This window comes from Malaclemys terrapin, chromosome 3 (genome assembly GCF_027887155.1).
Source record: "Malaclemys terrapin pileata isolate rMalTer1 chromosome 3, rMalTer1.hap1, whole genome shotgun sequence".
In the NCBI taxonomy this organism is placed as follows: domain Eukaryota; kingdom Metazoa; phylum Chordata; order Testudines; family Emydidae; genus Malaclemys; species Malaclemys terrapin.
In genome coordinates, this window is record NC_071507.1 from 124,469,830 (window position 1) to 124,758,187 (window position 288,358).

The 288,358-nt window shown below is 43.2% G+C and overlaps 4 protein-coding genes and 2 long non-coding RNA genes across 18 annotated transcripts in view; 3 read left to right on the forward strand and 3 right to left on the reverse strand.

Moving 5' to 3' along the window:
• Positions 1–249: 249 nt before the first annotated feature.
• RPF2 (ribosome production factor 2 homolog) lies at positions 250–23,235 on the reverse strand. Its single transcript, XM_054022418.1, has 10 exons — positions 23,137–23,235; positions 20,797–20,929; positions 16,632–16,669; positions 15,741–15,780; positions 11,583–11,664; positions 11,413–11,489; positions 10,114–10,213; positions 5,168–5,270; positions 4,491–4,635; positions 250–899 (listed from the first exon to the last, which is right to left on the reverse strand). Exons 1-10 carry the CDS (start codon positions 23,157–23,159, stop codon positions 717–719), a joined length of 924 nt encoding a protein of 307 aa, XP_053878393.1. The 5' UTR covers positions 23,160–23,235; the 3' UTR covers positions 250–716.
• Positions 23,236–23,305: 70 nt separating this feature from the next.
• LOC128834019 (uncharacterized) lies at positions 23,306–32,120 on the forward strand. Its single transcript, XR_008444374.1, has 3 exons — positions 23,306–23,392; positions 27,214–27,350; positions 31,876–32,120. It is a non-coding gene; the product is annotated as an uncharacterized LOC128834019 (long non-coding RNA).
• Positions 32,121–32,210: 90 nt separating this feature from the next.
• GTF3C6 (general transcription factor IIIC subunit 6) lies at positions 32,211–49,740 on the reverse strand. Of its 5 annotated transcripts, none has more exons than XM_054022423.1 (6): positions 49,616–49,740; positions 43,459–43,539; positions 36,650–36,713; positions 35,744–35,788; positions 35,507–35,620; positions 32,211–32,898 (listed from the first exon to the last, which is right to left on the reverse strand). In XM_054022423.1, the coding sequence occupies exons 2-6, from the start codon at positions 43,525–43,527 to the stop codon at positions 32,594–32,596; spliced, it is 597 nt and encodes a 198-aa protein (XP_053878398.1). In that variant the 5' UTR covers positions 43,528–43,539; positions 49,616–49,740; the 3' UTR covers positions 32,211–32,593. The 5 variants fall into 5 exon arrangements, with proteins under 5 accessions (XP_053878398.1, XP_053878396.1, XP_053878395.1 ...); XM_054022421.1 differs by lacking the exon at positions 49,616–49,740 and adding an exon at positions 48,892–49,286 and having other exon boundaries at positions 43,459–43,533; XM_054022420.1 differs by lacking the exon at positions 49,616–49,740 and adding an exon at positions 48,892–49,286 and having other exon boundaries at positions 43,459–43,536.
• Positions 36,727–115,888, forward strand: LOC128834018 (uncharacterized). The gene is made up of 4 exons (XR_008444373.1): positions 36,727–38,369; positions 38,728–39,075; positions 104,924–105,051; positions 105,925–115,888. It is a non-coding gene; the product is annotated as an uncharacterized LOC128834018 (long non-coding RNA).
• On the reverse strand, positions 77,107–123,371 carry AMD1 (adenosylmethionine decarboxylase 1). Of its 2 annotated transcripts, XM_054022417.1 has the most exons (10): positions 122,930–123,016; positions 121,957–122,073; positions 94,786–94,872; positions 90,059–90,185; positions 86,574–86,676; positions 84,134–84,176; positions 83,892–84,036; positions 82,584–82,676; positions 82,329–82,484; positions 77,107–79,590 (listed from the first exon to the last, which is right to left on the reverse strand). In XM_054022417.1, the coding sequence occupies exons 2-10, from the start codon at positions 121,986–121,988 to the stop codon at positions 79,450–79,452; spliced, it is 927 nt and encodes a 308-aa protein (XP_053878392.1). In that variant the 5' UTR covers positions 121,989–122,073; positions 122,930–123,016; the 3' UTR covers positions 77,107–79,449. The 2 variants fall into 2 exon arrangements, with proteins under 2 accessions (XP_053878392.1, XP_053878391.1); XM_054022416.1 differs by lacking the exon at positions 121,957–122,073 and having other exon boundaries at positions 122,930–123,371.
• Positions 123,372–162,738: 39,367 nt separating this feature from the next.
• Positions 162,739–288,358, forward strand: part of CDK19 (cyclin dependent kinase 19) — a 217,017-nt gene continuing 91,397 nt past the window's right edge. The window contains exons 1-5 of one of the 8 annotated variants that reach the window (XM_054022183.1): positions 162,739–162,812; positions 207,238–207,299; positions 222,589–222,664; positions 274,741–274,851; positions 285,742–285,882. In XM_054022183.1, the coding sequence (XP_053878158.1) occupies positions 222,641–222,664; positions 274,741–274,851; positions 285,742–285,882 (276 nt within the window). In that variant the 5' untranslated portion in view covers positions 162,739–162,812; positions 207,238–207,299; positions 222,589–222,640. The other 7 variants (XM_054022182.1, XM_054022184.1, XM_054022185.1 and 4 more) reach the window with 7 other exon arrangements.

Genomic DNA, 288,358 nt, shown 5'->3' on the forward strand with positions numbered 1-288,358 from the left:
TTGTCCCTTGCACTCCATATGGAAATCAAGCATAAGGTTCTGTGCTTAAGAGACTCAAAGGTCTCATGTGTACCTACGGTGAGTATCAGATGCTCAGATACCTTAGTGATGAATATAGTATAAGCAGCTTGACAGATCATTCCTAATTCTACAGAGTGTAAGTAATGCTAAAAGCAATAGTTACAAAGAGGACATAGTTCATTAGCACATACTAATATTGATATAGTTTCTCTTTTTTGAAATGCATAGTTAATAAAATAGTCCAAAGTTTATTAAGTTAGTGGTGAGTATTCACAAAATTATGCAACAGTCAAAATACCTTTAACATTAGCTGAAAACAAATCAAGGCCAGCATTTACACGCTAACAGCTTAGTTCCTAGAAAGTTTATATGACAAGACTAGTCTAACAAGAGTCCCCAGGATAAAAACCCTAGAAGGCCATTTGGTAAACTATTAGATAATTGGCTTTCTTCAATGATTAGTTCTACTGATTTCTCCAAATAAGCATATTGAGCTTCAGACAACTGAGGAAATAATGTCACTGTACAGCCCAACACCACTGAAGTTCACTTTTGTAGGACTATGCATTAAAAATAATTACAGGATTACAGCATTTAAAAAAAAAAGGCAGCTGACTGATCCACATCTGCCACATTTATTTTGTGACAAATACAGCAAAAGCTGAAGTTATCAAGAGTCCAAAATTTTTATCCTCTCAGACTGATTTTAATTTCTTTGGACTAATCCCTTCATCTTCTTCAGTCATCTTTGCTGCAGGTCTCTTCTTTAACCCTTTCATCTTCCTCGTCTGTAATTTACTGAGATCCTGTTTCTGCATGTGGATCCGACCATATGACGTACCAAAGACATCGTGAGAGATATTCTTCTTCTTCTTCGGCTGCAAGATAAGAACAATGTTAACATTTCTGGGCATAGAATACTATTCAGTCACTCAGTGACTGTAGGCAAGCACATCTGCCATCACAAGTCACCATATTCACCAGTAATTAAATTTCCATTACAATTTAAGATAACTACACCTAAAAAGGGTATTGTACAGATAAAATCCAGAGCATACAGATTTATTTTCCTGTCCTTATATGCCACCAGACCAGTTTCTTATCCTGCCCTACCCGTGTGTCCCTCTATAGATCATGCAATGACATCAGTTAGCTTAGCAAAAAGACCTGAACATTGTAAAGATAGTGTGCAATAACAGAAGGTTACTTATTGTCACGGGAGGTTCTTTGAGAGATGTGGTCCCTATCTGGATTCCAAGTGTGGAGTGCACATGTGCGCCATGCGCTGGAGACGGAATTGTTGATAATAGCGTCCATTGACCTGCATACAGGAGATCCCAAAGGGGAGGACACAGAACTGATCATGGGCGTTGCCACAATAAAACAAAGATAAGCAGGGTGAATGTCTACATAAAAATATGCATCTTTCATATCGAGAGCCACAAACCAAACTCCATGGGGGAGGGAAGGGATTGTAAGGGGGAGAGTGACCATCCAGAAGCGAAAGGTGCGGATTAATATGTTTAAGGTACGGAGGTCCAGAATGGGGCATATTCCCCCCGCCGTCTTTTCAGAATAAGGAAATAGGGGGAATAGAAGCCGTGGTGGTGTGGCACAGGCTCTATGGCACCCTTGTGACAAGGGCAGTGGTTTTGTTGGGGAGAAGATGGAGTTGGGAAGGGTTCGCGGGGGGGGGGGGGGCGCTCCTGGGTGGGTAGCATGCGGGGAAGGAAAGGAATTTGATCAGGTATCCTTGACAGATGATGTCTAGCACCCAGCAGTCAGAGATGATGGAACTCCGAGTGTGGATAGCGTGCCAGACAACCCCCGAATATGATGGGAGGTGTTTCCGGAAGGGTTATGGGAGGTTTGCAGGTCTTGATATAAAAGAGTCAAAACGATTGTTTGGGTCAGTGAGAAGTGGAAGCGGCAGAGGGAGAGTGCCAGGACTGTTGAGAGCAAGGTTGATGCTGAAGCGGTTCAAAGGGTCGCTGGGGGTACGGGTGATAAGTGGTGCGAGGACGAGGACGGAAAGGTGGACGCTACTTTCGGTGGGTGGGGGCTGTGGCATAGATGCCCAGGGAGCAAAGGGTGGCCTGGGAGTCCTTAAGGGAGTGAAGGGACTCGTCTGTCTTGTCGCTAAACAGTTTATTGTTGTCAAAGTGGATGTCTTTCACCATCATTTGGACCTCCTTCGGAAGACCACTGGACTATAGCCATGACAGAGAACGATTCCGGACATTAAGGAGCGAGAGGCAGTGTCTGCAGCATCTACTGCGGCCTAGAGCATGACTTTGTCCACCAGCTTCCCCTCATTCTACCCTGTGTGGGAAATCCTGTTGTCGGTCAGGAAGAAGAGTCCTGGAAGTCTGCCAGTTGGGAATAGGATAGAAAATTGTATTTGGCCAGAATGGCCTGATAACTGGCAATACAGAATTGTAGCCCTGCTAATGAATAAACTTTTCTACTCAGCGAGTCTAGTTTTTTGGCATTGCGATCTGTTGTTGGCATTGTTGATTTAAAATGCTGCTGGTGGGCACGTGAGGTGCAGCATTGATCACCAGGAAATTTGGTGGTGGGTGGGTAAACAGGAAATCTGTGTCCTTAGAGGGGACGGAATAGCGGTTTTCCCACTCGCTTTGGTATGGGGCACAAGAAGCTGGCGTATGCCACACCATCTGGGCTGGTTGTAAAGAATCCCGGAGATTGAAGCATATCCAGGAATTGGTCATGGGGGTCCTGAACATCCTCTAGTGGAAGGCTGAGGGCCGCGGCCATGCGACGGAACAGCGACTGATATTGTGTGTGGTAATCCGGTGGGGAGAAGGAAGCTGGGATCAGGGCATCATCCGGCAATGATGAAGCGTCCATAGGAATGGGCAATTCCAGCGGTGTGATCGGGGCCACCGGTGCCGATGGACCCAGAGGGTCCAGGGGTTCCTCCTGGACAGTGGCCGTATGCGTGGGAAAGATGCGGTGTGGGTGGTGTGCATTGCAATGATGGAAAGAGTCCCATGAAGCCCAAAATGGCCAAGGAGTTGCCATGCATGGGCGGGGCCCACAGGTACCGGGAATCAAGGGTCAGTGGCATGACTGTAGTCTGGAGGATAGGTGTGGTGCCGAGGGTCCGGACTATAAGAGCAAGAAGGTGAGAGAGCTGTGTCCAGTTCTGAAGACCAGTCGGACTCAGACTGGTCTGGGAAAGAGGGAGTTGATGGTGCAGGTGGTACCGGCAGTAGCGGTGATATCGGATGATGGTCGACCAGGAGAAGGGACTTGGCCATCGTCGTTGGAGCGGGACGGAGGCCACATTAGGGAGCCTGGAACGTGGTGGGGTACCAGCGAAGGGTAATGTAAGCTCTGCCATTGGTGTAAGAGAAGATAAGTGCATGGGACTGGGAGTACTGAGCTTGACAGACCTGGGGGGGGGAGGGGTCGACGGTGCCAGAAGTGACAGAGGGTCCTGGTGTTGGAATAGACGATGCCGGTGCAGGGTGGCGGTGTTTAGAGCGATGTCCTGTGTGCATTTTCTTGAAAGGCGGTGTTGAAGTTGAAGTTGGACCTTCACGTGTTGTGCACAACTTCTCCCACAACCAATCCCAGCTTGGGGAGGAAACACTGCATTTTGAGATGGTCCCCCATCGGGGAGCGACCCTTGTGCCCGTACTACTTGTGCACGCGGTGAGGTTTTGTCAGTGTTGGCTGTACTGGTGAGGCGGGTCACCATCCGTGACTGGCATCCCTCCGGTGGTTCCGCCGGAGCCAGGTCTTGCTGCCCACATGGGCACATGGCTTCTGCCATTAGAAAATTTTGGAACAGAAGCTTTTGTGCCACCTGGATCCACCATGAAAAGGAGCTCCAGATAGAGCAGCGAGAGACTATGTAGGCTTTGCCCAGACAGTTCAGGCAGCGGGTGTGCTCGTCGCTTACTGAAAAGAGTGAGGGCATGAGGCACAGTTTATAATCCTGGTTTGACAGGGCATAATCCCCAGGCTAGGGAGAGAAGCCCCTGAATGGGAAAGATCCAATGAGTAACGTAACTAGCTATGGACGAAAAACAGACAACTACCTAATTAAGTAAATAAAGAAACTATATACAGTGAAAAAAAGGTTGAACGCCGTACTCTTTGGTGGCTAAGAGCACGGAGGGACTGGGTTCCAACTCTGGCCATGTGATGGTAAAAGGGAACTGGAGTGGTGTCAACCCACGCAGCCTCTTAATGCCTCGGATGCACCACGTGATTGATGCACAACACGCGCGGGTCAACGGACACTACTAGCCACAGTTCCAGCTAAGGCACATGGCGTGCATGCGCACCCCATGCTTGGAATCCACATAGGGACCAGCACTCGAAGAACACCTTCATCCCTTGGACTTTTGCATGGTTTACTTGAAAACTGGTTCTGTATTAAAGACTATGTATGAAGAAGAGCAAAGATTTTTGTAAAAAATACAAGGATTATGTACCTTGAGGGCTTTAGGTTGTTTAAGAGATAATTTATAGAGGTCTTCTGAAGCCAAATGTGTTCTCCTCATCACCAGATCTAATGAAGGTCCCATCTCTTCCAGTTCAATCCTCGGTATTTTACATCCCGACTTCTTCAGCAACACTCTGCAGAAGAGAGAGAGTGGGGAAAAAAATGTTGTCCACCTTTGCTGCATTTCGTACTTGTGTTTCTACTTATTTTCTGGACCACGGGACAGAACGTGGCCTTTAGAAAACATGTGCCACTGTTGAATTTTATTTTTGGTTCAGAAAACTTATAACCAAGGTGCCAGTGTCTGAACTTGAATGTGTGTGCAACTCCCACTGATTTCAATACAGTTATGTCTCTGTAACCCACACACTTCCTGGGTGTGGTATTCTGTCCCCTCTAGTGGCACCGAGACCACTTAGAGATTAATGAGTCTGCACTACAGCCTTAGGTAGGGGCCATGTGGCTTTTAGCTCATGCAGTAGAGGCTCATGCTAAGCTTCAGAGGTCACAGGTTTGATCCCGCTCACCAACGACCAGGATCTGTTGGTGTTACATGTGCACAGAACCATGGGCTGAATCTGGCCCTGGAAGAGCACAAAATGGCTACAGACAGAAATGAAATCTAAGCTCCTGTTAGACGGGGGGCGGGAGGAGAACAACACTTACTTGTAGCTTCGCATATAAATTTTGCCATCCATAGCTGTGAAATGCAGAACATACTCTAACCCTGCCAGGCGAATAGTGGGCACAGTAGGACCTCGAAAGAAATCTGAAAGAATAGTTCAGGAAGTAAAGAAACCTGACACTTTTACTTTTTTTTTAAATAAAGAAGTTTTTCAAAAAGGAGGTTTAAAATAGATTGGAATCAAAAGTCCTGCTTATTTGATAATAGATCTGTGTTATAGTGAATGAATCTCAGATTAACTAGAAACAGATTTGGCCTTTCTAGAGGCAACCCCAGTAATGCTAAACAGGGTCCCTTTCTGACTCACATGCAGGATTATTCACTACTTCAAGCCCCAATCCAAGACTGCACTTGCTTAATTTTGCATGTGAGTACGCTCAATGGGACTACTCATGTATGTATATGCTTAACTTTACATACATGAGTAGTCCCACTGAGCCTACTCACATGTGCAAAGTTAAGCAAGTGCAGAAGTCTTGGTAAGAGAACATAAGACATCTGCTTTCCAGAAATAATTTGGTAACTATACAAGCTCCAGATCTTATTTTAAACATCAACCCCACCCCACCCCAAAAAAGACTGACCAAACAAACATTATCATTGCTTCAATAGCAACAGTAACTTTAGTTTTGTGAAAGAATACAAAAAGCAATAGTTATTTCAGTTTATCCACTCTTCTAAACTTTCAGCTATGAACTCGGAAAAAGAAAATGCATCTCACATATATTTAGCTAAGTATACATTAGTACGGAAATAATATTTAGCTAGGTTAAGAGTTTGTTGGACAAAGTGATGGATTAAAAGTCTCTGGTACCAAAGCTAGCAGTTAGAGGAGGTATAAATAAGTGACCAAGATCAATACAAGATAAACATATACTAAGTAAGAAGGAGATAGTGTTTAGTGTTATCTTGATTGCTTTTACTCCCCATTGTTTATACCACCATCTTGGAAACTTGAGACCCTCATTGCTTTATAAAGCAGTTTTGTCTAAGGTCAAACAGAAGACCTTTGCTCTTTTTTAAAGGAGCTAATACTTGCTATTGCACTGCAATGAATATTTTTACTATTGTAGATATACACATTTAGCAGACAAACGCAACATGGTCAGTTACATTAGAAAGAAGCTTACAGTTTGCTCCCTGTAAAACTGTGAGCACAAATTCAGATACCAGTTAACTATCAGTTAGTTGTCTAACATAATTCTCATATCAGGGCCATTAAAATAGTGCATGAGCAAAGAGCACACAACCATGCAAATCTGTCAACCCTTTGCAGAGGGTGGAGGAAGGATGTGACCTTGTCCTAGGGAACAAGGTACGTTAATAAAAAACAAAAGACTAATTAATACCCAGAAGCAGAATTGTTGAATGGGGGGAGGGGGACGGCTTGCTTCCCTTTAAGTTTCATTTTCAGATTCTTCAGCCAGTGTTTTCCTCAGTGACCTTTTTCTGGGAAAATCAGTGATGAAGCTATGTTGAAAACGAAGTCTGGTGGACACTACCTGGAGTTTAGCCAGAAAAATACTCTGGGTCACTTAATATTTTCTCCCTCCTCCTTTGTTGGGTTACTGGATTTGTATCTAGAGAAAAAGTCTACAATATTTTCTTCTATTTTAGAGTCTATTTTCCCAGGCTGTAGCTAAGACTCTGTCTCTTCTGGCATGTGAAATTGTATCTACATTGCTTTTATTGGCAGATTATCCTTTAGTATGTTTTTGTGGTATAGCTTTCCACTCACAGGATGATCTTTGTAAGCAAATACAGGTGGTCAGGAATTTAAGTTTCTATGACATCCACCATCTATAGACAGTGTGTTTCCTCTCTGGAACATTAGGGATTTGAAAATGTTGGTTTATTCATAGTTTTTGAGACAGTCCACTGTGGCTGGATTAGAGACCGTGTTTTCCTTATCTTTTTAATTCCTGCCACCAGTTTACCCCTTGTTTTTCTCCATGTGTTTAATGTATTTCAAGGATGTCTGGTTTAGTAACCACAGCAAAAGAGCTTTTGAGAACTTCCATTTTGTCTTCAAGGACTTGATATGTGTGTTCCAAAGTAATTTATAATTTGGCCATTTATTAGGAAGATGCAACAGTTCTTGTCTGAACAGCACAAATACTGCTGGATTTTGCAGCAGCATGATGGGTGCAACAGGACGTGGAACAGTTGTTTTATGCTGCTCTTTGTCCCCTTCGTATCACCTCTACCTTCTCTTTTTCAAGAGAATCTAAATGACCCCTCCATATCACTGTCTTGGACTCCAAATAATTTGTGCAAACAGGGTGATAGGATGAAGGAGAAACTTAAGTGCTATCTCAAAACAAACCGGTCTTCTCCTATTCAGTCTAAGCCTGCATTTTAAGAAGAGTGACCCAACATCTGCCAATTTTTAATACACAAGTGGGTCCAATAAAGGAATGAGTGAGTGGTGAAGTGTTTCACAAATATGTGCACAGGAGGCTATTAGAACCAGGGGTGCAGCAACTACATCTCACAGGGACCAACAGACTCCTAACACTGGCACCAGAAACCAATGGCAGTAAAACCACTACTACAATTTTAAGACAATGTTTGTATGGAAACGGGATGGGGAAGAAAGTGACAAATCTTTGTCCGGTTGGTCTATGTACAGGGAAAAGAGAAGCTGCTATTTACATATCCAAACCATTATGAGATGTCCTCAGTTTTTTAAAAATGGATTTAAAAGCTTAGTTTAATTTGGGTACTATATAATATGCGAGTTCATCCCTCTACCCCCACTGATTGCTATAATGTGGGATTGCTGGCATAGGACTTCCCAAAAATGTACAAAATGTCCTTATGGACCACATGTCTATGAAAACCTGGTTGTTTACCACTAACATCAATAACATCACACAGTCTAGTAACAAGGGGTCATTAGATAACAGCCTCCCGGCTCTTGGCAGTAGTGCTGTAGTAACAAGTTCTTATGAAACTGTCACTGCTATTCTAAAGTTTCTTGGCAACAAAATGGTGGATTAAATACATTATCTTTCTCAGGACCAGAAAGAGTTGCTCCCTATCATATAACAGCAATTTCATAGCAGGTCAAATTGTAAATCTAAACTATTTGATGGTATCAACATCTCATTAAATCCTTAATCCGAGGAACCCCACTATTAATTTGAGGAACCCACCTATTGTTTTGTCTTTAGACATTTCACTGAAGTCAACAGAACATCAGGACATTTAGTGTGTACTTGGCATATGTTCTGCAGCAAAAAAAATGGATGCTTATTTGACTGACGTATGTTTAGGTGTAAACAAAAGCTTAAGGCAAACAAATGGGATGGGATATGTTACTCAGATGGGCAAAAGAATAAATTCAAAGGGCTAGACTAGCGTCTAGCAAATATCTGTTACTGATTGGCAACACCATCCATTTCAGCAGTAAACCTGTATTTCATATAAATCTCAATTGTGTGCATGCATTTCAATCCATTACCCCAACGATGTGAAAATATGCTTAAAGGGATGCACATTAGAACAACAATGTGTGGCGTTACTGGTGTGTAATGATTCTCTTCCAGAAATTTGGGCAAAGTGGCACAGACACAATCTTTTATGGTTTGCATCCTATATAATCTGGACAGTGATGTAATCATTTAATCATCCACAGGCCCCCAGCTCCTAGAACTGACTGAAAAATAGCTTTGCCATAAAATTCATCCTATTTGGTGCTATATCTCTGAAAAATACATAAATGAGCTCTTAAGAATAGCAGCAATGAATTTATTAATGCAGTAGTCACAGAAAGTCGTCTTTTTTAGCATCTCCAATTGTAGTTTAGAAAGATCGTGCAGCTACGAAGCCAAAGGCAGTGGCAATTTTTAAACTAACATAGGCAAAAATGGTTCTTTGGGATTTAACTATAAGTAAAACTTAGAAGTTTGAGTTTCATCTGAATCTCCATGCCTCCATCCACCTTTTCATTCCCTACCAACATTCCCACACACGCCACTTCATAGTCCACATCTTCTCCCCAAAATCCCATTCCAGGTTAAGCACCACCCATTTCTTTTAATGAAGTCTTGCTGCCGGGAGAGAAGTGCAGGAGAAGGGGAGCAGATATCCAGTCATTCTACCTTCTAGTTTCACTCCTAAAACTTACTTCCCAAGAGTACTCAGATTGTGAATAATGCCACGATACCATCTTACTTTTAAGCTCCAAATAGAACAAGTTAAATTATTTTAGACAGAAATAATTGGTCTAGAAAGTACACCCATTTTTGTAGTTGCTCTTAGCACTCTTAATTAAAATTCATAACCTTCTTTATCATCTGCATGTTTTCCGCTTATTCCAATGCCTCCCACCCTGGATGTGCAAAAAAGTTTGTACATTTCTGTTTAATGGAAATCTGTGCCTAGCTTGAAGTTAACATACACATTTAATTGTATATGTTTCTGCCTTATCAACCACTTCTCATTTTCATTGCACATGAATTTTGAACCCCAAAATTCAACCTAGTGAGGTCCTGATCAGAACTGGTTGCAAATTCTCTGATGGAATAGTTTACTATTAGAAAACGCAGTGTTTTGACAAAGTTGTTTCAATATTTCCAAAAAATGTTTTGCGAGGAATTTTTCACAGGAGATTGACTTTTTGTTCAGATTCAGGACTAAATTAACTCTTGAAATGTCAATTTTCCCACTTCAACCACCTCTAGTCTTCATGTTTTTCCCAAGCTGATCTACTTTCTTCCGTCCTTGGAAACAGACTTGGTAATTACAGCTTTAACTTCACTTTTATGGTACGCTGTAAATCCTAATACCACTTCCTTAATGTTATCTTGCATTCTTGAACATGGACAAACATTAACAGGCAAACCAACATTTCTCAACATTTAGCATTGCCACAGATTTATGAAGTCCAACTGCTCACAAGGTCTTATTTCAAAATACTCACCAATGAGAAGACTTTTCAATCTTCTGTATTCTTCATTTAAATCAAATGTGTCACCAGCAAATATCAACATGGGCTTTGTTCCTTCCGGACACTTGCTGTTCTATTGGACAAATATCAAACTAAGTTATAGAGCATCTTATTTATGCAAGTGACCAGGCACATGCCATTCTGAGCTGTTCTGATCTCTGATAAACACAAAAAGGAAGGCATTTTTTAAAAAGAAATCTATACATGTTACTTGTACTTGGAAGTGTTTGGGTTTTGAGTGTTTTTAAAACAGTAAGTGAGTGTTGTTCTCATTTAGGTTGAATAAGGAAAAGCTTCCTCATAATAAAATGTGTTAGACTGTGGAAAAGACCCTACAATGGAAGTTCATTTGTTTGGGACTATTTAGAACTAGACTGCATGAAATACAAACAAGCATCCTGTATTTCTTGCATTGGGAAGGAGATGGAAAAGACTTGCTAGATCATTCAGTCCATTTCCAACTTCTGATACACCTTTATACAGCCAATTGATCACAACTCCCTACTGTGCAATTGTTGTGAAAATTATCAAGCTTAAGGGGAGGAATCACTTTTCAAAGTTAAATTTCTTGCTACCTAAAAGATCTTTTTCATCCGTACTACTTGTTCTGAATCTGCAAACCATGTAGTTGCTAATCTGTGTAGTTTCTTAATTATAATTGTGTAAAAAGGCATATAAAATAGCTAACCTATTTTTGGCAAAACCAAAACTTAAAATGATCACACCAAAGTGGGTTTGCTGTTAGGTTTGGGGATTTTAAGTCTGTAGAATTCAAAATGTTGGCCCTCATACTGAGCCAGATACAGTTCCTGAAAACCAGGGTTTGTGTATAATTGATGGCCTGAGAAGGTCTCGGAAGTATCTCACACTGATAACAGAACTATCCTGAGCTACAGTGAGATGAATTCTGCCTTTGGAAACCTATACATGGTTTCCCCCAATAACTTTGAAGGCCTCCCATGGGCAGAATCCAACCTAGTAGCTTTGTAAATTGAATTATTTTTGTTTGCAGCTAAAAAAATTGTAGACTTGGTTTGGTCCCAACTAAAACTCTGCAAAGGAATTCACTGGTAAACATATAGCAAATTTTAATAACATTTTTACAAAGCACAAAAATAAGATTCTGATATGAATGCACATGTTAATCATGGAAGTCTAAAACAGGTAATAGTGAAATGGTTTTGTTTTCTTTAGTGAAAGTACACTAGATTCACTACAAGTGCTCACCAATAGATGTCACTAGAGCTCCTGCATTGTTTAAGAGTATCTTACCTTAATATCTTTTAGTGACACAAATTTCTCAATGCCTAGCTCAATCATATCCAGGACATGATAATCAAACATACGACCTACAAAAGAAAAAACAAAATTTTGGGTTAAACATTTATTCTCAAGAGCCAGTTCTTTGATCCAATTTTTTTTAAAAAAAGAAAACATTTTACCTATTATTAGATTGTTAGGCCGCTTCTTATTATGTGAACCAAACAGAAACAAAGAACAGTCCGACTTCTTAGAAAAAAACTCCTATAAGATTAAAAAAAGACCACAAACTTCAGTTTGCAAACATGTTAAAGATTTGGTGATGGTTAATGTCACCATTACATCAACTGAACAGCTACAAATTTCAAATTGTAACCCATTCCCTCTTGGGAGGTTAATCCATTGTTTTATATGCATGCCAGATAGTTTAGGTCAAATGCCAGGAAAAACTAGTGATACTCAGACCTCAGTGGTTCAGGAGCCAAATTAACAATCAACATTACCCAAAAGAACCACAGAAGTGTGAATTCATGATTTCATTTACTATAGCACTATTCATATTTAAACAGCATGACGGGAAATATTTATTGCATATTATTCTCACAGCAAATAAGTTGATAACTTAGAGCAAGCCAATACCTTAATTGGTTAATAACATAATAAAAGCATCCTGATTGGTTAATAACTTAGACTGGTTAATAATTAAATCACAGTGTTTTAATATCATGTGCTACAAAGAGCCACAGGAGACACATTAAAGAGTCACTTGCAGCTTGCAAGCCACAGTCTGAGTGTCACTGAGCTAAATATTTCATTTCCTAATTTTGTCCCATTACTCCTTGTTCTTTACATTTTTGCACTGATCACCCTGAACTCCTCGTCTGCCCTCTTTGATGCAACATCCTGTTAAATACTTGTAAACAGTTATATTTCCTCATTTAGGATATGTCTACACTGAAATCTAAAGTGTTATTGTAGCATAGACATTCCTGCACTCCCACGGCTAAAAATAGCAGCGTAGACAGGCTAGCAATGGAAGTGCATACCAAGGATCCCTGGCATGCTTGTGTAGTCCATGATGCTGCATTTACACTGCTATTTTTAGCCATACTAGCGTGGGTATATATATTTGAAATGCCATCATTTTTGGCGCCTAATTTTTGGCGCCTAATTTATGAATGCTTTGGGATGCAGGGTAGCAATAGTGCAATTTTTAGTCTAAATGTTCCCAACAGCACTTCTGGAAAATGCTGTGCACTTTTCACAGGATAAGGGACATTTGTCTGAAAGGAAATTTCAAGAGCATGGAGCACAGGACAGGGGCTAACCCCCCTCCTCCCATTTAACTGACTGTACCATCTTGCAGTTCACTGACACTCATCTTCCTCTGAATTCCCACTACTAATTCCCAAAAGGAAAGTAATATAGTATTGCAATTAACTCAAATGTTGGATATTCATCAAAATACTCTGCCTTGCTTAAAACCAAGAAGAGATGGAGGAAAATCCATGAACTAGAAATTTGGACACCAAAGAGAAATCCTCTAAAGCAGAAGTTCCCAAACTTTTCTTATTGCATAATCCCTTCCAGATCTACCAGCTGCCTGCATATCCCTATTCTTCTCGTCACTGATACTGTGTGTTGTTCTTAACATTACCTGTCTTTAGCCATTTGTCCATATTTTACTGTTATATACAAATATAGTTTTAGTGCGACGTATCTGTGTTCTCATAAGTACATCGAAGTAAATTAACTACCATATTTTATATAACAAATTCCCACTGAGGTTGAAAGCTTCATATGAGTAGCCTATTATGAAAATGCAATAAATAAAATAATAACTAAAATCCACCATTACACAATTTCTCTGTGTACCCCCAGCGTACACATATCACAGTTTGGGAACCCCTGCTCTAAAGGACACATTCCAAAGTAAGCTCGGTTGACTTGCTAGCAATTTGGCAGAGGAAAAGATACATGGCCTGGCACGCTGTCCTAATTATGTGCAGATATTGAGTCCCTGCCAACAGAACACACACATTTGATATCATATGGATGAACTGAACCTTTCACTTTGAGGTGGACATTAAGAAAGGTCCTCCAGTGTTAGTAGATATGGATGCACAATTCTCCATTAAGAGAAAACAATGGCAAAAACAAAGTACAAAACAGGTAAGTCTTAGGCTACATCTACACTACAGGGGGGAGTCGATTTAAGATACGCAAATTCAGCTACGTGAATAGCGTAGCTGAATTCGACGTATCGCAGCCGACTTACCCCGCTGTGAGGACCGCGGCAAAATCGACCTCCACGGCTTCCTGTCGACGGCGCTTACTCCCACCTCCGCTGGTGGAGTAAGAGCGTCGATTAGGGGATCGATTGTCGCGTCCCGATGGGACGCAATAAATCGATCCCCGAGAGGTCGATTTCTACCCGCCGATTCAGGCGGGTAGTGTAGACCTAGCTTTAGTGAGGATGACGGCAAAATAACACTTAATCGTTATACGGGTCTTTTACTCTTCAAAACACTTTACAGACATTACATGAAGCCTACGATTTGTCAATCTATTCCCTGATGCCTTGTACAAGGTAGAGGACCATAATATTTAAATGTCAGCATATTTTTCACTACAGGAATTGAGCCTGTTCGTTGTGGTTAACTCCTCATATTAACAATACTAACAAATGGCATAAACGACAAAATGATGATAAAATTACAGTTCCGTTTACATGGGGTAATGATGCAATTTGTCATTGTAATGGGGTCTACAGGCCCCACGCTGAACCAGGGCAAGGAATAGTATAATACTGGGCTAGGGAGACTCCGCCCCTCAACAGGTGCAAGGCATGTTCCCAGTGGAAGAACAATTAAGGAGACTGGTAGCTGAGGAGAAGGAGAGACGTGAGCTGTACGTGGCACCAGGAAGCAAGGCTGATGCCGAGAGCTGCGCCAGGAATGGCTACAGCTTTGTAAAGGCTGCTCTAGCAACAGGGACTTGAATTCTTCCCTCATTACGCTGTGGGCATTTCTAGGAACTCATAACTGATAATTTTCTCACAATTACCACAAAAATCTGTTTTATTGGACAACTGGCAGTGTAATATCAATGCAAAGAGGACTAGCAGTAAATGAACTGGTTATCCAAAAGTTTATATGGTTTTAGAATGTAGTCAATGAAAAATATGAAGAAATGTAAATTCTCCATATACTTTTCAAGATGTTTAAAAAAAAAAAAAAAAATCAAAGGCCCTAATCTTTGTTTTGTACCTGATGGAGCAAAGGTGTGATTAATTCCGAGTCAACAAGAATCCATCTCAAATGAGGTCTGTTCTTAAACAATGAGTGTATATTATCACTTCCCATCTCTTATGGGCAACCAATCACCTGTGACCAGCAGTCTTTGCTCTAAACAAATACGTTGTTCCATGACTCTCTAAAATAGACAAGCCCCAGGATTTAAGATAATGCTTTGATTAAACTGTAAATGTGGGAGGTGTAATCCAGGGATTAGCCTCTCTATTTTTGTTTTCCTGTTCAGAAACCAACTTGACTTTAAAGCACTGAACTGAGACCAAATCTAGTCCGATGTATATAACAGCCATCACACCCCGAAAAAGTTTGTTTTAATTTTTATTCTTTGTTTTAATTTTTTAAATGGAAAATTCTTGTCTGTGAATTTTGGAATAAAACTTGTAATTCTTGATCTTTGATTTGCACAGCTGAAATCAGGCAGAGCACCTCAGCTTAATACGTGCTACTCTTCCTCTACTCAAATGTAATTAAGAAAAGCAATTTTTACAGGACACCCTAAATTTTTCTTTTAGTCTTTTTCCCCTATAGATTTTATTTGTGAAGAAACTAAGATGAATATTCACATAAACAATACTTTAATGACCATGAGGTTGATGTGAATTTATAAGAGCTGTGTAAAAATATTATCCTTCCCTTCATGACAAACTCCTTTACTTCTAACAATGTTCTATAATCCTAAATCTGTTTTGTCATAATTTCATAGTAACATGCATGCACTTTCAAGAGCACCCCAAAATTTTATTTCCACAATAATAGTATGACGGTTCTGCCTTCAGACAAATGAGTATTAATAGAAAATAACCTGGCAACATAAAACCAACAGCAGTATCTATCAGGATCTAGAATTACACAGATATTCAACTTACTCCAAATTGCACAATAATTCCCTATAATTTAGCTTCTGGGGTATAACTCCAGTGAACCTGGGAGAACTACTTTCCATGGCAGCCCTGCATGACTATGTACAGGATACTGTCAGTCTCTCTTGTTCCATAGCAACCTAATTAAAATGTGGTTTTTACTTACCAATGATGTTTGATCCTCAAAAGGTCTGGTAATATTTTTTCTAAAGAAAAAAAAAAAAAGAGAAGGATTTGGGATTTTTTGTATGAGTTCACACTAGGTAGTATGGTGGCACTTGGGTTATTGTGTTCTTCTGAGAAGATTACTTCATCTTTAGAAGCTGAGTTCCAAAGCAATATTAATTCTGTTAGTCCTTCCTTAGCATTCCCTATGTCAAAGTCCTTCTGTCATTAGATGCACTCTTCTCCACATTTCCTCGCTATTATGATGCGCAAATTGCAAACAACCATAGAGACAGTACTCCAGAAGCGCAATAAGATGCCCTCCACCAAATGAAGGTTTGTCTTCCAGGTATCACATGATACATCTTACAGTTGTCTTTGCCTTTTCATCCATGTCACGTTTAATATTCCTACATTTTCATGAGGTAGTACATCCAAGCACCAGGATTACAACTTTCCGCCAAATCGCTCCCTATTTTGTATAAACATATTCAATTATGAACATATTCCCCATTGACACTACTTGCAACTTTACCTTTTATAGATTTAATGTTACTCTTTCAACTTATCTGTGCCAAGCTGAACTGCTGCCATATCTCATTAGCTATTCACACAGATTTGGATCATCTGTGAAGATGATCAGTAACTTGTCCCTTTTGCGAAGTTTTTACTTCACGTATTTTGATAAATGGGACTGAACTCAGACATTTAAACACCTATGGGCTTTTCCCCAAGTGGTGGTTGTCATTTAGAATCACCCTCAGTTTATTACGTAGCCAGATTTTTTCTTTAAATCCACTTTATTGGCCTACACGGCACCTTTCTAGTTTCTCTCTGAAAATATTAAGCCCAACTTTTTCAAACAATTTTAAAATTGCAAAATGTAACTTACTTTTTGTACAGTACAGCAAAGGGCTTTTTCAGAGCATACTGTAAAACAAAGAGTTTGAAGTGAAGGAGAAAGTTATTTTAACACACTGAAATACTAAGCATTGTTCTTTCTAAAATGCTACATGAAAACAGCATCAAAAGAATAAATGAATTACTTGAGAATTAAACACAGTGGCCATAAGGTGCAATCAATCCCAGAAAGAAATCAACTCTGTAGACATGCTCACAAAAGGGGCAAGAAAGTAGAGATCTAAGACTGGATTACTAATTTTAAAGAGGAGAAGTTTACAGAGCCCAAAAAACACCAGAACAAGACAGCAGAACACCTCCACTTCCCACTCACAATAATCTCAACATTTGTACTGGAGATATTAAATTTCAAAGAAAACTATACCATTTTTTATTTTATTAAAATATTTATACAAATTGAGGGGAAATGTTGCTTTGCAGTTAGAGCACTGGAAGATGAGTTCAAGGTTATATTCCTAATTATGGCCCTGACACACCGATTTAACAGTGCCTAGCACAATGGGGACCTAGTCCATGACTGGGGGTACATCAACACTGCAACGTAAGCCCAGGGTTTGAACTCAGGCACAAACCTAACCCCCTTTTCATCTTCACACAAATCATGCTAACTCAGGACCTGGACCTAGGGTCCCAGGACCCATGGGGGTGGAGGGTCCAAGACTGAGTCATGCCAGGATCCAGGGTTCAAGCCCTATTGCTTTGCAGTGTAGACACAGCCCCACTGCACTAGTGCTCTGGGAGTTCACCAAAGATATTCCACAATACCACAGACTGACTTTCTTTGTCCTCTTGTTGGAATTATGAATAATATTTAGAATTATTAATATGGGAAATCACCAGACACCAATTTAACCATAAATTGCTTTATTAAATCCAAAGTATCCTTATGCAGTATCCAATACAGTAACAAAGTACTCATAAGCATTTGATCAAGATACTTACAACCAAGAGTGCTTAGACCCATTCTGGTTGGCTCCAACACGGTCAGCTGGGTATTAGCAATGAACCCTTTAAAAGTTTATTTTTTATACCTTTAATGAACAAGTGATGTCATTGCAAATTACTGACTTCAGCTACAAACATTTCACTCTTATTTCCAGTCTTAATCCAGATAAGATTTACAACCACCTCTCTTTGCAAGGCCTTCCCTCCCCTCCTTCTTGCTGTCAAACAGTCTTCCCATTGCACCTGGGTTCACATAGGCTTTAACATTGGCGTGTGGGTTGGGGAAGGGCCGTGTTGGCTCATTTTAAGACAGATTCTCTTGGTTTTATTTAAAACCATCTGCAGTCATCCCTAGAAGTCAGAGGATTTGAGAAACTTCCCCTTATCTTGTCTGGTTCAAAGAATAACTAACATCCTCCCTACTTTATTCCTTCTGGCCTTATCACTTATTTTTGAGGCCTTCCTTCTACTTGCTAGTCAGGGCCTCTCTTTAAAATACATGTATATTTCCTTAACCAAATTTAAGCTAACTTTAATTCTTTAATTTTATACTTATCCTACACTTCTGAACAGTCAAGTTTTCCCACACTGCACCACGAAAAAAGGGGTAGAGCAGCCACATTTTGGGAGGGCGGTAGTAAGTCTGGGATATGGGTGATTATACTTAGGCCCACATAATGTAGTGTAGATGGTAGAGCCCCAGGCTGGGAGCCAGGGTTCAACAATTCCTAACCTGGGGTTATAAATGAGTATAGATGCTCAAGCCCTGGGTTAACAAACTCAGGAATTGCTAACTCCAATTCTGCTAACGTTGAGATCACCTTGCAGTGCAGCCATAGGGATTCCTAGGTGTAACTGCAACACAAATATACCTATGCAACATTGGGCAAAGCATATCACCTCTCCATACGTCAGTTTTCCATCTGTTAAATGGAGATTAAACCTAAGTGTAACACCTCTAAGTGAAAACAATAGTTTCTTTAAACAGCTTTGAGATCTTGAATGAAATGCATTACAGAAAGGCAGAGCATTACTAATCTCCCATATTAATAATACACATTAGGCAAAGTTAAAGACATACAAAATATTTTAAACCCAATTAGTCCTAAGGTCAAAGTTTAGCATTTCCCTACAACAGCAGACGTCAAACTCATTCCTATCACAGCATTATTTTTTTTTTTTTGCGCTATTTTAGATGTCTGATGGCATTAACTGTTGCAGGTAAAATATCTGAACACCAAGTCAGGTTTTGGCAAATCAATCAATTTATTTGAAAAGATTTTATTTTGAAGTGTATTTGTATTTGATCCTTGTTAATTATTTAGGACTTTTTACAGACATTTCTAATAAGTTGTTTTTTTTTGGTTAGCTCTTAAAGAAGCCTGGACCTAAAGACAGTCAGATCATTACAGAATGTCTCAGTGAATAATGGGATGCATAAATAGAGGACTTTTGAAGAGCAGAGGGATTATTTTACATCTATATTTGGGACTGGTGTGACTGCTGCTTGAATACTGCGTCCAGTTCTGATGCCCACAATTCAAGAAGAGGGTTCTAAGAAGAGCCACAAGAATGATTAAAGGATTAGAAAACATGCCTTACAGTGATTGAGCTCCTTGAGTCTATTTAGTTTAACAAAGAGGAGGATAAGGTGATTGGTTGTTCAATCTAGTAGAGAGAGATAACACAATCCAATGACTGGAAGTTGAAACTAAAAAAATTAAGAAAAGATATAAGACAAATTTTTGACAGTAAGGGTAATTAACCATGGAATAATTTACCAGGGATAGTGGTGGATTTTCCACCACTTACAATTTTTAAAAGATCTGTTCTAGGAATTGTTTTGGGGAAGTTCTATGGCCTGTGCTATGTAGATGATCACAATGCTTCCTTTTGGCCTTGGAATCTATAAATCTATGACTTAGTCCTTATGATTTGGCATCTTTCATGTTAGCAATAAATCCCATTTCCCCTCAGAGATATTGCAGTTCTGGTCCGACATCTACACTACAAACCATTGATGGCGGTGTGTAGGATATGTTCAGTGAAATGCAAGCTGCATCCATACTCCAGTACATAGCTACATCTGTAAGTGAAAGGCTCCGGCAGAGAGTAAGCAGCAAGGAAAAGCTCCAGCAACTCCCCACTGCAGGAGAATCTCTCTGTGGCTAGGCATGACTCCAGCAACAGGAAAGCAGCAGGACACTACAGTGAGTGCTCCAGTGAGTAGGGTGCATACCTGGGTATACCCACAGGGTTCAAGGCATGTCTTTATTCTACTTGCCTAAGGAGTGCCTCACCATCTGCACTGCTATTTATACCTATGCTAGGTGGGCATGTAGTATATGTACTCTACACACTGCTGAAAGGAGTGTGAAGTGTAGACGTAATTCCAGACTTGCAGTGTTGACAAATCTCTCAATTTCCTTGAGAGAAACATGATTCTGACCTCTGCTGGAGCCAGTCTCACAATGATTTGAGAAACTCCTGCTGTCATACAAATTTCAACCCTGCTTGAGAGGGTGGGGAGGAAGGGCACAACCCCTCTGATTGTCTGCTTTCCCTGCAAGTGGCAGGGAAATAGGGAAGGCAGCCAATCACGAGGAGAGCTCTGCCTGCCAGCCTCCAACCCCTCAGGAGCTCAGAGGAGTTTTTGGATAGGGGAGAGGGAACAGCTCTCACAGAAGGGGAGGAGGAAATAGGAAGAGCCCAGCAGCTCAGGGAAGCTGTGCCCTCTGTTCCCTTTCACATCCTGAGAAAAGTGGGTTGCCTCCTCCCCATCTCTGTGACACCAGCCTGGGAAGTGGGAGGGAGGTAAATAACCCTTGGGAGAGGGGAGTACATAGAAGGTGCATAATTAATAGGTGGGGGGACAAACTTCATTAGAATTCTGGGGTTTGGGGAGAAGCTGAAAGCTCTGTACTATGAGGCAGCATTTTAAACATAAGTCTTTGTAATTTCATCTCAGTCCTCTGGCAGTGGGCAAAGTCACCTGACTCTCTAAATTTGGTAGAGTTGGCAATATTGACTGTCACACACACTGGTTGGGGGCAGGAGGAATACAAAACAACTAAGGCTGGTAATATTGGATTCGTAGACCCAATTTATTTTAAAAATGTGTGAAATTACTCCTGATACACGGCCTATGTTAAAATTTATTTCAGTACATATATTCCCAACAATATACTTACAATATCTTTAAGTGTTTCAGTCACTGTTAAGTTTGCATTTCCACCTTTTATGAGGATGGCATTTTTTGTATTTTCAGTGAGCTTGGGTTCTCTCTTCTCAAGAAACCTTTTGGCCCTCTTTGTTTTAGGCTTTCTACAATAAATTAATTACAAAATTAACTTGCACAAAACATATTAGACTATGCTTGAAACAATCACTGCTGGTTGATGTTCAATCAACAAAACAAAAATATGAACAAGTACCATAGAAAATAACCACAAAGGAGTTAATGAAAATGCTTTACTTGATTTGTAAACATTCCCCCCCACCAAAAAAACCCTACTGAAATTGAAGGTAAAATCTTGACCTTAAGTTTTAATTTCCTGAATTCTGCTGACTTGAAATTTAAGGTGTGGCAATATTTCCACATCTTTACTGAAGTCCTGATGGTTTCCCTTCACACCAAAACCCTGCATCATGGCCTCACATACTATGGCTCATGAGGACTAGAAGATCCTCTTAAGAGCCCATCAATGGCAGCCTAAAGGCGAATTAAAAAGCCCAAGTTACGCTTGGCACTCCTCTGCTATTTCATGATGTATCATCATGTACAAATACAGAGTTAGAAGAAAAATTGCCAATGAACAATTGCTACCATGACCAACCTGAATTCGGGTCCTTAGAACACCATTAACGGGGGGGAGGGGGCAAACTTTTGGCCTGAGGGCCACATCTGGGGGGGAAATTGTATGCAGGGCCCTGAATGTAGGGCTTGGGCAAGAGGTTGGGCTTCAGAGGGAGTGCGGGGTATGGGAGGGGATGTGGTGTGCAGGAAGGGGCTCAGGGCAAGGGGTTGGGGTGCAGGAGAGGTGCAGGCTCCAACCCGGCACTGCTTACCTCGAACGGCTCCAGGGTGGCAGCGATGCACAGCGGAGCTAAGGCAGGCTCCCTGCCTGCCTTGGCCCTGCACTGCTCCCAGTTTCTAGCCAATGGGAGGTGTGGGGGGTGATGCCTGCAGGTGAGGGCAGCGCACTGAGCCCTTTGGCCCCCTCCCCAGGGACCACAGGGATGTGGTGCCGTCCGCTTCCGGGAACGGCGCGTGGCCAGGGCAGGCAGGAAGCCCGCCTTAGCCCTGCAACGCCACGGGGCTGGCAATCCTGTGGGCTGGATTGAAAGTCCTGACTGGTCAGATCCGGCCCGCAGGCCATAGTTTGCCCTCCCCTACAATTAACCTCTATTAAGATAGATGTTCCATTTCAGTTTCACCAGTGACCACTGCACCACATTTATAGATTATCTGTGAACAAAATTTTGCCTGCACCTAGACAAGAATGATCTTCTAAGCCTGAAGAGTTTGCTTCTGAAATGCTAAACAGGACCAGAAAGTAGGAGCCTACCTCTAGATCAGTGATACTCAGATCTCTGGTTCAGGAGCCAAATTAGTGACCAATATTACCCAAGAGAGCCACAACAGTGTGTATTCATTGTTTCATTTACTATTTTTATATTATATATATTATTCTCACAGCAAAATGACTGACCAAGTATTCTACAATTGGTTAATGACATAGTAAAAACATCCTAATTCGTGAATAACTTAGATTGGTTAATAATTAAATCACAAAAACAACAAGGAGTCTGGTGGCACCTTAAAGACTAACAGATTTATTTGGGCATAAGCTTTCGTGAGTAAAAAGCTCACTTCTTCGGATGTATGCATCCGAAGAAGTGAGGTTTTTACTCACGAAAGCTTATGCCCAAATAAATCTGTTAGTCTTTAAGGTGCCACCAGACTCCTTGTTGTTTTTGTAGATACAGACTAACACGGCTACCCCCTGATACTAAATCACAAAGTGTTTCAATATCACCCTGGTTGCAGTAGGGCGGGTCAGGGAGGTTATTTTGGAGGACGAACTGAAGCAAGAGAATCCCCCCAACAGCAAATCCCACAGCCACAGGGCCCTGCCCCAATACAGCACCCTACAGAGCACTCCTCCCTCCTTCGCGTTTACACCTCTGGAGGCCCCGCGAAGGAGCCTCTCGTCCCCTCGCGGCTGGCTGGCCGCGGGCAGAGCCGGGGAGATAGGTGTTAATATTCCGTAAAGGAGCAGAATCGGTGCCACCCCTGGGGCAGCTGGACGGGGGAGGACGGGGCCCTGGGGGACGCTGTTCTTCTCCCCCCTGCGCTAGCTCGGGAGTCCAGCTCCTGGCCAGGGGCCCGCCTGGGGGCACAGCCCACTCCGCGGACAGCAACCCCCGCCCCCCGCACGGAGCTGCGCGGCCGCCGCACGGGAGCCAAAGGCGGGGCCGTGTGAGCAGCCGGCGCTATCGGGCCCTCCAGCCCCGGAGCCGCCACTTACACCACCCGGTCCAGCGCCTCCATCTCGCCGGCAAGAGAGACTGACGCACCCCCCCACGCACACGTGCGTGCAGGACCCACAACGGACCAGTCCAGGGACGTCCCTTCACTGCGTCATGACATCACATCCGCCGTCAGAAATCCAAGCTTCGACGCAGAGGGACTGGGACTCGGGAGCCGCAGAGTGCGTGCGACTTTTCTGTTACTGAGCATGCGCAGTAGAAATTGCGGCGGTCACCGCCCTCAGAGCGAAACAGGTAAAAGGAACTACCGTGGGGAAATGGCTACGGAGAGAGAGTAGGGGCAAAATTCTCAAAAATAAGAGGCTGGGTGGGGGGTTGTGTTTCTGGCTGGCTGGCGTCTTTCCACTGCACCCCCTAGCCAGGGCAGTGGCAGTGCAGGCCAAGGTGGGGGAGGTAATATATTGTATTAGACCAGCTTCTGGGGGTGAAAGAAACAAGTTCCTGAGCTACCCCGGAGCTCTTCTTCCGGTTAGAGTAGCTCGAACTTGTCTCGCTCACCAACAGAAGTTGGTCCAATAAAAATATTGCCAAACCCCCTTGTCTCTCTAATATCCTGGGACCAACAGGGCTACACTAACTAGGGTAACCAGATGTCCCGATTTTATAGGGACACAGTGGCATAGCCAGGAGGAGGGAACAGGGGGAGCAATAAAAAAAAAAAAGGCACCACCCGCTGCGGCGCTTTTACTCACCCGGTGGCGCTCTGGGTCGGGTCTTTGGCAGCAGGCCCTTCACTCGCTCAGTGTTTCTTCAGCAGCACTGAAGGTCCTACCACCAAAGACCCAGAGGGTCTGGGAGGCAGGAGCTGTGGGGGGCACTTTTGGGGGCCCTGCAGGCCCAGAGTGGCCCAGGGGATTAGTGGGAGACGGGGAGCAGCCCGCTCTGCTTCCCTTGCCCCAGCCCCTGCTGTGTCGCTCAGATGACCCTGATATCTGCTGGGAGAGCAGTACAGCGGTGCACGGACAATCCAGGAAGTTTTTGGAAAGTGTAGGGGACAATTTCCCAGTGCAAGTGCTGGAGGAACCAACTAGGGGCAGAGCTTTTCTTGACCTGCTGCTCACAAAGAGGGAAGAAGTAGTAGGGGAAGCAAAAGTGGACGGGAACCTGGGAGGCAGTGACCATGAGATGGTCGAGTTCAGGATCCTGACAAAAGGAAGAAAGGAGAGCAGCAGAATACGGACCCTGGACTTCAGAAAAGCAGACTTTGACAGCATCGATGAAGTGGGCTGTAGCTCATGAAAGCTTATGCTCAAATAAATTTGTTAGTCTCTAAAGCTCCATTAGTGTTCATTAACAGTTCTTTCATGTTTCTTTGGAAAAATTCAGGTGCACTGGTAATCCTAAAAGGTAATCTGAGAAAGCAAAACTGCCAAAAGGTGTGAAAATATAGTCAGTTTAGAACTCTCTTTGGCTAAAGGAGTTATCCAGAATCCACTCTAGACATCCAGCTTGGTGAATACTGTAGCTCTTTTCACTTGCTTTAGGAAGGAAGTCATCCAGTTTGGGTAAATATATTTTTTTCCTCACAACTGCTTCATTAAGTCTTTTAAGAGCCACACAGATTTGTATTGTTCCACTTTTCTCTACAACCAGTACTGTTGGGACACGCTGGCCTGCTGGCAATATCGAGAAAATCTCTGAGCCAATCTGTTCCATTCTCTTAAACTCAATTTCCACTTTATGAAGCAACGCGGGATAGGAATCCTGCAACGTGTAGGTACACTGCATGGTTCAGCATGGTCTCCGAAGGTTATTTGTACTGGATCTCAATTGAGTTCTTCCACTTTTCTCACTAGGCCCATCATGGCTGCCATGCTGCAGCTAAGAAGTTGTTGGTCTTTGATCACATGCACTCTGAATGCAAAGCTTTTGTCTTTGTAAATTGTTTCTGTTGTGAACTGGCCCATTCAATTCAGAATATCTCCAGGGCTAGTCAGAGCTGTGGGTGATTTCAGCACTGGGAGGGGTTGAAGGTGACTGTAAATCACTTCTGAGAGGACAGTCCCCTCTGCTCCGGAGTCAATTTTAAAGTCTGTAGTCTTCCAATGAATATTCAGTTTCACTCTCAAGGCAGGATATGTATCATCACACGTGATAGATCCCAGAAACAATGCTCTTGTCTGTAATTATAGTCAGCTCCATGACTACCTTAGTATTTTGTGCATTTATTACATATTTCACCACACATGAGCTATGGAACTTTCCACATCGTGTGCATTTAGTCTAAAATGTTTTGTAGTTAGCTTGGAACTCACTCAGAGCTCAGAACTGTTATGGTAATGACTTTTAGCACTCATACAGTGTCTGTTTACAGTGTGTAAGCTAGTTTCAAGTTGTTCTGCCTGTTGTTTTTCTGTTTGACTAGTTCAGACAGTCACACTGTCTGGAGTGGCTCACAACTGTGAATGCCTCCCTCAGGACAGTCAAAAGCAGGGCAGACACCCCAAACGTTGGTCTGTTCCATAATTAGATTTCACCAAGCCAATAACAAATATGAACTCCTGCATCACTATAACAGTCTTACTATGGAGTCACAGATAGTCCCCTTACACCAGTGGTGGGCAACCTGCGGCCTGTCAGGGTAATCCGCTGGTGGGTGAAGACAGTTTGTTTACATTGACAGTCCACAGACACGGCTGCCTGCAGCTCCCAGTGGCTGCGGTTTGCCGTTCCTGACCAATGGGAGCTGTGGGAAGCGGCCCGTGCCGCTTCCTGCAGCTCCCATTGGCCAGGAATGGCAAACCGTGGCCACTGAGTGGGAGCTGTGGGCGGCCATGCCTGTGGATGGTCATGTAAACCAACTGTCTCGGAGCCTGCCAGTGGATTACCCTGACGGGCCACGTGCGGCCCATGGGCCGCAGGTTGCCCACCACTGCCTTAGACTTTCCTGTCTATCTTGCCACCCAAACTGGACTTATAATGTGATAAATGGTCACATACACAAAAAAATCACAAAATATTCAGGTTGCTTCGAGTCCCACAAGACCAGTCACTTACCCTAGATCAATTGGTACTCTAGGTCTCACACCAAAGAGACTCCTTTAGCCATCCTGTAATAAACTACCTAAAGATTTATTAACAAGGAAAAAGATATAAAAAGTAGTTATTTAAAGGTTAAAGCAAGCAAACATATACGCAGAGTTATCTAAATCCTAAGAGTGACAGAGTTGTACTGAAGAGTCCTGTGGCACCTTATAGACTAACAGATAGACTCATAGACTTTAAGGTCAGAAGGGACCATTATGATCATCTAGTCTGACCTCCCGCATGATGCAGGCCACAAAGCCGTCCCAACCCTTTCCCTTGACTCTGCTGTTGAAGTCCCCAAATCCTGGTTTAGAGACTTCAAGTAGCAGAGAATCCTCCAGCTAGTGACCCCTGCCCCATGCTGCGGAGGAAGGCGAAAAACCTCCAGGGCCTCTGCCAATCTTCCCTGGAGGAGAATTCCTTCCCGACCCCAAATATGGCGATCAGTAGAACCCCGAGCATGTAGGCAAGATTCTCCAGCCAGACCCTCATTGGCCATTGATACTATTTACCAGCGATGGCACACTGTTCGTTTGACTATAATCTTGTTATCCCATTAAACCATTCCCTCCATAAACTTATTTAGCTTAATCTTAAAACCAGACAGGTCCTTAGCCCCCACCGTTTCCCTCGGAAGGCTGTTCCAATATTTCACCCCTCTGACAGTCAGAAACCTTCATCTAATTTCAAGCCTAAACTTCCCCACGGCCAGTTTATATCCATTCGTTCTCATGTCCACATTAGTACTGAGCTGAAATAATTCCTCTCCCTCCCTGGTATTTATTCCTCTAATATATTTAAAGAGAGCAATCATATCCCCCCTCAGCCTTCATTTGGTTAGGCTAAACAATCCAAGCTCCTCGAGTCTAAATACCCACTTAGTCAGACGCAAGCTTATGCTCCAATACATCTGATAGTCTATAAGATGCCACAGGACTCTTTGTTGCTTTTTACAGATCCTGACTAACACGGCTACCCCTCTGATACTTGAGAGTTGTACTGATCTGTCAATTCAAAATGTTTTTCAGGGCAGATCCAGGAGGCAGCCCCTGAGGCTCTCTGGCCCTTCAGAGTTCAAACAGTCAAAAAGATGGAAAATTTTCCCGTGGCTTTATTTTATTTCCTTCATTCAGTTTCCAAGCCCACAGGCTGAGCTTCCTTGCAGGTAACATTTTCCAGGTGCATTAGGGCCATTAATCCATCCTTAGTATTGTGATGTTCCTTAATGGCCCACCTGATTTTGATAGTCCTTCTGGATGGTGCAGGGGGTTGTAGCAAATTCCCTTGCCTGAGTTCACAAGGTCAGAGCAAACATTTTCAAAGTTATAAATTAACATTATCTTACCGCATGGAATTCTGGCAAGTGAGATTAATGCATGCAGCAACTTACAAGCATTTCATAGAGTCTAAACACTAAATAGATTCTTATAGGACTAATACCTATTTTGAGCAAAACTAACATACAGGTGGAACTGGTCTGTTCTCCAGCTATAAGTTTGTCAGTTCTTAACTAATGCTTGCAGCCTGGGCAAGAGCTGGCAACTGGCCTGCCAGCAGCACACAGACAACATTGCTATCTGGATAGGTGTGAATAGATTTAAGTCTGTTTTTAACTGTAGTTGCTATGAGAGGCTTTCATCTGTTACCCAATAACAATCCTGCATCTGATATTTTCATGTTTTGCAGTCCCAAAATTCACAGTTTTAGCGAAAGGATGTAGAGCTCTTATAAAAGAGCTCATATAAAGAGCTCTTATTTTCTCCTGGTTCTTGAATTCACTGGTAAAAACATGCTTTTTCATCAATCACATTTCTTGAGGTATAAAGTGTGCATCAAACAGTCAGAACCATTTCAGAGTCCTCTTTGTGACTGTCTTCAGTAAAGGCAAAAGATTTAAAGATATGTGTTGCCTGCTTCCCCACAGCATAAAATAAAGAAGATACCTAAATATCTCCAGTTGCCTAGTGCAGTTTTGTAGCAATGCAAAATTTTGTAAAATACTGCTTCCAGTCTGTCCATGCTGAAGGTGTATCAAAGTTGAAGTTCCCTGAAGCACTGAAGGGCAGCATGTTTTAAAATTTGCAACCTTTGTTGCTTTGTTCCTTCTGTTTCAGCCTTCTCTGGCATCAGTTAGGCTACCTTGACTTCTGACACCGTATAATGTACTCCTTGTACATGTAGACTGCAGGACTGCTACTAGTAGGCTAGGCTTCTGTACCAGATATGGACTGGCTACAGAGCTTCCTTCACAGACATACACCAGATGTGTTCACTGTAGGATCCTTTAATGTGCAGCCACTGCTGAGAGGTATAGCTATTGTACACTCAAGTATGGTATGATACACATCGCCACCTAGTGGCTGAACTGTATGATACAGTTTAACATTCTATTACATTTGCTTACATGGCTTGAGGGTTTTAAAGAATCCCCTGTCAATTTAGAGGAAACAAAAAACCAAAATCCCAAATAGCCTGTCAACAGCTGAGAAGAGGACACTGCTGGGTGTCGCACAGAGCACAGAAAAGTTCTCTTAACAACTCTGTGTGTGTGTGTGTGTGTGTGTGTGTGTGTGTGTGTGTGTGTGTGAGACAGAGAGAGAGAATATGAATGTGCGTGAGCACAAATGCCCTCCCCCTATAGAGCCCTCAAAAAGATTAGTCAATTTGCCAAGATTAATGAAAACATTTAGACCCCAAATCCTTCAAGACAAGGAAGGTGGACCCCTTAGGCTAGATTAGACCCTAAATATTTTGGTCCATCTAACCTGACTATTCATTTGTGATTGTTCTCGCCCTATGTAGATGTGTGATCCATAAAGTTCAGATTTTTATTTAATTAGTTTTTCCTCAAGAAAACCTTTATTATTTAAAAACAATACTATTTTTTTAACAATTATATAACTTCTTAATAGCTTTCAAGGTATGTCAAATGTCACCCAAAAGTAATAGATCTAACAACTTAATATTTGGGTAGACAAGCCTTAGACATTAAGGAGAGAGTACTGCTGCAATAGTGTATTTAATAATAAAAATGAACATTTAAAATTATATGTAAATAAAGTACCCAATCTTGAAGTTTAATAACTGTTATGATAAGGTTAGTATTTTTAAATGTAGAAAAATAAAAATGTTTATGATAAGATATATTAACAAATTAATTCAAATGTATCACATTTGCCAAATTATTTCCACATTTTAAACTGTTTGTACCCTTTTGAAATAAAGGGGGGATGAGGAAAAGTGAAAGGAAGCCAATTCTGATAGGGTCAATCTTGTGCATGAGAAGAAAAGAAAGCATCTTTTGATGAGGAACCAATACATGATACATATTCAGTGTCAGATTTTGCTGCCAGTAACAAAATCTGACAAGGAGGCCACATATAGCACATCAACTACATCTCCATGGCAGGAGGTGCAGCTGTCATTTTGAATCAAGGCCCAAACCTGCTAGCTGCTCCAGTGCAAGGCAGAGGCTCCCATTGCAACAGTTACAGCACATTTACCCCTGAGAACAAGTAACAATTCAGACAGAAGTTAGGCTGGCATAATGCTTTGCAGATAAATTTATGCATTTTTGGGTCTGCAACCAGAGTTAGCCCAGAACAGAGGAGTAACAGCTTCCCCCTAAAGACCTGTGTGCTAGCATTTCAACAGAAGATCTAAGTCCATAAGGTGGAAAGAATTCAGAAAGAGAAATAAAAACTACTGAGACCTAATTGTCACTCCCCCATTGAAGAACAGACAGTGGGGTTGGGGAATAAGGAAATAAGGTCCCATTTGACTGGCTATCCCAGCCTCTGGACTGTACTCAGAAAGTTGGGGATGAATTACTCAATCTACATTTCATAATGACTAGATTATTACATAGTTGTGCTGGTGTTAGGAATAAATACCTATTTTATTGGTAAACGTAATGTATTCTGACATACACCTTTGTCCACATACAATAGGAACTGTAGCATAACATAATCCTATTAAGAAAGTGATTAGAGAATACTACCGGGGAAAAGCAGAGCCTGGAAATATTTGAAAACCTTGACTCCTCTTTCTGCATCACAGACACATTTATACATAATCAAAAACATTTTCTAGTAGACCATAAAAATGTGTTTATATCAAAGCTGAGAACAAAAGGAAGTGGAGGATGCTAAGCTAGGAGGCTACCATTGAAACAGTTTATCTTAAATGTAAGCAAAAAGTTACAATATTTCTACCATGAACCATGTTACTCAGGAACAAGATGAACTGTTTTTTTTTCTTTCATGTTTTCCCTTGTAGCTAAAACTTCATTGCTAACTCTGATTTATATCTGAATTTGTCCTTGAGTATTTCACATGTAGTGATCACTAGACTAAATTATGTTTAAAAAGCTACTAATCTATGCTTTATGATATTGTCCTTCTGGTGTGAGAACCAGAAAGCTTGCTTAACACTAGGAAATATTAGATTCAACTTTCCACCAGTGGTTGCTACAGTGGAAGCTGTAGTGTAGAAAGGGCAAAAGTTCTCTTGCTATCACTGGTAGAGCTGCATTTTCTTGCTGTTGCCAGTGGAGATTTAGACCTGGTCTACATTCAGAGGTTAACTAAAGATGTGATTTTATACTCAGTTAAACCAATGCTATTGTGTGTTTGGATATTCATCGCCATTTAAATCTGGTTTGTTGTTGTTGGTAAGCGTACTGAGGTGCAAGCCAAACAAATAACTTGTTTTAAGTCTAGATTAGAGTTGTGATCCTGTTGTAACTTTAGCTATTTGGCAATCGATTAACACCTTTCTAAATGCTAATTTAGAAACTCCACAATAAATTTATTCCAGGACCCAAACATTTTTGTTAGTTACTCTAGGCTGGGATGGAAGTCGTCAATAGAGCTACTCCAATTACACCAGACGAAGATCTGGCCCTGTATCTCTAATGCTGGGCCAGGCAAGCCTTACTCACTTCTCCATCCTATCCTTTGTTCACCTTCCACCAATTTTTCCACTGTGCAGCAGCCAAAATGACCAATGTCATATTCTACCTAACATTTAGAAATGTAAAAATCTGTTTTGTGCTGTTACTTTAAACACTGAAAACAACGGAAAGGTGAGCACAATGGGCTAGTGGAGAACAGAGGACACCACAAATGCCACATTGCTTCACTCTATTCCACAACAGTTTTCCATAGAGAACACACACTAATTTAGAGAAAAAACACTGTCAATGTGAAAGTCACATTTTTGTTTGAAAATGTTGTACTTATTATAGTTAAAAACATCTAAGATTATTATGACTGTCTGAAACAAGCTGGCAAAACAATGCAAGGTTTACTTTGTACATAACATGCTATGAAATGTCAGTTTCACTATTTACCCCAAACAAACAGTATGCAAGGGAGAAACTGATTATAATGGTTAGTCAAATAGGGGAGCAAAAAAAAAAAAAAAAAAAAAAAATCCTGAAAGTGTTTTTAAAGGAATTATTTCAAAAATATTCAGAACATGGTTTAAAGTTGTTCTTTTTTAATTTTCAACTTGGAAGTTTTGAAACTAACTAGTGTCCCTTTAGCAACACTATATATAAAGTCAAGTCTATATCAATGAATGACAGGTGCAAGCTGGACAAAACAGGGTTAAGTGAGGTTCTCGTAAACTCAATGAGATGTTACAATAAAATTAAGTAAAGAATAAGTTTTGCCTTTTGTTGACAGAACAAGATTAAACCCCTGGATCACTCACAGACTTCAATTGCTGATTGAAACGTTCTGACCAGAAGTGGTCTCCTATTGGGGACCATATGGAGTGAAGAGAGGAAAGAAACAGGCTACCAAAAACAACTCAGATGTGTTTCGTATGGTGCCTACCAATCTTACCAAATAGGTCACTTGTATAGCATTTCCTGAGAGGAATGTCCACATGGGTAAGGGTGACCAGATAGCAAGTATGAAAATCGGGACAGAGGATGGGGGTAATAGGAGCCTATATAAGAAAAAGCCCCAAATATCAGGACATCTGGTCACCCTAGTAATGACATGAAATCCCAAGCTGAAATTATAACTGAAAATGTCAAGGCTTTATTTTGCAACAGATATCTTACAAAGAAAATATTTACTTTTACTGATATTTATGGATGTGCAATGCATCAGAGTTTTTTTATGGTGTCTCCTTCTCATTTAGTCATTTGTTCCTGGTCTTCAACTCAGAGGTAAAGATGCTAGCTTGAAATGCATGTATATTTAACACAGAGACAGATACTATAATCATCACATTCAAGACCTTAAAATGGCTTCCAAATTTGTGGGTGCAGTTTTGCACTCACTATTAATTACTCACATAAAGTGGAGGTCAGGTTGAGGTGACTTTAAAAATTTGGTTCATAGTATTAACTAACTCCATTAATCCTCACTTCTGGACGCTACAGACTTGACATCACCTAGGAGCATCATCTAAGGTAATGTCCTGGGCACTTCCTCTAGGAGAGTTCTCTGCTTCAGAGGCAGGGCTATCAATGAGAGGGATAGAGTCTTCCATTCCCATGCTATTTTGCATCTTCAGTTCGTAATTTAGGTCAGAGTTCCCTTTGTCATTGACCTCTCCCTCCAACTCATCTGCCAATTTGTCCTGGGCCTGAGCTGCCTCCTCAGAATCTTCCTTTTGGTGCAGAAAACTACAAATCGTATTAGGTCTGCTGTATGAGAAATCTTTGTCTTTAATCTGTAACCACTCCACACCACCTGGTCAGAAAAAAAGATAAACTAGTGAAACAGGGAGGAGAGATTTTAACAGCAAGACGATATATTTTCTTAGTTTCACGAGTTTATTGTTTTAGCCTTAAAAAATAACTAGAAATATGCAACAAAGGTAATGTTATGTTTGAGGAAAACCATCATTACGTCTGAGGTGGTGTTTGCCGTAAGCTTCTGCTACAAAAAGACTTGAGGAAAGGGAACTGCCTGTGACCCATTTTCCAAACTGGAGATGGTAAAATCCCTCCCAAATGTCCTTACTTCCTTCTGCTGCATAAGACAGACTTGTTTTCACTATGATCCTCATGTGCTGAAGTGAGGAGAAAAATTCTTAGTTAAGACAAATAGCAGCTTAATTTCACTGTCCTGAAGCAATACAGCATAAAACTCTGCGGGGTAGAAGGTTTGTTTGCTTGCTTATGTCTCCAATATAACATTTTTTCTAAAAACTGAGAGAGGGTCTTCAGAATCCCCATCATATAGATGATTTCTAATCAGCCATTTTCATTTGCTTTGCACTTGAGAGCTACATATCAAAACTATTGTTCTTCTAGCTGAGCAGTGCCCCCAACAAACCCTTAGCTCCACTGCTTCTTCACATCAGCCAGTGTTTCCTATTAGATGACTCAACACCTGTCCACCTCCAGCACACCAACTACTACTGCCGACTCCTAAGTATTTTCAACCTACAAAGGTACCAAGAATCGAGATGTGGTCTCCCATGTGCTGTGTAAAATGTAACTATTGCACCACCAGCTAAGCCCATTACATTTTTAAAATTTGGTAATATATGAATTTTTATGGTACCTATTGCTGTCACAAATGGGACCACTCAATTACAGTACACTCCAAGAGATTACAACCAATAATACATCAAAGCAATGAGGGCTGCTTAATGGGGATGGTATTTCCCCCTTAATGGGGATGCCTTCTGTTGATTTACTGGCATTTGAGTTTTGTGTGTGTCTCTCATGCTGGTTCTGTTTGTTCATCTAACAGCTTTCCATTCTTCCACAGCAGTGATACAAAAAAAAAAAATGGTACAAAGTTGTAAAGGTCAACATTTCCTTGCCTAATCCAAAAGAAGAATGACTGGGATGGGAATAACATCTTTCAAGAATGTAGATCTTTATTTTTGGGCTGAGTCCCACCATACATTCAGGAGTTGAGGCCACTAGTTTTTGTGGTTGTTGAAGGTTCCCTGAAAGTTAGAGCTGTGTCTTGGTTAACTATGTCTAAGTGTGTCTGGGATAACTAAAAACTATTATTTAATAGGATAATCCTTTTCCAATTCCTATTTATCTTAGAATCAGTGCATTTATATGATGACAGAAAATCCCACTTGCATTATAAATACTGGGAGGGGGAAATCCTTTTCATCCAAAGGTTGGTTTTCCAATTATTTATAATACCAGCGAAATAGTGGATCACACAGACATTAGTTTACCATTCTTCAGTATTTATTTTGTACTGTGCCAACACTGTTGCATCTAGGTGCCAAACAGCACCTATGCAAGTTCCAAAACTGTTTCCATACGATTCAAGATGCTGAGAATATATTTTACTGATGCAGAATGAAGACTATCATGTTAATTTAAGTTTAGAATATCAAATAACTTGATGGAACATGGCACCTGAGAACGTCTAAGAATGACTACTAATGAAAAGCGATATAGCAGGTCTGTAGACCAGTTTATTAAAAACAAGTACTGTACTGCAAATACAGATTACTAATGGAACTGGTATTTCTTCCCTCATGTAAGTATGCTCTTCAGAAGTCACACCATCTCAATATACAGTAATCAAAATGTGTCAAGTGGCAAATGTATGAGTATTGAGTGTTTGTCATGTGCAAACATTGAATTGCTTGTGAGGAAGCTTGAGAGTTCAATTAGAACATTTCCTACAGTGGCATTGTTTTAATTAAGCAACTATATTACACTAACTTTTAAAATGAATGATTTCTTAATAAATCAATAGGTAGTATTAGGTGGGGAGAGGAAATGTTACATCTTATGGGTAAAAGTCATCCCATCTGTGATCAGATCGTCACATCTAGATCGCTCACAAGATGACTTTTAATTACCATAAAATGTAATCTTCCAGCTGAATATGTATAAATTTAGCATAAAATGGCTCTTTATTCCTAACCCTGTGAATAAGCAAAATAGCAGGAACAATTGGGATTAAGAAATTGCTAGGAGCAGTATTACTGTAAATATCTTAATACAGAAACAGCATTGACTTCCGGCCTAGAGATAAAAGGCAAAATTTAATCATGTTGTGAAATGGTACAACACCATTGAAGCAAGTGGACCAGAACTTAATTTGCCTACAGAATGCATATCAAAATGGAAAGTAGTATGGCCAAAATCACAGGAAGCTTTACAAATAGCTATAATTTATTTTTAGTTCAGTTAATTTGTTTATATATCATTTGCTGTTTAAGAACAGAAAGCTTGTATCCTTTAATTCCCTGGATGTTTACTGGCACTAAATTGTCAAACTAATTTCTGTCTTCAGCCTCGTATCAAGGATAAGGTTTAGTCCTAGCATGACCTCACATGTTCCCACGTATAAGACCAGGTGCACTAACCTACACTCTCTTCTCCTTCCTTCTTTTCAGTCAGAAGCGTCCGTGTCATGTTCAGCTTCTTCACCGTGTGGCACTTATATTTCAGCTGTAGTTTTTGGTTTCCTTCTGCATCCACTATAAATAAAAATTAATTGATTCATTTTAGTGAACATCCACATCATCTGAAGCATGAAAATTATCTGAACCTTACAGCTTCAGCTCAGATACAAACCAGAACATACAAGATGTATCATTTACCATGCTCTGCATTTTCTTCAAACACCACACAGGTTCCAAGGGTATCTATGGAGAACAAAGGACATTTAGCTGAGAAATAACAGAGGTTATTTGCCAAGGGCCCAGTACTTCAAAAAGCTGAGTGCTCTCCACCTCCACTGAAGTCAATGGAAGTTGAGGATGATCAGTATCTGTCATCAGGGCCGGCTCTAGGATTTTTGCCGCCCAAAGCAAAAACAATTTTGGCCGCCCCCCGCTTATTTAATTACCCCATCCCCGGCCCCGCCTCAATTCCGCCCCTTCCCCAAATCCCCAGCCCTGCCTCTTCCCCCCAGGCTCTCAAGCCTAGGAGGGAGGGAGGGGGAGAAGCAGCGCCGCGCCACGGCCACTTGGATTCTCCCCCTCCCTCCCAGGTTTGAGAGCCTGGGAGGGAGGGGGAGACTCCGAGTGGCCGCGGCGCGGGCGCCGCTTCTCCCCCCTCCCTCCCAGGCGCCCAAGCCTGGGAGGGAGGGGGAGCAGCGGCGCGCGAAACAGCTGTTTCGGGCGCTCGGGATCTCCCCCTCCCTCCCAGGTTTGAGAGCCTGGGAGGAAGGGGGAGACCCTGAGCCGCCGCGGCGCACGAAACAGCTGATTCGCGCGCCGCTGCTCCCCCTCCCTCCCAGGCTCTCAAACCTGGGAGGGAGGGCAAGTAGCAGCACGCAAATCAGCTGTTTCGCGCGCTGTGGCAGCAGCAGCAGAGGTGAGCTAGGGCAGCCAGGGCACATTTTTAGGGGCGGCATTCTGGCACCGGCCATGCCGCCCCTAAAAATGTGCTACCCCAAGCACCAGCTTGTTTTGCTGGTGCCTAGAGCCGGCCCTGTCTCTCATGATTGGGTCCTACATGTCACACTGAAAATGAGAGGTTTCATCCATATGATCGTCTCCTACCTTCATATTCCCCAGCAAAGACATATCTGTCCACTTGCAAAATGGGCCTCTCTGTGTCTATTCCCTACGAACAAGGATAGACAGAAATTACACTGAAGTCATGTTTCAGCTAGTCAAGGCAAGGCATCAAGACTAGAGAAAACAACTGGTAAACTGGTATGCCAAGTACAGTAAAACCAACATTATATACAGATTCCCTGAAATGGTATATGCAGTACAAGACAAAAAAACAATATGAAATGCAAACTAGCGATAGTAAATCAAGTCTATTCTATCACACTGAGATTAGTATGGGGAGAAAAATAAACATACAGAAAGGAAACTTTATTTTCAGTTTATAGACTCAAAAGCTTCCTAAACAGTGAGATTTAGATGAAACAAATATACAGTATATCTCAGACAATTAGGTAAGTAAATGAGAAAGGTGTACAGGAGAAAAAAAGGTTGCATAGTACACAAACACTTAAACAGCACACTGACATCACCAGTCAATGACAGCGATAGGAAGCTATTATTTATATGCAATCAGTAGATCTCTGAAAATAAAGGGACACCATCAACCTATCAAGTAAATTTCTAAAAGTGAGTTAAAAGTGGTTTCCAGCACTATTCCTGCTTCTGTTTCCTTCTACAAGTTTCTGTGGCTTTACAATCACTTTCCCCTATTTTTAAAGTGTATTTTTTCCCCCATTTCTGTAAGAGTGTCTCGCAATCAACAGGGAAGTGACTATACAAAAGAAATATTGAACCTGACTAAACACAAAATGCTGTGAAACAAAGTAAACAAACAAATATTTTGGGGTGACAACTCCTTTCAATCATAGTAACTTTAGATGTTATATTAATTATACTCGGTACATGATTTTAAGACAAACACTATTTTTCAGTTGATGGTGTCCCACTGACTGAATCCTTTTAAAAAGTCTTTGACCTGAAAAAGGCTACAGCATGTAGAGGGAAGAGGCAGTTGCTAGAAGTCCAAAGGAGCATAAACTAACTTGTATTCAATCTCCTATTTCTTAACAGCTTTTAAAAAGTACTTTATGTAATTGCCTCAGGGAAAACAGTATTTTAACTCAGAGTTTTATATTACTAAGTTTACTTGCATGGAAAATAAATTATTCCCTAAGGGACAAAACCTTTATCTAGTTTCAGGGCTGCATGCTGGAGGATTTCTGTGTGGACAAGAGGGTGGAAGAAATCCTTATTCTGACTGCAGTTCAGTACAAAATCTATTCCACTGTCATTAATGCAACTTCAGGTTTACAATAGCTTCTGTGGCTCCTGTGCATTGATTTTGGGAGTGTGTTTTTTGGGTTGGGGAGGCATGGTTTGAAGGGGTAGGGCAGAGCCGGCCAGAAGATCTACTGAGTATATGCCTTCCCAAAACCCATTTGCATGCAGGCATGCTGGAAGTCCCCACTGAACATAGCTTTGCAGCATAGAGGTTGGGACCCTTGCACGAGGTTCCAAAATCCTGCCCTCCCTTCTGCAACAGAACCTCATAAATTGTGCTGGCTCTGAGCCTTCCAACTATACAGGGCATAGGGACAAGATTTATAATCTCACAGGTTATTGGCTCTTCCTGCTTATTCTTCATACAGAATCACAATCCTCAGTTTGTAATATCAGTCCTCTCCACACAACCCAATTATGATACCACAAATTAAGGAAGACATCAGATGGAGAATCAATTGCAAGATCAGAAGAACTCTTAATGGTGAGCCACAATATTTTAAGTACACAAAAATTAATTTTCTAAATCGCTATCAGAACATGAGCAACCTTAAAACTGAAAAAACAGAAGCTCACGTATTCTCACTTCATAAGCCTGAAATGTTTTCAGAAAAAAAAAAACCAGTCTACTCCATGTGACGCTGTATGGAATATGGGAAACACTTTATGATATTGTTGATCCCAATATTATAAAATTGCAAGGAATCTTACCGGATAAGCCATGTGAAAATGTTATGATTTGCCAAGTATGAAAAATCTTGTTTATATTTTTCTATCACCTTTTATTGTTAGTTATAGATGTTTGATATATCTGTATTTCAAAACTTGTGCTGTGTTTCTAGGTGACACCCCCAGACAGATTGACATCAGCACTGCCTAGCCTGTTTGATGGCCTATCATGGTCATCAGCTGTATAAAGAACCCACTGAAAGGAGCCAGGGGCTACACCTTATGAGTCAGCAGGACAAGTAGGGACATGCCATGTGCTGTGAAGCTTGTGTTTGGGACACAGGAAGTACAAGCCAGATGGCAAAAGGAATATAAAGGACAGCTGCATCATCTCCATTTTGTCTTTATTTCTGCTTCTTACCTCTGGAGTAACTTTTCTACAAACAAAGCTCTGAACAAAGGACTGAATGACCCATCCAGGGATATTGCTAAGAACCTGATATATGGACTCTGAAGTCTCTGTATGTATCCAATTGCTTTACCATTTAACAAATCTCTTCTTGTTCTTTCTTTTTTTTCCTTAGAATAAACCTTTAGTTTTAGACTCTAAAGCAGGCCTGCACATAAAGCAGCAAGGGCCATATTACTCCAAAGAAAATAGCTGAGGGCCGAAACCCCCCGGCCATGCTGAAACAGGCCCCCCTTGCCTCCCCCCAGCGCCACCCAGCCCCGCCAAACCCCATCCCCCCCCAGCACCGCCGAACCCCGCCCCCCCCAGCCCCGACCCCTAGCTCAGCCCCTCTGAGCTAAGCACCCCTCGACCCCATCCCCCAGCAGCCCTGACCCCCAGCTCCGAGCACAGCCCCTCTGAGCCAGCCACCCCCCCGACCCCATCTCCCCGCAGCCCTGATCCCTAGCTCTGAGCCCAACCCCTGTGAGCTGAGCAGCCCCCGACCCCATCCCCCAGCAGCCCTGACCCCCAGCTCCGAGTCCAGCCCCTCTGAGCCAGACACCCCCGACTGCCAGCCCCTCTGAGCCTGACACCCCGACCCCAGCCCCCCTAGCCCCAACCCCTAGCTCCGAGCCCAGCCCCTCTGAGCTAAGCACCCCCCGACCCCATCCCCCAGCAGCCCTGACCCCCAGCTCCGAGCCCAGCCCCTCTCAGCCAGACACCCCCCGACCCCATCCCCCAGCAGCCCTGACCCCCAGCTCCGAGCCCAGCCCCTCTCAGCCAGACACCCCCCGACCCCATCCCCCTCCAGCCCTGACCCCCAGCTCCGAGTCCAGCCCCTCTGAGCCAGACACCCCCCTGACTGCCAGCCCCTCTGAGCCTGACACCCTCTGACGCCAGCCCCCCTAGCCCCGACCCCTAGCTCCGAGCCCAGCCCCTCTGAGCTAAGCACCCCCCAACCCCATCCCCCAGCAGCCCTGACCCCCAGCTCCGAGCCCAGCCCCTCTGAGCTGGACATCCCCCTGACCCCAACCCCCGTGAGCTGCGGCTCGAGCCTAGGCCGGGTGCCTCTCCCCTCACTCAGACTTACCGGCTCTGCCTCATGCCCAGCGCTTCCCGCCTCAGCAGCCCCGGAAGCGACGCTGGATGCCAGGCAGGAGGAGCGGGGGGGGCGACCTCAGCCCCGCACTCTGACCGCCCTGACAGTCAGAAGCATGGCTGCCGGGTTCGCCCCCTGCTGGGGGGGGGGGGGGCGGGAAGAGAGAGAGGCAACCTCAGCCCCGCGCGACGCGCTCTGACCGCCCTGACAGTCAGAAGCGCGGCTGCCAGGTTCTCCCCCTGCCGGGAGGGGGGGTGGGGGGAGAGACAACCTCAGCCCCGCGCGACGCGCTCTGACCGCCCTGACAGTCAGAAGCGCGGCTGCCGGGTTCGCCCCCTGCCGGGAAGGGTGGGGAGGGGGGAGGCGACCTCAGCCCCACGCGACACGCTCTGACCGCCTTGACAGTCAGAAGCGCGGCTGCCGGGTTCGCCCCCTGCCCAGGGGTGGGGGCGGTCGGGCCCCCCTGCCCCAGCAGGGGGCGAACCTGGCAGCCGCGCTTCTGACTGTCAGGGCGGTCAGAGCGCGGCGCGCGGGGCTGTGAAGTCGGGCCCCCGGGGCAGGAGGTGAACCCGGAAACCGCCCCCCACCGCTTGCCCGCGGGCCGCACAGTGGGCCCACGCAGGCTGCATGTGGCCCGCGTGCTGTGCAGGCCTGCTCTAAAGGATTGACTGTCAGCATGGTATTTTACGTAAGATCCAAAGTAATATTGACCTGGTGATGTGGCTGACCCTTTGGGGTCAGAAGAACATTTTGTATAGTGAGCAGAGTTTTTAAATAACTTTTCACTGTACTGGACCTCGGTGCCGATTGGGAACCAGAGAACTGGAATGCAATAAAGGGAGCTGTGTGATTTCTTTATTTTTTTAGCTTCTCAATAACCAGTGTGGGGGATCAGAAGCACAGTTTGTGCCTGGTTGGTAAGTTTAACTTCAGTGTTAACCACCAGTTTGGGAGTGTCTGCTCTTCCTTATGCAGCCTGCCCTGGCCTTATTGTGGGAAAGGAGAAAAGTGGCTTGGAGTGAGAAAGTGGTGGTGTTCTGTAAATATAGAAAAGTTTTCTAGTAAGAGTACAATACGATCGCAAGGAATACAATTTAAAGCAAATCACATTGATACCTGTCAAAATATGCAATACTATGATATTACCTTTGGGCAAGGTCACCAGTAACTTGCCCAGTCAGCCATCTGTGTACCATATTTCAAATAAGCTGGGTCAGACCCAAGAACAAAATGTATTCAGGAGAACAGGAATGATACATAATGTATGTATGAACTTGTATTAAGTTTCTCTGATGTCGCTGTAATTGAGATTTAGGAACTAATTTTATTGACTCATTTATTTTGGTCATCAGTGGCATATTCAAAGGCATTTTTCATCTCTTTCTAGCTTTGGGTCTACCAAACGTCCACATTTTACATAACCCCTTATATATGGAAGACACTAATCCTTTACAAGACTCTGGGGCAATCAGTAGTTTCCACAAGCAAGACACCTTGTCTCACATAGGGGAATCAATTAAAATCACTCAATTGCAAAAGAGTGAGGACTAGGTAACCCTCTCTGCCTTTGACAGTAATTTTGTAATACAGTAGACAACCTTAAGAGATAAAAATGTCTGCTGAAAACCTAACACTAAGCTGCTCTTCATATGCTGTATATCAGGGCTCACTGGGCAGTATTTTGGGCTGAGAGAGTAAACAGGATGTCATTAAGGTAAAAATGGGCATTGTTTGCAAGCTGTTAAGAAATTGTCAGGAAGTGTACTTGCCCATATTAAAGTTGCATGGATCAGGGTAAAATTTTCAAAATCACCTAAGGCCTAGATCCACAAAGAGACTTAAGTGCCTAAGCCCCAGATTTAAGTGACACTGCAATCCACAAAGCCCCTGCTTGGCAGCCACCTAAGCCTGTATGTATGCAAACTCACTCAGCACCTAAATTTTTGCTGTCAAAGTTCTCTAGATGCCTAAGTTTCTGTCTCTGGGCATGCACACAATGCCTCACTCTAGCAGTCTGGACACCGATCTCATGCCTAAACCCCAATGGGATCCTCAAACCAGGTGAAGATAGAGGTCCCCTGGCCTATCTTGCCTGCGGGGCCTGATCTGGTAGGGGTGCTCAGAGCACGCCTACTGCATCGGGGCCTGTTCAAAATCAGTCTGAAAAAGATGGTAGTGGGACTCAGATTCCACTCCCCATCTTCCACAGGGGACACCCTCTGTTCAAATCCTTTCAGGAGAGAGTGCTCTAATCAGCAGGCTAAGAGACATTCTGATGTTGGTTTCCCTCAATCTCTCCTGTTGAAGTTGTATTTTGGATAAACAATTACCCATTGAAGAGGGGGACTAGACCCTGGGTATCCCCACTCCCAGGTGAGTAACCACCATGCTAGAGTCATTCTCACTGTCTGTCTCTTGCCCAATGACTATTTAAGTATTTAGCTAAATGGAACAGCTATACCAGGAAAGACAGAAGGAGATCGACATCAGAATATTCCATAGCCCAGCAGTTAGGGCACTCAGAGGTGGGAGGGCATTCAGCGGTTGGAGACCACTGTTCAAATCATTACTCCTCCGCAGGCAAAGGGCATAATGGAACCTGGGTGAGTGCTCTAACCACTGGGCTAAAAGTTATAAGAAGGGTACTGCCACCGGCAACACTTCATCCTCATCCTCTGTTTCTTGCAAGAAATTGCTTAGGTGCCTAAGCTGTCTGACTCTAGGAGCAGAGCTCCTGAGTATGGATCATAAACAGATGCAGGCACCTCCCTGTAGCTTGGACTTAAGCAACTAACTCAATAAGGGCGCAGGACGTAAGAAACACCCCTTTCCTGAGCATCTCACACTAGCTACTTTAGGCAACTCCACACCAAGTGTGCTGGTTTTTGTGGATCCCATTCTTAGGCATCTCTCCCTCCATGCATTTTATAGGGAACCTAAGTACCTAACCCGTACTTTGTGGATTTGTGGATTCCACTAGATGGCTACGCATGCAAAAGTTAGGAGTTCAACCTCTACATCCCTTTCTGGGTCTGGGCATAAGTGACTTACAAGCCTTAGTCACCCCTGATTTAGACTCTTAAGTCACTTGGGTGTTTTTGGAAGTTTTACCCTAAGTTTTGCATAAGGGTATATTCACAGGCCAAAGGGAACTTTTAATATTCATTCACACTGTCCACTGATGCTAATTGCTCTGTGCACAGACCATGGACAGTTTATCGCCCATATAGTCTGCATATTTCTGCACTAAGGGTTTGATCCAAAGCCCATTGAGTTCAATGAGGCCCTAAAATTTCCCCTAGTTCACGAAAATAAAAACTTGCCTCTTTGCTGATATGTTGTAGTCAAACTCACCAAAATCTTGCATTTGTTTTCACATTTTTCTAGGAAGTCTGAATCAATAATTCCAGACAATTCCACCATGACCAGCTGCTCCTGCAAAATAAACATATAAAGCTCATGCATCATATATTTAGAACACTAAATATATTAACTTTAAAATGAACACAAATATGTCTATTACTTTGCTATTAAAACAGACCACCCTCAAAACTAGAACTGTAGAACCAAAATTTGACCTATATTCTTTGTTTGCAAAACAACACAAAGACATTGCTATACCAGAGCAAAATATCATCCAACTAGTACACATTCTGTCCATGTCACCAAAACTGCAACTGAATTTGAAGGTTGTTTGCATTCGACCTCAGATAGTGTTCAGTTTATACCTGGAAGAACAAGGACTGGCAGTCCTTATAATTTTATGCTAGCTAGCGTAACAGCACATATTATACTTATTCAGATTTTTAATTAAATCTTACAATGCTTCAACATTTACCAATTATATACTGTAGCAGTGAATTTTATAGGTTAATTATAAAGTTTTTTTCCCCTCTATTTGTTTACAGTGTGTTGCCTTTCCATTTAATTTGTTCTTGTAATTCCTTATTTTGAGGGGACGGGGAGCATAGGAGGAGAAAATGGTGTTGACAGATCCTTGCCGGTCTTTTTCTGAAGATAAACGATAGATGCCCAATTTTCATGACCAATCTTATAATAGTGATCAGTGAACACACAATTTAATTTTAAAAGTGTAGCAAAGGAAATATTGCAAGTTTGATTTTACAGCTTATGAGTAGCTATTACACTTCTTTTTAAGGTTACGGTAAAATAATGTGACAGTATCAGTATTATTTTCAAAGTTCTTCCTCCTATATAATGAAGTATTTTTTCCAGTTTCAGTTGTCTACATGTAACAATCTGGCTTTGCCATCACTCACAAAAATAAACATCTCAAATAAAAACCAACTTTGTTATAACTGGAAGATTTTTAAAACATGACTCCATTGGAGAGGCAATGCAGTGCAATGGATAAAGTACCAAATGGACTTGGGAGACTTGAGTTCTACTTTGCTCTCCACCACTTAACTTTCTGTGACCTTGGGCAGTCATTTCACTTCTCTGTACCTCAGTTTCTCCCTTCCACACTTGGAGTATCTTGTCTATTTAGAATGTAAGGTTCTGGGGGAAGGGACCATCTTGTATGTTTGTACAGTGCCTACCACAATTGGAACCTGATCTCAGATGTGCACTCTAGGTATTATCCTAATACAAATAACCCAGTTCCAGTATCCTGTGTGAAATGAACTGGTGTCAGTCCACTTCCTATCTGACTGGTGTCCACATTATAAAAGCCACTATCAGAACCTGCATTCTTCTAGAGCGTCAAAGGCTTGCTGCTCTACACTATAAAATGTTACCATTTGTAAACCATCAAAAGTATGCTTATAAAATTTGCAGAGGACACCAAGCTGGGAAGGCTTGTAATCATTTTGGAGAATAGGCTAGGCTAGGATGAGAATTCAAAATTACCTTGACAAATTGCAGAATTAGTCTGAAATCAGTAAAATGAAATTAAATAAAGACAAGTGAAAAGTATTGCTCTTAGGAAGGAAAAATCAAATGCACAACTACAAAATGGGAAATAACCGGCTAGGCGGTAGTACTGCCGAAAATGTTTGGGGGTTACAATTGATCACAAATTGAATGAGAGCCAACTATGTGTTGCAGTTGCAAAAAAGGCTAATATTCTGAGGTGTATTAACAGGAGTTTCACATGTAAGACACAGGAGATAATTGGCCCTCTCTACTTGGCACTAGTGACCTGGCCTCAGCAGGAGTATTGTATCCAGTTCTGGGCACCACACTTCAAGAAAGATGTGGATAAACTGGAGAGAGTCAAGGTGAAAGCAACAACAATGTAAAAAGTTTAGAAAACTTGACCTATGAGGAAAAGTTAAAAAAAACCTGAGCATGTTTACTCTAGAAAAAAGAAGGGCGGGGAATCCTGATAACAGTCTTCTAATATGCAAGAGGACAGCGATGGATTGTTCTCCATGTCCACTTAAGGTAAGGTAAGAAATAATGGGCTTAATCAGCAGCAAATGAGATGTAGGTTAGCTAGTAGGAAAAACTTTCTAATGACAAGACTAGTTAACTTCTAGAATAGGGTTCCAAAGGGCCCACAACCAAAACCTATAATTCAAAAGGTGGAGGGCTTAGCTCAAAAAGTTTGAAAACAGCTTAGGGTGCAGGGAGGGAGTAGGTAGGGGCTGTGTGCAGACGGTGTAGCGCAAGATGCAGGGAGGTGGTAGCTGGGGCTGTGTGCACACAGGCATAGGTGCTGACTCCGTGGGTGCTCTGGGGCTGGAGCACCAACAGGGAAAAATTACTGGGTGCTCCGCACCCACCGTCAGCCAAGCTCCCCCCTCCAAGCCCCCTTCTCCACCCCCCCCCCCATGCGCCGTGTCCCCGTTCCTCTCCCTCCTTCCCTCTGCTTCCCGCCACCTAACAGCTGCGTTTAGGACTTTCTGGGAGGGAGGGGGAGGAGCGGGGATGCAGCGTGCAGGGAGAAAGTGGAGAAGAGGCGGGGCAGGGGTGGGGACTTGGGAGAAGAGGGTGGAATGGGGGCAGGAAGGAGGCAGGGACTTTGGGGAATGGGGGGCGGGGTGAGGGTGGTGCAGGAGTGGGGTCGAGCACCCACCGGGAAGACTCGGCGCCTATGCACACAGGGGGTGGCTGTGGGTGCACGGAGGGGGTGGCTAGGGGCTGGGTGCAGGGAGGGGATAGCTTAGGGTACAGGGAGAGGGGTAGCTCGGGCTGTGTGTAAGCAGGGGGATAGCTCGGTGCAGGGAGAGGTGTGCTAGGGGCTGTGTGCAGGCCGGAGGTAACTCAGGGTGTAGGGAGAGGAGTATTGGGGGCTGTGTGCTGTGAGGACTCCCCTACGATACCTGTTCCCGGCAGGGCCAGCTTTAAGCCGATTCGGCCGATTCCCTGGAATGGGCCCTCGCGCCTAAAAGGGCCCCGCAACATCCAGGGCTGCCGGCAGAGGGGGGAAAAAAAAAAAGCTATGTCCTGCTTCTCTAACCTCCCTCCAGCGCTTGCGCCGCCATGCAGCCGATCAGCGCAAGCCTGGGAGGAAGGGGTGAGGAGGAGGAATGCAGCGTGCTTGGGGAAGGGGCGGGGCCAGGGCAGGGATTTGGGGAGGGATCCAATGGGGCAGGAAGGGGGTGGAGTCGGGAGAGGGGGGCGAGACAATTCGTGTCCCGGCATGGGGCCCCGCACGTGCTAAAGCTGGCCCTGGTTGCCGGAGGGGTCTGCCAGCCATGGAGCCGGGTCTCCCCACCCGGGTGGGCTCTTACCGGCTGCCTCTGCAGGAGCAAAGGGGGCTGGGAGCTGAGAAGCAGCTTCAACCTGGGGCATCAGAAGGAGAGGCGGGAACGCTGCCCCTGACTGCCCCACACTGCCTGGCTCCAGCTTCCCACCTCCGACCAGTCCAGGGGGCAGGGAGAGGAGCTGCCCCCGGGGCTGCCGTGCTCTTGTGATGTAGGTTTTTTGGGGGGTGGGAGGGGAACAATGCCCTCCATGTCCCCAACTCTGCCCATGGGCTCAGGGCTTCTGCCGCACTGGGAGTACCAGGGCTCCAGGATTCAGCCCCACACCTCCCAGCTTCAGCCCTGTGGGGGAAACTGGTGGGGCGCCGGTGAGGCTGCACCCGACCCTGACACAGCACAAGGCCTGGATCTACCCCAGAAACACCCTAGGGCCCTGCTCTTCTGTGCCAGGTACACCAGTTGTGGGGCAGGCAAGATCCAAGTATGGAGAGGCTCAGTATGAGGGGATCCAGGTGTGGGGTGAGAGGGTTGTGTGTGGGAAAATCTGGGTGTAGGTAGCTCAGTGGGGGGTCTAGGTGTGGGGGGATCTGGATGCAGAGAGGCTCGTTGGGGGGGGGGGTTCCAGATGTAGGGGCAATAGGACTCTACAGGGGCTTTGAGGTGAAGGTGGCTGGGGCTCAACGGAGGGGTCTGGATGCTGAGGGAGTGGGGGTCTGAGTGCAGCTAGTTGGGGGGTCAGTGGTGTGGGGGTCTGAATGTGGGGATTCAGGGGGCTCAGGGTGATGCAGGGCATCAGGGTGGAGGGTAGATTGTAGGCAGCTCAGTGGGCAGTGGTCTAGGTGCAGGGGTTCGAAGGCGGAGGGTCTGGGTCCAGCTGGACTCCAGATGCAGGGGTTGAGGTTCAGGGGGGTGGGGTTCGGGTATGGAGGGCTAGGGGAGTTCTGGATATACTGCGCGATACTTGGCAGGGGTGTCTGGATATGGGAGGTCTGGATGCAAGGGGGCTGGGTGGATGGGCGAGCAGCTCCCCATACAGTGACCCCCCCCCCCCCCCCGCCCAAAGCTGAGGAGCGATGGGGGCAGGAAGCAGGGGATGAGGCTGAGCTTCTTACAGCTGGGGGAAGTTTCTGAGGGTGGGTCTGACACAGCCCCAGCCACTCCCTGTAGGAGAAGAGGAAGTCCCATCCTCTCCTGCCTCCAGCCCAGCCAGGACTAGCAGCTGATCCTGGCTCAGGGTAGGAGCCACTGGATGGGGTGTCCCCATCCCCGCAGTGCTTTACCTCTCTGCCAGCTGCTTCAGGTGCCTGAAACAATGTACCTGTGCTACTAGGAAGTAGCGCATGACTGCTCTTGCAGCTGCCCTTTCCCTGTAGTAAAAGTCGTTTTCATTTTTCTGCAGGGAAGCAAAGAAATCTGCGGGGAAAATGAATTCTGCACACATGCAGTAGCATAGAATTCCCCCAGGAATAATAGGTCATAGCAGTGAGTTTGCTGCAGGCCCAACCATGCCCAGCTTTGTACCAGCTAACCCAAGAGGGGACAGGCAGTATGACATCAAAGCAATGTACTATCTCGCTATTCATTTCCACACAGCAGCAGCATGGCTGCGATCACCACAATTGCTCCCAACAGCGTTCGTTCCACTACTCTCTGCGGGCCATGCCAGAGAGAGCAATGACTGAAGGGCGGGGAGCATGACCGCCGCCTTGCCCTGGGGTGGGGGCACAGCCGCAGGGCTGTGCGAGGAAGGAGGCAGCGCTGATGCTCAATTTGGTGCAAATATTACGGGAAAATAGGAGTGCGGGCTCCCGCCCACCGTCTGTCATTGACACCTCACCCTCCGGCCGTGTCCAGCCTCGCTTCCCGCCTGGCCAGACACCCCCGGGCCACACCCTCCAGGGGCCAGCCCCGCCCGGGGCTCCGGTGCCATACAGCGTGCAATGAGTGGAGGGAGCGCGGGGGACCGGAGCCTCGGGCTATCCTACGCGAGCCCCCGGCAGCAGGGGCAGCCAAACGCCGCCGCCGCCACCCCCCACTAATCAGGCCGGGCAGCAGCAAGGAGCCTGAGCACAGACACCCGATACCTGCACCGCTGTGGGAGACTCCTACCCACCTCCTCCTCCTCCTCAGCTCCCGCCGCCGCCATGTCCCGGGCCCCGCCGCGAGCCAGCGCCTCAGCGCGCACCACGTGACCCTGCCGCCGCCATCTTAGATTCGGGAGGGTCCCGCCCCCTACGGCTCAGATCCTGCCGCCCGATCCTCCCAGGCGGGAGCGCGCCCGGAGCAGCGGAGTCCTGCTGCAGCCGCTTGCTAGGGCGGGGAACGGGCTGGGGCGCGCGCGGGCGGCGGTTTGCTGGAAGGTCCCTCCGGCCCCAGGGTCATAGAGTCGCCCGCGGGGAGACTCCAAACGTCTCCTGGCTCCCGCCGGGGCGAACGGGCCCTAGCGCTTGGCAAACGCTAACGGGCACCGCGCAGTCCCGGGCCCGAGAGGCCTGTGGGCGCAGCGGGCCGGCGAGGGTTGGAGGGGCTGGGCCAGGCCGGCAGGAGAGGAGAGTTTTTGGCCCGGGGAGGGGAAGTGGCTGCCAGGCGAGCGGTGGTGGGAGGGAGGGAGGGAGGGAGGGAGGGAGGAAGAGCGGGATCGCGGCCTGTGGCGGAGGTGGGGGTCAGAGGGCGGGGGAGGCAGCAGGCGATGTGGCCCTAGGGCTCTCTCCGCAGTGGGGGTACAGCCGGCCTGTGCCGGAGAACTTACTGGGGGCTGGTCCTAGGCTGTGAGCTGCCTCCCCACGGCCCAGGGGGGCAGCCCAGACCTCAGCACAGTTGGTGCCCAGTGATCTTACGTGATATGTCTGCAGGCCCACTGCTGCCCAGCTTTGTCCCTAGTCACGCAGCCACACAGCCCCTGTCTGCTGAGAACTTCTAGTAGCCTCCTCCCTCTGCCCCTGGCCAGGGGCCATGCAAGCTGGGTTAGTCTGGAAGCTGTTATGGGAACCGAGCTCGCCTGGGGTTTACAGCCAGAGTGCTTCATTTACGTAGGCTGAACTGAAAATGTAGCTGATGGCTGCCAGAGGCAGGTGATTTACCAACCGTGGCCTGTAATCTGTCAATCAATTTCATGGAGCAGTTACCCAGAGCTACTAGTGAATGAGTAGGTAGACTCATGGAGAGGAGCAGCCCCAAATGCAGAAAGGATTCTGGAGCATTTTTGCTTTTAATCCAGGAATACAAAAAAGATTACGAGCCACATGAATTCTAACTCTGTGGGTGATAGGTGGGGAGCAGAGTGCATGGGCTTTTTCCATTCCAAGTGTTGCTTGTTTTTTTAATCTGAATCAATAATTTGATATAATAGCAGGTCACTCCCCTCAGCACAGGTGATAGAACTGCAATATTTCACAAGGTTTTAAGAAATAACAAAAGTGCATTTGAGTGACTTATTTCATATTCTGCCACTAGAAGGAGATACGAACAAAATATTGCTTGATTTAGAGATCTTGATCAAAACATTTGAGAGGTTTTCAATTAGTTTTTAACTTTAAAGGCAGTAAACATAGACCACTTTATTTCAGTGATCTTCTCATGACTCATTCTGAGGTGATAAAACTAGCCTTTTAATTATCCTTAACTACTGGTATTGTGATTATTAAATAATTATACTTAATTATAATGTTTTGGGCCAAATCTTGACGTGTTTAGACAGAACGTATAGTGACTTGAAGTGAAGTTCTGCCTGAGTAAGGACTGCTGGATAAAGCCTTTTATTTTCAAAGTGCTTTACAAACATCTAATACTCACAAACTACAGCACTCCCATGACACAGGGTTAGTACTATTATCCTCTTTTTATGGATGAGGAAACTGAGGAAGAGAAGTGACATACCATAGAGAGCCCTCATGAGAGCAGAGACTAGAACTCTGGGGCTCCTGTTTGTCAGTCCTCAAACCCCATCTCTTGCTTTAGATTTAGACCCCAATCCTGCACAGACTTATTTGCATGCTTAATTTTATGCACTGTGGTAATTTTATTGACTTCAGTTGAGTTACTGATACTATGCAAAGGTAAGCCTGGATTTAAGTCTTTGCAGGATTGGGCCCTATAGATTGGAGCTTTTGGATTAGGGTGACCGGATCACCCAAGTCAAATATGGGGGGGAGGGGCAAAAACAAAACAAAACCACCCTTCCTCCACAAGCGCTGGAGGGAGGCCCGGGAGACGTAGGGGAAGTGCGGGGCCATGGTGAGTGAGAGTCCAGCCTGGCCCCGAGCAGGCAAGACTCAGTCGGGCGGTAGGGAGAGTAGGGGGGTGGCCCGCGGGGCCAAGCGGCGGCTGTTCTCTCCCCCCTGGGCAGCGGGACTCAGGAGCAGCTGCTGCTGCAGCTCCCACTGCTGCGGGGGGAGGAAGCGGCCGATGGCCAAGCTCGGCGGCTGCGGCTCTGGCGCCCGGGTCCGAACCCAAATCCCCCGAGCCTGGGCCTGTTGTGGGGACCCAGCAGTGCGCACGCTGCGCCCAACCCCTGGCCAGTCACGTCTGGGCTGCTGCCCAGCTGGTGCTATCCCGGGCGGCCCCGGAGTGGGGGCAGCAGGCCCCAGCCCCCCCGGCCCGCTCGGGTCCCGCAGGGGAATGAACGGGCCTGGGCTGCCGATGCCTCCACCCCAGGGCCGCCGCGGGATAGCACCAGCTTGGCAGCAGCCCAGACATGACTGGCCAGGGGCTGGGCGCAGCGTGCGCGTTGCTGGGTCCCCACAGCAGGCCCAGGCTCGGGGGGTTTGCGGGCGCCAGAGCCACAGCCGCCGAGCTTGGCCAGCAGCCGCTTCCTCCCCCTGCAGCAGTGGGAGCTGTAGCAGCGGCTGCTCCAGAGTCCCGCTGCCCAGGTGGGGAGAACAGCCGCCGCCTGGCCCTGCGGGCTGCCCCCCTACTCTCCCTACCGCCTGACTGAGTCCTGCCTGCACTGGGGCCAGCCCCGACTCTTACTTACCCCAGCCCCGCGCTCCCCCTGCGTCTCCGGGGCCTCCCTCCAGTGCTTGTGGAGGGAGGAGGAATGGTGAGCCTGGGGAAGAGGCGGGGATTTGGGGAGGGAGCCAATGGGGGGCAGAAGGGGGCGGGGGGGGGCGAGCACTTCCGGGCTCTGGAGCATTTCCTTGTTTGTCCAGTGTCCCAACCGCATATCGGTCGGGACGCGGGACAAACAAGGAAATATCGGGACAGTCCCGATAAAATCGGGACGTCTGGTCACCCTATTTTGGATGCATCAGGAAGTTTGGGAATGTTTACATATGATCTAGGTGAAGGACTTGGACTAATGATCTTAACTGAGATCTAACAATCTCTATAATGTTTCTTCTTTAAGGGTTGTTCCCCTTCACCAATATTACAAGAAATAGGGAGGGACTCACTGAAATTAACCAGAAGCAAATTTATGGGATTCCACTTTACTTTTCACTTTGTCTCATTCTTTATCTCTCATTGTCATGATGTCTTTTATGCCATACCCATGCTTGTAACTCCTTCCCAATCCCACTGCACAAGGCAGCTGTTCTTTCTGCTTACTCTTTATTCGCTTCTGTGAGGTCCACAACACCGATCCATTTCAGTTAAAGGCTCTTTTTATGTTAGTAACGCTTAATAAGATAGAGCCTTTGTCTGGGTCTCTGAGCTTGTTTTGTCTGTCTATTTAGAACAAAAGAATGGCCATAGTAGGTCAGACCAATGGTCCATCTAGTCCAGTATCCTGTCAGATGCTTCACAGGGAGCAAATAGAACAGGGTAGTTGAAAACTGAGAATGCTCAACAGCACTGAGGATCAGACCTCTTGTTTGATCTCAGTTTGACTTGTCTATAATTATTTGTTTAAAACAAACTGATGCAAAAGAACTCAGTGCTTTTAATGATTATCCTAAGAAATTTTATATATAATACATATAGAAACAAAAGCTCATGCACAATGTCTTTTATAATCACTTACTTTGATTTAAAGTATGCTCCAGGGGACTTTAAAGTGAAATCTGTTACCTTGTTGAATTTTGTTTTGTCTTCCTCGTGTACGAACACGGCTTTGCTTCTTAATGCAGTGTTGACAAAAGCATCCAGTTGGACAATCCCAAGAACAGCCAAATTATTTCATCATGAAGAAAGTTAAAAATACTTACAGTAGCCAATCTGCATAATAGAACATCTGTTTGCTTTAGCTCAGTGAGCTTTTGAGGCCTAACTTGGCAGAATTTTGAAATTCCTGGTAGTTTAATTTGTTAGTGTTCTTGCTGACCTAGGAAAAGCAATTCTTACCCAGTGCAAATACAAAGGATCCTATTACGTAATTTTGGAGACAAAAGCTATATGAATGGATTTTCTTTCTTAATACAAGTGCTAAACTTGTGACTTTTTTTTTTTTTTTTTTAAGTCACTGAAAAATTATTTGGGATGAAGCAAAATGTAGACCTTGCTCACCAATCGCTTTTAACTATTTTGCTGATATGTTATCTATTGCTGGTACTTTCCCAGGTTTCATTTTCATAATAATAGCATGCACCACTTGCTCTCACAGGATTGATGGCTCTGACTCCATACTCTCTGTCATCTTGTATTATAGTTTGGTAACAGGGTGCTTGGAGGACCAGGTGGGCTAGTGGTTGGTGCGCCTGCCTGCCAGCCCTTTGTTTTCCTGGTCAAGGTGCCTCAGGGCAGGTCTTCACTACAGGGGGGGGTCGATTTAAGATATGCAAATTCAGCTACCCGAATAGCATAGCTCTGAATTCGACCTATCGGAGCCGACTTACCCCGCTGTGAGGACGGCGGCAAAATCGACCTCCACGGCTCCCCGTCGACGGCGCTTACTCCCACCTCCACTGGTGGAGTAAGAGTGTCGATTCGGGGATCGATTGTCGCGTCCCGACGAGACGCAATAATTCGATCCCCGAGAGATCGATTTCTACCCGCCGATTCAGGTGGGTAGTGTAGACCTAGTCTCAGTCTTTCAGGCAGTGGGAGTAGGGGGACCTAGGCCCTCCCACTCCACTGGGTCCCAGCCCAGGGCCCTCTGAGTTGATCCTGAATGGAGGGAACTCCAAGTAGGGAGTCTGAGTCCACTGCCCTGATCTCCCTTCAGTTTGGTGTGTGGCTACTATAGTCCAATTTGCTGGGGTGGCTTGCTTCCTGTGGTGCCCTCTCATGGATTTTGGGCAGTGTCCTGCTGCAGTCCCAGGGTCCTTCAGGCAGGGCAGCCATGAATTTTTTGAAGCCAAACCCCACAGCGTCTCTGGTCTGCAATCACCCCCTCAGTTGCTGGAGGCTCAGAGGTCTCCTCCACAGTCTCCCTTAGCTGGGAGACAGAATGTGCTCCTTGGAGGCTGCCTTGGCTGCCAGGTTGGTAATCCATCCTTTCAGGTAGGGTGGTAGCTAGCTCCTGCTTCTTCACCATTCAGCCCTGAACTGGGCCCTGCTCTCACCTTTCCTCCTCCGACCCTCCAGGCCTGGGATTGGCTGCAGGTATAATGGGACAGGGCTAGCTGGGCCCAAAGCTCTCCTTCACATCTGCTGTGCTGGCAGGCAGTTTCTTCACTTCGTGCAAGATGGCTCTGGTAAGGCCTACAGATTGACACAATCTCTCCACTGGCATTTGATATCACTTTGGGTAAGGACACTGCCATTATGATTTTTATTATGTTTGATCACAAGTGTAATGGGTCAGTCACCTCTTGTGTGCCTCCTAGCAGCTAGGTGCAGTCCTACAATCCTTTTCTTGTCCCTGGTGCCCCCTGCAGGCTGCCAGTCAACTTTGGTTGGTCTTCCATAGCTTGGGCCTCCAGCCAAGACACACAGTCCAAATGAACCCCTTCTGGGGGTAGCAAAGAGTTAAATAAATTGACAATCCCATCATCCTTGCTAGGTTCTTCAGGATTGTCCCCTTTGTTGGGATTTTTGCCACTGTGGCTTGCAGGGGGACCTAGGCCTGGCCACTACTACAGTTTCTAACTCAGGGACCCTATAAACAGCAGGTACGCCAGTACATTGCTGCTTCTTCCCTTGGCCTTTTTCTACCTGGCCTATTTTAGGTTCACCCTTATCTCAGGGTTAAGGTTTGTAGGTCCTCTTTGTCTCTGCAAACCCAGCTTAAACAAATACAGCCAGAACCAAACTCTGGTTATCTCTCAAGCGCCTTTGGCCAGAGAGACATACCCTTCCTTTCCCCTCTGCTCCTAGATGGGAACTGAGCTGCTAAGAACCTGCAGCTCCTTTTAGCTGAGCCTGCTGGGCTCTGTTTGGCTGCTTCTGTGAGGCCTCTCTAGGCATGCCTGGAGAACCCACCTTCACTGCTCCTGGGGCAGTGTGTAGTGGGACCCCACAGGGCCTTCCATAGGGAACTACAAAGCCCAGGGAAACCCCATTACAACAGGGAAAACATTTTTTTGTAAGAAGTCTGATCACTGTGAACATACCTTTTGTATTATTACTGTCTTTGTAATTCTCAAGTACCATGCATTTTGCCCTTATAAAGTCTTGTCTCTTCTAGTTTGTCTTTTGGATCTGTCTTCTCAGTTTCTTTTACTCTCTCCCATATTCTTCAGCTGCCAAACCATTGTCTTTCTCTTTGTGTTTTTTTGCAAGCTTGAACACTTCACAGTTAAAATGCAATTGGATGTCACAATTAATGGTCAAGTTGTAAAGGTAGTAGATGAATTCAGTTATCAGGGATCATATATATCCAACCAAAGAAGGTGTTCCAAAGAAATCAGAAGAAGACTAGGAATGGGTTGCCCCGCCATGGCATCCCTTATGAATGTTTGGAAAAGCCATGGCATCTTGAAATATACAAAAGTTCAATTGGTGAAAAGCCTAATTTTTTCCATAATGATTTATGGATGTGAATCATGGGAAATTAATGCTGCTTTGACAAGAAGAAAATTGAAGCCTTTGAGATGTGGGCTGGCAAAGATTCTTGTGTATGTTCTGGATGGAAAAGACGACAAATGCTTATGTTAGAAATATGATTGCAGAGAAACAGACCCTGCTTTCAGAAACCAACAGATGTAAACTTACGTATTTTAGTCACATCAAGGATAGAGATGAAAATAACATTGAGAAAGTTATCATGGAAGGAATGGTGGAAGGTCTTCATAATAGGGGTTGACCAGTGAGGAGATGGTTAAATGGAATGCTGCAAATCACTGGGAGATCAGCTGCTGAGTGCTTGAAGTTAGTGATGGATTGAGAAGGCTTTTGAAAATTCTGTTCCGGTGTCACCAGTGACATGAATAAATGAATTTTACTTGTTTAAAAGGTAGTCAAAAATATGACCTATCAACCTTCAGAGAGGGCTTGACTTTTTTCTGCTGTTTTATTCCCATATCTTATTTTAAAAATTGTTCTATTTAGTAATTTTAGAAATCCCTATACTATCAGACCTGCTTACCCATCAGGCACTGCATATGTCTCTCTTTTAAAACTTTCTTGTTGAGTGTCTTGTTTGCTGTTCTCTAGTGTCTGTCTACCTTTTTGACAATAATATAAGTATAAAATTAAAACAAAACATTTAAATCATATTTTTTCTTTCCGGAATAAAATAAACTACACTTCTTCCTGTGCAGAAGCAGAGGAGCATAATAGAATCAATGTAATCAGAGCAGGTTACGAGATGAGACTTGTAATTGCCTGTAGAGACTCCATGTCATTTATCACATCCATGATACCTGGCAGGCCTGAACTTAATTGCATTTTACCCATTAATGCCTCAGTCCACTATTCCTTATATAGCAGTGGCTCTCAAACTTTTTTACTGGTGACCCCTTTCACATAGCAAGCCTCTGAGTGCGACGCCCCCCTTATAAATTAAAAACACTTTTTATATATTTAACACCATTATAAATGCTGGAGGTAAAGCAGGGTTTGGAGTGGAGGTGGACAGCTCGTGACCCCCCCCCATGTAATAACCTCACGACCCCCTGAGGGGTCCCGACCCCCAGTTTGAGAACCCCTGTTATATATGAAAGACACTTAATTCAACTCTTTGGAAGTTTTGCCTATAAGGGGACTGCAGGAGGATCACTAAGCCTTTAAGGATACTGGGAAAATAGTTTTGAGAATCATTTGCACTTGACTGCTGCTAATCAGTTCACAGGATTATTAACAAAACATCTTGTTTCTGTTTCTAAGGACTGAAAACTTGTTCTTTAGTAGTGTTAACCAAAAAAGATGCTGAGGCAGGTTCATTCTCATGGTTAAGTACTTTCAGTAGTTCCTCCTTCTCTGATTCACGTCATTATTTGGTGGATACTGTACCTGTGAAGCAATTGAACCTTTATTTGAGACTCGTTTATGCACAGACGTCTTACTCATGATAACTCTATTGAGGTCTTTTAAAAATTAATTTACCTATGTAGCCCATTAAGGAGATGAGTATATATAAGAATTCAATATAAGAATAGTTCTGTAGGAAATCACCCTGTCAGATTAAGGAGAGATGGTAGCGTAGAAATCACATGTAACTACAGGGCAGGTCCCTGCCAGAGAAAAAACTGTGAATTTTTTTCTATTTATTTTTATTCGCATTAATGAGAAAACAAAGCATGTTTTATTCATCTATTCAGTATTTACCATTGAATCACTTGATGCTCTGCTAGCACCGTCCTGGGTATGTTGACATTAGAACTAGTGTTGCCATTTGCTACAAGTTCTTGTTTCACTTATTAATACAGCTTTTATTTTGTACTTAAAGTGCAATTATTTAGAGGACCACTTTTTCAAATTGTTTTTGTTACAGTGTGCAATGCTTGGTCTCAATTAAGTTAGTCAGAGACACCAATCAGAAGATGAATTTTTGAGAAAGAAACTCTCTGAAGTTTGTTTCACTGATAGCCTGTCCACTCTGCATTTCCCTTCCTCTAGTTAATGGTAATTAAGCACCAAATCCAATACACCCACAGTAATTCTTATCATTCCAAGTTTACTTCTCTGATTTCTAGTCTATACCAAAAGAGTTTCTTGAAATAAATCCTTATGAGAGAGGAGTTTTTTTTTTTTTTGTCAGTTCTTATAAATCCAAATAAATATTCCTTTAAAGAGCTAAGGCTAAATTGTAGATGCCGACCTTCCTTGACTGTCTGCCTTAGCAAGGAGACAGCTGCTTTCCCTCAGCCCACCAATTGAGAAAGGGAGGAACAATCATTAATCTACCCTTCAGGAGCTCAACTTCCAAATTCAATTTAAAGTGACTTCTGAAGCAATCACCAGTGGCCTGGAAATATCTCAGCACTGTGTTTACTATCATTTGGGTTTTGCCCTGGTGTAGAATTCAGAAGGGTGTGATTCTGGACTCATGGGGTTTCCCTTTGAGCATTGAAGGATTTGTGTCATATATTAGATGGATTTTTAGGTAGTGCACTGATTTGATATATTCAGAATAGCAAAACCTAGCGGCTCAGCCTCTTCTGAACTTCATTATTTGCCTTCTTGGGGATCCTTCAGGCATCCTGTTTACTTTAAGAATAATCTTTCACATCCAGCTGCAAGACTGATGACATTGTGCCTTCCAGGAAAGGGTTTAATTCAGGAGTTTCTTTATCTGCTGTAGTCCTCAGAATCCGAATTTCTCTCTAGATTGCTGCTTTGGAAATCAGGTAATCTTGCATCGCTATTCTTTAAATAATCTCCAGTATAACGTGACCAGCTTTGCAACATGCTATTCCACTGACTTCATTCTGATGTCCACATTTTTGATGTTCTTATCTGACTTCTCCAAGTGAATTCCAGCTCAGTGACTATCTTTTTTGTTTGTTTTCCATCGAAGTGAGAATTCTTGTGATGGACATCTGACTTAGAAATAATTAGCACCAATCTGGTATGAATCAAACTTTCATCAGAATCAGAAGTGGAGGGGAAATTACATACGGTGCATATTAAAATAGTGTAGCCTCTGTGTGATGTTTTTGAAGCACTCTGTTGGAAAAAGTCTAATTGGATTTTGATCTAGCCTTTTGGCATCTTGTCTCTGCACAAGGATTAAAAAAACAACCACTCTCTTCTTGGCCAATGTTTTTTCCAGTTGTAGAAACATCACCAGCTCTTTAAAATAAGGTATAAAAAGGATTAACTGTTTAAGTGTGTAGGAATTGTGTTGAAACATGTTCTCAGGTTGTGGTACTTTCTTTTGTAACTAATTTTAACTCTGCTCATTGCAGTCTTTGCCATCTGAGCAGGTCATTTGTTGTAAATCATGACGAATAAATTATGGGGCATTTAGTGATACAAGTTACTGTTCTTCTTCGAGTGAATGCTCGTGTATTCCACAATATGTGTGTGTGCTCGCCATGTGCACTGGTGCCGGAAGTTTTTCCCCTAGCAGTATCCGTAGGGGGGAGTGCCCCTGCGTGGTATAAGGGGAGCTCCCCCCACCCTCAGTTCCCTCTTGCCGCCAGTGAAGGTGTGTCGGAACTGCTCTGCTCCAGCTTTGCTGTGGCTCGTCCCCAGAACTGTTCATTCATTTAGTACCTGTAGTTAGTTAGCGTAGTTAGTTTAATTGGTCAGCGAGCCCGGGCCAGGGCATGTCCCAAACCCCGGGATTTAAGTCATGCGGTTCTTGTTGGTGTTCTATGCCAAGAAGCGACCTGCACACAGACTGTTTGTGCTGCTTGGGAGAAACACATATCAGCAAGATTTGCAAATTGTTTAAGCCTCAGACCAAAAGAGAAAGGGACATTAGTCTCCTAGCCATTCTGATGGAGTTGGCGCTGACCCAACCCTGGCACACTGCTCTGAGACAGTACTGGGCACCGTGGTGTCGGTACACGGCGATCCGCCAGTGCCATCGACTAGTCAGCACCACTCCCCATCCACGGGGCGCGCCAAGAAGGCCAAGAAGTCTCTCTCTGCTCAGCGGCACTGGGGGAAGTCTGGGACAGAGGCTAGGCCCATGTCGGGCAGTCCTCGATCCCCACTGGCACTAGGCCTCCGACTCACGTAGAGCGGAGTAACCCGGCCCCTTCGGAACAGGCCTCTCTGGATGCCGTCCACACCCAAAGCTCTCCAGGCGGCCCGGGACGTCTTGTCCATGCCAGTGCCCGGAGTGCTGCCGATGTCGGCCCCACGCTCCAGAGGTAAGCCACCACTGGGATCTCCACAGTCGCCCCCAGCTCGGTACCGTTCTCGGTTGAGGGAACGTTCCCGATGCTGATCACCGCCCAGCATCCGCTCAGGGCAAGGTCCATGTAGTGGCACTGAGCGTTGTGGCTGGCCCAGTAGTACCAGTGGGCACCATGGCCTCCAGCGCAGCCCCCGGTGGGAGCTCGCTTGGTGGCCGGAGCTTTGGAAGCACCATCGGCCTCCCTCTCCAGACCCCCACCAGAAGAGTCAGTCAGGTGGTGGATCCTCCAGTGCTAGCCGACACCCAAAACACTGCACCGGCTTCTTTGCCCTGCCCTGAGGAGGCAATTGCGGCCCCGCCTCCCTCCATCCTGCAGGAGGACTTCAGGACCCTCCAAGAGCTCTTAAAGAAGGTGGAAGCAAGCCTCTACCTCCAGGCAGAGGAGACGGAGGAGCCCTCAGACTCCTTGTTCAACGTGTTGTCCCTATCGGCACCGGGTAGGGTGGCCTTGCCGCTCCATGAAGGGGTGGCTAAAATTTCAAATGCCCTGTGGCAAACACCAGCCTTGGAGGCCCCATATCAAAAAAGGCAAAGTGCAAGTACTTTGTACCCACTAAAGGGTATGAGTACCTATATACCCACCCGGCGCCCAACTCCCTGGTGGTCGAGTCGGTCAACCACAGAGAACGACAGGGTCAGTCAGCCCCGACCCCAAAAAACAAGGACTCTCGGAGACTGGACTCTTTCGGAAGAAAAACGTCTTCGAGCTTCCAGTTACGAGTGGCAAACTATCAGGCTCTCTTGGGTAGGTACGAATTTAATCTGTGGGGCTCCCTGCCTAAATTTGAGGTCTCCCTCGAGGAGCGCGAGAAGAAGGTGTTCAGGGCGCTGGTGGAGGAAGGGGCAACGGCAGCTCAGGCTTCCCTGCAGGCTGCCTCGGATGCCGTGGACACGGCCGCACATTCAATGGCTTCCACGGTGTCCATGAGACAGGCGTCATTTCTCCTGCTCTCTGGGATCTCCAGCGAGGCCCAATCTTTCATGCAGGATCTCCTGTTTGATGGGAAAGCTCTGTTCGTGGAGGCAACAGATACAAGGCTGCATGGCATAAAGGACTCCCGCATGACCCTCCAGATCCTGGTCTCTATGTCCCAGCTCCGGTACAACCTAAGTTCAAGCCGCAGCAGACTCCGACCCTGGCCGCCCTCCCGAAGTACGAGGCCGCCCATAAGAAGCAATGGGACTATAAGGGACGGGCAGTCTCGGCCTGCCCCCCAGCCTGGACCCTCCAAGGGCAAGCAGGCGGGGAAAATGTGATTTTGACAGGATGCGCGGGGGCAACCCGCCAGTCTTCATCAGGGATCAAACCCCAATAAAGCTTCTCTTCTCCAACCGGTTGTGTGCTTTCCTTCCACAATGGTCTCGGCTCACTTCGGACCGATGGGTCCTCAACACCCTCCAGTTTACCTCCTCCCCGCCCAACCACCTCTGCCCCGGTCCCTCCTGGGGGACCCCTCGCACAAAACTCTGCTCAAGCAGGAGGTGGGGTGGCTCCTAGGACTAGGAGCAATAGAGGCGGTCCCCAAGGAGTTCATGGGCAAGCAGTACTGCTACCATTATTTCCTTATCCCAAAGGCCAAAGGGGATCTCAGGCTCATACTGGACCTACGGAGTCTGAACCAGAATATGGTGAAGCTCAAGTTCTGCATGTTCTCCCTGGCCTCCATCAGGGCCTCCCTGGATCCCGGGGACTGGTACACTGCCCTCGATCTACAGGACACATACTTCCACATCCACGTATTCAAGGGGCACAGGCGCTTCCTCCATTTTGTGCTGGGACAAAATCATTACCAATTTACGGTCTTCCTGTTTGGGCTGTCCAGTGCCCCCAGCGTGTTTACAAAATGCATGTCGGTAGTAGCGGCCTACCTCAGATGGCGGGGGTACAGATATTTCCCTATCTGGACGATTGGCTTGTCAAGGGCACCTCCCAGTCGCAGGTGAGGGATCACATGGCACTCCTGTCCTTGTGCACCGCCTTGGGCCTACTGGTAAACAACACCAAGTCCACGTTAGTCCCGGTTCAACGCATAGAGTTTATCGGGGCACTCCTGGATGCAGCGTCGGCCAGGGCCCCCCTCCCGCCAGACAGGTTTGAGACCCTGAAAGGTCTCATTGACTCAGTCACAAGGTTCCCAGTGACAACAGCCAGGGTTTGCCTGCAGCTCTTGGGTCATATGTCGGCGTGCACCTATGTGGTCTGTCATGCCAGACTCAGGATGAGGCCCCTCCAGCTCTGGTTGGCCTCGAATTTCTCCCAGGCTACGGACAGGATAGACAAGGTCCTCACCAAGCTGGACGCTGTGATTACCTCCCTGTGATGGTGGTCCATCCCAAACAACATGCTCCAAGGGGTCCTGTTCAGGGACAGGGCCCGGTCGCTGGAGCTGGTGTCCGATGTGTCAGACTTGGGTTGGGGAGCCCATGTGGGGAGCTTTCAGACCCAAGACCTGTGGTTGGCTCAGGACATGACCCTACACATAAACGTCAAAGAGCTCAGAGCGGTGTGGCTGGCATGTATAGCCTTCCGCTCGCACCTGGAGGGCAAGGTAGTCAGGGTCCTCACAGACAACATGGTCTGAATGTACTATATCAACAGGCAATGCGGGGCCCGCTCCTCTGCCCTCTGCCTCGAAGCCCTCAGGCTGTGTCACTTCTGTGTAGCCCATGACATCCACCTGAAGGTCTTCCACTTACCGGGTGCCTGCAATGAGAGGGTGGATCGCTTGAGCAAGACTTCTCCTTGCAACATGAATGGTGCCTCCACCTGGAAGTGGCCCACCGGCTCTTACGAAGGTGGGGAACTCCCCAGGTGGACCTATTCGCAACTCAGCAGAACCGGCAATGCCCCCAGTTCTGCTCCGGGGGGCCTGGGGAGGGGTGCTATCTCTGATGCCTTTCTCCTGTCCTGGTCAGGCCGGCTTCTCTACGCCTTCCCCCTGTTCCCTCTAATCAGCAGGGTCCTGGAGAAGATAAAGTAGGACAAGGCCCGAGTCCTCCTGATTGCCCTGGCGTGGCCCAGGCAGTATTGGTATGGGATCCTCACGGCCTGGTGGTAGCTCCGCTGTGGCTGTTGCCGCTCCACCCGGACCTGCTCTCACAGGACCAGGGCCGCTTCCTCCATCCGAACATAGTGGCTCTTCACCTTATGGCGTGGCTGCTCAATGGTTAGGTAGAGAGGAAAGGATGTGCTCAGAGCAAGTTCAGCACATCCTCCTCCAAAATAGACAGCCCTCCACTCGCCGCGCATATTTGGCAAAGTGGTCCTGGTTTTCTAGGTGGGTGGCAGACCAGGGGGTCTCCCCGGTGACCGCCCCGATCCAGCTTATCCTTGATTACCTCCTCCACATGAGGGCCCAGGGCCTGGCGCCCTCGTCCATCAAGGTACACCTGGCGGCCATATCGTCCTTCCATCCACCGGTGCAAGGACACATGGTGTTTTCCCATGCTATGACTGGCCGGTTCCTTAAGGGTCTAGATCGTCTTTTCCCGTATTCTAGACCCCTGGTTCCACAGTGGGACCTAAACCTGACCTCTGGCCCTGACCTCTGAACCACTGAACACTGTCTTTCATAAGGACAAGGTCCAGCTCCGCCCACACCCTGCGTTCCTCCTGAAGGTGGTCTCCGCCTACCACATGGGTCAGGATATTTTTCTACTGGTCCTCTGCCCCAAGCCTCATGCATCCAGTGAGAAACGCCGTCTCCACACGCTTGACGTGCAGCGGGCTCTGGCTTTCTACCTTGAGCGGACTAAGCGGTTCAGAAAGTCCTTGCAACTGTTTGTTGCCTCACCTTGATTTCCACTCAGCAGCTTTCAAATTGGATCACTTCGTGCATCCATTCCTGTTATGAGCTGGCGGGCGTTCCCCCGCCGCCCATTGTGAGGGCACTCAACCCAGTTACAGGCCTCATCAGCTGCCTTCATGGCCCACGTCCCCATCCAGGACATTTGTAGGGCCACCACGTGGTCGTTGGTTCACACGTTCACCTCGCACTATGCGATTGTCTCCCAAACCAGGGATGATGCCAGGTTCGGCAGGGCTGTCCTCCATCCTGGAAACTTGTGAACTCCTACCCCCCTCCAACAAATATAGTTTGTAATCACCTATTGTGGAATACATATGAGCAATTACTTGAAGAAGAAAAAACAGTTACCTTTTCTTTAACTGGTGTTCTTCGAGATGTATTGCTCATGTCTATTCCACATCCCACCCTTCTTCCCCTCTGTCGGAGTTGTCTGGCAAGAAGGAACTGAGGGTGGGGGGAGCGCACAGCTCCCCTTATACTGCGCCAAGCAGGTGCCACTCCAGGGGTTGGGGGGGTGCTCTCCCCTACAGGTACTGCTAGGGGAAAAACTTCCAGCACCAGTGCACGTGGTGAGCATGCACACCTATTGTGGAATAGACATGAGCAACACATCTCAAAGAACACCAGAAAAGGTAACTGTTTTTTCACTGAATGATGTGGCAGTCAAAAGCCACAGGACTCAGCTGGAAATGCTTTGAGTAGGATATTAAAAATGCAATTGATGTGAACTATTTGATTAATCTGGGTTTTTGCACTCTATTGAATGCTGCAAAATTGTAATGCAAACTAGTAACCTCCACCTTTGAAGAGGAAAAGAAATTAGAGGCGATAACTCCCAAGCTTAAACCACCAGATTTGTGTTTGGTTCTGATTTTGCTTTTTGAACCTGCCTGCTGGGATGCATCTGACATTGCAAATTTTGGGCTTGCAAGCCTTTAGTTAAGCCAAAACTATTAATTAATCATGTGCTAGTCTAGATCCGTGATACTCAGACTGTGGTTCTCGGGCCACAAGTGGCTCTTTAATGTGTCTTCTGCAGTTCATTACAGCATGTGATATTAAAATACTATATGATTTAATTAACAAATCAAGATGCTTTTACTTTATTAATCAATTATAGTTGCTAAAATAATACTTGATCAGTCATTTTGCTGTGAGATTAATGTGTGTGTAATGCCAATTTTGCCACAGTATGTTTATATGTTTCCCCTGTCATGTGGTTTAAAAATGAATATATAGTACTATAATAAATGAAACAATGAATTCACACTACAGCGGCTCTTTTGGCTAATGTTTATTGCTAATTTGGCTACTGAACCACTGAGGTCTGAGTATCATTGTTGTAGTCTGTCTAAAAGAAATTAGAATATGTACCTACACAATTTAAAATATGATCTCAGCTCTCCACTTTAGATTAAAGCTGTTGACTTGCATTAGCTCAGATGTTTTGTAATAGTTGGGCCTACAAATTTACCCTAATTAGGAGCTCAACTGTGAAAAGTAAGTGAAAGTTCATGAAATGCAACAATAACATATAACAACAAATGTTGATGGAAAATGGTGCAGAAAGCAAACAAAGAGTGAACTAGTCCAAATAAAAAGACCTACTGATATAATTGAAGGACTGTGTTAAGATCATGCCTGCTAAACAAGAATGGTGTAACACTGAAAAAAATCAATTAACCAAAATTGGTGTGTCAGAAATAATGAGGGGATGGGCTGTTTCACCTATCACTCCCTTTCGGCGTTCTGGGGAAAATAGACAATCAGATGGAGGCTACCACTACACCAGCTGACTCAAAGAAGGGGAGTGAGTGAGTTTTGCAATCATGACTGCTACCTCTATCATCTCCTGGGACCCGGACCTTCTGTATTCCAATCCTGGGAGATGTCCTGATGGGACCAGGCCAGAGAGAGGGAGCCAGATGACATCATCAGCTCCAGCTGAATCCTGAACACCACCTGGGATGTAAGATGTCTCCCCACCACTTCCCACCAAATGTATCTTTTTTTCTTTCCTACCTTATTTCTTATCCCTCTCCCATTTTTCCTCCTGTCTAATAAGAAGAGTCTGGTGTAGCTGGCCAAGACTGCATATTTTGCAACACTGCTGTAAGCCTGTGACCAGCAAAGGGCAGCTAAAAGCAATGCTGTGACCTAAACAGCCTGATGCTGGTACAAGCTTGCCAGATCTTGGAATGGCTAAGGGGTGTGCTGTGCCTGTGTTTTTCCAGCTGTGAGGTTGCAATTGAAAGTCAACTCCAGAGACAGAATCTTCATTCTCTATCTTTTCTGTTCTTTTCTCTTCCCTTTTGTGCGTTTGTCTTGTTTTGTCTTCTAGGGAACAGGACTGGACTTTAACAGCAGCTTCAGCCCATCAATACTAGTCTCTTCCCCTTTCCCCCCCGAAATACAAGTATTTCTATCTTTGATACCATTTAAAAGCCTGTTAAACAAGGGGTTTTTGCCTTCTAAAAACTCCAGTTAAAGGGACCAACAAATGTTGTTAAAATGAAAGTCTTAATATTTTACATTTCAAATACTTTAACTGTTTTTCATTTCTGTATTTTTAATAAAAGGTTTAAAAGGATTTTAATGGTGTGTGCACTATACTAAGCAGGCTGAGGTCTCTGTATACCAAACCTTGTTTTCTTTTTGATGGTGCCTTTGGCCCATATATTCCATCTAAATGACTACAGCAGGCGCTAGTCTAAATCGTGTTCATCAATTCATTTAATTTTACTATATTTTTCTCCTAGTTAATTTTTTTTTAATATTCAGACAGTTTAACAAACCACTAAAATGTTTGAGATATATAGTCTTTGATACCAACATAGCCTGTCCTTCCATTTTGAGTGTTTAGGCCAAATACAGACTACCCCCATTCCACTCTATTAAAAGCTGTTTCTTCAGCACAAACACAGATTGCCCTTGTGCTGTACAAGATCAAGTACTTGCCTGCTTGTATATGTGGGTGAGTTAGAACTCTCTTTGGATAAAGCCTGCTTGATTGCTTCCTGGTATTATTCAGTCCACAACATGTAATCTATTGGCCAGCACTTATGCCAAAGTCTTATAGTCAAACTTGATTAATGAAAAAAGTTGAGAACAGACACAATGAGATGGTGCTTCTCCAGGTTTAAGAATAATCAGGATTAGAGCCAGTTAGATCTTGGTGGATGAATGCCCCTCCAATATGACAAATCTTTTATTACAAAACAACAAAATTAGCCTATCAAAGAGAGATTACTTTTAATCCTGCATTTGTTTCAATAGTTGTTTTTTCACTTGCATGTTGCGTGGTGGTGTGAGTGAGAGGAGCTGGAAAGCAAAACAGAAATCAGTGTCTCTAAATGGTTGCCTATTGAGCAGTTCTGTTGGTCTGCATAACTTAAATATTTTGGGAACCAAGTTGTCACCGGTCATCCCTGTGGCTACCCTGTAGCACCCCCTCCTCACCTAGAGTGTCAGTGAAGGTACTTCCTTCCTCAGTTTCTCTTCTCTCTGCGCCCCTAAGAACTCTACAGTGGCAGGAGTCTGGGTCGGAGGTGGTCAGGTCTAGTGATCAGAGCAGTAGTCAGGCCTTATGGTTGGAGCCTGACTGCTAGAGCCAGGGGTCGATACAGAGACAGAACCAGGAATCAGAGCCGACAGTCAAAACCAAAGTCAGAGTCCAAATGCCAGAGCCAAGGGTCAAGACAGAGTTGGATTCTGGAATCAAAGATGAGGGTCAGAGCCAGATTACCAAGAGAGAAGGCAGGAGCAAGCCTGGGATAGGATGGGTACAAGGCTGGCTAGAGGGCAGAATCTGGGCTGGAGCAGTAGGGCCTGACGAGAGAAAAGCGCAGAGAGTCCGTGGACTTGTGTGTTGATCAGCCATCGAGCTGCTGCTGAGCTTAAGAAGGGGCCTGCTAGCTTCCTCAGCCAATCTGACAAGCAACCTAGCTGGCTTGTACTGAACATATGCAGCTGCAGGGCCTTTCTCCTGGCATCAGGGCCGGTTCCAGACACCAGCTCAGCAAGCAGATGCTTGGGGCGGCCAACGGAGAGGGGTGGCATGTCCGGCTCTTCGGCGGCGGATTCCTCAGTCCCTCTCGGAGGGAAGGACCTGCCGCCGAAGAATGAAGCAAGCGGCGGTAGAGCTGCTGCCGAAGTGCTGCAGATCACGATTGTGGCTTTTTTTTTTTTTTTTTTGCTGCTTGGGTTGGCAAAAACCCTGGAGCCGGCCCTGCCTGACATAGTCCAAAGGGAGGTGCAAGGCAAATTTCCCATACGTTATTAAATTCAAATTAACTTGAAATAAAGTCTTGCCCCTTGGCTCAGGGGTTGGACTGCCCTCCTTAGGACCTGTGGTCTGCTGGGAGCTCTTCTCCCTTAGTTGAGCTTCTCTTTCTGTGAGCACCTCCCTGGAACTGAGACCTGAGGGCCTTTTATCAGGCCTCCGGGCTTGTTATTTAATTAACTTCCTGGATAGGCTCCCTCCTCTTAAATTGGCTTGTTGTCGCTAGTAGCCAGTAATCTCATGACACAAGTATTAGGGAACTGGGATGTTAGGAGAGTAGATCTTTCTCTTATGTAATGGCCCATAGAATGAAAGAGTTTGAGATACAGATATAGATTTTGGCATCTCTGTTCATGGAACTTAATACAGAACAGCTGCAAATACAACTTTTTCCAAATCTTAATGACATAAAAAGTGTACAGTTACAGTGCCCTCCCAAAGTACTTTGAAGAAATTAAACACTAACATTTAAAAAAAAAAAGCAGAAGTGTACTGTCTGGTATGGTGTTGGGCTGTTCACTTATTAATTTTCTACTCCTTCTGCTTGCTTTAATTAGTACTACCAACATCCCACTCCGTCTCCACCAGTTTCTAAATACTGTTGCTTCAGCTATTACAAAGCAATTGCAGCCACTCTGTGTGTTGTCTTGCTCGTTGCGTGTACCAGGTTTTGATTCAAGTGTGCACTCTGCGAAACAGCATTTTTTCTAGACAGTGGGACAGGAGGAGCAATTTTTAAAATTTTATTTCATTATATTTTTTCTTTTAAAATGTTAGAATATAATCTATAATATGGGAATAAAATAAGAATGTATATTTAAATCAGCAGCCTTTTTGAAGTCCCTTTATATCTCAAAGTTCACTGAACTCTTGGCAAAAAATTAAAACTGAAGATTAGCAACTACAGTTTGTTAGACCTTCAACTGAAAAGAACCACACTTTGTACAATATTTTAATACACATGTATGTCTTCCTTTTGGCATAAGGTGGAAAAATGTATGTTGAACATTTGCCTCTTCAGTCTCATCTCTTTAACCCTATTGTCTTCAATAAAACTGAATAGGTAGAACTGAGGACAGAATTTAGCCCTGCAACTGGAATTTACTAATTTGTTGATGATGCACAAGCCAGAATAGAATCCAGCTCACTGTTTTTAGTCCTGTTGGCTATGCAGCTCTAGCAAGTGTAAAACAAGCAGTAAATATTTATTTTTGTCACTAAAGTAAGAGGGTGTGATTCAGTACATACAGGGAGCAAGAAGCAGCTATTTTAATGTTATTTGCAAAATCAAACCACAGTTTTAAGTATTTCCGATGCAAAGATGCACATATTGACCAAGTCTGGAATAAAAGACCAGTTACCCTCTAGAGGTCACTTGTGCACTGAGTTCCGTTTTGTTGTGAAATAAGTATGTAATCACTGAGTATATGTAAACTAGGAAATAAACAGTTTTCACAGAAATGTAAAGTATAGCATTCAACTGTCTACTGTTTAAAAAGAGTATGTACAATAATTTATTAAATATAACTTATTTGTGTTGGTGATCCCCAGTATGCAAATAAGTGGCTGATTTAGATCTTAATACAGTATAATGTACAGTAAAATCATCTCTTTACTCAGCCTAAAATCTTAAAATTCTTTTCTTAACATTAAAAAGCACTTCTGAGTTAATGTTGCTCACGATCATCTTGCTAAAAACCATACTGTCATTTTTCACATTGACAGTATAGAAGCTTTATGTAAGGGTTGCTTTTATACTGCTTTAGCACTGGATTACAGTTCCACTGAAGACTACACACTCATGTGACCTCGCGCATTGATTTCCATGGGACTGGTCATGTGAATATGTGCTCAGCAATTCTTGAGGCCCAGTCCTGCACCCCATGCAATCATTGGCAACATTACCTCTGAGTTCAGTGAGTGCATGATTAAGTTTTATGATTAGGGCCAGTCCACAGGATGGGGAATTCCCTTTGCTGCAAATGCCAGGGATTTGCGGTATTTGGAAGTTCTAACCTCCGAGTCTTCCCAAGATCAAACGTACCTCCCTCTTAAAGGGAGCATTTGAAGGAAACACTGCAACAGAAACTTCAATTCCCTAGGACTTCTGGAGATTTAGCTGGCCATAATTTTTGATCTGATGGTGTCTCAAATGACTTGCATTTTGAACTTGTAATGCACAGACCACTGGCAAATAGTCAGATCTTGCAAACTGGTTCAGTGGATCCCCCACTGCACTGTAGCTGTAGTAAAGGTCTCACTTTTGAGCAAGTCCTTTAAGAAAACAACCAGTGGTGAGTAGCTCTAATACAGTATCTCCACTCAGTGCTGGGTTTACAATGGCACCATGAAGCCGGGCCCATCCTCAGAAGGGGCCCCGGCCTGCTCTGCTTGCACTGTGCCCTGAGATCCTGCCAGCTTGCTGGCTCTCCCCCCACCCCTTGCTCCTCTCGACCTACCTGTTGGCTGGCCAAGGGCTCCTCTCCACCCCTTGGCCCCACCCGTCAGCTTCTCTCTGCCTCCTGGCCTGACCCCAGTGCACCTCCGGCTCTAGGCAATCTCTGCTTCCCACCACCTGGGACTGATGCAGAAGCCTGGCCAATCTCAGCCAGTTGGGGGGGAGGGAGCAGTGTGGGGGGCTTGTCTGGGCACCTTCAGGCAAGTGGATCCTGAGGGAGTTTGGGCGGGGCAGGCCCTGGCCTGGCTGATCATGCAACTCCCGAGGGGCCAGAGCGATTCCCCAGCCTGGGACCAGCCCTGTCTGCACTGGCAGCTCAGCCCGGCAGACAGTCACCTCCCAGCAGGGCCGGTGGGTGGGGCTGGGAGGCAGGGTGCATGGCAGTGTATTGGGGCACTAGGGTGTTGTGTGGGGTGCTGGGAATTTATGGTGGTGTGCATTTGTGGAAGGGTCAGGGGGGGCTTTGGCAATAGGGAATGGGGGTGTGTGCTGGTGTTGGCAGGGGGGCTATGTGGCACCACATGGGCCCACCCGAGGGGAAGGGGCATGCTGGCAGCACAGAGTCGGGTGGGCCATTGTGCGGCTGGCAACTGCCATCTGTAAATACACCTCTACCCCGATATAACACGGTCCTCAGGAGCCAAAAAAATCTTACCATGTTATAGGTGAAACCGTGTTATAATGAACTTGCTTTGGCCTTGAGTATTTCTGTTAATAGTCAGCAAATCATTTTTATTAGAACATGGTGTATGCAATATGCTGTGCCTTCCCAAACAGCCTGGCCCTGCCCCTTATCTGACCCCCACCTACTTCCCACCCCCTGACTGACCCCTCAGAACCTCCACCCATCCAACCCCCCCTGCTCCTTGTCCCGACTACCTCCTCCAGAGACCCGCCCCCACCCCTAACCACCCTGCACAATTTTGTTCCCATAATTAATGTAAGTACAAGTGATAGGTAATTGGATAGCTAAAAACCTTATTGTTCCCACAACTAGGGAAGTTTGGCTAAATCCTCTGGTTTCCATCAGCACTTAGCTGCAGACATACAATGTACTTACAACATTAGAAACCAGGTTACAGTCTAATAATTTAGCTTAATGCATCTTCATGTACAGCAGCGGCAAAAGGGCTCCTCATAAAATAGTCCTGTTAAAGATAGGTGTTGACAGCAGTACTCCCAGAATCAAATATGGAATGGAACAGAACAAGGTGAGAAAAGGTTAACATGTTAGTAACCAACAATCTGAAATTGGAGTACAATTGCCAGAAACGTGTTTTATGAGTGGAACAGTATGTTTCATGAAGTGTATGGTGTATTTTATGGCCAGGATAGCTCTCTGTAATGACTAATTAACTTTTTCCAAATAAGTCATTTCTCTGGGCCACTTCCATTGCAAACAGGCAAACATAGTGAAAGACCGATGTAAGTCTAGGATGGCTAATGAGAATGATTTAAAAAGCACGCTACTGAAAACTGGATAAATGAGACGCCTTTCTTGGGGGGAGGTTATAAAATCATGTCAGAGAGGTATTCAACCATGAGGACTCATGGTCTAGTCCAGGGATGGCCAGAGACCCCATATGAAGCAGATGAAGTTTGTTCAAACCCTCTACTGTATCCCTCGGATGCTTCCTCCTGTGGCCTCAACTAGACCTTTCCCAGTCTCTTTCTTAACACTTATTCTTTGATGGTAGAAGGGTGGAGGAAGTGGTTGCTGAGAGGGCCACACAGCTGTTTTAAATGTCTCCTCTTACGAGTTGGCACATACAGTCAGAAGGAATGAAAGGTAGCTTGCGAGTCCTTCAATGTATGGAGAAGCTCATATCTTACAACTGAACAATTCAGCTCCTTCAAAGGGCAAGTCCTCCACAGTCTTTTGGAATCCTGATCCTTGAAGCCAGGATGCTAGTCACCTAACTGCTGCATAATGGATCTGGCAGCAACATTAGCCACATCTAGTGCAACATGTGGGCTTGTCCTGGTCACTAGCTGGCCCTTGTTGACTAATACCAAAATTTGTCAGTATTGTTGGGCAGGTTGTCTGCAAAGGCAAGCAGCCTTTTATGGGTGTGGAAGTCATACCTGACCAATATGGTGTAGGCTTGCTGGCCAAATAAATCTAATTGCTTTGGTGTTTTTTTCTGAAGTGTGGACTTGACTTTGTTTTGTCTTTTTGTTAGCTGCTCTGACTACTTGGGAATATGGGATAGGGTGACAGTAAAAATGTCACATGCTTGGGAGGCACCTGATATTTCCTATCTACCTTGGGAGATGTAGGTATATGCCACAGGGTTTTGTCTGGGTCTAGGATAGCCTTCTTGACAGGGAGGAGTATTTTTCTCACTGAAGAAGCCTGGAGAATGTTCACTAACCTGTGAGTCTGGGCCTAGAGCCCCCCAATAGAGATTTGAAGGGCCAGCTATTCTATTTAATAAATCTTGGGAACCTTTTTAGGGTTGTTAGTGGCACTACAGCCTCAGAAGGAGACAAGGACAGGATCACTGGGAGGTCACCCTCTAGTTTTTGTTTTTAATTTCTTCTTGTACCTGTGGTTGTTGGAAGGACTGTGGGACCAGCAACACAGATGAAGCAACCCTGGTGGAGATGTTAGTCCCTCAGGCTAAAGGTGGTCTAGGCAGAGCAGGATGGTCCCCAATAGGGTACGAGCCTAGGGGCTAGGATACAGGGAATCATGGATCAGGTTGGTAGGTCACAGTATCTGTCCTGTGAAGAGTGGCTGGACGCTCTGTATGATAATGGAGGGTTACAGCAAAATTTTGCCTGAGTAAAGATACAATTGGTATTTATCTTCCCCCTCTGACTTGGCAGAAGATGCTGAAGAGAATGTGTAACTCAGATCCAGCATACCACAGGAAGGGTATTGCTTTGGAGCGTGTGCTATTTTGGTCATCCAAAAAATATCTACTTTTTAAACGTGCAGCTTCAAGAATGTGTGGCAACAGCCCAAAAGCTGGTATGAAATTTCATTTACTTAAGTTAAAAATTCAGCCAGACTGGTGCCATTTTTCATCTTAAATTACCTGCAACCAAACTTTAACATGGGGGTCAGCAGCCTTTCAGAAGTGGTGTGCCGAGTCTCTCTTTATTCACTCTAATTTAAGGTTTTGCGTGCCAGTAATAATTTTAACATTTTTAGAAGGTCTCTTTCTATAAGTCTATAATATATAACGAAACTATTGTTGTATGTAAAGTAAGTAAGGTTTTTAAAATATTTAAGAAGCATCATTTAAAAATTAAATTAAAATGCAGAGCTCCCCAGACCAGGCAGTTTGAGTGCCACCTTTGGCATGCGTGCCATAGGTCGCCTACCCCTGCTTTACTATAATCTTCTTTGGATACTAGGATCCATAAAATGAGTTTCACAAAGCTCAAGCTTAGTATGATATAATAAAAACCTTTGTCAGGTTTCATTTTGAAACTGATCTTTTAAGCAGTAGAGAATGGGTTTTAGGTTAGCAATACCAAACATTTGCCCAAGGCCTTTTTTAAGCAGCTTCCTAAAGCCTACTCTAACATTTCCTTCAGTAGTTTTCCAGTGGTTAATCAACCTTATTGTTAAATGTGTGCCTATTTCTTCCTTGAATGTCTAACTTACCTCCATCCATTGCTTCTTATACCTTTCTCTGACAGATTAAAGAGCTCTTTAGTACCCAGTATTTTCTCCCTGTGAAAGTACTTACATACTGTAATCAAAGTCACCTCAATCTTTTCATATAACTCAATTATTTTAGTTTAAGTCTCTCAGTGTAAGAGCGTTTTCTCCAAGCCCTTAAATTGTTCCAGGTGCTCTTCTACACCCTCTCCACTTTAACATCCTTTTAAAAATATGAACACCAGAACTTTATGCAGTATTCCAATATCACCAACGCTACAGATGTAAAATCATCTCTACTCCTACATTTTAAGGTGTGGTATTAGCTAACACATGGTAACTAAGTCTATCTATTGTAGACCAGGTATACTACCTTTAATACAATCTAAACTAGCTGAGTTTAAACCCACATTCTCCCTTAGGCAAGTAATATCTAAGATTAAAGCATCTAACACAATAAGGCCCTATTTCTGACTGGAACTGTTGCACAATACAGCTCAGCACTAATTAAGTCTATGACCTGCAGTCCTATATGTTTTAGGGTGTACAAAGGCTTCAGGGACACCACCCCAAGGAAGAGGGATAATGGGGATCTTTTAACTAGAATTGTAGGTAGTGGACCGCACTGGCTGTGAAGTTCAGAAATTGATCAAATACTGAGTGTACAATCCTACTTCTTTGCCAAACTCCTTCTCCTCACCAAAATTTGTATTTACCAGCCTGCAAGGCCTATCGCTATTATCAATCCCTTGCATAGTGCACTCCCCTTTAGGGAAGCATATAGATGACTGCTTATACTTGACAAGGGTGTGTTTCTTCAGCCTCTGTCCTGACTGGATAGGCCAGATTGCACAGGAGGTAGGCACAATGAGGTTCATTACTGGGGCTCATAGACCCTACAATACAGATTAACTGAAAAGCCTACTACACCTCTACCCCAATATAACATGACCCGATATAACACTAATTCGGATACAACACAGAAAAGCAGCGCCCCGTGATGGGCGGGGCTGCATACACTGACGGATCAAAGCAAGTTCCATATAACGCGGTTTCACCTATAACACAGTAAGATTTTTTGGTTCCTGAGGACAGCGTTATATCGGGATAGAGGTGTATATTGTTTAAGACCTCCCACATACCGAAGATAAAGTTAAGGAATCAGCAGGATCAGCTAAGTAACAACTGTATCCAGTCACATACCAAGTATGGTTGAGCACAACTCCACTGAGCCACAGTCCCAATCCTCATATTTCTATTTGATTATTTATATGCAATAATCAAGTTGCTATATAATAGCAGTAGTAGAGTATTACTAGGAAAACTTCAAGGTCAGTGGCTGGACAAACCAAACGGTTCACACTATTGATTCCTAGCATCTGTAAAATATGAAGCTTTTGGTATTAAGATTTAAAATTTTATGGACAAGATGAAACAAGTATGTATCAAATATTTAATAGGGTTAAAAAAATTAGTTTATAGGAGGACAGCTCCATCAATGGCTATTAGCCAAGATGGCCAGGGACACAAGATTGTCTAGTCCCATTTTCTGGGTGTCCCTAAACCTCTGCTGGAAAACGGGACTAGACATCAGGCAATAACACTAGATATATTGCCCTGTTCTGTTCATTCCCTCTGAAGCAGCTGGCAATGGCCACTGTTGAAAGACACGATATGGGGCAAGATAGACCATTGTTTTGACTCAGTATAACCATTCTTACGTTATGTTCTTAAGTCCTCCAGAGGGAAATTTAGTGTTTTAACTGTAAACTTGTCAAATAAAATGGGTACATTTAATCTCAGATTGTAGTAACTACAGAAGTGCCAAAGATCAGAACATATTGCTTAGACGAGGTTATTCCAAGAATTCAGCTATCTTCAATATTTCTGAGTTTTTAACAGTGGAAAACATAGCTCATAAAATGATCACTGATAATTTAGAGTGATATTCAGACCTCAATAGTTCAGGAGTCAAATTAGTAGTCAACATTACCCAAAAGAGCCACAGTGTGAATGATAGGGGAAATATTTAGTTTCTATATATTATTCTCGCAGCAAAGAAGTTAATAACTTAGTGCCAGTTGATAACTTGGTTAACATACACCTCTACCCCGATATAATGCAACCTGATAGAAAACGAATTCAGATATAATGCGGTAAAGCAGTACTTGGGGGGGGGGGGGGAGAGGGAGACTGCGCACTCTGGCGGATCAAAGCAAGTTCAATATAACGCAGTTTCACCTATAACGCAGTAAGATTTTTTGGCTCCTGAGGACAGCGTTATACCGGGGTAGAGGGGCAGTTAATTAAATCAGTGTTTTACTATGTACTGCAAAGAGCCACAGAAGACACATTAAAGAGCCACAGTCTGAGAATCACTGATCTAGACTAGCACATGATTGATTAGTTTTGGTTTACTTATACAATATAAACTCTCATTAACTATTTAATGTTAACTTGTACAAGTTATTTTGAATCTAGAACATTTTAAAGATGTTTTAAAGATCCAAACCATTTCTATATGCAACACGATTAGCGAAGACTTCATAACAGTAAAAATTTAATAGCTACTCCTATTTAATTTTTGTAAGATGATGCTTTTGGGATTCACATTCCCTATAGAGCTCTCCAATGGAGATTAATTGGAAGTTTAAATAAATTGCTCCAGGACTGTTCGTAAGACAAGGCTAGACAATTTTATGTTTAAGTGTAGCAATAAGAGCAGCTGAAAACATGCTGAACACTAGCCACTAATTCCTGCTCCTTAGGACTGTCCAGAAGACGAGACTTGTCTGCATTACCTCAAGAGATAGTACACTACATTTAAACTTTAGTCAGTAGTCTGCAAAGTCAGTCTGAAGCTAAGTATGATGAGCAAACTATTGCAACTATCATAAATGCTGGGGGTTAACCGATAAAACCTGCAAAATTAAGGGGCTTGAATTCCGAGTTATGTTTCATGGCATGAACTTCCTAATGCTATCAAGCATACATGGATTGGATAATAGAGTAGACAGCAGAGGAGAAACTGATATTTGGTTAATGTGGTAAGTATTTATTTGGAAAGAATAAGAGCTGCTTAACATCTCATTTGACTTGTTTTGGTATACTGTCCCTTTAGGCTATAAGTATATATTCTGTTCAATGTATACAATGCATATCCCCAAGTTTTTAAGCGCAGAAGTAAATTCAAGCTAATGAATACATTAATCTGATTCATATTTCAACTAAGCCAAACAAAAAAGCACAAAGTGTGATTTGTAACATACTGAATCATCACTACAGACATTTTATTAAGCAAACTTTTATTGAAGCATTAAGTTTTGTGGTACAGATATATTTAAATTATCAAAGTCTAACACCATAGAGAAATTATAAAACCATACTTCCCCCTCTCCTGATCACCAAAGATAGTTCATTAATAATCCATTCAACAGCTTTCATTTTCTATCTAAGGCTTGTTTATATAAATTTGCATTTTTTTCAACTTTACTCAGAAAGATCTTCGGTCTGTTTGTATTATAGGACCTCAAGCCAACATAATGTCAAATCAGTTGGGACAATGTTCAAGAACAAAAACCACTTAAAATATTGGTCCTCAAAATATAAAGCACCAAAAAAACCACTGGGTGCCATCTACAGAAGAAAATTGTTAACATTGGTAGATAACTTCTTCAATGAAGTTTTCAATCAACAATATGGTTAAAATAAGTCAAAATAATGTTCCAACCACTTGATTTCCAACCAAGCAGATTTCTTAATTTAGAAACACTAAAAAGGTGCTTCATTTATAAATACGGAAGGAACAAAAAACACCACTGCGTCAATCCAGAAAGTCAAAACAATATTGTGAGGACAAGAGGGAAGTCTCAAATTTGTAGTTATTAACTTGGTCTCATCTGCTAAAATCCCACAGTATTTGCAAACATACCTGAAAATATGCCAACTCTTGAAAGCCTGCATCTATTAGTCAATAGATATTAAGTGACTGAATTACATACTTTTACTATGAATAGCATTCTAATTTCACTGTGTCCAGGTGTCCCAGACAGTTCTTATTCTACGCATTCACTTAATGCCATCAAGTCATGGTAAAAGGAACCACCACATTAGTTAGGAGGAAAACAGGTGAAGTCACAACACTGTCGAATACAGCATTAGTCACATGCACAACGCCACAGGACTTTCAGTCACAAGATAAAGGCATTGATTTTGTTTGGAATGACAAAACAAAGACATTTAGACCAGTTTATAGCATATTTTTTCAAAACTGGAAATGAAAGTTAATGTGTAACAGTTTATTGAGAATGACCCAAGTTCATTAGCATAGCTAGCCTGGTAAATTCCACCGTCTTTTTTGCTAGGTCCATCTGCCAACAAATTTGAGTGCACCAGCTTTAGTAAGTTAGTCTTAAAAACATGTAGCTTGAGTAGATTACAAAAGGTGAAAAATTATAAGCAACAACAGTAACAGCTTTTCAAAGTACCAGTTCAACTATGCCAAAGCATCTGTATCCTGACAAATTATTTCCTGGACCTCCTCTGAATGTAGACTACCCTACGAGCCAATATCAACTTGGGCAGTAAATGGGATGAGACCAAACTTGACCTAAGCTAATATTTGAACCCAAGTCTCTAGAAGTGAAAGGCTAGTGCATTATCCCACAGTGCTATAGCATATTGCCCTTTAGTCTTTCTGAACAAAATCCTATGAGTTTAAAGGACTAAAGCTATGAGTAAGAGTAATTTTATTATCTCTCAAATAAAAAACCACACCCCTATCTGTAGTAGTCTTTACTTGTTCTCAATCTTGCCAAATAATTTCTATCAAGTGCAAGAACTTTGATTCAACCATTGAAATGACTTAGAAATCAATTTCATTAGAGAACACAAATTTGTCAAGAAATGGTCTAAAGATTGAAATGACAGCAAAGATGGAAAAAAATCTGGCAGCAATTTAACAAAGAACTGTCCAAGATGAGAAGGCTGAAGCCAATGTCTAATGAGGACGAAAGCCTTGTCTGTGGGGAATTTTTGGTGATACCTGGAGAAAAGCTATACTGTGTGAAATCCTAATTGAGTTGTTTTTACAAGTTTTGTAAAGTCTCATACAGTAACATTTCTCTACATGCACTTCAATTTCACAGCAAGAGTGGCATAGAATACCTAAACACAGAAGAGAGCATTCATGCAAGATATCTAACTCCTTGATATAATAATGCATACAATTCAAAATGATTATACTATGATTACATCTAGGGCTTTCCGCAACTACAAGGTGGTAGTGGAAAGCATGGCCCCCTGAATCATTAACTAGAAAGCAGCCACCACCTTCTATAAGGGATCTCTTTTTGCGTTTTTTCTTCATTTTTCTTAATCAACTATGTTGCTGCTGCTGCTTCTTGGCAAAACTGGTAAAAACAAAATTGTAATCATTGAACTGAGCAATCTGGCGATCAACACGTTTAAACCCTTCAATCTTCTGGGCAGAAGAAAACACTGTGCGACATTTAGAACTCTAGAAACAAAAAAAGTTACATTCTTACATTTTCTGAACTTTTTCTTACTTAAATTAACATTCAGCAGATATAAACTTCTAAACTAGTTTGCAGCATGTTCTTGGGATGCAATTATCAATGTGGTACTTTGAATGAAAGTGCTGTAAGAAGCCACTGCAGTCTCTTAAGAAGAAACAATTGTTTCCTACCCGGCCCCCTAGGTCTTTCATACTGCTTCTGTAGCAGATATGCAGGTTAGATGACCTGATCAGCACTTAAAAGCAGTGCTTCTAGAACTACCAGTTGTGACCAAGAATCAAGCTCTTATTTACCATATATACTCGTTCATAAGCTGAATTTTTTTAGTAAAAAAGGGAAGCACCAGAGAAGGGGGTTGGCTTATGAACGGGTATAGAGAGGGAGAGGAGACAGCCCCTCTCCCCCGCCCCAACAGAGAGCAAGGAGAGGCAGCAGAGCCAGTCTCTCTCCGCTTCTGGCCACGCTGCTCTTCCCCCAGCCTTTGAAGCAGCTGCAGCCGCACTGCCCAGTCTGGCCCACCGGAGCAGGTTGCGGCCAGGCCAGAGACATCCTCCCCTGGCCCTCCCCAGGTAAGGTGGGAAGGGATGGGATGGGGAGAGTGTGGGGGTCCCGGGCTAGGAGTGGGGTCATGTGGGGGGTGGTCACAGGGGTTACTCCCCTGACTCTCCCCCCTCCCCCAAATTTCCCCACCAGTTGCTGTCCCAGCCCTTCAGGGTAAGCAGCTGGCGCGCCGGGACACTTTGTTTACTTAGATTTACCTCTGTGCCTACAGACGCTCGAGGTAAACCAACCATCTCGGCCACCAGCGGCTTATCCTGATGGCCCGGGAGGCAAAGTTTGCTGACCCCTGAATTATAGGGTTGGCTTATGAACAGGTTATACAAAAAATTTCCATTTTCACTTATCCATCTTGGGGGGGTTGGCTTATAAATGAACTGGTTTATGATAGAGTATATACAGTAGGTCAGGGGTAGGCAACCTTTCAGAAGTGGTGAGCCGAGTCTTCATTTATTCACTTTAATTTAAGGTTTCCCGTGCCGGTAATACGTTAACGTTTTTTAGAAGGTCTCTCTCTATAAGTCTGGGGTATGTGTGGAGGTGCAGGGCAGAAGGCTGGGTGTTGGGGGGACTCGAGGTCAGGGCAGAGGGCTGGGGGGTGTGTGGAGGTGCAGGGCAGAAGGCTGGGTGTTGGGGGGACTCAAGGTCAGGGCAGAGGGCTGCAGGGCAGAGGGATGGGTGTGTGTTGGGGTGGGGAGGTTCAGGGCAGAGGGGTGGAGGGTGCAGGGCAGAAGGCCGAGTGTGTGTGTGGGGGTCAGGGCAGAGGGTTGGGGTGCTCGGCTCGTGGGGGTGCTCCCAGCCTCCTGCCCTGAGCGGCTCCTGGCAGGGCGCTGGAAGGGATATGCCCTGTTCCACCCCCTTCCCCCAGGCTCCGTCCTTACCTCTCTGCCTGCTCTACGGAGCAGCAAGCACACTGCACGCGGCTCTGCTCCGCTCCCCCTTGCAAGGGCCACCGCCAGCAGGGAGAGGAAGGGGGAGGAGGGGCCGGAATGCACCAAGCTGTGGGAATAAGCGGAGCAGGAGGGGAGCTTGGCTGCCGCAGGACCAAGCTTCTGCCTCCTGCCCCCGCAAGGGAGAGCGGTGTGTGTGTGTGGGGGGGTGATGGGAATCCCCGCTGCTCTCCCCTGCGGGGGCAGGAGGCAGAAGCTTGGTCCTGCAGCAGCCAAGCTCCCCTCCTGCCCCGCTTATTCCCACAGCTTGGTGCATTCCGGCCCCTCCGCCCCTCCTCTTCCTCTCACTGGGCAGGCAGCGTGCCACTCAAAATCGGCTCGCGTGCCGTAGGTTGCCGACCCCTGCGGTAGGTATATCCACAACGCCTATTCAAAAGTGACCGGAGAAAATTCTAAAGCTTGACTATTCCTGTATTTTAGCAATTTCTTGAGAATAAAGATATTTTAAGAGCCCTGGCTTGAAGTTCAGATTAACTGACTTCTAAGTTGTGTTTGATATACAGTAACTCCTCACTTAAAGTTGTCCCGCATAACATTGTTTCGTTGCTGATCAATTAGGGAACATACTCATTTAAAGTTGTGCAATGCTCCACTCTTACATTGTTTGGCTGCCTGCTTTCTCTACAACTGGCAGCCTCCCTATGACCCGCCCCCACGCCTCCCACCCGCCAGCAGACCCCAAGGATCAGCACCTTCCACCTCCTGCCCGCAGCAATCAGCTGGCTTGCGGCATTTAGAAGGGAGGGGAGGGAGGAACCCAGTTGCAGCATGTGAAGTAAAGGGGGAGAAGGTGGAGGGGGGAGAAGAGGCGGGTCAAGGGTGGGGGCTTGGGGGAATGGGCGGGCTGAGGGTTGAGCTCCCCGCCCCTTGTGCTTGCAGTATAGTGGAAGCTGCCCTGAAACCTAACCCCCCCCATTTACATTAATTCTTATGGGGCAATTGGATTCGCTTAACATAGTTTCACTTAAAGTCGCATTTTTCAGGAACATAACGTTAAGTGAGAAGTTACTGTATGCCAAAATTATGAAGACTGTTTGGACCCCGAAGATTGCTTCTTCTCCTTAGCTCAAGCAGTTACTGTTCAAATTAACATAAATGGAAATTATAGGAAATGGAGAAGGGAAAAATTTTAAAGCAAGGATATTTTATTTAGTTGGCATTTATGTCTAAAATTACCTTATTTGGTTGTCAGTTAATGAAAGGAGACTTACCTGATTAACAAAAAGGGTGGTAACAAATTTTCCTGGCTTGAAAACATCTACAACCTTTCTAATCAGCTCATCATAGGATGTCTGACCAATGTTTGTTTCAAAACTAACGTAAGAAAACTCTGGTTCTGGAGTGATGTGAATAGTCCAATAAGTTCCCTGAAGAAAGCAGAAAAGGTTAGTCAGAATCATTCATAGAAACCTAACAATGATTTAAGTATCAATACTCAATGATAGCAGAAAAAGTATGAAACTTACATCCGATTTCATCCCATTCATTGAATACCCACAAGGATTGAACATTGTAGCATCAATGACAGAACCTGGTATCAGGTCACGAATTCCACTCACCTGAAACATAGAAGTAAAGTTACAGACTTTGCACTTTATACCAATGAACTTCCATACTTTGGTAGCCAGACTTGTATAATACAAAGTCAGTGAACTCCAATTTGAGAGACCAGGCTCAGAAGAGATGTCAGAATTCTTGCTTGGACAGGGAAAGAAGAAATTTAACATCAACTAGAGGCCCATTATACAAAGACTTGCTTTGTATCCAGCCCTACCCCTGTAGGAACACCTGCCACAGAAATCAAGGTGGCCTGGCCTCCTTCCCTCAAATCTTTAATGTATTTTCACACTAATTCTTAGTGCCAGTTGCATGTTTCACTGAAAAGCAATTTAGGGATGAGAGTGTAATTGACAATTTCCGCTATGATTCCAACAGATAAAAATGGAGTTTAATAGTCCCAGCAGTCCCAAAGTGAGTAATGAGGACTGTTTGGATTTGCTTTGAAGTCTGAAGCACATTCTCCCTTATTCATATTCTAAAAGTAGGGTTCTATTTCACTGAAAGTACAGGTCTCCCAGACAGTACTTGCACTGTACAGTCATTCACTTAAAAGCCATCTGTTTGAAGTCCTATGCATATTTCAGTGAGAAGCAGTGACTGACTCTTTTTACCGGAGTAAAAAATGTTGGGAGGGAGGTAAGGATCACAAAAGATGGCATTCATACCTAAATTTTGTTATCAGAAGGGGGAACTTCACCAACTTTCACCATAAAAGAGGATTTTTTAAACTTTCACAGTTTTAGGGGAGAAGTTTTGTCTGAGTTTTAGACTGATAGCTATATGGTTCAACTAAAATTAAGCTACTGACTTGTCCATTCTTTTATTTCTGCCAGTCTCCATCTCTTCAGTTTTATGTTGTGTTTCAGTCTCACTCAGTAGGTTCATGTCCTTTTTCTCCTAAGAAATCCATACTCTCACCTCTTTTCCAGACCACCAGTAAGAGCGTGCCATCAGCAACTTCCAACAGATGGTACAATGCTCTTCCAGTGACCTGAAATAGGGACACTAGAGCGGAAAGGTTCTCTTCTGCAAAAATTAGTTGTCTCCGACATGTTTTGGTTCTGGGAGAGAGTCTGAACTATTTGTCTGCCATGGCATTTTCCCTACTAATCTTTCCCTGCCACAGGATGCGGATTATGAATCAGCAAGTGCTAGGTGAAGCTACAGTTGCTCAATTCTGACCATCCCATATAAAATTTAAACTCCAGACTTACACGAGTGACATCATTTGCAGTAACACCGTCTTTCATGTAGAACTGGTCCATAACTACTGGATCAAGCTCGCTCATCAGAATTTCCAGTGTCTGATCTGGCTGATTGGTTACCCGACTTTCTGGGAAATCCAGAGTGTACAAATACCTGTTTAATATACAATCACTTCTGTATTATACTAGCAGCACTTCAAACTGACCTGTACTTTAGAAAACAGATTTCAAAATCTTAAAAATATACCTACCAGCAATCAGAATTCATACGCCCCATGCAATAAGCTGCTCCATCTATTTGGGACAGAAGGAAAGTCCATTTATAATGCACCCCAGCTGATTCCCTTCTCAGTGAAGGGACTAACCTAATTTCTATTCTTAACAAGGACAATGCAATAGTCATTTATGGGACATTTAAAATGGTCTATTACCCATCTATTTGGCACACTACACCTGTTCTTGTAATCTTGTATATAAGGACACTCAAAATATAGTATCAGAGGCAGTTGTGATACTGTTCATTTTTCTTTTTTCTAACAGATTGTCTGTCACACAAGCCCATCATTTATCTTCGGTTTACCTTTATGAAACATCTTTAATGTTTTATTTATAAGGGCAATGGGAATTAAAAACAGACCTGTGACCCATTATGATACACAGTTACAGGCTAGGTCTTTAAATAGCAGGCTCACAAGCTAGCTGTTCACTATAACAAAACATACCTGAAGTACACTAGCTCAGCAACTCAATACGTTAATATAAGGGTGTATAGTCTGTCATTCAGGATCAATGTTAACTTCTAGTCTCCTTTTACTTTTTAACTGAGAATTTTTAAATTTAAAGTACTTTCAAAGCATTTTGAATTTTGTAAACTGCCTAGCTTAGTATATCAGTGTGGTTCTACTTTGAACAGTGCAAAACTCACTTTTACTCTGATTTGCTCCCTGTGCGCATTCAGAATCTCATCTAACATTATTAAGATTACACTGCTTTTTGTTTCTGAAATCTACAGAGCCACCACCATGAAATGTCAGCTAGATTCTATTCAATCTTTTAGTTCAAAAGGATGGTTTACTACTTCCCACTCAATTATCATTCTGCATACCTCACCTCACTCACGACAGTGGGGTATTACAAGTTACTAACTAGACAATGTGGGCTACAGAAGCTTGACAGTGGTAACAAAAAAACAACCTAGCTCAATTTTCATATCCCAGGCTGAGTTTATGATGCCAGCATGTTCCATATCAAACACGTCATTAACAGACAGCATGGAACCTCACAATGAAAGATTTAGAGCCACTTCAGTGTAAGACTAAACCTGAATGCTTTTTAAAAAGTTACTAGGAACTTGGAACTATACAGTAGTAGCCACCTTGCTTTAGTTATTAGGCCGGGTATCCTCAGTGGCCACCTGTTTTGAGGAGCTCTATGATTTTAACACTGCTGACTTAAGCATATCAAAACCCTACAAATCACAAACATAGGACTGGAAGGGACCTCAAAAGGTCATCTAGTCCAGTCCCCAGCCCTGAGGCAGAACTATGCATTATCTAGACCATTAATGACAGGTGACTGTCTAACCTGTTCTTAACCTCTGACAGATTCCACCACCTCTGTTACCTTGTTCCAGTTAGGAAGTTTTCCCAATGTCTAGCCTAAATCTACCTTGCTGCAATTTAAGTCCCTTACTTCTTATCCTGTCCACAGTGAAGCAGCTATATTCCCGGCCAGTAGAGCAGCACTGTGGGTAGGCTTGCCAAGGTCTTTAATCCTGAGGTACTACCAGTTCAAAGCCTACCAGGCTCCTTTTAAAAATTCATTTTCTTATGATATGCAATCTCTAATATACCCTGGTCAGAAAATTAGCAGGTACAGTCTTTGGTTCAGAGGTGGAGGAGTCAGATAGCCTGTACTGACTGTGAAAAGCTACAACAGTGGTGGCAAACTACGGCCCGCCAGCCATTTTAATCCGGCCCCTGAGTTTCTGCTGCGGAGCAGGGTTGGGGGCCTTGCCCTGCTCTGGCGCGCCAGCTGGGGAGCAGGGTCAGGGCCGCTCCACGCAGCCCCCAAAAGCAGCAGTATGTCCCCCCTCCACCTCCTCATGTAGGGGCAGCCAGGGGGCTCCGGTTTGCATGCTACCTGCACCCCAACCACTACCCCCGCAGCTCTCATTGGCCAGGAACCGCAACCAATGGGAGCTGCAAGGGTGGCACCTGCAGATGGAGCAGTGTGCAGAGCCACCTGGCCATGCCTCCATGTAGGAGCGTGGGGGGGACGACACACAACATACCTCTGCTTCTGGGAGTAGCTTGAGGTAAGCATCACCTGGAGCCTGCACCCCCTGAGCCTCCCCACGTGCCTGAACCCCAGCCCTGAGCCCCCTCCTGCCCTCTAAACGTCTCGATCCCAGCCCAGAGCACCCTCCTGCACCCCAAATCCCTCATCTCCAGCCCCAATTTTATGAGCATTCATGGCCCGCCATACAATTCCTATTCCCAGATGATGCCCTTGGGCCAGAACGTTTGTCCACCCCGAGCTACAATGTTTTCACAACTCTTACAGCCACTTAGCATGTGCAGAATGTCATGACTACAACAGGAAGAATCAGTAATAATTTATTAGACTTAACTAAATACATAACGTATGCTTTTAATACATAAATAGACAATGACAATTCCATTAACTCACTTGGGAAAATTTCATTAAGGAACTCTACTTCTTCCTGGAAATTCCTATGTGGGTACTCCTGGTGGGAAGGCTTCATGAAATTCTTACGCGAGTAAAAGAAGCTCTGAAAAATAAAGTCAACTTGGATATTTAGCATGTCTGGGTACTATTCTAGAGATTTTTACATTCTAGTTGGACAGCAACTAAGAGGTATAATTATATTCAAACGCTCACCATTACTAAGCAAATCAGTAAAAAGAGGTTATTCATCCTATGGAGTAACTGTAGTTACTGGAGATGTCCCCCCCCCCACATGCGTGCTCCACTTTAGGGTGCGCCTATGCCTCTCAAGCCCTTGATCAGAGATTTTTCTGCTCGCAGTGCCCATTTGGCCTGTGCACATGCCCTATGCCTTCTCATGTCAGAGGCTATACAGAGATGTGCTGGCAAACTTCCCCCAGTTCTTTCTCCACTTGAATGTCTCCGCAGGGAACAAGCAAAGGGAAAAGAAGGGCAGGTTGTGGAGCATCCATAGACGCACACATCTTGAAGAACTGCAGTTACTGCACAAGATGAGTGACTACTACTTTGACCAAAAGCCGCATTGCATCTGACAGCATGGACTAAACCAGGGGTAGGCAACCTATGGCACGCACGCTGAAGGCGGCACGTGAGCTGAATTTTAGTGGTGCTCACACTGCGCAGGTCCTGGCCACCATTCCGGGGGGCTCTGCATTTTAATTTAATTTTAAATGAAGCTTCTTAAACATTTTGAAACCTTATTTACTTTACATACAATAGTTTAGTTATATATTTTAGACTTGTAGAAAAAGAGCTTCTTAAAAGGTTAAGATGTATTACTGGCACGCGAAACCTTAAATTAGAGTAAATAAATGAAGACTCTGCACACCACTTCTGAAAGGTTGCCAACCCCTGGACTAAACTGAAGCACAATACTTCAAAAATGTATATACTGAAGCCCATGTAGCGGCCCTACATATCTCAGACACTTGTACATTCTTAAGCAATGCTGTGGTTGTTGCTTGTGACCTGGTAGAATGTGCTATCACCCCTTCAGAAGGATGAATGTCTGCAGTCTAAGAACAAGTGACAATACATCTAGATATCCATCGATAGTCTGAGCAGAAATCATGGATACCTTGGATCTATCTGCAAAAGACATGAACACCTGAGTGACCTTCAAAATTGCTTGGTCCTATCTAAGTGAAAGGCCAGAGAGCCCTTCTAACATCCAGGGTATGAAAACAGGACTCCTGCAAAGAGTTATGTGCTTGAGGAATAACACTGGTATATGAATAAATTGGTTATTTAATAAGGTGGAACTCAGAAATTTAGGTAAGAATTTAGGATGTGGGCATAAAGAAACTGTATCCTTGAAGAATACTGTAAAGGGGGAAATCTCCCCAACTCTGCAGGCTGACAAGATGGCTACTAAAGAGTCTTCACAGACATGCAAGAGATCAGGTTGCCACAAGTTTGAATGGATGTTGCCTAAGGTAATTCAGTACCAGACTGAGGTCTCAGGTCGAGGTGGGGTCTCCAGTCTGGGGGGGGTAGAGATTAAACTTAGATACAGGATGAGCAAATATAGAAAGCCCCTCTACAGCCAGATGAAAAGCTGATATTATGGCCAAATGGACCTTAGTTGAGCTGAGCTAAAACATGGTGAGTCCTGCAGTACAGGGGACAGTAGCAATCTGGAGACTGAGATTTCAGTATCAACAGACTCAGTACCCACGAGGAGCAGGGATTCCAGCTCATCCGTTATGGACAAGTCCCTCGCATATCTGAACTCCTGCAGGTCTGAGTAGGGAAAGGCGTACTGACACATTAGTGGAGGACATAGTAGCCAAAGCTGATGGTACTGCCAATGGTGGGCATACTGATGTAGGTGCTGATGGAGTCTCGTTCCACTGCTTGCTTGGTACCGAGGGTGCAGAATGGGTAGATACCAACTGAAGGATGAGTTTGACGGTATTGGACCAGGATGCTTATGCTTGCCATCCTTGTCCCCAGTACAGAATACTGAAGCCCTGTAAGAGCCATGTCTCCCACTAGAACTCCAGGGCTTTCCAGCTCCTCTAGTACTGGAGGAGGAATCCTTCAATGGTACCAAATTGAGAGCTCAAGGATCTGGAGACCACAGATCTCACAGGGGACCTGAGCCTTTTGGAACAGGGTCCTTCAGATAAGAGTTTGTACTCCTCTCCTCTTTGCGAGCCCTCTCAGAATCCTCCAATGACTTTCACTTCTTAGGAGAAGCCTGCTTCGGAGCTGTCTGAAGACAGATGCATGGAGGGGAGGGATCTCCTGATCTGACTCAAGACACTGGTCAAAGTAACTGGTCTATCATTAATAGTCTGAGCTTAATCTCCCTGTTCTTCTTGATCCTCAACTTGAGGGCTAGACACATTGCACTCCAAGGACATGTGGGATTCCCTCAAGCAAGACACTTGGAATGGCTGTCACTCAAAGGTATAGCCTCTTGGCAAGAGGGGCAGCATTTATATCTGGGAGCCAGGCATGCCTTGCCAGGAAAGCAAACCCACCCCCTCCCACCCCCCCAAGAAGAAAAAAAGTCCTCTATTTCTCTAACACTTATTAATTAACTATAACCGCTAACTAACGAATCTTAACAAAACTATAAGACTACAAAATTGCTGAGGCACACTAGGGCTCCATTTCAGGTCAAGGTGATAAAGGAACCGAGGGCAGTTTGCTTAGTACATCCCTATGCAGCCTCATTGTCCAGCACAAGGAGGCATAAGGCACATGTACATGTCAAACAGACACTGCTAGTAGAAAAATTTTCAATGAAGACCTCAAGTGGCATATGTGCACCTGCAGTGAAGCACCCATAAAGGACACTAGAAGAAGGAGTTAATTTATCAGGTCTCCTATACCAAAGGAGGCAAAAAAAGAGCATTCACTCAATAGATACAGATCTTTGAATAGCTACTTTGTGTTTAACCTTTTAAATTTAAAAAAAATAAAATTAGACTGATGGGCCTCAAGTTTTCACTTCTGCTTTCTTTTATTGTTTGCAAATTCCATGTGATTCCCCATCACACACCCCCACACTTAAAAGGGGGGAGAATCATGTAGAATCTAGAGTTTTCTTCAGAGCTAAATCCACATAAGCAACATCTTCGCTCTCACTGACAACTTTACAATAAGATCCAGTGAATATACAAGGGAAAATGTTTCTTAAAGACTAAAGCAGCAATCTTATTTCAAACTCAGTTACATTTGAGAAGTATTAAGATAATTTGACCGTGTCCTTTTTTAAAAAAGGAACACAGTTAAAAAGTACATACAGGATTTATGAATGCCATCTTTGTACAGAAATGTATGAAAGTTATAGGAGAGAAGATTACATCATTAAAGGAAGCAGAGTTCATGGAAGTTGTGAAAGACTACATGTGAAAAATGAATTCAAAGGTCTTTGCACCAAATCTTTGTTAGTTGTATTTCTGGCAGCTTACCTGAATTGAGTCAAACCCACTGTACTCCCTAGCAAGCTCCAACAGGGGAACCAGTGCTTGCAGTAAGAGGGTGGTACCACATGTCTTCAAAATGAAACGTCTCTTGGAGACAAACATGCTACTCTCACTGAAAAAAGAAAATGTCTTACATTAAAATGAATTGGTGGTTTAAATCTTTGTGCAGCACCCTCAACAAGGGTTACAGTATATGCACATTAAACTTATATACAAAACAAACTTGTGGCAGGATTTGGAGAGCAATGATTAGACCAGGGGTGGGCAATAATTTTCACAACAGGCCACTCCACGAATTTGGTAAGTTGTCACAGGGCGCACATTTCTACTATGCAGGCGGTGCATGGTGCAGGAGGGGGCTCCAGGCTGGGGCAGCAAATTGGGGTGCAGGGCCTGGGAGGGAGTTTGGATGCAGGAGGGGGTTTTGACCCAGGGAAGGGGTGCGGGTATGAGGTGCAGGCTCCGGCCGCAAGATGCTTACCACAGGCAGCTCCCAGCCAGTGGCGCAGCAGGTCTCAGGCAGATTGCCTATCTGCTGTCCTGGAAGTGGCTATGGCCGGCACATCTCTGTGTGCCCCTTGGGGGGAGAGGGTCAGTGGGTCTCCATGCACTGCCCGCCCCCGCAATTCCCATTGGCTGGTTTCTGGCCAATGGGATCTGTGAGGACAGTGCTGGGGGTGGGAGCAGTGCATGGAGCCACCTCCTCTCCTCTCCCCCGCCCCCCACTAAGGGCACCAGAGATGTGCCAGCAGCAGCCAAACGTGGGACTACAGCAGGCAGGCAGCCTGCCTCAGCCCCCCTCTGCGCTGAGAGACTTTTAGTGGCTGGGACTCTGAGATCACAAAGGGGCAGAGGAGGCCGGACAGAAATGTTAGATGGGCCGGATCCGGTCCATGGGCTGTATTTTGCCCACCCCTGGATTATACTAATTCCAACACACTAGAGCCAAGCTTATCAATGCTAAGGTAGGTAACTACAGCGTACAAAGACATCTGCTGCAATAGGCCTTTGCACCCATATATGACAAATCAGAGCAAGATTTCCAGACATGGCTAGTTATTTTTGGGTGCTCAGAATTTCTAGGAAGGGCCTGATTTATCAGAAAAGTCAGAAACACAATCTGAAAATCAGATTTATTCAAGGTGTCAACTTAACATCCAAAAGTCATTAGTCATTTTTCGAAGTCTTGGCCTGAGATGTCAACAATTAAAAAAAGAAGATTCTTTAGTACGAGTGTGTGGAATTAGCCTCCACAACTGTGAATAGTTAATATGACTGTTCTGAATAAGCATGTATCAGATAAAAGCAGCAGCTGGATAATTTACTGTTTCCTTGCTGCAACTGCATTTGAAAAAGCATTTTAACAGAAACAGGCAAGCATTCATGTACAATTCAGTATTATGAGCATTCCAAGACGTATAATATATATTCACAAATCTTGATTAGTAAATACAGCTATCAGAAAACAATGTCAGCATTCATGTAAGGAAGGTACCAGTAAATCTCAGAAAGACTGTTGAATTTGAATAATCAGATCCATAATGCCCATGTTTTCAGCATTTGTTTCAGATTATAACAGTTTGACCACTGTATCTAATATATCAAATTAATTCATCTTTGGCTAAAAGAAAGTAAACTTTCCTTGCCTGAAAATGCTATGTTTCTTTAGGAAAGATTTTTGGTTGGTTTAATTACTATTCACTACGACAATGGGTGAAATGTCTTGCTACCCTAGAAGCCAAGACTACAGTACAAGCAGTATACAAGTTTTTCCAGAAATTCCAAGTATGGAATTTGGACTACAGCTTTAATTAGTTACTGAAATGCTTTCCCGAAACAAGCAATTCCATTTTAAGACTAATTAGCTTTATATTAAGGCACTGAAGAAATGAAGTGGGCCAGAACAAAATCTCATTGCTTTTTATAAAGTCTTAGATTCCAAAGCCAGAAAGGATCATTGTGATTGATCTAATATGCATAGGCCATAGAACTTCCCCAAAATAATTCCTGTTTAAACTGGAGCATGTATCCAGTCTTTACATCCAATCTATTCAAAAATTGCGAGTGGTGGTAAATCCACTGATAAGTTGTTGCAACCGTTAATTACCCTGTTAAAAATTTACACCTTGTTTCCAGTCTGAATTTTGTCCACCTTCTTCCAACTACCGGATCGTCTTATACCTCTCTCCCCTATACTGAAGATCCCATTTTCAAATATTTGTTTCCCTCTCTAAGGCATCTGCAACTGTTGGAAGACAGAATACTGAACTAGACAGACCATTGGTCTGACCCAGTATGGCCATTCTTATGTTTATGTTCCTATATATGACTACCCTATCCTCATTATTTACCACTAACAGGCATTGCTAGGATTTCTTGTTTCCAATATACTTAAACTCCTCACTGTCCCTGGCCCTGCTAACCATGGATTTTTCCCTGAAGACTTTAGCTTTATCAATATTCTACACTTCTATCAATTGTGGCTTATTTCCCAAACTAGATAGGAGGACGTTTGTATCTAGAACAGTGCAGATATTTCTGTGAAGAATGCAGAGATTGCACAGCCACCAAGGAGAACAGACTGTATACGGTCTTCAAGGCATGGTTTGAGCAAACCTTGTATTTTCATTTACACTACAGTGTCCTTTAACCTGCTCTAGAAGCTCAAATTATACTCCTCTGGCAGCTTAAAGGGGCATAAGTGGCTCTTGTATACGTGACAATTTGGGTCCCATACATTTCAGCTGAAAAAGCAAATTAGTGAAAAATTAGATCAAGAAAGGCAGAGCAGCCTGGACAGAACTAACTTACCGCATCTGCCAGTGAAGATATAGTAGCCAGAAGGCTATAGATTAGTGTCTGTCCGTAGTGGCATTCCAGAATTAGGAATATATACACCTAAAGGTCATCAATATACCTTTAAACTGAACCATGGGTTAAAGAAACTGAATATGAAAACTAAATTGAGAACAGGACATTTGTCAGCCACAATGAAAGTTAGTTCAAATGGCATATACTAAATGAGATGCTGCAGCCTTTAATCATGGATACATTTATGGAAATTTCAGTTACTAACCTGGTCTGATCCTTTGATTTAAGATCACACTATCTGACAAATTAACCTTAGTAAGAAACTTGCAGAATCTGTTAGCCATGCTGAACAAATTAGTTTGCCAGTTCCAGAATTTGTTCAGAAATATTTGGAGGCAGTCTCCTCCATTTCATAATCAATTAGTAAGAATTCAGATTGCCTCTCAATTTATTGCATGAGATACATGTGTTATGTAAGATAGCCAACGTGTGTTTAAAGCTACATGTTCATTACAAATCAGTGACTACTGACAGATCTGAACATCAGTGAGCCAGATACTCAAGTACACTATTAGCTGAACTGGGAGATGGAGTGTTTGATACACATTGGCTATGTATGTTTACTACTCCCTTCTTCTGGTGCAATGTCAGACCTGTTCAAATATTTGTTTCCTGTGGGTGGCTCCCTTATGGAGAGTACTATTAATATAGATTCATTTTTCCTTAAAGAGACAAAAATAGGGGTTATGCTGTGTGCACAGTTTAGCTAGTTGTGTATTTTTTGCAGCCATGGATTTGTAACAGATTAAACAGCAATGAAGTACAAGACTGCAGTTGCTGGAGGTTTTCAAATACAATTTATTCAGGAATTTGACAAGCTTTCTATTTTTTGATTAACAAATTTATGAAAAACTTTTGTATTGTGAAGGACTGCCTCCATGGTAAAGTTTGTGGTCCTTGTAGTGAAATGAGAGAGAGTAAAAAAAAAAATCAATTTTTATTTTCCACACATTTCCATTTGACTGAAAAATTTAAACGTTAAAATCTAGAGTCACACACAAAACAAGCAGGCAAGTGTGTTTTTGCCTCTCACTTTTTGGAATGTGGGGAAGCAACTGAAAGAAGAGAAAGTGCAGAAGATTCTTTTTCTTAGTACGCTGCTACCTCGATATAACGCGACCTGACATAACACGAATTCGGATATAACTAAGTAAAGCAGTGCTTGGGGGGACTGCACACTCCGGTGGATCAAAGCAAGTTCAATATAATGCGGTTTCACCTATAACGCGGTAAGATTTTTTGGCTCCTGAAGACAGCGTTCTATCGAAGTAGAGGTGTATAAGTCATTCAAGATTCATGCAGCACAGCTGCAGAAACCAAGGGGGAGGAATTCCAGGAGATTTCAGGGAATCTGAAGATTTGTTTACGGATGTCCTTAGTTCAAGCAGCTATATTTGCTTTCCAGAGCAATTAGTCTGATTTCTATATGTCATGTAGATGCAACAAAGCTAGCTTTGAAATTAAGTTTTCAGTTAGTCCTCCCACATTAAGGGCTCATGAAACGTACAAGGATTATGTTCAGCAGTGTGTGGGAAGTTTCTATTGATCCCAAGGCAATGTCTACTGATCAAGTAAATTCAGTCACAGAACTAGACACAGATATAAAGCTAGTTCCTAATCCTTCGAGATGCAGAACAAGACAAGCAGTAGTGCAAAACCTTTATAAAATGATTCATGATAATTGAGCACAATAGTGAAACATGTTTACAACTGAGACACCGCAAGATGTAGACATCAGATAAAAATCTGGAGACTAGAACTAGGAATGACTACTTCTTGGAAGAATATAATTATGTATATGCTTGTGTAAAACAAAGTACTTTGTTGGAATATTGGCTTACCTGAGTACATAAGCTTCCTGCTTGTCAGTTTTTGTCACACTTATGATCAAACAATGCACATTCTCCAAAAGTTTGTCCCACTCAAACCTATAAAAGAAATCAGTAAGTCAAAGCTAATTCAAATACCAAGAGATTTTTGCCACCGAATTCAATTTAATTCTATAGTTAAGGTATGGTGTCATTTTTAAGATGAAGACTTTATATTAGAAACTATAAGCCACAAGAAATATCACATCTAACACCTTCAAATTTAGTTTTGTTAAATGGTAGTTTACTGCCCCAGTTTGAGTTTACACATCAGCTAGCTGGTTTCCACCACTTTTATTTTTAAGTAACCATGGCTTAATTGACACTGCATATGGATTTAAAGCAATCAACTGCTCTTTCCTCTGGGAAAAGTATACAGCTACACTTGGTTAATTGCTTCCATACTTTGCTAGAGAAGATTCATAAACCAATTCCCTTACATTTTTGCAGCAGGTACTCTTCAGCTCAGCTAACCACTCATTCCTACACCATCCAATGGCACTAGTTCCTTGTAATTTGTAGACAACACCCTCTGGCATTAACTGGTACTCAGGAATCCTTTTCCCACCTGCTAATTGACCATGGCAAGTCACAAACTGACAGCTTACCCATCTAACAAGACAGTTTAGCTACCCAATTGTGGTTTCAAATGTTAACACTTTAGACATTCTTAGAGATGAAAGATGCTGAGTATTAATTTGCTTGTGCACTGTAAATAGTATTGACAATCCTTCCATTCCCATTTTACTAGGAAATAGGAAATTAGACATTAAGTAGTAAACCCAAAATGAGCCTGTAAAAATACCCACAATGTTTTTCTGTTATAAGTAAGCTATTATAGAAACTTCCACCTATAGTCACAGCAACTACTTAGCAAACTTGACTAGTTTGGTTAGAGATGGACAACCTGCATTTGAGCTACCAGAAGTTTCAGTTAGAGTATGTCAGCCAATATTCTTCATACAAAGTTCCAGCTCCCTTGAGTGTGAACAAGTGCTATAAACTTCTGAAGAACCATGGTCTAGACTAGAGATCAAAAACCACTAGGTGGCTACTAAGAAAAACCAGCCATGTAACCTTGGGCAAGTCACTTAATCTGTGCCTCAGTTCCCCATTTTACAGAAGGGGTATATTTCCTTTGTCTCAACTGTATGCTCTTTGGGGAAAGGACAGTTTATATATCTGGACAGAGCCTAGAACAATAGAACTGATAATTTCAAATAAAATTAACATCTAGTTTTAGAGACATGATCTGTGATAACTGGCATACAGGAGTAGTATAGGATGTTATCTGAACCTGTGTGTGAACAAGCCATTTGCTTTTGCATTTTTTTTTTAATAAAAGCTGATTTCCCCCCCCCTTGTCTTAACATAACAAATCTTGAGTTTTTTAGTGCCACTTTAAGCAGCTTCATACATGAATATTAGTAAGTTTTATTTAGGTTAGCCTTCTGTGGGGCAGGATTAAAAAAGTGTAGTCCACATAGGATAAACTACCGGATTATAATGCCCTGGTAATCACAGGATGATGCACTAGGACAGGTTGTCGCTCCACCCCAACACACAAACAAGTTTCAATGAATAAAGTGAAACCTGGTCAATTAAGACCAAAACTTAACTTATAGTAAATATTCTCTAGAATATGGTGCATCAGAGCACTATTTTTAAGCTTCCGCACAAAACAATATACTGGCCACTAGTACACGTTGCTCATCCCTTTAAACAAAACGTCATACTGAAACTTCAGACTCCCAAAGCTTCGCCTACATTTATCTAATGTGCAACTTGCATGGAAGTTAACAATATTTTAAATAATGCAATCCACAAAAAGTGCTAAGATCCATATCTACTGAAACTTGGTAAAGCTAAACATTTGATAGCTTCATCATGAAAAAGCTATGCATCCATATATTTAAGTATCTCTTCTATAAGTGATCAGTGTTAACTACAGCCACCACTAAACACCAACTAATTACTTAATGAATGCCAACGTAAAAATGTAACAGGCAAGCCATCACACACCAGTTACTTCACCTGTTTAACATTTAAAACTTGCATTTAGTGGGAATAAACTGAGTAATCAGAAGGTAGTACACACGGAAATAAAGTGTTGTTTCACAATTATGAAATTAATGCCAAATTCCAGTTTAGCAGTAAAAACCCATTTGTCTATCTATAATGCCAGTACAAAGTTGAACTCAAATGAGAAAGATAAGCAGAAAATGTGCCACTGAAGAAAAATTCATTTGAGAATTAAACCTTTAAAGATTAAAGCAGTAACTTTCAGCTGAACTCAGCACCAAACACTTCCAGCAACCCATTTTATAGTCTACCATCTATATTACTACTTAGTCTTCATAATCAGTGATTTGAAATGAAGGGATCTAAAATGCACAGCAGGTGTTTGTATTTTTTTAAAATGTCTAAGGTGATGAAGTTTCTATTAAAAAACTAGAAGACAGACTTAATTTAGTTCCTCAACTGAATATATTTATCTGCATCTCCTGTCACTGTTACTTATCTAGCTGCCACTCTGTTCCCTTTCTGGTCTAGGTACCTCTTATTACCACTCAAGTGGTCAGGCCTTGTGCCTTTACCTCTCTTGGGGTGGACTTCTGCTGTTCTCTCACTCTTAGATCTGGTTGCAGTATCCTGTGTAACAGTGCTTACCCAGGTTCTGGCACCTTCCCTTAGGGAGTCTCACCAGTTGCGTAGAGTGACAAAACAGCCTTCTTGAAGAGAAAGTTAGTCTGCAATAAGACTAAAGGCATGAGGAAAAAGGGTTTTAAAACAAATGTTCTTCATGCATGTCCATTTTACACTAAAGGCTAACCATCACCTGATGGTACCCTAACTTCTTCTAACACCAATAGGCGCTTACCTCTTAGGCTAGCAGCACTACAGCAGCACCACTGTAAGCTCTGTCATGTAACCATCGCCTAAGTTTGCTTGCTCCATACTCTCCCCACTACCCAACACCAATAGTCTTACTTTGAAGGAACTCTAGCAGATTTAAAAATTCCTATGTGCAGAGGACATTTTCTGTCGTGGCACTGTCTCAATCTCCCTCAAGTGTTCATAGAGAAGTGATTATCTAGGGTCATTTTTCCCTTCCCGCTTATTTTTCCTTACAGACTTCCTATTGCACTTAACCAATATTTTTATGCAGTAAACATCCCAATCAGATCACCATTCAGTATTTGTAAGTTTACAAGGCAGCTTCAATTCCATCAGTCCTGCTTTAGAGCACATTTAAATTAAACAATTTATTAAGAAAATGCTACCCAATCTATAAAATTATGCTGGGCTTCTTGGTTAAACTATATCAAATTAAAATGCACATTTCTGAATATCCTCATAGCTGCCAAGCGCAAATTCTAGGAAGTCCATTACTATCTGACAGGTAGTTTAGCTTACCCCAGCTTCTCTCTCACCTCCCACTTTGCTCTAGACTGCTAAATCTTCACAATTTAAGTTAAGCTTTCACAATCCATAAAATTTCATAAAATGAAATTTTAAAACAATTATTTCTTGGTTAACCAATCTAAAGATACTCCTAAATCTCAGTGCATCTCATAGCAAGTTTTGAGTAGTGTATACAGGATGGATTTGGTTTAAATCAAACCGATTTAAATTGAGTCTTCCTGACTAGTGATTTAATCATGGATTTCTACATAAGAATGCATTCTTGTTGGTTGTTATAACCTTAATACATTTCTTCACAACTCAGATTGATGTAGGTTTCATTTTTAGAAGGTACACACTATACATTTTTAAAGTGACTTACTTTGAAAGCTTTTCAGGTTAGTTTTATAGCTATATCAGAAAATGAATGTTTGGTTATTTCATTTACCAAAGGTAATTGAAGCAGATATTTATGAAGTCACTGGGAGGTGAACTTCTCCAATTCAATGGGTTTAATCATTGAAATTTGGAGGATTTTCTTGCCACGCTGTATTAGGAGAACAATCACCAGACAGACATTTAAATGGTTTTATTTAATTAAAACAACATTATGTACTTTAGATTTTTTTCTTCAACAGCAAACATTTTAACAAAACAAGTATATGAATTTTTGAATTTAGTTAAACATCAAGTTTTTTAAATCAGGTTTGTTTTTGTTAAAATTGTTTTTAACTAAAATAGTTAAGATTTTTTTTAAAAACAAATTAAATCGACTGTCAGCCAGGTCAACATGAGAAACTTAAAATATTGGCTTCTGGAGCTAACTCAGTAATCTTCTCCTTCGTTTTCCTGTTTATAATCTGGAAAAGAAAAACAAGCTTTCCTGCTTTTTCAGGTCCCAAACGATTTCTCAATTTGGAATGAATTAGTCCAAAGAAAGAAAATATTCTTTCTACACCAGCAGAAGCTACTGCTGTTAAAAGTGAGAGTATCACTTCAACAGTCTCTGAATCCAAGTGCTTAAGTGACTTCCACCAGTTCACTGGTGTGACTTTCTTTAAAAGATCAGCAAACATTTCTTGAATGGTTCTTATTCCCAAACTAGGTCTCTTTACTAGGGTTACCATACGTCCAGATTTTCCCAGACATGTCCGGCTTTTGGGGGCTCAAATCCCCGTCCGGGGGGAAATCCCCAAAAGCCGGACATGTCCGGGAAAATCGGGAGGGAGGGCTCGGCGATGCTCGGCCGGGGCCTCTGGGGCTGGGGCCGGCGGTGCTCGGCAGGAGCCGGGGGTGCAGGGCCGGGTGGCCTGAGCCAAGCCGGGCGGGAGACGCCGGGGCCAGAGCCTCTTGGCCTGGGCCGGCCAGCCGCCGAAGGGAGCCGCTCGGCCAGGAGGGCCGGACTGAGCCGCGCCGTACCCCGTCCCAGCCTACCTGCTGCCTCCCTGTTTCAGGCTTCCCGCGAACATTTGATTCGCGGGAAGCAGGGGAGGGGGAGAAGCGTTCAGGGGAGGGGGCAGAGTTGGGGCGGGGCTGAGGGCAGGGTTGGGGCGGGTCCGGGTCCCCATGGAGTGTCCTTTTTAAAAACTAAAAGATGGTAACCCTATCTTTAGGGCCTGCTGCCATTATAGGTTTTCCCTTCTAGCGATAATGGTATGGTAGATCTCAAATCAATGAAGGCTACACTCAGAAAGACCTCAAGATTTCTGAAATATGCTGCTCAAACAGTTTCACTTTTGTTTCTATTGCCAGTCCACCCCCCCTCACATTTATCTCCAGACTATTTCATGTGCATATCTATTCCACCTCCAACAATCTTCTATTCATTGAACTTTTTGAAACTTTGCACTTTTAGAGAAGTAAGGGATTGATTCTGTGTACACAAATTTGCAGAGGGACAATAGGGTTGAGGTCTGTTATTTCTCACCTCTATATATTTTAAAACATTTTTGCTGTTAACAAAACAAAAATGTTCTCTGGAGACAAATCCACAATTTGAGAACTGCAAAACTAAGCATCTCTGATGGTATCTTCTAGACTGAGCACTGAATCCCATTGGGTAGATAGAAAGATTAACCTAAATAATCTATATAGAAGCCCCTGGAACCCCATAAGATTGGGTCCCTAATCCATGAACTACTGGAACTCTTTTACAAAACTTTTCTTAAACATTACATGAATATATTGTCTCATACTATAGAATTAAATTTATAATCCCTATTCCATTATATGAATGAGATCTTTGAGCTATAATGTATCTTAATTAAAACTACCTTTAGATGGATTTTTTCCTCAAAAAGCATTTTACCAAAACAATCAGATTTAAATAAAAATCTGATTGTTTTTTAAAAAAGATATTGATTTTTATCCACCCTCTATAGTAGTTTCTTGAATAAGACATCCTGTACTATTAAGTCAGCTGTATGCCTACAGTATTGGCTGTGCTTATCTTCTTTGCTGTGTTCTCATACATTCAGAAGACAGCACTATTTCCTTCCACCTCTTATGTTTACCAGGTTTTTCAGATTTAAAAAAGTAATACTGTTCCAACATGCTGCATTTGATCACAGTATGATCTATATAAACAAACTAGCCTTGAGAAGACTTGATACAATGAAATTCTAAGAGGAATAAAAAGATACCTGGGTATTTCGTAAAAGATTAGATTCAGGAGTACATTGAAGACAGTCTGTATCTTCCCTCTTTTGTGCAGTTCAATTGAGGAATGAAATTGGCTTTTGTACTCATTTATTTTACCCAAGTGAAGGATTTTTCCCTTGACTCCCAAAGTGGTATCTTTAAAGGCTTTTTTTTTTTAAATCTAGGCAATTATTCATTGGTGTTCAGTTCCTACATTCTGATGCTAACAGTGTTAAGTGTTAAAATCGTACATATATTTTCTGTTGGCTGAGTGAAGTGAAGCCTTACACTCCACTTGATGGCATTTTTCTTAGTACTTTGATAACTTTTGAAAACTGCAACTGATCAATTCTAAAGTTTCAGAAAACATTCAGGGGAATGTTCAAGGCAAAACCCCTACTGATTTAACTGAAAGCCTGACAGCCAGAAAAGCCTGGTTTTCATTAAGATCACTATATAGTCACTAGTACAGGGGTGAGGCAATGATCTCAGTGTTAGGACATCAGAGGGGGTGACAATTGGCCTGCCTGGGTGTACAGCTCAGCTAAGCATGAAACCCTCTAGTAATTTAATGCTTAAATGACTACTGCTCCAAGAAAAGTTTCTTAATATGGGTATACAAGAAAGAAAACCAGGAAGTACTGGATCAAACTTCTAGTTCTCATTTATTTAAAGTTTTGGAAAACAGAAGAACGACTAGTAAATGAGCTGAGAGTCAACACCTGCTTACTTAAAACTGATTTTTAAGGCCATGTCTATACTACCACTTATGTGACCCACAGGGACATGAAAAAAACCTGGGTGACATAAGTTTTGCTGGCGTAAGCGCTTGTGTGCACACTTGTTGGGGGTAGAAGCCAACATAACTACTGCTGCTTGTTGAGATGGTTTTATTATGTCAATGGGAGAGCTCTCCCCTGTTGGCACAGATTGGCTACAGCTGTGCCTCTAAGTTCACTAGTGTAGACATGGATTAAGTGTTGCTGAATACCATGCCTAGGGACACTAGAGAGGTTTCACATTTTTGAGGTTAAATCAATGCAGTGATGCCTGGGTGAATCTGCAGATATATTGAAAATAGCTCAGAGGCGTTAACTGCCCCCATTTATCTCAATCAAGGCCCTTTGAACACCAGGATTCTTTGGCCAGGAAATCTGGCATTTTTGGTGGAAATGGCACACTTATCATGGGAGTCTTTCTGCAGTCAAGTGCTCAGTGTTATTTTTCAATTTTCCTCCTCCTCTCCAGTTCTCAACGGAACCGGATTACATTATATTTTTCCTGCACTGTTCCATGAAGCCAAGCAGCAGAGTAGACCCAACAGTTCCTTTCCCCCCCTCATTTGTGGATCTGCTACTTGAAGCCTGACCTTCCTCTGAGCCCAAATCAGAGCACATCAGAATGCTTGTCAGCTGCCATAATACTTCAGAGTTGTCCCGGAGTCCTTTATGGGCATGTATATGGCCATGATTAAAAGGAAAGAACACCAATCCACCTGGATCCAGCCACTCACCTTTGCAAAATAAAGCCCTCTGAGCATTATACCATGTCACTGCAAACAGCCAAAGCTGTCTCAAGACTCATAATTGGGGAAATCCTGATTGACACTTGAAATGCTGGGTGCATTGTTTTGTTGGGTTCTGTTGTCAAAATAGTTTTCTTCCCCATGATGCAGGCAGTTGGTGATTGAACATCTGCAGCCATTTAATAAAACAGCTGTTCAGAACTGCCAATGCTTTTCAATACAAAATGAATGAGACTCCAGTCCAATAAGAGTGGGAAGTGTCCATATACTATGGCTGCTGGTTTCACTGTCCAGACAGGACGTGGGGGGGGGGGGGGGGGGGAACAACTCTGAAGGAGCCATGAACACAGGCAGTTAAGAGAATTTGAGTGTTGTAGCTGTGCTTGGAGGTAGCAAGACTTGATGAGTGGTGCAGTTTTGTCTGTAGGTTGTCTGACTGTTCTATCTGCAAGCTGCATAACTGGGCTGAGTGCCCCCATTTAATCAACTGAGACAGATCTGTTTTTGGTGCCTTGGTAAGGGCTGGGAGGACTGGTCTACGCTACAGAGTTAGGCCAATACAATGCATCTCTACGCTACCAGATCCCTCCTGCCAACATAACTTGCCTGCTACCTTGACTTGCTTACTCTAACTCCATAAGTGTAGCAATTGACATAATTAAGTCAACATAATGGCAGTGTAGATATGGTCCTTACATTGATTTAACTGGCCTCTAGGAGGTATCCCATAATGCTCTACTGTGATCACTCTGGTCACCGTTCTCAACTCTGCTGCCCAGCAGCCAGGTACACAGGAAAGAGCTCCCCCCCTGTAAACTTCTGAATTTCCATTTGCATGGTGAGCTTGCCTGCCCAGCTGATCATGCTGGTTCCATGCTCCAAACACACTCCTGTCTGGAGTACACAGAAGGTGGTGGATCTCCTGGGTCTGTGGGGAACAAAGACTGTCCAGGCACAGCTCAGATCAAGCCATAGAAATGTGGATATCTATGAGAAGATCTCTCATGGCATGGAGCAGGGCTACCAAAGGGATCTGCAGTAGCGCCGTGTGAAAGCAAAGGAGCTGCAGCAGGCATAGCAGAAGGCAAGAGAGGCGAACAGTCACTCTGGTTCAGCACCGCAGACGTGCTACTTTTACAGAAACTGCATGCTGTTCTCTGTAATGACCCCACCCAAACCTCCAAGAACAGCGTGGATACCTCTGAGGAGTCAAGAGTCCCAGGCCACCACAGGCAACACTGAGGACGACGACAATGGGACAAAGACGAGCAGGAGATCCACTGTATAAGAACAGCCATCTTGTTCTTTAAAGGTCCATTATCCCAGTATCCTGTCTTCTTACAGTGGCCAATGCCAAGTGCCCCAGAGCAAATTAACAAAACAGGTAATCAAGTGATCCATCCCTGGTTGCCCATTCCCAGCTTCTGGCAAACAGAGGCTAGGGTAAGGACACCATCCCTGCCCATCCTGCCTAATAGCCATGGACGGACCTATCCTCCATGAACTTATCTAGTGCTTTTTTGAACCCTGTTATATAGTCTTCACCTTCACAACATCCTCTGGCAAGGAGTTCCACCAAGTTGACTGTGTTGTGTGAAAAAGTACTTCCTTTTGTTTGTTTTAAATATGCTGCCTATTAATTTGGTGACCCCTAGTTCTTGCATTATGAGAAGGCATAAATAACACTTCCTTATTTGCTTTCTCCACACCAGTCATGATTTTATAGACTCTCTTTCCCCCCCCGCCCTCCCAATTCCCTAGTAGTCTCTTTTCCAAGCTGAAAAATCCCAGTCAATTTCTCCTCATATGGAAGCCGTTCCATACCCCAGTCATTTTTGTTGCCCTTTACTGAACCTTCCCAATTCCAAACAGGGCCGGCTTTAGGCCGATTCGGCTGAATTGGGCCCCGCGCTGCAGCTGTCCACCCCGCCCCCCAGCTCACTTCCCCAGCCCCTCCTCCCCTCCCCTGAACGCCCCGCCCCCTCCCCTACTTCCCGCAAATCAGAGATTCGCGGGAAGTCTGAAAAGAAGCAGGGGCGGGCCAGCAGAACAAGGTAAGCTGGGGTGGGGGTGGTGGGGGCGCGAGAAGGGCTCTGGGGAGGCGCGGCCCATTCCCGCAGGCCCCAGCGGCTCTGGCCCGCCCCCCCCCCCCCGGGTCTCCCCCCCCGTCCCGGCTCGATTCCTGGGGGCGGGGCTTGCTGCAAGCCCCGCCCCCAGGAATCAGGCCCCGCTCTTGCTAAAGCCGGCCCTGATTCCAATGCATCTTTTTTGAGATGGGGCAACCACATCTGCATGCAGAATTCCAGATGTGGGCATACCATAAATTTATATAGCAGCAATATGATATTTTCTGATATTTTGTCCCGGAGAGCCGGGAACTGTTTGCAACCCTGGAAAGTTCAGCCAAGTGCAGAGCAGCAGCATGGCTAAGCATGATTCCAGGGAAGGAACCTCTGCTGAGTGAGCATTTACCATAAATATTGTGTGAGTGGGGGGGGTGTCACATGTTCTTATGTTTTTGTTTTTTTATTTAAAAAACAGTTGCAGTAGAGTGGCTACCTGCTTCCCAGTGCCTGGACAAGCTAGGCAGAGGGTGCCCTGCAAAACATTGTGTACAGAGGGATGTCCTGGGAATCCTCCATAAAGATCTCTAGAAAACTATCATGCAGGTACTCTAATCCATTGTAGAAGGTTTCTGGGGAAGGTTGCCGTATTTCTTCCACCATGGTACGACACTTTCGCACACCATTCCGGTATTAATTTGGCAGGCATCATCGCAGCATAAGGACCCAGTCTGTACCTGGACACTTGCAGCAGCTGTTCCCTTGCAGCCTCTGTTACTTTCAGGAGCATATCAGCTAGGGTTATCTATGGGAGACAGTGGTAGTATTCACTTCAATTGCTCGACCCACAAACACTAGTGCCTGTGGGCCCCCTCTTGTTTTTCCATCCCTTCCCCCACGCTTGACACTACATGGCTGTAGTCTGGGTGGCAGGGGTTGACATTGCCCACACAAACTGTAAGCCTAGGGCAGACAGGGTGTGAGGACACAGGTCAAAGGGTGTTCTTGGGCACTCTGGCCCCCCCTGCACGGGGCAGGTAGATGGTCCAGGCCTCCCACTGTGTCCCCGGGCTACTCTGGGAGGCTAACAGTGGCAGGGGAAGAAAAGGAAAATGTTTCAGTGGCCGTAGGCCATCACATGCATAGAGACATACCCCTCACCGCCTCTGCTAGCAGTTTGGGAAGGGGAATGCCAGATCCTGACCTCCAGACAATGTTCATGTTAGAAAGGGAAGGTGGCATGGTCCCCTGGGCACCTACAGTTCTGTGGGTCTTGTTGTCCTCTCCTGGCCCCCCGTCCACTGCAGATGGTCCAGCTCCCTTGCCCTACTCACCGTGGCTAGGACAGCAAACAAGTTCAATGAATACCTTGTAGAAATGAAAATGTTCTGCTTTACACTTGTATAGATTCAGGGAAAGGATTTTTATATGGCAAGTTTGCACTGACAATGGTCCCTTTGTGCTGTGCCTGTTTTACAGATGAAAGTGTAGCCTTTACACTTCCTCCACACCAGCGGAGAGGGTCTCCCAGATAAGACAAAGGCGAAAGAATGCATGACAACATTTAATGAGATAATGAATACCTCTGGGACAGTGGAAACTGAACAGAGGGCATGGAGGATTGCTCTTGCAGAAAACATGGACACAGACATTATGAGGAGGAGAAAAGCCCCTAAGAATGAGCATGGCACAGAGAAGGTGATGATGGGGATTCTGAAGGAACAAAGACATGTTGAGGCATCTGAATGACCTACAGGAGAAACAGCTTGAGGCTTGACTCCCTCTGCAGCCCCTGCAGAACTGCATTCCAACATCGCTGTACTCCCCCCTCCCTCCACACACATTCCATTAGGTGTGGGGGGCAAATGCAATATCCCTTCCGCTCAGCCTCAGGCAAGGATGCACAGAATCTCAGCCACACACACTGATTTTTAAAGAGATTAATGTGTTTTCACATTTTTACAATGGGAGGGGGCCCATTGTATTCCCATCTTTCCAAGGTTTAATTCTTTGTCAATTTTTTTTTGCACGCGCGCACACACACACACACACACTAAAAGTCCATGTCTTGAAAATGAAATATTTATTAATTCAAAGTGTGGGGAGGCAAAGGGGGAAAACTGAGACACGGGGGTATGAGCACAACTTCAAAGGCCCAGAGTGGTGAATGGAAATCAGGAGTCCTGGCTCCTATCCCTTCCACACTAAGCAGCAGCCCACACTCCCCTCACTCATGGCAGCCACTGTTTCATCCCCCAACACAGATGAGTTGCTGGGTCAATGCACATTCCCCAGGCATCAAGTACATCCCCCTTCACCAGCAGTACCTTTGGAAGGGCCAAGGCTGAATGGAATTTCTCCCCAGTGATGGTCTTCCAGCAGTAGGTTGGGAGGCAGCTCTAGTGGTGCTAGTGAGCAGGAGCTGTACGTTATTTTCAGAGCAAAGCAACAGGTATTTTTTCCAAGGTAACATCACTACATACACAGCAAGGTTCAGACTACTGGTAGGCACAACACAGGAAAGCACCACACATTACTGTGGGTCATTTTAACAGGTTGTGCTCACCACTGTGATGCCTCCTGCTGGTTTCTTTGGGAATTAGCTCTGTCCATCAGCAGGGCATCCTCCTCTTGTGGCGTCTCACTTTCCATCACTGCTTCTCCACAGTCTCTGGGGACCTGCCTTGTTCCAGACTACGGCGTCCTCTTCAGGGCATGGCCCTCCGGCTGTGCCCCAACTCAGTTATCTCCCCTTCTGGGTGAACCAGCAGTCCTTCGTTTGGCTTCTTGCTGCAGTGGCAAACTGCAGCCCCTAGTCCAGCCCCTTGCTCGGGGCAAACTGCAGTCCTTTGGCTGGCCACTTCCCTTGGCAGCCAGTGGGGCAAAGGGGGAGCAGGGCCAGGCCCACCCGCTACTCTGGGCCCCAACCCATGGACCCTATAGCAGGCGCTCACTGCCTCTCCTTCCCCTCTGCTGCTACCTGCTTTCCCTGGGCCACTTCCCCATAGCCCCCAGCACCTACTTGGCCCCTGTATCAAGGCCACAGTCTGGAAGCTCTGCTTGCTCCCCCAACCCTGCCCAGCACTGCCCTGTCCCAGGTACTTCTCTCTACAGGCAGCCAGTCCTTCTCCCTCAAGCTCCAGGGACAAACCCAGCTCCTCTCTTCCCTGCAGCCCTTCTTCTAGGACCCAACCTGGCCCTGATTGGCTGCTTCTAAGCCTTCCTCTGGTTGGTTGGGTTTTGCGCAGCTGCTCCAAGAGCTGCTATTAATCCTTTGACAGACAATGAGGGGCACTGCCCCATCACAGTCATTAATAAAATGGGTTTTCAAAGTCTGAGATACACTGCTTCACGTCAGCGATTCTTCAAATGGACAAAGGCACATTCAACCATTCTGCACTTGCTGAGCCTATTGTTTAATCCAGGGGCAGGCAACCTATGGCACGTGTGCCGAAGGTGGCACACAAGCTGATTTTCAGTGGCACTCACACTGCCCGGGTCCTGGCGACTGGTCCAGGGGGCTCATAGAAAGAGGCCTTCTAAAAACGTTAAAATGTATTACTGGCACGTGAAACCTTGAATTAGAGTGAATAAATGAAGACTCAGCACACCATTTCTGAAAGGTTGCCGACCCCTGGTTTAACCGCTCACAGCTGCGGCCCAGATGTCTGGTGTATGGCTTCACGAGTGATGGGAGTAAGGGGTAGGCTGGACCTCCCAGGGTCACTATTGGCATTTCAACATCAATGGTGATTTTGCAGTCTGGAAAACAAGTCCTTGCTTACAGCTTTCTGAGCAGACCTGTGTTCTTAAAGATGCATGCATCAGACACCTTCCTGGACCATCCCATGTTGTCAGTAAAACCTCCCCATGTGATCCACCAGCACTTGCACCACCATAGAAAAGTATCCCTTGCTGTTTATGTACTCTGACAATGGTGGTCTGGTGCCAATATGGATATGCATGCTATCGCTCCACTGCAGTTCAAGAACCCCATTGCAGCAAAACCATCCAGTATCTCCTGCACATCGCCCAGAGTGACCCTTCTTAGGAGAAGACGATTAATGGCCCTGCATACTTGGATCACAGCAACCCACACAGTGGATTTCCCAACTACAAATTGATTCCCCACTGACCAGTAGCAATCTGGCATTGCAAGCTTCCACACAGCAATCGCCACTCGCTTTTCCCACTATCAGAGCACGTCTCATTTTAGTGTTGCTGCACTGCAGGGCTGGGGAGGGCTCAGCACACAGTTCCTTGAAAGTGGCCTTATGTGTATAAAAGTTCTGCAGCCACTGCTCATCATCCCATACTTGCATAACGATGCAATCCCACCAATCAGCTTGCTTCTCAGAGCCAGAATTGGCACACCACTGTGTTCAGCTGCTACGCGACTGCCAACAACCAGGAATTGTTTTGTTCCATGGCTTCCAGCAAGGCTACTTGAAGGACATTGCAATGTTCCGTGCAGCAGCTCCTCTGAAAATACCACTGGATAAGGTGCACAGTTTTTGTGATGCTCACAATAATAGTGCACAGCTGTCTGGATCCATATTTCACTAGAGATGGTATATGCACAATTATGCCAGCCTTTTGGAAAATATTATGGGTTGCAGATAAAATCAGGGGAGGGAGAAAAGTATATCGTGGGATGCCGAAGCCATGTTCCCAGTCACCCCTGTTTGCAAACCCTTCCCAAACCCCCCTGCGGCTATGCATGCAAGCACTGCTAGTGAGGATGCACTCCACTGACAAGGACCGTGGCATGGACATGCACAAACAATTTAATTACTCCGGTGCCTGTATGTCGACTTAAAGTTTGTAGACATGCCCTGAGACTGAAATGTGAGCGTTAATCAGTCCCACTGTCTGAAGTCTGAGTTAACTACTGCCTGATGGTGAGGAGCAGAGCTGAAATGAGCTAAGCAGGGTGACTTGGTATAAAAAGTCAGTTCCCAGGCAAATTCCAGCACCGCGAATAGAGGCAGAAAACAGTTATGGCAGGAGCTTAGAGAAAATGATATTTTTCTTCCTTCCAGGTCCCACTCTGATTTCAAGATGACCAGCAACAGAACAGTTGTGGTGACTTGCCACAGATGTGCCATGTTTTCTTTCCTGTCTGAAGTCAGAAGTCACTTCCTGTGCATGAAATGCAAGTTGGTGGCTGTGGCGGAGGAAGTTTCTTAGATTAAGGGGCAAGCAGAGATGCTGAGGAGTTCCTAGACAGCCAGATACAGGAACCATCAGGTTCAAGAACAAAAGGAGCTGGCCACCAAAGAATCAGAAAAAGAGGAAGTCAGGGAAGACCTGACACTGTGTAAGCATGAGAAGAGGTCAGAGCGGTGCTCTTCACAGCTGGGGACAGATGAAGATGGGCAGGCTGTGGCTACCAGAGAAGAGAGGACCAGGAGGAATTCCACACAGCTAGCAGTTTCCAATCGATATCAGGTCCTCAACATGAAAACTGTGGAAGATCTCAATATCCAGCTGGTCCAAGGGAATGTACGGGACACCATCTAACCCTGAAGATGGTAGCTCAACTCAACCTGTAAGAAAAAAAATCAAGTTTGCCTACGAAGAGTTCTCCACCTGTATAAAGATGACAAACTATTCTTGTTGGGGATTCAATACTTGGAAGAACTGAAAAAACATTCTGCAAGGCACAGGACAACAGGATGGTATGCTGCCTTTCCAGAGCCAAAACATGAGACATCACTCTAACAATGAATAGGATTCTCAAGTTAATGGGCAAGGATCTATTCATGATGGTTCATATCACTAATGACACTGCATTGTGGGATATCACAGATCAGACAAGACTTCAGGGTACTTGGAAGGGTGTTGAAGGAGAAGAATTTCCAAGTGATCACAGTTTCTTCCTGTGCTGTAAGCAAAGGAAGACAAGGCAGAAGTCTTTGGAAGTGAAGTACTAGCTAGGTAAGTGGTGTAGACATTTGATATTGTGGAACACCAACCACCTTCTATGGTAAAAGGAGATTGCATAGTTTAGATGACCTCCATCTCAGTAGAAAGGGAACCAATCTCCTAAGAGCCAGGCTGGCCAGATTAGTCAGGAGTGCACTAAACTAACAACAAAAGGAGAGTAAAAAGAGGCAAGATACAAGCACTCATTTAGCACAAAAATCAATCAAGGAACCAAGGGACATGAAGAAATTCTTAATTTGCCTATATACTGATAGCAAGAGCATGGGTAACAAGAGGAATTGAAACTGCTCATTTAGGAACAAATTCCACCTAGTTGGTATTACTAAACCTGAAAGGGAATGATCTCCATGACTGGATTATTGAAATCAATGGTTGTAACCTATTTAGAAAGGATCAAGTGGGCAAAAACAGGACTGGGAGTAGCACTCAGTCAAAAAATGTTTTGGGAGTCACTGATAACTTGGAAGAAAATGATTTTGAAAGCTTGTGGATCAACATCCTAACAGATAAAGTACAAGATGTGTATTAGTTGGCATCTGCTACAGACCACCAAATCATACCAGGGAACAGGATGATTGGCTCCTTACACAACTACCTATCATGTGTAGGGAAAAAAAGCTGTGAGATCATGGAGGACTTCAAAACATATGCTAGACATACCATGCACCAGTACTACAACACCCACAGAATTTCTAAGTATTATAAATGACAATTTCCTAACTCAAAAAATGTTGCCTCCAACACAGGGGAATTCTAACTAGACCTCACCTGAGGGATAAAGAGGAACTAATCACACAACTAAGCGGTAACTGTAGTTTAGGTACAAGTGATCATAACTTAATCACATTTATAAAGTGCAAACCGAATGAAGTCCAAACCAGTAATATATATGGTTCTTGAAAATGTCAGTTTCACAAAACTGAAAACAACTGAGCCAAATTAGCTGGAACAATTTAATAGGAAAAATGTGAATGATAATTGCGAATTGTTTAAGTACTTTACTAGCTGTCCAAAAAGCCACACTCAAGACTATATTGGTTAAAAACAACCTAGTTTAGAAGGGAAGGGAAGTGACCTATAAAAATAAAAATATAAAATAAATGGAAGAAAGGGGAAGACAGCATAAATATAAATCAGAAAATAGGAATTGTTAGCAAATTGATCAGATAACCAAAGGGACAAGGAAAAGTCTATGGCCACCAGAGTTAAGGATAATAGAGAGTTTAAAAGTAAAACAAAGAATCCTAACAGCATTGGTCCATTACTAGATGGAAATGGCACAATTATCAATACTGAAAAGTCAGAAGTGTTCAGTAAATATTTGTTCTGTATTTGGGAAAAAACAGACGATACAGTCATATGCTAACACTTTCATTCTACTAGCATCTCTGGAGGATGTTAAACAGCAGCTACTAAAGTTAAAAATATTTTAATCAGTAAGTCCAGATAACCTGCATCCAACCGTTTTAAAAAAGCTGGCTGAGGAACTTGCTGGACCATAATGTTTATTTTCAATAACTCTTGGAACACTGGGGAAGTTCCAAAAGATTGCAAAAAAGGTAACGTTGTGCCATTATTTAATAAGGGTAAAGGAAATGACCCAGGTAATTATAGGCCTGTCAGTTTAACACTGATCCCAGGTAAGATAACGGAATGACCGATACTAGACTTGATTAATAATGAATTAAAGGAGGGTAATATAAGTAATGCCAATCAACTTGGGTTTATGGAAGATGGATTCTTTCTAACTTGACTCTTTATGAGAATACAAGTTTGGTTAATAAAGGCCATAGTGTTGATATAATAAACTGAAATTTTTGTAAGCATTTTACTTGGTACTACATGACATTTTGATTAACAACTAGAAGGATAAAATTAACAGGGCACACATTAAAAGCTGGCAAATTGATAGGTCTCAAAATGTAGTTAGAAATGGGGAATCAGCATTTCGAGGGTGTTTCTAGAGGGGGTCCCACTGGGATCGGTTCTTGGTCCTATGCTATGTAACATTTTTATCAGTGACCTGGAAGAAACCAAAATCCTTGAAAGTTTGCAGATGACAAATATTAGGGGAGTGGTAAAATAAGGAAAGAGGACAGGTCACTGATACAGAGCAAGACGGATTGCTTGGCCTCAAGCAAACTATGTTTTAATAATGGCTAAATATATACACATCTAGGAACAAAGAATGTAGGCCATATTTAAAAGATGGGGGACTAGCCTAGGAAGCAGTGACTGTAAAACATTTAGGGGTCATGGAGAAGGATGAGCTGAACATGAGCTCCCAATGAAAGACTGTTGCCAAAAGGGCTAATGCAATCCTTGGATCCATGAACAGGGGAATCTCAAAGAGCAGAGATTATTTTACCTCTATATTTGGTACTAATGTGACCACTGCTGGAATACTGTTATCCAGTTCTGGTGTCCGTAACTCAAGAAGGATGTTGATAAATTGGAGACAGTTCAGAGAAAAGGCATGAAGATGATTAAAGGATCAGAAAACATGGCATAGATTGAGCTCCTTGCAGCTATCACTATATCTTAAAGAGAAGATTAAAGGGTGACTTGGTTACAGTCTAAGTACCTACACAGACCAAAAAAAATATTTGATAATGGGATCTTCAACCTAGCAAAGACAGATAAAATTCAATGACTGGCAGTTGAAGTTAGACAAATTCAGACGGGAAATAAAGCACCTATTTTTAACAGTGAGAATAATTAACCATTGAACAATTTACCAAGGGTCATGGTAGATGCTCCATCTCTGAATGTTTTCCTAAGAGATATACTCTAGAAATTATTTTGGGGAAGGTTCTATGGCCTGGATTGTACAGGAGATCAGACTGGATGATCACAGTGGTCCCCTTCTAGCCTTGAAATCAATGAAACAGTCTCATATTTGGGCTGGATTGGTATTTGCACTGATTGTGCCTGAGCAACACAGCAGCCTTATGACTAGAATCAAGTCTATTGTACCACAAAAGCCATTTGGACTTGTCATTCAATTCACCAGAAAGCTTTGGCAGCCAAGCAATGCCAGCAGAACTGACAAAAGTACTTGATAAGGCTTTGAAGTTTACAACTTTTACTTGGTAAATGCATGCCTCTTCTATTTTATGAAAGAAAATGGGCACTCAGCAGCAGCTCTTCTTCCACAGTGGTACTTGCTGACTTTCACAAGGAAAGTTCTGAATGGTGTTTTTAAATTCAAAGAAACAAGGATTTTTCCTTGCTGAATGTAGCTCAGCCCTTGCAGAACGCTCATCAGTGAAGTACTCCTTTATTCTGAAAGTTCATCTGCAGAGGCAGAATATGGCATGGGTTCTCAACCTGTGATTACAAACAGGTGTCTGAGTTGTAACCACCAAACCATTTCTATATTGCTAATTGGGAAGGAGGAGGAGTACAGGTATGGCAAAGGTTCAGAATGACCACACTAAGGGCTTGTCTGTGCCAGAGACTTTTGCACTCATGTAACTATAGCTACACCAATATAACCCCCCCACTACTATACTGCATCAATATAAAAGTGATTTGCACCAATACAGATCAATTTGGAGGTAAGACACTGCTATAGGTTGCTTTTTATTTACATCATCATTGTAACACATTTATCGTAGGGAACTACAATGTGCAGAACTCTGGTGTAGACAGACCCTATGATGAATCACCTCCAGAAAACATGTTTAAGACAAGGTTTCTCAGAGCTTCATTCAACTTTGTTTGATCAACTCAACTAGGCAACTGATTTTTGCTGATCCTAGGGTAGCAACTTAAAATGGATTTCACTCCATTTCATACTCCGCCACAAGACTTTGTTACAGGATACTCAAATACCAGATCACTTGTATAAAGATATCCCTGCCCCTTCCAAAAGTATCTTGTGCCCATCCAGAAGTATGTCTTACTAGTTCACTAGCAGGTTAAGCATGGTTCACTGGGAGAATTCATATAGCAATGACCAGGGCAGTCAGGCTGTATTGCTTTGCATTAATTGCCTGTCAGATGATTATGCTCAGCAATCAGAAAGCAGGAACATGGAGGCTGGCTAAATGAACAGTGCCAGCAGTCTGATAATAGGGACATTCATAGCCAGACATTTAAAATCCAAGGTGAAATGCTGTAACGCAGACCAGCTATCTATTCAATAGGTAGTTAAACTATTTTCCAGAATAATGCTCCATTTACAATTATATTTTTCAATGTGTAAAAGCTAAAGGGACATCAGCTTAGAAATACCTGTCTATTGTTTTCCTACTTGATTAAAAGTAATGCACAGTTTTTTTAATGCAGCAACAGGCAAAAGATTTTTAATGCGGAAAAAAGGAACACTCCAATTGTCAGGAGGTTTAGGAAGCCCAGAACATGAAGCTACTTTTAACTTATTTTAAACCAACTAGATTTCAAATTGCATGCCCCTCTGAATTGTTTGTTCTATATTTTACCCAATGTTTAGAAGTCAGCTTAATCTTTTAAGTACTTTTTTCCCCTGAACATGAAGTTGTCTTAGTTGATGCACCAACATTGCGGTGTGAAAAAGTGGCTGTTATTTTTCTTTGAGTCAAACAAATGTCTGAGTAACATCTGAAACAGAATGATGGATTTAAAAATAGTAAGAATCCAGACTTTCTTCAGATGTTTTGAAAGAAGAAAAGTTTGCATGGAAGCACATTTTGATCTTAAGTTGCTAAATAATTTGAATAAATGCTATTTCAAGACTGTGCTCCTTTGTGGCCTATAAAGGCATATTGCTACTATAAAAGCTAGTTGTATAGGAACATTATTACAGGTCAATTAAATACAAACAGTACTTAAGATTCTACCTGTACTAAGTAGTGTCTTATTGCTTCAACTATGGGTTACTAATAACCTTAAGATTTACCAGTGGTGTCAGATTTTTATTCTAAACATGCAACTATTAACTGTGAAGGCCCATTCTGGAATTCCCAGTCATGCGAGTCTATTCACGTACAAGTAGTTCCACTGAAGTCGAGGAGACAACTTTAATGAGTTATCACATTCAGACCTTCATTGACGAGGAGAAAAAGGATCCCTGTAGTTGTTCCCCTATTTCATACACAACTTGATGACAGGGTGGACTGATTTAAATCAAAATTTAAATTATGAATTTTAATCATGATTTCAAAAAGCAAGCAAGAAACCTTGATTTAAATAAGTTTTAGTTGCATTTTACATTTGTACTTCAGTTATTTTTTTCTAAAGAAAGGTTGATTCTCACCGTTTGGTAACTTTTAAAACATGTTTATCTGCAACTAAATACAGCCTTTACACTAAACTTGACACCTTGCTAATCAGGAGGATGCACTATATATAATTGTCTAAATACATATGTAGATAACTTAATTTGCATTTATTCAGATTCTTAATTTTTACCTTTTTATTCTGTTAGAAAATGGTGAATGACTTACTAGATATTTTTTATTTGTGATTTGTAAAAAAAATGTATTCGGATGGAAATTCAAATTTGATTAAAAATACCCAAAAACAGCATTTACTTTAAAGAAAACTACCTTAAATGTGCTGGATACATTTAAAAGTTTATCAAAATATGTTTTGCCTTTAAAACTAATGTATTAAATTATTATCTGAACTTACTGTTTCTGGTCACCATGTCCTCCAAGATTTTACAATTAGTACATCTCATCCCCTCAAACTACATTGGAAAATAAAAACAAACCTTCCAGCTTTATCACTCAAATGATTTCTTAACTCTGAATGAACTAGTAATTGAACCAAACTGAATACACTGAAAAGAAAATATTCCCTGAACACCTGCAGAAGAGGCAGCTACTCTGCTGTCAAAAGCTGGTTCAGCATTTAAACTCTGGTTCCAGATGCTTAGCCAACAACTTCCATCAGCAGTTCAGTGGTATAACTTTAAAACATCAGCTACAAACATGTACTGCTTAATCGTTTAAATTAAACACAAAAATAGATCATAGTAAGTTTAGGCCTTAAACAACTGCCAATTTCAAATTAAATTTGAAATGAGTTCATATTTAATTTAAATAAAAAATATTTTTTTTAAATCCACCATGTTTGGTGTAAACAGCACTGTTTTTAGCCATTACAGACTTCAGGTTCAAACTGTTTCATATACTGATTCAGAACTTAATTTCTCCTATTACTGAAGCTATGTAAATTGATATCACATTATGTTTGCCTGGTAGTTCAAAGGGGACCTTAGTCCATACTTTATGTTCCTTACACATTACCAGAATTTAAGTTCAGGCTACATCTGTAGAGAGTACAACAATTTAAATCTAGAAGCAAAGATTCACTCAATTTCTCAAGCTGAAAGAAGTCCATCCAAAACATTAAATGGCAGCTAAGTAATTGCTTGCTTTAAGTTCATATCAGTGCGTGCAATGCAACGCTATACCAATTAAACTTTTATCTAAACAGAACTGTCACTACTAAGACTACATAGTTATGATTTCTTTTGGTATGGTCTGCTTTTTAATTTTTATTTTTATGGTAATTATTCAGCTCTGAAACCAAGTATAATGCATTACAAAAGTTCTTGGTGGTCAGAGAGCTGACCAGTCATATGATGCTAGCTATTCCTTATTTCAGTTGCTAAATTGCTCTAAAATATAGCTGAAAACACAAGCTTTCCTAATACTACTTTTCCATATATGCAGTTATTGTAGTTGCCACAGGTATATGGTGCTATTTTGAATGTGAAGAGAGGAGGACCATCCGAAGGTAAGTATGGTCCACATTGACATTTCCATCTAGTCATACTACCAGCATTAGTGACATGAGAAAAAAGTAAACTTTTCCAAAGCACACTACAAAAAAACTGACTTAATCTTTATCAAAGCTCTATGAGAATTCTAAAGATGCACAAAGTTACATAGGAAGCAAACTGTGTTCACTGTACTTTATACACACGTGAAGATTTTATACACCTCCCAGGAATCTGACAGTTCCAATTTTCATTTCAAACCAAGTGGTGAAGACCACTACAGAATTGTAAAGCAAGCTTAAAAGTGTAGCATCACCAATGGAAAAGATCTTTCTGCAGAGAATAGTGTTTAATGCCCCAGAGTTCTTATCTTCTGATTCCTGCCTATTTTTGTCTTGCAGTGTCCATCAGAACATGAAGGGGCCAGCTTACAGTTAGTTGTAAGCATATTATAAAGAAAGGTTTTTTTAGTTATTTGCATCCAATTAACAACTAAAAATGTTGATATTTAACTATCATTTTAATAGAAGAGCAATGCTAACTTGTGTAATATGGATGTTTGCAGAGAGAGTTTGATGTAAGCATTTCAGAAGTTCGTATTCGCAAATTGCCTTTACCAATTTAGTTAACATGTGAAGATTTACTTTAAGAAACAGCAATAATTGTAATAGTATTACAATTAAATGCTCAGTGATCTAAATATTAAGTATAATTAGGTATATAGATTTCTTCCATGAGGAAATTTTATTTCACTTCTTTAACGTGATCTTGTTTGTCAGAGGAATTGGTATATATTTGGGATGTGCCAACACAAACTTAAGTATAAGGAATTTTCAATTAGAGAAAACAGTATGCTGTACTGTTCAACATAAGATTTTAACTTATTTTCTTCAGGATTTCACAGTAATTAAGACCCATGAATCAAAACAGACGTTCTTAAATCTTTGATTACATTTTAAAAAGTGAGAAGATTGAGTGGCTGTTCAAAAGAGTTAGTAGCTATGATTTCATATGTAAAAGTGAGCTTTAATAGCCTCTGAATAATTCCTGAGCAATGAACCATATTTAGAAATGACTTCCCAAAGTTATATGCATGAATATATCATTCTGCAATTAATGAAATAAACCACTTAAAAATTATTCTGGATCACAGGGTTTCTCTGGATTTCAGGGTGGGTAGGAATGGTGTCCCTAGCCTCTGTTTGCCAGAAGCTGGGAATAAGCAACAGGGGAGGGATCACTTGATGATTACTTGTTCTGTTCATTCCCTCTGGGGCACCCTGTACTGGCCACTATCAGAAGACAGGCTACTGGGGCTAGATGCACCTTATGTTCTTATATTTACTACTCTAGAGTTATGGAGAAAAATGAAGAGTATAGTATGTACTTGAAATAGATTGCAGAGTAGGGTGGATAAAAATCAATGATTTTTTTTAAAAGTAACTTTATTTAAATCAGATTTAAATGCTTTTTGAGAAAAAATTCATCTACAGATTGTTTTAATTAAGATACATTATAGCTCAAAGATATCTCAAATTCAGATAATGGAATAGGGATTATAAATTCTGATTCTACAGTATGAGAAAATATATTCATGTAATGTTTAAGAAAAATTTTGTAAATGAGTTCCAACAGTTAAAGGATTAGGAACCCAATCTTATGGTGTTCCAGGGGCTTCTATATAGATTATTTAGGTTAATCTTGCTATCTACTCAATAGGACTCAGAGCTCATTCTAGAAGATACCATCAGAGATGCCTCGTTTTGCAGTTCTCCAATTGTGGATTTGTCTCCAGAGATAACATGCTTGTTAACAGCAAACATGCTTTTAAATAAATAAATACATACATACATAGGTGAGCAATAACAGACCTCAACCCTATTGTCCCTCTGCAAATGTGTACACAGAGTCAATCCCTTACCACTCTCTAAAAGTGCAAGATTGTTGGGGGTGGAACAGATCTGCACCAGGAGTAGTCTGGAGATAAATTTGAGAAAGGGGGGACAGGCAGTAGAAACAAAAGTGAAACTGAGCAGCATATTTCAGAAACCTTGAGGTCTTTGAGTGTAGCCTTCATTGATTTGAGATCTACCATACCATTCTCACTAAAAGGGAAAAGCAGGCCGTAAAAGAGACCCAGTTTGGGAATAAGAACCATTCAAGAAATATACATTTGCTGATGTTTTAAAGAAAGTCACACCAGTGAACTGGTGGAAGTCACTTAAGCACTTGGATTTAGAGACCGTTGAAGTGATACTCTCACTTTTAACAGCAGCAGCTTCTTCTGCTGGTGTAGAAAGAATATTTTTCTTCCTTTGGACTAATTCATGCCAAACTGAGAAATCATTTGGGACCTGAAAAAGCAGGAAAGCTTGTTTTTCTTTTTCAGGTTATGAACAGGAAAATGAAGGTGAAGACAACTGAGTTAGCTACAGAAGCCAATATTTTAAGTTTCTCATGTTGACCTGGCTGACAGTAGATTTAATTTTTTTTAAAATATTTAATTTAATTATTTTAGTTAAAAACAATTTTAACAAAAACAAACCTGATTTTAAAAAACTTGAATGATTAAATTCAAAAATTCATATGCTTGTTTTGTTAAAATAGGTGTTTGCTGCTAAAAGAATACATAATGTTTTAGTTTAAATAAAACAATTTAAATGTCTGTCCAGTAATGTTCTCCTCCTATTACAGCATGGCAAGAAAATTCTCCAAATATTAATGATTAACCTGTTGAATTGGAGATAGTTCACCTCCCAGTGACTTCATAAATATCTGCTTCAATTACCTTTGGTAAATGAAATAACCAATCATTCATTTTCAGATATAGCTGTAAAGCTAATCAGAAGTTTTTTCAAAGTAAATCACTTTAAAAATGTATAGTGTGTACCTTCTAAAAATGAAACCTACATCTGAGTTGTGAAGAATATGCATTAAGGTTATAACAACCAACAAGAATGCACTCTTATGTAGAAATCCATGATTAAATTGAGTCTTCCTGACTAGTGATTTAAATCAAATTCACCCTGTTGCAGAGTGGCTATTGAACAGACAAGGAAAGAAGTCAGCGTATGCTTCCTCTCCATTTGATTCAATTGAAGAAAATAATCCATATTAATAAGTGTGCCTAGGTTCTTGAAGTGCAAGTTTTAGGCCTTTGTCTCCATACTTCTAGAGCTATAGATTTGGCAAATAAACCCTTCTCTACATACAATTTGCACTGGTTTAGTTTTACTGTTCTATTTTAAAGGTGAGATTTTCCAAGGCACAAAGAGCACTTAGGTGCCCAGCTCCCATTGAAAGTCAGTGCCCTTGCATGCCTCAAATGGAGCATGAGGGAGAGGACACAGAAACCTTGCCATGGAGAAATGGAACTGCAATTCAGGAAACCTTGTATCTTGCCAGAGGAAACCTAAAACTAACTCATTTGTGCATGTATGTTACCAGCTTTAACCTTCTAAATTATTTCTTTTTCCTTAGTTAACTCTTCAGATAGTTGATTATAGGATTGTCTATCAAGTGTTGTCTTTGGTATGAGGTCTAAGGTGCAATTGACCAAGGGTAACTGATCCTTTGGGACTAGGAGTAACCTGAATATTGTGATTTTTGATGTAAGGGACCATCACAAAGGTAAGTTTGCCTGGCTGGCAAAACAGACCAGTAGTCAAGGGGTCTGTGACTCCATGGTTTAGTGAAACCCAAGTATAGAACTCTCAACCAATTTGGTGTTTTTGCCCTGCTTCTTGACAGTCTGCCCTGTGGTTGGCACTCTGACCCATGAGCTACTACTCCAAAGATCTTGATAGTATGTTTTCCAAATCAGAAGCTTTTCTGCACCCAGGATGCTAGCCTGGATACAATCAATCCAATTCTTCCAATACAATTTCTGCTGCCCTCTAAACATGGGATGCCTTTCCTTAGCTGATCTGCAATGCCTCCTGTGATTCAAATTATTAAGACCTACTTCTGCTGCCATAATCTGCAAAAAATTTGCCAACCAATAATTTGCTAGATGGAAAGGGAAGTTAGGGAGATAGCCATAGAACTAAGGTGTACTAGTCATCATCCTGACCACTCTGTATCCCCCTTTTCCCTTTCAGAGAGTAAACACCTCAGAACAGGGATGGTTTACAGTACAATATATTTTGTGCCACTAAAATAACATATAAACAACTTGGGTATATTCAGAGACCTGGTGCACATGTGGCATTACTTCTCTTACACATCTCCATTTGCCTGAAATAAACAATACGTTAACTACCTAGAAGCTTTTCCCCATGCTCATTCTACAGTACTAAAAGCATGTAAACAGAATTTTGAGATTAAAATACATATCTACACAACTTTAATTTCCTTCTGACCTCCAGCATCTGAAGGCAACACTTCAGTGGCAGATCCTTCTGCTAACCACCTTTACAGTCCAAGCACTCAAAGGGAGTACAGATGTGTGACTCTTGGCAGACACCCCTCCCCAGGCAACACAACACTGTACTGGTGAGACAACCTAGAGCAGAAACCCCATGTGTCACGCCCAACACTTTTTAATCAAGACCTGTGCCACAGCAGGTTTGTCTTAGATACTGCACTAACAAAACAGAGCAGCCACAGCTCAGAGACGCTGTCCCTACCACGTAAGGCAGAATAGTTAGAAGCACGTGCACAGGAGAGACCCAGCCCTCTCCCCCCCTGCATGAATGGGGGTGGAAGAAGCGCCAGCACATTCCTGAAATGCCCATTGGGCGACAGCCCCAGACCCAAACCTCATTGGCTTGAATTTGTCAATGGGATAGGAAAGGCATCCCGATTGGGGGGGAAGGGAGAGGAGGAGAAGGCTGAGCCAGGAAACTCACGTGTAATCGTGGTTCCAGCCACACTTCAGCATTGGGAGGGGGCTACTCCCTACCGCCTGCCAGGCTGCCCCACTGCGCCACAACCACAGACAGGGGATCCCCACGGATTAATAGTTCCTGCGGGGGAGGGAGGTTGTTATCTGAACCCGCTCTACGCATTACAGAGTTGGAGCTGTTGCGATACCCACCATGAGGGAACCCCCAGCCCTGCCTCCGCAGCAGAGAAAGACGACACGATCGCTCCCTCCCTACTGCAGGCTCCGTGGGCGGGGGAAGGTAGTGGATACCCACTCTAATGAGGGTCTGGACACAGGTGACAGCCCACCCTTTTCGCCTCAGTCCGGTCGCTTGGCAGCAGGGGATCCCGCCATAAAGGCGGCTCCCTCCTGGGTTTCGCTATCGGGGGAAGGGCCAGGCGCTAGCCGAATCCAGACTCAAGCCGCAGGGTGCGCACAGGGGAGCAGCCTCTGCAGCTGCGGCCCCTCCGCGTGCGCCGGGCAGGACTGCGACACTTGCCCCCACTACACCCCTGCCCTGCGGACACCGCGGCTCCCCTGGCCCGTCACCACATGTTGCCAGTAGGGCCCTATGGGCTCCACGCGGTGGAGGCGGGTGTCATGGCTCCTGCGCTGAGCCCGGTCACTGACTAACACCTTCGCCGGCACCGCGCCGCGGGCGGGCTGTGAGCGAGGCGCTGCCCGGGGCCCCTGGAGGGCAGGGGAAGGTCACACTCCGCGTGAGGCCGGACCTGGCAAGGCCAGGCCGGCGGTGATTGGGAGCCAGGCCGGCACCCCGGGCACGCACAGGCCGCGCCTCAGGCCGGGGGACGGTTACAGCTCCCCGCCCTCCCCAGAGCCTCACCCGGAACAGCGCCAGGCGCGCCCCTCCCCCCAGCCCAACCGCACCCCGAAGCAGCTCGCGGCGCCCACCGGCGGCAGCCCGGCTCCCCTCCGCCCGCCCCCAGCGCGCCAACCTGGGGATGGTGCGGAGATCGCCGGACCCCTTGCTCTGGTGCGGCTCCTGCGGCGAGGGCTGCTCCCGGGCGAACCACACCTCCAGCAGCTTCTCGGTCCCTTCGAAGAAGTGTGCACCGTTCTCCTCCATGGCGCGACAACTCGGCAACCAACAACCACAGAAATTAACCCCAGCCCGGCGGCCGCCCCGGCGGCTGCTGCTGCACGGGCCGCGCCGCCGCCGGGTCCCCGGCCGCGAGTCACCTTCCAGGAGATAACGTTATGTGACCCTTCAACCAAACCAACAGCAGCGAAACCGCCTGGGTGCGCGGCGGCTGCGGCGTGAGCACGGGGGTTACAGTCCGGGCGGGCGGGCGCGGGGCAGGCGAGGCGGTTCGGTTCCTTGTATTCCGTGTGTTCCCCTGTTGCAGAGAAGAGCGTAGAGCGAGCGCTAGCTAATGTCGCCGGCCATACTGTGTAAGCGAGGGGGCGCCGCGCACGCAGCCGCCTTTATACCCGCACAGGTAACAGGGAACTGGCCACAGAGCACGGCCATTGGACAGGCGCCTCTCGGCCCCGCACTCTCCCAGCTCCCATTGGACACCGCACCTGCCTGTCAACTCGTCTCGGCCTGTTCGACTCCACCCTCGACAGCAGCCCGCCCAGAGAGAGCTCTGTGAGTGGGAAAGCAGGCATGTGGGACTGCGAGCGAGAGCGACACGGGGAAAGCAGGAGTGTGTGTGGTGTGAGGGGCATATGGGGTGTAGGGGGAACGAGCGGAGAGCCGTGAGAAGGTGTTTAAGAGTGAGGTATGGGGCTGGGGATGTTAGTGTTCCTGAGGCTGAGAAGGGAGGAGTGTGACACAAGCTACTTGTGTGAAAGAAAGGGGGTGAATAGGGAGAATATTTTTTTCAACATGGTGCAAACCCCAGTGTATTAAACTAAATCAACATTAGCCAGTTGTAAATAGATGTAAGTGTGTCCACAAAGGGATGTGCACCAGTTTAACTAAAACAATTTAACTACATTTAATTTAAAAATTAATTTCAGTTAAAATGGTGCAACTTTTGTGTGCAGACATGGCAGATGTATAAGAAATAGCTTGTGTGTGAGAGAGAAACAACAGTGATAGTGTAAGGGAAATCGTATGTGTGAAAGAAAAAGGGGTGATTGTATGTGTGTGAGGCCTTGTCTACACACAAAAGTAGTGTAGGCTTAACTACATTTTTTTTTAACTGATAAAGTATCAACTTAAGGTAAATTGATATAAGGCACTCTTAAACTGATTTAAGTGTCCATGCAGAGCAATTGCACCAATTTAATGAAAGAAGTTTCTAAAATAATTTAGTTACATTAGTACAATTTTTGCATGTAGACAGGGCATGGGAGAGTGAGCGAGCAAAGTACAGTACAGAGATCATCAGATGATGGTGATACAGAGAGTACAATATTTGCTTGTGATATGTCCATTTTATGCTGCTCTGTATGTGCAAAGGGGTTGTGAAGCCACTGTATCTTGGCAGCTGGGATTTCCTCCTGTGAGAAAGTTCCCAGGAGGGGAACTTATAGTGCTACTGTAGTTCTACGCCAACCACCATTTTTCAGCTTTTTGATATTGGGAGCATGACTAAGGGAAAGGGTGCATAGTCAGAGTGGCTCCACATTCCAGCTATCCCTGCCTGCCAGAACATCACCTTGGGTTAATAGGCAGCTGGATGCTGGGGACCACCAGCCCCAGAATACAGGGAGCACAAGGTAGCATAAAGCTACCTTTGTCCTTGCCCATTTCTGTCCCATGCTGAGCATACCTTGATCAGAATGAAGAATCCTTTCCAAAGAGGGAGTGATGAAAGAATGTCCATGTTTTAGTGTGAGCAAAAGAAAATTGACAAATTCCCCATACTGCTTCAGCCCTTTACACCATTCTGGTAGAAAATTGGGGCAGTGTAGTATATAGAATCAACCCCTGGAGAATATTCCCTTTGTACAAGGATTTCTTGTTTTGTGGATAGCTGATTGAATGGTTATTTTTCAGCTGCTAAGTGAAATTTGTGTGTGTGTGTGTGTGTGTGTGTGAGAGAGAGAGAGAGAACAAAAACGGTAATGTGTTGGGTGGAGGGGTTCCTCTGCTAAACACAGTTCAGTCATACTGTTGCCTGATTTGCTTATTCTCTGTATCACATTTCCAAGGACACTTTAGAAGGATACAGATAGAAAAAACTAGTTGCTGCTGATCTAGTCTGTGCACATAAAGAAGACTGTGCACTTTCAAGACATTTGACCAGTTTCTAGGCAAAAGCGTTAATTGTTTTTATGTATCTGTACTACTCCCAGCCCAGTGCTGCCCTCCCACATTCATCTTGATTTAGCAGCCTTGGTTCTCCCATTTCTACTTGCATACAAGGCAGTAACTACAGCCAGCTCCCTGCTTCAGTGGGTCAAATGTTAGTGGTCAAAATTTCTCTCTGCAAACACAAGTTGTTCATTTACCTTATGGAAATTCTGGTTTGTTTTTATGTCTGTTGTAACTAGCGATGATAGTTCTCTTATTTACTTGCTAATTATCTATTGTTAGTGTCTACATCTAAAAACAGTCAAAATAGTCAAGGCATGGGGGTTTTATATGTTTGTTACATAGGGGCTGTATAGTGGATTTCTTGTACACAACTAGTTGCTATTCTGATGTATTATATTAGATATCAATAAAAAATACAAAGTGCTGTCCTTCCATCTGACCCCCTTTTAGGAGCCCAGTAAAATTCTGAGGGCAAGCTCAGAATTTGAAAAATATTAGTAAAGCGCAATGATTAGGTGAACTTACGTCAGGTAAAATGGTAAGGGCATAGGTGTATTTAATGGATCATATCTCAAACACCCCTCTACCCCGATATAATGCTGTCCTCGGGAGCCAAAAAAAAAAAATCTTACCGCGTTATAGGTGAAACTGCGTTATATCGAACTTGCTTTGATCCGCTGGAGTGCGCAGCCCCGCCCCCCCAGAGCGCTGCTTTACCACGTTATATCTGAATTAGTGTTATATCGGGTCACGTTATATCAGGGTAGAGGTATATTAGCTAGTAATATAAAAATGCAAGTGCATAATCAATATAAATAAAGGGCTAGTTTAGTTTGATTCGTGAACCTTTGAATAACCTTTTTTTCAAAAGGAGTACAAAACAATGTTTTTGGCTTAGTATGTATCCTGTTATTCAATTATTGAAATGTCCTCGATTTGGGGACAAACTCCCAAGGATGAAGTAACAATGAGAGATTAGGATGACCCAGACAAATATAATCACGGTAAACAAAGTCCCCAAAATCCCACAAACCTCTGTCAAATATTAAGATTGATAGTTTTGTTAATATATACAAGTTATATAATTTAGGGTGTAATGTGGAATCTTATATTTGGTCATAAAATATTATGTGACAAATAAGAGGAGAGTGGTGTTGATAAAAGTATGGTGTCATCTTGGGTATATAAGAGTGTATGGAGACTTAAGTCTTTGCCTTTGTTTATGTACACCTTGTTTGTACGTACAGCCAAACCTTTGCCTGATATACCTCAGTTGATCTCTGGTGTGGGGCAGTTTGTACCTATGCTGAAATAAACCTGTTCCTTGGATGTGAACTCAGGAATTAGCAGTGGTGTTGTATGCTACAGTAAGCAGTGGTTGTCTGTTTTGCTAGGTTTCTAAGGTACCTGTGGACCTGTTTCGTTGTCCAGAAAATATCCTTACAATAACTTGAATATTTAGAAAATATCCTTACAATAACTTGCAAAATTCTGTATTTGCTGAATAGCAAAGAAATAGTTCTTACGTAATCACTGGCCAGTTTTGTGAAAATTATGCCTTAATTAAAAAAAAAGTTTGTGACCTTCCCACAATTTACTTAAAATGAATTATTCAATAGCTAAAAAGAAAAATACATAAAATGTTAAATAATCACTCAGTGAAGTTTTTTTAAAGGTAAATTACACCCTCAGGCCAAGAATTTCAATTTTGATGCAAGTAATATGAACTAAAGAGCTAATGTAAAAGCTAATAGGTGCCCAGATGCCACAGTAGTGGGTTGTACAAACATTAATTTATTAATCCTCACAACACTACTGTGACGGGTAAGTTTCATTCCCGTTTCACAAGTGGAGATATTAAGACAAAGGTAGGTGGTCTGAGTTTCACAGGAAGAGCTTTTTAAGTGACTTGTTCAACGCCTCAGAGTGAGTGCATGAGAAGCAAAAACAAGAACTCGTGATCTTGACTCATAACTCTGTACTTCCTACAGCTCATGTTGCCTCTTGAATAAAGAGTGTATATGTAAAAAATGTTAATTAAAACAATATTCATATATAAACCCCCTCAGAAATGGCAATTTTTTATGTTATAATAATAGTATTTATATTTAAAATAAATAGTATATAGTTTTAAATGATGTTCTCTTATTCATACAGCATAGCACAGTAAGTGAACATGGCACACTAATTAAGATATACTTATGAATTATACATTTCTTACAATAGATATCTTGCAACATCTTTGTTATTCTTTATTTTTCAAATTAAATTTTCACATGGATTCTCAGCTCATCTTTGTTTGGCAATGATTGTCAACTAGGTATTCAGGCATATTTGATTAATATACTGTTTAGAATGATAAATGTAGGGTTTTTTTCCTTTTAGCTGCAACCACTGTTCAGGAACACTTAGCTGAATAGTTGTTGCAATGTGTTCTAGTCAATAACTTTTTTCTCTATACTATAAATACAGTGGAAGATTGTGGTACTGTTAAGTTGTTTTCTATTTGTATGTGTAATAAAATTTTTTGTAGTATGTCTCAATTCTCAGTTTTCTGAAAGCCTCTTATGTCAGTTAACACATACGTATGTCAAACTTCAACTGAAAATTATTTTTGTTAAATTTATGTGACTGAGAATAAAGGATTTGTTTTAAAACTCAAATATAGGATCAGTAGTACTTTATGATACCTTTGAGATAGTGATGACTTTTAGTGATAATACTAAATAGGAAAATTACAGTTAGGACCCTAGAAATCCCTAAAATCAACAGATTAAATGGTACAAACAAACCAAAACTAATCCCAAACTCTTTCCTTATGGGCCTGATTTTCTAAACTGTACTTGCAAAAGAGCATCCACTGACTTCAGTGGAATGCCCCATACCTTCTAATGGCAATATAAACATACTGGGTGTCTTTTTCACCTTCCCTTTCCCCCATTTGGCTCACTTTATTTCAATCAAAAGGAATTCAGTACACAAACAAAGGCCTTGACCCTGTAAATATTTACACACATTTAACTTTATGCCCAAAAATAGACATATTTTGAAGTCCTTTATAGTACTCATATGTGTAAAAGTTATTCACATACAAGTGTTTGCAAGAATGGGGTCAAACTGATGACAGAGAGGGAGGTGGGATGACTTCTCTTCAGTATCACAATTTTATTTCCCCTATAAGAGGAGAAAAGTGATTTTCCTCTTTACCAATACCACCAGACCACCTTAAGAATCTAGCTAGAGATCGATCCAGTTGACACGCCATCTGAAAGGAGGCTACATCCCATTTGGATTTGCTGCAATGATGATGAAGAAAAATGCCATCTTTTAACAATGTATAAGTTAGTTACAGATCTTCAAAGGGGGAAAAATTGGGCTTATTCCCCTTTGTTTCTTTAGATGTATAAGAATTTAAAGTGTTTGGCCAAAAACAGAGTTACATTTTTTTTTTTAAACCACTAGAAATTCAGGTTGTCTATTCTGAAAGATGCTGGTGACTGAAGAACTAGAGAAACTGGCATAGTAAGAAACTGAAAGCTGAGTAATTGAGAAGGGATTTTAAACTGTTTAGAACTCTTACCCCCCACCCCCGTATTAATGCCATTTTAATTAAATGCATTATGTGCACTTAGGAGACTTTGTAAAAGTTTCCAGAATATACATCTAATGGAAAGGATGGCAAACTTTCATATCTTGAGATACTCCCTTGCCTCCCCATTCTCTGCAAACCCAGAAAAGACTAGACTTACATGCCTGATATTTCTAAAGGTAAAATACAAGGAATTTGTTTAAAAACTAAACAAAACAGGCCTTCTTTATACACAAAGCTGCAAGAAAAGACAAACCCAAATTTTAAAGATCTTTTGTAGATCACCTTTTGTAGATATCAAGAAACTGGACAGTGCAATAGAAATTAAAGGAATCAACCGCAGGTGGATGGAATGTTAGCACTAGGGAAGTATTTTATTTACAAAGAAGAGAAAAGCCATTCTCTTCCTTTTAAGATCTCACAGACAAGAGCTATGGTCTAAATTAATTGAAAAGGCTTTTCATAGAGACAAAGAATAAACTATAAGCCTTTGCTTCAGCTAAACAGCACAAAGAGAGGAAAACCCACAGCTCAAATCCAGATAGTATTGTTTCCTCTTGTTCTGAATTACACACACCTTTGTAGGAGGTAGGACATCTTGAGTTGTTTTCCATAAAGTTCACTGAAGGAAGCTAGGCTACTAGAATGCTCCATTCCTATCATAGTGTTAGCTTGTGCAGAGACATGGGATTGTTCGTGGTGGGTTTTAACCAACTTGATTTAAGGATAATTTATCACATCAATCACAAAAATATTGTAGAAAGGTTGTTTATATATGGTAAGTGAATACTTCAAATGGGAACCAGAGGTTTACAATATTAAAATTATGATAATATTGCCAAAACTAAGTATTAAAAAAAATCATGAGCCAGGCATCAAATTCATGAGGTTTGCTTGAAAGTAATGAGATTTTCTTAAAAATAATAGTTTTAAGTTTTTATTTGATTTCTGATGTTGAATTTTTGTGGTTCAACATTTTTAAGTTTCTCTCTGCAACAATGAGGGATGGAAACTTATCTGTTTTTCATAAGGTGAGATTTCCACATAGTCACATGAATCCAGGAGCTGGGTGTAAGAAAAAGATTACATATCACAAGATTTACAATACAATCATGAGACTTGGCAACATTATGATAAAAAAATTAGTGTCTCTGCCACAATTTTATATATTATACAATACTTCACCTATAAATTACAAGATATTTCCCATACCGAAAAGCAGTAGAATCTGTGTGGCTAAACTACCGAGAACTCTAAAAATGCATGTATAATTAGCTGGATTACAACTGAAATAACCTATTATACTTTTTCAGTGGCAGTGTGATTTAAGTTTCACTATAGCAGCATTCACTGCTCGCAATGCTATAGCTAAGCTTGTGTCAGCATTTCCAAAATAAAACCTCCTTTTAAATACAGATCATGACTCAGCTCTGAAATTTGCTCTAGAATTAATCTTGACAGAGAGCTTGTTTTTGGACAATACAAAAGTAATAGTTTATCCATTTTGGGGATAGGAGGGCAACACTTTTCCTAGAGTTGGGCAAAATTGGTTTTGATCATAGAGGTATAGGAGGTGCATACAGAAAATCTTTTTTTTTAAACCTGATTTTAAAATCAGCCTTTTTTTGATGTTTCATCTGTTTTCCATTTAAGTGAGTTGCACTTTATGACCTTACCTTTGGTAAATATTTCTGTAGCAATATAATCTTAACCTTCCCTTTATGTTTTCTACATTGTTTTATCTGAGAGATTCAGTCTCCGTTTGTAACTGTGAGTTTAAGCCCAAGCTATGCTACTTGTATAGTGTGCTACAAGACATTTTTTGTCTGGACTTTCCACTAACTGAAGGTTCTGAGATCTCCCTGTGTCACTGCACAATGCAGAATTAATGTTCCCTGCAGAATTCTATTTTTCCCCACAGATCTGTGATTTCTAACAAAATGCTTCCTTCTGATGGAAATAATAAATTCAGCCCCATGCTTGGCCTGTCAGCAGGAGGACTAGCCACATGGGGCTGTCAGCAGGAGCCCCACCATGCGCATGGCTGTCAGCTGGAGCCCCAACTGACTGGGGCTGTCAGCATGAGCCCCAACTGCACAACATTTCCTGAATCTTTATTGTCTGTATTGTTTCAGACATACTTGCTGACAGGTATTTTGACATAAATTACCAAAATAATTGCAGCTGGTGTGATTTTGTTATTTTAATAAATAAAACGTGCAGAACTTTACAGAATTTTTAAATATTGTGTGCAGAATTTTTAATTTTTTGGTGCAGAATTCCCCCCCAAGAGTAGTTACTTTACTGCTGGAGTTTCTGTTTATAGTGAGCTACTTTTGCATGGCAGGTGTGATGATCATGGAATATACGCTTCCAGTTGTAAAGAAAAGACATATTAAGGGACATAGTCAATTTAAAAACCATGACTTTTTTTTTTTTTAAATACAATTGCAGCAAACACCTAAGATAATTATACCTGAAAAATTAAAATAAATAAATTTACCCCAGTTTGTTTTGTATATGTGGCAAGATATACTTGTCTTTTGGGACGCAGATGGAGAGCTCTTCTGGTTTGGCAGCACTGTCAAACTTGTTCCCGGAAAGAAAGCCTTCTGCCCTTGAGTCACATGGTCAACACAGGCTCTCCCACCTCCCCCCATAGTTAGTGCCCACAGACCCTCCCCAGGGTATCCTGGCCCTTGAGGCGTCCTTGTTGGCAAGGAGATTGAGATACTGCCCTTCTGTCTCCTCCCAGGCTAGCCTCCTCACTGAGGTTTACCTAGGGCTTTTATAGCCCTCTCCTGCCCCAGCCCAGCTGTCACTACTTAGCCCAGCATGTTCGTCTGAGCCAGCCCTCAATAGGGCTTGCACCTGGGCTCCCTGCTGAGTACCTGCATCTCTACACCTGGCCTGCCACACTTTGTAATAAGAGTAACACACACACACACACACACGTATGTTGTGGCAGGAGACTGAACTTTATTTCTTGGCCTACATCATCTGATATTGGTAAGGTTACAAAAGGTTAATATCCTGACTCTAAAGCAGGCCTGGACAGACATTCTATCACAGATGCTTTGTCATAGGATCATAGAATATCAGGGTTAGAAGGGACCTCAGGAGGTCATCTAGTCCAACCCCCTGCTCAAAGCAGGACCAATTCCCAACTAAATCATCCCAGCCAGGGCTTTGTCAAGCCTGACCTTAAAAACCTCTAAGGAAGGAGATTCAACCACCTCCCTAGGTAACCCATTCCAGTGCCTCACCACCCTCCCAGTGAAAAAGTTTTTCCTAATATCCAACCTAAACCTCCCACACTGCAATTTGAGACCATTATTCCTTGTTCTGTCATCTGGTACCACTGAGAACAGTCTAGATCCATCGTCTTTGGAACCCCCTTTCGGGTAGTTGAAAGCAGCTATCAAATCCTCCCTCATTCTTCTCTTCTGCAGACTAAACAATCCCAGTTCTCTCAACCTCTCCTCATACGTCATGTGCTCCAGCCCCTAATCACTTTTGTTGCCCTCTGCTGGACTCTTTCCAATTTTTCCACATCCTTCTTGTAATGTGAGGCCCAAAACTTGACACAGTACTCCAGATGAGGCCTCACCAATGCAGAATAGAGGGGAATGATCACGTCCCTCGATCTGCTGGCAATGCCCCTACTTATACAGCCCAAAATGCCATTAGCCTTCTTGGCAACAAGGGCACACTGTTGACTCATATCCAGCCTCTCGTCCACTGTAACCCCAAGGTTCTTTTCTGCAGAACTGTTGCCTAGCCATTCGGTCCCTAGTCTGTAGCAGTGCATGGGATTCTTCCGTCCTAAGTGCAGGACTCTGCACTTGTCCAAATTAAACCTCATCAGATTTCTTTTGGCCCAATCCTCTAATTTGTCTAGGTCCCTCAGTATCCTATCCCTACCCTCCAGCATATCTACCTCTCCTCCCAGTTTAGTGTCATCTGCAAACTTGCTGAGGGTGCAGTCCACGCCATCTTCCAGATCCTTAATGAAGATGTTGAACAAAACCAGCCCCAGGACTGACCCTTGGGGCACTCCGCTTGATATCGGCTGCCAACTAGACATGGAACCATTGATCACTACCCGTTGAGCCCGACAAACTAGCCAGCTTTCTATCCACCTTATAGTCCATTTATCCAGCCCATACTTCTTTAACTTGGCGGCAAGAATACTGTGGGAGACCGTATCAAAAGCTTTGCTAAAGTTAAGGATTATCACATCCACAGAGCCAGTTATCTCATCATAGAAGGCAATTAGGTTAGTCAGGCATGACTTGCCCTTGGTGAATCCATGCTGACTGTTCCTGATCACTTTCCTCTCCTTGGAGTGCTTCAGAATTGATTCCTTGAGGACCTGCTCCATGATTTTTCCAGGGACTGAGGTGAGGCTGACTGGCTTGTAGTTCCCCGGATCCTCTTCTTTTTAAAGATGGGCATTACATTAGCCTTTTTCCAGTCATCCGGGACCTCCCCCGATCACCATGAGTTTTCAAAGATAATGGCCAATGGCTCTGCAATCACATCTGCCAACTGCTTTAGCACCCTCGGATGCAGTGCATCCAGCCCCATGGACTTGTGCTCGTCCAGCTTTTCTAAATAGTCCTGAACCACTTTTTTCTCCACGGAGGGCTGGTCATCTCCTCCTCATGCTGTGCTGCCCAGTGCAGTAGTCTGGGAGCTGACCTTGTTTGTGAAGACAGAGGCAAAAAAATCATTGAGTACATTAGCTTTTTCCACATTCTCTGTCACTAGGTTGCCTCCCTCATTCAGTAAGGGGCCCACACTTTCCTTGACTTTCTTCTTTGTCCATACTTTGGAGCCAAGGGTAATTCATGCATCCCTCCAATCTCTTGAGTGACTGGGAAAAATGACAAAACACAGAGAGAATAATTTTGATCACTCCACTTAGAGCCAGAACAGTAGTTGCCAAGTCCACTTCCAATAACAGAATTGGGCTTGTTTTTTTAAAAAGGCGCTTTAATGTTTTGAGAACCACGGGTTGCAGTTTTTTGGGATTATTTTATTTGGAGGTCGCTTATTTGGGCTTTTTTGTAATAGGTGACTTTAACACAAAATTATAGTTTAAAAATGGTTGTAGGAGTGGTTTTGCGAATTGACTGGTGTCATATATGAATATCATTAGAATTTTAGAATCCTCCTACCTCACTCCAGTTCAATTAAGAAAACACACCCAAATTCATTAACTTTCTGGACCACCCACTTGACACATCTCATGTTCCAATGTATTGTCCCACACCAGGATATGCCTTAATGGTTCAACTCGGAAATGTACCACATTGAGACAAGAGAGACCATGGAGGATGGAGAGAGCAAGGCTGACCTTTTTAAAAAATGTAAGTACACACAACTTTATTATTGTAATATTTTAATGTGTAATTTAATGTTGTATGCAGCAAAACTAGAACTACTAAAAGAATAATGGAATTTGTATAAAACACCCCACCTCCAACCTTTGAAATGGGTTGGGCTTGTTTTGGGCTTACTCTGAAAGACAGTGCTCCTTTTTTTTTTTTCCATGGAGTTCTCAGGAGCCCCCTCTAGCTCTCTGTCCAGATCTACTGAATCAATAAATGTCCTAATTCAGCACCCCAATATTTACCTTTTAATTTGGCTGCTTGAGCTGTGGGATTGTAATTGTTGTCTGACCTTACTTTTTCTAACATTGTATAGGATATACTTCATTCTAGAAAGCCATCCACACTGAAATTCTGATCACAAAAGTGGAAAATATTCTCAGTATGTGCATTGGATAATTTAAAGTTTCCAAGTTCTTCCTTTGTTTCTTCTATCCTGGATTACCTGGTTAAAGGCTGAGTCTTCCCCTGTGAGTGAATTCTTCTCAGAAGTCTCTGTGCACTATTACCTTGTGGGCCATTTTAACATGTTCAGTCACCCTATGGTAAAGACATTCTTGAAAGGACTGCTTAATGCTTTTCTTCAAAGACCCTATTCTGATATGGGATCTCAATTTAGTGCTTGCTTGGTTTTTAGAGGCACCCTTTGAGCTCTTGTGAGCTCTTTGTTTCACAAGGTCTCTCCTCTTTCCTTATGGAAATTTGGTAAAGGGACTTGATCCTGCATGGGGATGTATGGTTTTGGGTGTGTTCAGAGTGAATGTACTGTCATTTGTCTTTGGAAAGGAGGTAGCCCTTCCTCTGAGAAAGTGAGAGGAGATGGCCTCTCTCCTAAGAGGGGGATGGTTAAGGGACAGAGGCATGCAGCAGGGAAACTAAGAGAAAATGAGAGAGCAAAACAGAGTCTGGGAGCAAATGAAGAGAAATGGAGAGACAGATAGTGGGGACAGAGGGAAACCGGGACAGAGAGTAAATTGAGAGACTGAGATTGAGCTGGACAAACAGATGTGCAGAAGAGGTTCCTTTAGTTTAAAGCTGACTGGTCAAGTCAGTCCATGTTTGATAACATGTTCCTGAGCCTCAGTTTCTGAGCATCGGCAGAACAGGAGAACTATGGGTCCTTCAGATCCTTTAGGTCTGGCCTTATGTGTGTCCCCTGCAAGCGAGCATCACTGGAGTCAAGTCCATCTCTTCAGAAAATCATGAGAGGCACCTGAGGCTCAATGATTGACTTGGCGTTAAGACAGTACCCAGTGAGATATCTGGGGAAAGGGGAATCTTGAACTAGCTAATAATCATAATAACCTATAAGATAATAGCCTGTGCATTCAGGGATAGATATATTTTGAGGGTTATATTTAGTTAAGTACACTGAGTAATAAGTTATAGTGTATATATTTTCAATTGGTTATACATTTTGTTATTATACATATTCTTAATCTATTTAATGCTATTGTAGGTGGAATCCAATTCTGTTTATTCCTGTTTAAATAAAATCCCTGTTATTTTTTTTACAACCAGTTTTATTATTTTGGCTACCATTAAAAAAATCTTTTTATCATGGTGTAATCCCCAAACCCTCCAGCTCTCCCCTGCCTGGTAAATTTTACCACCACTGTGACAGACCATTAATAAATCTTGTTCAGTGGTTTTGGAACAGAGTGATCTTCAGATGCATTTCAAATTATAACACATTAAGGCTATTCTGAGAGGTCTGTTTACACTTACATGAGTGATTGCCATAAAGTAAGTGAATTACTTCTTCTGTCAAATGATGCTTCTGACAGATGATCCTCCCTTCAGACTTCCATAAGCACATAAGTTGTGTTTCATCTCCCTTCTACATTTTTGCCCAAGGTCATGTCTTAGTTCTATCTTATCCAGACCATTATTCTCATCAGGGAGAAATAAGGCTCTATGTCTGAGATGTAAAAATGGCACTGAGCTGCTATTTAGGCAGGACTACAGCATTTAGGAGGCCCATTTCAGATAAGACCCTGTTTACAACTTACCTATATATTATAAAGGGTAGCTGTTCCTACACAATTCCTGTCTAAGTGATCAGGCTATTTACAGTGCGAGCATAGAAGTTTCAAGTTCCAGTACTAGAGGGAACTGGAACTCACTCCACTAGAATTTAGCCAGGATCTATGGCATGCCTTTGTAACGTATCATGGTAATACACAGAGCTACTTCAAGTTTGGTTTGCTTGTTTATTCATTCGTGCTTCCACACTTGCCATTCAGAATGGATGCTCACTTGAGAAGGTCAATTCCATTATCTATTAATTTAGAATTCCTCAGCCCACTTCCCTGGAGGTTGTACTGCTTACTACCTACCCCATCCCCATGTACTCAATGACTGATAATACGCAGAGGCCACCTTAGTTAAAAAGAGAGGTTACTTATAAGTTACTGGAGTCCTCAGAAAGAGTTTTGTCCCTGCATAATCTTACAGGATTTGCCCACCTTCTCCTCTTCCTCAGTGTTATGGTCTAAATTTTGGACTCTGAAGTTCAACAGAAGGAACTTAAGCAGTTGGTTGATGCACCTATCTAATATAACCTTGACCCCAAGTTCTTGGTACTACCCAGGACCCTTTTCAGGCACGTAGTATACACAACTCCCCCTGCAGTTTCTAAAGTCCCATACAGTCAGAAGGTGAATCCTACAAGGGAAAATATGCAGAGGTAATTTCAAAGAAGAACCTGTTGATGTTATCTGAAATGGGCCTCCTAGGAGCTCACAGAGATAGTGAGTCTGCAGCAAAAACCATAGCCCAGATAAGTGAAAGTGCTGATTATTTATCACTAGGTCTATGCTAGACTCCCTTCCCTGAACTTTTCCATTGTTCCTAACATTGTTGCAGCGCCACAGGTAGAAGCAATGGTAGAACTGCTAGCATAGGCAAGGTGTCAGTGACTGCTGCATTTTCAACACCAGAACACCTGTAGTGCCAGCAGCTTTTGGAAATTGACTTGATTTCTTGACAACAGTGTTCCTTTAATCAAACTACATAAAGGATGCCCAGATACTATAGTAATAGGCACCATATATATGCATGTAATAATGTGCAAATCTGTATCTAGTCTGTCACTAAAATATGAGATTTATGGCTTTCCCTTGTAGTAAACGGATGGTAGCATAATAGGCTATTGAGAGATCCAAGCATGAGTTCCTAGCTACCCTCTTGCTTCCAAGGCCAGTAGGGACTTCGAGCTCTGGATATTCTCAGTCACTAGCTTGTTATTCTTGAGCAAGATCTGTCTGACACACAAAGAGACACTGACAATCTCAGGTCCAGCCCTTCCCCCTTAGAGAAAAGGCTGCCATGGAATGGGGGCTTTTGATGGTGAAAATTATACAGCGCTTATTTGATGATGCTACAGAGTATTGATTTTTGTTTTGAAGTTTCCTCACAGATCAGTACTTATGGTATAAGTATCTATTTGCAGTTACCTTAAAAACATGTGTCTGCAGCAGCATTCTTCTAGTGTCCTGTACAATAGTCACTCAAAGAAAAATCACTGGCATGTTAGAATTCAGAGAATCCAGAAAATCTGTCCTTTACGAACTAATTGCTAGTATGGAGGCATTCATAAACAACTGTGGCTAACCAAAAATTCTTGAAGTTATCAAGATTCCAGGGAGAATTAAAAAACTTGCTTGATGGCCAAAAAACACACACTTGAAATGTCTGTTTCTTATTTTGAGTTTTGATCCTTCCCACAGACACACATTAGCGTAGAAGAGGGCAGAATTTAGTCCTCTAAAGAATACATTTTAAGGCCGAGGAGACCACTATGATCATATAGTGTCCTCCTGCATAACATAGGCCATTGAATTTCATCCAGCGATTCCAGCAGTTGAAGTGTTTGTTCTTTGCTACTATGTAAGTAAATACTATCAAGCCCAGTGATTTGTGGTTGAACTAGAACATCTCTTTTAGAATGAATTCAATCTCAATTTAAAGACTTCAAGGAATATGAATTTACCAATTTCTTCAGTAAGTTGTTCCAATAATAGATTACCCCCACTGTTGAAGTCCATTCACTATTCTACAATAAAATATAAAAAGTTATTTTCAGTATGTCTGACTCTTGCAGCACAGAATCTGAGATTGGGAGTTGGTGAAAGTAAACTAAGACTCAATCCAGATCAAACTGAAGTGATAATAGTTGGAAGAGAGTATCATATTGGAAAAACAGGTAGTAGTTGAGTCTGTCTCTTCTGTTAACAGGGATATCTTCCCTTTGTCAAGATAATTCACAAACTTCAATCTTACTAAAACCATCTCTACTTCATGAGTCTCAGATAGCATTGGTGTGCAAAGGTCTGGACCCACGGTACCTAAAAGGCCACTTGAAGCTCAAGAATGAAGACTGTGGTCAACAACTCAGCTCCTCAGACACAAGACAGGTAGCTACTGCAAAGGTTAAGCTTGTTTATGCAGGAAACAGAGGTCCCAGAGACCATCCAAGACTGAAAAGCTCTTGCAGGATCTAAGAAACACCTCAGTCATCATTGCTCCCATTCCAAGGGCAAGGCACACTCCTTTGACCTTGCCTTAATTAATAAACACACACAACATCCATAAAATAAAAAATAAACAAAATCAAAACTCAGTTTTCCCTTTGGAGAGGAAGATGGCAGAAGAGGAGAGTCACATGACAAGGGCTAGTCATTTTGCTTAATACATTTCCAGAAGATGCTCAGATGCTACAGTGATGAGGACAGTATTAAAAAAATGAATAGAATAAAATTCCAAGTTCAGGTAAAGTGAGGCATGAAGAGGTTAAATTACTTGTTCAAAGTCCTCTTCAATGGATGCTTCAGAGGCAAGAAGAGAACCCTGGAGTCCTGCTTCAGATGAATTACAGACTTAGGCCCCAGTTCTGCAACAGACTCTGCATAGGTGCGGGGATATGTTTGAGTGGAACCAATTGCAGGATTATGGCTTTCAGGACTAAATTTGTCACTGATCTTCACTCAGAAAAACCCAAATGATTTCAGAGGGTGTTCTTTCTAAAGTAATGTTAGGATTGACACAAGCACAAGGTAACTCTAAACCACAATATTATTATAGCTATTAAACAATTGTGTTATTCAGACCATTTAAAAATAAGATAACCTAACTCTGAATGTTTTCAATATTTTAGAACCTTCTAGAAGACTATGGAAATTATAGAAGGAGCTCACTCAGTCCAACATTGGGCCCTACTACTTCCCCAGGGAATCAAACTTCACACTGCAGGAGTTTTCACAATGAACTTCCTCTTCTAGGAATCTGATATACTGAATACAAATCACAAATCTAATCAGCCTCCTGCTTAGGGTTGCCAACTTTCTAATTGCACAAAACCGAATACTTTTGCTCCACCCTCTTCTCCGCCCCTTCACCAGGGCCCCTGCCCTTCCCCTTCTCTGAGGCCCTGCCCCCACTCACTCCAGCCCCCCTCCCTCCATCACTCGCTCTCCCTTTACTTTCACTGGGCTGGGGCAGGGAGTTGGGGTGCAGGAGGGGGTGAAGGCTCTGCCTGGGGGTGCAGGCTCTGGGGTGGAGCTGGGGATGAGAGGTTTGGGGTGTAAGAGGGGGCTCTGGGCTGGGTCCAAGGAGTTTGGAATGCTGGAGGGGGCTCAGAGTTCGGGCAGGGGGGTGGGGTGCAGCAGGGTGCAGGCTCCAGGACAGAGTTTGGGTGCAGGAGGGTCTCAGGGCTGGGGTAGGGAGTTGGGGTACAGGAGGGGGTGTGGGCTCTAGGAGGGGGCTCAGGGCTGGGGCAGAGGGTTGGGGTGCGGGAGGGGGCACGGGGTGCAGGCTCTGGCAGGGAGTTAGGGTGCAGGAGGGGGTTCCGACCAAGGGCAGGGGGTTTGGGGTGCAGGCTCCAGCTGGGCAGCGCTTACCTCAGGTGGCTCCCGGTCAGCAGCGCAGCGGGGCTAAGACAGGCTCCCTGCCTGCCCTGGCTCTGCAGTGCTCCAGAAGCGGCCGGCATGTCCGGCCCCTAGGTGGAGGTGTGGCCAGGCAGCTCTGCATGGTGTGCACTGCTTCTGCCTACAGGCACCGCCCCTGCAGCTCCCATTGGCTGCAGTTCATGGCCAATGGGAGCTGCAGAGCCGGTGCTTAGGGCAAGGGCAGAGCTTCCCTAGCTGCCCCTGCACCTAGGGACCGCAGGGACATGCCGGCCACTTCCAGGAGCTGTGCAGAGCCAGGGCAAGCAGGGAGCCTGCCTTAGCCCCGCTGCTCTGCCGACCAGACTTTTAACGTCCCAGTCAGCAGCCACCAGGGACCCTTTTCGATCAGGCATTCCGGTCAAAAACCGGACGCCTGGCAACCTTACTCCTGGTAGGTCACAAACTTTGGTGTAGAGTACTAGCCCTGTTACTGCTGAGGCTTTCCTCCCAGCAGACTTGTTACCCCATAGCCTTCCTAGCTGGTTTCTGCTCCTTACAAATTTACATTTCCCAAGCCTCTGTTAGGAAGCTTAGGAAGACATCACCCTATTTTCTTACACCAAAAAGCAACCCTAACTGAATGTGTCTACAGGCACCTTATAAATTGTAGCTCTGTGGAACAGTGGCTGGTCTCAGTCCCATCACTTGTGCTAAACCAACGCACTAAAGGAGCTGCCTTGGAACAGGGGCACTGGGCATGTGCCTAGAGATCAATCCTCTGTTATAGGTAGGTTAATGTTTCAGTTGTTGTGGAAGATCTATATTTTCATTACAACATATAAAGAATAAGAACTGAGTGTTATAGTATAGTCTGTGCAAAGTCTGTGCAACCTGCCTCCCATGTACTTGTATCTATGGTATTAGAAGTTACAAGCAGGGTTGTATGATGATTAATTAAGTTTACTTTTCTGGGGCCTAAGGATAGATTGTAAGCCCTTCTGGGTGAGAATTGTCCCTCTTCTGTATTTACACAGTACCCAGCACAATAGGGTCTCAGTACCAATTGGGGTCTTTGGGTGCTACTATCATATAAAAGTTTACTAGGAATACGAATAATAATTGGCTTTCAGAAACAAACAGAGCACACATATAACAGTGACCTGAACAAGGAGCATGCTGTTTCTTTCCAGTCCTGCTGAAAACTTAAAAAAACATTGGGCCCAAATTAGTAATATGCAAAGTGCCATTAATTACATGACATTGAGAACCTTTGACATTTAGACCCCAGAAAAATAAAATTTACTAGTTATCATATGATCCCTTGCATGTAATATCTTACACTGGTGCTATTTGGGAAGCAGGTTGTAGTGAATATAATATGGCTCTGAACTTTCAAAATGACACAAATTAGATTAAAGAGAAATAGACAACATTAAAAATATGCTTCTGTCTGAAATGATACAGCGCCTCAGATTACTAGAATTGAAAGAAATGAGAAAAAAAGAATCAGTTTGTTTAATTTATGTATTTAGAAGCACTTTGCATATAGTCATTTCCCCTGTTTGTGTGGGTCCTCACATAGCAACAGGTACAAGGATTTTTTTTTTAAATATAAGAACATGATTGTAGAACTGTAAACCTTCTCAGTTCCCCATCAATTTTTAATACCAGAAGCAACTTTAAACTATTTTTTTTAAATTATGTTTCAAGTTATGGCCCTTTAAACACTGAAATAAATCACTCAGTTTTGTCTGACTTTTCATCATATTTGGAGAATAAGGATCTTCTACAAACACTAAGGCTTGGTCTACACACAAGTGTCAATTTAACTGAAAGTGTTATTTTATATCAATTTAGTCAAACCATTGCAACTTTGTGTATGGACACTCTTAGGGGCTGGTCTACAAACAGTTTTTGTATCACTATAACTCTCTTGGTTTAGAAACCAATATAGTTAAAGCGCACAACTTCCTAGTGCTTAATTAGTTATAGCGGAAAGGGAGGAAGCAGTAAATGTGATATATCTTGATTTTAATAAGGCTTTTGACACAGTCCCACATGACATTCTCATAAGCAAACTAAGGAAACATCTCTAGATGAAATTATGATAAGGTGGGCACATAACTGTTTCAAAAATATACTCAAAGAGTACTTATCACTAGTTTGCTGTCAAACTGGGAAGACATCAAGTAGGGTCCCACAGGGTCTGTCCCAGTTCTGGGACTATTCAATATTTTCATTAATGGCTTGGAGGATGCAGTAGAGAGTACACATAAAATTTGCAGATGACACCAACCTGGGATGGGCTGCAAGCACCTTGGAGGATAGGATTAGAATTCAAAATGCTGTTCATAAATTGGAGAATTGGTCTGAAATCAAAAAGATTAATTCAATTAAGACAAGTGCAAAGTATTTCACTTAGCAGTAAAAAATCAAATGCACAACTACAAAATCAGGAAAAACTGGATAAGCAGTGGCACTGCAGAAAAGGTGTGATGCTGTACGAAACATGGGAGATATTTTATGATATTCTTCATATCAATATTATAAAATTACAAGAAATCTGACCAGATATGTCATGTAAGGTATCTGTGAAAATGTTATAGAATCATAGAATATCAGGGTTGGAAGGGACCTCAGGAGGTCATTTAGACCAAACCCCTGCTCAAAGCAGGATCAATTCCCAACTAAATCATCCCAGCCAGGGCTTTGTCAAGCCTGATCTTAAAAACCTCTAAGGAAGGAGATTCCACCACCTCCCTAGGTAACCCATTCCAGTGCCTCACCACCCTCCCAGTGAAAAAGTTGTTCCTAATATCCAACCTAAACCTCCCCCACTGCAACTTGAGACCATTACTCCTTGTTTGGTCATCTGCTACCACTGAGAACAGCTGAACTCCATCCTCTTTGGAACCCCCTTTCGGGTAGTTGAAAGCAGCTATCAAATCCCCCCCTCATTCTTCTCTTCTGCAGACTAAACAATCCCAGTTCCCTCAGCCTCTCCTCATAAGTCATGTGCTCCAGCCCCCTAATCATTTTTGTTGCCGTCCGCTGGACTCTTTCCAATTTTTCCACATCCTTCTTGTAGTGTGGGGCCCAAAACTTGACACAGTACTCCAGATGAGTCCTCACCAATGCAGAATAGAGGGGAATGATCATGTCCCTCGATCTGCTGGCAATGCCCCTACTTATACAGCCCAAAATGCCGTTAGCCTTCTTGGCAACAAGGGCACACTGTTGACTCATATCTAGTTTCTCGTCCACTGTAACCCCTAGGTCCTTTTCTGCAGAACTGCTGAACTGCAGGACTGCTTCCTAGCCATTCGATCCCTAGTCTGTAACAGTTATGATTTGCCAAGTATGATAATTTAGTTTATATGTTTGTATCATCTTTGTATTGTGAATTATAGATATGTATAATATAGCTGTATTTCAAAACTTGTACTGTGTTTCTGGGTGACATCCCCAGACAGATTGGCATCAATGCTGAGACTGTTCAATGGCCCATCAAGGGCCATCAGCTGTTCAAAGAACCCTTTGAAAGAAGTCAGGGGCTATACCTTATGAGTCAGCAGGACTTGTAGAGGCAGGCCTATGGACAGGGGACTCCAAGGTTTTTCCATGCCATGTGCTATGAAGCTTGTGTTGGGGACACAGGAAGTACAAGTCACACGGCAAAAGGAATATAAAGGACAGCTGCATCTTCTCCATTTTGTCTTCATCCCGCTTCTTACCTCTGGAGTAACTTTTCTAAAAACAAAGGCCTGAAAAAAGGACTGAATGATGCATCCAAGCTTTGGATGTGTTCCAGAGGGATTTTAAAGCTAGCAAACTCACCAATACTACTAAGAACATGATATATGGACTTTGAAGTCTCTATAGGTATCCGATTGCTTTACCATTTAACAACTCTCTTCTTTTTCTTTCTTTTTTCCTTATAATAAACCTTTAATTTTAGACACTAAAGGATTGACCGGCACCATGATATTTTAGGTAAGATCCATACTAATATTGACCTGGTGACGTAGCTGACCCTTTGGGATCAGAAGAGCATTTTGTATAGTGAGCAGAGTTTTTAAATAACTTCTCACTGTACTGGACCTAGGTGCTGATTGGGAGCCAGAGAATTGGAATGTAACAAAGGGGGCTGTGCAATTTCTTTTTTCACTTCTCAATAACTTGTGGGGGGGGATCAGAAGCACAGTTTGTGACTGGTTGGTGAGTTTAACTTCAGTATTAACCACCAGTTTTGGGAGTGTTTGCTCTCCCTTTTGCAGCCTGCCCTGACCGTGGCATTTTCAGTGAGGGCTGCCCCAGGCACAACGGGTCACAAAAGGATCTGAGGATAATGGTGGATTACAAATTGAATATGAGTCAACAATCTGATACTGTTGTGAAAGAGACAAATGTAATTCTGAGGTGTATTAACAGGAGTGTTGTATGTAAAATACTGGAGGTAATTGTTCAGCTCTACTCAGCACTGGTGATGCTTCAGCTGAAGTACTGTTCCAGTTTTGGGCACCACACTTTAAGAATGATGTGGATAAAATGGAGAGAGTCAAGAGGAGAGAAAAAAAAAACCCATAACCTATGAGGAAAGATTTGATATGTTTATTCTAGAGAATTGAGGGCAGAAGGAGGACATACTTTTCAAATATATAAAAGGTTATTATGAGGAGGAAGGTGATCAATTGTTTTCCAAATCCACTGAGGATAGGACAAGAAGTAATTGGCTTAGTTTTCAGCAAAGACGATTTTGGCTGGATATTAGGAAAAAATTTCTAATTTTAAAGATAATTAAGTACTGGAACAAGTTATTTAGGGCTCTTGTAAAATCCTCCTCATTGGTTGTTTTCAAGCACAGATTCCAAACATCTGTCAGGGTTAGCGTAGGTATACTTAATCCTGCCTCAGCACTGTGGAGGAGAAAGAGAAAGACTTGATGATCTCTTGAGGTCCCTTCCAGATCTACATTTCTATGATTCTATACCAGTATTAAAATGCTTATATTGGTATAGCTAAGTTTATGGTAATTAGCTATACCAGGCATGGCCAAACCACAGCTCATGAGCCACATGTGGCTCTTTTATAAAGTGCAGCTTGCAGAGCCTCCCTCCCCATTCTCCACCTACCAGACTTGGGGAGGGGGGAACTCAGGGCTTCTGCCCTGCAGCAGGGTGGTGGGGCTTGGGGCTTCTGCCAGAAACAAATGGTGCCTGCTGAGAGTGGGAGGGGCACAATTTATAGGTTTGCCCCCCCCAACAGTTTGAGTCATGCCCCCCTTTACCCTCAGTTGTTCTCCCTGCAGCTCCCAGCTATTTGCTGCTGCCTTTCCTCATGGCCATAGCTCCCAGCTTTCTAGGTCCAACAGCTGCCATGCAGGGATGCGGCCTGGTAGCACCATGTGACCAAGGAGGGCCAGCAAATCCTGGCAAAAATCTGGTGGGGACATGTGACCCCATGTGCCTCTCGTGTGTTGCCTCTGGCTTCTGCCCAGCAGGGAGGTGGGGACTCTTGGGGCTTCAACCCCCTGGGGCATGCCTACTGGGGCTCAGGGCTTCAGCAGGAGTGGGGCTGAAGCCCCAAGCCCAGATAGGTGCCTCTCATGGGGCTGAAGCCCCCAAACCTCCCTCCCCGCAGGGCTGAAGCCCTGAGCCTGCCTTCCTCCAGGGCTAAAGCCCTGAGACCCACCATCCCGCCGCGGGGCTGAAGCCCCAAGTCCCACCACCCCACCGCGGGGCTGAAGCTGAGACCCAGCAGGCGCGCCCAGTCTCTTGAACTTCTGAAGATTGTTGTATGCAGCTCAGAGGGTCAGTAAGTTTGGCCACCCCTGAGCTATACTGATAAATGTACCTTTATAGCGCTATAACTGTGTCCACAGCAGGGGATTGCACCACTTTTACTATATGGCTTTCTAAATCAATATTATAGTGGTACAAAAATGGTGTGTAGATAAGCCTTTAGATCAGTTTAAACCAGGCTTACTCCGGTTTAACTTGTGTCAGTAAACAGGCACATGCTAAACAGATATAACCAGTGTTAATTTCACACAAGAGAGTCCACACTCAAAAGCTACAATGGTTTAAGTAACCTGATTTAAGTTAAACCAGTGCTATTTCTGTGTGTAGACAAGCTCTCACTTTTGTCACTTTACAAGATTGGGGCCACTAATTTTTTTTCCGCCCTGGCAAATGCATGTATCTCGGTTGGGAGCTGCTTGCTTCCTATGGGCTCTTTTCTCTTTATGCTGTAGGAGCCAGCTTCTCTCATGGACTTTGATACCCTGATGGAGATGATGGCACCACCTTTTACCATCACTTGCCAAGATTTCCCATTGGTCAGGATCAATTCCAAATTCCTTCATATCTCGCTTGCATGTGTTTTTATAGTGAAGCTTGGGACATCCTGTTGTTCTTGTTCCCTCTAATAGCTCTCCATATAGCATGTCCTTGGGTATACATCTTCCAACCTACTCAGATGGCCCAGCCAGTGCAGTCATCTTTGCTTGAGCAGGGGTGTCACACTAGGTACATTTGCCCTTTGAAAAACCTCTGCTTTGGTGACTTTATCTTGTCATTTGGTGTTGAGTATGCGGCATAAACAACGTAGGTGGAAACTGTTTAACCTTTCTCTTGATGAGCATAAGTTGTCCATGTTTCCCCAGTATACATGAGAGTGCTGAGGACGCAAACTTGGTACACTAGCATTTTGGTCTTGATGGTAAGCTTTGAGTTGTTCCATGCTCTTTTAGTTAGTCTGCTAAAGGTGGTGGCAGCCTTTCCAATGTGAACATTTAGTTCTTCATTCAGTGAGAAGTTGGTGGTTACTATAGAACCTAAATAGCTGAACTTTTGGACTACTTCTATCTGGTTTGTTTTTAAGGTAATTGAAGGATCTTGTGGAACCTCATGTCCTAATACAACTGGTTTTTTTATGCCGATGGTGAGAGCAAATGCCTGATAGGCAATTGAAAGGGATCCATGAGTTCTTGTAGTAGATATTCATTGTGGACTATGAGGGCAGCATCATCAGCAAATAGAAGTTCGCTGAATAGCACCTTTTGACTTTGGTCTTTGACTTAAGTTGGGGTAGGTTGTAGAGTTTCCCATCTGATCTTGTGTGGAGATACACTCCATCTTTCATGTCCTTAAACGCACAGTTCAAGAGTACCGAGAAGAAGATTCCAAAAAGTGTAGGGGCAAGAACACATCTTTGCTTCACTCCGCTTTTCATCTCAAAGCTGTCCAAAGAGGACCAATCAAACTGGACAGTTGCTTTCATGTTGTTGTGGAATGAACGTATAAGACTTAACAGGGTTGGTGGTCATCCTGTCTTTTCTAGTATTGCAAATAGACTTGCTCTGCTAACTCTATTGAATGCTTTGGTTATGTCCACAAAGGTGATGTACAATCGTCGGTTTTGCTCTCTACACTTTTCTTTGAGTTGAGGCAGAGAAAATATCATATCTATAGTTGATCCTCCAGCCCTGAATCCACACTGTGATTCAGGGTAGACATGATTCGCCAGCTGTTGTAGGTGCACTAAGATGACTTTTGTGAAAGCTTTTCCTGCTACACTTAGGAGCAAGATAGCCCTGTAGTTGTTGCAGTCTCCCTTTTCACCTTTGTTTTTATACAAAGTGATGATGTTTGCGTCATGCATCTCTTTCCAGCATTTAAGTAGCAGTTAATGAAGATAAGGTAGTAGGCTGTCTTTCCCACACTTGAGGATTTCTGCTTGGATGCCATCTTTTCCAGGAGCCTTGCCACTTGATAGCAAATCTATGACCTTGCTTAGCTCTTCTACAGTGGGCTACACATCTAGCTCTGGCATGACCTGTAGAGTTGGTATTTGGTCCAGTGATTCGCTGGTGATATTTCTTTCTTGTGTGTATAGTTCTGAATAGTGTTCAACCCAATGAGACAACTGCTTGCTTTTATCTGTAATGATTCCGATGTAACTTTACTGTGCCCCACTGTTTCCATAACTGGATATTTAACTCTTTCCTCTGATTTACCTTGTCTTTGTGATTTGTCCTTTAGCCTTAGCTTTCTGTTAGTCCAGGGACAAGGAATATTTTGCCTACAAGATCCTTGTGCTGTTTTATGAGGTAACACTTTGTTTTTCTCACCCCCAGAATAAAGAAGTTCACCAAAGGCAGAACCTCCTATGTTCAGGCCAGAGTACTGGATCATTCCCCAGAAAAACAGCACAAAGTTTCTATTTTTATTATGATACTTATAACAATAAGTGAATTAAAAGCCAATGTAGGCCAGTGGCTAGATCATGGGAGCAGAAGTCAAGACTCCTGGGTTCCATTCCTAGTGTGCACTCTCATTGTAAGATCCTTGGCAAGTCACTTAAATTCTGTGCTTCACTTTCCATACCTATAAAATGAGGCTCTAATACTTTTCTACATCACAAGGGTATTTTGAGGTTAAATTAGTTAATGGCTGTAAGGGACATAGAGACCCTTGGATGGAAGATGCTACAGAAGTGAAATTTTTTAAATTAAAAACATTAATGTTAAAACTCACTGACACAAACTAGTTTTTCCTTTGTAACGCTGACAAGTTTACAATTTAAATAAGGCCTGGTCTACACTACGAGTTTAGGTCGACTTTAGCAGGGTTAAATCGAATTAAGCCTGGACACGTCCACACGACGAAGTCCATTCTTTCGACTTTAAACCTTTAAACCTTTAAACCGGTTTCTTTACTCCACCTCCGACGAGGGGATTAGCGCTAAAATCGGCCTTTGCGGGTCTGATTTGGGGTAGTGTGGATGGAATTCGACGTTATTGGCCTCCAGGAGCTATCCCACAGTGCTTCATTGTGACCGCTCTGGACAGCACTCTCAACTCAAATGCAGTGACCAGGTAGACAGGAAAAGCCACGCAAACTTTTGAATTTCATTTCCTGTTTGCCCAGCGTGGAGAGCACAGGAGACCACGCAGAGCTCATCAGCACAGGTAACTATGATGGAGTCCCAGGATTGCAAAAGAGCTCCAGCATGGACAGAACAGGAGGTACGGGATCTGCTCGCCATATGGGGAGACGAATCAGTGCTAGCTGAACTCCGTATCAGTAAACGAAATGGCAAAATATTAGAAAAGGTCTCAAAGGCCATGAAGGACAGAGGCCATAACAGGGACGCACAGCAGTGCCGCATGAAAATTAAGGAGCTAATGCAAGCCTACCACAAAGCCAGAGAGGCAAATGGAAGGTCTGGGGCAGAGCCGCAAACATGCTGCTTCTACGCGGAGCTGCATGCCATTCTAGGGGGTGCAGCCACCACTACCCCAACCGTGTGCTTTGACTCCATCAATGGAGAAACATGCAACAGGGAAGCGGGTTCGGGGTACGCGGAAGATGATGATGATGATGAAGACAATGAAGATAGCTCACAGCAAGGAAGCAGAGAAACCGATTTCCCCAACAGCCAGGATATGTTTATCACCCTGGACCTGGAACCAGTAACCCCCAAACTCACCCAAGGCGTGCTCCCAGACCCTGAGGGCACACAAGGGACCTCTGGTGAGTGTACCTTTGTAAATATTACACATGGTTTAAAAGCAAGCGTGTTTAATGATTAATGATTAATTTGCCCTGGCAATCGCGGCCAGTACAGCTACCGGAAAAGTCTGTTAACATGTATGGGGATGGAGCGGAAATCCTCCAGGGACATCTCCAGAAAGCTCTCCTTCATGTACTCCCAAAGCCTTTGCAAAGGGTTTCTGGGGAGGGCTGCCTTATCCCGTCCGCCATGGTAGGACACTTTACCATGCCAGGCCAGTAGCACGTAGTCTGGAATCATTGCATAACAAAGCATGGCAGCGTATGGTCCAGGTGTTTGCTGGCATGCAGACAACATCCATTCCTTATCTCTCTTTGTTATCCTCAAGAGAGTGATATCATTCACGGTCACCTGGTTGAAATGGGGTGATTTTATTAAGAGGGCATTCAGAGGTTTCCATTCCTGCTCAGCTGAACAGAAATGTTCCCTGCTGTTAGCCACGCGGTGGCGGGGGGGGGAGGGGTGAAGGGATCATCCCAGAGAATTGTGGGGGTGGGGAGGTGGGTAGTTGGGTTTGTGCTGCATGTTAACCTGGAAACCCCAGCCCCTCCTTTTACATTGCAAACCCATTTTAAATGGCCAACCCAACAGGTCCTTGGTATGGGAAATGAGGGCGCTACTGTTTGAAGCCATTCCCACAGGTTATGAGGGTTAAAAAAGCCAAAAGACTGTGGCTTACCATGGCTGCCTGCAAGCCGAATTCTGTTGCCTGGCACCGCCTGAGTGATCTCTCACACCAAACCGTTAGGCCCTCAATATAAGAGGAAAAATGCGACCTTGTAACGAAAGCACATGTGCTGTGTAATGTGAACAGCAAAATTTAATGTGAAAGAGTGTACCCATTGTTCTCTAAAATGTGTCTTTTTTAACCACCTCTCCCTTGTCCTCCACCAGCTGCAAATGTTTCTCCTTTGCAGAGGCTAGCAAAGATTAGAAGCAGAAAACGGCGGACTCGGGATGATATGTTCATGGAGCTCCAGATGTCCTCCCACGGTGAAAGAGCACAGCAGAATGCGTGGAGGCAGTCAATGTCAGACTACAGAAAAGCACAATATGAACGAGAGGAGAGGTGGCGGGCTGAATCGCGGGGTGAACAGAGCAAGTGGTGGGCTGAAGATGATAGGTGGCGTCAGCTTGCAGACAGAAGGCAAGAGTCGATGCTCCGGCTGCTGGAGCATCAAACTGATATGCTCCAGCGTATAGTTGAGCTGCAGGAAAGGCAGCAGGAGCAGAGACTGCCACTACAGCCCCTGTGTAACCAACAGCTCTCCTCCCCAAGTCCCATTGCCTCGTCACCCAGACGCCCAAGAACATGGTGGGGGGGCCTCCGGCCACCCAGTCACTCCACCCCAGATGATTGCCCGAGCATCAGAAGGCTGGCTTTCAATAAGAGTTAAAGTTTTAAACTGCAGTGTGTCCTTTTCCTTTCCTTCTCCCCCACCCCTCTCGGGCTACCTTGGCTATTATCCCCCTAGTTGTGTGATGAATTAATAAAGAATGCATGAATGTGAAGTAACAATGACTTTATTGCTCGAAGGCGGGAGGGGAGGCTGGGGTGGTTGGTTTACAGGGAAGTAGAGTGAACCGAGTGGGGGGGGGGCGGCGGGTTCATCAAGGAGAAACAAACAGAAGTTTCACACCGTAGCCTGGCCAGTCACAAAACTCATTTTCAAAGCTTCTCTGATGCGCACCACGCCCTGCTGTGCTCTTCTAACCACCCTGGTGTCTGGCTGCGCGTAATCAGTGGCCAGGCGATTTGCCTCAACCTCCCACCCCGCCATAAATGCCTTCCCCTTACTCTCACAGATGTTGTGGAGCGCACAGCAAGCAGCAATAACAATGGGGATATTCTTTTCGCTGAGGTCTGAGTGAGTCAGTAAGCTGCGCCAGCGCGCTTTTAAACATCCAAATGCACATTCCACCACCATTCGGCACTTGCTCAGCCTGTAGTTGAACAGGTCCTGACTACTGTCCAGGCTGCTTGTGTACGGCTTCATGAGCCATGGCATTAAGGGGTAGGCTGGGTCCCCAAGGATCACGATAGGCATTTCAACATCCCCAACGGTTATTTTCTGGTCCGGGAAGAAAGTCCCTTCCTCCAGCTTTCGAAACAGACCAGAGTGCCTGAAGACGCAAGCATCATGTACCTTTCCCGGCCATCCCATGTTGATGTTGGTGAAATGTCCCTTGTGATCTACCAGGGTTTTCAGCAGCATTGAAAAGTACCCCTTGCGGTTTATGTACTCGGTGGCTTGGTGCTCCGGTGCCAAGATAGGGATATGGGTTCCGTCTATCGCCCCACCACAGTTTGGGAATCCCATTGCAGCAAAGCCATCCACTATGGCCTGCACGTTTCCCAGAGTCACTACCCTTGATATCACCAGGTCTTTGATTGCCCTAGCAACTTGGATCACAGCAGCCCCCACAGTAGATTTGCTCACTCCAAATTGATTCCTGACTGACCAGTAGCTGTCTGGTGTTGCAAGCTTCTACAGGGCTATTGCCACTCGCTTCTCAACTGTGAAGGCTGCTCTCATCCTGGTATTCTGGCGCTTCAGGGCAGGGGAAAGCAATTCACAAAGTTCCATGAAAGTGCCCTTACGCATGCGAAAGTTTCGCAGCCACTGGGAATCGTCCCAGACCTGCAACACGATGCGGTCCCACCAGTCTGTGCTTGTTTCCCGGGCCCAGAATCGGCGTTCCACAGCATGAACCTTCCCCAGTAACACCATGATTTGCACATTGCTGGGGCCCGTACCTTGTGTGAGGGCTGTGTCCATGTCAATTTCCTCATCATTCTTGTCGCCGCGCTGCAATCGCCTCATTGGCTGGTCCTGGTTTTGCTTTGGCATGTCCTGGCTCTGCATATACTCCAGGAAAATGCGCATGGTGTTCATAATGCTCATAATTTCCACGGTGATCTGAGCGGGCTCCATGATCCCAGTGCTATGGCGTCTGGTCTGAAAAAAGGCGCGAAACTGACGGAGGGAGGGAGGGGCGACTGATGACATGGCGTACAGGTACAGGAAATTAAAATCAACAAAGGTGGCTGTGCATCAGAGAGAAACACAAACAACTGTCACACAGAATGGCCCCCCCAAAGATTGAACTCAAAACCCTGGGTTTAGCAGGCCGTTGATTTCACGGAGGGAGGGGGAAGCAAATGAATACAGAACAAATCTGGTCCATCTAATTTTATATCTTAAGCTGGCAGCAGACAGTGCAGCATGACTGATAGCCCTCAGCATCTTCTGGGTGCTTGGCAGAAGATACTGTACTATGACTGCTAGCCATCATTGTCAAGATGGTTCAATAGGACTGAGTCTCCAGGAGACAAAGCATGTCTGCCCAGGTGCCTATGATTGAACTGGAGTACGACGACAACGGATACCAGTCGTAATACACCATCTACTGTCAAAAGGCAAGGGGCTGCTGCTGTGTAGCAATGCAGTACCACATCTGCCAGCACCCAGATGATATATGGTGACGGTGAGCTGAACTGAGCTGAGCGGGCTCCATGCTTGCCATGGTATGTTGTCTGCACAGGTAACCCAGGTAAAAAGGCACGAATCGATTGTCTGCCGTTGCTCTGACGGAGGGGGAGGGGCCTGATGGCATGTACGCAGAACCCCCCGTGACACTGTTTTGCATCATCAGGCATTGGGATCTCAACCCAGAATTCCAATGGGCGGCAGAGACTGCGGGAACTGCGGGACAGCTACCCACAGTGCAACGCTCCAGAAGTCGACACTAGCCTCGGTACTGTGGACGCGGTCCACCGGCTTCATGCACTTAGAGCATTTTATGTGGGGAGACACACAATCAACTGTATAAAACCGATATCTATAAAACCGGCTTCTATAAATTTGACCTAATTTTGTAGTGTAGACATACCCTAAGACATCTGAACTTATGCCACTTGATTCTGCTGTACTCCCCTTTCAGATTTTGCAGCTGATGTAAGTATGGGCAGTGTTTAATTTGTAATGAAAGAGGTGACGATGCTCCAGCAATTAGATGATTGGGCTCAAGCAATTTTTTACTTTTTTAACTGACAGGACAAGCCCAGAGGTACCACCAGGGCTATGAACTGCCAAGCCTTGAAGTGCTGGACCTGGAATAGAGTAAAAAATCTCTTGAAAAACCTATGGTATGATGCCCCACCTCACTGCAGAGACTCCTGAAACTTTCAGGCAAGCACCCATGAAGACCCCAGATATATTTATTATACCTCCCAGAAAAAATTTCCAATATGTTTATATGACTTAGTTTCTTAAGTGAACCTCTATGTGCTTTAGCAGCACTTCTATTTGAAGACATACACCTGCAGAGACCTCTTATAAACTCCTCCTCCTGTGAGGCCTCTTCCCCCTCTGTGGTTTCCATTATATACGCCATACTTCCTTAAACTGCAAGAGAGAAATCTTTTTCTACTCTTCAAAAAAGGCAGCCTCATTTTGAGTCTAACTGAAATAAACTTTTAAAATAAGTATTTTATATCCTAACCAATGCAATGCCCTGTTAGGTTTAGCAAAGTTGTTGGGAAAAGGCTGCTTCTGGCCCTTTAAGAGTCAGAAGAGAAACTGCTCCCTTGCTGAACCTAATAGGCAAATGAATGCTCCAGTTAGGGATCAGCCAACTAAGAATGAAGCAACAGAGATCATGCAGCCTCCATTTGTGGGAGACTGTGGGTTAAGGAAGGTTAAAGAAGAGATAAGAACTTTTTGCTCTTCCCTGATAATTATATAGAAACAGAGTATAACGTTTGATAAATTTATCTAGACAATAAGGGAAGGAAGGAAGTTAGAGCAAACTGCAAAGAAAAAGTTAGCATATTCTAAAGGCAACCTGCAAAGGGGAATAATTTGGCTTATGTCCTTTCCCCCTCATTTTGCATAAACAAGGTCTAAAAATGTTTAAAAGACGGCTTTGGTCTTAGAAATACATGTCTTGTCTGCCTTGGAAAACTATGATGAGTAAAGAATTAGTGAAATCACCAAGAGAATGAAAGCTGAGCAACTGAGAAAGAAAGGTTTCAGAGTAGCAGCCGTGTTAGTCTGTATCCACAAAAAGAACAGGAGTACTTGTGGCACCTTAGAGACTAACTAAATAAATTTGTTAGTCTCTAAGGTGCCACAAGTACTCCTGTTCTTTTTGAGAAAGGGGTTTATAGTAAGACTGTTTAATACTTTTTGTGTTTAGCTTCTGTGACTTAACACTTTGTTAAAAATGAATTATTTATTCCAAAGCAACATCTTTGCATCTCCAGTTAAGATGTTAGAGTGTATAACAAATATTCTTGGAGTCAGCCAATTTGGCATTCCTGATCTAAATGAATTCCTGAGGTAAGAATTAAGAAGAAAAAATGCATGCTCTGGAGGTTTTGTGTGACATTTAGGCCACCTTTATACATCAACAGAAGGAAAAAGAAAAGAACGGTATTTTAAAAATATTAAAGCCATTTCGCTTCTAACTGGCTTAGAAAACATGGAAATAGACCCAGTTGAGACAGAAAGCATAGAGAAAATACCAATTTAGTAAAACTGAGAAACTTCTAAGAGCTGCGTGTTACTAGCATATTCCTAGCATGAAAAAGCATTGGAAATAATATTGCCCAAGGACACAAGGCAATTCTTCAACAGTCTTCCCTCCATTCCCATTGGCTGTCACTCAGAGATTCTCCATCTTGTGTAAAACTGCTTTGTGCCTCTAGGAGAAAAGGGGAAAGAAGAGGGTCCCTTGTGGCTCATCTCTAGTAGGGTTACCATTCGTCCGGATTTACCCGGACATGTCCTCCTTTTGTGTACTAAAAATAGCGTCCGGGGGGAATTTGTAAAGCACTCACAATGTCCGGGATTTCCCCCTCCCCCGGCAGAGCGAGCGGCTGGGAGGGCTGCAGGAAAGTCCCGGGCTGGACTCCGGAGCAGCTTCCTCCTCCCACCCCCCCCTCCCTGCATTCTGAGCCGGCCGGCAGCTCCTCCTCCTGCAGCCCGCTCCGGCAACCCTGTGCAGGGCCAGGGACCGGGTTTTGTGTTGTGCAGGGGAGCTCAGCCATGTGTCCGGCTGGCACAGAGCCCAACACCCTGTTCTGAGCAGCAGGGTAAGGGGGGGCAGGAGAAGGGACAGGGAGGTTCTGGAGGGGGCAGTCAAGAAACGGGGGGGGGGCTTTTGGAGGGGAGTGGAGAAAGTTTTGGGCAGTCAGGGTACAGGTAAGGGGTAGGGTCCTGGGGGGCAATTGGGGGGGGGTCTTAGGAGGGGGCAGTTAGGGGACAAGGAACAGGGAGTCTTAGGTAGGGGGTGGGGTTCTGGAGGGCAGTTAGGAGCAGGGGTCCCAGGAGGGGGCAGTCAGGGGACAAGGAGCGGGGGGTAGGGGGCTGGGAGTTCTGGGGGGGAGCTGTCAGGGGGCAGGAGTGGGGAGAGGGATCGGAGCAGTCAGGGGACAGGGAGCAGAGGGGTTTAGATGGGTTGGGAGTTCTGGGGGGGCTGTCAGGGGGCAGGAGTGTGGAGAGGGATCGGAGCAGTCAGGGGACAGGGAGCAGAGGGGTTTAGATGGGTTGGGAGTTCTGGGGGGGGCTGTCAGGGGGTGGGGAGTGGTTGGATGGGGCGTGGGAGTCCCAGGGGTCTGTCTGGGGGTGGGGGTGTGGATAAGGGTTGGGGCAGTCAGGGGACAAGAGGCAAGGAGGCTTAGATAGGGAGTGGAGTCCCGGGGGGCAGTTAGGGGCAGGGGTCCCAGGAGGGGGCAGTCAGGGGACAAGGAACGGGGGGAGGGTTGGGGGTTCTGGGGGGGCGGGAAGTGGGAGGGGCAGGGGCGGGGCTAGGGCGGGGCTCCTCCCGTCCTCTTTTTTGCTTGTTGAAATATGGTAACCCTAATCTCTAGCTGCCTAAACCTATCTGTATTCATCCAAATGGATAACTTTTCTTCTTTTTCCCCACCCTCATCAACTTGTCTCCAGTCAGACAGGCTAAGATGAACTCCTCTGAGTGAACAGAAGTGAAGGTCCAGAGAAAGACTGAGCCAGCTCTGGAATGTTAATGCCTTTCCTATCAATTGTAGAGCTATTGCCTGAGAGAGCAGCCCTGTTACATGTAGGGCACTACTCAAAGTTACAGCTTTACTTAAGACTACCAGTAGGCAGGGCCGGCGCCACCCATTAGGCAACCTAGGCGGTCGCCTAGGGTGCTAACATTCGGGGGGCAGTGACCGCAGCAGCCAGATCTTCGGCCACCCCGGTCGTTGGTGGTATTTCGGGGGCGGAACCTTCCACCGCCTCTGTTGGGGGCGGCATTTTGGGGGCGGGACCTTCCGCTGCCTAGGGCGACAAAAATGCTGGCGGCGCTCCTGCCGGTAGGTGATCTGAAATGCTTTTAAAAATTGATTTATGATCCAAGTTCAACAGAATACATGTATATTAGGCTCACAAATTTCAAATATAGTGTTATTATTAAGCCTTTTTACCTACCAGAACCTGAGGTAAAGATACTGTCTCTTCAAGAGTCCAGGAGATCACTTGCTTTAAGATTTTGTTGCAGGGAAAACAATGCACCCAGATCTTAGGTCTTGGCAGCTAAGAACTGAATTTTTGATTAAAAATTTGCAAGTAAATATAGTAGGTCTTCACTTAGCTTCTTAATGATTTGGAGTCTTAAACAGGTTCTTGGCTTTCTTAGACATTTTAATTCACCTTTTAAAAACTCTTACACTTTAAAAGTTTGAGTCTTGTCTGGTTCTAGCCTCATCTATTTAATTACCTGTATTTCAAAGGTGTGATTTTATTTCTGTTCCAACATTAAAGATTTTAAATCATTCCTCCTTTCATAGGGTTGGCAGATACGATCAATTCTTTCCCTGAAGGGAATAGAAGGAAGTTAAGATGCAAGGAGGGCCTTGAAAATGAAGACTAATTTGTTTGATGCAACAAGGAATGTGGAACCAGTCTAGTGATGCAAAGAGGGATGACAAGCTAGGGAAATGATCTTTGCAGCAGCATCTGGAATGGATTTAGCTAAGGCAAGCCCTCATTTGTCAAGGCCAGAGAAAAGGACATTGTGATAACTAAGGCTATGTCTACACTGCAAATTACTTCAGTCTAATTTACGTCACTCAGGGTGTGAATAATGCACACCCATGAGTGACGTAAGTTATATCAACCTAAACGCCGGTGTGGAAAACGCTATGTCATCAGGGGAGCTTCTCCCACCAACATAGCTACCTCCTCTCATGGAGGCAGGAGTTATTAAGCCTACGGGAGAGCTCTCTCCTGTTGACTTAGAACGTCTTCACCAAAAGCGCTACAGCAGCACAGCTGCATCAGTGCAGCTGTGTCCATGGGTGGCAGGTAATGGAGGCTGGGGGAGGCTAAGCCTCCTGAAACCTCCTCTAATACTCCCTGCCAGAGTCCTGTGGGGCTCCTCCAGACTGCTCTTAGTGCCAGTGGGCCAGTCCAGGTTCAGACCAGACCAGGTTCTGGTCTGGGTGCCAGCTGGGGTGCGGAGCTGCACCAGCAGGCTGACTGGTGAGAGCAGGGGGGAGGGGCAGAAGGGAGGCGGGGCAGAAGGGGGGGAGGGGCCTTGGGTGGAAGTGGCAGGGCAGGGGCCTAGCCTCCCTGAATGGAGGGTGCACGCACCACCCATGGCTGTGCCACTGCTCTCAGCATGGCTGTGCCACTGTAGCTTAGATATAGCCTGAGATAATGAGGTCCTTGATAATGAGAGTTTCAGTTGTGTAGGTGGATAGGAAAGGCAGTATTTTAGAATTTTTTCTGCATAAGATTTGACCTAGATTGACACAACCATGATGTAAGGATTTAGAAAGAATGCAAAGTTGAATGTTCTGGGCCTGAGAGACAGGGAGGATGGAGGTGTTGTACATTCCCTGAGAAAAGAGGAATTGGAAGATTGGGAGTTCTATTTTGGCCATGCTGAGTTTAACCTAATGGCTGCATATGCACAAGGAAATGTCAGAGACAGACTGAGGCTTCAGTTTGGATAGAAAGAGACAGGTATAGAAAAGAAGTGGATCTGTGCGCTCTCAGCATAGAGCTGAGTTGAATTTCTGTTTGCAGATTAGTTTATGCAGACATAAGGTATAGAGGGAAAAGAGAAGGGGATCCTTCTCTTTTGTGAAAAGTGAAGCCTTCTGCTCCCACCCCCCTACAGAATGTTGGAATGGGGAGTCAAGAGGATCCTCTGAAGAACATGCTGAAGAAGTGATTAGAGATGCAGGAGGAGGACCAGGAGAGGACTGAGTCATGGAAGCCAAGGGAGAATAAGATATCAAAAGAGCACCATAAGTGGTGTCAACGACAGCTGATAGGTTGAGGTGAGTGAAGATGGAGTACTGGTTCTGAGTTTAAAAGCTTTAGTGAGGCATTTCATTGGAGTGCAAGGGGTAGAGGCTAGATTGGAAAGGGTCTAGGATGGATTTGGAGAGAAATTCCAGACAGCTATTATAGACAGTACATTTAATGAGGCAACAGATAAAAGGGAGAGGGATGTCAGTTGGAGAGAAAAGTGGGTCAAAGGTGGGATGATTTAAGATGGGAGAGACTGAAGCATGCTTGTATTATGAGGAGAGAGAACCGGGGAAGAGCGAGAGGTTAAGGAGAAGGATAAAGGAGGAGATGAGAGTGGGTGCAATAGAGATCAGGAGGTGGAATGGGGTCAATGAAAATGCTAGAGGTTATGAGCAGACAAACTTCTGTATCAGTGACAGGGAAAAATCAGTTGTAGGAGGGGAAGGAAAGGTGAGAAAAAGGTGAAGGTCTTGTTGCATTCTTGTCAATTTTTCTCAGAAGAAACTGGTGAAATACTGTCAGAGAAAAGTGGGGGCAGGAGGAGGTGGGGAGTGTTTGGAAAGGGAAACAAAGATGATAAAAAAGACAGCTGGGATTTCAGATGGGAGATAAATTATGGTGGAGAAGTTGGAGTTGCTGTCATCTTGTTAGGAAGATGACAGAAGTTTAGGATGGGGGGAAAATGTGAGAAATGGGAAATACTGAAGCATTATTTTGACCACAGAGGATAACTCTGTAATGGTTTTATTTTTATTAACACTTCTGAAGTATGTAATTTTATTTAATTATATTGGTTAACATTGGATTGATACCTCTCATTGGGCAAAATAGCAATGTAACAGCTCAAGATCAGGCCTTATGAATTTTCATTTACCAGTATCTGCAAATAAATCCCGGCTTAGGACAGCATCCACCATTAGAGAAGCTTGCATAGTGGGAAGGCAGGCTATCAGATAATTCTGATTCACAAGTACTTGGAGCTATGGCAGAAGGAAAGCTGACTCACGTACCTTTCTAAAAAAAAAAAAAATTATCATGTTAGAATAATTATGGTCCCCCTTTGCCACTTCAGATACAAGCTTCTTGTCATGACTTTTATAGCCCTTTATGATTTTCTGGCTATACCAATCAGATGCAGGATTTGAATCCAAACACTAACCACTATACAAAATTTGACTTAAAGGTTCCAATTAAGTCAAATTTCTTCTACTTACCTCAGCCCCAAATACTAAGTCATGGAGGCCTCCAAACAAGGGAAAGAAGCTTCAAAATAAGCAGAACAACGTTTCAAAAATTAATAAAGTATTTAAAATATTTGAGAGCTCAAAGTAATTTACTCTCTAGAACTTCAACACTTAGTCTTCATGATGTCAGCTAGAGGACTCCTCTGTAGGCCCAATATATTAAGGACTGATATTGGCCTGGGTATGAAGTTACGTTTTCACATTGTTTAGAATTCATTGACATTACAAAAGCACCAAAAAGCCCACATCAAGACTTGGGTCCATATCTTGCTACATGAGTAATAAGAAAACAGTCCCTGCCCAATGAACTCAGTCTTTGTTTATAATAAGCAGCAACAAGTAGATTAATTGAACAAAGGATATTTCTGGGATGACAAGGTAAAAGTAAAACAAGCATGTTTTGCATATTAGCCAATAGTCTGAGTTAACCACTGGCCGTGCCTAGCCCACATCACCTAACTGTCAGTGTTTTGTAGGTGTCAAGGCAGAAGTGAATTGAGGATAAGGTGGTAGCTTTATGGATTTGATGGGGAGTTTTTTCCATGCATAATGGGAGAATTGATGATAGAGGCTTGACATTGTTGACAGAGCGAAGTCCTTATGGCACTGATTTTCAGATAAAAAATAAAGCCAAAATGGGGTCTCCTTTTTAAAAAAATGTTTAAATGTGCCCATATACCACTAATCTTCTGAGAACAGCTTGAGACGTGGTGGTGCTGTTGGACCCAGATTCAACCTAAAACCTAGGGTAAACCTTACCCAGTTCAGAACACTTCAAACCATCCCTAGTTTCAGCCTTAAATGATAAATCTATAGTAAATATCAATTTCAAAATAGAAATGGGAATTGAGAATATGTATACCTTATGGAGCCTGTATCGGTATAACTGGTGCCCTACCAAATTCACGGTGCATTTTGGTCAATTTCACCATCATAGGATTTTAAAAATAATAAATTTCATTATTTCAGATATTTAAATCTGAAATTTCAAGGTGTTGTTATTGTAGGGATCCTGACGCAAAAAGGAGTAGTGGGAGTGGGGTCACAAATTTATTGTAGGGGGATCATGGTATTGCGACCCTTATTTCTGCGCTGTTGCTGGCGGTGGCATTGCTGTCCGAGCTGGTGGCCGGAGATCGGCAGCTGCTGTCCAGAAGCCCAGCTCAGAAGGTAGTGCCACTGCCAGCAGCAGTGCAAAAGTAAGGATGGCATGTATGGTATTGCTACCCTTACTTTTGTGCTGCTGCCTTCAGAGCTGGGTACCCAGCCAGCAGCCACCGCTCTCCAGCCACCCAGCTTTGAAGGCAGTTCAGAAGTAAGGGTGGCAATACCATGACCCTCCTACAATAACCTTGCAATCCCCCTGCAACTGGCTTTTGGGTCAGGACTCCCAGTTTGAAAAACACTCGTCTCCCCATGTGGAATCTTTATTGTATAGGGTAAAAGCACACAAAAGACCAGATTTCACGGTCTGTGATGGATTTTTCACGGCTGAGAATTTGGTAGGGCCCTAGGTATAACTATGCCAGCGCAGCTCTGTTGTGTAGATGCAGTCTATAACAACAGATTTGTTGTAGGAACACCACCTCCCTGAATGACACTGGTTATTTCGACAGACACCATCTTCTGTCAACATAGTTGTGCCTACACTGGGGGTTTTGTCAGCATAACTATGGCTATCAGGGGTGTATTTTTTTCACACCCCTAACTGAAGTAGCTATTCCAATGCAACTTAAATATACACCAAGTCTAGGACAGAAGGATGTAACCATTCTCTTGATAATCATGCTTAAGACTGATTTGTGACTAGATGTTTCCATTTACAGTGCAGTAGCCTCCTGGGGATGTTGTCAGGGCGATGGTGAGTCAGAAGTGCGCATTGTGTCTCACTCCCACCGCCATGGGCTGGCCGGCAATATAGGTTCACCTCTGTGCAACGAGTTCTGGGCAAGCCTTTGGTTTTGCAACACTCCCTGAAGCCATGGTCCTGCCCTAGCGCAATATCAGAGTGCAATGCAGGATTTAAGTGGACACCTTCAGATCTCTTGCCCTGGTAGGGAAGGAAACCAAAGCACTACCCTCTTCTGCCCGCACCTTATTGGGGGCCGAGGGTGACAGATCCACTCGCTGTGAAGCAAAGGGGCGTGCGGGGGGGGAGGGTGTACCCAGGGAGGGGCAGCGCTCTCCGCCTCTGATCCCTCGAGGAAGGGACAGCTGCACCCCCAGCTCCACCCCCTCCCCGGCCGCTCCGAGCCGTCACCGGCCCCCTCCAGGCAACGCCACCTTGCGGGGCACGTTGCCGAGCCGTGGGCGGCAGTGCAACACTGAAAGCACATCCCGCTCCGCGCTGCCCCAGCCTCCAACCGCTCTGTCCATAGACAGCTCCGCCCCAACAGAGCGCGCCAGGGCCGCTGACTGACGAGCAGGACAGCCACTCCCGGCTACGCCCGTGGCCCAGGAGCGACTGGGAGGGATTAGCCTTGGCCAATCGGGAAGAACAGTGAAGGGGGGGCGGGGCCACCGCTTGAGTGGCAGCTCAAGAAATAAACAAGTTCCAGGCACACCAGCGTCCCTCTCCTCCCCCCCATAGCCGAAGGGCTGAGGCGGCAGCTGCGGCGCAGGTATGGCGCACGGTCTCCCTACGACCCCCCACCCCATATAGCCGCTGCTCCCCCCTCAGTCGGGCAAAGTGAAGAGTCAGCAACTTCCCAGCGCCCGCTGAAACGCTCAGCAGCTCAGGGAGCGCAGGCGCTGACAAGAACTGGGTGTTACGGGGCATGCTGGGAAATGTAGTTCGCATGCCGCTGCCTGCCGGCGGGGGCCCTTGGACCCGCGCCGCCAGCTGCACTACCAGTCCCAGAATGCCCCGCGCGACGCTGAGTCGCCCCAGTTGAAGCGGGTGGCGGCGGAGGGGACCAAAAAAACCCAAAACAAAACAAAACACAAAAAAACCACACCGCAACCCAAAACAAGGAAATGGTGCAGGGAGGGGGTTCCCGGCGCTGGGGGCGCTGATCCCGCCGCGCCCCCCTCCCCCATGGGTGAGCCATGGACTACGAGTTCAAATCCAAGCTGGCGGCCGAGCGCGAGCGGGTGGAGGATCTGTTCGAGTACGAGGGCTGCAAAGTGGGGAGAGGCACCTACGGGCACGTCTACAAAGCGCGGCGCAAGGACGGGTAAGAGGGGAGGTGGCGCTGGTACGGGGCGGGCGCTCCTGGCTCGGTCCCCTGGCTCTCCTGGGGCGATGGGGAGCCGGGGGCGGCAGCGGTGCCGTGAGTCTCTGCGTGTGTTCCCCCGCGACCCTGATGCCCGGCCGCAGGCTCCTGGGGCACCATCTCGACCCTGCAGCTTCGCGCCGCGGGGGAGGCTGTGGTTGTCTGTGGCCCCTGGGGGCAGGGGTTGGCGGTGACAGCGGGGCTGGGCGGTGCTGGTTGCCGCGCCCCCTGCCAGTGGGAATGCCCAGAAATCCCCCAACATACGCCGGGGAGCGCGGCTTGGGGGGAAGGGGCAGTTGTGGGGTGAGTCCGGGTGCGATGGGAGAGCTGGCGATGACTCCGTGTTTGTGTGTGTGTAGGGGAGGTACGACAAGCGGGGTGTGAAGGTGAGGTTGGTTGTGTGTGGGGGGCAGTGGGAGGGAGAGAGCCAGGGTGTGAAGGTGGGGGGCAGTAGGAGGGAAGAAGGGAGAGGATAGTCCTGGGGTGAAGGTGGGGTTTGATTGGGGGGGGGCAGCCCTGGGGTGAAAGTGGGGAGTGTGTGTGTTGGGGGGAGATTGGGGACATCCCTTGTGCATGTGTGTGGGGGGTGGTAGGAGGGAGAGTCAGGGTTTGGGGTAAGGGTTTGAGGATGACCTGTGGTAGCTTTGGTGGTAAAGTGTGTGTGTGTGTGTGTGTGTCTCAGTGGCCCTTTCTCCCCCCAAAAGATGGGCACCAGCAATTTTCCTCCCTATGCTCCACCCAGTAACTTTACTATTTCACTTGAAGTCATGAGGAATGGTGAGGCAAAGGAAAAAATAGGCTAAAGAACCTCACGCTTGGAAAAAGTTTTGTAAACTTTGTACTAAAGTAGAAAATCCAGCTTTCAAAAAATGTATTTACAAAACATGACTTTGTGTGGTGGTGGTGGTGGGGAGCTGCAGGTGCAACTCCACTGACTGGTACATCCGGGCTTCATATAGCTTATAAATGTGCTAATTAAGCATTTACGTTCAGGGCCACAAGCAGGCCCTGAGTGTTTTAGCAAAAATAGACAAAATTAACAAACAACCTCCTTCCACACAAATAAAACCAAATTAAAGAGTATTCTGAGTATATTGATGCTAGCCCAATGTGTTCTCAGTGGAGGTCTCCCTCAAGTGTTTCTTCAAATATCCTATTTTGTTTTTGAATAAACGTTTTCATCCCCAACCCCAGAATTATTAAGGCTGTGAAATTTGTTAGCTTCTCAGTAATTTGGTGGTGGTTAGTGTCCCTTATGCATTTTGTGATACATTTAATAGCACCGTCTAGTAAAAATTGAGTGAGGCGGTGCTAAAAAGTTAGGTTTTCTTGTTGTCCTAGTGAGGTAATTCAGTACGTCTACTAAATGTGTGAGGGTTTTTAAGTATGGAAAATCGTCTGGGGTATTGTGTGCTACCTGAAGCATTGGCACCTCCAGAGTTCATCAAAATTATTTTTAAAATCCAAAAGAATGACCTGCTGTGCTTGCTTCTGCTTTTCCAGTCTCTCCTGTGTAGAACTGTACTGTAGTTTTTAATAAGTCTGGTAATTGTTAGATGTGTATGACTTCATAGTAGCTGATAGCTAGGCCCAGATGTGCTGCTCTCCTTCCTATGATGCTGCACAGGTGGGATGGTAGTGCCTAGCCAGCTGTTACTATTCCTTGCTTGTCTCATTTCATTTAATTGTATTGTAATTCTATGATTAAAACTTAACTATATCTAAGGTTTAAAAAAATCAAATGTTGATCCGTACTTCAGACAGCATGTATATTTACTGGAGAATATAAAAATTCTAAACACCTCTCATTCAAATCAGTCAGACCTATAGGAACATAGGATAGTGTTCAGTGGTTTTTTTTTTTTTTTTTTTTTGTAAACAGAACTATTATGTAGTCCTTAAGGGTGCATTTACAGATCTGCTCTGTACATATTCAGTTTTTAAAGACACTTGTAAGTTCTTATCTTTCCACAGACTAAATCTTTGTAGACTTCCATCGGTATAGTGAAATGGAGTTTTGGAAAAGCAACAGGATGTTAAAAATACAAACTTATTATCATTTAAATTCATTATTGCTATACAAAGGAATGATTGTGATCAGTGGTTAGAATTCTGTCCAATGCAGTGCTGCAGAGGGCAGTCAGTATTGGGTTCAGTTTAAACACATTCCTCTGTGATCTCCTGGTACATTAGAGTATTATTAGAGTATGCTTATTAGAGTAATCTAAATTTGCAAGACACATTAAGGCTACATCTACACTACAGAGCTTACAGTGGCACTAATGCAGCTGCGCCACTGTAAGATCTCTCGTGTAACCGCTTTGTGCTGACAGGAGAGAGGTCTTCTGTTGACATAATCAAACCACCTCCAGTGAGCAGCGGTAGGTATGTCAGTGGGAGAAGCTCTCCTATTGACATAGAGCTGTGTTTTGTTCACACCCCTGAGCGGAGTGGCATAAGTTTTGCCAACATAAGTGGTAGTGTAGACATGGTCTAAGTTAGTAGGGTATAATACTGAGGCTAGAATAATAGTTGAGAGACAGAGGACTGGTCCAAGTACAGGACTGGGAGTCAGGAAATCTGATTCCAGCTCCAAAACTGACTGCTGTAGCCTTCAGCATAAAGTCTAGTTAACTTCAAAAAGAGAATTTAAAGGAGTTCCAGGTACTCCAAGTGATCCTGAGCTCCCCTGATAATTTTGGTGATTTTACAATTACATTTTCCTTTTTTATGGCTCTTCTCATCCTTGTTACTGCGTGAAAGATCTTTGGAAACAATAAGAAATAATCGTTAAAATGACTATACTCAGTGCTGTGAAACACATCACATAAACTGAAAAAATCTTTGTTATAGTAATCCTTGGAGTTACTTATAAGAATTGGTTTTCCCACTCCCCCAAAGTATAATTTTTCTGTCTTAAACTTAAAAGTTGATTGCACACCTTCCGTTTTTCCATTTGTAAAATGGGGATATTGCTCATGTACTTTAAGGGGGTGTTGGAAGGATTATAAGGGACTTGTACCTAAAGCCATTAAAATGTTAGAAATGTTGGCAGGAAATAAAATGAGACTGAACTTGGAACAATGGTAGCTAATACATCTGTGTGAGAAATGATCCAAAAATTACACTGGACATGAGAAAGAGGAACTGGAAAGAGGTGATGATGAAAAGGACTTAAAGGTGATAGTGGACAGTAATCTGATGCTAGAAATGCCAATATCACTTCTGGGCTGCATATCCAGAAGCTTCACTTCATGAAGCATGGAGGTGATTGTTAACCCTTTCTGTATGGTACTGGTCAGTGAGTTCACAACAGGAATGTGTTGTATAGTTTTAAGGTACCTCAGTACTAGAGATGTCAGCAGATGATCAAAAGTAATTTGAAGAGCAACCAAAAGGACTAAGGTGCTGGAGTGACTGATGTATGGACAAAACTAGCGAAAATATCTTCATAGAAAGAATGTACTCACTGCAACTAGATGTAGAGTCCTCTTGTCTGGCCACAGAAGGAGGGGTCTCCTTAAGGAATTGTGAGGAGGGGGAAGGGGAACTCCACTGAACAAAGTGGATGGTGCAAAGGGAAGGGGTGGATCCAGGTATGTGGAAACCTAGCCTTATATGTGCCTTGCGTGGCGTGGGATTTATATTCTGTGTACTGCAAAAGGAACGTTTTCTATCTCAGACCAGCAACAGGTGTCCCGTGCCCATACTCATTACAGAAGAAAGATGGTTCAAGGGTAAACAAGAGTTGGAACAGATTTTTGTGGGAGGCATCCCCTAAGGAAGTTAGGGGAAAGGGGCTTGGGACTCTTATCATCTGGGTGTGAGAATCCCCAGGGTACAATCTGGACTGTTGAACAGCTGTGTTCCCTCAATTCTCCAACCTGGGGTGCTGGGACAGTGACCGCTCCTGGCCTGATCTCACTATCGCTTCAGCATGCAGATTACTTCCAGCTATACTGCAAGGGTGCTATAGCCAGCCACTCTTGAATTACACTGTAAAAGAACACCTGCAAATTTGCAGACCCAGACTTCCCCCAGAAATGTGTATCGTATACTGCTGAGCCCTCTCCTGGACAATACAAGCTCCTATAAAGTCTATCATTTTTTTAAATAGAAAATGATATGCATAAATCCTGTTATTTCTCCGACATTTTAAATGGAGTTTCCCAAACACTTCAGTCCAAGCACACTGGTTTAGATAAAACAATGAAACAAGTTTATTAAATATAAGAAGATAGATTTTAAGTGATTACAAGTAAAGAGGCATAAAAGTCAGAATTGGTTACAAAGAAATAAAAAGTAAAACTCAACTAATGCCTAATCTAACAAGCTAAGTGCATTCAAAGCAAAAATCTCTCAGTACATGTTCTAGGAGTCTTACTGGTTGAATTCCTTTCTGCCAGGATCCCTCCCTTGTCCAGTGATATTTCCTTTGTCCTTCAAGTGTTGTCGATGCCATGAGTAGAGATGAAGGGAGAGATGATTTGGGGCATCAGTTCTCCATTATTTATACTTTTTGAGATGAGGCTCAGGAGACAGAAGGTCTGGGGGGACAGAAACATCCAGCTGTTTCTTTGCCAAAATGTAGATTTCTCTCTCACACCCTTTTTCCTGGCAAAGAATGGCCACTTAACCAGGTGATAATTCATTTGATTTTGTTGATCCCTGGCAGAGGCGTCAGTTTGCCTTTTGTCTTTGAGGAACTGGTTTGTTCCTGCTTTTCTAAACTTGGAACATGTCTCAGTAATGTTATACAGTAGTATCTTAGAAGTGTACATACAATGTTGTCACACATTTTACTAAAACAATAACGATAGCAAATCATGAGTTTTCAAAGGATACCTTACAAGGCATACTTGTAGAAAATTTATCATAGTCTTGTAAAAAGGGTGAACATAGGGATATAGACTTGCACTGGTACAGTGGGGAAACAATCCTCACTTTTTTTCCCAGCCCCTCCCCTAAGCCTCAGACAAACGGAGCGTGGCAGCATCCCAGCAATGCCTGCTGGGACCTGGTTGGAAAGGGGGAGGATTGACAGCAGCCCTCCAAATAAATGATGATGGAAATAAGGACAACCTACATGGTATGATTTATTGCTGGATATAGTGCCGACTTTCTCCTTTTCGCGTGGGTACTCCGCCTGAGGCCCCGCCCCTACTCTGCCCCTTACCCCATGGCCCCAACCTTGCTCGGCCTCTTCAGCCCCACTCTGCTTCCTTCCCCCTTGATTGGCGGGTGGGTGGTGGGTGCTGAGCATCCACTATTTTTTCTATGGGTGTTCCAGCCCTGGAGCATTCACTGCTTCCTGCAGCTCCCATTGGCCGGGAACGGCAAACTGCGGCCACTGGGAGCGGCGAGCGGCCGTGCCTGCAGATGGTCAATGTAAACACTGTCTCATGGCCCACCAGCAGATTACCCTGATGGGCCACAGGTTGCCCAGCACTGCTCAAGAGGCTGAACATATTCAATACTCCGTAGCTCTGCAAACATTCTACACAGGGTTTGTCACTTCATGTTTCATGAAATTTATAAACCAAATTTTTGAAACAGTAAAATGTTATATGGCACTTGGTAAGCTGTTCCATAAAGCGCTTGTAAAAGTGGCTGCATTGCTCTGATTTTGATCTACTGGGACATGAAAGGGTTCTAGACAAGGCATTGACTGCATTTGACTTCTCCAGTATGTGGTGGCATGTCTCTAGTGACCTAATCATTTTCTGGGGAAGTTAAGCTTTAATAGAAAAAAATAGGGCTAAAATCATTAAACATAGGTGCCTAAATATGTATTTAATGAAAATAGGCTCATTTTTAAAGGTGTAGAGCACCAGCAATTCCCATTTACTTCAGTAGGATTTGTATGGCCCTCAGCACCTTTAGAAAAAACATGTCACTTATTAGTTGCCTAAATATGCATTTGCCTAAAGTTAAGCCAAAATTTTCCAAATGTAGGTACTGAAGTCTCTTAGGCTGTGAAGGCAACCATCTTTATCTGACGTGATGCAGTACATTCTTTCAAAGTCTGCACACAAAGTGAACTGGTAGCTCAGAAGGATAATACAGATGTGGATAGATCTGAAATCTGATTATTACAATTTAAATGTCAATATTAACTTTAATTTTCCAATCACATTAATGGAAACATCCAGTAATTGGGGGTTTGGCTAGAGCTCCACTGTGACACCATCACTTTCTTCTAATTTTGACCCCTTAACAATTCCTTTTCTCCATGAAGACATCTCTTCCCAAATGCTTATTAATTTGTGCTGCAGTTGAGAGACCCAGTTTAAAATGGCTTGTTCACATTTGTCCAATAAGAAATAGAATATATTTGGAGAATACTTCCCAATCACACCTACAAAAGTGTGACTAGTACACTTTGTCTTGCATTGATTTTTGCTTCCATTTTCTTGTTAAATTCCTTGCAATGTCTTGATGAGACTGTGAGCAACAGTGGTGTGCTTAACTGTTGTGAGCTTCATAAAAGAAAAGACTTTTCTTTTACACTTCAAGAAAGATCAGTCTCTAGCCCCTGTCAGTGTGGGTAAATATAGAGTGCTTCTATTCCTTTCATGTGGTCTGTCTATCTAGCTCCCTTTGTATGGTCAAACCTATCACCTAGAACCGGGGTGGGCAAACTTTTTGGCTCAAGGGCCACATCTGGGTATAGAAATAGTCAGGGCCGGCTCCAGCATTTCTGCCGCCCCAAGCGCGCCAAAAAAAAAAAAAAAAAAAAAAAAAGCCGCGATTGGCGGCGGCAATTGGGGGGGGGGGGGGAAGCTGCAATCGGCGGCAGCAGTTCAGCGGCAGGTCCTTCGCTCCTAGAGGGAGTGAGGGACCTGCCACCCCCGAATTGCTGCAGGTGCCGCCCCCTCCCTTGGCCGCCCCAAGCACCTGTTTGTTAAGCTGGTGCCTGGAGTTGGCCCTGGAAATAGTATGGTGGGCCATGAATACTCATGAAATTGAGGTTGGGGTGCGGGAGGAGGTGTGGGCTCTGGCTGTAGGTGTGGCCTCTAGGATGGGGCCAGAAATGAGGAGTTCAGGGTACAGGAAGGGGCTCCGGGCTGGGGTGTGGTGGTGAGGGCTCCGGCTGGGGGTGCAGGTTCTGGGGTGGGCCTGGGGATGAGGGGCTTGGGGTGCAGGAGTGTGCTCCGGGCTGGGACCAAGGGGTTTGGAGGCGGGGGGGGGGAGGGCGGGTCTGGGCTGGGGCAGGGAGTTGGGGTACGGGGGGTGGCTCAGGGGTTCAGGCTCTGAGTGGTGCTTATCTCAAGCAGCTCCCGGAAGCAAGAGCATGTCCCCTCTCTGGCTCCTATGTGGAGGCACGTCCAGGCAACTCTGCTGTGCACTGCCCCATCCGCAGGCACTGCCCCTGCAGCTCCCATTGGCCATGTTTCCCAGCCCATGGGAGCTGCGGGGGCATAACATGGGGCGGGGGCAGCATGCGGAGCGGAGCCCCGTGGCTGCCCCTATGCGTAGGAGTCAGAGGGGGGACATGCTGCTGCTTCCGGGAGCTGCGTGGAGCGGCCCTGACCCTGCTCCTGGCTGGAGTGCTGGAGCAGGGCAAGCTCCAAATCCTGCTCCCCAGCAGGAGCTCGAGGGCCAGATTTAAACAGCTAGTGGGCCGGATCCGGAGGCCATAGCTTGCCTACCCTTGTCCTAGAAATATACCTACCCTTGTCCTAGAAATATACTGTTGTTAATCCTTGGGCCAGTCAGGACAATAGAACAACAGGAGTACTTGTGGCACCTTAGAGACTAACAAATTTATTAGAGCATAAGCTTTCGTGGACTACAGCCCACTTCTTCGGATGCATATAGAATAGAACATATATTGAGGAGATATATATACACACATACAGAGAGCATAAACAGGTGGGAGTTGTCTTACCAACTCTGAGAGGCCAATTAATTAAGAGAAAAAAAACTTTTGAAGTGATAATCAAGCTAGCCCAGTACAGACAGTTTGATAATAAGTGTGAGAGTACTTACAAGGGGAGATAGAGTCAATGTTTGTAATGGCTCAGCCATTCCCAGTCCTTATTCAAACCGGAGTTGATTGTGTCTAGTTTGCATATCAATTCTAGCTCTGCAGTCTCTCTTTGGAGTCTGTTTTTGAAGTTTTTCTGTTGTAATATAGCCACCCGCAGGTCTGTCATTGAATGACCAGACAGGTTAAAGTGTTCTCCCACTGGTTTTTGAGTATTTTGATTCCTGATGTCAGATTTGTGTCCATTAATTCTTTTGCGTAGAGACTGTCCGGTTTGGCCAATGTACATGGCAGAGGGGCATTGCTGGCACATGATGGCATATATCACATTGGTAGATGTGCAGGTGAACGAGCCCCTGATGGTATGGCTGATGTGATTAGGTCCTATGATGATGTCACTTGAATAGATATGTGGACAGAGTTGGCATCGGGGTTTGTTACAAGGATAGGTTCCTGGGTTAGTGGTTTTGTTCAGTGATGTGTGGTTGCTGGTGAGTATTTGCTTTAGGTTGGGGGGTTGTCTGTAAGCGAGGACAGGTCTGTCTCCCAAGATCTGTGAGAGTAAAGGATCATCTTTCAGGATAGGTTGTAGATCTCTGATGATGCGCTGGAGAGGTTTTAGTTGGGGGCTGAAGGTGACAGCTAGTGGTGTTCTGTTATTTTCTTTGTTGGGCCTGTCTTGTAGGAGGTGAATTCTGGGTACTCGTCTGGCTCTGTCAATCTGTCCTCGCTTACAGACAACCCCCCAAAACCACTACGCAAAAGAATTAATGGACACAAATCTGACATCAGGAATCAAAATACTCAAAAACCAGTGGGAGAACACTTTAACCTGTCTGGTCATTCAATGACAGACCTGCGGGTGGCTATATTACAACAGAAAAACTTCAAAAACAGACTCCAAAGAGAGACTGCAGAGCTAGAATTGATATGCAAACTAGACACAATCAACTCCGGTTTGAATAAGGACTGGGAATGGCTGAGCCATTACAAACATTGACTCTATCTCCCCTTGTAAGTACTCTCACACTTACTATCAAACTGTCTGTACTGGGCTAGCTTGATTATCACTTCAAAAGTTTTTTTTCTCTTAATTAATTGGCCTCTCAGAGTTGGTAAGACAACTCCCACCTGTTTATGCTCTCTGTATGTGTGTATATATATCTCCTCAATATATGTTCCATTCTATATGCATCCGAAGAAGTGGGCTGTAGTCCACAAAAGCTTATGCTCTAATACATTTGTTAGTCTCTAAGGTGCCACAAGTACTCCTGTTGTTCTTTTTGCGGATACAGACTAACACGGCTGTTACTCTGAAATCAGGACAATAGGAGGAGCAATGGGATTCACAAATCAAATAGACACAGTCCATGTCGTTTTTAGCTTTGTAGTAGAAGTAGCAACTACAAAAGCTGAAACTGATGCTGAGGATTTCAAGTAAATGTAATCTTTCTAATCATGGTCAGTTCTGATCACCTTTACCCAAACCCAGTGTCTTGAACTGGCTTGCTCTCTCCGAAGCTGTGATGATGTTGCACGTTCTGAAGTACTTTGCTTGGTTGTTCATTAACTGCCTTTGAACAACTTCTAGCAAAGATAATAGTGATTTTGTTTTTATCAAATAGTCATTACTCTTTACTTGGCATTTTTACACAAAAGGTCGTAAAGCACTCTATAAAGATGAGTAAGTACGTTATTCCCATGTTATAGGTGCAAAGGTGATTGACTTGCCAGAATGGATTGATTTAAACTACATAGTGGAAAGCCTTGATTTAAATAATTTTCTATTTTAACTTTTCTATTTGTACTTCAGGTATTTTCTAAAAAAAGGTGCTTTGGTTGGCATAACCATAAAATATGTTGATTTGCAACTAAATAGCGCCTTTACATTAGATTTGGAGAGTATACTAACTATACACATTTGTTTAAGCAATTGTGTAGCTTAATATTTTCAGATTCTTATTAATTGTACATTTTTAGTGTTAAGCAATATCATTCACCATTTTCTATTTATTAGATAATTAACTGTTTGCTCATGATTTGTGTCAAGCTGCATTAGGACAGTAACTAGAATTTAATTAAACACGCAACAGCATATTTTTTATTTAAATGTTTTAACACATTGTAAGAAGTTTAGGCCTTACCATATTTTTTATTATATTCAAATATAATTTTAAACAGGTTTATTTAAAAAAGGAATACGTATTGTAATTTAAATAATTAAAAAATCCAATTTAAATAAAAATCAAACTTTTAATTTTTTTAAAAAAATCATTGATTTTTATCCACATTGTGACTTGCCTAGGGTTGCCAACTTCCTAATTGCACAAAACTGAACACCCCTGCCCCTCCCCTCCCCCCTGAGGTCCCGCCCTCCACTCCAGCCTCCCTCCCTCTGTTGCTTGCCCTCCCCCACCCTCACTCACTTTCACTGGGCTGGGGCAGGGGGTTGGGATGTGGGAGGGGTGAAGGCTCCAGCTGGGGGTGTGGGTTCTGGGGTGGGGCCAGAAATGAGAGGTGCAGCAGGGAGCTCTGGGTTGGGGTGTGGGCTCTGGGAGGGGGTCAGGGCTGGGGCAGGAGGTTGGGTTGTGGGCTCTGGGAGCCCGTTTGGGTATGGGAGAGGGTTCTGACCTGGGGTAGGGTGTTGGGATGTGGGTGGGCATGTGGGGTGCAGGGTCTGGGAGGGAGTTAGGGTGCAGGAGGGGGTTCCGACCTGGGGCAGGGGGTTTGGGGTGTGGGTTCTGGCTGGGTGATGCTCCCTGCTGCTCCCGGAAGCGGCTGGCATGTCCGGCCCCTAGGCGGAGGCACGGCCAGGTGGCTCTTCACAATGTGCGTTGCAGGCGCCGCCCCTGCAGCTAGGGTGACCAGACAGCAAGTGTGAAAAATCAGGATGGGGTGTGAGTAATAGGCATCTATATAAGATGAAGCCCCGAATATCGGGACTGTCCCTATAAAATCGGGACATCTGGTCACCCTACCAGCAGCTCCCATTGGCTGCGGTTTCCAGACAACGGCAGCTGCGGGGGCGGCGCTTGGGGTGGGGGCAGTGTGTGGAACTTCCCTGATCACACGTGGACCTAGGGGCCGCAGGGACATGCCGGTCACTTCCGGGAGCTCCATGGTGCCAGGGCAAGCAGGGAGTCTGCCTTAGCCCCGCTGTGCCACTGACCAGACTTTTAACGGCCGGGTCAGCAGTGCTGACTGGAGCCACCAGGGTCCCTTTTCGAGCGGGCATTTTGGTAAAAAAAAAGACACCTGGCAACCCTAGACTTGTCTAAAGTCATACCACAAGTTACAGAAGAGCTGGGAATGAATTTAGACTGCACAACTCACCCACGTACTCAATGGCTTGTGCTGCTTGTCTTCTGATGCGTTGAATGTGTAATGCCATGTACTTTATCATAGTAAAATTTCTTGTGTTGCTGCATGAAGTATATTAGTTGACTTAGCATGGTGGTTTCTTAGCCTGAAGCTAAGCTTACTGTTGGTTTCTTAGCCTGAAGCAGAACCTGAAAATTTGTCACTATAATTCGTGTAATTAAAAAGAAAAAAAAACCTCCATATACCCCGATAATAAGCAACACATCAAAATAAAATGAATTTGTACAACTTGCTAGTTGCAAAACGTACTGAAAAATCATGAAATAGGAATTAGGTAGTTAGTGTTGTCATGATTGATGACTGTGAATGAAATGAAATGACATGACATGACATAGCTGGAGGAGATGATGATGATGCAGCTCTATTTTCCAACAGGACAAAGTGAATGGTGATGGATACTTGCTGCTCTTTCCTTAAGAGTCTCATGTGCAGAGTTCTTCAGGGATCTATCATGCCTCCCCCTTCTTCAATGTCTGAGACTTCTTAAAGATGTGAGATGCTCTGGGCTCTGTTGCCCATGCTATGCAAATAGCACATCATTATATATGGGTTAAGGGTTTTTGTCAGGGGAGTAGAGAAAACTGGACTGATTGCATAAGAGGACCAATTTTCATAATCTAATGGGGAAAAACTGGCAAGATTTAGTGATTGACTTACTGAAGAGAGAGAAGGGGCCCCACATGGAATGGATAAGTTGTCATCCCATTGCACAAGGAGGACAGTGGCTGTTAGAGAGGGGAGAAAGAAACAAGTGTTTGGGAGGAAAAATTAGTTCATTTTTGCTGTGTTAAGTTTTAAACCTGTGACAACTGGATATCAGGAAAGGTGTTTGAGAAGCAGGACTGAACTGGGAGTTGTCAGGAGCTGAATAGTCTTTCCATAACCTCTCTTCCATTTCCACACTCCCTGCCTCCCTCAATTATAACTCGAACACCGAATGGGAAAATGAATCACATAAAGAAAAAACAATTGTAAACTTTACTTTCTACTTTCCAAAGATGTATCATCTCTTGACCTTGCTTGCTGGCATTCAGGAATTCAAACAAAACCTGCATTTTTTTAATATCTCAGGTTTCACCTTGGATGAAACAAAGTAGTAATTGACCTAAAAAGATTGTTTCAATAGTCATGTATTCGACTGAAAGAATGCTGAATTCACTTCAGGACAGTTGTTTTCACAAAAGAATTAGCAAACAGAAGGAGGGTAGTGTGGATACCAACAGCTGAGTTAATTACTGCTGTGGCTCTAGGTTGACCTAAATTAAATCAACCTAATTTTATAGTGTAGACAAGCCCTAAGCCATCCTTACAAATTTACTACTGCTTGTATCCCTACTTCTGATAGGTTAAAAGGGTACTATTAATGGCAATCTAATAATTTTTTTAAAGTTTATAGTAATTTTAGGTAATGCACCGGATCCTAAGTCCCTGTCCCAACTCTTGTGGTTTTAAAATGTCATCTTAATTTTTTTTTTTTTTTTAACTTTTCTCTCATGTTGGTGTGTGAAATATCCCAGGGGTGAATGGTGAAGTTGAGTATCTACGAGGTGTTGTTAAATGAAAAGTAAATAAATTGAAACCTAAAGATTTTAAAAGATTAGAGAAATAAACTGTGTGTTTCTGAAGATAGTAGGCAAAAATTTCTCAGGCAAGGTCTTCACTACAGACTTGTATCAGTATAACTACATTGCTCAGGGGTGTGAAAATCCACATCCAAGAAACCTTAATTATGCCCCATAGGGAAACCCTGGGAGAAAAGTTTTAATGTTTTTAAAAATCAGTTTAATCCATTATGGGACAACAAGCAGTTATATAATTCAGTTATATAATTTGGGATAATTGCAACATATTCTCTAATATTTTTATCCTAAATAGTAATATATACTCTTAACCTTAACTCCATCTTAATGTAGTTTTTCATCTGGGCATTTAGGAATGAAGGTAAAAGTATTTTTAAATCGTGTACTGCACATGTATAGTATCGTAGTCTTTTGACAGTGCATGATAGTGATGCGTCAGTTGCATACATCAATAATAATTTCTATCTGTAGCATGCTTAGTTATCTACCTTAATATGCTCGCTCCCTTTCTCGCATTCTCCCTTTTCATGCTGCTCTGACAGGTTGCATAGGCTGACAGACAAAGCAAAAATTGAGTTCTGAAAGTGGATGTACAGCTCATCATCTTGAAATACAGATACACTTTTATAAGATATTTTAGTTGATCAGCTTAAAAGCTGAGGAACTGCTTAATTCCAAGTACTTTGTTCTAAACTTTAGCGTCCAAAATACTGCTCATAAAAAGAGAAATGCAGGTGCATTTCCTAACATAGTACCCTTTGCTTAATCTGTGCAGGCAGAGAACGAAGAGTTCAGATCAGTTTACATGTTCTCTGTGCAATAAATTTGGCTTCAATGGTGAATAATCGGAATACTGCAAAGCACAACGTTGATATGATTCTAGTTGTCCAGAATGCTTGTGTAATAGGCTAAAAATATTACTCTGGGTGCTGGTGTTTAGAATATAGCACTTACTCTGAATGAGTAGTTCATGTAAATAGAATAGTTTTAGCTAATATTGGAGACTAATAATGTCACTGTGCATGAAGACTTGTGTTAACTGTGTATTAGATGGACTTTAGACCAGACTAGTGAATTATTTTTATACCTGTTCAGTTGACTGTGATATGCAATGTGAACTAAACGTGCTGCAATCAGGGGTACTTTAACTGCATTGCAAAAGACCTTAGCATGACGTTCTTGAATCAAAGCTCTTATTTTTCAAGAAGAATGAAGGAAAGTTACAGCCCTGGCTGAGTTCTTCCTTGTCATCTGACACCAGGCTGCTGTCTTGGAACCAAGCTTAGCATACTGCGTCCTTCACGCCTCCTGGGTCTGAGTAGCATCTGAGGCTAGACTATAAGACAGGCATGCTCCTGGGGTTACAGACTCCTGCCTAGTACCCATTCTTAGGATGTGGGGCCCAGCTGACCTAAGTCACGAGATCGGTGCCTAGTTGCTTAAGACCACAAGACCCCCAAGTCTCCCAATAGTGTAAGCATGCCCTCCTCAGAGCATCACCTCATGAGTGCTCTAGTTTATGATTTAACTCATCAGACTACTTGACAGTTAAAGCAAGGAACATGCAGACTTTGCAAAAGAATGTCTTAACTATACACACTTTCCTCATAGAAATGTACAAGAGTTAGCTCCCTTTTCCCTCTTACAGGCTTCTGGCATAGATGATTATTTCATCTAATAAAGCATTAACCAGTCAATAGTCTTGGTTGGTAGCCTCCATTGTTCTGCTAGGGCAAGGCTATTCAATTGTCGATAGTCCTTGATGTTCCTGTTTCAATTTCTTAGACATTGTCTATTTTCTGCCATATGTAGAAGATTTTAACCCACACAGAAGGTCATAGTCAGCAATAGGGTTCATTAACTCACATGGAATTCATAAATTTATATAGATTCCCCAAACTGTCAGTGCTAGTTTCAGTGTAAATAATGCAGTTTCTGGATTCCTTGATGCAAGAAGTCATATTAAGATCTTTTGCAATGCAATTATTTCTGATTCCACCATGTTCAGTATGCCTGAGTTGTCAGTTATTGTTCACTTTTCATATTGGATGCAGTCAGTATCCAGGATAACTACTTGTAAACTTAACTTGAACTTTTAGGAAAGGATGGGATCATAATCTGCTTAGTAAGAACAGTCCTGCAAGTATCTCTTTGAAATGGAGAAACCATTAGGCTTTTTGGTGCTAGTTCCATGAGACTCTCAGGTGTGAAGTCCCACTCATGAATTGGTCTGATACCTGGTGATGACCAGGAGGGAACCCAGCAGTGGCTCAGAAGAAATGATTTTGTAGCAACAGGACACTGAGCAGCAGCACTAGCTGGAGTAGCTCCTGCAGGATAAATGAGACAACGAAGGGTGTCACCACATGGCAAAGATCTTGTCTATATTAGAGAATTTTGCAGGTCTGAGAATAATTTCCCTCCCTCCCCCCACTCAGTTGAACTGCATCTTGTGACCCAAACTAGTGCTTCAGTGCAGAGCCGGCTTTAGGAAGTGCGGGGCCCGATTCGAACAGTTTTGACGGGGCCCCGGCAGGGATGACTGGGAAAAAAAAAAAAAAAAAACACGTAAAAAAACATGTGGGGCTTGTTCTCACCGGGCGGCACTCGTAGTCTTCGGCGGTTTGTCCTTCACTCGCTCCGGGTCTTTGGTGGCACTGAAGGACCTGCTACCGAAGTGCTGCCGAAGACCCAGAGCGAGTGAAGGACCCGCCGCTGAAGTGCCGCCGAAGACCCGGAGCGCTGCCGGGTGAGTAAAAATTAAAAAGGAGCCTCTAGCCAGGGAAGGGATTCTCGGCCACTTGCCCCCACCCTGGCGGCCCTGCCACTGGGCGCGGGGCCCTCTTAGGCGTGGGGCCCGATTCGGGGGAATTGGTGGAATTGGCCTAAAGCCGGCCCTGCTTCAGTGGATTGTCAGGGACTAAGTAATGTCCTTGTAGCCTTTGATGTTGTTTAAGGCTCAATCATTACTTAGTCCTGACAAATTTGGCACCAGTCATTTGATGGCACAATTGTTTGAAATAGTCATCCAACCACAGGAGGAAGTGGAGTTACCAGTTCTTCTTTATACTGCCTCATCTAGCGAACATCCTAGAATTCCCTCTCTGCTCTTTGTGATATCCCCTATTCCTATGTCTCGCATATTATTCCCTCCCAGCCTTCACTAGTGCTCCTGGATCACTCCATAAATGAGCAAAACAAGTGTGGCTTGCTGGCTGCAGGTCCCAGTCTGACAAACTATAGGTAGTCAGAATGCTTCTTGACACCCATTCCTTGAACATTGCTGTCGGTTTCAATCTTCTACTAATTTGACCTAGATAATATGAGCTTTATCAGAGGGAGGGTAGGTTTTACTGGAAACCTCAGATATTTTAATCATGACCATTTGCTGGTAGCTACATGGCTCCCATGGGCCTACATACATTCCCAAAGTGAAATTGCATGTATTTAGGGGTGAAGCCCTGATTTGATGTCTCAGACATGACCTGCCTTCGAGAGCAGAGAGGTCCAAACTCTTTCCCACTCCCTTGGAGTCTTTGTTTCTCTTAGTGTTCCCTGTTTAACTTCTCCAAGTTTTTAGTTATGGAGACATATATCCTTGAAGTTCTATTTAATGCATCATATTTGGAGGCACCAGACTCCTCTCAACCTTTATTTAAAAAAAAAAATCTGGTTGCTTGTTTAGAATAGCTTGTATTTTCAACTGTGCATGATGCAGTATGTATTATTGCTTTCCTTATTAGATGGGGCATCTCTTGAGCTACTCTACTCTCCCCGACTGAGATGCTTGTGATGATATCTTTAAAGGTGGAAAAACTACTCGCTTTGTAGTTCTGTTTCTTGGAAGATATAATCTTGCAGAATTCTCTCTGTTGCCCAAATCCGATCAGGAGCTCTCTTTTGAGGTTGTCTTTAGAGTTCTGCATAGTGAATGTTTTTCTTCATCAAAAGGAACTGACAGTTGAGGGCACTAATGGGTTGTACAATTTGCAGTGCATGATTGAAATGTTTTGTTTAGGTGGGGTTGAGGACAGGGAAGGAGAGGAGGTGGGATTTGTAGCTCTTCTAAACTCTTTAGGTTTGAGTGTTTCTGGCCAGTCTTTGTCTAGAGGTTTGAGATTAGATTGAGAATCCTGAGAGTTCCTCAAAGAAATAGAATATCAAGGGAGATAATTATCCATTGTGCGATACCTTTTGAAATTCCTTATAGAAAAATATTCAATATGTTGGGAAGTAAATTGGGGTTTTCTTTCCCAAATTGAGACGTAAAATACTGTCCATGTTTGGCAGTTTTCCATGTCCAAATACTTGTATTTAATAAAGTGAGGTTATTTTTTATTTATTCTGGAGGGCAGGGATTTTTGTAATCTAGAATGAGAACTACATATGTAAGGGAAATTCTGCATAGTTCTGGTTTACTAATTTTTTTTGTTTGTTTTTTTTGAAACCTTGAATAACTTCTTAACCCATTCCTTGCTTCAAGTAAAACTCCAGACAAGAATATGCTCTAAAAATTGTAGACCTGTTGTCTATTGTCAAAACTTGTTTCTATGTTCTACTTACAGTAACAAGTATGTAGCTTGGCTGCTGCTGAATAGTACCCTCTGTCACAGTTTCAGGATAATTGCACCGGTATTTTGCCCTCTTTGGTCCCTCAAGGGCACCCACTTAAAAGTTTCTGTTTCCCAACTGTCACCTCTCCTGGGTGAAGACCTGCATCTCACTGTGGCACTCTGTGCTTCAAAACAGCATCCTGGAACCCCCATATTCACCACTGTCATATAATTATGATATGTTTTGTTTAAAATATACCTTGTGAGGTATCATTTTAAAAGTCTTGACCTGCTAAACATTAATATCCTGTTGGATTGTATGTGCTATCTTTGTATGTGAAGTTATAAAGTTTTGCTATGTGTGTGCTACTAAAATATGTTGTGAGGTTGGGAATACCCACAACCAGCCTTTCAGATGCAACTGTGGAGGAGCCAGACATGCTGATGGCTCATTAAAGGGAATCCACACTCCTAAGGATTATCCCAGGAACTGTATACAATGGAGACTTCTCACAGATAGCACATAGGCAATGGAGACTGCTTGACATGTGTCATAGCAAAGGATCTTTCCAGCAAGCTGGAAGAAACTATAAAAGAGGGGACGTGACATCATCACTTGGCCTCACTACCCCCACAACTCAACACATGTGGAGGACAAAGATTGAATGGAGGAAGGTGATCCTCAGCTGGAGGAGAGTTCCAGCCTGTGTATTGAAGATCTGTAACCTGCTTGTACTATCTATCAGGGTGAACCACTGCCTGTTTAGTTTATAGAATTTAGACTGCAATTTTTTTTTTATTTCTTAGGTAACCAGCTTTGATCTCTACGCTCACTACTTATAATCACTTAAAATCTCTCTTTCTGTACTTAATAAATCTGTTTTATATTTTACCTAAAACAGTGTGTTTTGGTTGAAGTGCTTGGGAAATCTGCTCAGGTTACAAAGGGTGGTGCACATCCACTTTCCTTTATAGAAATGGTGAACTTAATTAACTTACACTGATACAAGTGCAAGACAGTACAGTTCTGGGGTGCAAGGCTGGGGAGATGGGGGGAATTGGCTGGAGCCTTTCTATAGTTGGTTCAGGAGTGGTTGGGTGTGTCCCTGCCTGTGGATGTCTGTGTAAATTCAGTACCTGACAGAGGTTTGTGGCTTAACAGCAGCATCACAGTGTGAGAGGGAGCTGAGGTTGGTGAGACAGAGGGCTCAGTAGTAACCCAGTTATAGGTTACACCTTGGGAACCCTGTCACATTCACTTGCTTTTGAACTGGTCTTTTAAGGCTGTGTAGTTTCCTGCCTTATACTGTGATATTCCCAGCAATCCAGTCTGCCTAAAAGTCAGCGCCTGTGTTTTGCTTTCTCTCCAAGGGCTGTGATCAGCATGTCACCAGCAGTTATAAGTTACCACACAGCTCCTTCTAAGTAAGCATATTTATTCTTAAGGTAAAAGCATTACAGAGAAAGCATATAAAACAATAAAAGAATCTACACACATGCTCAGAAGTACATCCCCAGCTCACACCCCCAGTGCCAGCATAGGGCACTGGTAGGTATCAGTCCTTCAAACTCCACAACTGCGTTTTTCCTGTGGTTACAAGTTCATGTCAGTCTTTAGATTGGAAACCAGAGCAAAGGCCCTGAGTCATTTTAAGCTCAGGCTATTTATCCAAAAGTCCTTTCTTTGTTAGTTGGTTTCTGGATAGTCCAGTTTGAACCAGAGTATGTGAGCCTCTCTGGGAGGTGGTACATCTCTGGAGATTCTGTAACCTGGGTGATTTGCCTTAACCATCTCCTATTCTTTTCACTTCCTGGAGAAGCTGTGGTAACCCTCCCCTATGGAGTGCACACATTCCCTGGCCCACAATGATACATAAACAATTCATACACTCAATACAATGTGATCTGGTCTCCCAAATATATTGCAGGAATTTGCCATATTTGTCACATCCTCCACATCTGATAGTCTCCAATCCAGAAACTCCCCCAAGGATCTTTGATTGTGATTGGTCAGCAGATTGATAGAGTTGAGCATAATACATGCATAGCATTCCTGGCACTTGCAATAGTTCCAGAATTGAACTTTGATTTCCCATGTGGCTATCTAGAGCAATAACACTGATCCTCAGGTCAATCTCTGTGCTTTATTTTAAATTTTAAGTACAGCTTAACTTTATAATTAAGATTTATTTTATTTAATTATGAATTGTTTGGGTTATTTGTGCTGTTTGCAGATCAGAGTAATTGGGCTAAATTTATTAGTTGCAGCAGGGATGGATTTGGTCTAGTGCAGGGGTGGGTAAACTTTTTGGCCCAAGGGCCAAATCTGGTTATGGAAATTGTATGGCGGGCCATGAATGCTCACAAAACTGGGGGTTGGGGTGTGGGATGGGTGAGGGCTCCGGCTGGGGGTGCGGGCTCTGGGGTGGGGCTAGGTCTGAGGGGTTGGGGGTGCTCCGGAGTGGGACCAAGTGGTTTGGAGGGCGGAAGGGGGATCAGGGCTGGGGCAGGAGGTTGGGGTGTAGGAGCAGGTCAGGGGTGCAGGCTCCAAGCAGCGCTTACCTCAAGCAGCTCCCAGAAGCAGCAGCATGTCCTCCCTCCAACTCCTATGTGGAGGAGCAGCCAGGTGGCTCTGCGTGCTGCCCCATCTGCAGGCACCACCCTTGTAGCTCCCATTGCCAGTGGTTCCTGGCCAATGGGAGCAGTGGGAGTGGTGCTTGGGGCGGGGGCAGCGTGCAGAGCCCTCTGCCTGCCCTTACGCATAGAAGTCGGATGGGGGACATGCTGCTGCTTCCGGGAGCCACGTGGCGCCACGGCATGCGCGGAGTGGGACAAGTCCCTGACCCCGCTCCCAGGCTGGAGCACCGGAGAGGGGCACGTCCCAGACCCCGCTTCCTAGTGGGAGCTTGAGGGCTGGATTAAAATGTCTGATGAGCTGGATGTGGCCATAGTTTGCCCACCACTGGTCTAGTGCCTAACTTTGTACAAAAATATACATGAATATTAATGAGCATAGTTCTGTATTTTTTCTAGAAGCTTGTTCCCTTTCTTAAATATCATTTTAAACTAGGAGTCTAACTCCTACTGTGTTTTTTTATGAAATACTGTTAGCTTTATTGAGGGCAAATCCATCAGATAAGCTACATTTATAAAAGAAATTAGTCTGTTCCTTTTTAAACTTGCTCAATCAAATATTAACTACCTGTTCTTGTCAGTGTGATGAAGTGATATAAAATATTTGAACACCTTATCAGACTGTAGTTTGGAAAAACATTCTTAATGTTATAAACATCTTGATTCTGCTAATTTTGAAGCATAGTGAAGAAGTTTGGTATTCAGTAACACTCAGAGTTCAAGAAGCAAGTGTGATTGAACCATTAATTAACGAATCTGCATTTAGCTAATCAACACCACCGAGTAGCCTCTCACAACTCTCAGGCAAATACGTAGATGAGAGCTGTAATGAGGTTACATGTTAGCAAGTTCTTAAAATAAACTAAGAAAATCCATTTATTTATGTTTGAATATGACATAAAGTGACAACATATCAGAATTATCTAAAGTGATGGTTCGTGAAGGCTAACTTCAAAGCACTCAGTAGGTAATCTGCTGCACACCATCCATCCATCTCATCATAGGTCATCCCCTACTATGATGATCCTCCACCATTTCTTCCATAATGACTTTCTCAGAGTTATTTCCATCTCTGTGCCTCATGTGACTAAAGTACATAAGTTTTGCATTTGATTTTTGACATCAGGGTCTGCTTCTCTCCAGTAATATTTCTAACATGGGCATTTGTCTTTTTTTTTTTTTTTTTTCATCCGGAAGATGTGTGTCTTGGCCATCACCACATTTCAAAAGCTCTTGTCAGCAGCGTAAACTTTCCATGATTCACGTCTTTAAATTGCTATGGAAAAAAATAGGATTTTCACCAGTTGCACCATCATACATTTTGAGATGCCACGTTTTTTCCACACTTTCTTAAAGGTGGCCATAGCTGAGTGAGCCATCCCTAGTAGTCTTTCAATTTCTTGGGAACAGCCTCCTTGGTTGTATGTATATGATCCCAGATAATTAAATTCATCTACTGCTTCTACAGTTTGTCCATTAATCAGTGAAGCATGTGAACAGTGCATGATTGTACTCTCCACATTTTTCAGTGATGTGACTTGGTGACATGTGCCTTGGCCCTCTCTGAAATCAGCTTGTTGTGGTGATAGTTCTGTTTCTGTCCTTCATTTCATACAGTCCTGGATTATGTAAAGCATAACTTTGCTTTCATGAGATATCAGGGAAATGGTATAATAGTTACTACACTCTATGATGTTTCCCTTCTTTGATAAGGGCAGAAAAATTCCCTTCATCCAGTTCTCTCGCCAATTTCTAGTCATCCATACATCCTTACAAAATTTCCATATAAGAACAGTTTTGTGATCTATCTCTCGTGCTTTCTCAGGCTTCATTTTCATAATAGCATGTACCACTTTTATTCACAGGATTTAGGGCTTTGGCTCTGTACTCTCGTCTGTCATCTTGAGGTATCCAGATTAGCACAGTAATCTCTTCCCCCTGCGTTTACTATCACCACCCTCAGTGAGGACTCTGCAATCGTGAACTTTTATTACGTTTGATTGTGGGTAAAACCTTTCAGTAAGAAGTCTGACTATTGTGAACATGCCTTTTGTAGTGCACTAATTATAATTCTCAGGTTCCATACATTTTTCTCTTGTATATTCACTCTTGTCTTATCCAATCTGCTTTGAATCTGTCTGCTTAGTTACTTATATTCTCATCTACATTCTTCTGCCTCCAAGCCTTTATTTCACTGTCATTTTCCTCAAGCTCAAACAGCTCAGTTAACTATGGTTTAATCCTACACTGACTTTTCAGAGTGTGTGCTTTGGTGGTTTTGAGCATAATAATTTTCATTTTATTCTAAAGTTTGCTGGGATTGTTCTCCTCTTTCATCTATGCCAAGGCCTAAAACCTATTCTGGATGGAAGTTATATAACTTCATTGATTCTGGACAAATCCAGATGCAGTGGACTTGTCGAATGTTGTATCTTTTTAAGTTTTAATTTTGTGCTTGAGGCTAACAGCCTATGATCTGACCCGCAGTCTGCACTTGGAAGTCTTTGTCCATTGGACTTTTGATCACCAGCATTGCTATATTATTATATAGCCTATCTGGTTCTTTGTCATACCATCAGGTGACCTCCACATATAGAAACATCCAGGTTTTTGGGTGAAGATGTTGTTTGTAATGACCAGGTGATTAGAGCAGCAGAATTCAACTAAGTCTTCCTCTCTCATTTTGTGAACCCAAACCATTGTTTCCCATTACTTCTTGGTTAACTTACTGTGCTAACATTCATATTTAAGTTCCCAATCTTCACATGGTGTTTTAGTGATTGTTCAAGTCACTCATAACCACAGCTTTTAATTGCTGGTGCCTCCTCCCCAGTATAGTTTGTTGTGCCTTCTGGCCTGGAGCTACAGGCTTGTGCCACATGTGATTCACTTTAACTTTTTTCTGCCATAATAGTTCTCATGGAATAAAGTACAGAGGGTAGTTTCCTGTTGCTTTCTCTCTGGTTTGTGGCTGCTGTTGGTTAAATCATGGTTTAACTCTTCTGCCTTTTGATGGTATTTTCTCCATTGAAGATCCCGTTTGCCTATTCAGGTGCCAATCCTCCTGAAGGCATTGGCATTTCTGAGGTTTGCCAGTTACTTAGCCGCCGCCGCCGCCGCTGAGCACCTGGTGTTGGCCAGTCACTGGTTTTATCATGTACTGATAGTATCTAAGCCGAAGTCTTGAGCAAGTTCTTAATTTTTACAAAATAGACTAGAGCATTAGTAAGCATCATCATTATAACTAAACTACAGTTGTCAAAAAAGACCACATTTTTGATAGATTTTCCTTGCTTCTTAAACTCTCTCTCTGTAGCCCCCCACCTCATTCAATATACACCTCTTAACTGCTGCAATGCATGAGTAGCCTCTTTTACTATGCTGTCCTGAGTCATTCCATGAGCACCATTCATCCTGTGTACTGAATGAGCTAGGAGTCCTGTGGGGGAAAAAAATAGCATGGGATGATATCATTAAAGACTGTTACAATGCATAAGCACAAGGGGCTGCAAATTAAGATTGTGCAGGCAACCTTAATGACAGCATTTCCCAACTTTGGTGCTTTACTTTGGTGCTTTGTTGGTCTTTTAATGTATTTTTTGTATGTAACTTTTTAGGATTTCGAAAAAGCAAATAAGGGGGAAAAACAACATTCTGGAACCATTCGGACCCTAGGGTTATCACCTCTGAGGTGCAAAAAAATCGGACACATAGGATGATTCTGAGCCCCTAACATTGGACAGCTGGCAGTGTGTACTTAGCACCCTTGCAGATTTCCCTGGCCAGCTACCTCAGAAAAAAGGATGATCTCGGGAAAACCTAGAAAAACCTAGAAAACCTGAACAGATACCCATCCACTGGGTTATTAGTGGGGTTGAAACCTTTATAACCATAGTATAGCTCTCTACCATTTGAGCTAATGGGATAATTGGTGGTAGTAGGCTGTTATTCTCTGTATGGACCAGCCACTAGAATGTGACCCTTCTCTAGTGGATTTTACAAATATTCCGATAATGGATGATATCCCTCCTATTGAGGATGTTGGGACTTTTGGGTTCTACTCAGGGTTCTGGAGAGGAGTCTGCTGTAGTTACAGATGTTTTGCCACTTCCCCTTTCTCTGTTTTCCCTGCTTCAACCCTCCTAGGTACTTATCTGCTCCAAATTGTCCTGTACCCGCTTTCCCTTTTGTACCTCATTTCCACTCTGCTCCTCATCCCTCTGCATTCCTGTCTCAGGCAGCTTCCATCTTCTCCTTCATGCTGCCTGACACCCAGTCTTGGTGCCACAACAGCCCCTGGCAGCAAGGATGATCAATTGTCCTGCACAGCCCTGCGCTGGAGTATGCTTAGCAAGCTCTGTGGGGGAGCATGCTTAGTGAAGTCAGAATGTTGGAAGAATTTTGCTACCAGCCTCTAACAAATGTTCACTAAGCCTATGAAAGTTCCCATTTGCATGAACTTGGGTGGATTTTCACTGGGGCAGCAAAATGCACCTTGCTCGTCAGGCTGATTCGAAGTATAGAGATGCTGGTTTATCAACGAAATGGTTGTAAGAATTTAACATTGGCAAAACAAATGTGTTTTTCCCTTACCTTATTCTCTGAAACGACTAAACTGTTTTTACAGAAACTTTTACAAAAAATTCAGCTCAAGGCAAACATGGAAAACTTGAGCCCAAATGGTTAAAATTTGGCTAAATTATAAGCAACTGAAAACAAGGTCATAAGTGGAAAGCTGGGTGTAACCTTAACTATAATGTAATTAATTTTACAGATTAAAAAGTCAGTATTTTTAAAACAAATTGAGATTCTGTCTTTCCATCAGTAAAGCTAGATGCTTTAGTTACATAAGTCTCTGTGGGAGAGATGCATTTGAAACAAACTTTAAGCACTTCTAGGAATGACTTAAAAGCTTTCAATATATAAATGTCACATTTCAAGTCTGATATTTAAGGGCCCTTCCAGGTCTAGAAGCACGTGCATATGTTCCACTGGAAATCTTCCTTGTCAGTGGAGTAAAACTCTTTTAAAACACTTAGTTGTGATCCAGCATAGAAGCATAGAAATGCAGGGCTGCAAGCGACCTCGAGAGGTCATCTGTTCCAGTGGCTCTTGATAAAGCATTGTTGTCTATTACTTATATCCTCCACGTGTTTATACATTGATTGTTTAATCATTTGTTCCAGTATCTTTCCAGGGAATACTGGGTTTGTTGAAAGGTCATGCCTACCCCACTCACATTTTGATATTTTCTAGCTAATAGAAGAAATGACAGATTTTTAAAGTAATTTTATTGTATTTTAAAGTATTTTTAAAGTATTTTTTTGAAAATCTGTTGTGGTAATGAAGAAAGACTTTGACTTTGCTGTCATTAAAATCCCCTAAATGTAATTACATAAACTCAGCTAGACTTGCTGATTTAAATTCTTTATTCTCAGTACAAAATATCTTGGCTTTTGTCAATATCTGGCTTTTTCTAAAATGGATTAATTATGTTTTGGCAGCTGAGTGATGTACAGTATACTTTACACGTACAAAAATTTAAGCATAAAAGGAAGCGTGGAAACAAGTGACCTTTCTTGTTTTTTCGGCTTCTAAACTGAATTTGTCTTTTTAGGTAAGAGATAATATCCATGGAATAGTCAAAGGATAATGGTTTCCTGTAAAATAGGTATCTGTGAAATAGAGGCACTTGTATTTATCTGGGGAACACTAATCTGTGATCTTGTATAACAAACTTACTCCAGTGGTACCGAATGATTGATTCCAACTAATTGTTTTGTCCGTTGGATATTTGTGCAATAGAGTGACTGTTCCTCATTGTACATTTTTGATCAAACATTCCCATTGGCATAGAGAACAGGCTTGGTGTCCTTATGCAAGCCTGTGCAATAGCTTTTAGATAGCAGTGTGTCCATGGAACTGAATGCCTGTAAAGGTTGGTGCTTGACAGAGGTGGCGCCTAGTAGTTAGTGTGGTAGGGGAGCCCAGGCCCTCCCACTCCCCTGGGGTCTGTCCCAAGGCCCTGAGAGGGTGTCCAAGTTCAAGAAAGGGTTGTAATCAAGGTAATGCAGAACAAACACTGTGCCTTTAGTCTGTCTGGGTTCTAGTGGGCCGATTCCTCTCTTTTCAGAGAAGCAGCTTCCGCGTCCTTCCTCAGGAGCTCCTGAGGCCAGGTTCTTCTCCCTGCATTTCTGGCTGCTAGTAGGGGCTGCTAGACTCTGCAGAGCCCAGCTGACAGTGAGCAGAGCACCCAGCCTGGGGTGGCTGGAGGCTGCATGCTCTTTGATCCTCATTCTTCTGGGGACTTGAGAGGGTCTGGAAGACCCAGCCAGCTCTGGCAAAGGGTGAAGAAGGGCAGGCAGTCCCCTGGTGGGACAGTAAAGAAGTTGGGGGGAGTAAAGGTTTTGGGGGTGCTGGTGTCTGGGCTGGGCTCTATCTACCCCACGGCTGGGCTCTGGGGGAAAGGGTTGTGGGTGTCTGGGCTCTGGAGGCCCCACACAGCCCCCTCTAACTGGAACTGGTTGTTGTAGGGGGTTTCTTTAACTCTCTATCCTTTTTTGCTCTTGTTTATATTGTTGACATACTTGACAGATATTTTGAAATAAATTATCAAAATAATTGAAACTGGAGTGATTATTTTGTGTTGTTTTGACAAATAAAATACGCAGCATTTTAAAATATTCTTTGCAGAATTCCCCCAGGAGTAACCCTTTAACGCCCAGTGTGGGGTTTATACAAAAGGTGGGCCCTCAGATTATTAAGGTTGGTTTCTTATACTAAAGGTCTATTTAATCAACCAAAAGATCTATTAGCAGTTGAATGTAACTTGTGCTATCCTCAACATATAAATTCTGTGGAAAAAATCTTAGCATCTTAATATGAGATTTTACACATATTCTGCTTCTGAACTATTAAAGAATATGAAAGCCTACCACACCCTTCTATGAGGAAAAGGTCAAAAGGACTCTCCAGTGTAGCTTTTCCAACTGGCTTGCCTCTATGTGCAGCTACACAAGGATCTCCTTCAGAGCTTGGTTTTGTTAGAGAGCATGAGCAGCACACCTGGCAAGGGGCCTTTTGCACCCAGTTGGGAAGAAACAAAATTTGTCCCTAAAGTCTGTGACCATACCACAAAGGTTACTGCCGTGTTCTTATGGCTTTTCCTGTTACTATACAAAACGCATGATTTAAATTTTTCACAGAATTTGGCCAGTGTAATTTAATTTAATATTAACAATTATACAAATGTTTAGCCAGCAACTTACTATAGTCCATCAGCTTCAAATGTATCTACCCATACTGTAAAATGTAGAATGCCTATTGACTATCCACAAAAAAGAAAATCATATAAATATTCTATGGCATGTACAACATTTTGTATGATGTACATAGATTTTAAGATTGAGAATTTAGGTGGTGACTTTGTTAGCTTTAAATAAATAAATAAATAAAATATATCTAAGAAATTTGATGCCAGGTTGCTGTACATGGTTAAACTCATGGTAAGGCTTTCAGGGAGGAAAGTGCAGTTGATAAGCTATTGCTAAACTTGTTCTCTGCAGAAATGAGACCTTTAGTCCCTTTAAATGAAAAAGGTAAAGCTTTTAATGTTTGGTGCAGTGCATGAAAGTTTAATTCTTTATAATCTGAAATTAAACCTAGTATTGCTGAGAGTGGGGAAGTGAATTGTCTTTTCAAGAACATGTTATGCTTAAAAACATAATTCTTTTGAGGATATTTAATAACTTACTGGTTTATCATATGTTCCAGAAAATCTACTTAAAATCTTGATATTGGCATTAAAATACATGGTAACTACCTGAGTTGTGAAAACCTGTGTGATAGACCCAGGCCAGTTGGGAACAGCAGAGTAGCAGAAGGAAGATATATTGGCCACTGGATAAGTAGTTTTCTGTTCCCTGAGTGACCAGAGGAGGGGCTGCTCCAGGCTAATAGACCACCTGACTCCAGTTAACCTGCTAAGAATCAGGTGAGGCAGATAAGCATCTGACTCTAATTAAGGCCCCTTTGATGCCATAAAAAGGCTCACTCCAGTCAAGCCAGGGGGAGCCAGAGGAGAGGAAGTGAGTGTGAGGAGCTGGGAGCAAGAGGCGCAAGGAACTGAGAGTGAGAGGGTGTGCTGCTGGAGGACTGAGGAGCACAAGCGTTGTCAGACATCAGGAGGAAGGTCCGGTGGTGAGGACAAAGAAGGTGTTTGGAGGAGGCCATGGGGAAGTAGCCCAGGGATTTGTAGCTGACATGCAGCTGTTACAGGAGGCACTATAGACAGCTGCAGTCCACAGGGCCCTGGGCTGGAACCCGGAGTAGAGGGCGGGCCCGGGTTCCCTCCATACCTCCCAACTCCTGATCAAACACAGGAGGAATTGACCTGGACTATAGCTTCTACCAGAGGGGAAGGTCTCTGGACTGTTTCCTGACCCACAGGGTGAATCTGTGAAGCAAGCAAATCTGCCAATAAGCGCAGGACCCACCAAGGTAGAGGAGGGACTTTGTCACAACTGGTGCCAGGGGTGGGATTTGGGGTGCACAGCGCGGCGGAAGAAGGAGGGTGATTTTTAAAAAAAAAAGGGGGGGAGGGGTTTTATTTATTTTTTCACCACAATGGATGACGTAATGCGTGCACTGATACAAACTACAGCGGCCCAGCAGGAAGCTACCCGTGTCCAGGCAGCCGCCCAACAGGAGGCAGTGCGGCTGCAGCAAGAGACTAATCGCCTGCTGATGGACCAGGCTGCTCAAGACCGAGCTACGTTGCGAGAACTGGTAAGCCAGGTAAAGACCCTTACAGAGCTGAACCATGGCCATGATGGGATACGGCTCATACAGGCCAGCCATTGGCTGCAGAAAATGACACGGGAGGATGATGTAGAGGCATACCTTCTGGCCTTTGAGAGGACAGCCCTACGGGAGGCCTGGCCTCGAGATCAGTGGTCTGGCATCCTTGCCCCATTCTTGTGTGGGGAGGCCCAGAAGGCCTACTATGATCCACCTGAAGAGGCTGCAGCAGACTACCCCCAGCTGAAAGCAGAGATCCTGGCCAGATCTGGGGTAACGACTGCAGTGCGGGCCCAGTGATATCATGAGTCGAGGTACCAGGAAAACAAAACCCCGCGGTCCCAATTGTATGACCTCATCCATCTCGCACAAAAGTGGTTGTGAACTGAGTCCTGGAATCCGGAAGAGATACTAGAGGTTCTGGTCATTGACCAATACATGAGGGGACTACCGCCAGACCTTCGCGCCTGGGTAAGCCAGAACGAACCCTGCACCTACGACGAGGTCATCGCATTGGTAGAGAGGTGAAGGACGGCGAGGGAGCTGACCCGACCAGTTAAGGAAGAGGTACCACGGGTTAAATTAGCAGCACCAAGCCCCAAAACTCGGGTGACTGGGCCACCAAAAGGGCCCAGGTGGAAAAAGAGAGGGGCTGAAGGCCCACTAGGGGCCACAAAGAGTCGGAGCACTGGGGGAGAAGAGGATCGGGATGTTAGACTGCCCAAACCAAGAGACCTGGGAATGCCTAGGGCTCCATACAGATATTATGCCTGTGTGGAGTGGGGACACATAGCTGCACAGTGTCCTAATGCTGAGGAGCCTATGCAGTGTAGCCTGGGGAACTGGGCAGATCCATGCTTCCTAATCCACCTTGTGGGGGTCTCACTAACTCCTCATATGTATACCAGACCAGTGAAACTAAATGGGGTAGAGACCACAGCACTGGTTGATTCGGGGAGTGCTATCACGCTTGTCTCGGGGAAGCTCGCAAAGCATGGTTAGCTGCTGTGGGCTAAGCATACGGGGATAACCTGTGTCCATGGGACAGTTGGTTATTACCCTACCATCCCAGTAAAAATCTACATTCAGGGGAACACTACTGAGGTAGCAGCAGGTGTAGTCCCTAAACTCCCATACCTGGTGCTCATAGGGAGGGACTTCCCAGGGTTTGGAGACTTACTCCCGGTAAGGGGAGTGGAGAAAGGGGGAAACCCTGAAGTTAGTAAGGCATCCACAGTAGACTGTCAACCCCCAGTTTTCTCTGAAATATCCCCAGATTTGTTCTCCACTCCCAGACAGGGTAGAAAGACAAAAAAGGGAAAGGAGGGCAGCTAAGGCCTTGGGAACCCGAATATTAACCCAAAGCCAGAGGGTCACTCTCGTAGGTAGGCGGACCCGAGCAGCTGAAAAGGAGGCCACCCAGGAGGAAGAAGCACCCGAGTCTGACCCCCACCCTAACACTTCTGAACCAGTAGAGGCAACAGAGACTGGCCTCCTAGATCTTGGGCAGATTAGCCCCGGGAGAGGAAATTTTGGACAGGACCAGGCAGAAGACCTAAGGTACGACAACATTAGGAAGGAGGTGACTGAAATAGATGGGGTCCCCGTGGAAGGGAAAACCCAGGGACCAGGACCCTACTTCATAATGAAGAAGGATCTCTTATACCGGGTTGCACCAGTACAGGGGCAGAAGGTACAGCAGATCCTAGTACCTCAAAATCACCAGCATGCTGTATTAAGTCTTGCCCATAGTCATCTTTTTGGGGGACATTTGGGGGTAGAGAAGACCCTGGCCAGGGTCCTATGACGGTTCTTCTGGCCTGGAGTACATGAAGAAGTGCGGAGGTACTGTGCGTCCTGCCCGGAGTGTCAGCTGCACAGTCCCCGTTCCCACTGAGGGCACCTTTAGTACCCCTTCCCATCATAGAGGTCCCCTTCGAGCAAATAGCCATGGACCTAGTGGGACTCCTGGAGAAGACAGCCCGGGGCCACCAATATTTACTTGTCATTCTGGATTATGCTACTCGCTACCCAGAAGCCATCCCCCTGTGAAACAGTCTCTAAAACGATAGCTAAGGAGTTGGTGGGGCTCTTTGCCCGAGTGGGCCTACCAAAGGAGATATTAACAGACCAAGGAACCCCATTTATGTCGAAGCTAATGAAGGACCTCTGTACGCTGCTCCATATACATACCCTGAGAACTTCAGTCTATCATCTGCAGACTGATGGGTTGGTAGAAAGGTTTAACCGAACCTTCAAGGCTATGATAAGGAAGGTGGTAAGTCAGGACGGGAAGGAGTGGGACACCCTTCTACCCTACTACCTTTCCTTATGTTTGCTATCTGGGAGGTACCTCAGCTCTCAACTGGATTCTCCCCCTTTGAGCTGTTATATGGGCGCAACCCCCGAGGCATCCTGGACATAGCCAAGGAAATTTGGGAGGAGGAACCCAGTGAGGGGAAGAACATAATAGAGCATGTGCTACAGATGAGGGACTGGATAGCCCGGGTCACTCCCATAGTGAGGGAGCACCTAGAAAAGGCCCAAGAGGCCCAGCAAACTTACTACAATCGTCAAGCCAAGGTTCGTTAGTTTCAGCCCGGTGACCGAGTAATGGTACTGGTACCCACGGCTGAAAGTAAGCTGTTGGCCCAGTGGCAAGGGCCTTGCGAAATAGTTGAACCCATAGGGGAAGTAAATTACAAGGTGCGACAACCGGGACGTTGAAAACTAGAACAGATTTATCATGTCAACCTTCTGAAACCCTGGCACACTCAAGAAGCATGCACAGTGGTTCGGGAAGACCTACACCCAGGGAACAAAAACCCTGGACAGGTGAGGGTGTCTCCCGATCTAACGACAGCCCGGAAGAAAGAGGTAACTGAGATGATTGCTCAATATCAAGATGTGCGACCCGGCTTTGTAGAGAATACAACTGGGACATATCATCACATCGTCACGAACCCTGGGGCCAGAGTAACAATGAGGCCCTACTGGGTGCCAGCAGCCAAAAGGGAAGAAATAAAAGCGGAAGTCAGGAAAATGCTGGAGATGGGGATCATTGAAGAATCTCACAGTCAGTGGTCCAGCCCAATAGTGTTGGTGCCCAAACCTGATGGCACCACGAGGTTCTGCAATGACTTCCGGCGACTAAATGAGATACCCCAGTTTGATTCCTACCCTATACCCTGCATAGACGAATTAGTAGACCGTCTGGGGAATACCCGGTACTTAACGACCCTAGACTTGACAAAGAGGTACTGACAGATTCCCCTAGCTGAAGATGCAAAGAAGAAGACGGCGTTCTCTACACTAGAGGGTCTTTTCCAGTATATGGTCCTTCCTTTTGGACTACATGGGGCCCCAGCTACCTTTCAGCACCCCATGGACAAGTTATTACGCCCCCATACCAGCTATACTGCGGCCTACTTGGATGACGTGGTGATTCATACCCCAGACTGGGAAACCCACTTAAAGAAGGTGGGAGCGGTCCTTGATACCTTCAGGCGAGCTGGCCTTATGGCAAACCCTGTTAAGTGTGCTGTGGGGTTCACAGAGGCCAAATATCTTGGCTACATGGTAGGAAAAGGTCTGGTGAAACCTCAACTGAACAAGTTAGAGGCCATCCAAAATTGGCCACGACCAAGTAATAAGAAGCAGGTCCGAGCATTCCTAGGGTATTACCGGCGTTTCATTCCCCATTTTGCCACAAGGGCAAGTCCCCTAATGGACTTAGTGAAGGCCCGTGGTCCGGATCCAGTCAGATGGTCTGACGCAGCAGAGAGGACATTTGCAGACCTATGGACTGCCTCTGCAGTAACCCCATATTGACGGCCCTGGATTTCACCAAGGAATTCATCCTTCAGACAGATGCATCTGAGGTGGGGCTAGGGGCTGTCCTGTCACAGATGGCTGGGGAAGAGGAACACCCAGTTCTCTACCTCAGCAGGAAACTCCTTCCGAGGGAACAAAAATATGCAGTGGTAGAGAATGCCTCGCCGTAAAATGGGCCATGGAAACGCTGCGTTACTATGTGCTGGGGCACAGATTTGTCCTCGTGACCGACCATGCCCCTCTTCAATGGATGCAACGGAACAAGGAAAAGAACACAAGGGTAACCAGGTGGTTCTTATCCCTCCAACCTTTCCAGTTCCGCATACAGCACAGAGCCGGGAGTCGCCATGGCAACGCCGATGGCTTATCACGTGTACACTGTCTGGCGTACCAAGCTGCCCAACCCCTTGGTGTTGAGCAGAGGGGAGGGATCTGTGATAGACCCAGACCAGTTGGGAACAGCAGAGTAACAGAGGGGAGATATACTAGCCACTGGATAAGTAGTTTTCTGTTCCCTGAGTGACCAGAGCAGGGGCTGCTCCAGGCTAAAAGACCACCTGACTCCAATTAACCTGCTAAGAGTCAGGTGAGGCAGTTAAGCACCTGACTCTAATTAAGGCCCCTCTGATGCTATAAAAGGGCTCACTCCAGTCAAGCCAGGGGGAGCCAGGGAGCAAGAGGAGAAGAAGTGAGTGTGAGGAGCTGGGAGCAAGAGGCGCAAGGAGCTGAGAGTGAGAGGGTGTGCTGCTGGAGGACTGAGGAGCACAAGCGTTGTCAGACATCAGGAGGAAGGTCCGGTGGTGAGGACAAAGAAGGTGTTTGGAGGAGGCCATGGGGAAGTAGCCCAGGGAGTTGTAGCTGTCATGCAGCTGTTACAGGAGGCACTATAGACAGCTGCAGTCCACAGGGCCCTGGGCTGGAACCCGGAGTAGAGGGCGGGCCCGGGTTCCCCCCCATACCTTCCAACTCCTGATCAAACACAGGAGGAATTGACCTGGACTATAGCTTCTACCAGAGGGGAAGGTCTCTGGACTGTTTCCTGACCCACAGAGTGAATCTGTTAAGCAAGCAAATCTGCCAATAAGCGCAGGACCCACCAAGGTAGAGGAGGAACTTTGTCACACCTGATATACAATTTAATAAACATTGAGACAAAGGGTCTTCCATTCTATTTTAATATGGCTCAAATACATATAGCATATAGGAGGGATGTCACTTATCTGAGAGCAAGTTGAAGAATAACAAAATTATTTTTATAGTAAAATAAAATCTAAATGTGTGGTTTTACTTTGTTACTCATGCTGACTCAACCGTTCTAACATGTTGTGTATTTGTAATTTACAAGCCTGTCTGACACCTTAATGATTTAAATTCTTAATCTTTGTATATATTAAAAAAATCAAATCTGGAGCATACATTAGCGATGATGGCTGGTCTTCCAAATTGCAGTGAGTGAAATCGGACCTGACCAAGCATCTATTTTCCATTCCAATCTCTGCCTAAGGGTGTTTTTCAGATAGGACAAACATGCAGTCTGTCTGACTCTGGCTGTGTAGATTGCCGGGCCTTCTGCCTCCTCATCAGTGAAATTGCAACCTGAAGTCAGCAGTTTCTATACTTAAAATCTAGTTTACCTACAAACTGCCTATATGCATACCCTTTATTAAAGCTAGCTAAAGACTGTAGAAGGTAAGTCAGCTGAGCTGGAGAGGCCTGGGATGGGATTATATCAGTAACTCCACAACATGCTTCTTGTAGACCTCTGGCATCTCTAACAGGCTTGGAGGATGCTCCTTCTGTTTCATGTGTGCCATAAGGGGAACATTAAAAGATTGCTGTAGAGTTTCATGGGTTCTTCCTTCCAGTGAGCTTTAGTTCCAAAGTCTTTTTTCCCCCCTTACTCTGTTTCAAATTGAATGAAAATGGGGATGTTATGATGGTTTAGAGAAGAATCTGCATTCAGAATAGTTCACACACTTGTGGTCCTTGTTAAGTAGAAGAATAAACAGTGCAGGCTTCCTAATAAGATCAGTCAGATAGACCTAATATTTGGTATTCCTAGAAAATTATCTTCTACCCTTTCTGTAGTCCAGTAATAGCGGGGTATTAGACTGGAAAAGATAGTATGCAGACTAAGCTAGTCATAACTGAACTTGATGTTACAACACAGTGATATTATTTCCAGGGGCTCTATTTACAGAATTGTGAAAGAGCAGGCAGCTAAAGATATTGGTATTGTTATTCCTAAATAATTTGGTAAACTAGTCTTTATTGTTTAATTAAGAAAATTATTACATAGGATTCCATGAAACTGGTGGCAAATGCAGTGAGCTTCTCTGATAGTCTAAAGAGCCTTAGTGCTGTGGCCTTGATGTATAATTCACAGATAAATAGAAGCGCATCACTCCTTTTTTTTAGGTAGTGGAGTCCTTAATGATAGTCTGCTTTTAACATCATTGGAGTATAAATCCGTCTTCTCACCACTTAATGCCTAATATATATGATGTAGAAATAATATTTCCCTTCCCCCACACCTCCTTATCTTTGGATAATTCTTTCTCTTGTGCTGTTTGCTTCTCCGGAAAGGAAAGCTTTTAGAATATGTGTTCTATTTTAAGTGATTGCACATGTCAATTCCACTTCAGGTGTGTGTGCTCTTAGTGCACTAGAGTTGGAGACTTTTCCCTTATTGGTAACCGTTGGGGTGGTGCATGCACCCTCTGCCACTTTGTGCTGCTCTGTGATGGTGTAAAGGGAAGAGCTGCTCTACTCCCTCCTCAGTTCCTTTCTACTACCTAGGCTCAGTAGTGGAAGTTGATCCTCTTGCTACTATAAGTTTTCTCTCACTCCAGGGGATTGATTTCCCTTCTGTAAATAGTTAGTAGTACTTGTTAGAGTAACTTTTCTTTGTTTTGTCTATTACAACTTTGAGTGTCAGGTTCCTGCTATACAAGGGGGACTGTTGACCACTTTTGGGGTATGCCTTGGTCTCCAGCCTTTTAAGCCTTGTGCTGCTGCAAAAAGTCTGTTGGTGAGTGATCTTCATTCCAGGTACATAAAGTGCATCGGTCAGGGTCACTTCCAAGACCATCGCCAGATCTGTAGGGATTTCAAGTCCCAGAAAAAATGATAGAAAAGTGAGACTATATCACCTCCTCAGGGAGGTCGCCCTGTGTCTACCTTTTGAAACTTCCTGCTTGGGCTGGGCATCAAGGAATTCTGCCTTGGGTGATTGCTTCTCTGGATATTGTGGAAAGTTGAGAGGATGAGCCTGTGGTGTCTGGAGATTCTTTGTCTGTCCAGGATGACTACAGGGCCTACTAAGAGTAACTAAAGAGAGTAGTTCCTGAACCACCTCAGTCTGAATATCAAGTGAGGCAGAGTCCCTAGGCTGGTAGGCATACTACATATATCTGGTAGGATCTTCTTGAGTGGCTCTGCCTATAAATTCAGTCATTCTCGAGTGCACAAAATCTTTGTGGCAAATGCCATCTTCTCTGCCTCCAACAGCGAAGAGGAGTGAGAGAATCTACCATGTCCCTTCTCAGGGCTATGAATGTTTTTACACCTGCCAGGTTCCTTAGCTGTCTCAGCAGTGAATAAAAGAGAGATTAGGGACAGTCGTCTTCTACCTCAGAAGACAAAAACAGAAAGAGACTCTAGAAAGATTTTTGGTAGAAAGATTTATTTCACAGCTGGTCTACAATATTGTATCTTTCTAACCAGCAAGTCTTACTGGCCAGATACGAATTCTCCCTTTCAGGCAATGTATTGAAGTGCTCAGACAAGTTGCTAGAGGAGGCCAGGCAGGAGTTGCAGGCCATTATAGAATAGGGCAAACTGATGGCTAGGACCTTTCCGTGGGCTGCCTTAGATGGTGCAGATTTGGCAGCCATAGCCAAGCATCTGCAGTAACTGAAGTCATGGACATCTGCACATAATCATTGGGTCTTCTGAAGGAGGTCTGGTCCAGCAGACTATCCAGCAACTTCACCTTTGAAGGTCCTACCTTCTTCTCATAGAAGACTGATGAGAAACTCCATCATCTGAAGTATTCAAGGGCCACACTGAAACATTGGGAATTTACATTCCTTTCCCTAAAGGAAAGCAATTCCTTGCACTATGTCTCCAGAGATACCAGCTTTTCCCACCAAGGCAGCCTTGACAACTCCAAGAAAAGCAGTCGGGGGAGGAGGGGACCACAGGAAGAGACTTCCACTTCCTCAGTTTTCTTCCATGGTAGGTTCTTTGAGACAGTCTGGAAATCCAGGCAGCCTGCTTGACTGTCTTACTGAGGACAGAGTATCAAATCATTATGTCCCAGTTTCTCCCTCCCCTGTTGTTCCAACAGGTTATCTCATTTCCTATTTGCTTGGGACCATATCATGACAGATAGATTGGGTGCTAAGTACTGTGGAACAGGGATTTATTTCCACCCTCCTTCCCCATCCCTTTTCAGGGACCACTCTCAAGAGGTTGTCCTCCTCCAGGAGGTTCAGTCTCACCTTCATTTGGGAGCTATAGAAGACTTCCTGATCCTAAAGGAGGTCTCGGACCCATCGTAGACCTCTAAAATATGAATAAATGTATAAGAAAACAAGGGTTTGTATGGGCACCCTAACCTCCATCATCCCCTTCCTGGATCCTGCTGACTTAAAGGATGCATATTTCCATGTGGCTATCCATCAGAGCCACAGGAGATTGCTAAGATTTCTGGTCAACACAACCCATTATTAGTTTGTGGTCCTGCCCTTTGGCCTGTTTGCTGCCCTGCAAGTATTTACAAAAAGGCATTGCAGTAGTGGCTGCATCCTTAAGAAAATCAAGAGTGCAAGTGTTTCCTTACCCGACTGGCTGGTATGAGGTAGATACAAACTCTAAGTAGAACTCTGTTTATGCAGGATCCAGTCCCTCTTATTGATCAACAAGGACAAGTCAGTCTTCTCCCCAGTTCAGAGAACAAAATTTATATGGGCGATCCTGGATTCTGCAGTAACCAAAGTGTTCCTACATCAAGCCAAATTCCAGAGAATGTTTAACATTTCCGCAGATCTCAAAGCCCATCCAATCACAAGAGTAAGAAACTGCCTCAGACTACTGGGGCATATGGCCTCCTGCACATATGTGGTTTGGCACACTGGACTTTGTCTCAGGAAATCGGGTTAAAGACTGGGTACTCCCTGACTCATCACCACTGGACATGCTGATTTGAGTTCCTGCATGAGTACTAATCTCATAGAATAATAGGACTGGAAGGGACCTCAAGAGGTCATCTAGTCCAGTCACCTGCACTCATGGCAAGACTAAGTATTATCTAGGCCAGTGGCTCTCAACCTTTCTAGACTACTGTATCCCTTTCAGGAGTCTCGTTTGTCTTGTGTACCACCAAGTTTCACCTCATTTAAAAACTACCTGCTTACAAAATCAGACACAAAAATACAAAAGTGTTACAGCACATTATTACTGAAAAATTGCTTACTTTCTCATTTTTTATCATATAATTATAAAATAAATCAGTTGGAATATAAATATTGTACTTACATTTCAGTGTGTAGAGCAGTATAAACAAGTCGTATGAAATTTTAGTTTGTACTGACTTCGCTACTGTCTTTTATGTAGCCTGTTGTAAAACTAGGCAAATATCTAGATGAAGTGATGTACCCCTTGGAAGACCTCTGTGTACCCCCTGGTTGAGAACCACTGATCTAGACTATCCCTGACTGGTGTTTGTCTAACCTGCTCTTAAAAATCTCCAATGACGGAGATTTCACAACCTCCCCAGGCAATTTATTCCAGTGTTTAACCAGCCTGACAGTTAAGAACTTTTTCCTAATGTCCAACCTAAACCACCCTGGCTGCAATTTAAACCCATTGCTTCTTGTTCTATCCTCCAGGGTTAAGGAGAACAATTTTTTCCCTTCCTCCTTGTAACAGCCTTTTCTGAACTTGAAAACTGTTATCATGTCATCTCTCAGTCTTCTCTTCTCCAGACTTAACAAACCCAATTTTTTCAATCTTCCCTCATAGGTTATGTTTTTTTTAGATCTTTAATCATTTTTGTTTTTCTTCTCTGGAGTTTCTCCAGTTTGTCCATATCTTTCCTGAAATGTGGTGTCCAGAAGTGGACACAATACTTCTATTGAGACCTAATCAGTGCGGAGTAGAGTGGAAGAATTACTTCTTGTGTCTTGTTTACAACGACTCCTGCTAATACAGCCCAGAATGATGTTTGCTTTTTTTGCAGCAGTGTTACACTGTTGACTCATTTAACTTGTGACCCAGTATGACCCCCAGATCCCTTTTTGCAGTATTCCTTCCTAGGCAATCATTTCCCATTTTGTATGTATGCAACTGATTGTTCCTTCGTAAGTGGAATACTTTACATGTTTCTGTATTGAATTTCATTCAGTTTACTTCAGACTGTTTCTCCAGTTCTTCCAGATCAGTTTGAATTTTAATCCTATTCTCCAAAGCACTTGCAACCCCTCCAGCTTGGTATCATCCACAAACTTTATAAGTGTACTCTCTATGCCATTGTCTAAATCATTGATGAAGCTATTGAACAGATCTGGACTCAGAACTGATCCCTGCGGGACCTCACTTGAAATGTCCTTCCAGCTTGACTGTGAACCACTGATAACTACTCTCTGGGAATAGTTTTCCAACCAGTTACCCACCCACCTTATAGTAGCTCCATCTAGGTTGTATTTCCCTAGTTTATTTATGAGACGGTCATGTAAGACCATATCAAAAGCCTTACTGAAGTGAAGATATACCACATCTACTGCTTCCCTCCTATGCACAAGGCTTGTTAACCTGTCAAATAAAGCTATTAGGTTTGTCTCCTTGGACTTGTGGATGCATCTGGCCAATGAGAGTATGGGAGAGAGTTCACTTTGGCTCTCTCTTATCCACACTGGCTCTAGTTAAGGATGTTTCTTCTCTAGGTTGGGGAGCTCACCTACAAAATCTACCAACTCAAAGTCTATTATCTCATGAAGATTTGGCTGTCCACATAAATGTGTGGACATGCGGGCTGTTCATCTGGCCTGTTGGGCTTTTCTCCCATCACGGTGGAGAGGCTGCATGTTCTCATGGACAACATTGTGGCAATATTCTAAATGAATATGTAGGGAGGGGCTGTATCAGACCATCTCTATCAAGAGGCAATACATCTTTGGGAGTTTGGTATTGCCAATGCAATACACCTCAAAGCCTCCCACCTTCTTTGTGTTCATAGTATAGCAGATCCTTCAACAGAGATTGAGTGGCCTCTTAGTTCAGATAACGTGAGATTCCTTTTTCAAACTTGGGGGCAGGGAGTTACTTACATAAACCTGTTTGCTAAGAAAGTGCCAAGTTTCTTGTTCCAGAGTAGGGTGACCAAATGTCCCGATTTTATAGGGACAGTCCCGATATTTGTGGCTTATTTTTATATGGGTTCCTATTACTCCCCACCTCCTGTCCCGATTTTTCACACTTGCTATCTGGTCACCCTATTCCAGAGGAGCTCACAATCCGGGATTTCTGATTGATGCTTTTTTACTTTCTACGAAAGATGAACTGGTGTATGCCTATGCTCCCATTTCATCCCTTCCCATGGGCGTGTTCAGGCTCAATTTAGATCATGCTTGCATCATCTTTATATTACCAGCTTGGCCTTAACAGCATTGGTTCTCCAATCTCCTGAGCCTCTCTGCTAGGACTCTTTTGACACTACCTCCAGAACTCAAGCTGAGCTCCCAGGACCATGGTCACTTGCTATATCCCAACCCAGTTGCTCTCCATCTGATGGCCTGGATGCTCTATGGTTAACACCTCAAGAGTGAAGTGTTCAGAGAATGTGCAGAACAGTCAGCTGAATAGTAGGGAGCCAACTACTAGATACATTTACCCGTTGAAGTAGAAATGATTCTCCTTTATAGTCAAAACAGAATGGTGATTTTTCACCACTCCTGGCCTCTCCAATATATTTTGAACTGTTTGTTCCACCTGAAACAACAAGACCTATTGATTTAGTTCTGTCAGAGTTCAGCTGATAGCTGTCTCCAGCTATCAATTGCAGGCTGCTTAGTATTTTTGAATGTTTTGTCAGTCAGATTCTTAAAGCATTTGGTCAGGGATTCTCTCCATGTGATGGATCCCATTCCTCCTTGGCACTTAGATGAACAAGTTTTGATGGTTCTGTCCTTTGAACTGATGGCTGCAGGCTCTTTACTGCAACTTTCTCTTAAAGAAGTATTTTTGGGAGGTATTACCTCCAGAAGAAGGGTAGTGGAGTATGAGCATTGGTAGCTGACCCTCCTTACTCTTTTTTTTTTTTTTTTTTTTTTTTAATATGGCTGAGGTATGTGTACTGCCACATCTGAAATTCCTGACTATAGTAGTATTGGAATTCTACCCCAATCAAGACATATACTCAATGGCTTTATTTCCTAAGTCCCATTCTTAGGGGGGAGGGATAGCTCAGTGGTTTGAGCATTGGCCTGCTAAACCCAGGGTTGTGAGTTCAATCCTTGAGGGGGCCACTTAGGGATCTGGGGAAAAAATCCTGTTAGTGAAGGCAATGACCTTTCAAGGTCCCTTCCAGTTCTAGGAGATAGGATATCTCCATTAATTTATAATTTATTTATTTATTTCTTCTCATCAGGATGAGGAGAGGCTCCATACCTTAAATGTTAGAAGGGCGATGGCTTTTTACTTGGACAGGACTAGATAGTCATCCCACCTGTTTGTCTGTTGTGGGCAGGATGAAAGGTCTTTCAGTCTCAAAGCAGAGGATTGCATCCTGGATTTTGTCCTACATATGCCTGTGCTATGATATTGCCAATGTACCTTCTCCAAGCAGGGTGGTAGCATGCTCTGAGATCTCAAGCAACTTTTTTTGGCTCAAGTAGCTATATCTGACATTTGTAGAGCTGCAATTAATAGTCATTGGTACATATTTTTACTACTTATTACATTATATCTCAGCATTCTGGAGATGATGCCAAGTTTGGATGAGTACTTCTTCAGTCCTTGTTCAGGTAGACTGTGAAACAGACCTCTGGTTTGAACTGCTTGGGAGTCACCTGAAGTGGAATGGATATGTGCAATCAATTGAAGGAAAAAATGCTTACTAACCTTGTTCTGTTACTGTTTTTTGAGATGTATTATACGTGTCTATTCTATGACTCACCTTCCTATCTGTCAGAGTCTGTTCATTAAGAGGGAACTGAGAAGGGAGTCTGAGGTGGCACCCCACTTTATATCATCATGCAGCAGCATGAGGAAGTGCCACCCTGACGGGTACCGCTAAGGGAAAAAAGAATCTGACTCTGCAGTTGACATGCACACACCTGAAATGGAATGGGCATGTGTAACACATTTTGAAAGACAACAGTTACAGAACAGGTTAGTAACTGTTTTTTTTTTTTTTTTTTTAAACCAGTCAGTCATGTCAGATTGTGGAGAAACAACAATATATGTACATTTCTAGTAAAGGCTGAAAGAACTTATCTGGACCCGGAACTAAAGTAGCTGAATTTTTAGCACTTCAGAATTATTGAATATGGGGACATTTGCTTTTACATTACATTTTACATTACGGACTGTCAAACGTAGTATCCATTGCCTAGGAAGAAACTTACCTGCATATATTATAGTTCCTATTCACTAGTGGTACTGTGGAGTCAGCTTAATTTTAGCAGTGGTGACAGTTCTTTAGCTTGGTGATATCTCTATGAACCTTCATCAAGAGGGTGGTAGTAGCAGAGGCAGTCTCTGAGTGGAAAGGAGAGTGAATCGCCAAAGAAGAGGTTTTTCTGTTGTGTCCTACAATAGGGTTAGAAAAACTGCAGCTAATAAACTCTTTCTAATTAGCAAGTAGAAACCCTAAAAACTTGCTGGGATTGCTGATTGTATAGTAGTCTGAGGCCTTTACAATCAATTAGGATTTATCTCTGATTCTCCTAGTTTAGAAGTTACTGGAGAGAAGGAAGAGAACTAGTTTAACCTACTACTAATGGTGCTGGAACAGAAAAGATCCGGTTCATGAATGTCTCCTGCATTGCCTGCAAGGTTCTTTTTGCATAAATACCAGTGCAAGACCTTCTCTGAGAAAGTGCTTGTCTCCATCCTGGCTCAGGTTATGGTCTAGCTCATGGGTAGGCTTTATTAAATCCAGAATATTCACCATAAACACACGGATTCACGGTTGTCTTGGTTAAATCACTTAATCTCTCTTGTTTCCCCATATGTAAAATGTGGATAAATACCTATCTATCATGGGTGCTCTGAGACTTCCTTAGCTTTTGCAATACTCTTTCAGGTCTTACGGTAGGTTCTCTAGAAATGCAAAGTAGAAGAACATATAAATATGGCATTTTAAAGCATGAATTTTGCAGCAGTGGGTAGTGAATCTGATTTATTCCTTAAGCTGTAAACACCTTCTGAGTGCATAGACCCTGGTGGATAGAGAGACAAATAAACAGAAAAGCAGCTATGTTCGTAGTGTCTATTCTAAAAATGCAGCTGAATATATTTACCAAATGAAGGGCAAAATCGGGCTATATTTATGTTTCTAATAGTATCTTGTAATAAAAGCTTGTTTATAACTTTTATCTAGTTTGCTGTCCTGTAAGTTTCCTGTATCTTATTATTTTAGTGTAACATTTATTTAACTAGACTACTTTAAAAAAAAAATCTGTCCAGTCATTTGTCCTTTGGTTTAGAGTGGCTCTTCTGATTAAATAAATATGCAATTTTTAAAAATTACTGTCTGTGTGCAGCGTATGTAGCAATACTACTTCTAATACAATGTAGAATTGAGAACTTTCCCTTTTCTAACTTTTTTTTTTTTTAAACAAAATGTAGACTCAGATTACATTTTGGATGCTGAATCCTAGTAATTGCTTTGTTTGGGCATTTATTTATGTAAATATAGTACATTGACAAGTCTGTAAACAACGTAATAATAAACTAAGCATAGCATTTAGGAATTTGGCATTGTTGTGTTTTGAGAAGTGTAACCTTTAAATCTACATAAACTTCTCTGCCTTTTACTTCTGCTGTGTTCGTAGATTCCAGAAGGGCTTCGTGTATGGACTTCCTGCCTTGGAGGTAGCAGAATATTCAGCAGAAGGTAAAGAGGAGTGCTGCCTTCTGGTGTCATTGTATGTTTGCTGGGGTGCCTGGCATTGTGTGGTGATCTATTAGAAAGAAGGAACTATATATACAAAAAGTGCAGTGGTATTGAAAAATGTAAATCGGACAGTGACATTCTGGCAGTCCAAACTTTGTGTAAAATTATTTGCATAAATTAAAGTGGGACAATGAAGGACTGCAAATGCTCCTTCCCTGAAAACTGAAGCAGTTAGAACTTATTTTCAAGATTAAAAGTATAGAAACAAAGTGCTAAGTATAATACTTTTTCAAGGATGTCCGTTGTGCTTACTGTGAGAGATTTCCTGCTTACCCTAACTCCTGTTCTGTTGTGTAGGAAAGACTGCTACTTGTTCCAGGATTGGGCTGAATACTTCGGATGTGGCCTATCATCTTTCTCACCGATGTTGAATGTGGACTTCTTGATATCTCGAGGGCTTTGACATTTCCTCTTCATCTGCATCTCAATCAAGTCCCATACCCCTGGCTCTATTTTCAAGGCTTCTTACATACTGAAATACTTAGCCAAATACATTTTTGGCCAAAGCTTGAGTCCTCTTGCGAGACTTTCTTTTCTGGCGAGGCTGCCATCACCTGATTTGGGTCTTGGCTGTTAGCTTCAAGGAAAGATGGAAGTAGCTGATCCAAAGCTGTAACTACTATATTTGAAAGGCACAGATTATTCACTTTCTATATTAAAAGAAAAATGATCTTTGTCTCATTAGATATAGCTCAGAGTGCTAAGTGATTAAACAGGTGTTTGTACCCTTGGGAAGAGTAATTCTAGGCTGCAGTCCTTTAAAGCAGAGCTTTGTTTAAAAATTGGTCATTAGGATCTCCTGATGAGAGATTCATCTTAATGTCCCTACGATCTCCAATTGTGATAAATTCTATTGCCCTCTGCCTTTGTTTTATTTTCAATTTTATATTGAAAGTAAATGTTGTGCACTTTTTTCCAGGTCATCGATGTATAAAGTGAATAAGATCTCTCCTAAAATAGATACTACTCTTGTCATCTGAGTGGTGTTCTGGTTGTGTCTGATTTGCTTCAGTATTTTCTTAAACCAGGGAAAATAAGTTTCTGCCATGTCTTCCACTTTTCTTTTTCTAATTTTTAGATTTTTAAAGGCTATTATACTTGACAGGCGTGTGTTAAAGTACAGTTTAATAAAATCTTAAATATGTTCTTCATAGGTAGCATTTTCCGTTAGTGACAAATCCCACCACCACCTTCACAGGTATGCCAGCTCATGCTGGTAGTGGAACTGGAATGGTGCCAATGTAGGGGAGTTCAAGGGCAGAATGCTGTGAGGCATTGCAATGCATGGGTACTCCCTGTGTGCTATAGAGCCTAGGGCTCTTCACAGCAGGGCTCTTTCTACACCACCCTACAGGGGAAGATTGGGAGTCAGGTCAGAACATGTGACTTCATGGATCTATCAGCCATTCTTCCTCGTACACTTCTGAAACACTGACCCCACACTAGGAACTGTTAGGCCGTGCTGCTGCTGCTGTTCTGCCTTTTCACATGGGGAGGATTCTTCCCTTCCCCAGCCTTCAAGGAACTAGTTAACATACAAGCCAGCTACTCTGCCTGTGTTTTAACATCAACATTTGCCCTTAATTGCTTTGTCTGGTCTTGTTTAAAATGTCTCAAGTGGGGATGGAGTCTTCTGCCACTTCACTGAAGTGGTTATTTAACTGTCTGAGATCAGATTTTCAAAGCGTTGGCTTTGATAGACTAAATTTTCTTTCCATTTTATCTCATTCTGGTTACACCTCGCTACCTGAGATAATTCTCTATATTTGTTGTTTACATTTTCATTAATAGATGGTTGGAATCGATTCTCTTTAATCATTTAACAGAGTTGTAAACTTTTCACCACTCCATTCCATCACATCCAGTACGAAAGTACTGTTTAACCTCCTCTCCACAAACTTTCACTCCTAGTAGTAGTAGTAGTAGTAGTAGTAGTAGTGAGAGGTCTCGTGGCCATAGTGTTTTTTTTTTTTTTTTTTTTTTTTTCCCAAGAATCTGGTCATTTTTCTTCTGAACTCTTTCCTTATATATTTAAAAAAGTTTTATTTTCTCCATTTGCTTTCCTTTTTCTCTACTTTTCTGATTTTGTTGCACTTAGCTTCATTTTGAGATGTTTCAAATTTTCTTCTGCACCTGATATTTTATACTTTGCATATGAATAGTATTTTTAATCTATGGATTCATGCATTTAACATCTCTTGAAGTGTTCTAATGATTGCTTAGGCATGCATTGCCTACCTTGTCTTCCTGCTTAAATTCATATCTGGAAACAATTTTAAAGTTTGGAGAACTAGGGCTAGGTATGTCAGTACTATGGATTGGATTGCAATAAGAAGGTAGAGTGCAACTATATCAAAGTCACTACCTAAGTATCTGAACTTCTGCCTTCTTTGCTTGGCACAGTTACAATTCCCAACATAACAAATAAGGAATTTCTGAGATAAGTGAGCAAAGGAAAGACTTGCCTTCTTCAGGCATTCCATTTGGAGATAAGAATAGAAAATTTGGTATCATTCAATTGGCACTGTGACTGTGAAAGTATTTGGCACTGGGAGATAACCATCAGTAGCTGCAGAAACCGTTGGGAAGACCTTATTTTATAATGTTTGCAATACTGGTGTGTGTGTGACCTAATGTTGGCAATAGACCACTGGTGGGTACATAGTTATGAGTCTATATCCAAGGACTTGCCTAGACAGGTGTTTCCCCTGTGATCAGTGTCTTCATGATATTTCATTGAAGAGGCTGTGTGTGGTCTCTGCCAAAAACTAAGAATCTGCTGGTTGTCATGGTTATTGTAGGATTTATGTATGGAAAATATTTTATGTTTCAAAGCTGCTGGAAGTGAAATTTCAATTGAGGCAAGATTTTTCTCAGAGCCAACTCAATCAAGGGTTTAACTGATCACCATATTTGAGGTCAGGAAGGAATTTTCCTCCAGGGCAGATTGGCAGAGGCCCTGGAGGTTTTTCGCCTTCCTCTGCAGCGTGGGGCACGGGTCACTTGCTGGAGGATTCTCTGCACCTTGAGGTCTTTAAACCATGATTTGAGGACTTCAGTAACTCAGGCATAGGTTAGGGGTTTGTTACAGGAGTGGGTGGGTGAGATTCTGTGGTTGCGTTGTGCAGGAGGTCAGACTAGATGATCATAATGGTCCCTTCTGACCGTAAAGTCTATAAGTCTATAAGAATGAGAACAATTGACATTGTTTGACTGAGCCTAGCTAAGTGTTTATAGGCTAGGCGAGGGGTGGGCTTGGGCCTTTACAAAGCACAACAGAGCCCCCCCAAAAAGACCTTGACTAGGTGGACCATTGGGGGGCAAACTAAAGTTAACAAAACAACTCGGTCATTGAAGAGAGACAAAAAGTCTGGAACTGTATAAAAGGAGAAAAAAGGACATACGGTAGTATCCATTACAGTGGTGACACTCTGAGTGTGTCATGAAAAGTGCATTCTAGCTCTCTACAGGAAAAATGCTGTACAGACTGACAATTGGGTGAGAGATAATTTATTAGTTAGGAAAGGAACTTTGTTAATAAGTATAGGCTATGGATGATGTTTTATATTTTTTATTTTATCTGTAACCATATGTTTCCAATCCTTATACTTGCTTTTGATTGAATCTTTATCTTAAGCTTTGTCAAATAAACTTCTGTTTGGTTTTGCTACATATGTGACTAAGTGCTGTGTGCTATGGAGAGTCCCGAATTGGGGTGAAGCTAGTGAACTGGGGGCACTGCTTCCACAGAGGCAGTGAATCTTTGTGCATTGTAGGTGTCCGGAAGTTGAGGAACTAGGCACTTGAGTGTAATGAAGAGGGGTGTACAGATTGGTAGGAGGGATCTGGGCTCTGGGCCCAAACCAGAACTTGGGAGGCTAATTATCTCCATAGATTTAGCCACAGGTTGTCTGCTCTGCCCCATGGACTCACTTAAGGAGCTTGAGGGCTGAGGTGTGAATATTGCTAGCCTGCAGAGGGAAAGAGTGGGACTTGTGGCACCCAGAATGAGATGTTTGTGTTGCCAGCAGCTGATAGCCTTGGGCGAGTGGGCACAGACAAGACTCCTTCCTGCTGTAAATTGGCAGTAGTGATTCACCCTGTACCCCTTGGTAACCCTGAAAGTGTAAGTGTGGATGAGAGCTAACTGGCTGATGCACTTCTTGGGTAAGACTTAATTCAGTTTGGGGAAAATACAGAGAGACTGACTATATGCCTTTATTTGCCTTTTGATACTCATGTTTGAAATCTAGGAGTCTTGTTGGATCAAGGGCTGCTTTTGTCTGTCCAAAAAGTAGCTGAAAACGATAACTTTTATCTTTCATTGGAAAGGTTGCATCCTGCTTCCCAATCAGACGCACATCTCCCCACCTTTATTTGCGCTCATTATTTCCATATGGGACTATGACTATGTGCTCTTCCTGGGGCTATACTTGAGCGCCACTTCGAAACGTTAGCTAGTGTCCAATATGGCTACTTATTTAGCAGTGTTTCATTCATGAAGTATATTATACCTGTGCTCCAAAGATTGCACTGGGTTTCCAGTTCATTTCCGGATGCAGTCCAGAGTCTTGGTTTTGATCTATTAAAAACATTAAAAGGGGCTTATAATTTATGTTCTAAATATCTTGGTGATCACATTTCTGCTCATGCTTCACATCTATAGTTGAGAGTAGCTTGTGATGTCGAGGCAAACAATTGGTAGATTTAGAAGTCACTACTGGCAATATAGTATTCTCATTGAAGGACCCTGGACTCTAGGTTCCCACCCATCCTAGTCTAACATACAAAACCATTATTTCAGCTTTGTGGTTTTTGTTTAGGAGAAGTGAGTTGGAGATCTTTTAAATTATAATGATGTTCTTAATTTTTTATTGTACAACTATTAGAGTGGTGATAGGTGCACAACATAACCTTTAGTATACCATGCAGTCAATTCTGTATTCTCTAACTCGGATATTCTCAAACTGGGGGACACTGTGGAATGTATTCTGCGGGCGGGGGAGAGAAGCTGCTCTGCTTTCAGAACTGGGTAGCCGGAGAGCATTGTCTCTAGCCAGGCTCCCAGCTCTGAAGGCAGCACCACTGGAGAAATAAGAGTGGCATGGTATGGCATTGTCACCCATACTTCTCTGGTGCTGCTGGAGGTGGCGCTGCCTTTAGAGTTGGGTGCCTGGCCAGCAGCGGCTGATCTCTGCTCTGCCTTCAGAGCTGGCGATTATATGTACTTGTGTGGCTGGGGAGGGGGCGAAAACTACAACTGAGACAAAGAAAAGGGGTGTTTGATCAAATAAGTTTGAGAGCTACTGTTCTAACTGGTGAACGATGTCTGTTAGAGCTTGCATTGGGAGAACAACCCTGTAGAGCAGTCCCTTGATGCAGATAGTTAATTGTGATCTTGTTATACAGGTTGAATTGTATTTAATGATATCCAAATTAAGCCTACTTGAATTCAAACTGAGGCCATTATAATATATCTGAAACATACTCTGAATATATAGATAAAGTAGTATCAGAGATTACAGCAATGGACTAATTGTCAAGTCTTCCTGATTTCTGTTACAGATACCGTGGTCTTGGGCAGGTCTCTTCTTTGTCAACTTATCTATAATATGTTTTCTAATTCTTGAAGTATTGTCAGGGGCGGCTCTAGCTTTTTTGCCACCCTAAGCACGGTCCCCGGTCCTGCGGATTCGGCGGCATGCCAGCGGGAGGTCCGCCAGTCCTGCGGCTTCAGCGTATCTGCCACCGAATTGCCGCCAAATCTGCGGGACTGGCAGACCTCCCCTGGGCATGCCGACGAAGGCTGCCTGCCGCCCTCGCAGGGACCAGCAGGGCGCCCCCCGCGGCTTGCTGCCCCAGCCATGCACTTGGAGCGTTGGTGCCTGGAGCCACTGCTGAGTATTGTAAGGCTTAGTACTAAAATCCTCTGAAATGTGTTAAGGATTTTAAGTCTTATGTTCTTCTGAGATGAACATTTTGAAAGTAGACTTGTTTTTGGACTTGTGTGAGGAAAATGCAAAGTGAAAGTGGCACCAGGAAGAAAGCATAAAGTTGCATTTTGCTTTTCTGCAAGGAGTACTTTATTTGGAAATAAACCAGTTTTTCCTTCCACTGTACAAATTAAGAAATATTAACCTTGAAAACTTACAGAACTAGGTTTTGCCTAGTGATGGAGAGAGACTGTTCAAGGTGAGAGATCACCTCATACACTACACCTGGTGTGGCATTTTACAATAGAAAGAGCCTCCTATCTATCACTTGCTAGGATTGAAGGCTTTTGCATCTGGATGTTCCCCATGGCAGTTTGCAAAGTCTGGAGCCAGGAAAGTTTCAAGCCAGGATACAAGTCTCATGTAATTCAGCTTGTTGTAATGCTTTTATTTTTCATAAAATAACAAGGTTGATAACACTTCTGGAACCAGAATAATAGCAGAATAGTCCCTTAATAATACCCATAGTCTTGAATATGAGAATTTTAAAACTTCATAAATGTAAATATCTAATAGCTGCAACAGCAGACACTTTAAAATAATGCTTTGTTTTTGGAAGATCATTGGATGGAATTACTTGTGTTGTAACCAGCTAACGGAGAAACTTGTCTGTTAGTGAAAATAACTCTTATCTGATTTGTTGTTAATAGTCAAAGGTCTGTGTAAGAATAAGTTGCCATCTTTTGCATTGCCCCAAAACTGCAGAACTACAGAATAAGGGCCTCTTGCATAATTTGTGGAGTGTATAATAAAGACAATTCTTGTGCCTCTTTTTAAATGAAAACTGCACTCATATTCTTCCTCTGATCTAGATCTCACAACACTATTGTGGATATTTATTCTGTGCTATTCCTACAGGGATACCAATATACTTGACTCTTAAGCTTGTTACATAGTTCACTAGAACTTTCTTGTGTGTATACTGTAGCATCACACATTCAAATACATTTTTTTAAAAAGTTGCTTAAAAGTTTAGGTCACTAAAGATCAGGCAGTGTGTTTACATATTGTTTTCTTTTATCGAACTTCAACATTTAAAAGGATGGAAATAGCTAGCTAAGGACATAAGACCGTTTGCATGGACAATATAAGATTTCTTATCTAGTATACAGAACTATGTATTTCATCACAGTGCAACAGTCTAAACTGACTCATGGAATGTTGGGGTTTTTAAATGGCTTTTGTCTGAAAGAATACTGATACGTGGGAAATAATAGGAGCTAAAATATATTTATCTGTTGGCAGTAGTTTTTTGGTGAAGTACTCAAAACAGCTGTTTCTTGATAATGTGTCTAAAATAGGAGAAGTGTAAAACTAGTCTATGATAAAACTATGAATATGGATTTGCATTTCAGGGTGAAGAATTTAGCATTAATGTGTACATACGTAATTTTTGTTAAGAAAAGTTGTTTATATTTTGAAATTACTGAAAATAGTATTTTGTGGTGATATATATGTGATGGGTTCGGTCACAGAGACCCCCTTGGGACTGTCACCTGACGTGCTGAAACTACCTCTGAGCCAGTTTTTCCTGTCAGCTTGGGACTCCAGAACCCTGTCTTGTTGAGCCAGACACGCAAGCCTGCTGCAACACAGACCTAGGGTCTGAACCACGTCCCCAAAGCTGCAGGCTTTAACCGAAAACCACTCAGCAGCTACTCCTGTCTGCAGCACTCAGACACCCAGCTCCCAATGGGATCCAAACACCAAATAAATCCGTTCTACTCTGTATAAACCTTATACAGGGTAAACTCATAAATTGTCCGCCCTCTATAGCACTGATAGAGAGAGATGCAGAGCTGTTTGCTCTCCCAGGTATTAATCACTTACTCTGGGTTCAATAATAATCAAAAGTGATTTTTATTAAGAATAAAAAGGAGGATTTAAGTGGTTCCAAGTAATAACGGACAGAACAAAGTAAGTCACCAAGCAAAACAAAACAAAACATGCAAGTCTATGCCTAATACATTTAAGAAACTGAATACAGGTAAAATCTCATCCTCAGAGATGTTCCAATAAGCTTCTTTCACAGACTAGCCTCCTTCCTAGTCTGGGGCCAATCCTTTCCCCTGGTACGGTTCTTGTTAGTTCCGGCTCAGGTGGTAACTAGGGGATTTTTCATGACTGCAGGCCCCTTTGTTCTTTTCTACCCCCTTTTATATTCTTGGCACAAGGCAGAAATCCTTTGTCTCTCTCTGGGTTCCTACCCTTCCTTCTAAATGGAAAAGCACCAGGTTTAAGATGAATTCCAGCATCATGTGACATGTTCACATGTCCTGTGAGACTTCATTACTCACTGGCTGGCACCCATGTATACAGAAAGACTTGCATGTAAACAGCCATTTACAACCAGTTGTCCTTGTTGATAGGAGCCGTCAAGATTCTAAGCCACCATTAATGGCCCACACTTTGCATAACTACAATAGGACCTCAAAATTATATTTTGTATTCCTAATTTCAGATACAAGAATGATACACTCATAAAAATAGGATGAACACACTCAGTAGTTTATATGCTTTGTAATGATACCTTACAAGAGAGCTTTTGCATAAAGCATATTCCAGTTACATCATATTTACACTTATAAACATATTGAGTGCAATGTCACAGTATACCTTTCTTAATACTTGATAGGAATGTCTGTTATATGGGCAGAATAACGTTTATTTATGTCCTTAATTAGCTATTTCCTTTCTTCTTAGTTACTGGGTTTTGTAAACAAGTTTTTGGGTTTTGGAATTTAAATTTTAAGAACTTTTTTCCATGTATGTAGATGAAGTGGAAGGGGGCATGGTAACTGTCTTCAAGCACATAAAAGGTTGTTATAAAGAGGGGGGTGATAAATTGTTCTCCTTAACCACTGAGAGAGATTTAGGTTAGACCAGATATTTGCATGGCCCTTTTGTAGCCAGCACTGCAAGGTATTTACATGCCAGATATGCTAAACATTTGTATGCCCTTTCATGCTTTGGCCACCATTCCAAAGGGGATGCTGATGATGCTTGTTAAAAAAATGTGTTAATTAAATTTGTGACTGAACTCCTTGGGGGAGAATTGTATGTCTCATGCTTTGTGTGTTACCCGCGTTCTGCCATATATTTCATGTTATAGCAGTCTCAGATGATGACCCAGCATGTTTGTTTGTTTTAAGAACGCTTTCAAGGCAGATTTAACAAAACGCAAAGAAGGTACCAATGTGAGATTTCTAAAGATAGCTACAGCACTCCACCCAAAATTTAGGAATCTGAAGTGTCTTCCAAAATCTGATCAGGATGGGGTGTGGATCATGCTTTCAGAAGTCTTAAAAGAGCAACACTCTGATGTGGAAACTACAGAACACGAACCACCAGAAAAGAAAATCAGCCTTCTGCTGGCGAGATCTGACTCAGATAATGAAAATGAACATGCATTGGTCTGTATGGCTTTGGATTGTTATTGAGCAGAACCTGTCATCTGCATGGATGCATGTCCACTGGAATGGTGGTTGAAGCATGAAGGGACATATGAATCTTTATCACATCTGGCATGTAAATATCTTGTGACGCCGGATACAACAGTGCAATGCAAATACCTGTTCTCACTTTCAGGTGGCGTAAACAAGAAGCGGACAGCATTATCTCCTGCAAATGTAAACAAACTTGTTTGTCTGAGTGATTGGCAGAACAAGAAGTAGGACTGAGTGGACTTGTAGGCTCTAAAGTTTTACAATGTTTTATTTTTGAAAGCAGTTTTTTTAACATAATTCTACATTTGGAAGTTCAACTTTCATAATAAAGAGATTGCACTACAGTACTTGTATTAAGTGAATTGAAAAATTATTTTTACAGTGCAAATATTTATAATGAAAATAAATATAAAGTGATCACTGTACACTTTGAATTCTGTGTTGTAATTGAAATTAATGTATTTGAAAATGTGGAAAACATCCAAAAATATTTATATAAATAGTATTCTATTATTGTTTAACAGCGCAATTAATCACAAATAAATTTTTTAATCGTGTGATTAATTGAGGTTAATTTTTTTAATTGCTTGACAGCCCTACAAATTTTCAATAGAATGGGTGGGCCACCAGATTATTAAAACAGAAAAGTGAGCATTTCAGGCCAAGCTAATAATGACTCCTGTGGACGGACCTTTGTCTCTTGCACTGTACACCTAACAAGGTAGCTAAATAGTACAGCCTTCACTCTTAAATGCTGGTAAAAATTGCTTAAAAATCATGGCAACTGTAAGTGTCTGATCACTGATCAAGGCTAAGGCTCTGGTTTTTGATTCTACAGACAGTGCCTCTCAAGCTTCATGTCTCTGGGCCTCAGTTCCCTATCTGTAAAAGCGGTTAATGCTTTGCACTTCACATAGAATTCGTCTGTAGTTACCCATCTTTTTGAGTTACCTTGATAAGAGTTTATTATTAACCTTGTTTTACATTTGGCTTAACTAAGTACTGATATCCAAAGCAATTTGTATGCAATAAGGTACAAGTCTACCACCTCTAAAGTAAGGAATCCCTTCTTGGCTCTATCAATGTAACTTCTAAATTCAGTTCCTCTGCTACCTCATCTGAAAAATGGACCTGTGTACATTCCCCCTAGGTTAAAGGACTGTTTCTTTTTGTTTGATTTTTTTGGGTAAGCGGGGGACACACAGATGGAGTCAGTTACTTCAGTAGATTCTAAAATTTCTTTTCACTCTTCTTAAAAGTAGTCCTGTCCAGTTCTGAAATAGTCTCAGTTTTTGTTGCCAGCTACTATTAGGGCTATGGAACGGCTGCCATATGAGGAGAGATTAATAAAACGGGGACTTTTCAGCTTGCAAAAGAGACGACTGAGGGGAGGGGGATATGATAGAGGTCTATAAAATCATGACTGGTGTGGAGAAAGTAAATAAGGAAGTTTTTTCACACAATGCACAGTCAACCTGTGGAGCTCCTTGCCAGAGGATGTTGTGAAATCAAAGACTATAATCGGGTTAAAAAAAGAACTAGGTAAGTTCACAGAGGATGGGTCCATTAATGGCTATTAGCCAGGATGGGCAGGGATGGTGTCCCTACCCTCTGTTTACCAGAAGCTGGGAATGGGCGACAGGGGATGGCTCACTTGATGATTACCTGTTCTGTTCATTCCCTCTGGGACACCTGGCACTGGCCACTGTCGGAAGACCCTCAGGGAACTGATGGGCAGGATCCCCTGGGAGTAGGGTAACCAGACAGCAAATGTGAAAAATTGGGATGGGGGTGGGAGGTAATAGCAGCCTATATAAGAAAAAGACCCAAAAATTGGGACTGTCCCTATAAAATCGGGACATCTGGTCACCCTACCTGGGAGAATAACATGAAGGGGAAAGGAGTCCAGGAGAGCTGGCTGTATTTTAAAGAATCCTTATTGAGGTTGCAGGAAAAAACCATTCCAATGTGTAGAAAGAACAGTAAATATGGCAGGCGACCCGCTTGGCTTAACAGTGAAATCCTTGCTGACCTTAAACGCAAAAAAGAAGCTTACAAGAAGTGGAAGATTGGACAAATGACCAGGGAGGAGTATAAAAATATTGCTCAGGCATGCTGGAGTGAAATCAGGAAGGCCAAATCACACTTGGAGTTGCAGCTAGCAAGAGATGTTGAGAGTAACAAGAAGGGTTTCTTCAGGTATGTCAGCAACAAGAAGAAAGTCAAGGAAAGTGTGGGCCCCTTACTGAATGAGGGAGGCAACCTAGTAACAGAGGATGTGGGGAAAAAAGCTAATGTACTCAAAGATTTTTTTGCCTCTGTCTTCACAAACAAGGTCAGCTCCCAGACTTCTGCACTGGGCAGCATAGTATGGGGAGAAGGTGACCAGCCCTCTGTGGAGAAAGAAGTGGTTTGGGACTATTTAGAAAAACTGGACGAACACAAATCCATGGGGCCGGATGCGCTGCATCCAGGGGTGCTAAAGGAGTTGGCAGATGTGATTGCAGAGCCATTGGCCATTATCTTTGAAAACTCATGGCGATCGGGGGAGGTCCCGGATGACTGGAAAAAGGCTAATGTAGTGCCCATCTTTAAAAAAAGGGAAGGAGGAGGATCCAGGGAACTACAGGCCAGTCAGTCTCACCTCAGTCCCTGGAAAAATCATGGAGCAGGTCTTCAAGGAATCAATTCTGAAGCACTTCGAGGAGAGGAAAGTGTTCAGGAACAGTCAGCATGGATTCACCAAGGGCAAGTCATGCCTGACCATCCTGATTGCCTTCTATGAGCAGATAACTGACTCTGTGGATGAGAGGAAAGCAGTGGATGTGTTATTCCTTAACTTTAGCAAAGCTTTTGATATGGTCTCCCACAGTATTCTTGCCAGCAAGTTAAAGAATTATGGGCTGGATGAATGGACTATAAGGTGGATAGAAAGCTGGCTAGATCGTCGGGCTCAACGGGTAGTGATCAACAGCTCCATATCTAGTTGGCAGCCGGTTTCAAGTGGAGTGCCCCAGGGGTCGGTCCTGGAGCCGTTTTGTTCAGTATCTTGAAGGATGGCGTGGACTGCACTCTCAGCAAGTTTGCAGATTATACTAAACTGGGAGGAGTGGTAGATACCCTGGAGGGTAGGGATAGGATACAGAGGGGCCTAGACAAATTAGAGGATTGGGCCAAAAGAAACCTGATGAGGTTCAACAAGGACAAGTGCAGAGTCCTGCACTTAGGACGGAAGAATCCCATGCACTGTTACAGACTAGGGACCGAATAGCTAAGAAGCAGTTCTGCAGAAAAGGACCTAGGGTTACAGTGGACGAGAAGCTGGATATGAGTCAACAGTGTGCTCTTGTTGCCAAGTAGGCTAACAGCATTGTGGGCTGTATAAGTAGGGGCATTGCCAGCAGATCGAGGGACGTGATTGTTTCCCTCTATTCGACATTGGTGAGGCCTCATCTGGAGTAGTGTGTCCAGTTTTGGGCCCCACACTACAAGAAGGATGTGGAAAAATTGTAAAGAGTCCAGTGGAGGGCAACAAAAATGATTAGGGGGCTGGAGCATATGACTTAAGAGGAGAGGCTGAGGGAACTGGGATTGTTTAGTTTGCAGAAGAGAAGAATGAGGGGGGGAGTTGATAGTTGCTTTCCACTACCTGAAAGGGGTTTCCAAATAGGATGGATCTATACTGTTCTCAGTGGTACCTGATGACAGAACAAGGAGTAATGGTCTCAAGTTGCAGTGGGGGAGGTTTAGGTTGGATATTAGGAAAAGCTTTTTCACTAGGAGGGTGGTGAAGCACTTGAATGGGTTACCTAGGGAGGTGGTGGAATCTCCTTCCTTGGAGGTTCTTAAGGTCAGGCTTGACAAAGCCCTGGCTGGGATGATTTAGTTGGGAATTGGTCCTGCTTTGAGCAGGGGGTTGGAGTAGATGACCTCCTGAGGTCCCTTCCAACCCTGATATTCTATGATTCTATATTTCTATGACCGGATACTGGGCTAGATGGACCTTTGGTCTGATCCAGTATGGCCGTTCTTATGTTCTTGTGTTCTTATCTCTCTTTTTGCTATCAGTTTTACTGACAGAAAATCAGGTCTTGTTTTCAATAATGGCAATTTTTTAAACATTTTTAATTCTTGCCCTTGAAAACTGCCTCTTACACAAGTCCCAAGTCAAAATTTACTTGTGTTTTCAAACTTTGTAATCTTTCATTTGATTTAAGGGACATAAACTTACACTTTGCCAAAAAAAAAAAAATCTGAAGTAATTTCAAAGTACGTAGATTTCAAAATATATTCTAGTTCTTGGTGAGTCAGCTATAAACTTCAGAAAGCATGAAGGTTTTTTGTAGTTATAAGACTGGTTTTCTTTTATCTCTCTTAGATATGGAACCATAATTACAGGTCTCCATATGAAGAGGCTGCTATGTTTCCATAGTAAACTCAGTTAGAACCCCAATCCAATAGTTGCAAAAACTATTGGACTGAGCCTTTACTGCTTAAACTAAAGGAAAGTGTTAGCTTTCATTTACAGAAGGACCTTTGTTATTTCTAAGCTGCTAATAGAGTGCCAATGCATATTAAGATGCTTAACCTTACTTCTGCTGAAGGCAATGGCAAAAAAACAAAACAAAAAAACGACCAACGAAAACCAAACTCTCTTGTTGAAATAAATAGAGCAGGATTGCCCCTGAATTGCCCACCACAAAAATCAAGAACTTTGGCTTTGTTACAATGTATTTTGAAACCTAACTAGCACACAAGTTTGTAGACGTAACAAGAGGGTTAGTTTAAAGGAGGAGTAATAATCCACTTTTGAGTTAGGGTGAGACAAAATTAGACAAAACTCAATTTCCAATCAGTGTAACTTTTCAAATTCTCCTTTTTCTTAAGAATAAATCTGACAACTTTCAAGCCAAACAAATTTTGTATGCAAAGGTATAGGATTGCAAAAACAAGCATTATTATGGAAGCTAATTGTAACCTTAACTACAGACAATAAGGAGGTTAAGTTGAAGCATGAGTGGGACTTGGTGAGACTGCTTTATCTTTAACATTGACCTTCTGGATTTTCCCTACTTCTTACTAGCCAACCCTTTGATTAAGTATACTCTATTGTGGTTGTTCAAATGCATGATAGCCTATTTAGTGGGAACATCTCAGATTCTAGGACTTTGCCCTTCAGGGTGCACTGAACCGAACAAGGCACATGAAGTTTGAAACTGTCAGTGATGAGGACCCTGCAAAGACTTTGCTAGATCTGTTGCAGTATAATAAGGAAAATTGTATCTTAAAAACCCGCATTGTGAGTTTGATATTCTTTCAGTGATATATTAAATCCTCAAAACATAAAAGCCTAGTTCTAACTGTAAAGCCTATTACAATTTTATTTGGATTTGAGCCATTTGCATGTTTGCTAGATCTTCCTGAGAGAATGTTGCAGATACCTTGTGTGTGTATATATTTTTATGTTTGATATTCTGTTAAGGTCTGGAAAAAGTTCCCATGGAGTTTCTTTATAGGGATCCTTGCAAATGTTTTATGGTTTCAAGAGATGTAGATATTTACAGATTGACAGCTTTTTCTTATTACAATTTTCAGTGTTTTAGTTTTGATGATTGTGACAGTGGTTAAAGATGGTTTGATTCCTTTTGATCCTCATTCTGCTGTAGTGTTTCAGTGTCTTGATCTAGTTTAAGAAGACAGAAATCAGTGTAATATACTTGCATTTTATCAGTTTAAGTGAATATAAATGCAATCTATAAAATATTCCTCTTTTTTTGTTTTTGTGCACAGAAAAGATGAAAAGGAGTATGCACTGAAGCAAATTGAAGGTACAGGGATATCGATGTCGGCCTGTAGAGAGATTGCAGTAAGTGGACATAAACAAAAGAAAATATTTTCTTATACTTTGTTATGCAATGGATAAGCTATGTCTTGCTTTGTGAACAATACAACCAAAGGCTTAAAGTAGAAACTTTTCACTTTAGGTATGAAAATTTGAAGGTTTATTCCAATATACGCTTCTACTAAAATTAATGTTTTGTAAATATATTAAAAACAACTTGTAAATGTCAGATCTTTTTAGGTTTTTAAGGCCCGGCTTCACAAAGCCCTGGCTGGGATGATTTAGTTGGGAATTGGTCCTGCTTTGAGCAGGGGGTTGGACTAGATGACCTCTTGAGGTCCCTTCCAACCCTGATGTTCTATGATTCTAAGATCAGGCTTGACAAAGTTGGGGATTAGGTCCTGCTTTGAGCAGGGGATTGGACTAGATGACCTCCTGAGGTCCCTTCCAACCCTGATATTCTATTCTATGATCTGTGGCAAGGATATAATATATATTTTTTCAGGATAATTTTGTCTGTCTTACTTTATTTGCCAGGGTTAAAAAACAAAAGTATTGTTTTAAAAACTATATCAATTAAATTAAAAAAATATTTAAGGTTCCAAAAGAGACTCTAATTGCCATTATGAAAAGGTCACTAATGTGTTCTATGTCAGTGTAATGGTAACCTACTCTTGTTTTATGTCTGAAAATGCACTGGAGTCTTGTTACACTCTGTGGTCTCCTTCGTACAGAAAGTTGTCTTAAGACTACTTTTCCATTTTGCTTTAATGCTTTCTTTCATTGTAAGTGTATGCATCTCCTAGTGATGTCAGTAGGACTCCTAATAATAATAGGAATTGCATGTCTGTATCTGAAGGCAGAATTTGGCCATTTGATGTTTTTTGAGACTGAAAATAACCGTGCATTAGGGTTAAAGTACTTGTTAGGGGAATAAAATTTTGTAATGCAATGCCTGCTGCATCATTGTAAAACAGATGCACTTGCTTGATCTAATATATTTGAATGCTGACATCATGGTCAGTGCTTACAAATATAAGATGTATGCCTCTGGCTTTTTATACTCTAGTACCCTAACACAAAAATAAGCTGTTCAGACTCAGTGTCACATGACAATAGAAGCTCATGGTGGTCAGGAATTGAAGAGGCCACTGACTTCTGTTTAGCATAATATACATGGTAATTTTTTGTGTAATCTAAAGAGGCTTAGCAGCTAAAAGTTCTGTTCTTTAAAGTGCCTGTCACTATTAAATTAAGGTAGTTCACTGTGGAGATTATAGGTACACCTCTACCTCGAAATAACGCTGTCCTCGGGAGCCAAAAAATCTTACCGTGTTATATTGAACTTGCTTTGATCCACCGGAGTGCGCAGCCCCGATCCCCCCCGGAGCACTGCTTTACCGCATTATATCCGAATTAGTGTTCTATCGGGTTGCGTTCTATTGGGATAGAGGTGTAGTTGCAGGGTTATCCAATTACAATTAAAAGAATCTACCTCTATGACCTGCCTGCTGGAATTTCTGTCTTTGAGGGAATAACAACTGTTTTCTAATATCAGTGCTAGAATGTGTTCAGTTAGCATACAGTCAATCTTCTGACAGCAGTGAGACTTTTATCATCTCTGCATTTTTACTCCCTTAGTTTTAAATTGTATTAATATTTTATGGGGGAGGGTTCAGTTCTCCCGTGTAATTTTTCCTTCTCTATGAGACCATATGGCCATACTAGTGTCTATTTAATAACATCTGTATGCTGACATGGAAATATGTCAGCATCATAGTCTTGCTTTTTCTTTTTTTGAACTGTTCTAGTTTGGTTCAAGAGCTCAAGACAACCTAGAAAAATGACACAACTATTACATAAGGCTTTTAATTCTACAGTAAATAAAAGTGTGGCTTTTGCTTGTTTTATTTTGGCTGCCTCAGCGGATGACTTATTCATCTCCAGAACATTTCTCACAAATTCCATAGTAAAACTCCTGTGGCTGAGATGGCATGGCAAACTACTGCTGGCCTCAGTAAAATTTAAGGTTGGCAAACACTGAGTAACCTTAGGGAAGATGATGGCTCAGGTAGTCGAAACAGAAAAACGTACTCTTCCTTTTATCAAATAAGATAGACTAAAGGGGGCACTATGGGGCACACTTTATAACTTCTGTAGGTCAAGCTCAGTGCACACACCAGGGGCTCCTTGTATTCATGCATTCCACCCCACAAGCTCCTTATGTGACACTCTCCCATCCCCTCTATTTCAGGGACTCTCTGTAACTCCCCAGTCTCCCCTTGCAGATTTCCTGTGTGCCCCCTGATTCCCTCCTCCCACTACAGCAGGTGACCCATTCTCCTCACCATAACAGGGGCTTTTTTCCCCCTTCCTTGCCGATCCCTCCACCCACCAGGGTTGCCCATTCTCCCCACCATACTAGGGATTGTCTTCCCTGTCTGCCATTTGCCCCACCATACTAGGGGCTCTGTGTCTGTCTTCCCGCATCCCTCCAAAGGATACCTAACTTTTTCTTCCTCCCTTATTGAATGGCAGCGTGGGTGGCTGATGCCTTCCCTTGCCCAAATGGAGCAGGCTTTGAGGAGGCAAAGTATGAGGAAGGAATGAAAGTAGCCTCCTTCTCTATCCTCTCCCTCTGTCTGCCCAGGGGGGCTGCGCATCCACCCCAAAGCTCCAAGCAGGGAGAGCAATTATTTCTCTTTTGATCATTCAGAGATCAGGGTGTGAACATGTTAAATTCTACTGGGAGGGTGAAGGGGATATTTTTCTGAGGGATGGTATTAATGGGTTGCCATCAACAGGAGACTGTGGCTGAGTGTGTCTTGTTTTCCCTTTTTCAATATTGTTATTCTCCTCCAAATCAATAGACTTCCGACTACTGATGTCTAGAATATTCCCTGAAATTTTTGGAATTGATTGGACACAGTGTTCAAAAGCTACTGTGTGACAGACAGAGAGATTCCATGATATTGAATGTAAGGCCTCACAAGCTTGGCCAAAAATGTATCTCAAAACCTGCAGTACAGGGTTTGCTTATACAAACCTATGAAGTCCTACAGAAAAGAGACTGGATTGGTAGAGACGTCTCTATAGGTGGCAATGGAGGGAGCAGATTCAGAGAGAGTGAGTGTCTATGTAAGAAGAGGAAATTAGCCCTCAGATTTAAAACCAGTTTATAGTACAAGAACTCAGAAACTTCCTTTCTAATATTTGCATTGCAAGTGGGAAGACTACACATTTCTCTTGAAAAGCTCAACATTACATAGGTGAGTCTAAAGGATTCAGACGAAGGAGGCCATATTAAGACTAGTGTGTGGATAGTTCTTTTGGCATCCATAATACAAATTTCAGAGGAATGATCAGGATGGATGCCAGTCTCCAAAACTGGGGCTCATCTTCATAGTGTATATGTGGCTCCATTGAATGAGGTTGCATATAGGAAAGGCATATGTGGTGCAAACAACCTGATTGACTGAGTGTTCAGGATAGCTGACAACCCATCCTGTTTCTGATGTTTAACCATGTTATACCTGAGCAAAACCTGAGGTTCCAGAAATTTATCACTGTGTTAGGAGGTCATTCAGCTGTCCACAGGTTCAAAACCATTATACATAGAAGACATCGCACAAGATGGGAGGATATCAGATATAGCTTTGTGACCTAGAGACTGACTTTTTCTGTCAAGGAGAAATGCAAAGACCGCTATCTTTTTCCAGAGAGATTACGGATCAGTTTATCAGTCTTTTGTTAGGACTTGGCAAATCATTTTTGTGCTTTGCCTTTCTTCCTTTACCTCGGTTTATGTTCCCTGTCCATAGAAAGGAAAGGGCTCATATAACTGATTGTATCAAATAGGTAATGGTTCCTAGAGTCAGTGGTGGTGATTGTATCCCATCTTTCAACTTTTGGACAACATCAGCTGAAGCAGAAATTCATATTTCATTCAAACTTGTTGTATTCATGTTGTAATTTAGATTCTGTTGGCAATCATAAGAACAGCCATACTGGGTCAGACCAATGGTCCTCTAGCCCAGTATCCTGTATCTCACAGCAGCCAGTGCCAGATGCTTCAGAGGGAATGAACAGAACATTGCAATTTCGAGTGATCCTTCCCCTGCCATCCAGTCCTAGCTTCTAGCAGTCAGAGGTTTAGACACACCCAGAGCGTGGGATTGCATCCGTAACCATCTTGGCTAATAACCATTGATGGACCTATCCTCCATGAAATTATCAAATTCTTTCTTGAACCCAGTTTTTTTTTTTTGTGTGTGTGGCCTTTACAACATCCCTTGTTGATGAGTTCTGCAGGTAGACTGTGCATTGTGCGAAAAAGTGCTTCCTTATGTTTGCTTTAAACCTGCTGACTATTATTTTTATCAGGTAACCTCCAGTTCTTGTGTTATGTCAAGGGGTAAATAACACTTCCCTATTCACTTCCTTCATACTGTTAATAATTTTAGAGACCTCTATCATATCCCCTCTTAAGTCTTTTTTCTAAGAGGAACAGTCTGTCTTTTTAATCTCTCCTTATGGAAGCTGTTCCATACCGTAATCATTTTAATTTCTTCTTCGAGTGATTGTTCACGTCCATTACACATTAGGTGTACGTGCGCCGCGTGCACAGACGTCGGAAACTTTTTCCCTTAGCGGCTCCCGTCGGGCCGGCAGGGCCCCCTCCTTCCCGCCAGAGCGGCGCCCCGCTCCAGGGTATATATATCCCTGCCGACCCAACCCCTCCAGTTCCTTCTTACCGTCCGTGGCGGCGTTGGAACAACTCGGTCTCTCGTCTGAGAGTGTCCCTTAGCATAGTCATTAGTGTTATTTAGCAAACCGTTATCAGTTATTTAGTAGTAGTGTTGAGCTTAGTAGTTAACAGCTCATTAGGTACTTAAAGTTCCTGTTGTGGTTGCTTGGTCAACCCCGGCACCGGCCCTGGGCGGCGGGGCATGCCGCATGCCCAAGGCTTCAAGGCTTGTGCCACGTGCCGCAAGCCTATGCCATTGAGCGACCCCCACGACTCGTGTCTCCGCTGCCTGGGGGAAGCTCACCAGAAAGAGCGCTGCAAGATCTGCAAGGCCTTTAAGCCCAGAACTAAGAAAGAAAGAGACTTTTGCCTCAAGCAGCTGCTCATGGAGACGGCGTTGCAGCCCTCCACTTTGGCGGCACCGTCTGCCTCCGTGTGGAGCGCCCTGGCATCGGTGCGGGAACCGGCGCTGGCGGGTCACCCGAAGCCCACGGCACCGACCCAACGGGGGCATGTACGACACCGGTCGTCTTCGCCGGCAAAATCGAAGGGCCAACCCAAGGCCCGAGGATGCTCCCCGCATAAGAGGGCGGTGCCGGTGAAGACCTCGAGTGCGTCTAAGGCCGGCACGGCCCCGGCACAGACCCCGGTAGTGGCTCCGGCGCCAAAAGGCCCGTCGAGCCCTGGGATAGGCCCGTCGAGTGAGGATGAAGGGCTGGAGGAGCTCTTGGAACAGCCCTCCACTCCAGACACATTTGAGGCAGCTAAGGACCTCATTGCATTGTCCATTGAGGCCCCTACACGTACTGAGGACGCTCCGCCGAAGCTGCCACACAGAGGCAAGCCGGCGATGGTGCGCCCATCACGGTCGCCGTCTCGGCACCGGTCCCGGTCGAGCTCCGCCTCGGTGGACTCCTGGTTGCCCTCGGCGCAGAAAGCACCGCAGCAGTTCAACAAGCGGTCGGCACCGACTCAGCAACCAAGCACGAGTCGGCACCGCGAGGCGTCGGCGGTACGTTACCCGAGGCCGACCAGCCATAGTCGTTCCCGGTCCCGCGATCACCGGTACCGATCCAGGTCCAGGTCGGCGAGACGCTGCTCCAGGTCCTGGTCGCAGAGGCGCTACTCCCCAAACCCGGACCGGCACCATCCTACGGCTCCGCCGTGGCCTTCCAGGTCACCGTCCGTGGTCTCGGACACTGACTCGGGCCGGTACGGCGGGTATGCCCATAGGGCGCAGGCTAGCAGGGACTACGAAGCCTGTGGCCATCCCCAGTGGGGCCAACCGAGCCAATGGCCCTTCTGGACACCCTGGGCCTACCACCAGCAAGGGCCCCCATCTAGGACCTCGAGATCCGGGCCATCAGGGTACCGCTCCCGCTCCCCGCGGTACCTCCCGCCATCGCATAAGGAGGCAACGGTCTCTATACCGCAGGAGCGGGAGGGAGTGGACTCGGCACCAAGTACGGTACCGTCCCAGTCCCATACTGTGGGTCAGGCCCCACAGGAGCAACCGGTCGATGCCGGGTTGCAGGAAGATGAGGATGGGCAGAAGGCCCCGACCTCTTCCTCCTCGCCAGACGAGGCAGTAGCAGGCACGACGGTGTCCGGCCCTCCCCCGATTGACCATCGGGCGCACCAAGACCTGCTTCGTCGGGTAGCCCTCAATCTGGGCTTGCAAGCGGAGGAGACTGTAGAACAGGAGGACCCCATGGTCGATATCCTGAGCCTGGAGGGACCCTCCAGAGTCGCTCTCCCGATTATACGGACAGTCCAGTCTAACTGTAAAACGGTGTGGCAAACGCCGGCCTCCAGTGCACCGACTGCAAGAGGCGTGGAGAGGAAATACTTCGCCCCATCTAGAGGGTTTGACTTCTTCTTTTTACACCCGTCTCCTTGTTCGCTGGTGGTCTCGGCGGTCAACGAGCGAGAGCGTCATGACCAGCAAGCTCCTGCGCCCAAGGGCAAGGAAGCTAAGCGATTAGACTTGTTCGGGAGGAAAGTCTATTCATCTGGGGGCCTTCAGCTGAGGATCGCTAATCAGCAGGCGATTCTAAATAGACACAATTTTAACTCTTGGGCATCAGTCTCCAAGTTTAAGGACTCCCTACCACCTGACGCGCATCCTGAGTTCACGGCCCTGGTGGACGAGGGGATGGCGGTGGCAAAGACCTCATTGCAGGCCTCCCTCGACTCAGCCGACGCAGCGGCTAGAACAATCGCGTCAGGGGTAGTGATGAGGCGTTCGGCATGGTTACAGGCTTCAGGCCTTCCGCCAGAGGTGCAGACCACACTGCAGGACCTCCCGTTTGAAGGTTTGGGCTTGTTCTCTGACCAAACGGACGCCAGGCTACATAGCCTTAAGGACTCGCGAGCAACCCTTAAGTCGTTGGGTATGCATACCCCGGTGACACAGCGCAAGCCCTTTAAACCTCAGCCACCACAGAGGCAGTACCACCCTCGCCCTCGGCACGAACCATACCGCCGTCGTGGCAGGGATAACAGGTGGAGACGTAACAATATGCCTAACCAGGGCCAAGGTCACGGCCAGGGCAAGCCGCAGCCAGGGAACAAACCAGGCTTTTGAAGCTACGCCCGAGGACAGCGTACCACATTCCATACCGGATCCTCCTCCAAGTTTCAAGGACCGCCTGTCCCATTTCTACTGGGTATGGTTGCACATAACATCGGACCGCTGGGTCCTGCGAACAGTGAAGGCGGGCTATACCCTCCAGTTTTCCTCGCCCCCTCCCTGCCATCCCCCTTCCCCGTCCCTCTTCAGGGACCCCTCTCACGAGCAACTTCTCATGCAGGAGGTACAGGCCCTTCTCGCAGCAGGAGCAGTGGAAGAGGTCCCACCGGACCTAAGGGGAAAAGGATTCTACTCCAGATACTTCCTGATTCCCAAGGCAAAAGGGGGCCTCCGTCCTATCTTGGACCTGCGCGACTTAAACAAGTTTCTGATCAGAGCGCGCTTCCGTATGGTCTTCCTTGGAACTATTATCCCATCCCTGGATCCGGGGGATTGGTACGCTCGGATGCCTACTTTCACATCGCTATCAATCCGGCCCACAGGCGGTTCCTGCGCTTCATTATCAACCGGCGCCATTTCCAATTTACGGTCCTGCCTTTCGGCCTGGCATCAGCACCACGAGTATTCACGAAATGCATGTCCGTGGTAGCAGCCTTCCTTCGGAAGAGAAGGATGCGTGTGTTCCCGTACTTGGACGACTGGCTTCTCGCGGGCAGGTCGGAGGCCGAGGTCTGATCTCACGTGACGCTGGCCTTGCAGACGTTCGACAGACTCGGCCTCCGGGTCAATGTGCCCAAGTCCACGTTAGTCCCCACACAGAGACTGGACTTCATAGGTGCGACCCTGGACTCGGTGACCGCGCGGGCAAGCCTCCCAGAGTCACGGTTCCTGACAATTCAGAGGGCCGTAAGCTCAGTCCAAAAATTCCCCACGACAACGGCAAGGTGTTGCATGCAGCTCCTGGGGCATATGGCAGCTTGCACACATGTGGTCAGACATGCCCGCCTAAGGCTCTGGCCTTTGCAGTTGTGGTTTGCCCAAACGTACCGCCCCAACAGAGACCCATTGGATCGAGTGGTGACGATCCCAGATCAGGTGTTGGGCTCGCTCCGCTGGTGGCTCGATCAACAGCAGGTCTGCGAAGGGATCCCCTTCGCTGCCCCACAGCCCACTCTGACGTTAGTAATGGATGCATCGGACCTGGGTTGGGGGGCGCATCTGGGGGAACTACGGACCCAAGGGCTGTGGTCCAGAGAAGACAAACTGCTTCACGTCAATCTAAAGGAGCTAAGAGCGGTTCCCCTCGCCTGTCAGACCTTCCACGCCACCATAGAAGGTCACAGCGTGGCAGTCCTGACGGACAACACTACCGCCATGTTCTATATAAACAAGCAGGGCCGGTCCCGGTCTTCTCCCCTCTGTCACGAGGCACTCCAATTATGGGACTTTTGTATAGCCCATGCGATCCATCTCATCGCAACGTATCTTCCGGGGATCCAAAACGGTTTAGCGGATTGCCTCAGCCGATCCTACCGAATGCACGAATGGACGTTGAGGCGAGACGTCCTGCATTCAATCTTCCGGAGGTGGGGCTTTCCCCGGGTGGATCTGTTCGCCACCAAGGACAACAATCAATGCCCTCAGTTCTGCTCATTCCAGAACCTCAGCCCAGGATCATTAGCAGATGCCTTCACGATCGCATGGGGAGGGAGCCTGAGGTATGCCTTCCCTCCGTTCCCGCTCATACACAAGGTCCTCCTCAAGACCCGCAGGGACAGGGCGACAGTTATACTCATCGCCCCGGCCTGGCCACGCCAGCATTGGTTCACGACCCTGCTTGAATTGTCCATAGCCGACCCGATCACCCTCCCCCTCCATCGCGACCTAGTCACACAAGACAAGGGTCGCCTGCTCCACCCGAACTTGTCTTCGCTACATCTCACGGCGTGGTATCTCTCTGGCTGAACGATGCAGAACACAGGTGCTCTCACCAGGTTCAACAAATCCTCCTTAGTAGTAGGAAGCCCTCTACAAGAGCGACCTACCTGGCCAAATGGAAAAGGTTCTCCCACTGGTGCGAGCCTCAGCACATACAGCCTTTACAAGCCTCAGTTCCGTTGATCCTGGACTACTTACTGCACCTCAAGCATCAAGGGCTTGCGCCCGCCTCGATTAGAGTGCATTTAGCCGCCATTTCGGCTTTCCATCCGGGAGAGTTGGGAGTGTCAGTGTTCTCCAACCCCACAGTGGCCCGATTCCTCAAGGGGCTGGAGAGGGTGTTTCCCTACTCGCGCCCGCCTGTCCCTGCGTGGAGTCTGAACCTAGTCCTAACAAAGCTCATGGGACCCCCCTTTGAACCCCTAGCCACTTGCTCCCTCATGCACCTCTCATGGAAGGTGGCGTTTCTCGTGGCCATCACATCGGCCAGGAGGGTATCGGAACCCCCTTATACAGTTTTTCATAAGGATAAGGTGCAACTGAGGCCGCACCCCAAATTCCTTCCGAAAGTGGTATCGCAGTTTCACATGGGACAGGACATTTGTCTACCGGTGTTCTTCCCTAAACCCCATACGGACCCTCACCACCGCAGCCTACATACCCTTGATGTTCGAAGGGCATTGGCATTCTACCTGGAACGGACCAGGTCGTTCCGCAGAACACCTCAGCTGTTCATTGCCATTGCGGAACGTATGAAAGGCTTGCCTATCTCGACACAGCGCTTGTCGGCATGGATTGTGCATTGTATACGCACGTGTTATGAGCTCGCCAATGTTCCGGCCCCAGAGATCTGGGCCCACTCGACTAGGGCCCAAGCGTCCTCAACGGCCTTCTTGGCGCAGGTCCCTATCCAGGAGATCTGTAAGGCGGCCACCTGGTCGTCCGTGCATACGTTCACAGCCCACTACGCGATCCATCATCAGACCAGAGAGGACGCGATGGTCGGACGGGCTGTGCTACAGTCAGTTGTACCTTGACTCCTACCCACCTCCAATGGTAAGCTTGGGAATCACCTAATGTGTAATGGACGTGAACAATCACTCGAAGAAGAAAGAATGGTTGCTTACCTTCTGTAACTGTTGTTCTTCGAGATGTGTTGTTCACGTCCATTACACTTCCCACCCTCCTTCCCCTCTGTTGGAGTCTCCGGCAAGAAGGAACCAGAGGGGTCGGGTCGGCAGGGATATATATACCCTGGAGCGGGGCGCCACTCTGGCGGGAAGGAGGGGGCCCTGCCGGCCCGACGGGAGCCGCTAAGGGAAGAAGTTTCCGACGTCCGTGCATGCGGTGCACGTACACCTAATGTGTAATGGACGTGAACAACACATCTCAAAGAACAACAGTTACAGAAGGTAAGTAACCGTTCTTTCCCTTCTCTGCACCTTTTCCAATTATAATGCATTTTTTTAAGATAAGGTGAACAGAACTGCATGGAGTATTCAAGGTGTGGGCATACCATGGGTTTATATAGTAGCATTATAATATTTTTTGTTTTATCTGTCCCTTTCCTAATGGTTCTTGACATTCTGTTAGCTTTTTTTGACTGCTGCTGCATATTGAGTAGATTTTTGCAGGGAACTATTCATGATGATTCCAAGATCTTTCCTGAGTGGTAACAGCTGATTTAGACCCCATCATTTTGTAAGTATAGTTGGGATTATTTTTTCCAATGTGCATTACTTCGCACTTACCAATATTGAATTTCATCTGTCAATTTGTCACCCAGTTACCCAGTTTTGTGAGATCCCTTTGTAACGCTTCACAGTCAGCTTTGGACTTAACTGAGTAATTTTGTATAGTTTGTAAATTTTGCCACCTCTCTGTTCACCCATTTTTCAGATCATTTATGAGTATGTTGAACAGCTCATGTCCCTGTAGAGATCCGTGGGGGGATCCCTCTGTTTATCTCTCTTCAGTGTGAAAACGGACAATTCCTACCCTTTATTTCCTGTCTTTTAACCAATTACTGATCTATGAGTGAACCTTCCCTCTTATCCCGTGTCTCCTTACTTTGCTTTAGAACCGTTGATGAGGGAACCTTGTCAAAGGCTTTCTGAAAGTCCAAGAACATTATATCCACTAGGTCACCTTTGTGCACATGCTTGTTGACTCCCTCAAAGAATTCTAATAGATTGGTGAGGCATGATTTTCCTTTGCAAAAGCCATGTTTGACTCTTCCCTAATATAGCTCAGTGGTTTGAGCATTGGCCTGCTAAATCCAGGGTTGTGAGTTCAATCCTTGAGTGGGCCACTTAGGGATCTGGGGCAAAATCAGTACTTGGTCCTGCTAGTGAAGGCAGGGGGCTGGACTCGATGACCTTTCAGGGTCCCTTCCAGTTCTATGAGATAGGTATATCTCCATATCATGTCCATCTATGTGTCTCATAATTTTGTTGTTTACTGTAGTTTCAACCAATTTGCCTGGTACTGAAGTTAAGATTACTGGCCTGTAATTGCCAGTATCACCTCTGGAACATTTAAAAAAATCAGCATTACATTAGCTATCCGCCAATCTTTTGGTATATAGGCTGATTTAAGCACTATGTTACAACAGTTAGTAGTTCTGCACTTTCAAAACTCTAGGGTGAATACCATCAGATTCTGGTGACTTATTACTGTTTAATTTATCAATTTGTTCCAATACCACTTCTATTGGCATATCATTCTGGGACAGTTCCCCAGATTTGTTACCGAAAAAGAATGGCTTGGATGTGGGGATCGCCTCCATATCTTCTGGAGTGAAGACTGATGCATAGAATTCAGTTAGCTTCTCTGCAATGGCCTTGTCTTCCTGGAGTGCTCCAACAACACTGCATATTTAGACTTTGAGTGTTTTGTACATAAGCACTTGTGCTACTTGTCAATATTTGGTTGCTTGCCTTCATGTGTTATATTTAAATAGGACTTTTTAAAATTCGATTGTTCCTCAGTACCTCCTACCTGTACTTTACCAACTTTTTTCCTGTCTTTACTAGGATATAGAGTTCTTGTTCATCGAAGTGGCATTTTTCTACCTTTAGCAACATTCGTAAGAAAATTCCTGAAAATGGTGTTCATAAAAATAAAATACTGGTATGAATTTCTTCTGACTTCACTCATGGAACAAATACCATTTCCCACAGATTTCAAGGAAAAAATGCTCTTTACTCCAGTACTGAGACATTAGAATAACTAAAGTATATTTTCAGAAAACACGGACTTGAAAAAATGATCTACTCTTTTAGTTTCTTTTCATCCTAGATGTAGCAGTAGGAACTCAGAAGCATCAGTTAGAAGATAGTTAAAGCTGTATTGGAAGCCTGCAGAAGAAAAGGGATTCAGCTACCATGGGGAATAAGGGTCACTCCACTGGGTAACAATATGAAAGAACCTTGCCATAAACAGATGGGATATTGAAGAACTACAGTTTGGCCAAGTATTGAGCTACACAAGGGATTATAAACTGGATTTATAAAATCATCATCATCATCTATGTTTTAGAAACAGAGAGGTCACCTTGCTAAAGTCTCAACTTAAGAACTGCTTTGGGAGGGTGGCAGGATTTTTGTTCAACTTTTTTTATTTTATTTCTTCTCTTCCTCTACTTAATCTTAAGTATCAGAGGAGTAGCCGTGTTAGTCTGGATCTGTAAAAAGCAACAGAGAGTCCTGTGGTACCTTTAAGACTAACAGATCTGCCACAGGACTCTGTTGCTTTTTACTTAATCTTAGTCACTTCCCTAGAGTGACTGATGGGACATACACTGAGAGACAAACAAAAAAACCTTGCTTGTTTCTTTTCCCTGAAGCAGCATGACCATAATCCATAACAACCCTGTTAATTGAAACTAGTAAATGGCTACAGACGGTTGGCATTACATGGAAATTTGAATATTTCAAACTGTCATTCTTGTGGGAAGGTCCTGTAGGGCTGGTCATTTCAAGTAGCTTGCCCATGAACGACTGCCTCTGTTCCCTATAGCGAAAGGACCATGAACCTACAGGGTTGGATTGATGGAAAAGCTGCTTCCGAGAAAAGAAATGAAGAGGTAAGTATTTCCTGTATCATTCTCTTTCAGTTGCTACCTCCAAAATAATTGGGTATGTGAGTTCCTTCTGGGCTTGGAGAAAATTTACTGAATCCGTTTCTGGCCATGACATGTAAGACTTGATAGCATCAGAATAGCACCATCGTAGTCTAAATACATAGCGTAATATTGGAGCATGAGGAAATGGCAAGATCTCTCCCCCCATACACACTGTCCGCCACTTATTTTTAACCTTTTTATTTAGTGAAAGGAAGAGAGCAGGCCATTGGCTTGTGGTTTGGGAGTCAGCACTTGTTCCTCAGACCCAGAAACTGTTTGTGACTGACACTCTCTCTTCATTGAAAATTACTCCAATGTTGTACTTGTTGAAAGGAGTAGTAAGTCTGTGGTTTTTGTTGAGATGCATAGTTGCATACACTAAAACCTGCACTGTACTTGTGTAATTTGGAAATCTGCTTCTGAAGAGATCCATGAGCTACAACATAACTACTAGTGCACACTTATGTAGATTTAAAATTGTCTACTAAGATTCTTATTTATCAGTTTAATAGCTTATGTAGGAGTACTTTTGCAGTATCTTTGTAATAGTGGGTAGAAAACATTTTGTATTTGTAAAATACAGTAGTAAGATCTACAGTGTCAACTGTTGCATGATCAGGCAATGAAAGACCCCGGTCTTAATGTATATAATTAAGCTTAATCTTGTAACAATTCCTTGACATGACTTGAGCATTAACATATCTTTTCAAGGAAGCTTAATTTTTCTCTGAATCTTGAAGATACCTTTCTTAGATATTCGTCATTTAAAGTACTTGAAATCATGGCTTGGATACCCAGCATTTTCTTTTGTTATTTTCATTATTTTGACTTCTATGTTCTTGTTATAATGAGAATGGAAAATCAGTGAATAACATGCAGTAGTAAAAAAAAAATTCTAGAAAGTTTATGAAATATTTGTGCAAAATTGGCTTTTCATCTTTTACTTAGTTTTCTTTTCTACCAACAATTGGAATAACAAATATAATTTATCCCATTAAACAGAGCCTGTGGACAAGCTGTTTGCTAATACAATTTTCTCCAAAGAATGTGAGAAGCAGCCAACAAGTTTGAGTAAGCTTATTAAAATAAATCTTGAAAGCTAGGTTTTAAATCCATCTTTACATAAGAGATCAACTGTTGGATTATATGTTAGGACTAAATAATGTACCTTGTCAAATTTACTGTACTCTTGTTAATACTTTTTTTTTTACCATGAGTATTGCCACTTTGGTTATACCTAACGTTTACAGCATTTGATCAAAATTTAACACATTACAACCATCACTTAGGTAAATCAAAAGGTTAAACAGTTTTAAGATAAATATCAACATTTTTTTTACTGTATATTACATACAGAACAAGTTGTGTTACAAGTAAGTGAATTAGAGGACTTTAATTCTATTAAGGGATTCTGGTAATATTTTTATATCATGTATACCAAGGTTTCTAAATTACTTTAACTTTATGTAGCCATCAGAGCCCATGTGTGATAGTGGAGCCCAGAGAGTCAAAACTCACTAGTCTTGTTTCACTAATGCATGGATCAGTGACTTGAGCTATGCCCTTGGAAACTGACTCCTCTTTCTCCAACACCTCCCCTCAAGCACAGTCTCCATTCAAAAATCAGTAGGAGAACACTTCAGTCTCTCTGGTCACTCAATAACTGACCTCAAAGTGGCAATTCTTCAATAAAAAAACTTCAAAAACAAACTCCAAAGTGAAGCTGCAGAACTGGAATTAATTTGCAAACTAGATACCATCAGATTAGGCTGAATAAAGACTGGGCATGGCTGGGTCATTACAAACCTAAACTTAATTTCCCCATTACTAATACTCCCTACTGTTACTCATACTTCTTGTCAACTGTCTGTAATGAGCCACTCTCTTATCACTTCAAAAGTTATTTCTCCACCCTCGGTGTTCTGCTGTTAATTGATTTATCTCGTTAGATTGACTTAACATTTGGTAAAGCACCCCACATCCTTTCATGTATTTATACATGCGCCTGTATCTTTTACTTCATACATCTGATGAAGTGGGTTCTAGCCCATGAAAGCTTATGCCCAAATAAATTTGTTAGTCTCTAAGGTGCCACAAAGACTCCTTGGTTGTTGTGGTTTTTGCTGATACAGACTAACACAGCTACCACTGAAACCAGTCTCCATATTGTAACTTTCCAGTCAGTCTGAATTGTAACAATCTTAAGAACTACTATATAATTAAAACTCTTATTTTGTAGCACTTTATAAATGCCATGAACTTGGTTCAAGGTTTATTTTTAATTTGCTCTGTATAATGTAACTAGATATAGTGCCCTTAGTTCTAAATTTCACTGAATTTCTTTGTAGGGGAAAATAAACTGAATATAAATATTTAAGTTTTTACATCAGTGTTTTTTTCAGGATAGAGAAGTGAGCTATTCCTTTTTGAACTAGTTGTATTGCTCTAGTTCAGTCACAAATGGTTTGTTGTGTCTGCACTAGTGATGGTGGTGATTGTTCTGAATTGTTACAGTTTTGCCTTTGAGTCAGTATTAAGACTAGGATTCAAAACCATTTCAGTTGTAACGCCCTGTGTCAATATATTGGTTCCTGGCAAAGCTCCCAGAAACAGCAGATTTTGGGTGCCTTCGAAAGGCTGTCCATGTACTGTGGGACACTAGCAGGAGGACTAGATGAACCATTTCAAGTTACCTCTGTCCATACGGACATTAACATGGTACAAAGTGAAATTGTTTGGATTATAACATTAATTTAGCTTTACTGAAAACTAATCCAAGAAGACTGTAGCATTCGTGTACACCACTTGGAGTGGGGGCGCAAGATGTGCTACAACATGCCAGAGGGACCGAAACGGATTCAGTAAATTTTCTCCAAGCCCAGAAGGAACTCACATACCCAATTATTCGGACCCAATGTGCTAAAAATAGAATGTAGCCATGGCGGTGTGAGGGGCTAGTCACCCCAAATACAGTCCTGTCCAGACCATAGACAGGTATTCAGGGCAGCTAGACCCTTGCACTGCCATGGCTGCATTCTATTTTTAGCAGGCTAGCTTGATGAGAACTAGTGGGAGTAGTGTCTGACGATTGGTGCTCCCCCAAGGCTTTATGGAAATATGCTGTGTGTGTGTGTGTATGTATATGTATGTATGTATGTATATAATATATATATGTATGTATGTATACTAGAATATATTGTATGCTACATATGCCATGTAACATATCTCTGTAAAGGTTATGAGCTACTGAATCTATTAATACTAGCTGCCTATTTAATTTTTAAATATCCACCTCCCTTTCCATCTCTTATAGGGAGTATTGAAGTTTAAACCTCCTCAGTGTGATAGATATGCTTGCTTTGATCTGCTTAGCTCTTGGAAGTCCTGCTGCCCGGGATCCCTAGGGACAGCTCTGTCTGCCATTAGGGATTTTTTTCCCCCCGAAACCCCCCCAGTTTGGGAACCACTGGTATAGATAAACAAATTACACCATGGTCCAGAATGTCACCACTCAACAATGGAAACTAACCTGGTGCAAAGCCCAGAAATTGACCTCTGTTCAACTAAGAGATGGCAAAATGAATGTTATCTTTAGCACAGGTGAAGGTGGGGCCTGAGATTATTTTATTTGATAAAAGTGACACATGATGGTAAAAAGTTTGAAAACCACTCAATTATACTAACAATAGGGGAGAGAAAATCAGACAGAAGTGACTGTAGTTGATAAGTTTCAGAGTAACAGCCGTGTTAGTCTGTATCCGCAAAAAGAAGAACAGGAGTACTTGTGGCACCTTAGAGACTAACAAATTTATTAGAGCATAAGCTTTCGTGGACTACAGCCCACTTCTTCGGATCCGAAGAAGTGGGCTGTAGTCCACGAAAGCTTATGCTCTAATAAATTTGTTAGTCTCTAAGGTGCCACAAGTACTCCTGTTCTTCTTTTTGTAGTTGATAGTATCCCTTTAAAATGTTAGATTTTATTCAGGGAAAGATGTTTGTTACCCAGGCAACAGAGAATATGTATTTCAGTACCTATGAAAGGAAAAGAACAGATGTTCTTATGTGCAGCATGGAGTTGCAGCCAATTATCACCCTCATTAGTAAATATAATGCTGGCAGTAATTAAACTGCTTATTACTTTACCATTTTATATGATGAAATTAATAAGCCATGAATAGAAGGAAGAAGGGTATGGGGGAGAGAGAACTCTTCCTTATCTGACGCTGTTTGAGATTTTAAATATTTTAACTTAAATAATAAAATTCATCAATGCTCCCTTTCCACACTAAAATGCTTTTTAGATTTTGTAGACTTAAATTTTGCCACTGCATTTTCTTCAATATTATGCATTCTTCTGATTGTCTCCTTAAGAAAGTTCCTTTTGATTTGACATTTGACTCATTAGTATTACATCTTTGATAATTTGTGTTACTCTTCTAAAATATCTGAAAATGAAAATGAAATTGGGTAAATCCCTTAAAAGTATATATAAAAAAAGGAAGTCTCTACTAGAATACCAAAAATATTAGTATTCAGCTTCTGGATCATGTAAAATTATACTGAGGCCTGATTTGTACACGGATTTTTGTACCAGTATAACTATTATGATTAGGGGGTATGACTTTTTTTAACCAAAATGTTTATGCTGGTACAGCTTCCCTATTGTAGATGCAGTTACATTCATATTATACCGGTATAGCTTATTCTTCTTCCTGTGGGCAGCCTCATTCTTTCCAGGTTAGTGAATACTTTTCTCAACTTTTACTCAAAGGAAGTAAGAGCTTTGATATTGGATGTGATAGTTAGGAACAAAGCACATTTTTAGGCCTGATCCTCTTGTAGTACACACTAGCATAACTTTGAGATGACAATGAAGTTATGCCATTATACGCTAGCTCACGATTTGGCCTCTTGCCTATACATTTCCATACTTCTAGCCAGAAATAGAAAGGAAAACCTTTATTTTATGCTTTTATAAAGGGCATTGCAAAAACATTTTTTCTGTCTTCACAATATGGGATAAAGGAAAGAGTCCTTGCCTATACTTTTTTTCAGGTTCGGATAAAGGACATATGAGGTCAGCTAGATCAAACTGTAATGTCGTAGTGCATGGAAACAAGAAAGGAATATTGTGTATCCCTTATTTTTTAGTTTATTTGGCTAATTGGCTGAATTATCCCATCACATGCTAGTGACATGTTGGAAACTACTCCAAAATGTCCAATATTATGGCAGTGGTAGTTGGAAAGATGAATGTAAAAGCAAAATATTTGACCTCTAAATAGAAGGAATGAATTATTTTTAAATTCACGTAACTCTTTTTTTGTGTTGTTTTTAAATCTTCTAATCTCCCCATCAGCCTGCCCCTCCGATTTTGTCCGCTGGTGTATGTGCCCTCTCATCACACTAATCCACAGAGACTTCAGCTTCCATGTTGATGACCCATTGGACCCCTTTGGTGCATGTTTCCTCACCTTCACTTTGTTAGTCCTGCAGCCCTGATTCAACTCTCCCATTCAACAAAAGGACAATTCTCTTTACCAAGCACTGTTTTCTCTAATCTCTCTGTTGATGAGCTTCCCCTATCTGATGTAGGAACATGGGCCATAGGACTGTAAAGGACCTCCTGCATTACAGAATCCAGTTCCTTGTTATCATGGGCAATGCTGTCATATAATCCCATTTATAAATGTATTAAGCTTTGTCTTAAAACTAGTTAAGTTGTTTTCCTCTACTACTCCTATTGAAAGGCTGTTCCAAAATCTCACTCCTCTGATGGTTTAGAAATCTTTTAATTTCCAGCCTAAACTTATTCATGGTTTATACCCACTTTGTTTTTGTGCCAACAGTCTCCTTTAGCTTAAAAAGCTCTTCTTGCTGGTGTTTATAACTCTGATGCATTTATAGAGCGCAATCATATCCTCTCTCTGCCTTCACTTTTCTAGAGTAAACAAACCAAGCTCTTTTAGTCTCCTCTTGTAAGATAGGCTCTCCACTCCCTTGATCATCCTACCAGCTCTTCTCTGTACCAGTTCCAATTTGAAATTAATTTTCTTGAAAAGGGGAAGGTGGAGGAGATTGGTCACTGTCAGCATTGCCCATCAGCCCTCTCCCTCATGCCCTGTCACTTGGCCTTTCTGTGACTTAGTCTGTCATTGCTGATGACTTCTTGTCTGTTCTCTGCCCTCCCCTTCTTTCCTTTTCTTCCTGTTTTTGACATGTCAGCTGCCTTCAACACCATTGATCCTGGTCCTCTTTTTGAAATCTTGTCCTCCCTTTGCATCTGTGATCTGTCCTTGCCTGGTTCTCCTTCTATCTCTCTAATTGCTTCTTTGGAGGATCGGTCTAATTTTCCCCCTCAACTTTTTTTTGGGGAGGAGGGGTGGGAGCATGGTTCCAGGGGACTCTGTCTTGGGTCCCCTTCTCTTCTCTCTCTACACCTTACCAATGCGTAATCTCATCTGCAAAAACAAATTCAGCTTCCCACTCTATACTGGTGACTTGCAGATCTACGTCTTGTTTCCAAACTAAAATCTTGATCTGTCTCTTTGACACTTGTCTAGCTATCAGCTCAAGCTTATCATGGCTAAAACACAGTTATTAATCTTCCCTCCACCCACCCCCTTCTCACTACCTCTTTTCTTAATCACTAGACAACATCACCATCCTGCCTGTCTCTCAAGTCTGTAATCTAGGTGTCTTCAACTCAGACCTCTCTCTAGGTCAGTGGTTCCCAAACTGGGGTTCGTGAAATGTTACAGGGGGTTCTTGGGAAAAAATTCCCTAATGGCGGACAGAGCTGTCCATAGGGACCTCAGGCACCATGGGGCCAGCAGCCCGGAGCCCCTGGACTTCCAAGAGCTAAGCAGATCAAAGCAAGCATATCTGTCACACTGAAGAGATTTAAACTTCAAGATTCCTTATAAGAAATGGAAAGGAAGGTAGATATTTTTTGCTGTTTTTAAAATTAAATAGGCAACTAGTATTGTTTTTAAAATTATTATGAAGAACAAGTTTAAGCTTTGTTGTAACGTGCGTTGTTTGCCTGGACTGCTCAAGACCTGAATGCTTGTGTAGGAGGAACTCTGTAAGTTGGCTTCTTAAATACCTTCATGCTTGTTTCACATCTGATACTCCTTGATGAAACATAGGAGCCTTGTCTTATAACAGGCTTATTCAAAGTGATACAAGCTATGAAAGTGAGATCTTGGAAGAGTGTTGCTGTTTTCATAATGTAATAAGAATACTGTAATGATTAATAAATAGTGTTTAATAAGCATGTCATAAAAACAAATTTTATATTTCCAGGATCACTGCTTTTATAATTTATACTCAGGTAAAGTTGAAAATCCCTGGAAATATTCATTTTTAGGAGGGGGTTCGCGAGACTTGACATTTTAGTGAAAGGGGTTCACAGGTTGTTAAAGTTTGGGAACCACTGCTCTAGGTCCTCACTTTCAGGCTACGTTTAAATCTTGCATGTTCTTTTCTGCATAACATCTCTATGATACAGCCTTTCCTACCATCCATACAGTTAAAACACTCATCCAGGCCCTCACCTTGCATCTCAGTTACTGCAAGACTCTTTTCTCTGGTCTTTGCAAAAGTAATCATGCCCCACTCATATCCATTCAGAATGATGCTGCAAAGATTTTCCAGCCTTCTTGCTTTGACCATGCCATCTTCCTCTTTGCTCCCACTCTCTATTGCTTCAAATATAAATGGCTTGTCTTCACTTTCAAGGCTATTTTGCCTTCATGGCCTATCATCACACTACCATTCATCTCTGGAGAGATCATTGCTGTTGAAAGAAGAACAGGAGTACTTGTGGCACCTTAGAGACTAACAAATTTATTAGAGCATAAGCTTTCGTGGACTACAGCCCACTTCTTCAGATGCATGTAGAATGGAACATATATTGAGGAGATATATATATACACATACAGAGAGCATAAACAGGTGGGAGTTGTCTTACCAACTCTGAGAGGCCAATTAATTAAGAGGAAAAAAAACTTTTGAAGTGATAATCAAGATAGCCCAGTACAGACAGTTTGATAAGAAGTGTGAGCATACTTACAAGGGGAGATAGATTCAATGTTTGTAATGGCTCAGCCATTCCCAGTCCTTATTCAAACCGGAGTTGACTGTGTCTAGTTTGCATATCAATTCCAGCTCAGCAGTCTCTCGTTGGAGTCTGTTTTTGAAGTTTTTCTGTTGTAATATAGCCACCCGCAGGTCTGTCACTGAATGACCAGGCAGGTTAAAGTGTTCTCCCACTGGTTTTTGAGTATTTTGATTCCTGATGTCAGATTTGTGTCCATTAATTCTTTTGCGTAGAGACTGTCCGGTTTGGCCAATGTACATGGCAGAGGGGCATTGCTGGCACATGATGGCATATATCACATTGGTAGATGTGCAGGTGAACGAGCCCCTGATGATATGGCTGATGTGATTAGGTCCTATAATGATGTCACTTGAATAGATATGTGGACAGAGTTGGCATCGGGGTTTGTTACAAGGATAGGTTCCTGGGTTAGTGGTTTTGTTCAGTGATGTGTGGTTGCTGGTGAGTATTTGCTTTAGGTTGGGGGGTTGTCTGTAAGCGAGGACAGGTCTGTCTCCCAAGATCTGTGAGAGTAAAGGATCATCTTTCAGGATAGGTTGTAGATCTCTGATGATGCGCTGGAGAGGTTTTAGTTGGGGGCTGAAGGTGACAGCTAGTGGTGTTCTGTTATTTTCTTTGTTGGGCCTGTCTTGTAGGAGGTGACTTCTGGGTACTCGTCTGGCTCTGTCAATCTGTTTTTTCACTTCAGCAGGTGGGTATTGTAGTTTTAAGAATGCTTGATAGAGATCTTGTAGGTGCTTGTCTCTTGATTGGAGCAAATGCGGTTATATCTTAGAGCTTGGCTGTAGACAATGGATCGTGTGGTGTGTCCTGGATGGAAGCTGGAGGCATGTAGGTAAGTGTAGCGGTCAGTAGGTTTCCGGTATAGGGTGGTATTTATGTGACCATCGCTTATTAGCACAGTAGTGTCCATTGCTGTTGAGATGTTGATGCTAGCCTCCGTTGCCCAATTGTTACACTTTAAAACAAGCACCTTCATGCTTTCTTGCATGCTGCTGCACATGTTTGGGAGGAACTTTCCAGGGACATCAGCAAAGCATCCATCTTCAAATCCTTCCTCAAAACTCTCCTTTGCTGTGATGCCTACAAGAATCTTGACCATGGTTAGGCTGCTGCTGTGCGAGTCCATAGCTTATCATACTGAGCAATATTGTCTCCTTTTCTTGTACTTCCCCCTCTGGGGCCTCTATCTGTTTATTTTTGTTCCTGTTTTAAAGTTAGATTGTTAGGCCTTTGGAGTAGGGAGAGCCTGGTTGTTCTGCTTGATACAGTGCTTAGCACAGTCCATGGTCCATAAGTAGGGCTGCTAGCACTATGCTGATACAGATAAAACTGGGAATTGAAACTTTTAAAATATGATATCCTAAAACAATTACAAACGGGAGCTCTGCACTTGGGTCTGGTCAGTGCTTCTGTTTTTCTTTACCCTATGTTTGTACAGTACCTAGCCCAGTGGGCTTCTCTTCTTGATTGGTGTTTCTAGCTGCTACTGTTGTAACACAAACAATAAAGAATACTATAAAACAAGTTACCAGCTTGCCTCCTGCTGACAGAAATTTATAATAATTTGGGAAAAGTCTAGGTCCTTTCATTATACAGGAACTCCTCATTTAAAGTCGTCCCCGTTAACGTTGTTTCGATGTTAGGGAACATGCTCATTTAAAGTTGTGAAATGCTTCCTTCTAACGTCGTTTGGCAGCCGCCTGTTTTGTCCACTGCTTGCAGGAAGAGCAGCCCGTTGCAGGTAGCTGGTGGGTGGTTGGAACCAGGGTGGACCAGCAGCCCCCCATCGGCTCCCCACTCCCCGAAGTTCCTGTGCAGTAGCTGTCCCTTCCCCACAGCCATGTGCTGCTCCTGCCCTCTGCCTTGGAGCTGCTCCCAGAGACTCCTGCTTGCTGTACGGGGGAGGGGGGGAAAATGGGGGCTAATGTCAGGGTGTCTCCCCCTCCCCCTGCTCCTGCACCCCGCTTACCCCATTTTCCATAGAGCAGGGGGGACACACGATGGAGGGAGGGAGCTTCTAGGCAGTAGCTGCCCTCTGAGGTCTCAGCAAGCTGATTTAATTAACAAGGCAGTATACTTAAGCCTGAGGTCAGCTACTTAAAAGGGAAATGCACATTTTTTCTCTCACACACAGGGTGTGTGTCTCTGTCTGCCCTTCCTCCTTTCCTGCTGCCTTGTAGAGTGTTGTGAGAGTTAACCCTTGAGGGCTCAGTCAATTGCTAGTTCATTTAGCAGTAAGGCATTCCTTGGGAAATATCCCACTTTCTGATTCCTCCACCTCAACCAAGCTTCACAATCATCATCACTGTGTACCAGTATTAAATTGTTTAAAACGTATACTGTACTGTGTGTGTGTGTGTGTGTGTGTGTGTGTGTGTGTGTGTGTATAAAAATATTGTCTTTTGTCTGGTGAAAAAAATTTCCTCCGGAACCTAACCCCTTCATTTACATTAATTCTTATGGGGAAATTGGATTCGCTTAACATCATTTCGTTTAAAGTCGCATTTTTCAGGAACATAACTACAACATTAAGTGAGGAGTTCCTGTATATCTTTTCTGGAGCAGCAAAGCAGTCCTATTAGGATTCTTGCCAAACTATATTAAATGAATTGTTTGAAGAAGTTCCTGGGACAAGCCATTGAAGTGTATAAGAGAAACAGTTGCTGTATCGTGCTATTAAATGAGATTATATATTGCAATTCAGAATAGGGAGAATCCAATATAAACTATTTTTTCTAATTTTCTTCAAGTATATGTGAGACTGACTCAAATGTAAAAAGCAATAGATTTTTGACCAGTCTCGGCCCGGAATGTGCAGCACTAGTCACTTAGCACCCCTTCCTCAAACTAATTTACCTTATGCTCAAACATTGTATGTGGCAGGATCACTATTAAAAGGGTCTGAGCCTTTGTATAATATTGAATGTGAAAGTACAGTGGTCACTATTAAAAAATCAGCATTTAAGTTACCACAATTCTTTTAGTGCTTGTCCCTATTTGGAGTATTCCCACTTGGTCTTTTCTCTGCACTCAAGGCAGGTACAAAATGCCTCTCCATGGTAGTGGCTCACTTAAGGAATCGGTATTTTCATTTGTCCGTACTTGAATGATTAGCTGCAGAAGGTCACAGGTTTTTTTTTTTTTAAATGGGGAAAGTGTGTTTACCCCCCCTCCCCCCCAACCTTGTTCTTGGAAACAGCTGAACCATCTGGGCTGAAATTTTCCAGAAAACCCCAAACACCCCCTTCCCCCTCAAAAAATAGCATGAGGCTCACAGCCAGGGTGGAAAATTTCAGCATAGAATCATAGGGTTAGAAGGGACTACAAGGGTCATCTAGTCTACCCCCCCAGCCAAGATGCAGGATTTGTTATGTCCAAACCATCCAAGACAGATGGCTATCCATCCTCCTTTTGAAAACCTCCAGTGAAGGAGCTTCCACAACCTCCCTTGGCAGTCTGTTCCATGTTCTTACAGTTCTTACAGTTAGGAAGCTTTTCCTGAGATTTAATCTAAATCTGCTGTGCTGAGTTTGAACCCATTGCCTCTTTTCCTGCCCTCTGTGGCAAGAGAGAACAACTCTTCTCCATCTCTTTTATGGCAGCCTGTCAAGAATTTGAAGATCGCTATCATGTCTCTCCCTTAATCTCCTCTTTTCCAAACTAAAGGTACTCAGTTCCTTCAGCCTTTGCTCATATATCTTGCATTCCATCCCTTTCATCATCTTTGTTGCTCACCTCTGAATCCTTTCCAGTTTCTCTACATCCTTTCTATTCATTGGTGACCAAAATTGGACACAGTATTCCAGTTGAGGCCTAACCAGCGCCGAGTAGAGTGGTCCTATCACCTCCCATGACTTGCATACTATGCCTCTACTAATGCAACCTAAAATTGCACTTGCTTTCTTTGCAACAGCATCATATTGCTGACTCATATTGAGGTTGTGATCCACCACAACTCCCAGATTATTCTCAGCTGTGCTGCTGCCAAGCCAGTTACCCCCCATTTTGTATTTGTGCATTTGGTGTTTCTTCCCCAAGTGTAGCACCTTATATTTGTCTTTGTTGAATTTCATTTTGTTGTCTATAGCCCAGTTCTCCAATTTATCAAGATCCCTCTGAATCTTAGCGCTATCCTCCAAAGTGTTGGCAACCCCCTCTCCCCGGCTTTGTATCATCTGCAAATTTGATCAGGATGAACTCTATTCGTACATCCAGGTCATTCATAAAGATGTTAAATAATACTGGACTCAGAACAGATCCCTGTGGAACGCCATTTCAGACCTCCTCCAATCTGACATCATTCCATTAATAGCATAAGCATTTAAAGATTGGGAAAATTATGGCAACTGAAAACAAGGTCTTATAATGTCAAATTTCAGGCAGCCTTAATAATAGGCAGTGCTACCAGCCCTGCCAGTAATAACATTTTGTAACTGATAAAAAGAATTTCCCTGCCTTTTTAGGCAGTCTGAAGTCATATGACACATAATTACAAAAGTAATAATGATTTCACTTAATTCATTTGGAGATGCTATGAAGCTGGTGTCCATGGTGAACTCTGTACTGAAGTCTTGAATGAAAGTTGGGATTGTAGAAAATGACACTTGATAGCAAGTGCGTGCATACATGTTTTTCTGAAACTGCATTCACTTTTAGAAGGGGTCTGTGAATAATCTTGAATAAGACTGCATGACACTTCAGTTACTCGTGTATTGTCTGGGAAACTCTTTGAACCCAGTTCTCAGCAAGTATGTCTAATAGGAGTGTTGACATAGAATGTTGTTCTGAGCCCTTAGGGATCACTATTAGAGCACCTCTGCCAATTCTCGAGGTTGCTTAGCTTGCCTAACCAATATTTCTTTTGCTGATCAAAGTTTTCTTAAAGAGACATCTATTAAGTTATCATTCACCACCTTAAGCCTTTGCCAGCTGTCTCAGTTCTTATTGGGGAAAAAATGTTGTAGTTTTGCCTCATGAGTTGTGTCAACACAAAACTTTTCACTTTTGACTGAGGAATGAGAAAATACTAGTCCTAAACTAATAGTCCGTTGAGTTTTCTCAATTAATTGCCTTTGATGGGATGGTAAGAAAATGAAAAGAATCGTGTGTGTGTGGGGGGGGGCATATTGTGACTTGGGAGACAGTCAATTAATGTCTTGTTTTAGCTTGTTGCATGCTTTGGATTTCTCCGAAGAGTTGACTGTGAGTGACTGCAAAAGGTATCACTAATAAATAAGTGGTAACCTAGTGCCAAACTAGTACCAAATTTAACAGTAATCACATTCATAAAAAGATATAATAAACATATTTGTTCTTTAACTCAGTGAGAGAAATGTTAAAATTACAACAAATAACTGGCTAAATTCCTTCACTAATTTTTCTTTAATGAGTCTTGAACAAAAAAGACCCTGAAGTATATTTTTGTTGGTTTTGTTACAAGTTCAGTATTATTACCCTAAAATATAATGTACACGAGCATTTACTGTAAAAGAACTATGTGCAATATTTGAGTCTATAATGATTTACTATAATACAATCAATGTGCAGTGAAAATGTACTGTATGCATCTATAAAATACTGTGTGTAGAACCATTTAAAGAAAAGTACTATGGTTAAACTATAACCACAGATTTATTAAATACAATGGAACCATAAATGTAAAACACTGTCAGTTTTCACTTTTTTCTACCACACATTGGAAATACAAAAGAATTAAATGTTAAAGATGCATCAAATCAGAAATACTTGTGTGTCTAATTGGTGTAAAAGTAAAAGATTAAAATCTAGATTGGATTTATATTCCTTATTTTTTTAAATGCAGTAGGATCAACACAAGGAATTTAATCATGTTTTACGAGGCTAATAATAGCAGAAATTACTACAGGAACTGTTGTATGTCTCTGTTCTTGCCTCTTAATTTTGTAGACTTTCTTATTTTGAGGAGTTTGGATTTAATCAACATCCAGCTAGCTATTAAACTGATGTTATATCTGCAGTTTAGGACTTTCTGCATGGGCAATTAAGCCAAATTAACTAAAGGGTATGAATTTAAAATGCATTAATAAAAGTACATTGAACCCCTTTGTGCATGCTCTCAGAAGTAAAGTGGCCTTTATCTTGATTCACTTTCAAAAGTGAAAAATAATCTCTAATATTCCATAAATTCATATATTTTAGAAATAAATTCAATTTGAAAGTCAGAGTTTGTGAACCGGATTAATATAAGGAAATAAAAATTCAGATTGACACTCTGTTAGGTTATTAACTTTCTTTGGACGATTCATGTCACAACTTTGGTATCAAGTGAGTGTAGACTTTTATTTGAACACAGTATATAGCTTTGGTACACTTAGGTTGTGTCAAGATGCAAAAATGCTCAATAAAAACAAACACAAAAAAAGCCCAAGACAAACCACTTGTCACCTATAGATATAGATGTTCTTTCCTTTCTGTGAAACAATAACAGCATTATCCCTCTATTTCTTTAGCACTGGTTTATAATTACACACAGTCGTCCTTCAAAAGCCAGACATTTTTATAAATTTAACGGGGAAAATCAGCTTCTGAAAAATAAGCAACTAGTCAGTACTGATGGGTCCATTTGTTGTGTGATCTCATGGGTTGTTCCCCTAGTATTCTAGAAAACATTAGTTGATGAAAATACTTGTCAGCATCTTCAATCCCAAGTGGATATGTCAAGTCAGAGGACATCAGTGTGTGACCTGGTAATTTAAGCCTTCTCTCCACTGCTAAAATAAATAAATAAATAAATAAAAAAGCTGAGTGTTTTACTTTGGGGTAATTAATACATGTGAGCTATCCTGAGGTAAAAACACTGAAGACAAACCACGAAAGTCAGCCCTATAACCTCATCTTGAGTGACCTTGGTTAGTTTACCTCACAAAAAAACTGGGAGTGGCTTGTCTTCAGTGTTTTTACCTCAGGATAGCTCTCACACTGTTAATTACTCCCAATGTAAAACACTCTCAGCTTTTTTTAGCAGTGAAGACAATCTCTTGCCCTGCGTAAATGAGATGAATAGTAAAATAAATTATGTATGTATCCAGCTGCAATTAAAAAACACAACCAAATTAATACGTGTTTAGGTGTCATAATACATTGTTTAACATGGAATTAACTGGAGCCAATTTTGAAGATTATTTATTTTTTTTAAGTAAATTGACTAGCTTCTTGCAGCAGAGAAACTGTTCTTGGAAATCTTTCCTTTAGTTCAAATAGAGTATATTTTAAGTTTTATTATTGATCAGATAATTCCTCCTCATGTCAGTAATATAGGAAACTTCCTTGCAAGTCAACTCAGATGGGAAGTCAAGGCATTTTAATACCTCCAGAAAAGGCAGACCTTCCTAATAGCTTTTCAGTGGCTTATTTCTTGCTAGATGATTTCAGTTTAGGGTCTTGGATTATTCAATTAGAAATCTTTAATTTTGTAGCAGGTCAGAGGTTCCCCAACTAAGGGGAAAACTCTTCTTTCCTAGAGAGAAGACTGCATTCCTTTTCATCTTTCCACTGGGGCAAAGGGGAAAGGCAGAATTGTAAATGTATGACTGAAACACCCAACAGAATCTGTCTTCAAAACTGTCTCTAACATCAGGTACAGGATAAAATCATATTAAAAAAAAATGCAGATTTCTGAATTGGAGAGTCACAACAAACTTTTCTTCCTCTGTAATATTCTGAGTTCTCATTTAAAGTGAGCTCCTTCTTCCTATACTGGTATTGGAATGCTAAATTGTATTATTCTGTTCAGCCACTACCTGGAGCTATGTGTAAAACTATGTTATTTAAACAAACCTCGGCCATACCTGACAGAGCATTAAATGTGTACATTATGTTGTACACATTTGGTGTGTATAAGCGAGATCTGTAACCAGTCCACATCTGGTACAGAAGTACATGACATGGTGTCAGGAGTAAACTAAGAACAGAAACAGAAGGAACAAAGCAACAAAGGTTGCAGGATCTCATTGACATGCTACTCATCAGTTTGCCAAAGAACTTTAGCTTTGACAAATGTTCACAATGGACAGACTGGAAGCAGTATTTTGCAAGATTTCAAATTGCAAACTCCACAAGGAAACTGGAGATATACAGGTATCTTTTAATTTATGCTGTGGGGAATCAAGCAGAGCATATCTTTAAAACCTTTGATTTTACTGAAGATGATCATAAAGATGACAAAGAACTGGTTCTGGCTATGTTTGAGGTGTACTTTATACCCCAGAGAAATATGGTTTATGAAAGAGCATGTTTTCACTAGAGAATTCAAGAACCAGGGGAAAATGTTGAATGCTTTGAATGAAAACTGTTATTTGGGGAATGCAAAACATGAAAATATCAGACAGGCTGTTAGTGACATAACAGATAAAAACTAGGGCTGTCAAGTTTTTAAAAAAATTAATCAGGATTGTGCGATTAATCTCACTGTTAAAGAATCATAGGCATGCGCCCGGGGTGTGCCGGGTGTGCCCAGGCACACACTAATGCAGGGATGGGCAAATGGCTCCACTCTCCTGGCGCAGCAAGCTGCTGGCTCCTCCCCCGCCTTCCCTCCTCCCCTGGAGCCATGCTGGGGGCCCTGCTCCACCAATATCTGGAGCTGGGTCTCTTCCCCCGGCCCCCACCTACCACCCTCCCCCGCGGATCTCCCCCCCCCCCCCGCCTTGCCCCGTCCCTGCCTGGAAGAAAGCGGCGCGCACCTCTCCCCTGCCTGCTTGTGCTGCTGGTGAAGCACATTCCTACGCTGAGCAGCTCCCGGCAGCAACTGCTGTCTACTGCCCCAGGGTCCTAGTGCCCTCCATCCCCTAATGGCAGGGCAGTCTACCCTTACCCTGCCCTTCCGCCCTAGCCCTGAGCCTCTACAACACCCTAGACCCCTCAACCCCAGACCTCATTCCCCAACACCCTAATCCTCTGCCCCAGCCCTAAGCCCCCTCCTGCATCATGAACCCTTCATCCCTAGTCATAGCCCTCATCCCCCCCTCACCCTAATCCTCTGCCCCAGCCCTGAGTCCCCTCCTGCACCATGAACCCCTCATTCCCAGCCAGAGCCCTCATCCCCCTGCATCCTAATCCTCTGCCCCAGCCCTGAGCCCCTTCCTGCATCATGAACCCCTCAGCCTCAGCCCATAGCCCTCACCCCTGCACCCCCTCCAATCCCCAAACTCCCTCACAGAGCGTGCACCCCCTCCCCCTTCCCACACACCCCCTCCTGCCCCCAAACTCCCTTCCAGAGCCTGCACCCCTCACCCCCTCCTACATCCCCAGCCCAGAGCCTGCACCCAAACTCACTCCCAGAGCTTGCATCCCTCACCCCCTCCTGCACACCCGCTCCCTGCCCCACCCTGGAGCCTGCACCCAGCACCCAAACTCCATCCCAGAGCCTGCATCCCTCCTGCACCCTAATCCCCAGCCCAGGACCTGCACCCCAGACCTCCTCCCTCCACGCAAATTCCCTCCCAGAGCCTTAGGCAGGTGGGGGGTGGAGTTGGGGGGAGCGGGTTCTGGGTGCCACCAAAATTTCTACAAACCTGCCACCCATGTGCGGGGCAGCGTGTCTGGCTCTGCATGTAGCAAAACATGCTACTAGGAGCCTCATGGTAAGGGGTCCGGGGCCAGGAGGGGGGGTTGGATAAGGGGTGGGGGCAGTCAGGGGACAGGGAGCAGAGTGGGTTGGATAGGGGGTAGGATCCCGGGGACGTGGTTGGAGTGGGGGGTCTCTGGAGGGGGCAGTCAGGGAGCAGGGAGGGTTGGATGGGGGCATGAGAGTCCCGGGGTCTGTCAGGGGATGTGGGGTGAATAGGGGTCAGGGCAGTCAGAGGACAGGGAGCAGGGAGGATCCTTGGGGGCAGTTAAGGTGGGGGGGTCTCTGGAGGAGGTGGTCAGGGGACAAGGAGCTGGAGGGGGTTGGATGAGTTGGGAGTTCTGGGTGGGGGGCCTGTCAGGAGGCAGGGGTGTGGAGAGATGTTGGGGTACGTAGGGAGCGGGGGGGGTGTTTATGAGTTGGGAGTTCTGGGGGTCCTGTCAGGGGGCGGGGAGCGGTTGGATGGGGCTTGGGAGTCCTGAGGGCCTGTCTGGGGGTGTGGGTGTGGATAAGGGTTGGGGCAGTCAGGGGACAGGTAGGGGGTAGGGTTCTAGGAGGTCAGTTGGGACAAGGAGCAGGGAGGCTTAGATAGGGGGTGGGGTCCCGGGAGGCAGTTAGGGGCAGGGGTCCCAGGAGGGGGAAGTCAGGGGACAAGGAGCAGGGGGGGTTGGGAGTTCTGAGGGAGACAGGGTGCAGGAAGTAGGAGGGAGTGGATGGGGGTAGGGTGAGGGCGGGGCTATGGCAGGGTGGGGGCGGGGCTAGAGCGGGGCTCCCTGGGTGCGCACCCGAATGAAATGTGCTGCGCACGCCTATGAATAGAATACCATTTATTTAAATATTTTTGGATGTTTTCTAAATTTTCAAATTTAGATTTGATTTCAATTACAACACAGAATACAAAGTGTACAGTGCTCACTTTACATTCATTTTTCTTACAAATATTTGCACTGTAAAAAAACAAAAGAAATAGTATATTTCGATCCACTTAATACAAGTACTGTAGTGCAATCTCTTTATAATGAAAGTTGAACTTACAACTGTAGAATTATGAACAAAAAAATAACTGCATCCAAAAACAAAACAATGTAAAACTTTAGAATCTACTTCAGTCCTACTTCAGCCAATTGCTCAGATAAACAAGTTTGGTTACAATTTGCAGGAGATAATGCTGCCCACATCTTGTTTACAATGTCACCTGAAAGTGAGAACAGGCGTTCACGTGGCATTGTTGTAGCTGGCATCGCAAGATATTTATATACAGGTGTGCTAAATATTCATATGTCCCTTCATGCTTCAACCACCATTCCAGAAGACATGCTTCTATGCTGATGATGGGTTCTGCTCGATAACGATCCAAAGCAGAGCGGACCGATGCACGTTCATTTTCATCATCTGAGTCAGATGCCACCAGCATTTTTTGGTGGTTCAGGTTCTGTAGTTTCCACATCAGAGTGTTGCTCTTTTAAGACATCTGGAAGCAAGCTCCATGCCTCGTCCCTCTCAAATTTTGGAAGGCACGTCAGATTCTTAAACGTTGGGTTGAGTGCTGTATCTATCCTTAGAAATCTCACATTGGTACTTTCTTTGTGTTTTGTCAAATTTGCTGTGCAAGTGTTCTTAAAAAGAACATGTGTTGGGTCATCACCTGAGACTGCTATAACATGAAATATATGGCAGAATGTGGGTAAAACAGAACAGGAGATATACAGGTCTCCCCCAAGGAGTTCAGTCACAAATTTAATTAACACATTCTTTTTTTAACAAGCATCATCAGCATGGAAGCATGTCCTCTGAAATGGTGGCCAAAGCATGAAGGGTCATATGAATGTTTAGCATATCTGGTACGTAAATACCTTGCAACGTCGGCTACAAAAGTACCATGCGAACGCCTGTTCTCACTTTCAGGTGACACTGTAAATAAGAAGAAGTCAGCAATATCTCACGTAAATGTAAACAAACTTGTTTGTCTTAGCAATTGTCTGAACAAGAAATATGACTGAGTGGACTTGTAGGCTCTAAAGTTTTAAATTGTTTTGTTTTTGAGTGCAGTTGTGTAACAAAAAAAATCTACATGTGTAAGTTACACTTTCACGATAAAGAGATTGCACTACAGTACTTGTATGAAGTGAATTGAAAAATACTATTTGTTTTGTTTATCATTTTTACAGTGCAAATATTTGTAATAAAAATAATATAAGGTGAGGAATGTACACTTTGTATTCTGTGTTGTAATAGAAATCAATATATTTGAAAATGTAGAAAAATATCCAAAAATATGTATTAAATTTCAATTGGTATTCTATTGTTTAACAGTGCAATTAATTGCGATTAATTTTTTTAATCGCAGTTAATATTTTTGAGTTAATCGCGTGAGTTAACGGCAATTCATTGACAGCCCTAATAAAAGCCTTTTCACATTAGCTACAATTGAAGAGAGATTTAACCCTAGCCACAGCTATACAGAGAGCAAATCAATCTAAGTCGGTGAAACAGCAAAACCTAGGACAACTTGACAAACTTTAAGAACCTAAAACTAGCTTAGATACTGTAAACAGAAACTTGAGAGTTAAAAGTCAATATCATAAAACACTTGAGGCAATGGGAGAGAACTCCCAGTCTTAGTAGAATACCAACCTATATGCCCAGGGTGTGAAAACAAATCATATCCCAAGAGATGAAGTATGTCCAGCCAGAGGTACATGGTGTAATACACACATAAAATATGGACATTTTGTGGCTGTTTGCCACACCAGAGCAGTCAGGGAGTTGACTCTTATTGCAGACAAGTAAGAGCCACAGAAATAAATTATAGAAGTAGCTTTGGCTTTTTTCTTTAGGGAGGGAAAAAAAGCAGTTAAATTTGCATGTATCAAATTTCTCTGTTTCATATTCACCAATCTGGCATCTTCATTTCATGAACACTTAGAGGAAATGAAACACAGAAGTAAGGACTAATATAAAATGTAGTGCCAAAAATAAAAAAGCTGTTAAACCACATTACAGCTACATAGTTTAAAATAAAGTTTCAGTGTTAGGAAATGTAAAAGCTAAGGTTTCTACAGCAACATTAACTTGGCCACATTGCACATACTACTGTGCACAGTTATTTTTTATTCTTGTTAAATATTAATTAACGTTAATTTCTGCATGTCCCTGGAGGAACCTTCACTTCTGCCATTCCCGATATTTTAACTCAAAGATCTTAATTGTATTATCATACATTTTGCTAAAAAAGAGCCAAAGTTATGCTTTTAAACAGTTATGCTTTTAAGTTCACACCTGACTGATATTAATATGGCAAGTCCCTCCTTTGCTGCTTCTAATATTTGCAAGTCCAGGTTAGCAGTGTAATAGCACTGTTTATACTGCGATGCCTGCTTCCTTGCAAGGGGAACAAATACACTATGTGCTGAGGAAATTTTCCCTCAGTGTTCAAAACAGTTTTAAATGAGTTCAGCTGAACCATCCTTAAAACCAACGGAACACAAGTGTATGTACCCAAAGTAAAGAAAACACAAGACTCAAGTGGCTGGAACTATTTTTATAAGTAGGTTAAACAAACCATCTGAAAGCAAGTTTGATTTTTTTTTTTTGGTCATGTCATGCTCCTGAACCAGATATGGACTGCTTACAGAGCTTGCTTATATGTACCAGATGTGTTCATCATAAGATCCTTTAAGGCTCCACCACGTATGGCTGAGGTTTTGTTAAATAAGGTATTTTACACATAGTGCCACCTACAGGCTAAACAACATAAAGTTTAGCATTCTATTACATCTCCCCCTTAAGTTCTACCTTCTACAAATGTTTACACTGTCACAATGTCTTTGCAGTTCAGTACGGATCAGTCTGCATTGTATGTCTGCATTGCAAGTGTCTCTGCATTGTACTGCTTTTCTATTTACATAACCCAAACGCATAATCACTTGGTCACCTGGCTATCCATTAGTTGCAGCGATTGGCTGTGGTTGGTTTGGAATAGTTGAGCCATTGTCTTCTTGTTCTGCATCTGACATCTGTACAGTTTGCTCTGTTGACTGTTCCTTTTTATGAACAAACTGTAGATGTTCATGTTTTCTGTTGAATTCTCTGCTGTTGGTCTCAATCACATATGATTTGGGCACTGAATTCTTTTTCTTTATGACAGCTGGAGTTGTCCACCCCTTTCCTCTGTCCAATTTGGCATGAACATAGTCACCAGGTTCTAGACCTGGGAGTTCTCTGTGTGACATCTGTTGTAAAAGTGTTCATAAGCTCTTTTAGGCCTGGTCTACACTAACCCCCCAATTCGAACTAAGGTACGCAACTTCAGTTACGTGAATAACGTAGCTGAAGTCGACATACCTTAGTTCGAACTTACCGCGGTCCAGACGCGTTAGGCAGGCTCCCCCGTCAACTCCGCGTACTCCTCGCACCGAGCAGGATTACTGGAGTCAATGGGGAGCACTTCTGGGTTCGATTTATCGCGTCCAGACAAGACGCAATAAATCGAACCCAGAAGTTCAATTGCCTGCCGCCGAACCAGCGAGTAAGTATAGACAAGCCCTAAGCCTTTTTATCCCTTTTGGTTACGCCCCTCATGTCTGCCACTTCATAGATAGTGCTGACCTTGCTTAACTACCTCACTGTACCTCCCATCCATGGTTGACCTTGCCTAGTTTACCACTCTAGCACAACTAAAGTGCATTGCTTCTACTAAATTTTTATAGCAGGATAGCTAATGTGCATTAGTTATCCTGCGGTAAAAACACAACCTTTTTGGTCACTGAAGACTTAGCTTTGATGAATCTGGCGTCTGACCATTTGAGCAAGTGCTACAAAGCCTTCATATTTGATACAGCTTTTTTATCATAATGAGAATGACCTGCACAGTAACAACAGTTCACCTCTCCTTCCTAATTCCTACAAAGAGACCCTTCTCCAAGCAGACCTTTCTGTCTTCCAAAAAGTACATAAGCCAGAGACTTTGGTATTGTCAGTCTCTTATTTGGAAGGCACTCACATACTCCAGCTATCGGCAGCAGTACAAAACCCTAAGATAATCAATGGATGACATATAAGAAAGAGTTTAAGACAACTTGGGCTCTGTTGAAGCAAAGTGTCAGCATGTTGTCCTTTAGTTAGTGGGGCAAATAATGAAAGGCAAAGCAATGGTTCTGTGTACATTGTCCTTTGAAATGTTCCTTTCTTTTGTGAAGATTCCAACACTGAAGCTTCTCTGCTGCTTCCATTACCAACTTTACCCTCTCTCAAACATCGGACATTTTTCAATACTATTTTTTTTCAGTATACAAGACACCCACTGATAGGGGACTCTTGTTCCAGATTAAGTTTCCCTCAAAATACATGTCATTTTGACAGAAAGCAAAGAAAGTCACTAGCAACTTTGTATATGTTATGTAGGTGCCAGAAAACCTAGAAAGTATTCCAGGCTATACAAACCTAGAATTTTGAGGCTGCGACCACACCATCAGGTAAAAGATGTAATGGTGAAGGATTGTATAAAAAAATCCCTAACTAGATATGCAAGAAATATTCAATGTTAAATGTTTTTATAAATGGGAAGTTCTACAGCATCGCTAAAGCGATGGAAACAATACAAGCTGAGGTGCTGCTGAACGTAATGAAATCCTTAAAGTGGTGAATTACTTCTTCTCTCTCAAACATCTCCCTTATTCGTTTATTAAAATAAGTAAATTAATTGCTCACCTGGGATACAGGCAAAAGGCTCTAGTAAAACCTGGGATAAGTATTATTGGATTAGATTTATAGAGGTGAGGGGACAATAAACAAATCTGTTACTAAATACGTCACAATGTCCAGTCCACTCTGCAGGGCAGATTAAAAAAATCAATTTAAAAAAATGTTTTTTTTAATTGAACTTGGATCTTTTACTTATTAAAATAAATTAAATTAAAATAATTTTAAAATTAATTTTGAAATTATGACAATCTATGTTAAGGTATACATTTACTACACCGCTACCCCGATATAACGCTGTCCTCGGGAGCCAAAAAATCTTACAGTGTCATAGGTGAAACCGTGTTATATCAAACTTGCTTTGATCCGCCGGAATGCGCAGCTCCACTCCCCCCCTCTCCCCCTCCCGGAGCACTGTTTTACCGCGTTATATCCGAATTCGTGTTCTATCGGGTTGCGTTATATCGGGGTAGAGGTGTATAATCTATTAATCATTCAAATTAAATTAAAACAATAATATTAAGCAATACATTTTTGCTGTTTAAAGTTTTAAAGAAAGTCGAACCACTGAACTGGTAGAAATCACTGGCTAACTACCTAAAACCTGTGTTGAACTGCTAAACCAGCTTTTGACAGCAGGAGCCTCTTGTACAGCTGCAGAGGAAATCTTTTCTGTATTTCAGTTTATTCAATTAGTTCAATTCAATTACTAGGTCATTCAAAGTTGAGAAACCAAATGAGACTTGAAAATACAAGACATCTTGTTTTTCCTCTTCTACTATATAAATAAAAAACAGATGAGAGAGGGTGAGATCTACTTGTAAAATCTTGAAGGACCGTGGTGATCAGAAACAAGCAATTCAATTAAACTACAGATAATACTTTGTCTAATAAATCAGTTTTCAATGTAAAGCATGTTTTGATAGTTTTTCTATGTATCCAGTACATTTATGGGTTAACTTTATTTAACTACTAATTTTTTTTTTAAAATGCTGTTTTGTGCATTTAATTGAATTTGAATTTCCAAATAGAGCTTCAGACAAATCAAAAATTTAAAAATTAATCATCATCTGGTAAGTAAGAAATGCATCATTCACTATTTTCTAGCATAATAAAAAAAAAGCATTAAGGATCTGTATAAATTAAGCTATGTAATTGCTTAAATATGTATTGATATAGTGTATCCTCCTGGTTAATAAAAAGAAGCTCCACATTTAGTGTAAAGGCTATTTAGTTGCAAATCAATATGTTTTAATGATTGCCAACCAATGAGAATTAACCTTTCTTTAGGATAATAACTAAAAAGTACAAATGGAAAACAAGACTAAAATTGATTTAAATCAAGATTTCCTGCTTGCTGATATAAAATCATGATGAAAATCTGTGATTTTAAATTGCTGTGATTTAAATTAGCCCACCCTGTCAATCTATAATAAAATAAACCCAGACATTTACACAGCCTTCTTAAACACAAGTTACATCCACATATAATGAAATCTAGTCAGCTTGTAATGTATGAAGAGATGGAATAATGTATTAATCGCTCCATATTGTGTTTGGACTTGTCCAAGTGTAATTCAGCTTGAGGAGGAGTAGGTTCATGTAAGCCAATGGTTCTCAAACTTTTGTACTGGTGACCTCTTTCAAATAGCAAGTCTCTGAGTGCGATCCCCCCTTATAAATTAAAAACACTTTTTTTATATATTTAACACTATTATAAATGCTGGATGCAAAGCAGGGTTTGGGGTGGAGGCTGACAGCTAGTGACCCCTCATGTAATAACCTCGTGATCCCCTGAGGGGTCCCGACCCCCAGTTTGAGAATCCCTGATGTAAGCACATAGTAACCAGTAGTACTGGAGGTGCCCTTCATTGTGTGTCCTTAGAATGTAAATAGAGTGCTATGTTGCAAGAGGATTCTAGATAAGTGACTTGTGACTTACAACCTGTGAGGACGTCCTGGGAACTGAAATACCTATTCTTTGAGTCATATCAGTGGTGAACTCACCCCATAATCATTTCAGAACTGGCATGTGACCCATGAGATAGTGCTGTTTGAATCTTGCAGAATGTGCCCTTGAACACACTGGGTAATGTGTGTAGGAGAGTGAAGAAAGGGGCTGCGATTGCTTGGAAAGTAATTCCCATTGACATACTTTCCCTCCAGTATGGCAATGGAAACATCAGAAGGTTCTCGGGATGATAATATATAATATATGGAGATATACCTATCTCATAGAATTGGAAGGGACCTCGAAAGGTCATTGAGTCCAGCCCCCTACCTTCACTAGCAGGACCAACTACTGATTTTTGCTTGAGATCCCTAAGTGGCCCCCTCAATGATTGAACTCACAACCCTGGGTTTAGCAGGCCAATGCTCAAACCACTGAGCTATCCCTCCCCCTCCCTAAAGAGTCTAGAGCCATAGTAACAATGTTACAGTACTAGGTTTAATTGAGAACCAGATTTAAAAAAAAATATTTTGCATTTTATTCACGTGGGCAATGTTTTCCATTCTGGACAGTGTATATTTAAATGTGACCCTTTCTCAGCAAGAGCAGACAGCAAGGTGTTTCAAATGAAGCTAAGTTTCTAACACCTGGGCTGAATTTGGTGCAGGGAGTCTAAAGTCAAAGCATGTAAGCAAAGTTTAGTTGTTAAGAGAGTTTGTGTGTGGGTTTCACATTCATTGCTCCATAATAGATTCAAAGCCCATTAATATCACTTGAGCCTTTCATGCCATGCAGGAACCTAACTCAGGTTCTGCCTTACCCTTTAGACAGCAAATTTAAAATTAACTGTTTCACTCCTTGACTCAAAGAAATTCCAGTCAGTTTCCTTCTCATAGGACACAAAATTTAAGTAGAGGCTTTTTTGCAGCAGAAAATCATGGTTACAGAGACGAAGAAAAAAGTGTTTTTGGTTTTTTTTTAAAAACACATGATGAGTTTAATTTCCAAGAACAGTGGATAGTATTGGGGTCTAGTAAAACAGAATGCATAGTTACAAAACGATTTTGAAGCTGCACTTCTAAGAAAAATAATGTTAATGGGAAATCCAGTTAATTGGCCTTAAGTGTTAATATTTGCAGTTTTTTACATTTAAAGTAGATAAGGTATAATTCTTCTTTCTTTATCCTCCTCCTTCAGGTGCATAGGGCATCCTCCAGTTTCTGCTATTTATTTTGGTCTTGTGGTGGTCTGTTCTGGCTTCTGAGTGTCATGTGAATGAATGTTGCTTCTTCCTCTATTATTCTATGTTTCTCTACGTTGCACTCTTTTTCTCTTTCCAAGTGGTGTGTCCATATTATCACTGGCCAGGGAAATCTGTAATCTGTGGTGGCATCTGTAAAACGTCCTAAATATGTCCTTAGTTGTCATCCTATCATATTTGGTCATTTAGATTGGTTTGCTCTACTTACAATTTCTGATGGTGCAAAAAAATTTTTTCCAATGGACTCCGAAGATCTTCTGCAGGCTTTTACTTTGGAATGAGTTGATCTTATTAATTTCTGTTGTAGATTTCCATGATTCTGCTCCGTAAAGGACAGACATGATACTGGAGTTAAAAATGTGAGGTTTTGTTAGTGCCAATCATGCTACTTTTCCAAATCTTTTCAAGTTTATAAAAATTGTTTACTGCTTTTGATATTTATTGCTTCACATCCTTCGTTGTGTCACCATCATTGCGCATCTTACCTCTAGGTAAGTAAAATCATTGACTTCTTCTAGTGTTTCTTTATCCACTCTGATTAGTTTTGGGACATTGATAGTTGTATGTTTTGCCTTCCTTTCTTGATGAACAAATCAACATCTGTATCTGCCAAAAGATGTATTTTCTTCCATCTGATGTGTTGAACTAATCAGGACAATGTCAGTAGCAAAAATGAGGTCATCCAACTGTGCTTTATCATTTGTCCATAAAATTCCTCAGTTGCCTTCTGCAGTTACTTTCCTCATGACATAGTCAATTACCAGTACAAACAGTAGTGGGGACATAAGGGACATAGTACATCCTTGCCTTATTCCAGTTGTCACTGAAAACCACTGGCTGATGTTGTCACCATCTCTGATCCAAACGAACTACTAGGAATACATGATGAAGAGTTACTATTAGAACTTGATATTGATTTGGGAGAATAAGTTAAAACCATCAGTAAACTCTCAAAAATGAGATTGCAGCTGGAGAGGGAAATATTACTGGAGAGATACTTAAAGCAAGTGTTGGAACAATGCTCCAGGCTTTCCTTATGTTTTTGGATAGAATATACTATGAAGAAAAGAACCCAACCTGGTAGAAGAGAGGCCTTTTAGTAATCTTGCCAAAGAAGGGCAAGCTTGCCAACTGCAATAACCGGAGAGGAATCACATTATACATGTTCCCAGGCACTGAGAGTAATGTCATCCTGGAACATATCAAGAAACAAATAGACTTTCAACTTAGAGAGTAACAAGCAGGTTTTAGACCCCTGAGATAATGTGAAGACCAATTGTAGTTCTGAGACGTATACAACCAAGTGTGGAGTGGCAAGCAGCACTTGTGATTAATTTTATAGCTTTCAGGAAGGCATTTGACAGCATTTATAGAGATAGTCTTTGGAAAATTATGGAATACCAGCAAATATAATTAGAATCATCAGGGATCTAAACAGGATACAATTAGAATATCTGAAATATAGTCGAGGTATACCATGTTATAAATCTCGTTCTAGACTTCTTTAGTGTACATCAACATCATTGTGAATATATACTTTTTTTTTTAAACTGTTTCCCTAGTAGAGTAGTGTATCCTAAACTCAGGTTCTGGGCACATTAAATAGCATGACCACCTGGAAAAAGTTTTAACAATCTTTCCTGTACTGGTTTCCCATTGAATTTAGAATGGAAAGTTACTCGCAACAGTCTTCAATACTAGATAGTGAAGCATTGGAAACATCTATAAAATTAAAGTTGTCGATACCTACTTGTATTTAACTACTGTGGCAAGTACCAACTTAAAGTTTGGTATAATTTCAGCAGATCTACAGCAGTATCTCTTGGCTATAACTATGAAGTAAACTTTTGTTTTTAATTGCTGTGAGTGAGAAGCAATGAGTCAGAGAGTGCCTCTCATGAATGACAGGTAATTGATCTGTCCCTTCAGAATAGCTTATTATGAACTCTGAGGGGGAAATGTCCACTTCCTGCTTATGACTTCCATTAAATCTTATCTGAAATCATGATGTTGGTGACAGCAACCCTAACCAAAAAAAATTCTTCCGTTCTGGGTAATTTATTTTGACAAGAGCCACTTCTTTATGCTGCAATTTTGATATATTTAGAATCCCTTTTTAAGGACCAAATGTTGCACAGTATGCGGTTTGTTGTTAGGCAGCAAAATAACTTTTACTGTTTTGATTGTATCATTCGCTATAATTGTTGTTTAAATATTTATGGAAAAAGATCTTATGTTTATACATGTTATGTGGGCTGCTGGTGTTGCAACAGCACTTTCAAATGTGGCTATAAATGATAGCTGACTTCATTCCATTTAGAAGTCTAAAAAACCATTAACTTAAAAGGGGCAGATAAGGATATTACTAAAATAATGTAATCTACTCTTTAATGAGCATCTTTGTTCATGTTAGAGCACAGATCATATAATATTTTACAGTAATTGAATGTCATGAACATAAAAATATCCAAATACCTGATATACACCTGGTGTGTTATAGAACTGAGAGAGCTTGATGGGCCCTGCTCCAAACAGCCTCAGCCAGTAATCTAATTTAAAAAAATATTTGGAGAATTTTGGTGTCTGAATTGAATTACCAGAGGATGGATTTATCTCCGGGAATCAAATTTGTAAATATTCAAGATTGAATTTTGAACATACTGCAACTTTAGATCCTGATCCTGCATTTGGATTCATGTGAGCAGACTCCTGTGCCCGTGCAGAGCCCTAATGAATTTCTGCTTAGACAGAATGATAATTTGTATTACAGTATGTGTAACTTTGCTAGTCTCTGGACAATAGCTTTTATCACCTCGATCTTAAAAGAATGTTGTATGACATAAACTAATATCTATCTGATATATTTTTAAAGAACAGCAGTTACAGTGTTCTGTATTCACAGGCTACTGTAGCCACTTGAGACAAAGCTGCTATTTAATAATATACATTTATCCAGCTAGCAAGTGTCAGTACAGTAGAACTTCAGAGTTACAAACACTAGAGTTACATTCAGTCAACCACACACCTAATTTGGAACTGGAAGTACAGGATCAGGCAAGCAAGCAGATGCTGTGCAAATCGTTACTGGATCAAGCTCTGTGAAGAGATACAGACAGCCTCAGACACAGGAAACCTCAAAGTCATGTATGATGGCCTGAAGAAAGCTCTCAGTCCCACTGTCAACAAGGTTGTCCCCCTCAAATCGCTCAGTGGTGAAATCATTACAGATAAAAGCAAATAGTTGTCTTGTTGTGCAAACACTATTCAGAGCTATACGTAGAAGAAAGAAACATCACCAGCGAATCACTGGACCAAATACCAACTCTACAGGTCATGCCAGAGCTAGATGTGGAGCCCACTGTAGAAGAGCTAAGAAAAGCCATTAATTTCCTATCAAGTGACAAGGCTTCTTGAAAAGATGGTATCCTAGCAGAAATCCTCAAGACAGCCTATTACCATATGTGCTGAGTTTCTAATCTGCCAGAGGTGCTCCGCCCAAGCCCCGCCCCCACTCCACTCCTTCCCCCAATCCCCCACTCCTGCCCTGCTTCTTCCCACCACGCCTCTTCCCACCCCACCTCTTCCTGCCCAGTTCTGCCCCCTCCCTCGAGCTCGCTGTGCCCTTGCTCCACCCCCACCCCTCCCAGCACCTCCTGATGCTGTGAAACAGCTGATCTGCGGCAGACAGGAGGCGCGGGGAGGGAAGGGAAGGTTTTGATGGGGGGAGCACCCACCATTTTTTTCCCATGGGTGCTCTAGCCTCATATCTTCATCAGTTGCTACTTAAGTGCAGGAAAGAGGGTGAGGTACCACAAGAGATGCGTGACGCAAACATCATCACTTTGTATAAAAATAAAGGCGAAAAGGACGATTGCAACAACTACAGGGGTATCTTGCTACTAAGTATAGCAGGAAAAGCTTTCGCAAAATTCATCTTAGTGCACCTACAACAGCTGGCGAATCGTGTCTACCCTGAATCACAGTGCGGATTCAGGGCTGGAAGATCAACTACAGACATGATATTTTCTCTGCATCAACTCCAAGAAAAGTGGAGAGAGCAAAACTGACCATTGTACATCGCCTTTTTGGACCTAACCAAAGCATTCAACACAGTCAGCATAGCAGGTCTATTTGCAATACTAGAAAAGACAGGATGCCCACTAACCCTGTTAAGTCTTATATGTTCATTCCACAATGACATGAGAACAACTGTCCAGTTTGACCGGTCCACTTCGGACAGCTTTGAGATGAAAAGTGTAGTGAAGCAAGGATGTGTTCTTGCCCCTACACTCTTTGGAATCTTCTCTTTAATACTCTTGAACTGTGCATTTAAGGACATGAAAGATGGAATGTATCTCCACACAAGATCAGATGGAAAACTCTTCAACCTGTCGTTCTGGCTGCCGCTTCCCGCAGCTCCCATTGGCTAGGACCAGTGAACCACGGCTACTGGGAGCTGCGGGGGGCCATGCCTGTGGACGGTCAATGTCAGCAAAATGTCTCGCAGACCGTAATCAGATTACCCTGATGGGCCACAGGTTGCCCACCACTGATCAAGACCAAAATGCTAGTGTACCAAAATGCTTGCGTCCTCAGCAGTGTCATGTATGGTGGGGAAACATGGACAACTTATGCTCATCAGGAGAAAAGGTTAAACAGTTTCCACCTACGTTATTTATGCCGCATACTCAACACCAAATGGCAAGATAAAGTCACCAACACAGAAATTCTTCGAAGGGCAAATTTACCAAGTGTGACAGCCCTGCTCAAGCAAAGACGACTGCGCTGGCTGAGCCATCTGAGTAGGTTGGAAGATGGACGCATACCCAAGGACACGCTATATGGGGAACTATCAGAGGGAACAAGAACAACAGGATGACCCAAGCTTCGCTATAAAGACATATGCAAGTGAGATATGAAGGAATTTGGAATTGATCTTGACCAATGGGAAACCTTTGCAAGTGATCGTAACAAGTGATGCTATCTTCTCCATCAGCGTATCAAAGTCCATGACAGAAGCTGGCTACTACAGCTTGAAGAGAAAAGAGCCCGTAGGAAGGAAGCAGCTCCCAACCAAGGTACATGCAATTGCAATAACTGCCAAAGATCATGCAAATCTCAAATTGGACTATTCAGTTACATGAGACATTGCAATCATTTACATCATAGGCTGCAATTCCCACCATCTCTCATAGATGAAAGGATGCCAACAAACTGTGTTAAACGTAAACTACTAAAAAAGAAAAGAAAAGGAAAAGCAGTGTTTTTCTTCTGCATAGTAAATTTTCAAAGCTGTATTAACTCAATGTGCAGTTGTGAACTTTTGAAAGAACAATCATAATGTTTTGTTCAGAGTTACCAACATTTCAGAGTTATGAACAACCTCCATTCCCGAGGTGTTCATGACTCTGAGATCCTACTGTAAGGATCTTGCATTTAGTTTGTGCATTTACAATTTAATTACTTAGAAATCTTCCTACGTAATTTCACTTGGCAGACTCTCAACATTCTTTTGGAATGTTAATATATTTAATTTGGCTTTCAGAACATGATCATTTAAAAAAGCATGCATACAGTGTGTACTTTTTTAACATGCACAAACAAATTTAGGTAATTTGGTGGGACCTTCTTGGCTTCTGTGATTGTGACTACACAGATTTACCTAGAGGCTTATATAGTAACTGAAAAACACAGCCACTTTTTTTCAGGGGGAATTCTTGATATTCCATTTAAATGCAGTATTCCTTCAATTTTAGGATCAGGTGTATCAGTTATATGCAGTAAATTAAAAACATACTTTACATAAAATCAACATACTTTACAAAACCAAAGCAGTAATTTTTCTGAGTTTTATAAAATCCTTGTAAGTGGTTAGGTTAATCATAGTCTAGTTCTTCTCAGGTTTAGTCTTGAAGCTTCGGACAAGGGGGCTTTTCATGCCTTCTTGTTTTAAATGGTATAATATAAATAAAAAAATATTTAAAATATTAATTAAAATGTTTAGAATATCAGTTGGTGTGTATCTGTGTCTTTTGCCTAAAAAAAATTATCATTGTTTCTGTAGTGTGAAAGAATCTCTCTCCTCTGACTTCTTGAGTTATGTACTCCATTGTTTTTGCATGTTTCACTTACTAGTCAAGTTGTGCTGATACGTGCCCACTGATATAAGATTTCTTTAGTTTTAATGGCAGTAAAATATTTGTTTTTAGAATTCCAGAATGCACACACATTTTAAATATTATACTCTTTAGTTAATGTAAATCATGTGTATTCTTTCCTATTTCTCAGCTGTATCTTTGTATAATGGCAAATTGGCATCAGATCTATGGCATAGAATTTGTGTTTTAGTGACCCGATTAGCACTGCTCTTTTTCAGATGGATTCAAAACTGCTCAGCTGTGTATCATGGCCCCTAGACTGCTAACAACTCAAGAAGGTTGTAAATTCTGCAGGGGCATAGGCTAAATAAGAGCGCTCAAGGTGGTCCACAAGACCATGTCTCTGTTAAGATAAAGTCTTCACTATAAAAAAAGAGTTGAAAAGTATATCAGAAAGTCACCCCCACTCTGCCCTGAAAGTGTGCCTCAGTATTTATCTATTCAAACTCCCTGCTGAGACTAGTAATGACTGTGATCACTACAGACCTAGTCTGGAAATGCAGCAGTGGCTTATAGGAAAACACGCTGTAGCATTCTATCATCTTTCTTAGCCATCTGGTTCCTCCTCTTCTGCTCTCTTTGAAATGCAATTACAAACTAGATTAGTATTTGGGATTATTTTTTTAAGGATTAAATAGGATGAAAAATATTTTTTACTGACATTGATGCTTGTCTTGGTGAGGAATGAGCAAACAGTAGCTGTCAGAGACTCTGGGGACAGGATCAATCATGAGGGCTTCTGTTTCCAAGAGACTCAGTTTTCACTCCTTCCATAAGAGGAGAGAAACGGGAACTGGAATGAACTCCAGGAGCAGCAGTGCCCATGAAGGTCATGTTGACTTACCGATAAATAGAAACGACCAATCCCCTTCTCAAATTAGCTTACACAGTTCATTTGAGAACTGATACCTTACCCATAGTGGTACTTGAAGCACTGGTTCCCAGTCTTTTTGAAGGGCTGAACTTATTTACCAGAATTAAACCGTAGGTATACAACCCATGCCCTCAGCCTACCATTCAGTTGTGAATCCTCAAACAGACAATTTAGTTATGGGTCCTCTTAAGCATAACTCAGACCCTGACTGTTACCCCTGCTGAGTAGGGACTTCCCTCTCAATCACAAAACAGGGATTTGGAACAAGTAGAATAGAAGGTAGATAATGTCAGTGTACTGATGCCCTGCCTGTAGGCTTTTATCATTTAGGTGTGGATGGACATTTGACCATAAGTTGTAAAAGCCTGATGAAGCAATATTAATACAGTTCCTATCTCTCTTTCTTATTATGTATTATTAAATATTTATATTATGGTAGCACCCAAAGGTCCCACTACAAACATGGATAAGACACTACTTGCCCTTAAAGGCTTACAATCTGCAGACCTTTTTCTACTTGCTTACTCTTATTAACTTCCCCATTCCTGCCATTCTTTACTCTCCCTTTACTTCTAATTTAAAGGAAACCACAAACCACGTAACTAACAAAGCTGTTCAATTCTTCACCAGATTAATTTGTTTGTACGCTGCAACCCTGTTCCCTACCCCGTTTTGTATAGTTTAGCTTGTAAACATTCTGTGACAGGGCTTGTATCTTATCTGTGTTTGTATAGCACCCAACAAAATGGAGCTCAAATCCCAATTGCCGCCTTTGGGTGCTATCATTATAGGTTGGGCTGGTTGCACTGGTTATTATTCAGGTTGCCCAACACTTACCATTTTAAGAACACTTACCATTACAAGAGATCCACTTCCTGGACACTACTGTACAAATAAGTGATGGTCACATAAACACCACCCTATACTGGAAACCTACTGACCGCTATACTTACCTACATGCCTCCAGCTTTCATCCAGACCACATCACACGATCCATTGTCTACAGCCAAGCCCTAAGATACAACCGCATTTGCTCCAAACCCTCAGACAGAGACAAACACCTACAGGATCTCTATCAGGCATTCTTAAAACTACAGTCCCCACCTGGGGAAGTGAAGAAACAGATTGACAGAGCCAGAAGGGTACCCAGGAGTCACTCACTACAGGACAGGCCCAACAAAGAAAGTAACAGAATGCCACTAGCCATCACCTACAGCCCCCAACAAAAACCTCTCCAGCGCATCATCAAGGATCTAAAACCTATCCTGAAGGACGATCCCTCACTCTCACAGACCTTGGGAGACAGGCCAGTCCTCGCTTACAGACGGGACCCCCCCCCCCAACCTGAAGCAAATACTCACCAGCAACTACACACCACACAACAGAAACACTAACCCAGGAACCAACCCCTGCAACAAACCCCATTGCCAACTCTGTCTGCATATCTATTCAAGGGACACCATCATAGGACCTAAATACAGCAGCCACACCATCAAGGGCTCGTTCACCTGCACATCTACCCATGTGATATATGCCAGCAAATGCCCCTCTGACATTTACAATGGCCAAACTGGACAGTGTCTACGCAAAAGAATAAATGGACACAAATCAGACATCAAGAATAGTAACATTCAGAGACCAGTAGGAGAGCACTTCCATCTCCCTGGACACTCAATAACAGACTTAAAAGTCACCATTCTTCAACAAAAAAACCTTTCAAAAACAGACTTCAACGAGAAACTGCAAAACTGGAATTAATTTGCAAACTTGACACCATCAAATTAGGTCTGAATAAAGACTGGGAGTGTCTGGGTCACTACAAAAAATAATTTTCCCTTTGTTGATATTCACCCCTTCTTGTCAACTGTTGGGAATGGGCCACATCCACCCTAATTGAATTGGCCTCATTAGCACAGACTTCCCCCACTTGGTAAGGCAACTCCCATCTTTTCATGTGCTGTATATTTATACCTGCTTACTGTATTTTCCACTTCATGGATCTGATGAAGTGGGTTATATCCCACGAAAGCTTATGCCCAAATAAATGTATTAATTTCTAAGGTGCCATAAGGACTCCTCGTTTTTCATTATAAGAATGTGTTTTCAGTTGCTTATAACTTTGCCATTCTTTAACAGTTTGGGTGAAATTTTCCATGCTGGGTCTCTGCCTCAGATTGATTTTTTTTTTTTTTGGGAGGTGAGGAGGGGGAGGAAATTTCCATCAAAAGAGTTCAGTCTTTTCCAAGAATGAAACTAGGGAAAAGTAGGTTGTTTTGCCCATGTTAAAAATTCTGGTGATGTTGTCTTTGAAAACTTCAAGCATAGCCATGCTTTGGAGTAGAGACTTGAAATTTGATATGGATTGGCCTTATTCTCAGGATTGTGACTTTTGCCATCCTTGTGAAGATCTGCCCAATTTTGGCCAAGTTATAAGTCTTGGAAAAATCCCAGTTTGCATGTGTTCAGTAGAGACTTGCTAGAGCTTTAAAGTAAAAAAACTTACGAGATTCCATCCGCACTGAACCTGCTGCAGCCAGGGGCTACAGGGTTCTGAGCAGGACTTTCTATGCAATTGCTGCTGTGGGCCAGGCTGAGGCCGGGAACAGAAACTGATAGCAGTGAGATCATCTCTCCTGTGCAGTCACTGACGCCCCACCTGGGCCCAGGCAGCATAGAGGAGGAAGCAGCTGGATTCAAATACACAGGAGACAAGAGCCAGATCCAAGGGTGGAGAGAAGCAGATTGGGGCAAGGAGCCTTAGTGGGAGAGGGAAACTAGGGGTGGGAGGGAGAGTGGAATTAGTTGGGCAAGGAGACAGTCTGGGAACCAGTCAGGTGGGGGAAAGGAGGTGAGGGGAAGAGACATGGGATCTGACAATGAGCCAGGATACGAGGATGGGGAGGAACTGAGATTGGACAAGGATCTGAGGGGAGAACTGAGACTGACTGGACAAGGAGCCAGGTGGTGGTGGTAGTGGTGAGGGGACTATTGGGCAAGAATCCTATTCCAGGAGACTGGGACTCTGAGTTTGTGAGGGGGAAAGGAGGAAGGCAACTGGATTTGGGATGCGGAGGACACAAATGGATGGAATGAGGAGCAAGGAGTAGGGGAATGGAACTGGTTGGGCAAGGAGATGGGGGACAGAGTTGGGTGTGTGGGGGGGGACCTGGGATTCTCTGAGCAAGGAACACAGACCAGGAATGGGGACTAGGAGGAAGACTGGGACAATGAGCCCAGAAGGGGAAACTAGGGCTGTCTGAGCCCTGGGACTGGGATGGGAAGCCTGAGAAGTGGGGGATGGGACTGGTTAAGCGAGGAGACTGGGGCAAGGCGTCAGTAGTGAGAAAGAGTCAAGATGGGGACGTGGACAGTTTGGAGTGGATGTATCAGAAGGGGTCAAGCTTGTGGGGAACGGGTAGAAGACTTTGTGCCCCCTAGAGCACACTCCTGTCCAGAGGCTGGAATGGAACCCGAGATTCCTGAGTTTCACCTTTCCCCTGCAATCAGCAAATATCTGTGAAATGCAGTGGCAAAGTGTGTGTTTCATGTCCCGCTAGTGCTGCTCCACATAGAATTAAGATTGCCTGTGTATCTGATGTTTCTTAACTTTTGAGTGTTTGACTTTGCAACCTTAATGTCCTTTTAACATAGGGTGTGTGTGTGTGTGTGTGTGTGTAAGTGTAATAATAGAAATGTTTACTAATAACAGCCATGTGCCAGTGATGAAAAACTGCTGCCTTAAACACACAGCATGATATACATCCTTCAGGCTCAATTGTGCCATTTAAGCACAGTCACACCACCCAGGGGGAACTAGGGTGACCAGATGACAACACTAAAATATCGGGACACATTGGGGTGCCGTCAGCCCTGCCCACAGTCCACCCCCACTCCTCCCAGTCTCCGCCCCCAGTCTGCCCCATGTCCCGCCCCCTTCCCGCTCAGCTCCCCTCCCCCCATGCTCTTCCTCATCCCCCGTCCCCTTGCTGGCTTGCTGCATCCCTCCTCAGTCCACCCACCCACCGCTCGCCTCCTCACCCCACCTGTCCGCCGCTTGCTCGCTTGCCTCTTCACCCTCCACTCACCTCTTCACCCCTCCCCCCGCCCGCCACTCACCCCTACGGCGCTGACTTCCCCTCTGCCAGGTGGGTGCTCGCCCACCGCCTCTTCCCACCCAAACATCCGCCCTCGCTCCGCCCCCATTCCACCCACTTCCCCCAAGTCCCCACCCCTGCCCTGCTTCTTCTCCACCTCCTCCCCTGAGAGCGCTGCATCCCCGCTCCTCCCCCCTCCCTCCTGGAAAGTGCTACGTGCCGCCAAACAGAGATTAGGCAGCGGGAAGCGCTGGCGGGGGGAAGGAGCAGGGACCCGGCGTGCTGGGGGGAGGGAGGGAGAAGGAGGTGAGGAGGGGGAGCTTGGCTGCAATTTTTCCCCATGGGTGCTCCAACCCTGGAGCACCCATGGAGTCGGCGCCTCCCTCCCGCTCGCCTCCTTACCTGAATATCAGGACAAATGGTGTCCCGATCGTACATTGATCAGGATGCGGGACAAAGGGTTAAATATTGGGACAGTCCCAATTTTATTGGGACATCTGGTCACCCTAGGGGGAACACCAGGAGGCACTGTGCAGTCTGCCTTCCTGAGATGCTTGACATATACAGGTTGTTCACTGCTGTACACATTTATGAGGCTAGCCAGGGTATGTGTGTTTCTCCCAATAGAAATAGAAATGTAGTCACCCCTAAACTCCAATTCTATTTGACCCTTCAGTGGGACGGCTCTTTATGCTCTTCTTACTGCACCTCACTCTGCATCCGTGTCCTAGCCGGGCGCAATCTAGCTCTTTCTGAAGTTAATAACAATAATGTGCTAAATTGCTTTGGGTATATTGTCTATGGGACCATACTTACTTTGTTGCAAGTACCTTGCATGACTATGACCTACCCTAGTTATCCATGTTTCCAGCTCTGGTAACACAGTTGCCTTTGTCATTAGATACTTTGCATTGCAAACTGGAATCATGTAAATGTTGTTTTTTGTAGCTGTAGAAATACTGACTTTTTTGTGTCTTTATTTACAGCTTTTACGAGAATTGAAGCACCCCAATGTGATTGCATTACAGAAGGTTTTCCTTTCTCACAGTGATAGAAAGGTTTGGCTGCTGTTTGATTATGCCGAACATGATTTGTGGGTAAGTGCAAATTTCCTGTATTTTTGAAATATTTATACAGCATTCATATGTGACACTGAGATGTGTCTGTATGTAATATAATTAAGGTTGTAACTGAGGATCTATTATAATCCCAATTTTGGCCTTCCCTCTAATATCCATGAAAAATGCCATATCAGCTTCAAAAATGGAGATTAGATTTGAAGGCAAAATTGAATATGCCTACCATATTTGAAGGAATAGTTTATGGGTTCCCGAATTGTCACCCTAAAATAGAAATGTGAAGATGCTTTCCATGCTTTCTTTTGGCTACTTTTGTTACAAAAATTAAGTGAGAGAGCGAGATTAATTTCCTGGCCTCCCTCATCAATATCTAGTGCGGAAAACCAAAATCCAGTTGTTTTATACACTAATTTCAAAGTTTATTAACGTCTGAATTTGTTATGTTGCTATGACTGAGGCCTGTTCTATTGAGTTAAGAGTAGGATATGAAATGATTTCTGGAGATTTTTTAAAATGAAAACTTATATCTCTAGCTCATTTCCTCATAGTGATAGCATGTCAGTGGCAGAAAGAGAATTTTCCCACCAAAAGTCTCATAATATTTGGTTTGATCTGTTATAAACTGAGGTTTGCTACAACATTGTGTTTTTGATTTGTGTACAGATTCTCAAGGTCCATTTCCTCATCCAGAATATATGGGTTGCTTAGATCTGGGGGCTTGGTTCAGGCCCAGAAGAGAACAAAACATCCTAAGGATAATTTGTGGTGAATAAGTTCCTTTGAAAACGTTCTTGCCACTTCTGTCCTTGCCAATGTCAGTCTCAATGTTATTATGACGGCATCACTAATATGGAAGTTAGCATTACTAATGATATGTTTAATGTCAGTGGCAGATTGTTGAACTGCTTGTAATTACAAGTATGTTAGATAATGAGAGCTATTTATACAAGACACTATCAGAAGTTTACTACTAAGGAAAGTAAACACAGACTATGCACAAAGTAAAAGAAAACTTAAATCAGAGTGAATCAAGTCATGAGATTTAATCCTCCTGCCTATAATCTAGTTGAATCAACTTGCTCTGACATGGTGACAGTCTTGCACTGAGTCACTTCAAAAGGTTTTTCATCAAAGTCAAGTGACGCAAAAAATGTGTGTACTCTACACAGGTGATAACTAAGTGTTATATTCCCATTCTACATATTATAATTTTACATGCATAGAATTTAAATAATTCTGTCCATCAGTTGAATTTACTTGCTTTTTAGAGTAACCACAAGAACCATTTTACTGCTGCACTGAGTGGCATGTTCAAGAACCCTTTTCACCAACCTTTACTATTCTAATTTTTTTGTGCATGTGGTATTCATATTGTGTAAAAAACAAAAAAACAAAAACAAACCATCACATGGCTAATAGATGAGAAATCACTATGTTTTAATGTTCTCACCACTCCTTACGTGTCTGGCTGTTATTTAGTCATAGTCCCAGTTTAGTTAATTGATATATATTATTTGAGATGTAATGTTTGTTACCCTAGTTGTTTCTGGCCTCTCACTTTCTCCTCACTCTTTTCTGTGCAACATGTGCTGTTCAAATAATTTTCCTTTCCTATGCACCTGATCATGTCTCTCCACTTTTTAATCTTTACAAGAACTCTCCTTCTTCCTCTGCATAAAATTAGTTACATTCAAGACTCTCCATAACTTGGTTCTTGCCTAAACCTTTGGCCTCATTTCCTCTACAAGCCCTTTGTTCCTTCCATTTCTCCCAAGCATCACTCCTAACTTCCCCTTTTGTCTCTTTTGCTCACTCCCAACTTTGTGTCTTTTTTCATGCTGCCTCCTACACAGGAACAGCCTCCCAGTTAACGTACGTAAAGCTCCTTCACTCTCCTCCTTCAAAAAGCTCCTTAAAATCCCACATTGTGAATCATTTCAGTAGTAATGTCCACTTGTTTCTGTGTTGTGGTGTTTTGCATTTCCTGTGCTGCACAACTTGGGCCCTTATACCTTTTGGGGAAGAGAACTTACTTGTTTTGCATAGGATTTTTACTGAACAGCACTATATACTCTCACAGCATTAGCCAAAACAAAATAAGTATATTTAATGCCTATATCCATCTGAAAAGATTTTTTTTTTTTTTTTGAAAATTGTTGGATAATAGATGTGCTTTTACTAAGAGAGATACACAGGTGACCAACATTTTCAAATTTGGGTGCCTAAAGTTAGTTACCCAAATCCATCTTTAAGCACCTAAATTAGTGTGTCCTGATCATTAAAGTTGCTAATCATCTGCAACTCTTAACAGCTTCAGTGGGAACTGTAAATGTGGATCACTTATAAAAATCAGGCCACTTTTAATTAAAGTGGTTATCTTTAGCTCCTATGCTAGAAAATTTTGGCCAGAGATGAATAATGAAGTATGCCAGATATTATCTTATTCTATATATTTTGTAGTACAATAAAAATTCAACCTATTTTAATGAACAAAAATGATGGGTAGAAGCCCAGTCATTAAAGGGGATAGTCTTTGGATTCAGATGATGATTACATTTTATTAAAATTCTTTTGTGATGGACAAGAACAAACACTACTTATTTTTGTTCAGCATTTTTAATACAGAAGCATCACAGGACCGCCTCACATTTGGTGACAAATATATTAAACTACAAAGTTTACTTGTAACTTGTTAGTTGCTGTAATGTATCTTCTTAGCATCTGTGGTTGGCATAAGGAAGAGGTGAAGAGAGCTGTAATAATTTAAAAACATTTGACTACGTCTGTATCAATATTTGTACTATCCCTCCCTGCAGACATATTAACTATACACTCATTAGCTAATATAATCATACTGAATCCCCAAAACACCTCCCAAATTTTATCAGACAGGCAAAACAAAATCTGCATGATTTGAAGAAAGCATGCTTGTTTAGAGATGAACTTTGGTCATATAGCAATTCATCGAACCAATACAATAGTAATACTCGGTTTTATACTTTAATTCCAAAATCCTTAATATAATCCACATATGGCTTCCATATGTTTTTAAATTCTGTCCTGTGTTCTTTCAATCTGTCTTTCAAATGATGCAATCTGAGGTAAGGTGAGCCAACGCAGCGCACTCTGGGTAAGAGACGGGGGAGGGGTGAGGTTGGCTGCCGGCGGAGCCTGCCCTGTAGCAGGAGCCAGCAGGACCAAGCTTCTGCCCGCTGCACCCGCAGGAGAGAGTGGGGGGCGGAGAAGAGCGGCCGGGGCCCCTTTGGACCATGGCCCGGCGCCATGGTGCCAATTGCCCCATGATAAATCCGGTATTGCTCTCTTGCTGTTTTATAATTAAAGAACTTTGTTGACTTATTCTGTTTTCATATAATTTTCCTTATTCTGTCTTAGTTTAAGGTTTTATTCTGCTGCCTGTCACTTCCTTTGTTGGTCATAAGCATTTTATGACATCACTTTTAAAATTTATAAGAAACAAATTAAATGTATGATGGCCACTACATTCAACTTTTTTTAGTAACTTTTTTTTTTTTAAAGGCCAGAGATGAGATCTGGCTAGAGATGTGGTTTTTATTGGCAAAGATTATGTATTTATAACCTTTCAGCAGGTCAGAAATGTGTAGGATTCCCAGCTACACCAATAAACCTTTATGCCATTGTAACCCACACACATCCTGGGTTTGGTTTTCTGTCCCATCTAGTGGCACTGAGACCTCTTAGAGAGAGAGTAATGAGTCTGCTCTATATCCTTAGTTAAGAGCTGGCTTTTAGCTACAGTAGAGGCTCATGCGTTTAGCTCCAGAGATTCCAGATTCGATCCCGCCTGCCGACGAGCGGGGCCTGTCAGTGTTGCACCATCAGCTTTTTAATATTAGTATTCCCTTTACATGCTCTTTGATTGAAATATTCAACAGATCTCTCCATTCTGTGTATTCTATTATACATCCTTTCTATTTGCTTAACTAGATTCCTGCTCTTAAAGAAAATTAATATCCATTTTGCTGTCCTGAATTGGTGAGATATCTTTCCTTCTGTAGCTTATGGCACAGAGCTGATCCTCAATAAGTTTATCTGCAGATACCAATGAAACTGTTAAAATAAAAAATGGTTGTTGCATATGATATGAAATAATGTTGGATGTTAATCTATTACACATACTCTGCCTTCTTAAATTAAAGAAAAAGGTTATAGGCATGCAGGGGTTGTCTTTAATATATGATTTTCATCTAGTAATAGAAATGAGAAATCCTATTATGCTCATTTAGTTTAGAAAGAAAGCACAAAGGATCCTCTTTGGATCCAAGCTTCCTAATTCCAATTGACTCAGCATTCAAATAAAGATTTGCAATTTTACATATCAAACTTCAAGGAAATAGTCTGTATTCTTACTATTAATTTAATAGTGATGGTGAAGAGCCTGCTAGTAAGTACAAATAGTACTGCAAATTTAAGTGGATTCCATCAACATTTTTCAATATTTAAGTCATACTCAGATCTTGTGCAATTCCACTGGTTTTACTTGGTTACATTAAGTCTGATTTTAGCTCTTACTCATAAGGATAGGCTCAAGCAGTAACAGGTCCCAAATATTTTTACATTACTTAAATGTAGGCTTGGCAAGCCAGTCAATTGACCACCATGGTCAAGTATTGTCAAATATTTCAGCAAGAATCCCCTGATCCACGGTGGATAAAGATTGAGAATTTAAAAAAAATCAGATTTTTTATTTAAATCAGATTTTTAAAATTTTGTTATTAAATTATCATTTGTTTTTAAAAATCAGTTTAAATTAAAATCTGAGTTTAATACAAAATATGTCAAGGTCTAAATTTATTATATTTTCTTAAAATATTTAAATAAAAATGTTGAGCTTCTACAAAAACTTTGAGTAAAAGCCTGCTTTTCTAGGTAAAGAAACCTGGGAAAAACATTCAGCTTTTGAGGTCAAGCTTTGTAAATGTGGCACAACGGCTCATGAACTGTATTAAGGCTTAATCCTGTGGGGATCCAGGGGCTGTGCTATGGGTTCAAGAGACTGGCAAAGTCATCCAAGGTATTGGGACCTGGCTTCTGACTCCAAGAGACACCAACAGTAACTCATCAGGATCAATCACAGAGCCCACTTAGATACTCCTATTTCCCTACCTGAACTCTGATTGGCTCAGTTTTCAATTGAAAGAAAGTCACACCACTGAACAGGTGAAAGTCACACAGAAAGCACTTGGGACCTGAGTTTTCTGACAGCAATAGCCTCTTCTGTAGGCACAAAAGGAATATTTTCTTCATTTGGACTATTTCATTCAAAGTTGATAAGTTGATTGGGAGTTGAAGAAGCTAGAAAACTCGTCCTTCTCTTCTCATCATGAATAAAAACAAGGAGGAATCAGATGAGATCTACTAGTTTTAAAAGTTTGAAGGATACCCTGAGTAACTTATCTTCAACAGACTTAAGACTGGTCTACGCTACAAACATAGGTCAGGTTAACAGGGCTGTGCAAAAATTTCACACCCTGGGTGATGTAGTCAAGGTGACCTAAGCTCCGGTATAAATCCTATGATATCAACCTAGCTACTGTTCTCGGATGGTAGATGTACTACAGCGACAAAGAACCCCTTCTGTCGTAAGTGTCTATTGTGACAGACCCAGACCAGTGGAGTACAGGAGTCTGGTAGAGGGCAAATATACTGGTCACTGGATGAGTAGTTTTCTGTTCCCTGAGTGACCAGAGCAGGGGCTGCACTAGAGTAATCAGGAACCTGCTAGAACCAGTTAAGGCAGGCAGGCTAATTAGGACACCTGGAGCCAATTAAGAAGAAGAGGACTGAGGAGCACAAGCGTTATCAGACCCCAGGAGGAAGGTCCTGTGGTGAGAATAAGGAAGGTGTTTGGAGGAGGCCATGGGGAAGTAGCCCAGGGAGTTGTAGCTGTCATGCAGCTGATACAGGAAGCACTATAGACAGCTGCAGTCCACAGGGCCCTGGGCTGGAACCCGGAGTAGAGTGTGGGCCCGGGTTCCTCCCAAACCTCCCAATTGACCTGGACTGTGGGTTCTCCCAGAGGGGAAGGTCTCTGGACTATTCCCCAACCCACATGGTGAATCTCTGAGGCAAGAAAATCTGCCAATAAGCGCAGGACCCACCAAGATAGAGGAGGAAGTTTGTCACACTATATTATAGCAGCACAGCTACAGTGCCACATCTGTGCTGCTGTAGTTTACCTAGTGTAGACATATCCCTAGGAGTTTAGAAACTTAAGCTCCAGTCACTTTCACTTAATGCTCACTCAATGCTATAGTACTTGCTGAAGGCTGCTTTTGTGTCTGTTCTGCCAGATTGACAGTTTTTCTGCTACTGTGGAAGACGGTATGCTGGAAGAGAAGGATCACTGATCTAAGCTGATATAACATTTCCTAGGTTCTGAGAAAAAAGACACTATGTTGGACATGGTGTGAGGGGTTGTGAGGGGTTCAGTGCTTATCTGCTAATCCAAAAAAGAATTAGCTAAGTTAATGGAGGATAGGTCCATCAATGACTAATAGCCAAAATGGTCAAGGACGCAACCCTATCCTTTGGGTCTCTCTAGCCTCTGACTCCCAGAAACTGAGACTGGATGACAAAGGATGTATCACTCAATAAATTGCCCTGTTCTGTTCGTTCCCTCTGAAGCATTTGGCACCAGGCATTGTTGAAAGACAGGATACTGGGATAAAGGGACCATTGGTCTGATCCAGTATGGCCATTCTTATGTTCACGATAATAGGAGGTTTCATCAGCTTTCAGTTTGGACCTTTTTTTTCCTTTAACCAGCTGTTTCAGGCCAGTTGGGAAGTAGTGGGTCCATTGTTGATTGATATTGACAGTGTTTCCCTGGGTGAGGGAAGAGCAGTGGCTCCAGCAGTTCTTAAATAAATCTGTTTTCAAGAAACCAACTCATGATGTTGTCAGTCTTGCTAACTGTGAACCTGTTTCTTATCTACCGTTTTTAGGCAACGTCATTGGGAAGTTTGTAACAAAGCAACTCTGGCAATTTCTTGATTTTTCTATTTCCTTTATCTTAAATAATTTGATGATTTGATTTCTGACCTGGTTACCTGAGAGAGCAACTATCTCCCTCTTATATCCTGTCCTATTTGAGATCAGCAGAGGTGCTCGAGCTGGAGCTTCTTCAGTACAAACAAGGGATGGCTGCTGACAGGGCATTCTCTGTGAGAGGTCCTGTGTTTTGGAACTCGCTTTCTCCCTTGGTTTGCCAGAGCCAAGATGCTTTAACTCTCTGGATACATTGCAGATCCCATTTTTTCTCTGTTCCTTAAGGCTGTTGAGGAGGGAGTAGGCTAAGGTGGCTATTTTATGGTCAGTCCTTTGTTTTTGTTGTGGTTTCTAGTTTATGGAATAGGCCCCCAGAGCACTGGATGGAAGCCTATAGCTGTACTTTTGGAAATTTGAAGAAATTAATAAATTAAATAAATAAAACAAATAAAAGCACTGGGACCCACCAGCCATCAATCTTGTTCTGGAGGAACAATCTCTAATGGTGAGACGGTAGCCAGTTACCATGTCTCTATGTTCCGTGGGCTCTCAGATGAAGCTGCCAACAAAATTTCACATTAATACTAGTTGTCCTGGTAGTTTTTTTATATGTATATTTGTCCACAAGAAACTGGACTGAGACCAACTCATCTTACGTAAGCCATTAAACAGCCTTCTGATGTGTATGACTTGGTCACTCATAAGATTGATTCAGTCCAGTGACATAGCAGTGAAATATTCTGTATCCCAATCCCTTGGCCTTGACTGTATCTTTAATTTAAATTTTACTCAGTACTGAAATTGTAAGTGGACAGGATCAAACCAAGTGTGTAGAATAGTGTAAGCCTGCCTCTACTGGAACAAGATAACAGCAGTAACTGTAGTTTTTGCTTTTGTTTTGTAGGAAATGGAATTTGAGAAACCCATCTACCTCTGTTGAGGGAAATTATCAATTATAATTAACCTGTAAAATTGGGGGGATTGGGAAAGAAAGTAAAGCTGCACTTAGTACAGGGAACTAGGCTTTGATTAGACCTTTAAAGGAGAATCTCTCCAGAGAGGGTTAGATAATTTTCCAACAAACCTTAATACACTATTAACTCCCTGACTCTTTTATAGTTGCAGTTCTTTAACATCTACCTCTCATTTGTGTTCTTTTGCATACTTTGCTCATAATGGCTGTGCATTTGTTTCATTTAAGTATCCTTAACCAGCCTTGTTCTTTTATGTTGGGGATTGCTCTACGTGCCATGATATGGTTTGGTTTTTAAAAAATATTTTGTAAGGATTAGTTTCTTGCAAAGATCATTAGCTAGTTCTGAAATGGATCCACTGAAATGCTTTTATCAGTACATGCTCCAGGAGAAAGGGGCTAAGCTTTTACTAATTGCTTTGGTGTGTGGGTCTTTGACATGGTAACCTCTGCATGTTTTATCGCTGCTTCTGAATTTTTGATTGTATACCAATAAAATATATTTTTTAAATTGTTGTAATTAGCAGCAGCATTTTTTGAAAAGTACTTTGAAGTACATAATATGTAAAATGACCCCTTAAGGGTTTCATTTAGTGTTATCAGAATATTCAGTCATTTGGATACCCTGCTGTAGGAGTTTGGGGTTTATTTACTAATTGTACTTTGGAGTGGCAAGAACTAGTAACCTTATGGCTTTGTCTATACTAGGCATTTTTCTGTATTTCCCACTATCATCATCACCTGTGGAAGCAACAATGAGAATATTAGTGTTGACAAGGAGTTGCCAGGTTTTTAACCCCACTGTGTCATCAATAGCTGCTCTGAGTATGGTTCGATGACATGGTGGCTAAAATACCAGTGGCTGGCCTATGTTAACTCTCCCCCCAGAGGAGCTTCACCAGTGGTAGCAAAGGTGAGAACGATGAGAGAAAAAGTCTAATGTAGACACAGCTTCTAGTTACAGCCTGATATCTAAAGCTTCAAAGCTGGGGAAAATTTTTTGAATTAGGCAGCTTCTACAGAAAGTTCAAGCAATTCAGTCTTGTCGCTGCTCAAATTAATACCTTGAATTGCTCTAAATAAATGTATGCAAATGGTCTGTATGAATTTCATCCTGTAGAAAAGCACATTGAAAGTTGGCTTGTTATGCATGGTTCTTTGAATCTCAGTCTGTGAGAATCTCACTTATGGCGTGCAATACCTCATGCAAACGAGATTGAGCAGTAGTATCTGTTGGGACCATGCTTGTGCCATGTATGTCCTCGTGCACTCCACCCTTCAACTAAGGGCATATAGGGCAGAATGGCTCTGACTGCCTCTCACTTCCCTTTTGCCGCCAGTGACAGCGAGAGGAAACTTTGTAGTGTTCACCTGCTACCCCATAGTGCCCCTTCATTGAAGCAATTATGTAAATGTTTGTAAATATTAGTAATTAGCGTAATTAGTTCAGGAGCAATTTTCTACCCTCATGGCAGCTCTTTTTTGTTTTCTTTAGATTTTCTGTTTTTCGCCTGAGTACTAATTAGTGCCAAGGTGCCTCCCTGTGTAATGGCTGAGTCTAAACCCTCTGACTTCAAGCCATACCAGTCATGTGAAGGACTTATTCCAATAACTGATGGACACAGTTGGTGTCTTTTCTGTTTCAAGAGCCCAATCCTTAAGTATCTCTGTAAATAGGGATGAACCCAAAGGCTCCCTGGACAGGCTAGTATGGCACCAAATCTATTCTGGTACTGAAACAAAGATTCCTCATAGGCACCAAGATCCCCAGTACCATAGTCCATAACAGTATTACGGGCCTGTTCCTACCTACTGACATTGAGCCCCTGGCACTGGCCTCAGTTCTGATGCCACTACTACCAGTTTCTCTGGCACAAGAAAGAATTAAACCCTCAGTACCGGTAATGTCTTATCCTACCACTGAGATGTCACCACCATCTCTAGAATATATTTACTCTTCCTTCTCTTCGCTCACATACTCTTTCCAGAATTAAGCTGAGACCCATCTCCAGACATCCAGTCCCCATCTCCTCTCAGGAATTCCCCAAACAATTCCTGAATCACCCTCTTCCCAGAGATTATCCAAGTGGATCATTCAGTGCATTACATCTTGTTGCCAACTAGCAGATATGCCCCTTCCCTCAGGCAACAGGGCCCACTCAACTAGAGCTGAGGCATCCTCTTCAGAGACCTACAGGGCAGCCACTGGGAGCTAATTTTATATCTTTAACAAACCTTAGGCTCTGGATCAGAGAGCAAATCAAATGCCAAATTTGGGAGAGCAGTTCTGTAGCTAGAAATCCTCAGACCCTCCTTTATTAATCTGGGAACTGCAAGTCCATCACCATAAGTGGGATCCATACTGACCACGACTCGAGGTGAGAATGATTACTTATCCCTACAGTAACTGTGGTCTTTAAATTGTTTTGTCCTTATGAATCCCGTGACCGCCCCTCTTCTCTGTTCCTTTGGAGTCCATCTGTGCTGGGATTGTGAATTAGCAAGGAAACTGAGAGGCAATCAGGGCCGGTTTATCCCATATGCCATTGGGTGGGTGCAGGGCACAGGTGTGGCACCAATGGACATTGCTGAACAAAAGAATCCAATCTCATGCACATGCGGCACATATGTACCATAAATGGGGTGGGGTCCACATGGAAAAAAACATTTCTAAGAACCACAGTGACTGCAAAGTGGTAAGTAGTCACTGTTTTGGTAGTATCTAGATTTTCTTTAAAAATGTGTAGGTGTGTAACAGTGAGAACATACACATTTAAAAAATAATTGGAGGCCACCTTTGCAATGCAAAAGGCAACAACCTCTTTATTTCTTTCCCTTTTTTAATGTTATTTGCGGAAACTTACTTTGTTAAAAAAACTTCATGTTTCTACTTGTTTTATTTCTAGCATATTATCAAGTTTCACCGTGCCTCAAAAGCAAATAAAAAGCCCATGCAGTTGCCAAGATCTATGGTTAAATCACTACTCTACCAGATCCTTGATGGAATCCATTACCTCCATGCAAACTGGGTGCTTCACAGGGACCTGGTAAGTACTCTGTTTTATATGATATCGAAAAGTTCACATATGTATTCTTGGGAAGAGGAAGAAAAGTCCCAAGTAATAATCTTGCCTATCGATCCTTACAGCTCTTCCTGTTATTGTTACTGGATACCATTGGAGGCTTTAAAAATGAAAACAAACTATGTGTTCTCATTGTTTTTATCTGCCACATCTGAACTAGGACAATGATACTGCATCCGGTAAAAGGAATGCAGATACCAATATCTGAAAACAATACACCAGCCAGCTGGTATGTATTTGTATATAAGTGTGTGCTCTACTTTAAAAGGGCAGTTTACTATGAAGGTGATAGATAACTTGCACATATGCCAAACAGTGTGTAAGGTTATCATAAAAGCTAGTGAACACTAGTTTCTTCTGTGGAGTATTTTTTTCATGTGATATTTTTTTCTGGCTGTGGGAAGTGAACTGAGATCAAGTTGTCACCTTTGCAAGTTTCGCATGACCTCGAGTTGCTCTTGAAAGTGGTTGCAGATTATGAAAGCTGCCAATTGCCCCATTTATGCTAGGTGTTCTTTCTGAAAGTTTCCTACCATTTCTAACACTAGCACTGCAAAACACTAATGTAGACAACCTGTAGAATTTCTTTGTGCTTTTTTGCATCTGGAATGGTAGTTCTGAGCAACAGCAGGAAACAAAGTTCAAAAATAGGACTGATTGTAGTGCTGAAATTCCCATTTTTCTCAGGAGATGGTCTATGAAAGAGAGGTGTCACTTATGCAAAATGTGAAGACCTAATTAAAAATGGCATAAGACAAAAACCTAAAAACAAAAAACTGCTCAACTACATTTAAAGAAAGCATAAATGATCTTAGGACCATGCCATGTACAGTCTCTTAAGAGCTTGGTTTCTTGACAAGGCAGCTACCTATAAGAACCCTAAAAACTTGGGAATTTCTCTCTCTAACCTATGCTATTTACGCTCAGGTTGGCTGATGATACTTTTGTGGATCCTATCTGTTGTCGGTATATATGGAGCAAAGATGGTGCCAGGAGTCTGTATTCTTTCTTAGAAATGACAGTTGTCTTTGTGGGAGGGAAGAATTTTTTTCCATATCACACGTGGAATGATGATGTCAAACAGAGCTTTCTATAACTAGGAAGGGAGAATATCAGAAGACTCTGAAGTTCACTGGGTTCTTGCTATGTAAAACTAATTTACTAGGAAGTGCTTAGATACCACAGCAAGGGGTGCTACACACTGTACTGGTGATTAAAGACACTCAGAATGCATGTGTGTTTTAAAAGAAAGAACTGCAGAATAAAACCCCCTTTAAGAATCTTGTAAGTCTCAAGTAATTAAAATCACATATTGATGCACAGCAAACAATACAGTTCTGCAGAAAAAGACCTGGGGATTACAGTGGATGAGAAGCTAGATATGAGTCAGCAGTGTGCCCTTGTTGCCAAGAAGGCTAATGGCATATTGGGCTGCATTATTAGGAGCATTGCCAGCAGATTGAGGGAAGTGATTATTCCCCTCTATTCGGCACTGGTGAGGCCACATCTGGAGTATTGCGTCCAGTTTTGGGCCCCCCATTATAGAAGGGATGTGGACAAATTGGAGAAAGTCCAGTGGAGGGCAATGAAAATTATTAGGGGGCTGGGGCACATGATTTACAAGGAGAGGCTGAGGGAACTGGGCTTGTTTAATCTGCAGAAGAGAAGAGTGAGGGGGGATTTGATAGCAGCCTTCAACTACCTGAAGGGGGGTTCCAAAGAGGATGGAGCTCGGCTGTTCTCAGTAGTAGCAGATGACAGAACAAGGAGTAATGGTCTCAAGTTGCAGCTGAGGAGGTCTAGGTTGGCTATTAGGAAACACTATTTCACTAGGAGGGTGGTGAAGCACTGGAATGCGTTACCTAGGGAAGTGGTGGAATCTCCATCCTTAGAGGTTTTTAAAGTCCGGCTTGACAAAGCCCTGGCTGGGATGATTTAATTGGTGTTGGTCCTGCTTTGAGCAGGGGGTTGGACTAGATGACCTCCTGAGGTCTCTTCCAACCCTAATCTTCTATGAGTGTATGATTTTATTTGCTCTAGTAGTTCACATCCTCTCTTGAGATTGGAGTTAATATGCTCATTTAGCAACTCATTTAAATGTTTAATGATCAAAAAACTCAGTTATGTTTCCCTACATATCCACCTTCTTGTTATTTGTACTTATAAAACAATTGTATGTATATTTCCATTACATTGAATCAAAGTGTGTTTATGTGAACTATTTCCCTTACTCACTAAGCCTGATATTTGTTTCTTGTTTTGTCTTAGTTGGTTTGGTTACACCCTTTGGAAACAAAATACTTTTTTCTATTTTATGTAAAGCAGTGTTTTACAGCTGGGCACATGGTGTCTTCCTGATTAGATAGTATAAATAATTTCTAGTTATCTGTAGCAATTCAGCAAGAATAAGAACCCTGGGAAAAAAGTAACATGTAAATGT

What these genes read in the sequence shown, in the direction of transcription:
- GTF3C6 (XM_054022419.1), bottom strand. Translation starts at nt 48,924, where the DNA reads ATGGCGGCGGCGGGAGCTGAGGAGGAGGAGGAG. An exon ending in TGAAGAAAATGCAGAGCATG is followed by an intron (nt 35,621 to 35,743) that starts GTAAATGATACA and finishes TTTTATTTATAG; the next exon opens with TGGATGCAGAAGGAAACCAA. An exon ending in GGAAGGAGAAGAGAGTGTAG is followed by an intron (nt 32,899 to 35,506) that starts GTTAGTGCACCT and finishes TTTTCTGACCAG; the next exon opens with GTGGTGTGGAGTGGTTACAG.
- RPF2 (XM_054022418.1), bottom strand. Translation starts at nt 23,159, where the DNA reads ATGGAGGCGCTGGACCGGGTGGT. An exon ending in GAGGCGCTGGACCGGGTGGT is followed by an intron (nt 20,930 to 23,136) that starts GTAAGTGGCGGC and finishes AATTTATTGTAG; the next exon opens with AAAGCCTAAAACAAAGAGGG. An exon ending in ATTGAAAAGTCTTCTCATTG is followed by an intron (nt 5,271 to 10,113) that starts GTGAGTATTTTG and finishes CTATTCTTTCAG; the next exon opens with ATTTCTTTCGAGGTCCTACT.
- AMD1 (XM_054022416.1), bottom strand. Translation starts at nt 123,060, where the DNA reads ATGGAGGAGAACGGTGCACACTTCTTCGAAGGGACCGAGAAGCTGCTG. An exon ending in GATCTCCGCACCATCCCCAG is followed by an intron (nt 94,873 to 122,929) that starts GTTGGCGCGCTG and finishes TTTCTTTTATAG; the next exon opens with GTTTGAGTGGGACAAACTTT. An exon ending in CTGCAAATGATGTCACTCGT is followed by an intron (nt 82,677 to 83,891) that starts GTAAGTCTGGAG and finishes TCTATGTTTCAG; the next exon opens with GTGAGTGGAATTCGTGACCT.